This window comes from Balaenoptera ricei, chromosome 19 (assembly GCF_028023285.1).
Source record: "Balaenoptera ricei isolate mBalRic1 chromosome 19, mBalRic1.hap2, whole genome shotgun sequence".
Taxonomy (NCBI): Eukaryota; Metazoa; Chordata; class Mammalia; order Artiodactyla; family Balaenopteridae; genus Balaenoptera; species Balaenoptera ricei.
The window spans coordinates 9,574,915-9,782,561 of record NC_082657.1 but is presented as its reverse complement, the minus strand read 5'-3'; the positions used below and the strand labels follow the sequence as shown (position 1 = coordinate 9,782,561).

At 52.9% G+C, this 207,647-nt stretch overlaps 14 protein-coding genes and 4 long non-coding RNA genes across 34 annotated transcripts; 6 read left to right on the top strand and 12 right to left on the bottom strand.

The window, feature by feature from the left end:
* The first annotated feature begins 1,413 nt into the window (after nucleotides 1-1,413).
* On the top strand, nucleotides 1,414-9,876 carry GIPR (gastric inhibitory polypeptide receptor). Its single transcript, XM_059905464.1, has 15 exons — nucleotides 1,414-1,552; nucleotides 1,737-1,819; nucleotides 2,820-2,948; nucleotides 3,286-3,385; nucleotides 3,860-3,967; nucleotides 4,472-4,575; nucleotides 5,268-5,371; nucleotides 5,557-5,701; nucleotides 6,460-6,619; nucleotides 6,828-6,888; nucleotides 7,198-7,267; nucleotides 7,391-7,479; nucleotides 7,572-7,710; nucleotides 9,519-9,560; nucleotides 9,670-9,876. Exons 1-15 carry the CDS (start codon nucleotides 1,414-1,416, stop codon nucleotides 9,874-9,876), a joined length of 1,680 nt encoding a protein of 559 aa, XP_059761447.1.
* Nucleotides 9,877-9,885: 9 nt separating this feature from the next.
* LOC132353354 (uncharacterized) lies at nucleotides 9,886-11,181 on the bottom strand. Its single transcript, XR_009499015.1, has 2 exons — nucleotides 11,046-11,181; nucleotides 9,886-10,929 (listed from the first exon to the last, which is right to left on the bottom strand). It is a non-coding gene; the product is annotated as an uncharacterized LOC132353354 (long non-coding RNA).
* Nucleotides 11,182-13,346: 2,165 nt separating this feature from the next.
* On the bottom strand, nucleotides 13,347-18,778 carry SNRPD2 (small nuclear ribonucleoprotein D2 polypeptide). Its single transcript, XM_059905881.1, has 3 exons — nucleotides 18,686-18,778; nucleotides 16,848-17,027; nucleotides 13,347-13,611 (listed from the first exon to the last, which is right to left on the bottom strand). Coding segments are annotated over exons 1-3 (357 nt in total). The 5' UTR covers nucleotides 18,688-18,778; the 3' UTR covers nucleotides 13,347-13,436.
* A 922-nt stretch (nucleotides 18,779-19,700) lies between these two features.
* On the top strand, nucleotides 19,701-28,423 carry QPCTL (glutaminyl-peptide cyclotransferase like). Its single transcript, XM_059905880.1, has 7 exons — nucleotides 19,701-19,954; nucleotides 20,453-20,596; nucleotides 21,360-21,641; nucleotides 23,181-23,333; nucleotides 23,434-23,533; nucleotides 24,029-24,145; nucleotides 25,720-28,423. The coding sequence occupies exons 1-7, from the start codon at nucleotides 19,745-19,747 to the stop codon at nucleotides 25,863-25,865; spliced, it is 1,152 nt and encodes a 383-aa protein (XP_059761863.1). The 5' UTR covers nucleotides 19,701-19,744; the 3' UTR covers nucleotides 25,866-28,423.
* LOC132354181 (uncharacterized) lies at nucleotides 24,868-43,994 on the bottom strand. The gene is made up of 3 exons (XR_009499200.1): nucleotides 43,938-43,994; nucleotides 28,818-28,911; nucleotides 24,868-28,716 (listed from the first exon to the last, which is right to left on the bottom strand). It is a non-coding gene; the product is annotated as an uncharacterized LOC132354181 (long non-coding RNA).
* FBXO46 (F-box protein 46) lies at nucleotides 29,855-43,724 on the bottom strand. Its single transcript, XM_059905879.1, has 2 exons — nucleotides 43,088-43,724; nucleotides 29,855-32,803 (listed from the first exon to the last, which is right to left on the bottom strand). The coding sequence occupies exon 2, from the start codon at nucleotides 32,723-32,725 to the stop codon at nucleotides 30,908-30,910; it is 1,818 nt and encodes a 605-aa protein (XP_059761862.1). The 5' UTR covers nucleotides 32,726-32,803; nucleotides 43,088-43,724; the 3' UTR covers nucleotides 29,855-30,907.
* Nucleotides 43,995-47,341: 3,347 nt separating the features above from the next.
* MEIOSIN (meiosis initiator) lies at nucleotides 47,342-66,465 on the top strand. The gene is made up of 14 exons (XM_059904771.1): nucleotides 47,342-47,412; nucleotides 52,676-52,766; nucleotides 57,358-57,469; nucleotides 58,884-59,018; nucleotides 59,901-60,146; nucleotides 60,904-60,939; nucleotides 61,117-61,225; nucleotides 62,060-62,157; nucleotides 62,644-62,799; nucleotides 63,221-63,294; nucleotides 64,275-64,439; nucleotides 64,516-64,760; nucleotides 65,603-65,692; nucleotides 66,297-66,465. Exons 1-14 carry the CDS (start codon nucleotides 47,342-47,344, stop codon nucleotides 66,463-66,465), a joined length of 1,797 nt encoding a protein of 598 aa, XP_059760754.1.
* Nucleotides 66,466-67,183: 718 nt separating this feature from the next.
* Nucleotides 67,184-71,370, bottom strand: SIX5 (SIX homeobox 5). Its single transcript, XM_059904716.1, has 3 exons — nucleotides 70,532-71,370; nucleotides 68,737-69,539; nucleotides 67,184-68,461 (listed from the first exon to the last, which is right to left on the bottom strand). Exons 1-3 carry the CDS (start codon nucleotides 71,329-71,331, stop codon nucleotides 67,863-67,865), a joined length of 2,202 nt encoding a protein of 733 aa, XP_059760699.1. The 5' UTR covers nucleotides 71,332-71,370; the 3' UTR covers nucleotides 67,184-67,862.
* Nucleotides 69,932-76,217, top strand: LOC132353496 (uncharacterized). Of its 4 annotated transcripts, none has more exons than XR_009499039.1 (4): nucleotides 69,932-71,323; nucleotides 73,317-73,405; nucleotides 74,001-74,203; nucleotides 75,091-76,217. It is a non-coding gene; the product is annotated as an uncharacterized LOC132353496 (long non-coding RNA). The 4 variants fall into 4 exon arrangements; XR_009499038.1 differs by having other exon boundaries at nucleotides 69,940-71,323; nucleotides 71,594-73,405; nucleotides 74,057-74,203; XR_009499036.1 differs by having other exon boundaries at nucleotides 69,940-71,323; nucleotides 71,594-73,405.
* On the bottom strand, nucleotides 72,223-82,375 carry DMPK (DM1 protein kinase). Of its 7 annotated transcripts, XM_059904728.1 has the most exons (16): nucleotides 82,018-82,375; nucleotides 80,288-80,344; nucleotides 79,743-79,836; nucleotides 79,392-79,475; nucleotides 79,205-79,300; nucleotides 78,515-78,663; nucleotides 78,266-78,359; nucleotides 77,774-77,980; nucleotides 77,429-77,692; nucleotides 76,629-76,717; nucleotides 75,199-75,307; nucleotides 74,283-74,452; nucleotides 74,095-74,192; nucleotides 73,860-73,906; nucleotides 73,461-73,546; nucleotides 72,223-73,115 (listed from the first exon to the last, which is right to left on the bottom strand). In XM_059904728.1, the coding sequence occupies exons 1-16, from the start codon at nucleotides 82,194-82,196 to the stop codon at nucleotides 72,956-72,958; spliced, it is 1,983 nt and encodes a 660-aa protein (XP_059760711.1). In that variant the 5' UTR covers nucleotides 82,197-82,375; the 3' UTR covers nucleotides 72,223-72,955. The 7 variants fall into 7 exon arrangements, with proteins under 7 accessions (XP_059760711.1, XP_059760706.1, XP_059760705.1 ...); XM_059904723.1 differs by lacking the exon at nucleotides 80,288-80,344 and having other exon boundaries at nucleotides 73,461-73,550; nucleotides 77,366-77,692; nucleotides 79,743-79,834; XM_059904722.1 differs by lacking the exon at nucleotides 80,288-80,344 and having other exon boundaries at nucleotides 77,366-77,692; nucleotides 79,743-79,834.
* On the top strand, nucleotides 82,173-83,229 carry LOC132353497 (uncharacterized). The gene is made up of 2 exons (XR_009499040.1): nucleotides 82,173-82,539; nucleotides 83,042-83,229. It is a non-coding gene; the product is annotated as an uncharacterized LOC132353497 (long non-coding RNA).
* A 284-nt stretch (nucleotides 83,230-83,513) lies between these two features.
* DMWD (DM1 locus, WD repeat containing) lies at nucleotides 83,514-90,604 on the bottom strand. 4 transcript variants are annotated; one of them, XM_059904718.1, is made up of 6 exons: nucleotides 90,101-90,604; nucleotides 88,668-88,850; nucleotides 85,309-86,577; nucleotides 84,445-84,519; nucleotides 84,258-84,324; nucleotides 83,514-84,065 (listed from the first exon to the last, which is right to left on the bottom strand). In XM_059904718.1, the coding sequence occupies exons 1-5, from the start codon at nucleotides 90,542-90,544 to the stop codon at nucleotides 84,295-84,297; spliced, it is 2,001 nt and encodes a 666-aa protein (XP_059760701.1). In that variant the 5' UTR covers nucleotides 90,545-90,604; the 3' UTR covers nucleotides 83,514-84,065; nucleotides 84,258-84,294. The 4 variants fall into 4 exon arrangements, with proteins under 4 accessions (XP_059760701.1, XP_059760700.1, XP_059760703.1 ...); XM_059904717.1 differs by lacking the exon at nucleotides 84,258-84,324; XM_059904720.1 differs by lacking the exon at nucleotides 84,445-84,519.
* Nucleotides 90,605-92,372: 1,768 nt separating this feature from the next.
* On the bottom strand, nucleotides 92,373-107,574 carry RSPH6A (radial spoke head 6 homolog A). 3 transcript variants are annotated; one of them, XM_059903804.1, is made up of 6 exons: nucleotides 106,818-107,574; nucleotides 104,132-104,366; nucleotides 98,003-98,767; nucleotides 96,504-96,648; nucleotides 95,608-95,725; nucleotides 92,373-92,766 (listed from the first exon to the last, which is right to left on the bottom strand). In XM_059903804.1, the coding sequence occupies exons 1-6, from the start codon at nucleotides 107,489-107,491 to the stop codon at nucleotides 92,529-92,531; spliced, it is 2,175 nt and encodes a 724-aa protein (XP_059759787.1). In that variant the 5' UTR covers nucleotides 107,492-107,574; the 3' UTR covers nucleotides 92,373-92,528. The 3 variants fall into 3 exon arrangements, with proteins under 3 accessions (XP_059759787.1, XP_059759789.1, XP_059759788.1); XM_059903805.1 differs by lacking the exon at nucleotides 92,373-92,766 and adding an exon at nucleotides 93,783-94,799; XM_059903806.1 differs by lacking the exon at nucleotides 95,608-95,725 and having other exon boundaries at nucleotides 92,556-92,766.
* A 242-nt stretch (nucleotides 107,575-107,816) lies between these two features.
* On the bottom strand, nucleotides 107,817-144,336 carry SYMPK (symplekin scaffold protein). Its single transcript, XM_059903553.1, has 27 exons — nucleotides 144,251-144,336; nucleotides 140,164-140,287; nucleotides 139,956-140,021; nucleotides 138,599-138,652; nucleotides 138,431-138,504; nucleotides 136,615-136,741; nucleotides 135,729-135,978; nucleotides 133,831-134,001; nucleotides 132,372-132,611; nucleotides 127,871-128,025; nucleotides 125,573-125,723; nucleotides 123,901-124,105; nucleotides 122,898-123,048; nucleotides 121,708-121,943; nucleotides 120,571-120,652; nucleotides 120,259-120,372; nucleotides 119,084-119,231; nucleotides 117,918-118,078; nucleotides 116,280-116,388; nucleotides 115,846-115,946; nucleotides 115,116-115,206; nucleotides 113,888-113,989; nucleotides 110,013-110,200; nucleotides 109,089-109,265; nucleotides 108,801-108,896; nucleotides 108,208-108,543; nucleotides 107,817-108,038 (listed from the first exon to the last, which is right to left on the bottom strand). Exons 2-27 carry the CDS (start codon nucleotides 140,266-140,268, stop codon nucleotides 107,901-107,903), a joined length of 3,828 nt encoding a protein of 1,275 aa, XP_059759536.1. The 5' UTR covers nucleotides 140,269-140,287; nucleotides 144,251-144,336; the 3' UTR covers nucleotides 107,817-107,900.
* Nucleotides 144,337-144,773: 437 nt separating this feature from the next.
* FOXA3 (forkhead box A3) lies at nucleotides 144,774-152,406 on the top strand. Of its 2 annotated transcripts, none has more exons than XM_059904054.1 (2): nucleotides 144,774-145,038; nucleotides 150,751-152,406. In XM_059904054.1, the coding sequence occupies exon 2, from the start codon at nucleotides 150,781-150,783 to the stop codon at nucleotides 151,735-151,737; it is 957 nt and encodes a 318-aa protein (XP_059760037.1). In that variant the 5' UTR covers nucleotides 144,774-145,038; nucleotides 150,751-150,780; the 3' UTR covers nucleotides 151,738-152,406. The 2 variants fall into 2 exon arrangements, with proteins under 2 accessions (XP_059760037.1, XP_059760036.1); XM_059904053.1 differs by lacking the exon at nucleotides 144,774-145,038 and adding an exon at nucleotides 145,159-145,391.
* Nucleotides 152,407-160,109: 7,703 nt separating this feature from the next.
* IRF2BP1 (interferon regulatory factor 2 binding protein 1) lies at nucleotides 160,110-162,630 on the bottom strand. Its single transcript, XM_059905098.1, has one exon. The coding sequence runs from the start codon at nucleotides 162,289-162,291 to the stop codon at nucleotides 160,537-160,539; it is 1,755 nt and encodes a 584-aa protein (XP_059761081.1). The 5' UTR covers nucleotides 162,292-162,630; the 3' UTR covers nucleotides 160,110-160,536.
* Nucleotides 162,631-165,205: 2,575 nt separating this feature from the next.
* Nucleotides 165,206-173,055, bottom strand: MYPOP (Myb related transcription factor, partner of profilin). Of its 2 annotated transcripts, none has more exons than XM_059904031.1 (3): nucleotides 173,035-173,055; nucleotides 171,565-172,115; nucleotides 165,206-166,452 (listed from the first exon to the last, which is right to left on the bottom strand). In XM_059904031.1, the coding sequence occupies exons 2-3, from the start codon at nucleotides 172,061-172,063 to the stop codon at nucleotides 165,761-165,763; spliced, it is 1,191 nt and encodes a 396-aa protein (XP_059760014.1). In that variant the 5' UTR covers nucleotides 172,064-172,115; nucleotides 173,035-173,055; the 3' UTR covers nucleotides 165,206-165,760. The 2 variants fall into 2 exon arrangements, with proteins under 2 accessions (XP_059760014.1, XP_059760013.1); XM_059904030.1 differs by lacking the exon at nucleotides 173,035-173,055 and adding an exon at nucleotides 172,868-172,933.
* Nucleotides 173,056-180,045: 6,990 nt separating this feature from the next.
* On the bottom strand, nucleotides 180,046-180,465 carry NANOS2 (nanos C2HC-type zinc finger 2). Its single transcript, XM_059905836.1, has one exon. It carries the CDS (start codon nucleotides 180,460-180,462, stop codon nucleotides 180,046-180,048), a length of 417 nt encoding a protein of 138 aa, XP_059761819.1. The 5' UTR covers nucleotides 180,463-180,465.
* Nucleotides 180,466-207,647: the final 27,182 nt, after the last annotated feature.

Genomic DNA, 207,647 nt, shown 5'->3' with positions numbered 1-207,647 from the left:
TTGGTCCTTGGTTTCTTTTCCTGTCTCTCTCACCACCTCAGTTCCTCTCCCCTGCTTCCCCCTCCCGCCCCCAGCCTCTCTCCTCCCACTTTCCAGCCTCCCCCCACCTTCCCATCCCTAGCAAGTGACCCCCAGGCGCTCTTGAGGCCAAGAAGAGACTCCCTCCCAACCCCAGCCTCTTCCCGAGGTGCCGGGCAATCTCAGACCCCTCCCCTCTCCACTTCAAGAACCGAGCCTTTCCCAGGACCCAGAGGGCGCCAGGAATGTGGGGCAGGGAGCAGGGAGGCCAGCTGGAGGTCAGGAAGCCAGGACCCACCCCATGTCAACCCCCCTCCCCCAGACTGGTCTCCTTTTAGCCTCTGGTGCTGGATCTCACGCCACCCTTACTCCCTGCCCCTCCCGGGGCCTCTGGGCCTCAGTTTCTCCTCTGCAAAATGGGCAGACTCACCTCTGTCCCATTTATCTCACAGCTCCCCAGGGAGTGTATGCTCATGAATGTTACTAGTATGATTAACGTGCAGGAATTGGTGATTTGTATTAAAGGGGGAAAAGAGTGCTGAGAGCCGGGACGCAGTTTCTAAGCCAAATATTCTCCGCATTTCAGAGCAAAGGAAGAGACTGAAAGTGGAGATTGCAAGGAGGCATGTGATTCAGTGGTGACTGTGACCAGGAGATCGCGTGAGGCTATGGGTTCGTGTGTGATCATGGGATGATGATGTGTGATCCTGTGGAAAACTGTGTGACAGTGTGTGACTGTATGTGACTTGTGAGTGCAGGTGAGGCTGTGATGGAGAGTTGCATGTTTGTATGACCTTAGCACCGGGTGTGACTGAGGATGACAGTGTGACAGTGTGACACCGGGAGCTCATGAGAGTGTGCCTTAGTGACACTTGGGGAATGTGTGTTGTTGGAATATGACTGTGGACTCTGTAGGTGATTATGTGAAGTGCGTGACTCGATGTGTGAGCGTGTTAATGGGTAGAGTTGTGTAACATTGTGTGTTACCTTCAGATCGCGTCATTAAAGGATTGTATGACTGTGTGAGAAACCCTAGAACTGTGTGCCTTTGTTTCGTCGACCATCATTCTTTGAGCCTCTGCTCTATCCCCCAACCTGTGCTGAGTGATGCTGGGGACCCAGTGGTGACTGAGATGCCCTGGCCCTGTCCTCATGGGGCACACAGGCCAGTGGGGGAGACAGACAGTGTTTGTGATGTGACCTAGTGATGGTGTGAATGTGTGTGTGATGGACACTGTATCATTGGGACTGTGGGAAGCTGTGATTGTGTTTCCGTGTGAGCGGAGGAGTCCATGCCCCAGGTATGTGGCTGTGTCACTGCGAATGACTATCAGCCTGTGGGGGAGAGACTTTGGGTCTCTGGTGTGACGCTGGATTGTAGGACTGTGAATGAACATGGAGAACATGTTCTGTGAGGAACAGTGTGTGAGATTCTGTGTCATGCCTCCCTGCGGCTGGGTGTATGGGATTGTGCGTGACACTGTGTGTGACTGCGACTCCGTGTGCAGTGGCTGGGTGGGACGGATGGGACAATGTGAGAGGCTGTGCACCCTGGGAGGGGGGTGGTCCTCAGGATGATGACAGTGACTGCTCTCCCACGTGACCCTGAGTGGCTGTGACACTCACACGCAACTGGCCCCCTGTGCTGGGTCTCTGCCCCGAGCTCCCCCTTCCTGTTCCTTGGCCCGCCCTGGCCCCGCCCCCTCCCACCACCCCAGGCTGTCACCTCTTCCAGAGCCCAGGCGAGGCAGTGGAAGCAGCAGCGTCAGAAGCAAGTGATCGAGAGGAGGGCTGGGAACAGGTGAGGGCTCCCCCCATCCCAGTCCGTTCCCCCTGCCCCACGTCCCCCTCAAGTCTCTGGGCCCCTCTTTCTCCATTTCTTAACCTGTGCCTTTGTCCCTCCGCCTCTCTGTGCCCACAGTCTATATCCTCCTTCTGTCTGTCTCTCAGCATCTCTGTCTCCACATCTCACAAACTCTGTTTAGCCTCTAGATAGCTCTGTATCTCTGCCTCTTTCTCCCATTCTCTGTATCTCTCTCCGTGTCTCTATCTCCTCTTTGTCTCCTAGCCTACCTTTTTGTCTCTGTCTTCCTCTGCCTTTTGGTCTCTGGTCTCTTGCTGTGTGTCTCATCCTGTCTGTCTCTGTGTCTCTCAGTCTCTATATTTGTCTCATGCCTCTGTGACTCTGTGTCTTTCTGGGGCTCCAACCGAGATCCTCCTTGCTTTCCCCTTTCCCTACATGGTGCCGGGTGTGGGGTGATGGGGGTTAGACCGATTTCCAGACATCTGGACCCCTGCAGACCTAAGAGGGTCTGATGCCTCTCTGGCCCCTAAGGAGAGGATTGTCCCACTGACTCTGGGTTTTATCCACAGTAGGGAAAGTTTGATACGGTCGAGTTCCTATCCGCGTTTGAAAACCCTTTGGGAGAGTGGGAACTTCAAGAGTCATTTCAAGCTCCGTGCCCTCCTCTCCAAGGCGGTCCCCAGGTTCCCCGGAGTCTCTAGGTCTATACTCTGGGTGACACTGGCACTTTTGCCCAGCACGGCTCTAAGGCAACCGCACTCCCAGCAAACAGCCCCCTTCTACCGCCGCTGCCCCAGAAACAGCCGGGAGCGGGCCCGGGAATCAGGTGTTGGATCTCGGTCTCCCCCCACTCCTCACCACTCCCCCCCCCCCCGCCCAGAATCACCACTCTTGGGGGAGGGGGGCGCTGCCTCCGGGTACCTGAATCCCTCTGCGGGGTGGCGCTGGGGCTGGGGGAGGAGGGCGGCGGCTCCTGATTCTGCCCTCGGACCCCCAGAGCCGGCTGCCCTTGCGTGACCGGACCCTTCGCCCCCCATGCCCTGCCTCCCACACGATGCCGAACTGTCCGCCCTGGTGGCCGCTACTGCTGCTCTCGCTGTGGGAGCCGCTGCTCCGGAGGGCGGAGGTGAGAACCCGAGGAGCCAAGGAGTTCAAGGCTTGGAGGGATGTCTGGGGCCGGCTTTTAAGTCTTATCCCACGGGGAAGATTGTTTTAATACCTCCCCGCCTCCTTCCCGTAAATTTCCTGAAGGTTTTCAGTTCCCCACAGCAACTCCCCTGGTGGTCTCTAGGCACCCCTCAAGACTTAGAAGAGGTTTCTAAGCCACCCAAGACTCCTGAGCAAAGCAGGACAGCCCCTCCAAGTCCCTCTAGGGTGTTTCTGGCCCTCAGGAACCACGCTGCCTGGGAGCAGGGGTCAGCGCGGGGCGGGGTTGGGGGGTCCTCCCTTCTCTCTTTTCGTAGGCAGGCTCTGAGGGGCAGACGGCGGGAGAGCTGTACCAGCGTTGGGAACGGTACCGCAGGGAGTGCCAGGAGACACTGGAGGCCGCGGCGCCCCCAGCAGGTGTGACAGGGGTGGAGATCTGGGGGCAAGAGAAGGGCTGGGGCTGAGAGGGGTGGGCTTGAGGCCGGCCTAGGACTGACCCGCGGGGCCTGAGGGAGAATTCTGTGTTAAATGTGGGCTGCGTGGGAGAGGCCTGAGATGAACCTTGAAAGGGGAGGGGTCTTGGGCGGGGCCTACACTAGGTGGGTGGGACTTAAAGTGGACCTCGAAGAGGGAGTTTGGGGTGGAGCCTAGCAAGGGCCTTGCAGAGTGGGAAGCATTTGCGGCGGGAACTTGCTTGGTGGGAGGAGCCCAGAGTAGGGCTCGCAAGGTGGGCGGGGCCTTGGGGTCTGGTGGGAGGAGCTGTGACGGAGCAGGGGCCCGACCACTCCAGGTGGGCGGGGCTGGGGCAGGGCTTGTGTGTGGAAGGCGGAGAAGCATTGGGCGAGAGGTACAGAAGGTCCACCCGACATCTGGCCCCCACGCCCACCCCAGGCCTCGCCTGTAACGGGTCCTTTGATATGTACGTCTGCTGGGACCACACTGCACCCAATGCCACTGCCCGTGCGTCCTGCCCCTGGTACCTGCCCTGGAACCGCCACGGTGAGCTGCCTCGTGGACCCCGGGCCCTCCCCTGACACAAACAGCTCTCTTCTAACCCTGGCCCCAGACACCACTCCCCCACAGCTCTCCTGCTCCCCTTTGTCTGGCTGGGTGTCTCCTTCTGTCTGTCCACCCCTGGCTGGGTCACCACATAATGCCCCTTCTCTGTCTCTGTATCTCTCTGAGGACCACCAGGTTCTTATTTTCTCTCCTTTTCATGAGTTTGTTTCTGCACATCTTGGTCTTCCTTGCCTAACTAGCTGTGTGACCTAGGGTAGTTTATTTAATTTCTTTACGCCTCACTTTCCTCGCTTGTAAAATGATGTTTATGATAGTACCAAGTTCACAGGCTTGTTATGAATATTAAATTAATTGATACGTGTAAAATGCTACATAATGGTTTATCATCATCATCATCACTGGATCTCTCTCTGCCTTCGTCTCACAATTTGTCTTTCTGCCTCCATCTCTGTGCCTCTGATCCCCTCCCTCGTTTCCCCACAGTGGCTGCAGGCTTTGTCCTCCGCCATTGTGGCAGTGATGGTCAATGGGGACCTTGGAGAGACCATTCTCAGTGCGAGAACCCAGAGAAGAATGGGGTTTTTCAGGTAAGAAGAGGTGAGGGATTCAGGGTAGGATGTCCAAACAGAGGCAGAAAGCAGCCTCAGACAGAGCCTCAAACCCCTTGTACCGTTCAGGACTCTGGGTCCCAAGTGACAGAAATTCAGCTCCTTGTTTGAAGGAGAAACAAAAAGAAATATATTGGCTTCTGTGATTGAAAAGTATAAGCCTACAGCTTCAGGCACAGCTGGATCTGGGTGCTAAAATGATGTGGTTGGGAATCTCACCATATTGTTCCTCTGTTTTTCTGTATGATGGTGTCCTCTTTTTTGTGGGGTGGAAAAGGTGGCTCCCACTGGTACCAGGCTCACATTCCACCTACCAAGCAACAATGTAGGAAGACTGAGCTTTTTCTCAATAGCTCTAACTTTATGTCCCAGGACTGACTGTCATTGGCCTGATTTGGGTCATATAACTGCCCTCGATTAATCGTTGTGTGTGTGTGTGTGTGTGTGTGTGTGTGTGTAGTGTAGTGTTAGATAGAATGCTTTGATTGGCTGGTCACATGCCCAGCCTTGGAGTTGAGGGGCGGAGTGCCCCACTCAGACAATGGTAGGTGGATCCCCAAAAGAACACTGGGGTGTGAGGTAGGAACAAAGAGCAGATATCTCTCCAGCACTTTTATGGCCCTAGGGGAAGAACTGAGCTCTATTTCTGTGTCCTCTTGCCCCACCCCCAGGACCAAAGGCTGAGCTTGGAGCGGCTGCAGGTTGTGTACACCGTGGGCTACTCCCTGTCCCTTGCCACACTGCTGCTCGCCTTGCTCATCTTGAGTTTCTTCAGGTGGGACCCCCAGCCCTGAGCGGAGGCAGCAGAGACTGGGCTTCAGTGTTCCCAGTAAGATGGGGTAGTCAGTCTCCACCGGCAACAAGCATTCAATGGTGGTTCTGTGGGAAGGGCTGGGGGGTAGTTTAAGGGACTCTGTGTGGCCAAGGACAGGTCCCCACACTGCCTTCCAAATCCCCCAGGCGGCTGCGCTGCACTCGCAACTACATCCACATCAACCTGTTCACGTCTTTCATGCTGCGGGCAGCAGCCATCCTCACCCGAGACCGTCTGCTTCCTCCGCCTGGCCCCCACCCTGGGGATCAGGCTCCTATCCTGTGGGACCAGGTGAGCACCATCTCCCTCTTTCTCAAATTGGGATTCTGTCTCCTCTGGTGAGGCCAGAGGGTTCCCATTCCATTTACTACCTCCTACCCTATCGACAGTTAATCTCTCTTGACCCTTCCAACACAATTGGAGAGGGATCCTCCCAACTCGGCCTCCCCCATCCTTGAACTCTCCCACCCCATCACCTCCTCTATTGGAATTTTCCATTCCCGTTCTCTCAGTATCTCACCCATCCTTGGACTTTCGCACCGATGAGAGAATCCCCTGCTAGAGGTGAGACGGTGGCAGGATGGGAGAAACTAACTAGTGGGGGGATTTGGTGGATACCAATTTGTTCCTGGGGGACAAGGTGGGAGAGACTAAAGTCTAGGGACAGCGGGGAGAAAACCTATTAAGTTGGGCCATACCAATCGTTAAAAAGCCAAGGGGTGGGAGAGTCCCTGTGCTGGTGGGACATGAGAGAAACCTTTTGAGAGGTGGAGTAGTTGAGTGGAATTCTTAGAAGGAGATGGGGTGGGAGAGGCCGTATTTGGGGGGATCTGGGGGGAACTCTGATAGCAAGATGTAAGATACCAATTGTTAAAGAGGTTAGAGTGGGAGAGTTCATATAGGGAAAGAGAATAGGGCGAGAGAAACCAACTCTATATCATCCTTTGGTGATATAGAATGAGAGGAGAATATTTGATGTCAAGAGACGACAAGAGATGAGGGTGGAGGGGGCCCTGACTGCCCCCTCCTCTTGTCTGGCCACCCCCTAGGCCCTAGCTGCCTGTCGCACGGCCCAGATCTTGACCCAGTACTGCGTGGGTGCCAACTACACGTGGCTGCTGGTGGAGGGCATCTACCTGCACAGCCTCCTGGTGCTTGTGGGAGGCTCCGAGGAGGGCCACTTCCGCTGCTACATGCTCCTCGGCTGGGGTGAGCCCCGACCCTGTCCCCTGCCCAGCCCAGCGCGCCTCCCCTCCCCCCAGCTACCCTTCTGGTCTACCTCAGGGGGTCTCCTCTCCTCTCTAGGCTTCTGCCTCCCCTTCCCGGCGGGGGAATTCCTCGGGTCTTGGGCCTGGCGGGGCCCGTGCGCGCTCTGACAGCTGCGGCGGGGTGGGGGGCGGGGGTTGGGTCTGCACAGGGGCCCCCGCGCTTTTCGTCATTCCTTGGGTGATCGTCAGGTACCTGTACGAGAACACGCAGTGAGTCGCGGGTCTGGGGCGGGGCTTGGGAGGTGGGCGGAGCTTTGAGGGACGTGGGAGGGGTGCGATGGAAACGTGGGGAGGTTCTAATTGCACCTAGGGACCTGGGTGGGGTCTAAAGGAACAGGTCGCTTAGACAGTTGGGTTCCAGGACTACGGGATGAGGGCTGGGCCTAAATAGTAGCGGGCGGGACTTTAAGGAAATGTGGGTGTGGCGTTAAGGAAGGTGGGCGGGGCCTGGGGAGTTTAAGTGCTTAATTCGGCGAGCCTAAGGTTTTCTGTCCCTTAGCTCTACTCCCCCTCCTCCAGGTGCTGGGAGCGGAACGATATCAAGGGCATTTGGTGGATCATAAGGACCCCTATCCTGCTAACCATCTTGGTACGGCCGGCCCCACCTCTTCCAGGCTGGTCTCAGGGATTTCCTATCCTGGGAAGCCGGGGCGGTGCGGGGTAGGGCTGAGAGGGGAGAACTGGCTCAGTCTCTCTCTCTCTCCCTCAGCAGATTAATTTTCTCATCTTTATCCGCATCCTTGGCATCCTCGCGTCAAAGCTGAGGACGCAACAGATGCGCTGCCCGGACTACCGACTGAGGTGAAGGAGGGCGGTGGGGACGGAGGGGAAGGTGGCTGGGTGCAAGATGGGGGACGCGGGGCCGCGGGACCACTGCCACCCTCTACCCCCAGGCTGGCTCGCTCCACGCTGACGCTGGTGCCCCTGCTGGGCGTCCACGAGGTGGTGTTTGCTCCCGTGACTGAGGAACAGGCCCGGGGTGCCCTGCGCTTGGTCAAGCTCAGCTTTGAGATCTTCCTCAGTTCTTTCCAGGTGCCTAAGCAGGGTGCAGGAGCTACACCCTTTGACTTGGGGTCCTCCTACTCAGAGGGGCACGAGGGTTACAATCATTCTCTGGCGCAGCCACAGAATGGGGTGTGAAGATGGGATTTTGTTCATTCATTCTACACAAAATACTGAGCTAGCGCCATCCCCGGGCTGGGGAAGCAGCAGAGAGGAGACAGGAGACCAGGCAGCCCCAGCAGTACTGCCTCCTGGTTAAGATAGAGGGCTTTGAGGCCAGCCAGGGCTGGGGCCAAATTTGGGTTGTCACTCCCAGCTCTGTGGCCTTCACCTCAGGGCCAGGGCAAGGGTGAGGCATCTGAAGTACCTAAAGCGCAAATTTTAAGGAAGTGCTCCCTGAAGTTGAAGGCCCACCTTGCCCGTGCTTGCCCTACCCTAGCCTCCACCCTGCTTTTTACTTTGTTGGGCCTCAGTTTTCTCATCTCTAAAGTGGGGACAATACTTGTCTCACTTCATAAGGCTGTTCATTCATTACATTCAGCAAAACTTTATTGAACACTTACTATGTACCAAGCACTCTTCCAGGCTTACTATGGGGATACAGCCAAGAACCAAATGGTGCCTGCCCTCTAGTGGGAGAGACAGACGCTAAAGATGCTATATAAGTAAAATATACAGAATGTCAGATGGTGAGACGTGCCTAAAGGAGGGGGGAAAGAAAGCAAGAAAACAGAGATGAGGAGCCAACAAAGAAGGATGGGGTTATAGACAGGGGGTCAGGGAAGGCCTCGCTGAAAAGACACTGGAGCAGAGACCCAAAGATGAGGGAACAAGCCAGGAAGATATTTGGAGAAAATGTTCCAGAAAGAGAAATGCAAAGTGCAGGATCCCTGAGGTGGGAGAGAGTACCCGTCATGATGGAAGAAGGTCAGCATGCCTCAGCAGGGGGAGCCAGCGAGAGCAAGGGGAGGATAGGACAGAGGTGAGATACCTGGGCAGATCCTTGAGCCAAGCGAGGACTTTGGCTTTTCCTCTGAGTGAGGTGGGAGCCAGGAGAGCAGAGGGACGTGATCAGAGTCAGATATTAAAAGATATTAAAAGATCGTGGAAAGTGATAAGAAATACCTTAATAATTACACATAAAATAATTGTCTTGCATTAATATATCAATTACTTTCTTAATTATAAATATACTTTATATTTATTTAAATTTCTATGTAAAATATGTATAAGTTTATATAAATATAAAACTAATTCTTTATTAAAGTTTATAAATAGGGAATTCCGTGGCGGTCCAGTGGTTAGGACTCCGTGCCTTCACTGACGAGGGCCTGGGTTCAATCCCTGGTTGGGGAACTAAGATCCCGCAAGCCGCACAGTGTGGCCAAATAAATAAATAAATAAATAAAATCATGTAGTAAGTTATGATAAAATTCAGAAAAAGGTTTAACTATGTGCCATGCACTAGAGCTTCCTGCATATTAATAATACCTCAAATCTCACGACCACCACTGTATTACTCCATTTTCCAGATGAAGAAACTGAGTCACAGAGGGGTTAAGCAGCTTACCCAAGTGGAGAAGAAAGTGGGGAAGCGGTGATCACATCCAAGCAGGCTACCTCCGGGGTCATCTGTCCTTAACCTCCAGCCCTGATTGCTCAGCAAACTGGCGAGGGCAAGGGGGGATTTGGGAGCCAGGGAGAAGGTGACTGCAATAGTGTAGGACCAGGGTGGCGGCAGGCGAGGTGGTTTGGGGCCTGGAAGGGGTCAGAGCTCATTAAGAGGTGTTTATAACCCTGCCCCTGCCCCCAATTTAACCCCGCACCTCCTCCGGCAGGGCTTTCTGGTCAGCGTCCTCTACTGCTTCATCAACAAGGAGGTAGGGAGAGCCCCGGCCCGCCGCCCGCGCCCTCTGCCGCCCGCGCCCTCTGCCGGCCGCGCAGGGAATGGCGCGCCCCGCGCCGCCTCTGAGCGCTGTTCCGTTGCAGGTGCAGTCGGAGATCCGGCGGGGCTGGCACCGCTGCCGCCTGCGCCACAGACTCGGCGAAGAGCCGTGCCAACCCCCCGAGCGCGCCTTCCGGACCCTGCCCTCGGGTTCCGGCCCCGGCCAGGTCGCCGCCGGCCGCGCTCTGTGCTCGAGGACACTCCCAGGTCCTGGGGGTGAGGCCAGCCATGTCTTAGAAAGTTACTGCTAGGCAGCGGGATTCTTGGGTCCATTCAGTTAGCACGTATTTATTGAGCGCTTGCTGTGTACCAGGCCTGGTGTGGAGAGCGCTGGGGAAATGGGGCGGTGCGGGGGCGGGGGGCGGAGGGGAAGGAAACAAAAGACAAGGTCCCTGTTCTCCTAGAGATCACAACTGAGTGGGGGAAACAGACCGTGAGGATAAACCAAGTTACATATACGTTGTGGAACGGCTTATAAAGAAAAGTTAGAAGGGGGTGGGGCATCTCTGAGGAAGTGACATTTAAGCCATGCCTGAAAGAGGTGAAGGAGACACCTTTGGAAAGAATTGGCGGCGAGATTCTAGGCAGAAGGAAGAGCATCTGCGAAGGCCCTGGGGCGGGAAGGAGCTTGGCGGTGTCTGAGGAACAGAGAGGAGGCCTGCGTGTCTGGAGTGGGACGAGTCAGAGCCAACAGATGGAGAGAGAAGTGGGCGGGGGCAGAAGAGTGGGAATTTTATTTCAGGTGCACTGAAGATTCTTTGGAGCGGCTCCTAATGGAGTGGTCTAAGTTTTTTAAACAGATCTCTCTGTCTGCCCTCTGGGGCAACAGATTATCAGGGGCAAGGGTGGCAGCTGGGAGCCCAGGGAGGAGGCTGATGCAGGTGGGAGGTGATGTTGGCTGGACCAAGGTGGTGGCCACATAGGGTGTGAAAGTTAGATTCCAGAGCTATTTTAAAAGTAGAACTGAGAGGATTTGCCGAGGAAGGAGAGAAGCCAGGGAAGACTTCTCGTTTTGGGCTGGAGAGAGGAAAGAGGGAGATGGGGTTCAGGGTGGGGAGAACCAAGAGTGCTCTTTGGACATGTTAAGCTGGGAATAAGGGTCTGGAGCTCACAGGAGACGTCAGAGTTAGAGATAGAAATGTGAGTGGCACTGGGGTCGAGAGAGGAGGATTCTGTGTGTAGATATCAACATGGGCAATTCAGGGCAGGTGTCAGAGCTGAAACCTACATCCAGGGAGGCCAAGACCACTGCTAGCTGGAGAGTGTGGACACACATGCATACCCTTCTTGGTGGCTCCTGGGAACTAGAATTAGAAGGAAAGCCAGTAGTCTCACTGTGGCTGGACCACCTGTACACATGCAAGACCCTCACTCCTAAATCCCTCCCGCACATAGACACACACTTAGATTCAGTTAGTACCTGAGTGTTGTCGATTCTTTTCCTTGGGGTCCCCAGCTCCCTGGACAGATATGGCCCATAGTCGCTGAACTCAGAGTTCTTTCAAGCATGTCGTCCTGCTGGGCCCCTCTTGTGGGTTCTGGGAAGGTGGGGGCTCTAGGGCTGGGCCCTTGTAAATAAAGCATGAGAAAGTTGTTTTTTGTGGGGATGGGGGGGGGGGCGGGAAAATCTTCTTGGCCAGGCCATAAGGGAAATGACAGAGGCGGGCTGTGTGGCCGGATGCCGGTGGTGGACTTGCACCCTCTGGAGAGCAGTACTGCTCAACTTCAGCCACGTGTTGCCAAGAGATCATGGACACCATGCTGCCACCGTCCTCCACGCCTAAGAGAACGTTCCCAGCTGGGAACGTTCATGTGATCTCCTGTTATTTAAACTATTTATAATGTGTACGATTAAAAATTGTGTGTGTGCCAAACATTTTCTGAGAGCTGCTTCTCTAGAAAGGTAGTGTAGGAATAATAAAGCTGCAGGAACCAGCCTAGTTCAAACCTTAGTTTTTGGCTACTGATTAGCTGTGTGACTTGGGGAAAATTCCTAACCTCTCTGTGCCTCAGATTCACTTCTTGAAAATGGGAATAATGATGGTACCAACATCCTAGGGTTGCCTGAGATTCCAATGAGTTACTCTTAGGATACTGCCTGGTGCATGGAGCACACTTGGCCAGTTTGCCTTGTGCTTTTCCTGCAACCTCTGTTTTCACTCTCACTCACCGTAACGGAAGAGGGGATTAGAGACCATTTGGGCAGTGGGTTGGGTAAAGAGATGAGGAAATTCAGATTGATGCCAGGCAGGGGTGTCCTAGGCTAGAATCTTTGCTGCCAGCCTGCAAGGCAGGGAAAGGAACTCCTATTTCCCGGGGAGAACAGGAGGGATGTGGGGCAGGGATTCGAACTGTGACCCCAGGGCTTGTGCTGTCCCAGCTCCTGCACAAGAACCAAATCCTGGGGGTAAGTTTCCTGCGGCAGCATCGTTCCCCACACTGTTATGGCTCCATCCTGCTCCCCGACAGTCATGAGGGCCTGGCTCCCTGGGTTTGAACTTGGCTCCATTGTTTCCTGAGCAATCCTGGGCAAGTCGCTTACCTCCTCTGGGCCTCGGCTGTCTCATCTGTAAATTAGATGGGTGCCTCTAGCATCTACCCCCCAGATGGTTGTTCAAATTAGATGTGAACCACTCAGTAAACATGAGCCTTTATAACCTCACAGCCATTGCCCTGCATGTGTCAGGCCTTCTCCTGCTGCAGGGTCCGCAGCTCTGTCACTAATGGGATCATGGCTGCGCCTTCCACAGCTCAGTGTGTCAGACAACTCATTCGACCCTGACCTCAGACTTGCGAACTGCACCAGCCTGGCACTTGGCCCTATCTGGAGAACACAGATAGAGATGCAGAGGCAGAACACAGAGCTGGGGGGCGGGGGGCGGGGGGAGCAGCATGACGTGTGTGCGTCAGAGCAAGACAGGGATTTTCCTTAATCCATCCACAATAAGTAAGGTCCCCCTTTCCCACCTCTATCTCCCTACATTTGTCAGAGAATTTCTCTCAAGGGTAATTAAGCTGTGATTTGAGGGCAGCAGAGTTCAGGGGTTAAGCCACAGGCTCAGGAGCAGGGTGGGTTTGAATCACCGCATCACCACTTCCTGGCTGGATACCCCTGGGGAGGCGCCATCACCTCTTTGTGCCGCAGTCCCCGCCTCCGGAATTGGAAGTAATAAATCGCAGTGCCTGCTCAGAGTTGTTAGAAAGTCTGAACAGCGCGGAGCGTAGGGCCTGGTAACCTCACAGGTCGGGCGTCAGCTACAAGTGCTGTTGGTATCGAGTACTAACTGCTTTAACTGCAGCTCCTCCTCCTGTCAGTGAGGGCAGGTTGGGGGCTCTTCTGGGCACTGCTGTGTCCCCAGCATTGCAACACAGGGCTGGGCACAGAGGAGGCACTTGGGGGATTGTCTGACTGAACAAATGGAAAAAAAAATAAAGACTGAAAGAAATTTTGAGTGAGACTGACTTACTGAGAGGTGGGGAAAAGGAAGAGAAAGAGAAAGTGACAAGATGCTAGAACAAATTAAAACACAAAAGGCAGCAAAAGCTCCCTCTGCCCAACCAATTCACTTCACAGAAGGGGAGAGTCAGGCCTGGAAGGGGCAGAGACCAGGCCTCTTCACCTGCTCAGGGAGGTCCCAATCCCCGTGCTTGGCCCCACGCCCGGCTGCCCCCCTCCTGGGTCTGCCCCACTCTCTAGGCCCTGTGAACAGACAGAGGCCACTAGAAAAAACACACAACTTTATTGTTCCCAGCACAAAGGGCAGGTCTTCGCAAAATGAGGGGGCAAGTTCTGACGGCGGGGAGGAGGGCCCTACTTGCCAGCAATGAGCGGGTTCCGCAGGACCACAATGACCGAGTCCCCGCGCAGGAACATTTTTGAGATGTAGCGGTCCTTGTTGACTGGCTTGGACTTCTTCTTGCCCTTGCCGCTCTTGGGGACTTCGGTCCACATCTCCTTCACGTTCTCCAGCACCATGTTGCAGTGCCTGGTGGGCAGAGGGAGGCATCAGGAATGAGAGGGAGCCTCCTGACCCCCCCACTCTGTGCAGTACTGCCTCTTCCTCCATCAGCGTGGCGTGGGGGAAGGCGCAGGCCCGGGACCAGGATGGCCGGGGCTCCAAGGCCACCTCTGCAAGTCCTCAGCTTGAAGCTTGGGCAAAGGACTTCACCTCTCTGTGCCTCAGTTTCCTCCTCTCTATAATGGAGACATTCATGGTGCCTACCTCCTAGGGCTGTTGTGAAGATTAAACGAATCAATACAGTATTCTTGTTAAGTACTTAGAACAGGGCCTGGCACAGGATAAAGGCAAATGAAATGGTGCTGCTTGTGCTTTTTAACTCCGAGTACTTCTGGTGGCATAAGCAAGGTACAGCTTCTCTCTGGAGAACCCGAGGGCCCTGGGGCCTGAGGCCGGTACGTGACGCCGCCACTCCAGTCCTGCTTTTTGCCCCTGTCCTCAGGGTGCTGGGGGGGGCACGTGTGACGACAGTACGGATTAGCTCAGTCTACAAACGCTTGCAATGAATACAGCAATGAATAAAAGGTGTAATATCCCTGCCCTCAGGGGTCTGCAGTCTAGTGAGGGGAGAAGAACACTAAACAAGTAAACAAAGACACCTGTAATATACTGTCAGGTGGTAGCAAGTGCTATGAAGAAAAATTAAAGCAAGGTAAAGGGATAGGAGGATACAGGGAAATATTACCAAGCATAAGAAAGACGAGGGGGCTTCCCTGGTGGCGCAGTGGTTAAGAATCCGCCTGCCAATGCAGGGGACACGGGTTCGAGCCATGGTCCGGGAAGATCCCACATGCCGCGGAGCAACTAAGCCTGGGCTCCACAACTACTGAGCCAGCGAGTCACAACTACTGAAGCCCGAGTGCCTAGAGCCCATGCTCCGCAACAAGAGAAGGCACTGCAGTGAGAAGCCCATACAGCGCAACGTAAAGTAGCAACGAAGACCCAACGCAGCCAAAAATAATAAATAAATAAAATAAATAAATTTATAAAAAAAACAGAAAGACAAGGAAGCACGTGAGGAAGCTCTGTGCCTTGCTATGCAGTAGCCTCCAGGAGACACTGCTGAGTGAAAAAGGCAAGGGAGGGAACAGCATGCATGGAAAGCAGCCTTCCGTAGGAAAAACGTACATTCCAGCACCTGGTTGTGCAATACTAAATCCTTGAAATGCACCTGAAGACTGGTGGCAGTGGGGTGACCTAGGTAGACTGGAGACAAACCAGATGGAAACTTCTCATTGGACTGTTATTACTGTTTTGGAAATCATGTGAATATATTACCAATTCAGAGAAAATAAGTTAAAAAAAGGAAGTAGCATACCAATATGGGAACATTTCCAAGGTATATTGTTAAGTGAAAAAACTAAGGTCTAAAACGGCGTGACATGCCATTAGTAGTGACTTAAAAATAAATAAAAAGTACCCTCCTGTATCTACATGTATGATGTTCTGTGCAAGTAATCCTCCTGTAGGAGACCTGAGAAATTAGCCATGATGGGGTCCCTGGGGAGGGCAACTGGGGCACGGAGAGGAAAGACTTGCTCTTCATTGGGTGCCTTTTGTATTTTTCAAATTTTGCATCCATCGCCCACTCAAGAAAGTAACATAATTAAGCAAATAAAGTGGTTAAGAATGCCTCAGCTAACTTGCAGTGATGTCCTCAGACCACTGATTTGTGTGAAAAAACAAGATGCAACAGAGCACACGGAAGATTCTATCTTAAAAACAATTTTACGATATTATGACAAATCAATTATGCCTCAATAAAGCTGTTAACTACCACCACAAAGGAGTCTCTGGGTGAATCAAACATGGCAGGACACATACTAGGGTGGTAGGCTGGGTGGGGAGAGGGATGAGAGGATGATATGGGGGCAGAGTAGGAAGCTAGGGGAAAAGGAAAGAGTCAACTGAAAAAAATTATTTATATATATATATATATATATATATCCACCACCTATTGAGCACTTACCATATAGGCACTCACCAGGCCCCTTTAAGCACTTTCTAAGCATTAACCCATCAATCCTCCCTGCATCTCACCCCCAGGAGGTAAACACTGGTTTACTAGTTCTCTCCAGCTTCTAGAGCAGGAAACTGAGCACAGTGGGATGAAGTGACTCACCCAAGGTCACGGAGTCTGGAAGTGGCAGAGCCTGTGTTCGAATCCAGACCTATCTGCCTCCTGTACCTGGCACTTCCTGTTGTTCTCATTCTCATTTTACTCAAGGGGAAACTAAGGCTGAGTGAAAGACTTGTTCATGGTCACATAAAAGCTAGTGGCAAAAGCATTCCAGAAGTAAGTTTCATCACACCACTGTGAGGAAAGCACTTCCCAAATGCTAACTAAAGGCTGCAGGTCATATGTTTACTGAGCATTTATTACGTGTTAGGTACTGAGCCAAGTGCTCTTCATACATAATATCATTTAAGCCTCACAACTGTTCTGAGGGGTATTATTATGATGCATATTTCACAGATAAGGACACTGAGGCCCAGAGAGGAAAAATCATTTGCTGCTCCCTATGGCTGAAACACTCAGACCCTAGCTTGCACCTTCATTTTATTCATATCTGTCCACTGTTGCCTCTTCCTTTGAGGCCTCCCATATTATCTACCTAAGACAGCACCCCCTTCCCGGTACTTCAAACTCTTACCTGGCTTTACTTTTCTGCATAGGATTTATCATCACTTGTCTTTATGACATTATTTATGTGTTTGCTGTCGGCTTCCCTGCCTACAGCATAAGCTCCCTGAGTATAGGAACCATGTTTATTTCCATCATTGCTGTATCTCTGGAGCCTAAAACAGTACCTGACCCAGGTGGACGCTCTCATTATGCAATAACTGCAAACAAACTGATTAAGAGCTCTGTGTGCCAGATGCTCGACTTCTAATGACTTACTACGCTCCATGTATATTAAGTGATTGAATCTTTGCAACCACCATGATTACTGCCACTGTACGGACGAGATAAAGTCACTTGCCAAAGGTCACATGGCTGTTAAGAGGCAGAGCTGGGACATGAATCCAGGAAGACTGGCTCCCAAGTACATGACCATAACCACTGTGCTTCACAGCTGGAGGGACAATGATGGACCACCACATCTTGAGGTCCTGAGATGCTTCTGCCCTGGGCTTCGGACTGGAGCTGGGACTGCTTCTCCAGGCCTGGAAAGAACACCTCCCCAGACCCAGGCGTTTACCTGTCGAAGGCCTTCACACGGCCCAGGAGCTTCTTGTTGTTGCGGCAGTTGATGAGCACTTGGGTGTTGTTCTTGACCGACTGGGTGAGCACGGAGAGTGGCCCTGTGTTAAACTCCTCCTCCTCCCGCTTCTGCAGCTCCTCCGGGGTCATCTCACTCTTGGGCTTGTTGAGGAGGCTCCTAAGTGGGCAAGTATGGAACCCATAGGTGAGAGGGCCCAGAGCCCGAGCCTGGGTGGTCATGGCCTCTGGCTCGGTGTCTCCCTCACACACCCACCCTCCTGCTCGGTCTTCTCTCAGCATCACCACTTGGATGCCTAATAGACACTTCCACCCTTCACGTCCTAGGCCGAACTCCAGATCCCGCAATACCCCCAACTTATACTATACTATCCACAGCCTTCCTCATCTCCATCAATGGCAACTCCATCCTTCAAGTTCTTTGAGCAAAAACTCTTAATGTCAACTTGACTCTTCTTTCCTTCTCTCACATCCTACATTCAATCTGTCAGCAAATCCTGTCATCTGCCGCTAAAATATATCGGAATCTGTCCATTTCTTACCATGGCTTAAACCTCCATCATCTCTCTCCTACTGGTCTCCCTGCCTCCACCCACGCTCCCCAACAGTTTGCTCTCCACAGAGCAGTCTCGGGGATGGTGCCAAGACTCAAGCCATATATCATCTCACTCTTCAAAACCCTCTCATGGGCTTCCCTGGTGGCGCAGTGGTTAAGAATCGCCTGCCAATGCAGGGGACACGGGTTCGAGCCCTGGTCTGGGAAGATCCCACATGCTGCGGAACTAAGCCCGTGCGCCACAGCTACTGAGCCCGCGCGCCTGGAGCCCGTGCTCCGCAACAAGAGAAGCCACCGCAGTGAGAAGCCCGCGCACCACAACGAAGAGTAGCCCTCGCTCGCCATAACTAGAGAAAAGCCTCCGCGCAGCAACGAAGACCCAACGCAGCCAAAAATAAATAAATTTATATAAAAAAACAGATATTAGGCGAACTTTCTTCTTGGTCTGCATTTGCTTTTCCCTCTGCCTGGATACCTCCCCAGATATCTCTGTGGTTTGCTCTCTCACTTTCTTCAGGTTTTTGCTCAAGTGTTGCCTCCTTTATGTGCCCTGTCTCTCAAAAGTGGCGTTCCACATTGTTTCACCCTGCTCTACTGTTTCTTTATTTATAGTCCCGGTCACCTAACACACCACATACTTTACCTGTTTATTACCAGTACGTTTACTGCCTGCCTTTACCTGTTTGTTACCAGTACGTTTACTGCCTGCCTCTTCCCATCCCATAAGATGCAGAAGGGGATTTTCTTCCTTGGGGGAGTGGGGTAATTCACTGATAGAGCCTATGTGTCTAAAGCAGCCTGATATAGGAGCACTCAATAAATAATTGTTGAATGAATACGTAAGGAAAACCATTCCCGTAACTCGTTATCCGTAAAAATCGAGAATGAAATTGGAAAGCCAACCGTCTCCAGCTCAAATTATCCGTATAAGTCCCTTATCTAAGATCGTTTTTCCTACAAGTCCGTACTCCCCTCTTCCAGGTTCTTTACTCGGAAAAGCGCTTCCCCTTAATATTCATTTCAGTAAGATTCATTATTTGGGAAAGCCCAGCCCGTTATCAGATAAAGCTGTCCCTCCTCCCGAAGTCAGAATCCGTCAAAGGCCCCACGTCCGTTCTCAAACGCATCAGTAGAAAATTACGCCACTTTACCCCTAAAATGTTTGCCTCCGCCCCCCGCTCTGCCCATCCCCTTCCACCGGTAAGTGGCCAAATTTACACCCTCAACCCCACTCCCGCCACCTAAGCCTAGCCCGGCCTCACATGTTGGCGATGGTGGTGGCCGCACTCTCAAGTCACCACCGTTTCCTCCGCGTTGCTTCTGCCTTCCTCAGAGAGAGCGACACAGAGGCGGGACTTCCGCTTCCTGAGGCCCATTTCCGTGGGCGCCTGCGCAAACCCAACCAGCGGATGGGGGCGTGGCCGGTTGCCATAGCGATTTCTGCCAGCCCTTCGCGGCTGTGGGATAAAAGCTTCACGTGGTGATTCCAGGCCATTCAGGACAGTACGGGGCGGATGTTCACGACAATGGCGAGGAAAAGAAAGCGGGACTGATTCAAACCATTTTTTGTTTGTTTGTTTGTTTGTTTGTTTGTTTAAGTTTCCTTTTTTTTCCCACAACTCACACACACACACTGTATTTTATTTTTACAAGAGATAAATAAACTGACACCAAGCATTGTAAATGGATGACCACAACAAAAGCAACAATGATTGCAATTACCAAACACGAAACACACTCATACTATGTTATAATATTGACATTCAGTCCAGTTGATTCAAACCATTTTGTTGTAGAACCGCACAGGTTGAAGGAAGGAAAAGATAAGCTATTTCCACATGCCCGCCCGCCCTGCCTTTGGGGGAGCGGCCTCCGCGAAGCCAATCCGCTCCTCGCTTCCGGGATGGACACCGCCCCTTTTCCTTCGGGGACCGTTCATTTACGTGTCTATTGATCTTTTGACTAGGGGTAACCAATCCTTTGCCTACATCCGGGAGGGGCGTGGACCTGCGCCCGGCAGGTCGAATGTTTTCCATGATCAAACGCTTCTCATTGGCTTCCCCTTCTCCGCTGAGGCGGTGCCTACCTCTTTCGCGCTCCCTTTTGGGCTGTGCAACCCTCAGGGGAACCAACCCCCAAAGCTCCGGGGAGACAGGGAGGCGTGTCCTCAGAACGAAAGTCCCATTGGCTTTACTGCCCGCGGAAGGGTGGGATCGTGCAGCCGCTCTTGTTGCTCATTGGTCCGGTGATTCCACGGGGCGGGACTTGGCTGGGCCTAAACTCTATCCGCTGTCCCAGACCGGTTTCAGGGCAAAGCTGCCATGCGTTCCGGGGGCCGCGGGCGGCCCCGGCTACGGCTCGGGGAACGCGGCCTTTTGGAGCCACCCTCACCGCCCAAGCGCCGCCTGCTACCTCGGGCGCAGCTGTTGCCTCTGCTGCTGCTGGCGCTGGCGGTGGCCTCGGTGTTATACACCATTTGGAGCGGCTGGTACCAGCAGACTGAGGAGCTGCCGCTAGGCCGGGAGCTGCGGGTGAGGCCGGGAGGGGACGCGGGCACTGCGGGAGCCCTTATTCCCCGCCTCGCCTTCTCCAAGGTTTCAGGTTGACGTGGCTTTATCTTTATCGTATTGCCCTAGCCGCAGGTGCCGCCGTCTCCGTCTTTAGAGCGCATGCCTCTTTCCAACGGAATGAGGCTTCGGGCTTGTTCTGTAATAGCGGTTACCCCGTAAGAGGAAGGGTCTGGAGGAGTAAGACTGGGAGTTCTGGGTTCTATTCCTAAAGTCATTTATTTGGAAGAGTCCCTTACTCTCGCTGGGCCTCGATTTCCCCCATCAAGATTCGGTGGGCTGGGGCGGATGGGCTTGGGGGGACTTTCCCGAGTGTAGGATTTATCCTAGAAACCTCCGATGCTGGAAGCTGCGATTAAGAAGAGGAACTGGGGCTTCTTAGGGGACGACAGCCCCCAGGGTAGAGTTGGAATGAGGGTTGCTTTCACGCTCTGCTCTTCTCTTCCCCACCCCCTTCCCAAGGGCCCATCGATCGGAAGTCTCCCCGAAGCCGGGGTGCGGAGGGTGGTGGGGCAACTGGACCCTCACCGTCTCTGGAACAATTATCTGCGCCCCCTGCTGGTTGTGCGGACCCCCGGCAGCCCCGGCAATCTCCAAGTCAGAAAGGTAAGGGGCCCCACCTCCAACCCCTGACCCCGCAGCCCACCAAGGAAATGGGTATTCTGCCCAAGTGGCAGAGCTAGGGCTCTGGCTGGGCGTAATATGACTCTAGAGTCCTATCCTGCTAACCACCAGACCACTGCCCTCTTTACTGCCCCCACCAAAATCTTACTATATGCTAAGCATCAGCAACAGCCGGATAAGGTGGGCACCAATCTGATCTTCATTGTGTAGATGGAGAAACTGAGGCGCAGAACAGTTAGGCATTTTGCCCAAATCCCACAGCTAATGAATGATATACCTAGGGTTTCAACCCAAATGGGTTGGCTCCAGAGCCGGTGCGGTAACATCACTACATTGCCTCCCAGAAAGTATTGAGAGTCATTTGAACACTGCCTGAGTTCAAATCCACATCTGCCACTTGGAGTGTAACCTTGAACTAGTTTCTTAACTTCTCTGTGCCTCAGTTTCCTCATCTGCAAAATGGAACCAATGACAGTCCCCACTCCACAGGGTTCCTAGAACAAGGGCTTGGCACAGAGTGAGTGCTATGGAAGGGTGAGCTGTGATTAGTCTTGGCATCAAGAGACAGGGTCACTCCACGCCTGGCACTTAGTAGGTACTCAGCAGAAGTGTATCAAGGGAACGATTAAACCAAAGTGAGATTTATGAGTCAACCCGACTGCTCAGCCTGGTTCAGGTCACATGGCCCTTCTTCCGACCTTCTCCCCAGTCCCCACCCACTCTCCCACCTATCTCTTGCCACTAGTTCCTGGAGGCTACACTGCGGACCCTGACGGCAGGCTGGCATGTAGAACTGGACCCCTTCACAGCCTCGACACCCCTGGGGCCACTGCACTTCAGCAACGTGGTGGCCACGCTGGACCCAAGGGCTGCCCGTCACCTCACCCTTGCCTGCCATTACGACTCGAAGCTCTTCCCATCTGGGTCAGCCCCCTTTATTGGGGCCACGGATTCAGCTGTGCCTTGTGCCCTCCTACTGGAGCTGGCCCAGGCCCTGGACCTGGAGCTGGCCAGAGCCAAGGAGCAGGTGAGGAGCCGGGGTAGGGTGGGTGGGGACTGCCTCTACCTTGGTCCATACCAACACCATCCTGTGCTTGGTCTTGTCTTCCTCCACTCCACAACACAGCCACAGGGTCTTTCCATTTCCTGAATGTCAGATCCTGTCCCTTCTCTGCCTGAAATCCTCCCACAGCTCTCACCTTGTTCCACAAATAAGTCAGAGCCCTTCTCTTAGCCCATGAGGTGTGCCCTCTCACCTCTCTGGTCTCCCCTCCCACCTCTCACCCCTCGCTCACTCCACTCTAGCCTCCCACCTCCTCCGTGTACCTCAAGCCACACAATTCACTCCCACCCCAGGCATTTGCACTTGCTCTTTGCTCTGCCTAGAATGTGATTTTCTCAGATATATTCCTGGCTGGCTGCCACCCTTCATTCAGATGTCCACTTTGATGTCACCTCCTCAAAGAGACCTTCCCAGCCACCCTAAAGTAGCTCCCTGTCACTCTCCCATGCCTCATGGTGCTTTATGTTGATTTGTTTATGTCTCCCCAACTAGAATCAGCTCCAGATAGGCAGGCCCTTGGCTGCGCTTATTTCCTGCTGTATCCTCTGGGCTGAGAATATTGCCTGGCATAAAGTAGGATGTCAATAAAAATGTATGGAGGGACTTCCCTGGTGGTCCAGTGGTTAGGACTCTGTGCTTCCAATGCAGGGGCATGGGTTCGATCCCTGGTCGGGGAACTAAGAGCCCACATGCCAAAACAACAACAACAAAAAGATAAAAACATCAACCCTGTGGGAAAAAATTTTTTTTAAACTGTATGGAATGAATGAACGGAAACACAGATCTCCTCACGCTCCTCCCCTGCTCAGATCCCTTCCATGGCTCAAACCCCAGTGCCCCTGTAACAAAGCCCAAGCTCCCTGGCCCTTGCTGACCCCTTGGGCCTCTACTCGAACCTCTTTGGCCCCTTCTTTGGCCCCAGTCCTGATTCATGTTGCTTCCTCACCGGGGAACACTCTTCCCTCTGCTCCATTTTGCCAGGCCAGCTCCTACTCAGCCTCAGTGCAAACATCCCTTTCCAACAGACCTGACATGTTCCCTAGGCCAGATCAGGACGCTGTTGTTCTTGGAAGCATTTGCCCGACTGCATTTCATCGTTTGTATAATTATTTATTTGTGGGTCTGTCTCTTTTGCTACATGAACTTGAGGAATAACAATTACAATCAGAGCTAACCCTTATTTAGTTACTATGTGCCAGGCGCTGTCCTAGGACCTGGGTTCGAATCCTGCCCTATGATGAGAACTGGTATTAACCCCATTTCTACATAAGGAAGCCGGTGCTTTGAGAACTTAGTAACTTACCCACGACTGCTTGGCTACTGAGCAGCCCAGCCAGGATTTGAACGCAGGCAGTCTGGCTCCGAGTCTGTACTCTTGGCCACCGTGCTCTTCGAGTGCGGAGACTTAGTTTGCCCTAGTCAGCTGTGCAAGCAGGCAGGAAATGTGTGTGCATTGAGGCTGAGGGCTGGCACTGAGCCGGCCCTGACCACTGGCCCTCACAGGCAGCCCCAGTGACCTTGCAGCTGCTCTTCTTGGACGGTGAAGAGGCACTGAAGGAGTGGGGACCCAAGGACTCGCTTTACGGCTCCCGGCACCTGGCCCAGCTCATGGAGTCTGCACCCCACGGCCCCGGCTTCACCAGGATCCAGGCTATCGTAAGACCAGGCCCCACTGGGTTCCGGTGAGGTGGGAAGCGGGTGACACGAGGCTGGCAGCATCCCGCCTGGCCTCTCCAGTCCTGGCCTCTCTCCCTAGGATCTCTTTATGCTTCTTGATCTCCTGGGAGCCCCCAACCCGACCTTCTACAGTCACTTTCCTCGCACGGCCCGCTGGTTCCATCGGCTGAGGAGCGTCGGTAAGGAGGCAGGCACCCACCTGGGATGCTGGAGGGAGGCCAGGCACCTGTCCTCTAAGGGGTCATCCAGCCTTCCCTCTACCTCCCTAGTCTCTCTCTAAAGCACTAGGACAGAAACACAAAAAGACCCCACAGCAGTCAAATGAAGTGATTACAAACGGGGGCTCTGGGGTCAGATAGCCCTGGGTTCAAATTCTGGCTCTTTCTTACCAGCTGTGTGAGCTTGGGCAAGTGGCTTCCTCTCTCTGAGCCTCAATTTCCTATCTGTAAAATGGGCATGATGGTAATAATAGGGGTATCTACCTCCTTAGACTCAGAGGGATTAATTGAGACTGGGAACATAGTCGGCCTGCAGTAAGGGGTAACTAACATTCATCCTTGTTGGGATGACCAGTGCTTCACCCCCAGACCCCCTGCCCTCCTCTGATTTGTGATCAGGGGAACCTTTGACCGTTGAGGGGCTGACCCTTGCTCTCTAATCCCCACCGCCTCCAGAGAAGCGCCTGCACCGTCTGAACCTACTGCAGTCTCATCCTTGGGAAGTGATGTACTTCCAGCCCGGGGAGCCCCCTGGCTCTGTGGAAGACGACCACATCCCCTTCCTCCGCCGAGGTACTTGCTGTGGGGAGGCGTGGTGGGCAGGGGTCTCAGCGAGCCACAGATGAGACCTGGCCCTGGCCCCTTCCCAGATTAGGGGACTGGTGGCAAACTGCTTAACTTCTTTGTGCCTTGATTTCCTCATCTGTAAGGATGGGGATGATAACAGCCCCCATCTCAGAGTTGTTGAGGGGATTGAATGTAAAGACCTTGGACCAGTGCCTGGCACTAGCGAGTGTTCAAGAAATGTTAGCTATTACTGGTTGTGCCTCAGTGATTGCAGTTTCTTCTAGTTCTTGCCTCTCAAGCCCTTGGCCACCCAGCATAATCACCAGAGCTTCGAAAAATGCCCAGTCACATTTCAGGCCTACTGAACCACAATCTGGGGCCTCTGCATTATTTTTACAAAACTCCCAGGTGATTCTGATGCACAGCCAGGGTTGACGACATCTGGTAGAGGGGTTCAAAACATAGGTTTTAGAATTGGATAGGTCTGGGTTCTAGGATCTGCAACTTACCATTGGTTGACCTAAGGCAAATTACTGAGCCTCTCTGTGGCCCCGTTTCTTCTGGAAAAGGAAGAGATAGATACATACAAACACATACGTATGTATGTATTCTTTTTTTTTTTTTCATATGGCAGTTTTATTTTTAATTTTTTGAGGAACCTTCATACTGTTTTCCATAGTGGCTACACCAAATTTATGTTATGTATTCTTAATCTCAGAGTTGGGAGGATTAGATGAGATTAGATATATAAAATGCCTTCTTACACGGTGCTTGGCATATACAGTAAGTGCTAAAAACTGCTTTTTAAATTTTTATTCTATAATTTACTCATTCAACAAATATGCGTTTCTTACAATGCCTTTATTGATTCATTCACTGAATACTTCCCAAGGCAGGTACTGAGCTAGCTGTCAGGGATACAGTGACGGGCCATAATCCACCTGGCTCCTGTCTAGCAGGGGGACAGATACTTACCAAATCTGGACAAACAAAGAGTGAAACACTCTGAGGACAGGAACCCAGTGCAGTGCAAGGGTTAGGAGCACACACTCTGGAGACACGTGGCCTGGATTCAAATTCTGACTGTGCTCTTTACTAGAGGCGAGACCTTAGGCACATCACTCAGCCTGCCTCTGTGCCTCAGTGTCCACATCTGTAAAACGGGTATTATAGTACACCTTCCAGGATTATTGTAAGGATAAAATTGTGTGTGTTTATGGCCTTAGACTCGGGCCTGGAATAGAACATAAACGTTAACTATCAGTAAAGAAGAGAAAAAGAGCCTAATAATGTATACCCGGCAAGGAAGGTCAAAGACCTCGTTCCCTTCTCCTGTCTTTCCATAATCCGTTAACTTTTGAGTTTTTCTAATTTGCGTTATGAAAATAATATACTGGATGTATTTTTAAAACAAACATGCACCCTCACATGCTGAAAATCCTTGTTCAGAATTCTTCAAGTGCCACAACAGAGTATCTTCTGCTGGGGGCGGGACAAGGCAAGGCTTCCCAGACGGGGGCCTGGGCTCCTGGGTCAGTTGGGGGCCACGCACAAGCCTGAGGCTCCTCTCTGTCCTGCAGGGGTCCCTGTGCTCCACCTCATCTCCACACCCTTCCCCTCTGTCTGGCACACGTCCGATGACTCTGAGGCCAACCTGCACCCACCCACGGTACACAACCTGAGCCGCATCCTGGCCGTGTTCCTGGCTGAATACCTGGGGCTCTAGCCTGCCTGGCAGACTCTGAGGGAGAAGCACCCAGCAGCAGACGTGACGAGGGCACCTGGAGCCGAGGAGCTCAGGCCAGGCCTGCTTGCGGTGATGCTGGCTTGTCCTTTTTTAACACCTTTGGCTCTGCTTGTGCTCTGACTGGAAGACCCTCTTTCTTTATCTCAAGCTGCCACTCTTCAAAGGCATGGAAGAGACAGACCACTGTGGTGTGAGAGCCAAAGGGATAAGAGCTTGGCCGCTGCCCTGAGGGAAACACTTGGGCTGCAGGTCTGCAGGGGCCAAATGCCGTTCTCCATTTTAGTCAGCAAATGGCATCTGGACCAGCAATACGCCTGACCAAATGAATTCTCTGTGGCTTATGTTTTTTGTGGCAGTTCATTCTCCAGAATGGCAGCCTTGCTACCGCATCAGCCCAAACCCTACTCCCACATGGATGTGCCATGTGGGGCCCACAGATGTGCTCGTAAGCAGGGAACAGAGGAGATGGAAGGCAATACTTGGGAACTCCAGATTCTGCCAGATCCAATGGCCAATAAACCAGTGTTTCTGCAAAATATATCCTGTAGAACCAGCATACATAGGTGTTGCATGAAAAGGGGGACCAAAGTGGGGTGAGACAACATTAAATGAGTTTCTTCATTTGCGCAATGTGAATTTTCAAGAAACAGAATGCAATATTTCCCCGAAGTATTTCACCACGGAACCCCTTTATTGGGAAGCACCTCACAGAACTATGGTACCTGAGAAGATACTTTGGGAAACACTGGGTTTTGATAGTTTGAGTGTACTTATGGTAGAAATGGGTCAGACAGATCTAGACTCACTGTAAACTAGTTACACCAAACCATCCTTTCCCTTTTGGCTGTGGGCCATAACAGGAGTGGGAGATGGTGTGTGTAACTGCAAACTCTAGTGATGGCCCAAGAAATTATTTCCCAGCCCTAATTTTCAGACTCAACTGGGGTGCTTACTTAAAAATGCGGGGAATTCCCTGGCAGTCCAGTGGTTAGGCCTCGGCACTCTCACTGCCGGGGCCCGGGTTCAACCCCTGGTCAGGGAACTAAGATCCCACAAGCCGCGCAGTGAGGCAAAATAAATAAATAAAATGCAGACTCCCAGGTCCCACCTACTGAATCAGAACTTCAGGGAGGGGCTGGGACTCTGTAACAAGCACCTGAGGAAGTCTCATGATCAGCAAACTTTGGGACATGCTGTCCTTAAGGATACAAGTTTGGTTCATTCACAGCTCCTTGGCAAACCTAAAGGGCACCTAGACAGGAAGTCCCGTGTTGGGCTCTGTACCTGCTGATTTCGTGACTCCGATGGAGACCTGGTAGGCCACAGGGGTGCCAGGCCAGGATGCAGGGTTAAAGAGTGAAGGTGAACATCAGCCTTGCAAGCCAACTCAAGGCTGGCGAGGACTCGAGAGAACTCACGGGCTGAGGGACAATTTCGGTTCTCATTTTGCAAACGAGGTGGCCAGGGCTGAGAATTACGAACCAGTTATGAACAGAGCCCAGATTCTCACCCACAGCTGTGCTCCTATCCCCATGTCCTACCTCCCTTCCAAAAATCACCTGTGCTGGACCAACAGATTGTTGGTCAAAAGTAGCTCCCCCGGAGGCTTTTAATTGGCTGCAAGTCAGAGTGAGGTTTGGGGGGTGGGGACTAATGGCCTCTTAGAGGTGGAATTGGCAGAAGTTGAGTTCAGAAAGGAAACTGACAGATATCAACAGCCAGGGTGGCAGGAGGGTCTCAAATCACAAAGTTAGTTCCTGTTTGTTCATTTCTTGTGTGGCAGGCATGGTGCCAAGCACTTAAAAGTGCAGCAGGTCCCCTTAGCCTCACAGCCATCCCAGAAGTAGGTGAAACCATCACCTCCATGTTAGGGGAAGCAGTGTGTTCAGTGACGTCCTTGGCCCCTTGCCTCCCTGCAGGTCATCTTGCTGAGTGTGCTACATGCCAGGTTCTGGTCAAGGGACCTGGGCACATTTTCCACTTGAATCCAGGGTAAGGATCATGAGCCCCATTTTTCAGATGAGGCTGCTGATGCTTGGCAAGGTGATGTTTCCCCCAGCTCCCATCTGTCCCCCAAACTTAGGCTCCCCCAGCTTCACACTGTGAAGAGGCCACGAGGTGTCTTTGGTAAGCACAACTGTTGAACATTCTAGATGCAACAGCTCACATGTCAGTCTTCTGAGGAAATGTCAGTATTCTCATTTTTCAGATTAAGAAACTGAGCTTCAGAGAAATCAATTGCTGAAGATCACAGCTGGACACTTTCACTGCATGTGTCTAGGTATTCATTTCTTTTTATTTATCCTGCCTATGACTCACTGGGCATACCGGTCTTTTTACCAGTCTGGAATTTGCAATCATCGTGTCCTTAAATATTATCATTGCACCATTCTCTCTTCTGACTCTAGAACGCCAGTTAAATGTGTCAGACTTCCTCACTCTATCCTCCATAACCTTCCTTCCTATTTTCTTTCTTTTTTTGGTCTCTCTGCTACTTCAGACCTAGCTTTAGTTCAATAAATCTTTTTTAAAACTTGTTTATTTGATTTATTTTATTTTTGGCTGCGTTGGGTCTTCGTCGCTGCGTGCAGGCTTTCTCTGGTTGCAGCAAGCGAGGGCTACTCTTCGTTGCGGTGCGCGGGCTTCTCATTGCGGTGGCTTCTCTCGTCGCAGAGCACAGGCTCTAGGCGCGCAGGCTTCAGTAGTTGTGGCGTGCGGGCTCAGTAATTGTGGCTCGCAGGCTCTAGAGCACAGGCTCAGTAGCTGGCACAGGCTTAGTTGCTCCGCGGCATGTGGGATCTTCCCGGATCAGGGCTTGAACCCATGTCCCCTGCATTGGCAGGCAAAGAATTCTTAACCACTGCACCACCAGGAAAGTCCCTCCCTCAGCATTTAAAACATCTTCTCTGCAGTGTTCTGGGTCAGCCTTACCTGAGCTTGTAGTTTGGTGGGATCCCATCTCCTATTAGATTCTTCACCTTGGACAGGCTTTGACCTTGACTTCTGCCTGCTTGTCCCAATAAGGCTACAAATAGGAAATCCAAGTTTGTTCACATCAGCAAATACCCTCAGAGCAAAAGTGGCTTCAGGGCCCCATGGGCCTTTCCCTTAAATTTTTGGCTGAGTATATCCTTAACTGTATTTTATTGGATATTTGATGCTTTTCAGATTTTTTTTACTTCTGGTTTTCAGCAGGAGAGTCCAAATAATCTGGCCTTCCCGCTATAGGAAACCAAAAATCCCACAAAACCAAGCCACGATTCAAACCCAGGTTTCTTTGATTCTAAAATCTAAGTATTAAATAACTGCTATGAGATAGCCTAGTCTCTGGAAATTTTGATTCCTTGATAAGAATGTCAGAGACTGTTAGCCACCGCTCAATATCCATTTTTCCTTCTTCTTTTAGTAAGTAATTATCTGAATATTTTAAAGCTTTAATTACAGGGATCTTTAGTAAGAGTTTTTTGTTGGACATAATGCACCCAACTAAAAGACTGCATTTCCCAGTCTCCTCTGCAGCCCTTCCACGTGGCTAAAGTTCTGACCAGTAAGATGTGCACAGAAGTACACTGTGGTACTTCTGGGAGGCAAGGGACTTCCTTTCCTGCAAAATGGTGATGGGTGGAGTTCCAGCAGCCATATTGGACCATGAGGATGAGGGCCACAACCAAAGAATAATGGAATAGTGGGCTAGAGGGAGCCTGGGTTCCCGATGACTTCAGGTCCACCATACCTGCCAAACGCTGGGTTTCTAAAGAAATACAAACTACCTTGTTTGAGTGTCTGCTATTTTGAGATTTTCAAATCCGAAACGACACATGATGAAGAGTCAAAAATAATCTCAGGCTAAGGGACTCGGCTAAGGATTCTTCTCTCAACTTTTTCCATTTCACCATGCACTGGCCCATGACTCCCTTCTCTCCCAAACCCCTTCCCTGAACAACACACAAACCAGTCTGGGCCCAGCCTTATAAATACTGATTTTATAGAAAGGACCAATTCAAAATTGGTCAGATGCCACACATTAGAAGCTTTCCAGAACCACAAGGATGAAAAACCAAAACCAAAACCAAACAACAAAAACACATCTCAGAACAAACAAAAATACCCCAGATCAAACTGCCTGAAGGTCAAGGTCTTGGTTGACCAAAGGCTTCTAAAGAAACACATGTGGATGGGGGGGGGGGGGGTGGAGAGACCCCAACACCTGAACAAGTACCCAGAGTGGAAGGAAAAACAACCCAGAAATTCAAACCCACAGTCCCTGCCCACCGGCCCCCCCACGCTGTCCAGAGCGAGGCAAAGGGCTTCACAGCTTTTTTGCAGGGGGGAGGGGGGAGAGTCATGGCAATAGCTTAAATATTGGGAGGAGAAGAATTTTTACACTTCAACTTTTTTCTCCTCTTCCTCTTTAGGGGAAGTAGAGAGACTGGTAGCTTGAGGTTAAGGAGAAAACTGATTTTTATTGTTTTAATGGGGAAAACGTCTAGAAATGGCAGGCGGCCATGAAAACTGCCAAATGTGATCTGTGATCTGATGGCCCCAATTCCTAAAGAGGAGGTGAACCCTGGTGTAGTAGGTTAGGAAGGGTACCAACCCTGGGTGCTGCAGCCTCTTGGGAAAAAAAAAACAGCTCCAGAGAGAAAGAATTGGGGGGAGGGAACGGAAGGGGGCCAGAATGGGGGAACCCTTAAGTAGTACCAAAATTAGCTGCCATCTGCTCCCTGCTTGTAGGTCCCTGGGGTATGAAGAGTGGCAGGGAGGGCGCTGGGGCTGAATGGAGAAGAAATTGAGATGCTGATAAAAAAACACCCTACTTGAGGGTCTGAAGAGTAGAAAACCAGTGGGGGTCAATCAGAGTGCTTTCTTGGGTCATCCCCCTGAACACCATCGCAGTTCTGGAGGGGGATCAACGCTGCCTGGGCTGAGGGTATGGGCTGGTGACCCAGTTCTGACCCTCGGCTCCCAGGGGGAGGGGGTGTGGGTGGGCATGGTGGGCTCTTCCCCCCCCTCCCCCGGCTTCACCTCCCCTCCTCCCGGCCAGCCCGGCCGCCCCCACCGCCTGGCCCATTGCAGGGCAACACCCAGTTGTTATCGTGCAGACCCAGGCGGCAGCCGGGCGTCTCGCGATCGGCTCGGCGGCAGCACATCCAGTAGGAACGTCCATAAGGCAGGTCGTGGTGGTAGGGCTTGGGGTGCCAGCGGCAGAGCGACACATCGCCCTTCTCGTATCTCTTGCGGCACTGCTTGCAAGGGTCATCGCGGTAGAGCGGGTCGCGGCTCCAGCGTGAGTCTGTGGCCCGCACGCCGAACGCCTCAATGATGCCCTTGAAGTGGTGGCAGGTGCACTTGAGGGCCGCCAGGGCCCGCGTGGGCAGGAAGCTGAAGATCTTGACCAGCACGTGCTCGGGCAGCAGCAGCATGTACTGTCGCGGCTCCAGCAACCGCTGGATCTTGAAGCGGATTTCCAGGAAGTCGTGCGACACGTGCCGGTACAGGCGGCACAGGGAGGTGTCCACCGTCCCCTCAGCATCGTCCGGGCCGGGTGCAGTGGCGGGTGAGTCGGCTGGCGGTGGCTCGGGGGGCCCATCCGGTCCCCGGGTCTGGAGGAAGAAGAGCTGGCCAGGCGGGGGTGGCTCCTCGGGGCTGACGGTCAGGCACACCGTCTCCTCCTTCACGTTTTTGGTACCATCCTTGCCGAAGAAGATGCACTCATCCACCACCCCCGTCACCACCACATCCACATGGAAGCCTGACGCGCCACAGTCCCGGGCAGGGGGTGGAGGGGGGGCCGGGGGAGTGTCCTCGGGCCTGGCAGGGGCTGGGGTCTCACCCTCGCTGGCTTCATCCGCCCTAGCCAGCAGAAACTCCACATTGCTGGGGAGGGCATCCCGAGACGGGCTGATGAGCTGGTACAGGTCGCAAGTGATCTTGTCCTTGGCCCGGGCCCCAGGACCCGGGCTGCCAGGATAGGCACAACCCGGCCGGCCCCCACTCCCGTTGGGCAAGCTGCCATCCGGTGCACGGGGCTCTCGGCCGTTGGAGATCCGGAAGGCGATGCGCACCTCCCCGGGTCCTGGCCCGGGCCGCTCCTCCTTGCGGAGGCCTTTGGCTGGAGGGTTGTCCCGCTGAGCCTCGAAGTGGGCCACAGCCTCCGCCACACGGCTGCAGTCCCCGCCACCAGACCGCCGTTCGGACCCCAGCCCCTTGGCAGGCCCACCCTGCTCGGCCGACACGTAGACCACAGGCGCTGGGGTGCTCGGGCGAGGGTAGCTCTGCAGGGCCAGGGCGGCCCGCTGTTCCACCAGGGCCACCATCTCGGCCACAGAGAGCAGGTCCACATCCTCACTGGCTGAGGCTGGGGCCCCCTCGGCAGCAGGGGGCCCGTCTTGTCCCCCTGGGTCCGGAGGAGCCTTCGTAGGCTCAAGACAGCGCCTCCTCCGCTTGGCCTTGGAGCTGTCACTACCCCAGTGCCCCTTGACCTTCATGGAGCTGGCCCGGCTGCCTCCACCGCACTGGTGGGCCACAAAGAAGGCCACCTTCTCCTTTGTATTCCCGGGCTTGATAACATACCACGTGTCCAGCAGGACTCGACCCTCGTCGCCGGCAGCGGCTGCTGAAAGGAGCGGGGCAGGCTGGGAGGCAGGAGCCTCCGTGGCCAAGGCTGGGGGTGTGTTTTCTGAGTGGGCAGGGCCATGGTCTGGCTCCGCCCCCCCGCCTGGCTCAGGGCAGGCCGACGGCTTGAGGGCTGCGGAAGGCGGGCGCGGCTGGTTCTGGGAATAGGTGCCAAAGGGCCGGGGGCACCACAGCTGGAAGGGAAGGAGGCCCCCTCGGTCCATTCTGGGGAATGGTGGCAGACAGGCGGGGGTTCACCACATCTCAGGACCTGAATGGCGGTGGGGGGCTCCACAGGCCACCTGGAGACAGGGAAGAGGAGGTTGGGGAGCTGGGGAACGGCCTGCCCTCCCAGTACCCCACTGACCTCAACGTCTCCTGACCTGAGGGGACAGACCAAACTAGACCACTGAGATCCTGTTCCCGCCCCCCTGGCACAGGTGAGCAAATGGAAGGCTGCAGAGGGGATAGGACCTGCTCCTGTAAAACTCAGAGTGTGACCGGAGCTGGCAGTTTGCTCCAACCCTCCGCCGTCTTCACAGCCTGACTGGGTTCACTCACGATCCAGAAGCCTCCTGCTGCCGTAACTTTTTAAACAGAAATGAAAGTACCAACTGACAGCTCCTCCTTTTTCTATTTGCTCACCTAGTAAACAAGTTCCTGAAAAGACAAGAATTCCCAGCCCTACCCACGGCTACTGCGGCTTGAGCCCAGAGGATGCAGCAACAAGGTAGGCTGGGCAGGGGAAGAAAATCAGAGGTCGGAGACAGAGAGGTCCTTAAGAATTCAGCTCCTCACTTTGCTTGGGTCGTGAGGCTCTTGAAGGATCCCTTAAAGCTGTGTATCCTCACCCAGAAAGATGCACACACTTGCACCAAGACTGGGCAGGTAATTCCCTTAAGCACGAACGCAGACCCCTGGGATGAGAAGGCCTTTCTAGTCTAGTTTCCTCAAGTTGCTCACAACTTGCTGAGTTTGAGGCTCAGAGTGGGGAAGGCTTACATAGTGTAACACCAGGCCCTCAAACTTGTTTTCCAGACTTTTCAATTTAGGGCTTGTAACAGTGACCGTTTTATTTTGCAATGACTTTGTGTGCGTGACCTAATCTGGAAGCAATTTTGCTAATGACTCTGACACGACCACGTTCCACTGCAGGACCAACAGTCTCAATCCCTCAGTCTCAATCCTTCCCTGGCCCATTTCCCTCCAGACATCTTGAAACCAAAATACCCTTCAGGGCTTCCCTGGTGGCCCAGTGGTTAAGAATCTGCCTGCCAATGCAGGGGACACGGGTTCGACCCCTGGTCCGGGAAGATCCCACATGCCGCGGAGCAACTAAGCCCGTGCGCCACAACTACTGAGCCTGCGTGCCACAACTACTGAGCCCGCGCGCCTAGAGCCTGTGCTCCGCAACAAGAGAAGCCACAATGAGAAGCCCGCACACTGCAACGAAGAGTAGCCCCCGCTCGCCGCAACTAGAGAAAGCCTGCGTGCAGCAATGAAGACCCAACGCAGCCAAAAATAAAAATAAATTAAAAAAACAAACAAACAAACAAAAAACCCCCAACACAATACCCTTCAAACATCGAAACTTCCACATGCTTACAGACTGGTAAAAGTAGTTTGCTGGCTCCTGGTCAGACTATTTTGAGCCACGGGCCAAATCTGGCCCACTGCCTGCCTCTGCAAATAAAGTTTTATTGAAACATGTTCATTTGTTTATGACTGCTTTCATGCTATCATGGCAGAGTTCAGTAGTGGCAACAGAGAACATATGGCCTGCAAAGCCTAAAATACTCATTATCTGGCACTTTATGGAAAAAGTTTGCTGACCTCTGCAGTATATATGGTCCCTCTAAATTCAGGCAATACCACAGACACCACTAAATCACCATTTACTTCATAGCCCTGTAGACACCATTCAAGATCTAGACAGCCTCCAAACATCCACAGACCCCAGAAACAGAAAGTCCTAATCCTAAATATCCTTGCCCCCCGTAATCTTCAATCCCACCTACCCCAATACTTACAGCCCCTGCTGAAATGCCAGTTTCTTGCTTAAAAAAACAACAACAACAAAAATGCCACACAACCCCTAAAACCTATAGAAGGCTAAGTTTACCAACCACCAACACATCTAAAACGTCCAGGAATAGAAGCTACCACATCAAAGGCCATTCATTCTCTATAGATGCAAATGTATCCTGACGTAAAATATCCAGACACTCTCAAATCCTGCTCTAAACTTCTAAAAATATCCCCTCCAGCACAGAAAGCCTCAATCTCAACGAACCCCTCACAGATCCCATGCCTAACCAAGAACTCAAACACACACAGCAATTTCCCAACCTCACAGATGACCCAAAAGACCAGTTTCCTGAAATCCTATACTCACCTCAAACTCTTTCTAAACCTCCACATGTATTCCCTAATTCCACAGAAGCCCCCCAACCGCAAAACAACTCACTAAAGCATAAAAGCTCCGTAACACATAAAACTAATCCCAAACCAGATATTTCTCAAAAGCCAAAAGAACCTCCAAAATACTCCCAAAGAAACCTTACAAAATGTTAATAAGCAGACATGAGTTTATGGCATGCTCGCTGGCAGCTTACTGGGTACTGTTCTAACAACTCCTGCTAATCCTCCCCCGTCCCTAGGAAGCAGGTAGTGTTATCAGTCCGTTTCCAGATGAGGCACAGAAAGGTTAAATCCCATGTCCGGAGACAATCAGGTAGAAAGTCGGGAGAGCCGAAAGCCCATGCATTCTGGGTCCAGAATTGGTACTCTTGGGCTCTTTTCTTTGCTTCTCAGTCTCTCCGTGGCTCCCCAAATCCTATACCCACCAAACACCCCAATCCACAGGGAGATCCCCTACAACACAACCGAACCTTCCACACTACAACAGAACGGAAACCGAAATCCCAAGGTGCCCCCTAAACTCAAGGGAACCCCAAAGTATCCCCACACGCACGCAAGAATGTCCCCAAGCCCCCAAATTTGGCCTCCCCGGAATCCGCCAACCCCTGGGGCTACCCTCGAAACCGAAACACGCCCCCAAAGCGCCCCCACCGGCGAGCCCCGCCCCCCCGCGGCGGGAGAAAGTGGCTGCACACACACGCGTGCGCACGAGTGGGAAGAGGGCCCGCCCCCTCGCTCCTTCCCTCCGGCTGTCGCGCGGGCGGGCACCCGACTAATTTCCCTCCGCCCCTTTGTTGACAGACGCGCGCGTGAGGCCCCCAGCCAATGAGCGGCGGCCGTTCGGGGCCATGCCCATATAAGGAAGGCCTTGGCGAAGGGGCCCAACTTCGGAGGGAGGAGTAGGCGAGAGGTGACGAAGTGGGGTGTGGAAACAGCCGAGTGCAAGAGAGCGTGGAACAACTCCCAACTTCCTGCTAAACGGAGGGACAAGGCCAGGACCGAGGCCACAGCATTCAAGGAGAGGTTTATTACGACGTTTCCTCTAAACAGGAGCCTTGATTGACAGTTGAGATTTAAAGGGCCAAGCAATTTAGGGATTGAGACTCCAGGGCGGAAGGAAGGGGGCAGAAAGATCTAAAAGTGCCTAGCTTTGGTAGGGAGCCCTGGGGGGCGAGATTTCCTGCGGGGGAAACTGGGCAGCGGGATCACCTAACCCTGAAAAACAAATGCGCAGAACCCTGCGATGGCTCCCGCGGCACTCAGTCTAAGCCTCTGGGCCTGGCATTCAAGGCTCAGGCCGTGTGGCCAAAAGGACCTCTCCGGCCAGCCCTTCCAACCAGGCGCCGCAAATCTGACTCTTGAGTTGGTGCAATAAAAGACTATGAAATACCTCAATAATGTTTTTTTAATATTGATTACCTGTTAAAATGGTACTATTTAGGATATAATTGAGTTAAAATACTTAAAATTAACTTCATCTCCTTCTTTTGACTTTTAAAATGTGGCTACTAGAAGACTTTAAATTGCACGTAAGGCTCACTTTATATTTCTCTTGAACAGCACTGGCCTAGAACCTTTCAGTGCCAGGCAGACTCAAGAGACACTCAAAGGCGGCCCCACTGCAGGCATCTGTCCATCCCCACCACCCTGCCTGCTACCAACCATCCCACACATCAGAGCCAGAAGGGTCTTCTAAAAGTATAAACCTGACCTTGTCCCTACCCTTCTCAGAACCTACCATAACTCCCCAGTGCCCTTGGGAAAAAGCCCAGATACCCCACCGGTCCAGCCTCGTCCTTCCCCACTCTTCCACACCCTCAGTGGACCCAGGTAAGCACCTGATCTGGCATACAGAGTAGTTAGGATACTGGGGCCCTGTCTGATCCTCGATAGGAGCTGTTATCTCCATTGTATAGATGAAGAAATTGAGGCAGGACAGGTTGCCTAACTAGCCCAAGGTCACACATACCTGGTGTGACTTCAAGTAGGGATATGAACCCAGGGAATCTGATTCTAGATTGCTGCGCTCTATTGTTTAATTATATATTCTCTGGGGTCTCAGCTCAGCCATCCCCTGCTCCAGGAAGCTAACCTCCCAGGCTGGGTCAGGCTCCACCTCTGGGCTCCCACACTGGCCTCCCTGCTATCTATTTCTCAGAGTCACCAAGCTCTTTCCTTCCATAGTCTTCGCATCTGCTGTTTCCTCTGACTGGAATGCTTTTCCCCCAGATCTCCACATGGTTCAATCCCTTCTATCATTTGGGTCTTTGCTCAAATGTAACTTTAATGGGCCTGTATCTTTAACAGAGAGGCCTTCCCTGAGCTCCCTTCCTGGAAACCTCCCAACTGCCCAGAGGGGGACCTCCGGGTTCCCAAGTCCCTGCCCTGCCCACTCTTGAGTCATCACTGTCTAGAGATGGATCTGTCTCCTCCACTGGAGAGTGAACCCCCGGGAGGAGAGGAGGGAGGAAGGGTCAGAGGTATCATGCTCATCATGGTGACCCCAGCAACACTGCCCAGCATGGGACTGAATGGATCAAAGCTCCTTTTCCAGAGGCTCCATGTCGTAAACTCCATGAAGCCTGACAGTGTAAATTCTGTTTCACACCCAAGTATTCTATCTGTGTCCGAGGTCACTGGGGCAGAATTTTCTAACTTCCACACACTGAGCCCAGCACAAAGCCCTACGCTAAGACAGCTTTTAGAGAACGCTCCGTGAAGATCCATTTATTGTAAAACATCAGAAGCCAGAAAGACTGAAAATAAAAAGATGGGAAAAGACTGACCAGGCAAATATGAACCAAGAGTCAAGGAGAGGAGTGACATTGCTGTTTAAAAAAATAGTAACAACTGACAAAAGCAAAAGGTATTATTAGGGACAAAGATGGTGACAAAACAAACTGACCCATTATACACAAAAGTTCTCAACATACGTGCTCCTAATACTATGGCCTCAAAATACACAAAGCAAAAAACAACAGAATGACAAACAGTTTGGCAAATCCACAAATGTAATGGGACACCTTAATATATCTCTCCATAAGACATTGGTTGAAAAGATAAAATCAGTAAGGACCTGAACCGCACAACCAGCACCCTCGCTGGAATGCCCCCGACAATTAGAGCATCCAGTTTTATATCCCTCATCTGACATTCTGAGGTCCTCCTGTGTGCTGGCCCTGGGTTGGATGCTGGGGATACAGAGATGACACTGAGTTCACCAGAAGGAGCTCATGGGAAAGGGGGCAGACATCCAAATAAACAATCATGGCCAACATGAATATATTACAGAGCAAATGATGATCACAACAGCAGTTAACATTGGAGCACTCACCGTGAGCCAGGCTTTGCTGTGAGTACTTTACAAATATTAACTCATTTAATTCTCACATCATCTTACTATTTTGCATCTCGTTTCAGGGATTAGGAAGTGGAGGCATAGAAGGGCTAAGTAATTGCTGTCGGACGCAGCTCTGTGGCTGAGCTTTGACTCCAAGAGTCTGGCTGACTCCAGAGCGCAGGCAGCTCATTCACTGAGTATACGGAGCACTTTTCCTGGATCATCTTGTTCCTGGATCATCTTGTTCAATCCGCAAGGCCTTTGCCCTCTCTGTTCCCTATGCCTAGAATACTCTTCCCCAGGTATTCACAGGGCTCACCCCCTCCTCAGATCACCTTCATGGGACCTTCCTTTTTTTTTTTTTTTTTTAACTTATTTTATTGTAGTTGATTTACAATGTTGTGTTAATTTCTACTGTACAGCAAAGTGATCCAGTTATACATATATACATATTCTTTTTTCATATTCTTTTCCGTTATGGTTGAATAGAGTTCCCTGTGCTATACAGCAGGACCTTATTGTTCACAAGACCTTCCTTGATTGAAAACTGCAGCCCCTGCCACAGACAGACATACACACTCTCCTTCCCTGATTTACTTTTCTCCTTAGCACGTGTTACTATCTAATACACTATAAACTTTATAAAGTTTACTGTCCGCTCCCCTCACTAAAATGAAAGCTCCCCCAAGGCTGATATTTTTGCCTAGTTTTTTTTTTCACGGCTGTGTCACCAGCTTTTAGAACAGCGCCGGGCGGTTGGCTACTATTAGTGTGGTCCCCAGAGCGGCAGCCGCTGGGAGTGTGTTAGAAATGCAATCTTGGGCTCTGCCCTACACCCGCTGAATCAGAATGTGCACTTCAACAAGCTCTCTGGGGGACTGCAAGCGCAATTAAGTGTGAGAAGCAACGCCTGAGCACATCACAGGTGTGCAGTGCACATTTGTTTGAACAAACCCCTAACACTGCCATACTGTCTGCCTTCTGCACAGTTGCTACTGGGGACCTCTTGTGAAAAACTAGCTGGTCCAGCCGAGTCCACTGGTGGAAATCCTGCTCCCAGGACCAGGGTAGGATGCCACCTCCTCAAGGAGCTGTGCTGGTGCCCTCCTAAGCTACACAGGATCTCTTCCTCCTCAGGCCTCCTCTGGCAGCACCTGTCACCTGCCCTTGCTGAAAGACAATGACCTGGGTGAGGGCCTCTCTCCCCTTCATCCTCTGGGTTTCTGGAAGGCTGGGACCTCTCCTCAAAGGTACAGCGGCTCCAGCCTCCGCACGTGGCTCCCTGGCCTGGTTTAGCTCTTCCGGCTCCATCCTTTCCATGGTAGCCAGAGAGAGCTTTCCAAACACAAATCAGACCACAGCACTCCCCTGTTGAAAATTCTTCCATGAGAGGTGCAAGTTGGCAAAACAAAATGAACGAACAAACAAACAAAACATGCCCAGGAACCGTTTCTCAGAAAGCTACTGGAGGATTTGCTTCACCACAGGAAGGAATAAACCAAGAAAAAGGAAGCTATCAGATCAAACAAATAAGATCTAGCCCAGAAAAAGGCAAAAGGAAGGAATCCCCAGATGAAGGTAAAGGGAGCTCCAAGGAGGACAGCTGTGCAGCAGGTGGAGGGAGAACCTGCTTCTATCAATGCACAGAGAAAGGAGAAAGGCTGACAATTAACAAGCTGAGCCTGCCACTTGAGAAGCTGGAAACAGTAGAAACCACAGAATAAGCCAAAGAAGGAAGGAAAGGATAAAAAGCAGATGCCTGACTCCCCCACGCTGAGTCAGGGGATACCGCCCTCCCCCCACCTTGGGGTACCTCCATCCCATGGTCCGGGAGGTCAGGGTCGTGCCAGCACAGGGCTGGGCACAGAGTGGTGCCCAGGGAACGCACTTGCCCACTGCCAAACAGGCATCAGTGGCAGGACCCCGGGGCTCTGCTCCTGGTCCTCCTCCTTCTATCCTCCACTGTCTCTACCCCGTCACCCCCACTACTACTTTGTCCGCAATCCTGATCCATCCATGTCCCTTTATTGGCTTTTTGGACTCAGGGTCTGCTGGTCTCTCTCCCCCTCTCAAGTTTCCCTTTCTGACTAACAGCTGATGGTACGAATCATCCAAATCCTCAGGATCTAGAGATCCAGGGTGCAGACAGAATCCAGACAGGGCCTCCGAGCACCCCAGCTTTCCCACTTCTAGGGGTGTGACCGTAGGCAGGGTTTTTAATCCCTCTGTGCCTTGGTTTCCCCCACTGAAAAAAATACAGATAATCACAGTACCCACCCATGGGTTGGCTGCTGATTCACTGAGATCAACCCAGTAGAGCGCTCACTGCCAGCGAAGCACCAAGGAGGGGTTCAATACGAAGGCACCAGGATTATTAAGAAAAAGTGAGACAGAGAATTCCCTGGCAGTCCAGTGGTTAGGACTCCCCACCTCCACTGCACGGGGCACAGGTTCGATCCCTGGTCGGGGAACTAAGATCCCGCAAGCTGCGCAGTGCGGCCAAAAAAAAAAAAAAAAAAAAAGTGAGACTGCTGAAGAGTTATCACTGATGGAGCCAAAGACATCTCTCTTTATTTCACATTCTGAAATGAAACCGATCCTACTCCCCCACAATAATCAAAATATGGCCATGCCTTTGTTACTGTTGGGTATTGGGTCTCACCTAATAATTAAACAGAATTTACAGAGCAGCTACTGGGTGCCAGACACTGTTCCAGGCATCGGGGACATGCAGGGCACAGGAGACAGAAATCCTTGTCCTCATGGATTGGAGAGAGGGGACAAGAAATAGATAGTAATTTTCAAGGTGCTACAGGGAAACAAACATACCAAGTGAGAGGGATGAGGCGTGTAAAGCGGGGGTTATGATCTTAATTGAGGGGTCAGGAGCAGGTGACAAGCCAAGTCTTTGAGAAAACCTGTGCTTCTAGGAATAACGCAGCTTTACCAGAGCCGCTAGAAATATACCATTCACAGTGATTAAAAAAAATATCATTTTGTATGAGTAAGCTTCAGATAAGCACTGGCTGAAAACACACTTAAGATTTGAAGAAAAGGCAAAATAACTTGGAAAGGAGACACATTTTCTAAGAGAAACAAATAAAAGGGGAAAAAGGTGTCACATCACCCTGGGGCACCCAGATGTGACAAACTGGTACAGGGAAGAGTAAGAGGTTGGCAACTTTTCCCCAAACTAACAGGAGACCTGGAGATAAAAATGTACCTGGTACAGGCCCTGGCACATAGTAGGTGCTCTATCAACATGGTGGACTACTCAAGGGATGAACCCCCATTTTCCAGAAGAGGAAACTGAGGTCCAGAGGGGTTAAGTGACTTGTCCAAAGTCACATAGCTGGTGGGTGATAGAGCCAGGATTCAAATCTGGGTGTTCTGGTTCCGGAGCACATGTTCAATAAATTTTTCTTGAAAGAATAAAATTAATCAAAATACTTCATACTTATTAAGAGCTTAATATGCACTAGGCGTTTTTTTTTTTTTTTTTTTTTTTGCACTAGGCGTTTTATACATGTGACCTCATCAACTGCTTACAAGAGCCTCACGGTTGGAATGTGGCCCCATTTTACATATGAGAAAACTGAGGCCCAGAGGGGGAAAGCAACTTGGCCAAGGACACACAGCAGCAGAGATGGGGGACAGGAATGTGGTCCTATCTGACGCTGATGCTATTAACCATAAGCTTTCCTATCAGGGTCAGACAGTTTATGGGATAAACTCCGGAAGCCTCAAGACAAATGAACCAAACTGTTTCAAAATGATTGACAAAGTTGCCAAACTGCCCAGTGAGGTCCTAATGACCAAAAAGCTGGGAGAAAAAAACCACACAGTTGTTAGAAATATTTCATATTCACAAAAATATCTGGAGTTGGGCCAGGCTGGGCATTGGCAAGTGAAATATTTATATTTGGCTGGGGCTAGGAATGGGAATGGGGACAGATTGAGTTTCTGAGCACCCCCTCGGGGAGTCACCCTTGGGCTTGGGTGCCCAGGGGTAGAGGGTGGGGAACTACAAGAGTCAGGATGTGGGAGGAACCTGGGAGAGAAAGGAAAGGCAGCCTGGCTGATGTCTCCCTCGCTGGTCCTTCTCCACTGCCCTCTCAGGTCTGCGTTTCCCATTCCCATTCAAAAAAAACGACAACTCAGGTGTATAAAGCACTTACTCCGAGCACTTCACGTGCTTACCTGCCCGAACCCTCTAACCTTCCTAGGGGTTCTGATCCCATTTTATAATTGAGGAGAGGCCAAAAGACTTGCCCGAGGTCACACAGCAAGTAAATGGCAGAACTAAAATTCAAACTGAGGACTGCTTCAGTTCTCAAGTCTCTGCCCTACTCATGACATTGTACTTCAGTACAAGGAGAGGAGAGTAAATTACAGTGGAGAGAGCACAGATTCTAAGCCAGGATGTCTAGGTTGGAATCCTGAGTCTATCGTTTAATGCTGGATGACCTTGGGAAAGTTGCTGAACCTCTCTGTGCCTCTGCTTCCTTTCTGTAGAATGGAGAAAATAACAGCACCTACAACTTAGGGGTGTTGTCAGAATTAAAGGACTTAATACATACAAGTAGCTAAGAACAGGGCCAGGCACTTCCTAAACAATAAGTGTTAGCTGGAATCGACTGTGGGGAACCCGCCCCCTCCCGCCCCCGCATGTTTCTGAGCTGGGGTGTGCCCAGCTCAGTGCCAGGTTTTGAGAAAACGCCCCTGAGGCTGGACTAAAAAGGAGGGAATCCATTAGCACCTGTGACCCAGTCACATTCCTGGGGTGGGGAACTTCCCACCAACAGCTCTTACACTAAGGACTTACCCCGAGCCGGGATGACGATCTTATGAAGCCTCCTCTCTTCTCAGTGGCATGTTGTTCCCACAATAGATAAGGGCACTGAGTTTCAAAGAGGGGACACTTGCCCAGGTCACAAAGGAGTAGCAGAAGAAAAGATCTGAATGCTGGAATGTCCATACACATAATCCGCTACACTTTTCTCATCCCATTGGAGAAACGAGAGTGCAAAAGGTCGTCTTTATGGCCCCTGCTGGCCATATTATCCTACAGTTCTGTGACCGGCCAGTTTATCGGGAGTCTCTGGCTGGACTAAGCAAACTATCGCTACAGGCAGGCTCCTCATCTCATGCTCCGCACTCCACCCACAGTTCTGTATCCTAACCTACACACCACTCTACCACTGATTTTTCTCTTCCACCATCTCAGCTTGCCCTCCTGCCCCCAATCCGATCCAGAGGCTCCAACCCACCGCATCCACAGCTGGCCTTTCCCTCGGAGCCTCCAGACCCCCTCATTCATCTAGCACTGACTCCCATGCCTTTCCACATCCCCTACGCTAAACCCCTCGAAATTGCCCCCTTCAGGGCCTCTGCCAAGACGTCCAGCCCCTTCTCCAACTCGGGACTCCTTTCCCCAGCTCTGAGCTCCCTCACAATCAATCCCAAAGCTCGACTCTCTCCCCACCTTCAAGACCCATCCCCAGCCCCCATTCTTCCACTATTCCCTCCGGCTCCCATTTCTCCCAATCCCCTCCCCCAAGCGATCTCCCCTCACCCAGCCCCTTCTTTAGTCCCTGCCTCTTCTCTCTCGCCACAGGGTCCCGAACCCCCGCCCGGGTTCTCAAGCGCCCCCGGCCCCCTCTCGGGGTTCTCACCATCTCCCCGCGCTGCAGCTCCCTCGGCTACGCGGGTTTCCCCCACTCGCTCCTCTCCAGCCTCCCCTTCCGGGTTCCCGCCCCGAAGCCCGCTGGGAATTGGAGTCCGGGCGGCCACGGACTACAACTCCCAGAAGGCAGCACGGTCAAGCTTGGAGGTGGGGAAGGAAGCAAACTGGGCGGGCTGAGGAAAAGAACGACTAACTCCCAGGAGGTAGAGAGGGGGCCTGACAGCGCAGGCGCACAGAGCGCCCCCGCCAGGCGCACTGGGAGTTGGAGTGCAGCCTCCTCCATTTTGGCCCGGGGCCCTTGGAAAAGGGATTGAGAAAACTGCAAAGGGGCAGTTTTTGTGAGGGGTGGAGAGGTGGGAAGAGCAAGTTTACCGATTTACTTAAACTGATTAACATAATAATTAACAGTGCCTTGTACTTTCTCAAACACTTTCCCATCCATTTTCCCCCCTGGTTTTCTTACCACCACCTCCTAATTTACAAATAAGGAAATTAGCCTTAAGCTTTAGGAGGGAGGATAGCTCCATGCACTAGAAATTTGTACATATCATAGAAGATTCACGAAGACAGGCACCTTTTTGTATCTTGTTCAAGCACACAGAAGAGTGTAAATAAATGTTGTTTAAATATCTATTGTATGTTAATTATACGCCAGACACTCTGCACAGAACCCAAGAATTATCCCAAATGTATAAAAACTAAGGCAGAAAGAATTGAGATTCTTCTCCAGGGCAATACAGCAAGAAAGTGATTTGAACTGAAATGTGTTGGACCCCAGGGCCTCTGCTCTCCACTAGGCTGCTAGATCGTCTCCCCTTAAGCTATATTTTCCTGTCCATCCTCCTCACGGGCCATGAGAGTGAACTTTCTAAAATGGAAAGTTTTCTATAAGGAACATAACAACTTCATGAGGGGAACTGCTATTAAGGCTCGATTCCAATGGCCCTCCTCTGAATCTTTTCTCAATTTATCTCTCTTTAATGCAGCCTCTGCCTCACTAGATTCTCACGGTCTGTGAGCCTTCCCAACTGCACTGGGAAGACTTTGGCTAAATTCCCAACTTCTAGCATAGCGCTTGTCACACAGTAGGCCCTCATTAAACATGCGCTAAAGGGAAAAGTTGGCAACCGGACACCAGAGGTTGGGAAGGGAGACTGGTCACATCTCCCTTGCGTCCGGAGAATTGGCAGTTAGGGAGAGCCCGCCTCCCCATTAGGCTCCACTGGCTCGGGACCTCAGAAGTGGCCTGGGGGCGGGGCCTGAGGGGGCGGCACCTGCCGAAAAGGCGGGCAGCTGAGCGAGCGCTGATTGGTCGGCACTTTGGCGCGCACCGGCAAAGAGTGTGTCAGGAGGCGCGAGGCCAGGCTAGCGCTGTGCTGGAAAACAGGGCCTTCCCCAGGCGCGCGTGCGCACGACCACTCGAACCCTGCCGTTTCCCCTCTCCAGTCTCGCACCCAACACATTTTGGCGGGAAGTGGTGAGGGCGTGGCCTGGCCTCAAGAGTTCGCTCTTGCTCTCCTCAGGCCTCGCGCAGGAGCCTCGCGCCAAAGGGGATTCGCGTCCACCTCACGCCTGGGCTGGGAACGTGGTGGCTGAGGCCGGCCTGAGGTTCGCGCACGCGGCCAGCCTACCGGGACCAGCACGAGACGCTGTCTGACAGGGCTCCCAAGTGTGGGGCTGGCGCAAAACCAGAAGGGGGGTGCTCACGCCATTGTGCACGTCCTGAGGCGGGTGCTGGAGGCCAAGGGGAACGGGGCGGGTGACGAGCCGGCCAGAGGGGAGCCTGGGGTCCACTTCGTGGTCGTGGCCTCCCTCTTGGAGTTTCAGGCAGACGGGAGGGCGGGTGTGCCTTGGGTGCCCGGGCCCTGGGGGAGGCAGGACCCGAGCAGCAGAGCCGGAGTTTGGGTTTGAGGCTGGGCCTAGGTTTCGGGGATCCACGCTCAAGTTTCAGATACGAAGTCTCTGAATAGGGTTGGGGATTTGGGGGTCACAGATTAGGATCTGGGGTCTCGGGATTTGTGTCTGGAGAGAACTTGTTTTGGAAATCTGAAGGTCTTGGGTTTTGTGGCTGGAAGCTTTCCTGTTGGAATCAGAGATCCTAGTCTGGGGATCTGGAAGTCTAGAATAGCATTTTGGGGGTCCGGGGTCTAATTTGGGAGGATTGAAGCTTCAATGTAGATTTAGGGTCTAGAGTCTCAATGTAGAGTATGAGGTATGAGATTTAGGGTCTGGAGTCACAGTTTGGAACTTTGAGAATTGTCAGGGCCTGCAGTACCCCACATTGAGTATGAGGCTTCAATTCTAGAGTTTGGGTTTCAGAGTGGAACTCACAGGTGGGATCTCAGTTTAGGGTTGGGGGTCACAACTTGAGGGTCTGAAGTGACAGTTTGGGGATCTAGAAGTCTTTGTTTTAGGATCTGAGGTCAATTTGGGGGGCTGAGGTTTGCTTTGGGGAGATTGGATTTCTTACTTTAGGGTTTGGGTTCTCAATATTAAGGTTTGTGGCCTGTGTATTTTTCTTTTTTTAATTAATTAAATTATTTTTATTTTTGGCTGCGTTGGGTCTTTGTTGCTGCGCGCGGGCTTTTCTCTAGTTGCGGCGAGCGGGGGCTACCCTTCGTTGTGGTGTGCGGGCTTCTCATTGCGGTGGCTTCTCTTGTTGCGGAGCACGGGCTCTAGGCGCGCGGGCTTCAGTAGTTGTGGCACTCGGGCTCAGTAGTTGTGGCTCGCGGGCTCTAGAGCACAGGCTCAACTTAGTTGCTCCGCGGCATGTGCGATCTTCCCGGAGCAGGGCTCGAACCCGTGTTCCCTGCCTTGGCAGGTGGATTCTTAACCACTGAGCCACCAGGGAAGCCCTGGTCTGTGTTCTTAATACTAGGATTGGGTTCATATTTGGAGATCAGAAATTAACAGTTTGGGGGTCTAGAGCATCTCAGTATTAGAGTTTAGGGCGTTTAGGTTTGGGAAGGGCTCCTTTTTATGTTCTAGGTCCTCACTTTGGGAGTTTAAAGTCATAGTTTTAGTGTCTTAATATCACAGTTTAGAGATCTCAAGCCACAGTTTTCAGATCTGGTTCCCATTGCAGGGTCTGACATTTCACTGTTAAGACTGAAGTTCTGAAGTCAAAGTTTGGGAATCTGCTCCTTTTAGTTTTAGGTCTGGATCATGACTTACGGGCCCCAATCTGCAATTTGAGATTCATGGACTTCAGTTTAGAGTTTGGGCATTTTAATTTGGTCTCTTGACCTGTGTTTATGGGGACCGGAGACTTATTTTGGGATCTCTGAGTGCTCAAAGGAGTATGATGGGGGAAATGAGGCTGCCTGTCAAACTGTGCATTCCTCCTGGAATCCCAGAGGTCACTAATAATTCTTTCTTTTCCCCTCTTTGCAGATGTGGGATTCCAGCAAGCACTTGTGTTCCCCTAAACAGCCCAGCACCAACTCCCTGGGTCCCAGGGACAGGTAAGTGTTCCCCCGGCCCACCTCCCTTACAGCTCCAGCCACTCTGGTTAAATAATAGTAACAGTAGTGTTTACTGAGCATTTACTAATTTGCCAGACTTTTTGCTAAGCCTTTTGCTTGTATAAAATCCTTTAATCCTTACAACAACTCCACGAGGAAGTGGGTGCAAATCTTACCGCCATTTCAAGATGAGAGAACTCTGAAGTAGTTGGCAAAGATCATCTCTAAGCCCTCGCAGGTTTTGACATTCTGATTTTCTTAAATGCCCTTCCTTCCTTTCTTTTATTCACGTATTCATTTTGCCGTCAAGCACCTACCAAGTGTCAGGAATCTTATAGAGGGGATTTTCCTAGCAGAGTGAGAGTTGGATCAGATTTCTCCCTTCCTCCAAAGTCTGGATAAAGAAGAGAGCCAGAGTTCATCTTATTCCCCACTGTCTTCCCCAGTGACTTTCCGCCCACCTATGTCTTCATTTATTAACTCCAAAAATAAGTGTCTGCTTTGTTCAGGTTCTCTACTTAGGTACTGTGCTCAGAAAGAGCAAATGAAGAAAATGAAGAATGCCTCTCTCGCTTGCCTTTTCCTCCTGGAATTCCAGAGGTCACCAACAATGCATTCTCTTTGCCCCCTTTCTAGATGTGGGGTATTTGTATTAATAAAGACTCTTAGTTGCAATTAACAGAAACCTAGCTAAAACTGGCTTACACGTAAAAGGGGATTTATTGGATCCTTTAAACAAAAAATTCCGGGGCATCAGGCTTGGCTGGTTCTAGCTAAGGAGTTAAATGATATGGCCAGGAATCTGCCTCTCTTTGCTCTGCTCTTGTCTGTGTTGGCTCTCCATTTGTGAGGGCAAGATGGCTCCCAGCCACTCCAGGTCCATATCCTGCCAACTTGACAAGCCTAGCAGAGAGTCTCTTTCCAGGATCCGTTGACTCTGATTGGCCAAGCCTGGGTTACAACTGCAATCCTGAACCAATCACTTGACTTCTTGGCTAGACCTTGCTTCAGTGCTCCCTAGTGGAAGGGGAGGTTGGGGTCAGCTTCTCTGAACCATATGGACTGAGAGTCGGGGAGGGATCGTTCCCCAAAGGAAACTATTACCAGAAAAGGGAGGAATTGGATGTCGGTCAACCAAAAACAACCGTTTTATCAACAGTAGTCATCCAGTACAATACCCCCACCCCATTCTCCAACATCCCTTATCCCTAAATCGTCCCAACAAATGACTGTCTACCTTCTATCTTGAACTAACATTTCGTGAGCACTCCCTATGTGCTAAACACCTTCTGGACAAGATCACACTTTCCAGCCACCTCCATTTTGTAAATGAATTATAAACAGGCTCAGAGAGATGAAGCACTTGCCCAAAGTCACACAGCAAGTGGCAGAGCTGGGATTTCAACCAGATCTGTTTGCTTCAAAAGCTGAACCTTGTAACCAACTATTATGCTGCTTCTTGGGACTGCCCCCTGCTTTGTCCCACTTTGGGACAGCTCTTACTCTTAAGTTCCTGCACATGTTAAAGCAAATTAGGGTCTGGGCCTTGGTTTTCCCATAGCTAATGTGAGAAATTTGGACTGGCTCTTGATTAAGGCTCCTTCCAGCTCCTGCATTAAAAACACATTAAGGGACTTCCCTGGTGGTGCAGTGGTTAAGACTCCTTGCTCCCAATGCAGTGGGCCTGGGTTCGATCCCTGGTCAGGGAACTAGATCCCACAGGCCGCAACTAAGAGTTTGCATGCCACAACTAAGGAGCTGGCAAGCCGCAACTAAGGAGCCCACGTGCTGCAAAAGACCCAGAGCAACTAAATAAATAAAATATTTTTAAAAACACATTAAAAATTATAGTTTATGACAGCACTGGTATAAATATGAATATAATCCAAGTTTAATTATATTCATTTATTTCTCTTCTGGTTTTAAAAGAAATTAAAACATTCTCATAAGCCCCTAAAAATAGCACCAGCCCTAGGCACTGTGCTTACGCTGCCTGATGGATAAGTCAGTCCGGGATATAGCAATAAATAAAAGAGACAAAAATCCCTCTCCTTATGTTTATATTTATAAGAAAGAAAGAGAGAGAGAGAGAAGGAGAGGAAGGAAGGGAGGGAGGGAGGAAGGAAGGAAGGAAGGAAGGAAAGAAGGAAGGGAAGGAAGAAAGAAAGAGAAAGATTTCAGATGCTGATAAAGGATATGGGGATGTGACAAAGAATGTGCTTATTTAGATCAGGTAGTCAGGAAAGGCCTCTAGGGAGATTACATTTAAGCTAAGCACCGAATGGCAAGAAATCAGCCATGTAAAAATCGGGACAAAAGAACATTCCAGGTGGAGGCGATGATAAAGGCCCTAAGGCAGGAATAAACTTGGCAGTTGAGAGAAGCAGAAAAAGACCCATGTGGCTGGAGCTGACCTGTTCCGCACAGAATCAGAGGGCAGAGCTGGGATTAGTGGGTGAAAATTAAACAGACTCTGAGGAAAGAACTTGGCTGAAACCAAAACCATCCAGCCAGGAAAGGAGCAGCCTTGAGAGCGAGTGCCCAGTTCCCGGAGGCCCCTGTGAGCAGAGCCCCAGGTCACACCTCTTCAGGACCGCTGCCCAAGAGCGGCCAAGATTTTGCATTTCCTAGTCACCCTTTTTCTCCCTCCAATTTTTTTCTTTTCCCCTGGAACTCCTGTGTTTGTGCAGAAGGCTCTCTCAGTGCTTTGCAAAACCCAGAGGAAACACCCAGGGACTAGGTGATATGAAACCCTTTTTCTCAGACATGGTCAAATAGCACCTTGAACTTAAATAGACCTGGATACTTTTCTTCCTGGCTTTCTGTGCTGTTTCTCTTTGGAGCTTCTAGGGAGTCCTCTAGAACAGCAGGAAAGTCGCATGCAGAAAATAAATATCAGGGCCAGGCAAGACGTTAGAGGTCAACCTACCCAGTGTTTCTCCACGGATAGAAACCCAGCACCCACCCTTGCCCCTCGAAATTATGGTTTCTATCAGGAAAGAACTAGAGACCAATTGGTGGTTTTGTTTTTCTTTCATTCCTTCATTCAGCTGACTAATACGTATAGTCTCCTGTACTCGTGGTGGTTCTGGGAGGGTGCACTAGAAATGCCATGCCCTGCAGAAAACACGTTAATGCTTCTCGTTGGGCTTCAGATAAAGGCAAAACTTCATACTGTGAGCCTGTAAGACCCATAAGACCCTGCGTCATCTGGCCCCTACCTCATCCTCCAGCCTCATCTCACCCCACAGGACTCCTTGCTTTCTGTGCTCCAGACACTTCAGCTTTATTTCCTCTGACTTCTCCATGCTCCCTCTATCTGAAACCTTCCCTCTCCCCCTCCACTGATGTAGCTCCACTCATCCTTCAGAACAGCTTCTGGCCAGGTTTACTTCCTCTGGAAAAACCTCATAGGTTAGATCAAAACCACCTATCACAAGTTTCCATAACACCGAGCAGCACCTCTCCTTTGTCCCCAGGAGGGACACATGATTCATGCAGTCACAGAGCCCTGAGCTTAGAAGAGCCCAATGCTTGGTTTAATGCTCTGCTCTCACCATCTTGAAATTCTTAACTTTTTTTTTTTTGGCCAGGCTGTGCGGCTTGCGGGATTTTAGTTCCCGGACCAGGGATTGAAGCCGGGTTCTCAGCAGTGAAAGTGCGGCGTCCTAACCACTGGACCACCAGGGAATTCCCAGAATTCTTAATTTCTGAACAAGGGGACCCACAGTTTCATTTGCAATGCCCCCACCCCCAGCAAATTATACAGCTGGTTCTGGTCCTAGTTGCCATTTTATGTTTATTTGTGTGACAATTTGATGAATGACTTTATCCCAGACTGCATTGTAGGCTCTAGAAGGGGCTGTAGTTGTTTTATAGCCTTTTGTCCCTGTCACCGATCACACTTCCTGGCACATAGTAGGGGCTCAATAAGTAATTGCTGAATGAATGAGTGAGAACGATTCTTTCAGGACTTCAGAGTTTGGTTAGGGAGATAAGTGTCTCCCACACTGCTCCCCTATGTCCTCGAGGGCAGGACAGTGATTCCTCTCCCTTTCCACAGTGTCCAGCACAGGGCCTGGCAAAGAGGGGGTGTCCGTTCGTGGGTCTGAGTAGGAACCAAAGATACATCTGTAATAAAGGAAGTGTTTTTGGCTGGGCCGTGCTGCAGGTGACACAAAGTGTTGTGGACATTCAGAGTCGGGGAGAAAAACAAGGGAGGTGGGGGAGGCTTCCTCGGGTGGCAATTGAATCAGGCCCTGAAGGAAGGTGAGATAGGGATTGGTGGAGACGAGGTGTTTGGGCCTTCCCAAAGGAGTAGCGGGAGTAGTGGCAGTGGTGTGTAATTTGGGAGAGAGACTCCAACGTCTTCATGTCTCCATCTGTCAGGAGAGAGGGGTACAGGTGTGTGTACATGGATATAGTATGAATTATGAATTCAGGGATTAGATCCTGGAAGTTCTGCATCTGCTCAGGAGTCAACTTCTTTCATGCCCTTATTTATTCAATCATTTAGCCAATAAGCGATGACTTCCCGCAGTGTGCCAGACCCTGTTCTAGGTGCTAGAGTAGAGCGGTGCCCCCCACTCAGCTCTCACCCAACTGCAGGGACCAGAGAAATGCATGAGCACAGGGGCAGGGGGACCTGAGCAGAGATACCTCACCTGTCCTGTGGAGCTGAAGTCCATTGATGGGAGAGAATGAAAGGAAGTAAGAGATGAGACCAGAAGGGTCAGGCGGGCCAGGCCATGGGGGGCATTATAAGCCATGTTAAGTAAGGGTTTAAACTTGATCCTTAATAATGGAATGGCATTGAGAGGTTTGAAGCGCTTATTAAGTAACTAATGTATTCAGTCCTATTGGTAGCCCTCTGCCTCTGAAAGAATATCCTCATTCCTTTTGCACAGATGAGAAAACCATAGGCAGGTTTGTGTTTCAGAAAGATCACCGTGACTCTCATAGAGAGTATGGCTTGGAGGAAGCCAGATGGAAGGCTGGGAGAACTATGTCAGCACATGGAGTAGGGCAGGAGCGAGGGGACGGAGAGAAGGGATTGGAGGAGGAATGGGCAAGATTTGGTGACTGATTGGACCAGGGGATGGGGGAGAGTGAGGAGTTCAGACGATGCCCAGGATTCTGTCTTGGGTGCCTGGGGCAGGGAGCTTCTCTGAGATGGGGAACACTGAGACAAGCGGTCTGGGGGGTCAGATGCCAAATTCCATTTCGGATATCCTAACCCAAACCAGCTCTTGCCCCAAAACAGGAGGCAGAGGAAAAACCACACCAACAAACTGCAAGAGCTGGCATTGCTGCTACCCGTGGCCCTGAGGACCGGTGCCAAGAAGCTCACCAAGGTAAGGGGGCTGAAGGAGAGGAGGTGGATTTGGGAGGCGGATCTGAACATATCAGCAATCGGGTTGACCTCCCTTGTCCTAGGAAACCTAGACAGACCCACCCAGTGACAGCACTGACATGGCAATGGTCCTGACTGGGAATTTCTGGGAGTCTGTGATCCCATGACTAGAAGCCTGGGGGATTCTTTCCTGCAAAGGAGGCAGGGGGAATTGGGAGGGGAAAAATAGGCAAGGTGCTGGGTCGAGGTCATCCCTCTGGGAGTCACACAGCCTGCATCTGAGCCCCCCAGCCCCACACCTGCAGAACTCTGGGCAGCTCGCTCAGGTTATCAGCCTCTCAAGCCTCAGGTTTCCCAGCTATAAAACAAGAAAAAAATAACTCCTCCTACTCAGAGATATCGTGAGACCAAAGTGACATGATAGCTGTCACAGGGCCTGAATAAATGTCGGTTCCCTTTCCGGGTGCCTTCTTTTGTGACTTTGTGGAGATCATCTCCATGAGGTAGGGATAAAGCTTCTCGGTGCCTCCCCAGTGGCTACTCAATAAATGTTTATAGTGCTGAGCTAACACTTGCTCCCAGGACGAACAACTTAATATGAGATTCAGAGATCTGGAAGGTTTGGTGTGATGTTTTCTTGCTATAGTTTCTCTCATTCAGTCCCTCATTCATTCATTCATCAGCCATTTATGGAAAGATTGTCAGATGTCAGAAGCTGTTCTGCCGGCAACAAGAGGAAGCAAAGGAATTTGAAACCCAGCCCTCCTCCTCTGAGAACTTAGAATCTGGTCAAGAAGATAAAGATTTAGGGACTTCCCTGGTGGTCCAGTGGTTAGGTCTCGGTGCTTCCACTGCTGGGGCCCGGGTTCGATCCCTGGTTCAGAGAACTGGGACCCTGCAAGCTGTGTGGCACGGCCAGAAAGAAAAAAAAAGAAGAAGATTTGAATGCACAATAACTGATCCAATCTAGAATGTTTTACTTGCCTTCAGAGAGGTTCAGAGGAGCGGGTGTTTGGGAGAGATTTGCCTGACCCTAACCCTATTCTTCTCCCTGCCAACCACAGCCCATCAATCACCAGATCACGCTGGTTGTCTCTCCTAAATCCCTCTCAATTGTAGGTGGTTGTATCAGTTTCCTGTGGCTGCTGTAATAGATTACCACAAACTTAGTGGCTTAAAACAACACAACTTTGTTCTCTCAGAGCGCTGGAGGTCAGAAATCCAAAATCAGTCCCACTGGACTAAAGTCACGGGGTCAGCAGGAGGCTCCAGGGGAGCATCCATTTCCTCTCCCTTTGCCAACTTCTAGAGGCCGCCTATGGTCCTTGGCTCACAGCCCCTTCCAAGCCCGCAGCGTAGCATCTTCTAGTCTCTCCTCTACCTCTGCTTTTGTCGTCATTTCGCCTTCTCTGCCTTTGACCCTCCAACCTCCTGCTCGTAAGGACGCTTGTGATTACACTGAGCCCACTCAGATAATCCAGAATAATCTCCCCATCTCGAGATCCTTAACTTCATCACATCTGCAAAGACCCCTTTGTCATACATGGCAACATATTCCCAGGTCCCGGGGACTAGGACATGGACGCCTTTGGGGGAGGCATTGCGCAGAGCACCACAGTGCTCAAAACATATCAGAGGGATTTTGCCCTCTGTCCTCCCACATTTGAGTGTTTGGTGTGCATAGGCACTGTAAGTTCGTGTCGGGGAAGGCAGAGATGACTGGGACACAGCCCCTGCCCTGGAGGAATGACAGTTGAGTCAGGGCACAGGCAGCATTTCGTCACTGACTAGATGACCACATCTCTTCGTGGAATCCTCCCCAGGCCTCAGCCCACTTTCTTTACCATTGATTCTCTGCTGTCTTAATAATCCCATTTCTTCCCCATCTTCGTCCTCCCTTAAATTCAGTCCTGGGCCCCCTGCTCCACGTACAACCAGTGTCCCAGTCAGTCCCCAGCCTCCCACCAGACCAGTCTGCCTGACATGCCTCATCACAGCTCGTCCCAGGGCTGTGTGACGTGCTCAGTCCACTGCTGAATAAACTGTGGGAGCTATTATGCGTTGTTTCGCCCGTGTTTTAGATTTAGGCTGCAGCTTAGGTCCGTGGTATCCTTCCTCACCATCCTGGCTGACTAAGTGCCCCTGCCCCATGTGGTCCGTGGCTTCCCATCCCTCTGACCATCACAGCCCTCTGCACGTTACTGTGATTGTTTCCATTTCTCTGATTCCCTTTATCTTATTTTATTTTTTTAAATTTTATTTTTGGCTGTGTTGGGTCTTTGTTGCTGCGCGTGGGCTTTCTCTAGTTGCGGCGAGCGGGGACTACTCCTCGTTGCGGTGCACAGGCTTCTCATTGCAGTGGCTTCTCTTGTTGCGGAGCATGGGCTATAGGCACGTGAGCTTCAGTAGTTGGGGCGCGCGGGCGCTAGAGCACAGGCTCAGTAGTTGTGGCGCACGGGCTTAGCTGCTCCGCGGCATGTGGGATCTTCCCAGACCAGGGATTGAACCCGTGTCCCCTGCATTGGCAGGTGGATTCTCAACCACTGCGCCACCAGGGAAGCCCCCAAAGGTTTCTATTTAATCCCTTGAGAAGCCGATGAAGGTGTTCTCATCCAGATATCAACTAAGCATTTATTGGACAACTGATTTATCAGGCTCTGTGCTGGGCGATTTCACACACACTAATTTATTTCGTCCTAATGATAATCCTCTGAGGCTGAATGAATATTCTCATTCCCATTGCACAGATGAGAAAACCGAGGCCCAGAGAAGTAAAATGACCCGCTCCCAGTGCACAGCCAGTAAGTGGCAGGTTAGAGCCAGTCCCCAAACCAATAATCTCTTTGCTGTGTCACGTTATTCCTTAGTTAGATTATAGCTTCCTTCCCTGGATCAGGTTAAATAAGTTCAGTGACTGTATTATATTTTATGGAACGATTTCACATAAGTCACCTCATGAGACCATCCTTTTTTAAAATTAATTTTTATTGGAGTATAGTTGATTTACAATGTTGTGTTAGTTTCTGCTGTACAGCAAAGTGAATCAGTTATACATATACATATATCCACTCTTTTTTAGATTCTTTTCCCATAAAGGCCATTACAGAGTATTGAGTAGAGTCCCTTGTGCTATACAGCTGGTCCTTATTAGTTATCTACTTTATATATAGTAGTGTGTATGTGTCAGTCCCAGTCTCCCAGTGTATCCCCCACCCCACAGACCATGTTTCCTGATTTGGGGTCGGAAGATTCCTGCTAACGGTTTTGTTGTTATTCTGGGGATCCAGTTCAATCCAGAAAATACTTATGGGTGTTCTTCCTTCACCAGGCTAACTCCTTTCAGTCTTCAGTTTAAATGCTGCCACTTCAGAGAGGCCTTTCTGGACACCCAAGTCTAATTTCAGAGTCACCTGTTATGCTCTTCTATTCATAATGCTTATCACACACTTGATAATTTTGTATGAATTATGAGTTTATTAAGGTCCGCTACCCTCCCTGGATTGTAAGTTCCATGAAGGCAAACAAAAGTATGTCTAGGGCTTCCCTGGTGGCGCAGTGGTTGAGAGTCTGCCTGCCAATGCAGGGGACACGGGTCGAGCCCTGGTCTGGGAAGATCCCACATGCCGCGGAGCAACTAGGCCCGTGAGCCACAACTACTGAGCCTGCGCATCTGGAGCCTGTGCTCCGCAACAAGAGAGGCCACGACAGTAAGAGGCCTGCGCACCGCGATGAAGAGTGGCCCCCACTCGCCGCGACTAGAGAAAGCCCTCGCACAGAAACGAAGACCCAACACAGCCAAAAATAAATAAATAAATAAATAAATAAAAAGTATGTCTAGTTCACCCCTCCACATGGCTCTTAGTGGGTAGTATCTTTTTTAGCTTAGTGTCTCCAATATCGGCTCAGCCGGTATTTGGTGGCTGGTTGGGGGATGCCCGCTGATGCTGTAGGGCAGAGTCATTCCTTCAGTGATAACTGACTAAGTCACCTCTCGATTCTGTGTGCTTGGGATCCAGAAATCAATTAGCTACAGTCTCTACCCTCAGCTAGTTCAACGTCAATAGGAGAGAATGATACATAAACAGATAATTATAGAACACTGTGGCAAGTGCCTTGGTGGAAACAGGCCCAGGGTGTTACAAGAGTGCGGAGGAGGGACATCTGACCCAGCCTGGGTGAGGGGTCAGGAGGGCAGGAAAGCTTCCAGAAGGGGAGAACACTGTGCTGAGGCTCAAAGGAGGAGAAGCCAGGGAGGGAGTCTGTGGGGAGAAGAGGAGGGCTTTGCGTGTGCCAATGGCCAGGGGTGGGAAGCTGAGCAGTGTGTGCCCCCACAACTGGACCAGGAGGCAGCCAGGCCTGGGTTCAGATCCCAGCTCTGCCACTTCCTCTCTGTAGCCCAGCAAGTCCCTTTAGCACTCTGAGCCTCCGTTTCCTTAGCTGTAACCGCCGGCTCACTGGGCCGCAGTGAGGACTAAAGGGCAGAATAGGAACCTCTCTGCAAATGGGGGGATTGCTGGGGCAGGGTCCCCGGTCCCCAGCAGCCTCACGTCATCTCAGGCCCCCGCTCAACCCTGTCTTTCTTTTGGGGGCAGAAGGAGATTCTGCTGCACGTCCTGCACTACATTCACTACCTCCAGAGAAGCATCGATGCGGCCAGGGCCTTGCTCGAATTCCATACCACCGAAGGGAATGGTGGACTGGGGGGTAAGTAAGTTCAGCCGACGTTTCGCAGCGCCTGCTACGTGCCAAGCATTGTCCTGGCCGTCAGGGACGCTGAGTGACTTAGACGGGTCCAGTCCTTCCTGGATCTCACAGCCTGTCTCACGGGACAAGTCAGAGGGATGTCCAGAGTGCTGTGACCCCAGAGGAGGGTGTCTGGGAAGACTGTGGTGGGAGGGGCCTTGGAGCTGGGCCTTCGAGGACAGGGAAGGGGGAACCATGCCAGGCAGAAGAAACAAGGTGAACAAGAGTCTGAAGGCACGAGAAGACACATGTGGGACGTCTGGGGACAGGCAAGTAGTTGGGTATGACTGGAGGGGCCGTGTAGCACCCAGATGATGTGCGCAGACTCCTGAGCCAGGTCCCAACTCAGGCACACGTCCTGTGACCTACACCTCTCTGTGCCTCAGTTTTCTCATCTGCAAAATGGACCCATACCCCCTTTCTGTGTTTGTTGTGAGGATTGAATGAGTTAATACATGTAAAGAGTGCTGTCACATGGCTCCTGGAACAAGCCAGTCATCCCATGCTGTGTGTGCCGGCTGCTATGGTTACTGGTGTGAGGAATACACGGGCAAGAAGGGTAGGAGATGAGGCAGGGACGAGATTCTGAAGGGCCTCGAGTGCCTGGCAGAGGAGGGAGATGAAAAAGATGAGAATGACTGAAGGCCTTTAAGCCAGAGGAAAGCCATGATCAGAGTTTCTTTGAGGAAGAGGTGCCTGACATCTAGTGTGGGGACTTGCTATTAAGTAAGAAGCTGGAGTGGGGGAGATGAGTGAAGATACTTTTAGGGGTGATCTGGATGGGAGACGATAAGGCCAGTGTAGCACCATAGCTGAGGGTGTAGACAGAAGTAGGTAAATTTGGGAGTTTTTTTTTTGGCCATGCCGCACAGCATGCGGGATCTTAGTTCCCCGACCAGGGGTTGAACCCATACCTCCTGCCTTGGGAGCGCAGAGTCTTAACCACTGGACCGCCAGGGAAGTCCTTGGGAGACGTTAATGAGGAAGAGTTGAGAGGCCTGGGGGAGAGGCCCCGGGCCACCCAGGGTGGATGCTGGAGCCCCTACCATCTTGAGGAGGCTGCAGGAAGAACTGATTTGGGAGGTGGAAGACGGGGAAGCATCTGGGAAGTGTTGGGTCTGTCTTCCCTCTCAGCCGAGGCCCGGAATGGCCCTGAGGACACCTGAGTTCTCGCCTGTACTTCTGTCGCCTGGCTGCGCAACCTCAGCCAGGTCCCATCTCCTCCCGGGACCTCAGTTTCCCCATTTGTAAAGTCAGTCTGGGGACCGTGGCAGCCTCCCTGCTCCCTGTCCATCATGAAGTGCTGTCCAGAGGCAGCATTCGGGATGGATGAGGGTGAGGGCATCTGACCTGCCTCATTCTCCGTCCTGTGCAGGGCTGGGTTGGAAGCTGGCCGCGGGCCCAGCGAAGTGGAGACACTCCACCCCGTCCAGCACCCCACACGCTCATAAGTCCCATCTTTGGGGAGGCTGCCAGAAACCTCGGAAGAAGAAGCTGGCCCAAGCATCAGGTACAAGCCATCAGTGGAGATAGAAGAGGGTGCAGGGGTCAGATGAGAGCGGGGCTCCTTCTCCAGGACCGTCCCCACTCCCGGGAGGCCCAGTCGGCAATCCTGAGCCCTTGACGAGGCTCTGGATTCAGATGCGCCTGGGTTCAGCTGTGGTGCCTTCTCTTCCTAGCTCTGAGGCCTGGGGGTGGGTCACTCTTCTCCTGTGAGCCTCAGCTTCCTGGTCTGGAAATTGGAGGGCCTGCCACAGGATGGTCCTCAGATTCGGAGCCAGGCGCACCCCGCTGAAGCAGTGCTTAAGTGATGGGGCACGTGGCCAGTGCCCAGGAATGGAAGCTGCTGTCAGCATTTATCATCCCTCTGCCCAGTCATCCATCCCCGGGCCAGGGCAGCAGGGAGTGTGGGGTGACGGAAGCACCCCAGTGCGGGAGGCAAGTGTCCCAGGTCCCACCTCAGCCTTGCTACTAACACTACCTGTCCCTTCCCCTTTTCGAGCCTCCGCTTCCATGTCCTTAAAAAGGGAGTTGGACCTAATCAATGATTTCCAGCTCTGGCTGCACCTCTGAATCACTGGGGTGCTTTTAAAAATGCCTATTGCCTGTGCCTCACACCCAGAAAGTCGGGCTTCAGTGATCTGGGTGGAACCTGGGCACCAGTATTTTCAGAGCTCACAAGGTGATTCTAACGTGTGGGCAGGGGAAGGGGGTATCCGACTAGGTGATCTTTAACTGAGGATCTGGGCCTCTCCGGGAAGGACTGAGTGACCAGGCCAGGCAAAGCTTTGAAGCAGGTTACTGGGCCCAGAGCAAAGACCCCCACCTCAGCCACCTTCTGGTGACAGTCAGGCCCCCAGCCCTGTCTGACGCCATCTCTCTGCTCTCCTAGAACGCCAGACCCGGGCCCAGAACCCTCGTCGCTGTCTGGCCGTGGACAAGCCTGAGAAGCAGGTGACCCCATCCCCAGACAAGAGAGGAGGAAACATGGTGGGGACCATCACCCCTCCAAGATGCCTCGACTCCTGCAGTCACCCCAAGGCTGTGTCATCCCCGTCTCAAGGTGACAGAAAGGGAGGAAGATCCTGGCTGACATTGCCGCATGTGGCTGAGAACAGCGTCCACTGTGACATCTCAGGTTGGTGTCTTTCCTCTCCACTAACTTAGCCACTCGTTTATATACCACTTGTCAGGCACCCTCGACGTCCCAGGCACAGTCCTAGTCGCCAGGGATTCTACAATGGACAAGAGAGACGCTGTCTCGCAGCCTCTTGCCAAGTTTCCTTTTCCCTTCAGGCTCTGTTGGGGGTGTAAGCAGGGGACAGGGTCACAGGACTGGGGGCAAGAGCAGGGCCGCCTCGTGAGCCTTCCTTCACTTGAAGCAGCCAGACAAACGCTCTTGTGAGTCCCCATCCCTTTGCCAGCTTGCAAACGTGTGACACCCCCAGGAGATACGGGCGCGACCGGAAGGCGAGGCCTCAGGTCATCCTATTCCTCTGTCTGTTCCTTCAGCCTTTCCTCCCAGAGCATCTCCTCTGGGCCAGGCCACGTGCGCGGTGCCGGTGACAGTCCAGTGACGGAATCCCACGCTCTCACTTCCTGGGGTAGCCCAGGAGGCTGTGGGAGCCCCAAGGAGGCGCCTGACCCACCTGGGGAGGGAGGGTATCCCAGATCTTGTGCTAATCTTGTGACCTTGGGCCAGTTACTTGATATCTCAATGCCTCAGTTTACTTAACTGTAAATGGGTATTATAAAAACCATACCCTTTGGTAAAGGGCTACCGAGTAGTATGTAAAACGATTAAAACCGTGCTGCCTTGGTAAGCACTATATACTTGTTTGCTCTCGTCATCTTCATCATCATCATTCTGCTTAAGGATTTTATCTTCCTTAGAGCTTCTGATAGGGACGTGGGATTCCAGAAACCTGCGGGTGATTCAGGGAGCCCCCAAACCTCACGCAGAGGCCCCAGAGCCTGAGGTTTTGGCTGGGATGGGGGGAGGGAGAGGCTGTGGCATACCCCAGCACCTCTCCGTCCCTGCCTCTCTGAGTCCCGGGATTTGGGCCCGTCACAGGAGTGACCATCCTGACTTGCCCCACCCCCCGTAGGCTGCTGTTGCAAAAACAGTGCCCAGGATTCGGGGCCTTACCCTGCCTTGGAGGCCCAGCAAGGGATTGAGAGGATCCATTTTCTCAACAGGACCCAGCCCCGTCCCAGGTAAGGGAAGCCCGGGGATGTGAGTGGAGGAGGCTGAGGCGTTTGGTGGGATTGGCTAAGGCTTGGTGAGAAATGGGGTCAATCACCACCCTCGACTGCTGTCTGTGGAGTGAGCACTTCCGAGGGCCTAGCTTTGCGTCAGGCATCGTGAGCTCGAGGGAAAGCCTTGCTTCCTAGGTGCTGACCAGGGCCGCAGCCCCTCCCTGCCTCCCGTCCCGCCCTCTAGCCTGTCCCCACTAGTCACCTGCATGGCTTTTGTAACACACAAGACCTTGATCATGTCAGTTTTCAGCTTTAAGCTACTCCCTCCTGTTGGGTAGAGCCCAGATATCTTAATTGGCATTTGAGACCCTCTCTGGTCCCAGCTCACCTTGCCAGCCCCCTTTCCTGCTCCTCAACTGCGAACCTTACCCTTAACACCACCAAATATTCGCCACTCCCTGCGGGAGCCATGCCCGTGTCCCCTCTGGGCTTCTCACCCTCTGTTCCCTCTTCCTGGAAGCTTGAGCCCTTCGTCCACCTGGAAAACTACCCATCCTTCAAGCTTAGCTCAGCTCAGTCCTCCCTCCTGCCCTGCCCGCCGTCTGTGTCCTCCTCAAAGCCCCATCACAGCTCTGCCCCCGTTTAGTCAGCTCTGATTACAGCTGGCCTCTCCTTATAAGCCCTGAAGCTCCTCGAGGGCGGGCGCCCCCCAGCGGCCGGCACGGAGAGATCCCTGTCTGAGTCCACAGTGGGCGACACTGAGACACCCAAAGGGGAAAGGGCTCGCCCCAGGGCCCACGGTGTTTCCAGCCCGGGGCTCCAGGTCTGCCTCTTCAATTCCACCTCTTGCAGGCAGAAGCTGGTGTACGATTACAGCGAGGAGGTGGACAAGGAGTCCCCAGATGCTGACCCTTGGCTTCCTGCCTGGACCCCAAAGGGCAGCGACCATGGTGACTGAAGCTCTGTCTTTCCTCCTTGTAGCCTGGTGTGGGGTCTTCTTGGTACCTTCCTTCTGAGGATGTCTGTGGAAGGGGGGAGAGCGGGAAAGGGATGGATGTCCGCTAAGCACAGGGATGGCAACACACAGCCTGCCCACTGTCCCTGAGCCATCGGTTGCCATGGCAGACGTTGCTGATCAATCATTACTCTTTCTGTTGATCCCAGACACTGCCTCAGAATCTTTCTTAACACAGAGCTCCAGATAGCTAAAATCAGTCTATTGGATCTGGCACATCATGATATTGATTTTTTTCCTGGGCATCCCTAACAAGATGCCAGGCATCGTGCCTCTTAATTTCCTCTTCCAAGCACTCACAACAAGGAATTGACACAGTCACCTTTCCCCAGTGTCTGGCACCATCTGCTCAAAGCCAGCTGCTGTGCTGGGGGAGAGGGCAACCTCTGACATACCCTCAAGCCTGATATTTCCTTTTCAGGGAGCCCACTCGCCTTGGGGCCTCCCCAGATTGACAACTGGAAGGCGACAGGCCACCTGAGTGAGATCCTAGGGCTCAGTCCCTCCTTCTTCAGCTCCCCGGGGAAACTGCAGCCAGAACAGATCCTGGAGGATGGCACCGAGTACCTGACCCAAGGTGAGCACCCAGGGCTGGACCTGATGCTTGGTTCATTCAAAAAAAACACCTACAGTGACGCCCACCAAGTGTGCAGCCCTGTGCTGGCAGTGCTGGAGAACCAGGGATGAATCCCACCCAGGATGAATCCCATCCCAGCCCTCGAGGAGTCCACAGCCTGGTGGGGAGCAGCCCCAGGCCAGCGTGGTGCGTGGAAGGCTCCAGGAGCCTGTAATAGGGACCCACTTGCTCTGCCCAGGTTGGTGGTTCCCCACGGGAGCTGGCCTGTGAGCTGGATTTGGACTTGGGGCAGGAGATCCCAAAGCCAAAAGCCAGAGAAGGGCACTCCGGCTAGCAGGGATGGCGGGACAGAGGTACAGTGCCCTGAGAGAGGTGTTTCTGTCCCAGCCACCCCTCTGGTCTCCCTCCCCGCCCCCGACAGCTCTCTCTGAAGAAGTATTCTTAGATCCTGCGTCTTCACCTTCTGCCTGCACGCTTGAGGGACCACAGAAGAAGGTAGGCGTCTGCCCACGCATCTGTCCACACACACGTCCATCCTTCCTTCCACCTGCTTGATCCACTCATCCGTCCCCTCGACCTTTCAGCTCCTCCCCCACTCACCTGTCCATCCATCATGCTTCTCCTCATCCTTCCAGAGACTCATCCACCATCTGTGCCCTCACCTGCCTGCCCGTCCTTTGAACACTGCCTGCTGGCCACCAGGCGCCCTGCTCTGTGCTGGGCCCTTAGAATGAACCAGACACAAAGGATAAAAGCTAAAAGCTGCCAGGTGCCCAGAAAAGACCCCACATAATTTTACAACTGCTCTATGAGTCAGGCTCTCTTGTGACCCCATTTGACAGATGAGGAAATTGAAAACAGCAGGTGACCCCCAGGATCCTCAGTTGGAAAGAGCCTCCTTCCCAAGCCCCCGGGCTGATTTCCGTAGCACTGTCTGCTCCAGCAGTTCAACGTCTGACTGCCAGAGGGGCAGCCCCAGCTCCGATCCCCAAATGATTCTCCCTCCAGTGTGTGGGAAGGTGGCCCCCCTGCCTCAATGAATAGCTGAATCTGCTGTAGAAACAAAAATAGACACCTTTAGCGGAGCTCTTGGAAGCGCAGCCACTGCACCAAGTGCCTCTCGGCCTTGCAGAGGATGTGTAGTGACACCATCCGTGCGTAAAACTGAGGCTCAGAGGAGTTAAGACTTGTCCGGGGCGTCACGGCTACTTCACAAGGTGGTAAACCGATGGGATTGAGAGAGAGTGCCCCAGAATAGGAGGCAGAAGACCCCCAGCCCCCTCCTCTCTGACCCGCTGTGGGAACTGGGGAACCGTTGCTGGAATTTCTGAGGAGGTGTCTGGACGAGGCCGTTTTGAGCCTGAGCTGTTTGTGGTGATGCTCGTGTGACCTCCTAGAAAAGCAGTGAGTGGGGGCCGTGAAGGGACGGCACTGCCCCCCTCCGTCTCCCCCCACTTTTCTCCTTCACCCCCCAGGACACACCCCCTGAGGCCCCCGAAGACCTTCCTGACTCCCACAGCCAGTGCTGGTCCTTGGTCTCGCTGGACCACTGCTATCTGTCGCTGAGTGAGAACAACAAGGTGTCGTCCAGCCCCAGCTCGGAGGACACGGACACAGACTCGGCGCGGAGGCAGCAGGAGGTGAGGGAGACAGAAAGCCATCCGCCTGGTCAGTCCGCGTCTCCTGCCCGCCCTCACCTCTCTGTCTCCCACCCAGGACGCTCAGGCCAACCTCGAGGGCCTGCAGTCCTCCAGCGATGAGGATGAGGTCTACACGTGGACCCCCGCCCAGCGGGCCTCAGCCCTGCGCGCCGCCGGGAGGAAGGCCAGGAAGGGCAGGGCAGGCAGGGGCCTCGTGAAGCCCAAGGAGAGCAAGCAAGCCCCCTGCCCCACCCAGATGAAGAAGAAGTGTGTCAACGGCTTCATCATGTTCTGCAGGATGAACCGGAAGCAGTACATCAGGTGGGAGGGCGTCCTCTCGGGCCCTGACTGGGGCCCCACCTCACTGTCCATCCACCTGCAGAGCGTGCCACCCCCTGCTGCCGACGCGTTCCTCAGCCACGCTCTCCCGGCCTCCCCCTGGCCCCGTGGCACTGGTCAGGCCTGAGCACTGCAAGCAGTGAAACTCAGCTCAGACTTAGGAAAACAAGGAAACTAACTGGCTTGAATTAATTAATATAATGAACTAATTAATATAATTAATTAAATGTATATCACCTGAAAAAAGAGGAGCCACCTTCGGACGTGGTTGGTCCTTGGGCTCAAAGGACGCTGCCCGGGATCCTTGTCCCCCTCCACTCCGCGCTCTGGGTTGCCTTTGTGCTCCATCACGCTGGGCTGGGCTGGGGGCAGGCTCACCCGCAGGAGCTTCAGGCTCGTGTCCTGTCTCCCGCCCCAGCAACCCTGTGGGGGGAGAGCTCCTCATTTCTAAGATTTCACGCAAAAGTTCTTGGGGCCGACTTGATATGATCTATCAGGCGCCTAGCCCTGAACCGATCTTGCCAGCCTGCAGCCTCCGTGGAGAAGAGGTGGTGCTGGCATCGGAGTGGCGGATGCAGGTCCCAGGACACCGGGTGGCCCCTTTCCAACCACCATTTAGTCCAGCTCCCTTCTTTGCCACCTCTGCTCCGGGGGGCGCGAAAGGGGGCATCTTTCAGGGCAACACGGAAAGATCTGAGTTCTCAGATTTGGAAAGCTGCGGCTCTGAGAGGGCCAGGGACCCTTGTACGGTCACACCGTTGGCCTTTGCCCAAGCCAGGCGAGGCTGCAGACCTCTCCTCACCTCATCCTCCCTCCTGCCCCAGAGCCTGCCCTGGGACCGCATCCACGTCTGCCACCAAGGAGCTGGCCCAACTCTGGCGGGTGATGACCCTGAAGGAGCGGAGACCATATTGGTGAGCAGCCCCTGCCCAGAAGGTGTGGGTGGTGGAGGCGGGGGCCCCCCCCGCTCCTCAGCCTGCTCTGATTTTCAGAGCCTTGAGCTCTGTGATGTTGGAAACAGGTTGGGAGTTTCCTCGGGCAGGAGATTTGGGTGTCACGAGCTCTTATGAAAGAGTTGGGGTGACAGAAGCAGAGCGGCGCTCTACCCCTGCCTGTAACTTAGAAGGGCAAACAGCTGAATTCTGGATTTGGACCCCACTGCCCTAAACTTCCTTTGCCCTCTCTGCCACAGGGAGTTTCTCAGAGCAGAAAACTGGGTCTTAACTTCCCTGTCGCTTGGTCTTCTCCTTCTCTTCCCCTCTTGATGCCCGCTCCCTCCTGAAACCCTCTCCTCTCCACCTGCCCAGCTTGCAACTGGCCCCGGAAACACACGGGCACGTGTGCAGATGGTGACAGGTCTCACGGGAGCCAGTGGCTCCCCCGCTGGGGCCAAATAAAGCCCTGGCCGCCCCCTCAGCCCAGGCCCTGGTCACTGCTGGGGCCAGAGCACTAGGGGTGGGACAGAGGTGGCCGGGAGGCGACCGAGGAACCCCGCCCATCCTGCCACCTCTCCCCCAGCACCAAAGCGCGCAGGTTCAGCCGCCGGCACAACCGGATCGTGAAGAAGGGCAGCTCCAGCAGCGAAGACGAGGACTGGGAGCCCCCCAAGCCCTTCTACCAGCTGCTGGCTGAGAAGGCCCGCTGCTCCGCAGACACCGCCTCTCCGCCGCCCCCTCACCGCGCGTGAGGGCAGCCTCGCCCCCTCCGCCACCGCCTCGCGGCTCCTGCAGCCGTGGTCTGAAACCAGGCGCCGGTGGTGAAGAGGTTGTCTCGTCCTGGGCATCACCGCCGCTAGTGCAGATCCCCTCGGTCAGGCACCCCCAGGTTGGCAGGCGGCTATTTATTGACCCCGGTGCTTTGTGCGTTTGCCTTGTACAGGGCAGCCTGAACTTATCCTGCCCAGGTTCTGCAGGCGTCTCACAGCCCCTTTCGAGCCTGGCCTGGCCTATCAGAGGAGCCGCAGGTGGGGAGGAAGGACCCCCCACCCCCCCCAACCCCCCACCACCACCCTGCCCTCCGGCACACAATGAAATGCGAGGAGGTGAAGTTGCCCTCTGCCTGTCCTTTGCCCAGCCCAGAATCAAATGCTTTCACCCCTGTTCAGTCGTACCTCACTCTATGCCTCCGGCCCTGTTCTATTTATAGATTATTTATTGTTTTCAACTAAATAAAGTGGAAACTGCTACCAGCAAGAGACAGACCCGGGCGGGCCCCTGGTCCCCTGCTTTCTCAGCTCTGCTCACGGCAGGCACCTTCCCAAGCAGCACCACAAATCTGACCTCCACCCCTGTTCCCCCTCAGAGAACATCTGGTCAGAAAGCCAGAATCTCAGGGTGAGCTTTTTGTGGTTCAGCTTTTCCTTGGGCAAATCGTTGGAAGATAACCCACACCCCCGGAGGTTCTAGTTGTCTGTTAACTTTATTTTAATTGAAATGAAGGCATAACATGTCCTAGAAAAATAAAGATTTAGGATACAAACTAGACACAGGGGTCAGGGTTGGCCCGAGGGTCAAGGGATCTTTGGTCTGGGGCTGGACGTGCTCCCGAGGGCTCTAGTCCAGGAGGAGCTAACGGAGGACCCTGGCCCACAGACCGCACACCCGCATCCCTCGTGGGCAGGAAGGGCCCGGCGGGGAGGGTCCGTCAGTCTCCGGGCACAGGACTGCCCGTCCTCCACCCTCGGATTCCAAGCAGTTCTGGGAACACTGGATGTCAGTGGAGCTATTAATAGTGTTTCAGGGAGTGATAGGGAGAGGGCTCAAGGGGGTTGGAAATCCAGGCATTCGGCAGGGCTTTCAGCTCACAGCTAGTACCAGGTCGAGGGGGGCAGAGCCCCTGAGTCAGGAGCCCCAAATCTCCCCATGTAGATCAGGAGGCAGAGCAAGGAGAGGGCTGTAACAGAGGAGGCGTCCCGTCAGAGGACGGTGCCCCGGACAGGAGTGGGCCTCCAGGGCGTGGAGAGGTTGAGCGGCCGCGGGGAGGGTGTAGTGTGTGTGGATGGCAGCCGTCTTCGTGTTTGAGAGGCTCCCTCCTCCCCGCCGTCCTCGAGCACCATTGTCAGGGGAGGCCACGGGGCCCGGCGGGTCACAGTTCCAAGGGCTCTTCCACAGGCACCGACTGTAACTGGGTCAGGACCTTGGTCTCCGCTTCCAGCCCCTCGTCAACCTCGCCCCCCGCCGTGGCCCCCAGGAGCAGCCCCTCGGGGTCAGGGTCCGGCAGCCTCAGCACCGTGTGGGGGGCCTGTGTCCCCAGCCCCTTCTCCGCCTCTAGCAGCCCCTCGGTGCCGGCGCTCAGTTCCAGCCCGGCTGGCCAGATCGGCACGGCTGCGGGCGACAGCAGGAGCCCCTCGGGCGGAGGCGCCTGGAAGCCGGGCAGGAGGCCGGAGGAGTCTGGGGAGAAGGGCAGGCTGGCGGCGGCCGGGGCAGGGGGCGGCTGCGCAGACAGTGCGCCTAAGGCGTGGGCCTCCGGCAGAGCGGGGCTGGGGGCCACCGGGAGGGCTCCTTCGGGGACTGAGATGGCCGCATCTGGCTTCAGGGGCAGGGCCAGGCTGGGGGCCGGCGACAGGACCTGGGAGACCAGCATGCTGGTGGGGAAGGTGGCGGTGAGGATGATCTTGCCCTGCTGCACGGCCACACCTGTCACGATGGGGCTGCCAGACACGGGGTTGGCCAGCAGGAAGTTTCCTGTGGGGAGAGGAGAGGGGCCAGGCGCAGAGGTGAAGAGTACGCCGCCGGAGGGCAGGCAGGGAGATCAGCCGGAGGCAAAAGGAGCCCCTTCAGGGTCAGGGTGAGGCCAAGTCTGCGTGGCTCGAGCCTCAGGGTACTGCCTGGCACGGGAGGGTCTGGGACCCGCCGGGGATGAGCTCCCCACTCCCCACCGTTGCCCCAGGAAGCCCACTGACAGCGCCATCCCTCCCTGAGGTAACTGTACCCCCCGCCCAGCCACCAGAAAGGGGTACCTGGGGCAGTGGCCGAAGGCAGCTGAAGGGCAGTCACGCCCACCCCAGAGTTTATCAGGTGCACGTTGGCAGGGCCCGGGGCAGCTGCCACCTTCACGGGGCTGCCTGGCCCAGCTGCCAACAGCTGCAGTGGCCCCACAGCCTGAGGCAAGGTCACCACCTGGGAGGTGGGCACCACCTGGGGCAGGTTCAACAGTGGGGAGGTGGGGCCCAGGCCGGCAGGGTAGCCAGGGGGTGGGGAAAGTGGCACCACTTGTGGAGCAGCCACGGAAGTCACTGGTCCTGGGGGCAGAGGAAAGGTGGCAGCTGGCGGGGGGCCAGGCACCACTTGGGGCAGCGGCCCTGGGACCTCCTCTCCAGGCGGCCCTGAAGCAGCCACCTGGGCCCCCTTGGTCTCAGGGGCTTCAGGCTGAGCCTCCTCCAGGCGAACCTCCCCAGTCTGAGGGTCCAAGACCAGGGAGGTCTTGCCCTCGCTGGCCCCCTGGGGGCTGGGCTGCGGTGCAGGGGCGCCCCCGCCCCCGCCGAGCAGCAGGGGGCCCAGGCTGGAGGCCTCGCCCAGGGCCAGGCCGTTGATGATGACGGGGCTCCCATTGAGGAGCACCGCTGGAGAGCCGCCGGCGGCCAGGAAGCTCCCGTTCACCAGGATGGAGGAGGAGGCGGGGCACGGCGCGGGAGGGGCGGCCCCGGCCAGGAATATGGAGCCCTGGGCGGGGGCCTCGGCCGCCACTGGAGCCGCCCCCCTCTCCAGGTCCTCAGGGCTGCGGCTGGACTCGTCCTCCGTAGTGGGGTTCCCATCAGATTCACTGGCCGGAGAAAGGATTGTGAGTTGTGGTCCCGAATGCTGTGTTTCCCCGCTGGCCAGCCCGATTCCTGCACGGAGCCGGCTGCAAAGTGCTCGGAGGAAGCACAAGCCGCCCACTGCCTCTCCACCTTTCCCCAGCCCAAGTTCATGTGCACCATTTCAGGGGGTTATGAAACCTCATCTCTGAGACCACCCAAGGGTCCCAGGGAGGAGCCTCTGCAATACCACTGACTAAAGGCTCAAGCTGGCCGCTTTGGGGGGCGGGAAGGAGGCCCTCCTCTCCCAACTCCTCGGCCTCAGGGCCCCGGAGGCTGAGCAACCAGGCTGCCTGAAGTCTCCTGAGTCGGCCTGAAAGCAGCCGAATGGCTTTGGAGAGAGTAAGGAGGTAGTCGCCCGCTCAGTTCCCGGTGCCCTCCCCCGACCCCCCTCCTCCCCGGGCGTCGGAGGAGTAGGAGGCCGACGCGCAGGGTGGGAGGAGAAGGGCTTGGGTTACAGGGAAACCGGAGCTGGGGAAGGTTCACGTTTCACAACAAAGACAGAAGACGGACCACGCTGTTTGGGCCCTGAGGGGGGGCGGGAAGCGGGGAGGTGAGACCGAGCAACGGTCAGGGAGGGCCTGGCCGCGAAGGGGCCTGAACAAGCCCCTACGACCGGTGGGGAGGACAAAGGCCCCTCCTCCTTTCCCGCAGTCCCTCATTTTCTCACTGCCGCCCCGAGTCTAGCCGCGGACACGGATGGGATCTGGGACGGAGCCTTGAATGGAGCAGAGAGAGGCGGTCTCTCGGCCTCCGCGAGAGGAGCATTGGTGTCCGGGTGTCTGGGAGAGGGCCGGGGCGCGTGCCCGTTCCATGCACACGGATTCCCCGCGCTCGGCTGGCGCCTGAGGGTGTGAGCGAGGGGTGTCCGAGGACAACGGGCATTGGTGTGGGCGGGGGGGCTGGTGGATGGCACGTCCCCGGGAAAGCGGGACTGGCGCCGCCCGGGTTCCCTCACCTCTTGCAGGGCGCGCCGCCGCCGCCCCCGGTCCGGTCGCGCTGTCGTCGGTTCTTGAACCAGTTGCTAACCTGCGTGAGCGAGAGGCCGGTGAGCGTGGCCAGGCGGCGCTTCTCGTCCGGCGTGGGGTAGCGGTTGCCGCGATAGCAGGCCTTGAGCGCGGCGCGGGACCGCTCCTTGAAGCAGTAGACGGTCTCTTCGCCGTCCCAGATGGTCTTGGGCAGCGGGAACTTCTTGCGCAGACGGTACTTGTCCACCGCGCCCAGCGCGCGGCCGCGGGCCCGTTCGGCCTCGTGGTAGCGCGCGCGCAGGTAGAGGTCCTGCAGAAACGCGTGGTGGGCGGCGGGGAAGGGGCGGCTCTCGAGCAGCCGGTAGAGCTCGGCGTACTCGCCCCGCTGGAAGGCCACCAGGGCCCGAGCGCGCAGCACCGGATCGCTGCCACGTAGGCGCTCGGCCGGGGGCAGTGCGCCCAGGAAACGGCTCAAGCGGCCGGCGTGGCCCGCCTGTAGCAGCGCCTCGCACACGCACGCCACCTGCTCCGGCGAGAAGCGGAGGCCCGTGGGCGGCTCGGCAGCGGCCTCGGGGGGCGACCCGGGGACGCCCGGGGATCCCGGGCCCTCCACTTTCACCGCCGCTTCGCCCGCCCCGGCCCCGGCCGCCGCCGCTGCCTCACCCTCGGCCGCCTGCAAAGTCTGCAGAAGCTGGCGCGCTTCCTCCTCCTCCTCTTCGGTCGCCGCCGCCGCCACCGCCTCCCCCCCAGCCGCCGGCCCCGCGCTCGGCTCCGCAGGCAAGGTAGCCATGTTTTGCAACTTTGGGAAGTTCCTCCCTCCTTCTCCTCCTCCCTCGGGCTTTCCCCAGCCCCCTCCCCCGCCCGTCTCCTCTCCCCGCACCCCCCCAGCAACTTCGCGCTTCCCGATCTTCTCCCGCCGACCCCGCGTCTTCCCCCTCACCACCGATGCCAGGCCCAGTTCTCTATTAGGGTCTCTGTCCCAGTGTCTGTGTGTGTGCCCGTCCCCCTCCCCGTCTGTTCGTGATTCTCCCTTTGTTTTCCCTCCGCCTCAGGCCGCGCTTTTTGCCTCCCCCCCGCGTGTGCCTCTGGCTCAGGGCCTCAGTTTCCCCATCGGGACAACGGAGAAGGCAACAGGCCGTCCGGGAGGGCTAAGGGCGCGAAGCCGCCTCCGCCCCGAGACTGAGCTTCTGCACGCCTCCGTCTCCAGGGTCCTCCGAAGGCCCCCCTCACTCCCCATCTCGGCCCGCGCTCCGCCCCTCGGAATTCCCGGCTCCGCAGGGGGGCGGGTCTGGCTGGGAGAAGGGGCGGGGGAAACGGGTTAGAAAGTTTGCAGCAACTTTTCTTGAACGTAAGTCAGTCCCTGGAACGGATGCGCGTGGCCCGCGCAGGCGCAGTGGTAGGAGGATGGCTGCGCTAGCTGCCAGCCCAGCAACCCCCTTCACCGCGGTCTGATGGCACAGCTGGGCCACAGCTGGACAAGAGGCGGTGCCTCCTGGTGGCCCGCTCTTCTTCTCCTATTGGCCAGATGTCGAAGCCACGCCCCGCAGCCCACCCCCACCCCTGATACGTCCGCTTCGCCTCCCGCTAGCTTGCTGCCAGGCCATTGGCCACCTCCACTCGCCTTCCTATTGGCCCACTGAAAAGCCTCCTGCCCTCAAAGCAAACAGCGGACACGAAGGAATTTCAGAATTTTGGGCAGACGAGAGGGCCTTTTATTCGCGAGGATCGGGGGTGGGGTCCTAGGTGGGGAAAGACAATAAATACCGAGGAATGTCGGGGTCTCAGTGCATCCAAAACGTGGATTAGGGTGCTGGGGTCCTGGAGCCTGTCAGCGGGTCGGAGGAAAGGTCAATAAATACCCAAACTGCCGAGGCGGGCGGAGCCGGCTGTGGCTCCGAGAGCAGCGCACGTGAGGAGGGCGCGAGAGTCCCCGAAAAAAGCGGGGCTGTCAAAAGGCAAAGGCGGAGCTCGCGCTAGACGTTCACCGCGGAAAGAGAGTCTTCCCGGGAGGGCAGGGCCTCATGCACAAGGAGGATTTGTGGTTTGCAAGCCGATGTGGGTGGGGGTGCCTGGAGGGTGAAAAACAGATGCCGAGCCCTGGCCCTGCTGCCTTCTCTAGGTCGCAGCTTGCCCATCCACGTCGGGAGCCTCAGCTAGGCCGGAGAAAGGAAGAGGTCCGCGATCCCCCCAGCAGCAGCAGCAGCAGCATTCCCGGCTACAAGCCTCCCTTGAGCCGCGGCCCCGGCTCCTCCCTCCCCAGCCGCCAGGGGGCGGGCCCGGATCACAGGGCTGGAGCTGGGGCGGAAACCCACGCTCGGAGTGCTGTGAACTGGGGGACGGTGGGAGCGGCTTCTGGGCCGTGCCTGGGTCACCAAACCCTCCAGCGGAGCCCGAGTGTAGGACAGGCTCGGGTTCTAGGGTTCAGGCGGCGAAGGCGGCTCCTGGGCGGGATCAGACTGCGGCAAGATAGCCGGCGCAGGCCACCAACCCAATGCAGCCCAGGGCGGCGGCACCAGCCAGAGCAGAGGCGAACAGGAGCAAGGAACGCGCCTCCGATAGGCCAGGCCTAGGGACCTGCGGGGAGAGGGCGGGGGGGGGGGGTCAGCACTGGCGACGTGGGCCTCTGATTGGCTCCTGGGACCAGCCCCGCCTACGCCCATAAGAGGGTCCACACACTCCCTGCACCCGCCCCGCCCCCCTCACAGCGAGGGTAGCTGTGATTGGTCGGCTCGGAAGCCTAAGTCTTGTCCCAACTCCTCATTGGCTGCTTCCTAGGGGCCTGTGTTGATTGGCTGCCCGAGCATCCTCCCTCCCCGCCGCGGGCCCCACCCCGCAGAGGCGCAGCTAAGCAGAGGCGGCTTGGGGTACGTGGAGCTGGGCGGGGTCGCGCGGCGGGCGGGCGTGAGCAGCCGGACGTACCCTGGCAGGGAGCAGCAGGTGGCGGCGGTGCATGGGGCCTGGCCCCACCAGCGGGCACTGGCCCAGAGCCACGGCCGGGGGGCCATCTAGCTGGAGAGAGAAGGGACAGGTGACCCGATCCGAGCCCAGCTCGGCACGGCCGCCCTCGGCGGGGTGCAAGAGACAGAGAGGGGAGTCGAGGTCGGGGAGGTCATCTAGGGAGATCCTGGATGGGATTTGGTGAGAGGCCTGAACCGAGGGAGATCTGGGAGATTTGGGCATGAATGGAGGGTGTCTGCTGACTGGAACCTCAAAGAGGTAGGGGTGAGCCTCTAAGTCTGGACAGGGGTACGGGGAGATGGGGACAGAGTCTGCGAAGGGGGCAGCAGGCTTGACGCAGGGGAAAAAGAGGGGTCTTACATGGGAAGGTGGATCCGTGGCCCGGGGACTGGGGACCCCCGTGACAGCTGGAAGGAGAAGAGAGAGGCGTAGGGCGCGTGGAGGGACGGAGAAGGGCGGTGGCGCGGCGTGCCCCAGCCTGGGCCCCTCACCCTCCCCCAGGTGTATACACACGCCGCGGGCCCACCTCCCCGCCCCCCCCCCCTGCCCGCCCCCAGGCCGGCGCCTCAGGAAAGGTGGTGGATGAGGGACTCGCCTGCGGCTCCCCCGGCCTGAAGCAACTCCATCCGTTCCTGCAGCTGCCGGACGTGCGCCTCCAGGTCTCGGTTACGGGCCTGGGCCTCGCGGAGTTGGCTGCAGGGGAGGTAAGGACCGTGAGCCCTTCGGGATTTCGGCTAGAGAGGCTGCTAAAGGTAGTGACTGTCCCCGACTCCCGACCCCGACCTGGCGAAGTTCTGGTTGGCCGTTCGGATGGCCTCCAGCTCCTGGCTCAGGCTCTGTCGGGTAAGCACCTCCTCCTCCAGGGCCTCCTGGAGTTCCCGCAGCGTCACCTCGGCCTCTGCCACCGCCTCCGGAATGGCCTCCGGAATGGCCTCTGGAACTGCCGCTTCAGCCTGGGTATGGGAACCGGGCTTAGGGCTGCCTGTGGCTCCTGGAGCATTCGAGACTTAGGCATAGGTTCCAGGCCTGGGATCCTCCTTTGACCTCCATTCCTGCACCCCCGAGATCTTTCTGGAATCCCCACAGCTCCTTCCCCTCCTTCCCTAACCCAGACCAGCCCTCGTCTCCAGCCTTTAATCTGGTCTCCTCCCATCCACCTTCCACACCAAAGGGCTGTTCCTATAACACTACGCAGCTTGACCATGTCCCTCCCCTGGAGAATCTCTCCAGCCCCTCAGTGCCCTCAGGAGGAGGCCCACCACATGAAAACTAAAGGCCCCGTCTGGTGTGCGTCTGCTGGCCTCTTCAGCCTCCCCTCTCCTCACTCCTCACCCTCCTTCCTCCTGGAACAACGCAGCCTTACTACCCTCCTTTCATGTTTCAGAGCAAACCGGCTGGTTCTCACCTCAGAGCCCTTACTCTTCTCTTTGCTGACCAGTGGGTGGTCCTCCTCCTTCTCCAGGGCTTCCCCTCCCCAGAGAGTTCCCCTCCATGCACACTCACTGACCTGTTTTAATTTCTCTGTGGGGATCATTTCTGACTGAAGTAACCTTGTCTCTACTTTGTTTTCCATCTCTTTCTGTCGAGGAAGCGCCCAGAGGGCCTAGCACCCCAGGGCGCACACTACCCCCGAAGGCCTCCCTCTGCTCCCGGCCCGTCCCTCACGGACCCGCTCCTCTAAAGACTCCTAAAGACTCACCGTTTCCTCTGCTGGGGGCACCATGGGTTCCAGGCTGGGCTCTTGCAGCGGCTCAGGCAACGCCTCGGCCTCCAGTTCCATGGGCGTGGAGCCCGGGATCTCATCATCCCTGGGAAGGGGAAGAGGAAGAGGGCGAGGGGAGGAAGAGCCGGCCTCACCCCAGAGGCTGCCGATCCCCTGCGTTTACAGCCAGGACTCCCTAGCCTGTGCCCTGGGGCAGCCAGACCTGAAGGTTCCAGGCTTGAGGAGGGGGAGGGGCAGAGTGAAGGCAACAAATTGCCAGGCTGGTGGGACAGGTCCTCCTCTCGTTAGGAAAAGGCCTGCCCCTGGCATGGCCTCAGGCCCCTGGAAGCTGGCCTCTCTGCACCTTCCTCAGGAACCTGGGGTCAGGACACCCATGTTCCAGGATCTGCCCATCTCCGTCTCCATGTGCCCTTTACAGGCCCCTCTCCTAAGGGCCTCAGGAAGTGAGGGAGACACTCCCGGCTCTGGCCACCTCCGAAGAGGTGGTCTTCAGACTGGGTGTTGGACCCCAAGACTGACTCTAGACAGCAGCCACCCCCCCCACCCCCAGACCCAGGTGCTGGGAGGAAGACAGACCATCCCAAGGAATATGAAATTGCAATAAAAGTGATGTCCCCTCCAACCCAGCAGTCCCTCTTGTAGAAATATGTCTCAAGGACCCAATGATGCTCGACAAGCGCCAAGACCAACCTGCGGCTGTTCATCCAGCCTCGGTCATGACAGAGAGGCGGGTTAGCTGAGTCCTGACCCGCCCAGTAAGGAGAACACTCCCCAGCGGGTCAGGATTGTGTTATAGTTTGTTCAAGAAATGGCACTTGTGGTACATTGTCCACTAACAAAACAGATTAGAATACAGCATGTTCTCACAGCTGTTAGGTATGTGTGCTGTGAGCCAGGGACCGTTGCTGCTGGCGGCCTTCCTTTTTCTCATCCCTATTTTCTAATATACTTGTGATAAGCAATGTATTATTTTCAGAATCAATGTTTTAAGAAGGCTTTGTGGTTATGTAATTCAGTGAGTCCATGTTCTTTTAAGATTGACTTAACAATTCTAAACTTCTTATTCTCTAAGATTTTGAGGTCCCATGACTGTATACTAGAAATCTAAAAGTGGAAGGTCGGAAGATTCCGGAAGGCCGAGCCTGTGACTCTGAGGTTTTACATTTGAATCTAAATTTCAAAGTACTTATATAGTCTGAGAATTTAACGTCCTACAATTCTGGGCTCCTAAAAGTCCTTAGTCCCAAGACAATAAGGTTCCGAGACTGACCCTGCAATTCTCCTGGGCACCAACGGGCCAGGATGTGATAACCCCGAGCAGCCTCCTGGGGCCTCTGGAGGCAGGAACCCCCACCCCCACCCCACCCCCGTCCACTCCTCTCAAGCTGCACAGGGGCAGCACTTACCCAAGGGCCATGCAGGAATAGGAGGAGTAGCCCACGAAAGGCAGGTGGACCCCCAGTGGCATGCCTTCCTGCATATCCGACAGCGTCTCCTATAGGAGAGAAACACAGATGTGAGGTGACCAGCGGCTGTCAGGCATGGCCCCTCACTCACCCCTTCCCAGTCTTGGCTTTAAGTGCCCTCCCACCCCCCCACCCCAGCCTGGGGTCTATCTAAAGTGGACCCTGCGTCATTTTCTTTTATTACATCCTGCTGCTTCCCTCAGGGCACTTGCCACAGTATAATTATACATTTCTCCAGACTGTAAGTAGATGAGGGCAGGGACCAGGGCTGACTTGGTCCATGTGTGTCCCCCGCTGTGCCCAGCACAAAGGCAGTCAGGCTGAACAAGCACGGGATAGCTCATACAACAGCTGAGAGAGAGATGGCCTAAGCAAGGGAGATTCCTCTATGGTGCTTTCTCACCTCTCATCCTTCCAGGTCTCAGCTCAGATAGCCCCCTCCTCCAGGAAGCCCTCCAGGACCTTTCATGCTGGGTCAGGAGGCCCGCCTCCCCGCACCCCCTACCCCCATCTCAGCCCTGATCTCTCTGGGGCATCATTGTCTGGGGACAAGTCAGTGTCCTCCACTGGACTGTGAGTCTAGGTCACTGCTGGGTTCCCAGCCCTGGGGCCACACAGAGCAGGTGTTCTGGGGAAGGAATGATTTCAGGACCCCAGGAGGAGGGTACTCTCCTAACCTCAGTGTTACGGTGGTCGGATGCGGGGGTACCCTCTGCAGACCAGGGATCGCAGGTACCTACCCCGCCCCCGCTCACCATGGCAGTGAGCCCGTCTTCCACCACATCGAAGTTGCACGTGTCCGTGGCACCCTCGAAATCCGGCGTAAAGGGGGGCACGCTGTCTCGGAGGCTGTCCCAGTCAAGGCCAAAGAAGAAAGGATGCTTCTGGAAATCGCCTGCTCCATTCCGGCCCAGGCGCATCTCAGGGGGACACAGCAGCTGCTGGATGAGATCGCGAGCCTCATCAGGGACTCCTGCGTCTGCCAGCGGTAGAGACAGGTGCTCCTGCTCGGAAGGAGGGGAAAAGAGGAGATGTTACCTGGGAGCATGTGCGGAGAGGTCAGGGGCTCCCCGGGCTGTGCTCACCTTGTAGTGCACGATCTTGCCGTAGGTCTCAGCTGTGGAGTCGGCGTAGAAGGGCGTCTGCCCGTAGAACATTTCATAGGCGAACACGCCCAGCGCCCACCAGTCACACTCGGGCCCGTAGCTGCCAGTCCCGGGCCCACCGCCCACGGCCTGCAGGATCTCGGGAGACAAGTAGTCCGGGGTGCCCACAGCCACCAGTGACCGCACCTGAGCCAACAGGATCCGAGCTAGGCTTGACCCCGCCCCTCCTAGCTCTGGCTCCGCCCCCTTAACCACTACCCTAGAGCTTAGTCCCTCCTTTTGCCTGTTCTAAGCCTGAGCCACAGGCAGGCTAGGGCCTGGGTCGCCTCCTTCTTTCCCCTTCAAATCTAGTCCTGCCCTCACCCTGGCTCTGCCCGCACGCCCCAGCCCCGCCCCCACGCTGCACCTCCGGTTCCTGCTCCCGACCCGTCATTGGTAGTCCGAGTTGCCCAAGAGCGGCGCACCGCTCACCGTTCCATCCGCCCGCAACTTGAGGCAGGAGCCGAAGTCTGCCAAGCGGATGTGGCCGCAGCGGTCCAGCAGGATGTTGTCCGGTTTGATGTCCCTGCGCGGAGGGAAGAAGGGAAGGGAGAGGGATAAGTGAGCCTCTCTCCCGCCATCTCACCAGGCTCCACCCCACTAGGCAGCACCGCCTGGGCCCCACCCTCTTAAGGACCACGCTCTCCGATTCCCGCGGCCCTCAGCCCCTGCAGCGCCCACCTGTGCACGTAGCCCAGCCGGTGCACCGAGTCTATGGCCATGACAATCTCGGCCAGGTAGAAGCGCGCCATCTCGGCCGGGATCCGCTCCCCAAACTTGCTCAGCAGCGTTAGCAGGTCCCCGCCCACGTAGTACTCCATGACCAGGTACTGGGAGGGGGCGTGTCACGGGGGGTCGGTACCCCGCCTGGGCGCCCACGGCCGATAGCCCGGGACAAAGACTCCCAGAGACGCCCCATCCCTGGGCAGAGACTCCGCAGCCCCAGCCCCAAGAGATCTTCCAGGACAAATCAGAGACACGCCCACCCCCAATCCTCGTTCCCCTACGATGTCACTGGACAGAGATTCACTTCCCCCACCCCCGACCAAGAGAGTCAGGAAAAAGAGAACCCGGAGACCTCCCGATTGTCCAGGGTATGGAGCCCAGATACCCCCTGCCCAGTGGCTCCCACATAGACTCTAGAGACTCTCATTCCAGGTAGTGCCCCCGGAATCAACCTGGGGAAAAAGGCGGTAAGGGACATCTCCCATCCCGGGAAAGGAAGGCCAGCTCCTACCACAGGCAGGGACTGCCGCATGCATTTCGAGGCACCTCTCCAATCCTAGAACTTCCTCTGCCTGCCCGCACCTCGATAATTGACAGCCTCAGGGGTGGGGGTCCGTCCCTCTAGTCGCCCGGCCTGGGGCTCACCAGGTAGTTCTCGTCCTGGAAGGCGAAGTGCAGCTGCGTGATCCAGCGCTGGTCCCCGTTCACCAACACATCCCTCTCTTCGCGGAAGCACGACACCTGCGGGGCACCCGGAGGAGCTGAAGCGGACGGGGGTGGAGGACGGAAGGGGGGGATCCTCAGCACCCCGCACACCCAGCCCGGCCGTCACCTCGCCTCTCTTCAGCATGTCCCACTTATTCATGATCTTCATGGCGTACACCTGGCCCGTCTGCTTCATCTTCACCACCGCCACCTGAAAGCCCAAACAGGGTAATGAAGCGGAGGTGGCGGGGAAACACCAGGGCTCCCCCAGATTGGATTCCACCCTTAACCTGGGCCAGACTTGGCTCCGCCCCCACTTGGCAAGCCACGCCCATTGGCCTCAAGCCCCGCCTTAGGTTCTAAACTCAGTCATTCATCAATTTCTAAGGCCCCGCGTCCGGAACTCCAACATCCCGCCCACTGCAGGAAAAGTCAGGTCTCTAACCCCACTGAGCTGCCTCCGCTGCTCCAGGCTCACCTCGCTGAACGCCCCACGTCCGATCACCTTCAGAATCTCGAAGTCATCCCTCTGCAGTCGGGCCTCCTTAAGCCTCTCCGCGATGGGCTCCACTGGGGGGGGAGGGGGCGAAGGGGGGGGGGATGAGAACCGAGAATCACAGGGACTGACACTGGAGACGAGGAGAGAGAGTCCCACCCTCTGTCACTGAGTCTCCCCTGCCCCTGCCCCTCCCCTTAGCACTAGTCGGCCTCCTTAAAGACTTCACATAAACATTATGTGAGGCTTTGGGGACCCAAAACTGCTCTTGTACAGAGAAAAGTGGGATGCCTGGGAACCCCTTTCTGGGACAGGACACTGGGCCAGAGGGCTCGAGGGGGCGCAGGATGGACAGGGTGAGGTAACAAGTCTGCCGAAGGGAGGCCCTGAAGAACAGAGGAAGAAGAAATAGGGCCAGTTCTTAGAGCTCCCTGGGCTTCCGGGCCCCTACTCCCGGTGACCCCGCCCACCCCCAGGGCTCTCATTCAGCCTGTTTTGGGTCATGGCCCAGAGCCTGCAGTTTAATCCTAGGCTCAGATACTGGTGGCTCTTGGACCACACTCCGGGAAACCCTGAGTTCAGGGCTGGGGCCAGGAGAAGGAACGGGAGAAGGAACGGGAGAGGGAGACAAAGCCGGCGTGGCTCTGCATCCCGGCTCCAGTGCTGCAGGCACAGCCAAGTGTGTTATCTCTACGCTCTCAACTCCGGGAGGAGGTTTTACTATTACCCCTTATCTACAGATGAAGAACCAAGGCTCAGACAGGTGAAGTCCTCTGCCCAAGGTCCTACAGCTAGCAATGTTACAGACAGCAGTTTGGGAGGGGGAAGGCAGAGAGTGGAGGCAGGGGGAGAGGGAAGCCTTGACTCCCGGAGGTGGAAGAAGCTGGGAGCTTCTGAGGCAGCAGGGAGAGAGCAATGGGTGCAACTAGGAATGAGGGAAGAGACAGTGGGTTATGGAGAGGGTTCGGGGTTCAGGAAGAGTGGGCCAGCAGGGAAGCAGCAGCCAGGGCCCAGGATGGGGGAGGGAGGAGAGAGCCAAGACACTGAGCCCTTTTAAGGCAGCGGGAACCCAGGCCCCCTCCCCCGCCCCAGCGGCCTGGCAGGGGAGGGGCCGCAGGATGCTGCTCGGGCCACAAAAGGAGTGCTCCTTACAGGAGAGCTGCCCCCACCTCAGGTCTCAGTTCATCCTCTGCAAAAGAGGGGCTGAGAGAGTTACTAAGGGCTGGGGGGATGTGGGGAGAAGGTTCTCCCAGAGGCCAAGTGGTCTAGCCCTTGGCCTCCACCTTCACATCTGCAAAATGGGGAGAGAGAAGCAGGGCCTGGGTCAGAAAGAGATGGATACAAGAAAAGAGGGAGCGGGAGAAGGAAGAGAGACAGGAAACAGGGACGGGGACAGGGACACACAGAGCCTAAGGACCAAGAGCAAGCCACTGAAGGGCAGACAAGTGGAGGGACAGAATGGCAGATGTTAGAGAGACAGAAACCCAAGTGAGCCTGAGCCTGGGCCAGGAGGGAGTGGGGCAGACAAGGCAGGAGGCTGAGGCTGAAGATGAAGCATCTTCCCTCTGGACCTGTCTCCAGGGGAAGACTTGGCCCAAAGGGACTTTGGGTGGAGGAGGAACCTACAGAGAAAGTGGGCCCACGCAGAAGAATCCTAATTCTTCCTCCTCCAACCAGGGGGTGGAGGGGGTGCTCGGTGGGGCCTGTGTGCAGAGCTGGTTCTCCCCGGGCCTGCCTGAGTCACCACGCCCTCCCAGTGCCTGGGCACCTGTTGCAGCAGCTGGAGAGGCTGGCGCCGAACACCTGCCTGTCGGCCGCGCCCCTGGCAGCTGCCCTGTGTTGTCCCTTCCGCTTGCCCCTGCGCTCTGGGGAACCAAGGTGGAGGGCCACGGGGCCCATTTTGGTGGGGAGGGGTCCTAGGAGACAGGGCTCCCCGGCCTGTCCCTAGGCCTAGACTCGGGAAGGCGGTGCGGGGGGACCGTGAGGGGCTGTGCCCAACCCAGCTTACCATGGCTCCCAAGTCATGATTCTGAGTCATGGCTGCCCTGGCCTCTGCTCACCTCACTCTGCCCTGCCAGGGGGGCACAGGGGTAGGCAGATGTCGCCCCAAGACCCAGCCCCAAGTGCTGGGCCCCTGAATGGGAGGTTTTCCCCATGTCCGTCCTGCCGCCAACACCCAGCCCAGACCCACCTCCTCCCTCTGCCCTGCCCCCACCCCCAAATCTGGGGGGTGCCATGCAGGTAGGTAGGCACTCACCCCACTCCAAGAAGTCGGCCACATACTTGTCCTGGGCCAGGTCGGAGGCGCCCAGCTCCTGGTGGACGCCCAGGAGAAGGTCGAGCAGGGGCTCCAGCCCCAGGAAGCTGGGGTCCAGCACCAGCTGCTGAAGCCGCCTCAGCCGCACCTCGGCTGACATGACGGGCAGGCAGCACCATGGCCCCCTCCCCGGGCCAGGGGCTCGGGGTCCTCCCGTCACGGGGCCTGGAGGGCCCTGTCCATGCCCTGGGGCCCTGGTTGCATGTCTGCCTGTCCCTGGCTGTCCCCTGGGCCTCTCTGGCCACTTCTCTCTGCTGGCTGCTAAGGCCTCCTCCCCTTCTCCCCACCCCTCGGTCCGGCCCCCTCCAGCCTCCCAGCCTTAACCCCTCACAAGCCAGGCCCCCCAACTTGCTCCTTCCAGGGCCCCTCGGAACGCTTCAGTGTGAGATGAGGGGTGGTGGAGAATCTCTACCCTCAAACTACCCCCCCACTGAAGAGGCAAAGCACAGAGGAACGCTACAGGTATGACAGATGCCAAAGATGAGCCCTCCCATTCCCCAGAGGGGACCAATTGAGGCTCAGAGTGATTTGGTAACACCCCTCCCAAGCTCTCGAGTTGGGAGCAGGGGAAAAAGGGGTGAGGCCTGGGAAGGGGGGCGGGAGGCCAGGGCAGCTTTGCGGGTGACTCAGCCAAGGAGTCAGACTTTGGGATGGTTTAAATTTAGCCCTCAGGCCCTCTGCTTTACAGTGACTATTTTTTGGCAGGAGATGGGGAAGGGGTGGTGAGAGAATCGGGAAGGGAGGCCCTCAGGAGCCAGGATCAGGGGTGACCCACTGGCCAAAGCCTGGGGGAGGCAAAGGAGCCCCCAAAATAGCTCCTTGGACCCTGGCAGCGCAGCCACATTCCTGCCCAGGCTAGGATTAGAAACAGAAACATTTCGGGGGGTGGAGGGTGGAGCGGGAAGACACCACTCCCTGTGGCTCCAGAGAGCCAGCCAGGAGGGATTTTCGCTGTTCTTTCCAGGGTGGACAGTTCTCCCAGAGGAAACCATGGTCTCTAATTGGCCCTGGATGCCTGGGCCCGGCCAAGCCAGGCCTGAGGCAGCAGAAGGCCAGGGCCTATGCTGTGGAAGCTCACTCTGGGCATCTCGGGAGCTGCCTGGGGGGCCCCTGTAATATCTGGACACTTTGAAACAACTTTTAAAACTCCCACTGAAGACTCTGGCCTGGTGGCTCTCTTCCCTCCGAGCGTTTGGAGTGGGGCGAGGGATACTCTCCTCTGTCTGAAGGGCCCTGCCCGGGGCTGGCCAGCGGCAGATCCACCAGCTGTGTCCCTCGGGCACATCCCTCCTCTGGTTTTCAGTTCTTCCCGCCCTCAAAAGGGGGTCGGGGGGAGGCAGGGCCTAGCTCTTCCTCTGGATGAAGTGGATTCTAGGGCTGCGTGAAAGCACCCACACACTTCCTCCACACCTCCGCGGAAGGGAACAGAGACGCCGTGAAAACAGGGAACTTTAGTATAAATAAGAGGTCCTGGGGGACAGAGAGGACCCCAGGGGCTTCCATAATTTAACATTCTTCAAAAGCACAAGTAACAGCAAGGGCAGGGCGGGGGCCAGGGGAGGGGTGGGCCACCCCCTGCCCTGCACACAGGACCGAGAGGCGCACTGCAGAGCTGGGGCTCTTGTGGGCGGGGAGCTTCTCCCCCAGGAGTGACCAGTCACATGCTGGGGACAGGGATGAGGCTAACACTGATGTTTCAGAGGAAGGGGTCATTGTACTTGGCAGTGGTGGGGACAAGGCTGAGGCCACACGGGCCACTACATCCCCCCAGTGTCTGGGCCAGTCTGAGGGACCCTCTGCCCCAAATTTGTGCAGGGAGAGGGACCGGAGCAGTCCATCCGTCATGGTTAGTCCTGTTAATACGTTGATCCATGAGGTCAGCGGGGACGGTTATGCTAGGAGCTGGGGGCATGGGGTGGGGGACCCCGACATCCATGGCTTCAAACCACTGTGCCGCTTGGGGAGTTGCCTGGTTGGGAGGAGATGCCCTGGGGAAGATGAGAGCGGAGACAGGAGGGGGTTAGAGACCGCCTGGGGCTCTCAACAGTCCCACAGGGTGGGGGGCGGGGGGGGGGGGAGGCCAGCCTGGAGTCCCCCAGGCTGCTGCCACCCTGGCCTTGCCCTTCAATCCACCCCAGACCACCCAGACAGAGGCCGCTGCTCTAGGCTCAGGAACTTACATCTCGGCTAGCTTCCCTGTCCCAGCAGGTGGTACTTTTATACAATAATTAAAGTCCTCGGGTGATCCTGAGCAAAGAGGATGGGGTAGGGGTGGAGGTAGGGAGGAGAGGGGGAAACTGGGGTCCCCTTCTGACTGGGGAGGGGGTCCTAAGATTCTGGGAGGGAAGAACTTAGGGACAGTCCTACCTCTACCACTGACTTGCTGGGTGACCTGGGCCAACTTCCTTCCCCTGTCTGGGTCTCGGTCTCCTCGTCTGTGAACTAGGGAGATAGAGGGATCTCTTTCAGGACTTACCAGATTCCCCAAATCCCAATGCCCCTGCCTCTGAGACTGTACTTTAAGTTCTAGGGATTCAGGACCCTACAATTCCAAAACTGCTCGTCCAGGGAACCAGGCACAGCCCTCAGATCTGGCATCCTGGGCCCCCGAGCCCAAACCCTTAGGAGACATCTGAGAACACAGGTCCCAAGTTATAAGGCACCAGGCCCGCATTTCACCTTTCTAGGACCTTTCTGAACCCCATGGCCAACCCATCTTCAAGCTTCCCTGTCCTAAGAGGTGAGAAAGGTCATAAAGAGGCAGTGACTTGCTCGAGGTCACACAGGGAGCAGAAGTGCTGGACTGGACCCTGAGCCTGGGATTCCACAGCCCACGCCTCCAGCAGTGGGATCGGATCCCAAGAGTCTGACACTCAGGCTGGAAGCTGGGTGCACAGGCTCAATCTTGCCCATAGAGCTCGAGCTGCAGTATTAATAAAATTTCACCATTCCGTAAGACCTAGCCATGCTGGGCCCACCGGCTGCCCTTCTGATAACTGGCCATGTTCTCCACCACCCCCAGATGTCTCTTACGCCTGACCCTCTCTCTGCTTACCGCTGCTTGCCAAGCGTTCTAGAAGTCACTCTAAGATCTGAGAAGGCTTGTTCTGGGACACAGATTTCCATGGCTTCCCCTCACCCCACACGGCTAGAGGCTGTGATACTACCAAACCTCTCTGCCAATGCCCGCCTCCGCCTGGGTCCCAGGTGGGCTGGTGTGGGGTGACTCACCACCTTGCCCGGCCGGGCCCAGGTGCAGATGAGGCCCTCCTGGCAGGCGGTGATGATGCAGTCCTCCAGGAAGAGGAGGACCGTGAGCCGCTCCTGGGCGATCTTCTTGCACACGAGCGGCTCGAGCAGCGGCACCTCGTGGATGCGCGGGCACAGCGCGGTGCCCAGCACCTTGGCGGGGTCCAGCCGGCTTCGGGGGGCGGGGCCGCTGGGCTTGTCCCCGCCGCCCCCGCCCCCACTGCCACCCCGGCTGATGTTGCCCAGGCTGTGGTAGCGCTTGTGCTCCTTCTCGGCCCCCCGGTCCCGCCGCTCCTGCAGCGTGAGCGTGGCAAAGCGGCCGATGCTGAAGGGCGTCCCCGGCTCCGCCGCCGCACCCGGGCCGCCCGCCTTGCCGCTGCCCGCTGGGTGTGGGAGGCTGTTGGACCGCGACAGCGAGCGGGGCAGGGGCCCGGGGCCTGGCTCACCACCTCGCGAGCTGCCGGTGGCAGGCGGCGTGGTGCCAGGAGTGCCGGGGAGGGTGCGGGTGCGGGCCAGGGGAGGGTGAGGGTAGAGCACGTCTTCGGTGAGGTCCCACAGGCAGAACTGCGTGTCCTGGCCGGCCGAGCCGAAGCGGTAGGTGATGGAGCCGGCCTTGGGCAGCGGGGAGAGGGGGGCGCCCCCGCCCGAGCCTGTGCCCGCGGCCTCCGGCTCCTCCTCCTCCTCGCCACTCCGCTCCCCGTCGCCACCGGCAGCCGCCGCCTCCTCGGCCCTTGTGGTGTAGGGGTCGAAGGCCACGGCGTTGACCCAGGACTTGTGGCCGTGGCCTCGGGCCACCACGCGGCCCTCGGTGAAGGACCACACGGTGACCAGGTCATCTTCACCACCCGTCACGACGTAGCGCCCGTCGGGGCTCCAGCACACACAGAGCAGGCCCCCAAAGTAGCTCTTCATGAGCCCCCGCAGCAGCATGGAGTCGAAGTGGAAGACGCGCAGGCAGCCGTCCTGGCTGACGCAGGCCAGGTGCCGGCCGTCGGGCGAGAAGGCGAACTCGTTGAGGGGCCCCTCGCCCACCGCCCACTTGGCCAGCGGGTTGCGGGGCGCCTTGCTCTTGGCGGCGTAGACGGCGAAGCCCTCGCCCTGCTTCAGCAAACTGTACTGCGGCGGGGCCGAGGCGCACGGGTGGCTGACGTTGTACAGGTACAGGTGGCCGCTGGCGTGTGATGCCAGGAACAGGCTCTCTGACTCAGGCAGCCACTTCAGATATGTCACCTTGGTCTTGTCGATAAGCCGCTGCCAGGGGAGAGAGCGGGGGTCGGGAGAAGGCCATCCTCCCGGGGGCCCACCTCCTCCCCAGCCTGGTTCCCCGGAGAAGGTCATCATAAGTGGCCCGGGCCTACTCGGAGAGGAGGGACTGAGGGAAACGGACAGACACCAGGTTAGGGGAAAGCACGGGGAGAAGGGCTGCGTGAGCGGAGCTCCGTGGAGCCTCGATGTCCCTTCTTCGGCAGGAGGGCAGTGCTGCCTTCCAGAGAACTCTCCTCTGTCTAACCCCCTCCGCCATCTTTACGATGTCATGCTTAAGGCAAGATATTGAGTCACGGAGTATCAGCTCCCCCAAGGAAGGTATCTTTGTTTATTTGGTTCATTGTTCTAGCCCCAGAGCACAGAGCTGTGCCCGCAGGAGGCGCCTGGAAAGTAGTTCCTGGACACCTGAATGACAACCCCATCCTGTCAGCCGAGCATCTTTGCTCCTTTTTGTCCTCACAACTCACCTCCAAACCTGCAAGGAATCCTGTGGGCTTGATCTGCAAAATGTGCCCAGAACCTGATCTCTTCTCACCACCCCCAACTCCAACCACCCTGGTCTCAGCTGCCATCAGGCCTGCAACGGCCTAACTGACTGGCCTCCACCATCCGGGTCTCTTCTCTGCACAGTTGCCAAAGAGATGCTATTAAAACCTAAGTCAGCACCCGGCACTGTCTCTCCCACTCTGAACACCATGGCAGCCTTTCTCAAGCAGGACTCCGGGGAGAACCAAGCCCTAAAGCCCTTTGGCATCCACTGTCTGTAACAAATTAACTTCTTTCCCAGGTACCCAAGTTGCTTCCCATTCTCCATTCTCTGGAGAATTTAGAAATTAAATCAAATTGTTTCTGTGTTCTATGGCTCAGATGAACCCCAGTGGCAAGAGGCTCTAAAAGCCAAGGTCTTTTCCATGACCTGCCAGACCCTACATCTCCTAGCCCCTCCGAGTTGTTTCTCGGAGCTCATCTACTACCCTCCCCCTCAACACTGCTCTGGCCACACAGCCTTTTTGCTGTCCTGCTTCCGGCATTTGTCCTAGCTGTTCCCTCTACTCAGAATGTCCTTTTCTCCAATAATTTGTCTTGCATCCTTCAGGACTTTATTTCCATGTCACTTTCCAGTGAGACCTTTCCCAACCTCACCGAGCACTCCCCATTCGCCTTCCCTGCTGGATTTTTCTCCACGACACTCTGACACACAGCCTACTTAGTTATTTGATAACTATTTGTCTCCTCCAGCTAGATAAAAGCTCCACAAAGGCAGGGCCCTCTGTTTTGTTCACCGAGATGTAGTATTCCCAGTGCTTAGAACAATGCCTGGCAAAGAACAAATGCTCAGTGAATATTTTGTGAATGGATGACCTAGTCCACTTTAATCCATTCCCTGTTCCACTCACTCCCCTCTGCCATTCATGCACTCTATACACTTGAAACACCTTCTCAGAACAGAGAGAAAGAGATAGAGGACAAGAGTAGTTCTAGACACAGATAAGGTCTTTCACTGGCATTTCCCCTTCTGCCAGGTCCACCCAGGACTGAGCAACCTCCATGTATGATTTTACAACAGTCCTGTGAGGTAGGGATGGGAATCCCATTTTACAGAGGAGGAAAACTGAGGCTAAGGGAGGAATAGTCACCTTCCCAAAGCCATGCAGTGAGTAGATGGTGCAGCAAATATTTGAATCCAAAGCCCACAGGGCCCAGAATTTGAAAAGCAAGGGCTGTGGCTTCAAACAAATCCCAACCAGTAAGTAGCTTCAGTTCTCTAATCTGCAAAATGGGTATCACAATCCTAACCCATTGGTTGATGAAAACTCCAGGAGTAATGTGTTCAGCACAGGGCTAACACAGCATAGGGCCTGGGCACAGGGGGTGCAACCGTCATTATTAGCTATCATCACAGCAGCTGCTGTCACCCCATCCTCCATATCTGTCAGTCCATCCCCCATCTCTCCCTCATCCTGCCCCCCTCAGGCCTACACTGCTTCCCAGACAGCTGCAGTCTCATGGCAAACAGTGTATGGGTGGGTGGGTGGGAATGGGAGCAGTTCTGGGCCCTGGGGGCCCACAATCACCTCCTCATTGAATAGCTTGCTGGTGTCCTTCTTGATGAGATCCAGGTACTGCACTTGACCGGCTGAGAATCCCACCAGCAGGGAGATGGTCTCTGTGGCAGCAGTGAACTGGTTGAAGTCGTGGCAAGTGGGCTGGGTGCCCTTATAGATCCGCTTGTCAATTGGCTTGTTGAGGTCAATGGACTTGGATGGTGGGAGAAAACGAGTTAATGGCTTCTACCACTGAGAGGAAGGAAGAGGGTGTTGAGGTTGGGGGAAAACCACGAAGAGGAAGCAGGGTTAAATCCCTGAGGGGAGTGGGTAGGTGGATGGGTGAGCGGGGAGGGAAGGGGCAACCACAGACAGGAAGGAGGACCCAAATCACAAACAGAGGAAAAAACCAGGCAGGAAGCTTCGCCCCCTGCCACCACATGAGACCACAGTGCGTCCTCCCCAAAGTTGGACACCCCCAACTTCTGGGACACCCTTGGCCACGGTGTCAGTTTCAGGGTCCCTGTAGCCCCTGAGCTCCAATTCCTTTCTGTAATTTCAGCAACTCCCCTGGGTCTTAGCACCACTATATTCCAAGACCCTCAAAACTCAGGATCACCCAATCCCCAGAATTCTAAAGTCCAATGTCCCAGGATTCTCCTCACTTTGGAGTCCTTAAATCTCAGAATCCCCATCACAGTTCAGGGACCCATTAAACCTCATGGTCCCCCAAATTTTAGGTGCCTTCATCACCTCTGGGCTCTCAGGATCCCTATCACTTCTGGGGACCACCATAAACTCCAAGGGTCTCATGTCCTCTGGGACTGACATCACTTTAGAGACACCCATAACACCTGAGGATGTTCCCTCTGGGATGTCATTATCTCCAGATCTCCCATCAGCTCTGAGATTCTCATTTCCTCCAGCACCCTCATTACCTCCAGGACCCCAAGTTTCTCTAGGATCCCATTCACCTTCAGGATCCCTATTACCTCTAAGCCCCTATCACTTCCAGAATCCTCCTCACCTCTGGGCTCCCCAAGTCCCCCCAACACCCCCAGACAGCAATACCCCTGGGCTCTCCATCACTTCTGAGCCTGCATTTCCCATCACCTGCAAAATGCCTGCCAGCCAGCACCTTGGAGCACCCCATACCATCTCGGATTCCCCATCACCTCCAGAATAGTCACCATCCCAGGACCCTCACGCATAACCTCGGGATCTCACATGATCTCGAGGTTTCCCATCACCTCCAGGATGGCCAGCACCCAGGGAGCCTCCCATCACCTTTTAGAATCCTGTATTGCCTCCAAGAATCCTTTCCCCTTAAGATGTCCGTCACATGTAGGATGCCTATCTCAGGGTCCCCTATCATTCAGGGACTCTCCTGTCACTTGTGAATCACCTCAGGGATCCCCATCCTCTCAGCCAGCACCCAGGGCCCCACGATGCGGGCCGCTCACCCGTTGGCTCCCGCGGCGACAGCAGCCCGGGTAGAAATAGAGCTCGCGGCCCAAGTTGAAGCAGACGCGGTCTCCCCCAGCGCCCAGCCCTGCGGGCGTGGCGGGAGGCTCCCCGGCCCCGGCGCCGTCGGGCTCCCCCAGGCGCACGAGGCTGAGGCGCACCGCAGGCAGCGCGGGCCCGGGCCCTGGGCCTGCGGGCGGAGGGGACGGCGCGGGGCCCGCAGCACCGGGGCCGGAGGTGGAGGCAGGGCCGGGCAGGGGCTGCTGCGGCGGCTGGGGCGGCGCCGGGGTCTGGGAGGAAGCCGGACCCGACCTGCGAGCGGTGCCGTCGCCGGGGAGCAGCTTGTAGAAGCCTTCGCGGGTGCGGAACTGCGACTTGATCTCCGCACAATCCCCCATGGCAGCGCCGGGGCCCGAGCCACCCTCCGCGCCGCCCGCCGCCATCTTGGGCGACCCCCACCCCAGGGCCCCGCTGCTGCCGGACAGCCGCCTGCCGCCGGGCCCCCTGCCGGAAGCCGGGGATCCGCACCGGAAGAGGTGGTGTCGTCGCCCGGGCAACGCCTCTTCGATTGGCAACAGAGTAGAGAGGCGGGACGAGCTCCAGCCGTCGCTCCGGTAACGGTTCAGGACTGAAGGCGGGGCTACAAGGTGGGCGCGGCCTTCGTGCCTGCGGCCGACGTGGTTGGCTGTGGGGGCGGGGCCCGTAGGGAAAGGGGCGTGGTCATCAAAAGAGCACAGGTCCCTAGCAACGGCGCTCTGGGAACCGTTTGCCTAGCAACGGGAGCACCCTCAAGAGAAGGCCTCATCCAAACCTTGTCCTTCCCATGACGTCACCTGGTCACTCCAGGTGACCCTGGAGTCTCCCGAAGACTCCCAACATACACCCTCCGGTGTTTCCCACTTACATCTTAAAGTCCCCGACTGGCCACAGCATCTCCAACCATTCCTCCCCACCCCTGATGATCCCGCAAATCCCAGTGATCTCCATTGCTTCCATAAAACTCCAAGGACTTCATCTAACCCACTACTGATTAATACTAACACCAAACATCTCCACATTTCCCACCAACCTCCTATGTATCTCCATAACTCCACAATCTTCAACAATCTCACTCGGTCCTCCGACACCAACCAAAATTTTATTAATCCCTGCAATGCCCCCAGTGTCCCAATAATCCACTAGTAACCCAAAATCTCTTCCTGATCCCATCAGCCCCCTTATAGCCAGTGCCCCTCACTTCTTCTGACACCACCCTGCCCCCATCACAGATCTTCCTAGACCCACTTATTCAATCGCCTCCCAGATTTCTCACTGGAATGTCCCAGAAGCATCTCACACTCAACAAGTCCTGCAATGAAATTGACATCTTACTCCAAATCCTGCTCCTATCCTGTGTCCCCATTTTAGGGCTGGCACTGACATCCCCTCCAGTCACCAGGCTGCAGAACTCAGTGTCTCCCTAGACTTCTGCCATTTCCCTTCACTCCCTGATTCCAGTCCCCAAGTCTTTTGCATTCTGTCACCTGAATTCCCCTGTTCCAGTCCATTCCTCTGTGCAGCCCTGGTCTAAACTCCTCCTCTCCTGCTTGGGCCCTCCCTGTATCAGCCTTGTCTCTGCTCTCCCAGACTCCTGTCTCACCCCTCTATCTGCCCTCCACTTGGCATCTAGAGAGGTCTTTCTAAAGCATGAATATGATCAGGACCCTGCCCTGTTCAAAGCCCATCTGTGGCCTCCCTAGGCTCTCAGGACAAAGTTCAGCCCTGGGTAATCTGTTCCTGCCAACCTCTCTTTCCAGCCTCATTTCTCACCACTGACTCCTCACACCATGTCCCAAAAATGAGGTTTGAGAATCTACCCCAACACAACACACTCTCGCTTGCCCTTGGGTCTTTGAATGCCCTGTTCCCTCTGCTTGGAATGCCCTACCACTCTGTTTTTGCCCATTTATGAGCCAGCTCAGGAGCTCTGTCAGTCCTCTGGGCTCCCCTATCTGGGTTGTCATTGCCTAGGGAATGTGTCTGTCTCTCCTGTAGAGTGTGAGCCCCTGGAAAGCAGATCTGGGGCCACTGGGTCGACGCTGTGTTCCCAGCACAGGGCTGGGTTGACCCGGGGCACTTCAATAGTTGTTTGATGGCCAGATGAATGAATAAATGAACAAATGGGAGAGACTATGCCGGGCAATGTCTGTGTTCCTAGCAAAGTGCCACCGTCCTGACTTGGAGGCCATGTCAACAAATGTGGTGAACAAATGAATGAGTGACTCTGCTGGAATGCCCTGAGGACATTTTATTTAGAGCAGCTGCCTTCCTCTTCTACCCCTGCTCTCTAGGGGCAGAAAGCAAACCAACAGTGAAAAACAACAAGCTAAAACTATGTATAAGGGAAAGGCTGCTCTCTACCTGCTTGAGGAAGGGGACTACGGGGCCTCAGTCATCCTGGTCCTCATCCTCATCTTCCTCCTCATCCTCTTCCTCTTCCTCCGCAGCTGCCAGGGCCTGCTCCTGGGCAGCCTTGAGGGCCTGCTCCTCCTCCACCGTGGGGTCGCTCATCTCCATGATCTCCAGGCTACTGGGGTACTCTTGCTGAACAGGGGCTGGCAGGGACGGGTTGAAATTCTCAGGACTGTACTTGTGGCCCCAGCCGATGTAGATGTTCTCAAACTTCCTGGAGGGGCAGAGAGATGCTGGGAAATCCTCCCTCAAAGACCCCGGCCTGGACTTTTGTTAAAGGTGGGACCCAGCCTAGGCATGGCATGCCTGCAAAGTTATGTGTGGTAGAGTGGAATGTGCCCACCAGGTCTCTCTGTTCATTTGTTCTTTCAGTATTCACTTAGCACCTACTAAGTGCCAGGTCATGTCTAGAGTTGCACTGTCTAACAGCACATGTAGCTGTTGAGCACCTGAAATGTGGTGAGACTGAAGAACTGAATTTCTAATTTTATTTAATTTTCAAATTTCACTTGTGGATTCTTCTTTGACCCATTGATTATTTAGGACTCTGTGGTTTAATTTCTACATACCTGTGAATTTCCCACATTTCCTTCTTTTACTGATTTCTAATTTCATTCCAGTGTGGTAAGAGAAGAAATTTTATATGATCAATCCTCTTAAATTTATTGAGACTTGTTTTATGGCTTAGCATTTGGTCTATCCTGGGGAATGTTCCATATGCACTTGAAAAGAATGTGTGTTCTACTGTTGTTGGAGTGGATTTTATTTAATTTTAATTAAATTTAATTAAATTTAAACAATAAAACTGATACTTCATTTATTGGAAGACATCTAAGTATGTCTGGGACAACCTGGGTACACGAATCTACTTTTTCAACTGTTAAGTATTGTGAAATCTGAATACAGGTCAAGTATTTCTGATGAAAATTTAGTACCCGAATTGAGATGTACTGTGAGTGTAAACTTCACCCCAGATTCTGAAGACTTAGTTTGAAAAAAAGAGTGTAAACTAGCTCGTTAATAATGTTTACATTATTGATTTCATGTTGTAATGAGAATGTTTAGGATATTTGGGGTTAAATACATTATTAAAATGAATTTTGCCTGTTTATTTTTTTAATTTCTTGAATGTGGCTGCAAGAAAATTTAAAATGACATATGTGGCTCATATTTTGTTTATATTGACCAGCACTGGTCTAGATATGGGAACCTAGCAGTGAACAAATTAGACAAGAACTCCTGCTGTGGTGCCTACATTCTAGAGAGAGGAGACTGATAATAAACAAGGGCATAATTGGTTGCATCCCAGGCCCACCAATTCACCTCTCCCCAGAATTTTAATGGGAGAAGGAAAGAGGAGTAGATGGGGGGAAAGGGAGCGGACTAAGAGACAGGGAGAGAGGCAGAGAGTTTGCCACGGGGAGCAGTTTGGATTTGACCTTATTTTCATAGCCTTGTTTTTCCCTCGAGAATCATTTTCCTCCGGGTCTTCCTCGGAGCCTTCAAATACACTGCTTCCTTGGAAGCCCCTGACCTCTGCCAGCCCTGGTTCCTGGGGTCCAGGAACCAGCAGCCTCACCCAGGAGGTTGTGCTTGCTAGGAAGGCAGAGTCTTGTGCTCCAACCCAGACCCAGGCGACCAGAACCTGAGCTTTAACCAGAGCCCCTGGTGAGTCCTACCCACTCACAGTTTGGGAAGCTCTGGTCTAGAATGTCCTTCTGCCTGCTTTTCCCCTAGTTACTTCTTTTTTTCCCCCAAAGATTTCCGATCAAGGCTGCTTTTCCCAGGAATCCTTCCTTGATCCCCTCAAGACATGACAGGTATGAGCTGCCATTGGTCCCTCCACTCTCCCCAGTGGTACTTCTCTTAGTTTGTAACAGGATATTTCATGGGGGTAAGGGGGTGAGGGAGGGTGAGGCTTGATGTACATCTAACACCTATGCTTCCTCTGCCTGCTCCCAGAGTAGGATCCATATCTGCTTTTTCAACAAAGTACTTGGGGCCCAGCGTACAGCTGGTAAACGGTGACATTCAAGAATCTTTTATAAAGAAAAAAAGTGGCGAGATGGATGCATCGTTGGGTGGTGGATGGGAGGGTGGATGGGTGGTTGGGTAAGTGGGGGTTGGAGGATGGGTGGGTGAGTGGAGCTCCAAGTTTGGATCCTTTGCTTTCAGAGGGATGCTGGCAAGTTAGGGTGTGGCCAGAAGAAGGGCGCTGGCAAAAGCAAGCATACCTCTTCCATGCTTCTGGAGGCGAAAAAGAAATTGTCAAGAATGTGGTTAAATTATCAAGAAGATGTAAAATCCCACCTTGACTGTGAAGCATAGTATCGAATACAGCACAGGCTGTTCACTGATACGGAAAAGGAAAAGCTTTGAAAAACCGTCATGCCATCTGGTGGACAGAGCCCGTAAGTGCATGCCCCGTGGCTGCAGGCTGCGCTCTCTAGTGGCTGAGCAGAAAAGCTGGGATGTGCCTGGTGAGAGGCTGAGGGACTTGTCTCGAGTGTGTAGCCGAGGTGGGAGGATGTGGGAGTGACTTCCACCTGCCAATCTTTTGGGAACAGCTGGTGGGGGATCCTGGTGGGGAAGATTTGTGCCCTTAGAGAGAAGATCCTTCAGATTGGAAGAACTGTGGAGGAGGCCCAGGGAAGGAGTTAGCTTCCCCAGAGATGAGACTCTGCCCATCAAGGCCACCCCAAAGGGGACATCTGAGTCCTGTCTGGCTCCATGCCTCAGACAGCAGGAAAGCCTGGGCCAAGGGGCCAAGGTATCCAGGTTTGAATACTGCACAGGCAGTGCGATCCCTGAGTTAGTTCCTCCCCCTTCCTGACCTTCCATTGTTTCATCCCAGGGGCTCACACACTCGGTATGGGATTTCTCGTTTTAGCCCTAGTGGGACCCCTGGGAGCTGAGTGAGGGAGGTTAGCCCCTGGGGGCTTCCTGAAGGGAGCTGTCCCAATGTCTGCCCACCCTGGTGAGTTGCCCCACCCGGCCTGGCTCTGATGAAGTTGTAGCGGCGCCCTCTGCTGGGAGGCACTAGGAGAAGACCTACTTGCCACTGGCGTAGGCATAGGCCCCTGGCCAGAGATTGGAGCGCACGACAGCCACGGAGTACTGCGGGCTGAGGCTGCAGGACAGGCGGGCGGTCCAGGGTGACATGTGCATGATTTCTGTGGGGGAGCAGAGAGCAGCAGGGAGGTCAGAGGTTAGGCTGCAGCTCCCCCTGCCCTGCACAGCCCCCTGGAAGGAAGGTAGAGAGGAGGAAGAGAGGGAGCAAAGAGGGAGGACAAGGAAGGGCATGTGGGGCTGACAGCATTGGCTTCAGTGTTTGAGCCCTGGCTCTGACCACTCTCTCGCTGTGTGGCCCTAGGAAGCCACTTCGCCTGTCTGAGCCTCAGTGACTGCACCCGGGAAAGGAGACACTTATCTCACCTCCTTTGTAGGGTGGCAGTGAGCCCTGAGGCCCCGACAGGGGAGCTACTGTGATTCTCCTTCGAGGTTGGCCATCAGTTTGGACCAGGGATCAGAGGACAGGGCACAGGCTCCAGGCTCACGGAAATCGGGATCCACATCCAGACTCTGTTCGCTCGCCCACTCTCAGCCTCTCCTTTCTTCCTTCAGATGCCTGAGATCCCCACCTCAGGAAATTCTTGTCCAGTCTTCCAAAATCCAGCTCAAGTCCTGCTTCCTCTGGGGAGGCCTCCCTAGCTATCTCTCCCCCTCCCCAAACCCATATGGGACTCGAAAGACCATATCTCACCATCTGGACCATTGCCATGTGCCAGACAAGGTTCACAAGATGGACACATTCCTATAACCCCATGGGATGCCCATTTTATAGATGAGAACACAACCAAAGCTCACAGAGGTGCCCCCCGCCACCAGTCTCGCTGCCCCTCCCTTTCTCCCAGTCTCCCCCAGAGCTGTGTGTGAAGTGAGGGCTGTTACCTGCATCTTCTGAGAGTGGCGTCAGCAGCGGGGGCCCGACCTCCTGCTCCACCTCCTCTATTCCCTCATCTGCCTTCTCTTCCTCCTCCCCCAGCTCCTCCTCCTCCTCCGTCTTCTGCAAAGGGTTCACCCAAGTGCAGCGGCCCTGGAGGTGGGGAGGAGGTCAGGTGGTACCCCCAGGGCACAGAGCCCGGCCTGTACTCTGGGAGGAGGTGAAGGACCAGGCAGTGTACTGGGGACGGGTCCTGTTCTCAGGGACCCAGAAGTGGGTAGAAGGACAAGGTTAGTCGCACAGGTATGAGGTGAGGGGAGAATGGGCTGAGAGCTGTAGCAGTGAGATGTGGACTCCTGCCTCTCTCAGGCTCTGTGGCCTCCATCTGTTCATCCATTCATCCATTCATTTACTGTATATTTAAGGAGCACCTACCATATACAGGCACTGCTCTCGGTGCTGGATATGTGTCCTTGAGAAAAGAAACCCCCCCATGTCTGCCCTTGTGGAGTTGACATTTGGCAGCCCATATGATCCTCTGTTTGCTCATCTGCGAAATGGGGGTGTCATGGGTGCCTCTCTCATTGGATTGTTGCTGGGTTGCAGGAGGTACTGAAGAGCAATAAATGTTTGTTGAATGAATGAGTGAACCTAAGTGCAGAGCATGTAGCAGACTTCAGTTTCAGCAACTATAAAATGTGAATGACCATTGTACCAATCTCAGAAGCAGTTATTTGGATTCAATAAAACATTGTGGAGTCAATCAATGTTTATTGAATAAATGAATGAATAAAAAGTTCCTAGCACACAGCAGGTGCTGCCTTGAGTGAATGAATAAATGTATGTAAAGTTCAGACACACTAGGCATTCAATAAATGCAGGTCCACCATCCCTTATCCACAATTCCAAAATCTGAAAAGCTTTGAAAACCAAAAGATTTTTCATAAGTCATCTGGCAGAAACCCTGACCTGAGTGATCAGAAGCTCTTCAGTTTTGCTGCAGAAATAATGATGCCTTTGAATACAGGCTGCAGCCCCAGCCCCTGCTTGAGATGTTGCGTAATATATAGTATGTGCACTGTGTCACTTTTTTAGTGTGTGTGTCACCTTTATTTTTATTTATTTTTTTAAACTACTCTTATTTTTGTAAGTACTGTTTTTTTTGGCCGCACCAGGAGTCTTGTGGGATCTCAGTTCCCCGACCAGGGATCAAACCCAGGCCCCCCACCCCCACCCCCGGAAGTGAAAGCACTGAGTCCTAACCACTGGACCACCAGGGAATTCCTGTCACCTTTTTAAAATCTGAAAAATTCAGAATTCCAAGGTGCATCTGGCCCCAAAGGTTTCTGACAGGGGACTGTCAACCAGTATCTGTTGAATGAATGAAGGAATGGATGAATGAATATCACTGAGCACGATGCCTAGCTGCCGAGCAGGTGCTTGCTGTCTTATTTTGGAGTCACACCTGGTGCTACGACCCGCGGGGAGGCTGGAGTCCGGCCCTCACCTGTGGCAGGATGTGCTGCGTATGATGCACCCAGTTGGCCATGGAGTCCACCAGCTCGAGGACCGGGATGCCCTCGAAGTCGGGGTTCTCCTCGTAAGAGTCGCGCCCGGCACCGCCCTCCTCCTCCTCGTCGCCCTCCTCCTCGCCGAACTGGTAGAAGCCGAGGGGGCTGATGTGTGTGGCGGCCGAGATACGGGCGATCTGGGCCCGCAGGTAGTTGGCCTCGTTGCCCGGGAAGGGCGGGTAGCTGATGACCGGCGCATCCAGGAAGCCAGTGAAGAACTTCTTGATCTTGCGGGCCTGCACGATCTGGATCGGCGTGACGTGGGGCAGCCTCACCCACGGCCGGCCCGGCTCGTTGCACACGAAATACAGGTACTTGTTGGCGCCGTTTCGGCTCTCTTCCTTGGGGACGACGGGCGGCGGCTTCCACGTGGGCTTGGGGATGACGTCGGTGACCTTCTCCTCGTCCTCCTCGCCCTCCTCCTCGCCGTGCGCCTCCATGACCTCGCCGCCCTCCATCACCTCCTCCACCTCCTCCTCCTCCACCTCCTCCTCGCCCTCCCGGAATTCCACCTCAGCCACCAGGTAGCTGCGATGGAGCCCCAGGATCTTGCCCCAGAAGCGGCAGGTGTGGACGGGCCACTGCTCCACTAGCTGCTTCAGGGCCAGGAAGATGCGGAAACTTTCGTCTGAGCTCAGGCCCACGCCGGCCTGTTCGAAGTAGAAGGCCTTCTCCATGATGTTGGGCACGGCCGTCTCTGCCTGCAGAGGGTGGGGCGGAAGGCAGAGGAAACCAGGCTGAAGCGCTGCTCCCCAGCCTGACTTTTCTAGAGTCTACAGAGTGAAACGACTCTGTAACCCAGCTGCTCATGCCACCGTTTTTGGCCACTGAGATGCAGGGGTAAGTGTGCCAAGGAACGATGATGCCTAAATCGTGCAGTTGATGTAAAAGATTTGGGGACGAGCATACTGAGGCTTTTCCTAAAGGTATATACTGCATTCCCATTTTCTTACAAGCTCCATTTATGAACAACACAGTGTTAAAAGGAACAATTATTGCATCCTCTTCCCATGCCTGCCAGACTGCTCCGTTGTTCACAAATGCCTGAAGTCCCTGTCCACAGGAGGATTATACGTTCCCACCCCCACCCCACTGCATTCAGGAGTGGCCATGTCACTTGTTCTGACCACTTGAAATGGCAGTGAAAGGGACACGGGTCATACCCAGGCAGGAGCTGTAAGAAACAATGTGGGTTTTGCTCTGCTTTCTTTTTCCTGCTCTGCAACTGTGGAAGCCTGTGTTACAGTGGCACTTCCATCACCCTCCAGCTCAAGTGTCTGATAAGCCAAGCCCCCTTGCCAAGCCTGGATGGGCAGGTAGTGTGAGTGAGAAATAAACTGTGTGGTGTTAAGACACTGAGATTGTTTGGCTGTTTGTTTGTTTGTTTTTTAAATGTTTATTTATTTTATTTTATTTTTTGGCTGCATTGGGTCTTCGTTGCTGCATGCGGGATTTTCTCTGGTTGCAGCGAGCGGGGGCTACTTTTCCTTGTGGTGCGTGGGCTTCTCATTGCGGTGGCTTCTCTTGTTGAGGATCATGGGCTTCAGTAGCTGTGGCTTGCGGGCTCTAGAGCGCAGGCTCAGTAGCTGTGGCACACGGGCTTAGTTGCTTCGCGGGATGTGGGATCTTCCCAGACCAGGGTTCAAACCTGTGTCCCCTGCATTGGCAGGCAGATTCTTAACAACTGCACCACCAGGGAAGCCCAGGCTGTTTGTTATCTCAGCTTGAAACGGCACACCCTGACTCATACTCTATAGGAGGAGAATTGTTATTTTGAAAGTGATTCTGGCAGTTGCCCTCAATCTTTTTTTTTTTCTTTTTGCCATGCAGTCCAGCTTGTGGGATCTTAGGTCCCTGACCAGGGATTGAACTCACTTCCCCTGCAGTGGAAGTGTGAAGTCCTAACCACTGGTCCACCAGGGAACTCCCTGCCCTCAATCTTAAACACAGTGCAAAAGCTTGTCTGCCTAGGGGACTTTCCTGGTGGCACAGTGGATAAGTCTCCGCGCTCCCAATGCAGGGGGCCCGGGTTTGATCCCTGGTCAGGGAACTAGATCCCGCGTGCATGCCACGACCAAGGGTTCGCATGCCACAACTAAGGAGCCCACATGCCACAACTAAAGGAGTCGGCGAGCCGCAACTAAGGATTCCTGGAGCTGCAACTAAGGAGCCTGCCTGCCACAACTAAGACCCCACACAACCAAATAAATAAATAAAGCTTGTCTGCCTAATTGATACTGACACCAGCAACTCGGGGACAGGGTCAAAACTTAATCCCAAGACTCACTGTGCTGCCAGCAGGGAAGATAAGGGAATGAGCATAGAAAACTCTCTTTGGGGTGTGTGCCTGGCCCATGAGCCAATGGCCATCACCCTCTTTCTGGTAATGTCTTCCACCCACTTGGCAATGGAATGGCCTCACCAACCGTGATTAAATGATATCACCCTGCCTTCTGGCCACTGGTGATTGGAGCAAGTGAGGACAACTGCTCCAAAATGGCAGATCAGGCTCTCCTTCTCTACCTCTGCAATTGTAACTGGGTGGAGAGAAAGTACATCTGGCGTCTCCCTGCCTAGAAATTACTTCTTTGGGATGGTTGGGTTTAAACCCAGGTTGGTCTGGCTCCAGAGGTCATATTCTTAGTCCCTACTCCTTAATTCCTCTATTAACTGTGGTCAGAATCTTCCTTCCTCTTTCTTTCTCCCAGTTTCCAGGAAGATCCTATCTATGATCTGGGAGAAAAGATTTCCTAGTGGCAACTAGATGAATTAAAAAAAAAAAAAAAAATTCAGGAACTGTGGGGCAGCTGTGTGCTGCCGTGTGAGGAGGTAGGGGAGAGAGAGGAGCAGAGGTGAGATATGGGCACTGAGATCCCTGAATACCAGCTTGGCCTGGGGCCCAGCTACATTCCTGCCCTTGGGTTCGACGGCAGATGGCACCATCCTCAACCCCCTTCTCCACTGCTTGCCTTCACAGTCACCTCCCCAGCGCCCCTTGCAGTCAAGGGATGGTTATGTGACCCAATCTGGCCAATAAGACGCAAGCAGAGCTTTTCTGAGGGGCTCCTGGGAAATTTTGCTCCCGATTGATTGATTGATTGATGGATGGATGGATTTATTTATTTATTTGGGGGGCCACACTGCATGGCTTGAGGGATCTTAGTTCTCCAACCAGGGATTGAACCTGTACCTTCAGCAGTGAAAGGGCAGAGTCTTAACCACTGGACCGCCAGGGAATTCCCTTGCTCCCCTTGTTTAAAAAAATAAAGGGGGAGGGAATTCCCCGGTAGTCCAGTGGTTAGGACTCAGCACTTCCACTGCTGTGGCCTGGGCTCAATCCCTGATCGGGGAACTAATATCCCACAATCCCGCAAGCCACACGGCTCAGCCAAAAAAAAGAAAGAAAAGAAAGAAAGAAAGAAAGAGAGAGAGAGAGAGAGAGAAAGAGAGAAAGAAAGAAAGAAAGAAAGAAAGAAAGAAAGAAAGAAAGAAAGAAAAGGAAGGAAGGAAGGAAAGAAGGAAGGAAGAAAGAAAGGAAAGGGAAAAAAGGGGGAGACATACGGTGAAGAGCGTCCCCTCTCTTTTGGGGGCACTGGTGTGGAGATATGATGTCCGAGGCTGTAGCAGTCATTTTTCAAACATAAAATGACAAACTCAAGGACCAAACATCAACGTGATGAAGGCAGAACAGAGGGGAGGAAAGAGCTGGGAGTCTTCACGATCTCACAGAGACACTGCCCCAACTCTACTCACTCTTGGCAAAGTGAAGTAATGAAATGTTTTGCTGAACTGCTTGCGCCATTTTAATCAAGCATTTGTAGCCCAAAGTAAGCCTTACTGACTGCCTTGGCCAGAGATAGGATTTAATTTATTTATTTTTCTTTTATGTTCTGGTCATGCCGCGCGGCATGTGGGATCTTAGTTCCCTGACCAGGGATCTAACCTGAGCCCCCTGCAGTGGAAACGGAGTCTTAACCACTGGACTGCCAGGGAATTCCCCAGAAATAGGATTTATCCCCAGGCTTCTGTGATGCAGAAAACGGCTTTCTTGGTTTGGGTGGAGTGGAGGGGAGGGATGAGGGAAGAAAGCCCTCAGTGCCCCTTCACTGGGGAGCCACCTTACCAGCCCTAGACTGCTTGCACCTATTAGGTGTGAGAAAAACTATCTCTCTAAGCCACTTGTCTTCATTTCTGCGACAACTATTTCCTGTCTTAAAGTGATCTGTGTTGTCAAACAAGTGCAAGAATAATACTAAAGTTAGTTTAAAACTATAAATGTGAGGATAGTCAGGAACTTTTCAAAACAGAGGTGCAGTGATGGGGAGCCTTATGCTACCAAACAGCCAAACCTGCTATGCAGCGGTTGTACACAACAAGCAGGAGAGTCCCAGAGCAGAAAGCCATCTACAGAGCAAGGCACAAAATAGAGACTCCAGAAACAGACTGGAGTCCATACCGGTGTAAATAAATGGTAGAGGTGGCATTTTTAAAGCAGGAGAAAGGATGGATTTTTCCATAAATGCTGTTGGGGATCATGGAAGAAACAGAAATTCTTTGCATTTGGAAGAAATAGAAAATGAGAGAAATGAGAGCCCTTCCTCCCCTCAGACAGAAAAACAAATACAAAATGCTGACTCATGGATTTGAGTCTCTTCCTAGAAACATGTACAGGTCACAAACGCCCACAATTTTGCCCTTCTACAGACCTCCTCATATTAAAAACTCCAGCTCAAACAAACGAACCAAAAAAAAAAACGAAACCAAAACCAAAACCAAAACCAAAAAACCTCCAGCTCCAAGTTCTAAAGGGGTGAGACCTCTAGGGACCAAGCGTTCGAAGAGGGCGGAGCCTCCCTCAGGATTGAATTTTTAAGGGGGCGGAGCCTCACGGGCTGTGGAATTCTAAGCGGGTGGAGCCTCTAGAGGCACAGTGTTCTAAGGAGGCGGGGCCGACAGGGACTTGCATTAGATAAGTGTGCGACCTGGAGGTGTGGGGGAGGAAGGGTGCAGTTCTAAGGGGGTGCGGCCTCCCAAAGAGAGACTGCTGATCTGAAATTTAAAACCATATTCTCAGGTAAGACTGTTCCTCATGTCTAAGACATGGATTCCGACCTGCGCTCTGCTCACCCAAGGGCTCATTCCTTGGTCAGATTGTCGTTTCCAGTTCTCTCACCATCCCACCCCACTGTCTCCAGAATCCTAGGATTTCAGAAGCATAAAACGTGAGCATAGACCAACAGCATCAGCAGAGATGGCAGAGGTGATAGCCCGGGCTTTGGAGGACATGGTCCTGCCTTCCTAGTCCTGTCTTTTCTAGTTTCGAGCCCTCTTAGTCCTTCCTCCACAAATAGGAATAATAAATGGCACTTGCCTTACAAGGTTGTTTCAGCGAGGAAACGAGCCCACACTCCTAAAGCTCTTAGCTGGGGGCGGGGGGGGGCGGGCGCCTAGGAGGTGTCAGAATTATGATAAAGAGTTCTCAACAAATGTTTCTTAAACGAGTGAAAGAACATTTCAGCCAAATTTTAAGCCGTCGTCCAATGCTGGAAACAGAATCGTGGAATTAAATATTCTGAGGATAGTAGAATGTTAATCAATCATGGGTGGAAGAGTTCTCAGCGGGTCTCAACTTGCAAAAGGGGAAACTGAGTCCGGGGGATAGGAGGCAAATTCAGTGTTGAGAGACTCCAGGAGTCAGTGGGTTTCACAGAAAACGTCCACAGAGCAGTTATTTGCAGAAAGGAGTAAGGGATGGTAGGAGAAATCAGCCTCCACCTCCATGTGGCGCTGGAGTCAGCTTTCTACAATGCAGAGCTGGCCAACCTTTCCTCTGCTTCAAACCCTCCCATGGCGCCCCAGTGGTCTCAGGAGAAAGCCCAAGCCCCTTAGCCTGGCGTTCAAGGACCTCTGTGACCTGGTCCCCGACCCACACTCTGGACTGAAATGGCGTGTGTTTCTTGGTGGTGCTGTGCGCTCCCTCCCCTCCAGGCATTAGCAGGAGCTGTGCCTAAACCCGGGCCACCACCGCTCTTCCGCCGCGCGCCCCTCCCCACCGCTTCACTCACCACCTCCTCCTCCATCTCCTGTTCGCCCTCGCCGCCGCCGCTCTGGCTGAACAGCGCCTTGTGCCTCTCGGCCATCTCATAGGTGGTCTGCATCTCCGGGTCGTCTCGAAGCGTGTCCAACTTGGGGTGGAACCACTCCCACTGAGTGGTGCGGTTCAGCGACTCCAGGAGGAACAAGGGGTCCTCGGGCCGCTGGTTCAGGATCTTGGTCAGCAGGTTCACCAGGTGCTCATACCTGCCTCCAGGAGAGGGGAATGGGAGGTGGGGGACATCGCTCACTCAGCTTACTGAGCTTGCTGCTGTGTTTCTGGCCCTGTGCCTGGCTCTGGGGACACAGGGAAGAGAAAAGCTCCCTGCCCTGGTGGAGCTGATGGTCTGGTGATGGAGACATATTAACCAAATGTGCAAAATATATAGTGTGTTGGGGGTGGTAATTTATACGGAGACAAAGCAGGGAATGGGGACTGGGAATGCCAGGGATAGGAGATGGTTTACAATTTTAAATAGGGAGGCCAGGGAGGGGGCATACTATGCGAATACTGGAAGGAAGAGTATTTCAGTCAGAAGGAACAGCATATGCATAGGCCCTGAGACATTTTATGAGTCTAACATAATCTTGATACCAAAACTCAAGGAAACTAGGAGAAAGGGAAATTCCATGTCATTCTCATTTAGAAATATAGATGCTGAAATCCTAAGCAAAATATTAGCAAGTGGCATCCAGCATTCTCAAAAGGATGACACACCGTGATTAAATTTGGCTAATAACAGGAATGCAAGACTGAACTGATATTAGAAAAAGAGGAAAAAAAATATAATTCAGCACATTAACATGTTAAAGGAGATATGTAAGATCACCTCAATAGGTGCAGAGAAACTGATAACATTCAACACCCATTCATGATTTTTAAAAACCTAGCAAACTAGGAATAGAATGTAATGTTTTATAATCTTATAAAGGGGAGCCACAAGTAACCTGCAGCACACACCAAACGTAATGGTAAAAGACTGAATATTTCTCCCATGAGATTGGAAATGAAGATGCCTTCTTTCACCACTTCTATATAATACTGCACTGGAGGTCCCAGCCAATGCAATCCAACATGAAAAATAAAAGGTAAAAGAGTTAGAAAGGAAGAAGCAAAACTGTCATGGTTTGCAGATGATATGGTTGAGAATGGAGCGCAAAGGCCTTGAGCTGAGGGTGTGCCTGGCATGTTGGAGGAACACTGAGGAGGTCTGGAGTAGAGTGAGGAAGAGGGGTTGTGGCAGGAAAGGAGGCTGGAGTGATAACAGTATCATCATGGCTTCCATTCACCTGAGTCAGGCACTGTGCTGGGCACTTGAGAGCAACGTTGAATTCTCACCACAATCATACATCTGAGGAACAATTACGATCCCCACTCTCCAGATGAGGAAACTGAGGCTTAGAAAAGTTGAGGTCATGAGGTCACACAGTGGTAACACAGCCAGGATTTAAAACCAGGTTGGCCTGATTTCAAAACATGTATGTCTAGCCCTCTTCAGTGTGCAAACCCTTTGGCAGCAGTCCTGGGTGTGGTGGAGGGCCATCATTGAATTGGGAAGGGTAAAGAGGAGTGAGACTTTGGCCAGGGCTTTACAATAAGAGACCTTGAAGCTCCTGAGGGCTGGGTACTATTGGGGAAGAGCTGGAGGTTAATTTTGGCTAGATTCTAGGATCTGAGGTAGGAGCTGACTAAAGATGAAGTTTGGAGAGGGAGAAGGGGCTGAATCATACAGGGCCTTGAAGGCTGTTATGAGGAGCCTACCTTCTCCTGAGGGCACTGGTGAGCCACAGCAGGCTCTGAGCATAGGAGGAATGGGAGTCAGCTTTGTGCTTTAGAAAGACCTGTTACTTCAAACTCTTCTTCTCTCACTTCCTCTCTTCCTCCCTTGGTTCCAGTCACACCAGCCTCCTTGCTGTTCCTCAAACACGGCAAGCTTCAAAGCCTTGAAGCTCACTGTGTTCCGTATCTGGACAACTCTCCCTCCAATTACCTGCAAGATGCTCTCCCTTACCTCCTTCAGGCCCCTGATCAAGTGTCACTTCCTCAGAGAGGCCTTTCCTGACCTCACACTATTTAATATTCCCTCCCTATCCCCCTTACTCTGCCTTATTGCTCACCTTAGCTCGTATCATCACCTTATACCTTATTATATTTATTGTCTGCTCTCCCACTAGAGTGTCAGCTTCATGAGGATGTGATAGGGGGCTGAGAGGTGTGTTATGACTGCAGCTAAGTGGCCTTGGCAAGTGCCTTCCTCAGGCAGAAAATTTTAGTGGATAAAAGGGCCTCAGGAGCCAAATCACTTGTGTTGAAATCCTGGCTCTGCCACATCTTAGCTGTGTTATTTTGGATATGGGACCTAATTCCTCTGTGTCTGTTTCCTCTCCTGTAAAATAGGAACAGAAGATGTACTAATCTCAGCCATGAGAACCAGATGTTTCTGTGTGAAGTGCTGGCACAGTGTCTGGTAAGTAAATGCTAGCTATTGTTAGTATTTATTCCCCGACTCCTAAGCTGAGTTAGAGGCCCCCAGAGTGGTCGCTGGTTCTCAATGAGGAGCAATCTCGTCTGAGACCCCAGGCCTGAGGCAGGGCCTTGCCTGGGGCTTCTCCCTGCCTGGGCCCCTCCCTCTCCCCACTCCGGGGCCCCCTTCTCACAGGCTGAGGTCGCAATTGACGCTGGTCTGCAGCAGGTAGGCCTTGGCGTTCTGCACGGCCAGCTCTCGAGGGTCTGGCTCACGCACCTCCACATTGAAGGGCATGAAGCCCAGCTCAGAGGGCGAGAACTGGAGCGCAGGGTCATCCCGTAGGTAGGGCCCATGCTGGGTGCCCTGGCTGAACTGCAGGTCTTCTCTCTGGTACCCGGTGTACTGGCCCAAGAGGTCAGCCCGGGGCTCCTGGTAGGCAGACTCCAGTTGCTGGAATAGGTTGCCTTTGCCCTGCTGTAGCTGCTGCAGCATTAGGCTGGCGTTGTGGCTGGCCTGGAGCCTGCCTTCACTCGGGTAAGTTTGGGGCTGTACCTCTGAGGGAAAGCCCGTATTCAGGGAAGGGTATTCAATGCCCCCCCGCTGGGCTTCCTCGGCCTGAAAAATAAAGTTCTCATTTGGGGTCAGACTGGCCCCTTGTGACCAGCCCCGGTTGATCTGGTTCGACACCATCTCCCGACTGCTGCGCAGGATCTGAGCGTCAAGCGGTACCTGCTGCACCTCTTCAGGGACTGTGGGCTGGGGCCTAGAGTGTTCCCGACTGCGCCGCCGCTCGGAGACCTGGGAATTCCTACGGCTGGAGGTCGGCTGAGGAGGGGGCTCAGGGTCGGGTGGTAGGTCTCCCATAGTTCAAAGGGATCGCAGACTTCTAGGAGGAAGGCTTGCAGACAGGCAGGCCAGACCAGTCGCCTGGCTTGTGTGTATTCGGCAGCCGCTAGGCCAGCGGCGCCGGTTTCTAAGGAGGGAGGGGGCGGCCCGTTACCAGGAGAGGGCGCGCGGAGACGCTGGGGCCAAGGAGCTGGTTTCCGCGCAGGCGCAAGTGCACGCCAGAAGGGCTTCCCGTTTTCCGGGGAGCTCCTGGGCACGCCCACTAGCTTCTGCACAGTTCCACAGCTGACACGGAGGCAGAGAAGAGACTGCACCCTTGCCCCAGACCAGCGATCTTTTTAATTTTTAAAGGCAAAGCACCGCCGGCCAAGCCCCTCCCAGGCCTCCCTGAGCTCCCAGTCCCACTCCCCTTCCCCACCAAGCCCCGTCAGCTGTTCCCCTTGGTCTCGGGTTCCCCGGCTTCCTCAGCAGTGGGGCTGGGAGTCTTCACGGTGTCTTCACCGGCAGGGGTGAGGGTCTGGGGGCTCCGCTCTTCCTTTGAAATCAATCCGCCCGCTGCAGCTTCCTGGTGACAGGAGAATGGGGAGCGGTCAAAAACAGCGTGGTCCCACCTCCAATGTTTCTTCAGGCCGTACCCTTTCTGCCCCCTCCCGCCTTGGGAACTCGGCACACACACTTAACCCCAGGCCCCTGATCTTTCTCGTCCTCTGTCGCTCTGAGGTCGTCGTCCCTACCTTAGGCAGGGGTCCCTCAAGGCTAGAGTCCAGCAGTGCCGCCTCAGCCAGCCCCGAGTCATCGTCCATGCTGATGAAGATGGCCGGGGTCTCACACTCAGGCCCCTCCTCCCGGAAATCAATGGCTTCCTCCAGCTGGGGAGGGCCTGGCCGGGCCGAGGAAGAGGACAACGACGAGGAGGACGAGGAGGGGGCTCCCACTCCCCCAGGCTTCAGCTTCTGTTCCTCCTCCAGCTGCCGCTTCAAGGCCTTCTCCTGGGCCAGCCGCAGGCCGATGAGGTCTTGAGGGGGGCGGGGGGCAGGGGGCGGCGCCAGGGCCAGCGGCTCTAAGTCATCCTGGGGGTGGGGAGGGATACACAAAAGCTCAGGGACGGGTGGGACCTAGGACCTAGGCTGCTCTCAAGAGGTTGGTGGGAAAGAAGACAGAAACCATCCTGAGGCAGACAGCAGACCGGGTGGGCATAGGGAGTAAGGGGCAGCTGTCTCCCCACCCCAAGCTCCTTTCAGTAGAGCCTCAGCAGAGAGATGGCTAGAGTGGGTAGGAGGAGGGGACGGGGCCTTTCTGGCTTGGGGAGGGGGCTGCAGGCCCTCACCTCTTCCAGGGGCCCGGCAGGTGCTTCCTTAGTCTCTGGCTCTTGCTTGCCGCTGGCCTCCAGGATGGTCATGATGGAGTTGGGGATGTGTGCTTGCTAGGGGAAGAGCAGGATGGGGGCGTTGTGGACAGCTCTGACCCAGAGACACCCCACCTCACCCAGATCCTTGGTGTCCTTGACCCTCCAGAGGCCCAGACCTTCATGGCAGTACAGGGCTCCCCTCTGCCCATCCCACCCAGTCCCCCAGGGCTGGACCCATGGGGCCACCCACCCCACACCTTGGGGTACCTGGTGGGGGGTGAAGGAACGGACGTGGGCCAGCAGGGGCTCCCGGAGCTCCGGGCACTTGTCAAAGACGGCACCCAGCTGCTGGGGTGGGAGCTGCAGGATGACCTGGAAGCTCTGGGGCTTGGTGCGTTGACAGCACTTGATGAAGCCCTCCCACACCTTGGGATACTTCCACACCTGGGCCAGGCAGGGAGGGAGCAGTCATCAGGGGGCCTGCAGGCAGCCAGCCACCCCAGAAACTGGGAGAAAGACCTTGCCAAGATGGCACCGCCTCATTTCATTCTCACAGCAGCCTCTAGAGGGCGACATTAGCCCTGCAAAACCCACGAGGCCCGGGTGTGGGGACTTGTCCAGGGTCACACAGGTACGGTACCAAGGGGCAGAACCAACATCTGAACCCAGGTCTGTCTGAATCTGCACTTAACCTCTAAGCCAGATGTTGCAAAGTAGCAACCTGTGGCCTAAATCCAGTCTGAAGGCTTGTGCATGGGGTTTGTTTTTTGTTTCATCATGGTATTTCTAAAAACAATTTCTAGCTTCTCCTGAAAAACGGGACCATCTTTCAGGTCTAGTATGCATCCTGGCTGGGTGCACAATGGTGGGGGGCAAGGGGGGGCCATACCTCTCCTGGGACGTGCACCCCCTGAGGCCTTCTGCTTGCTCCTACCACCCAACAGCCCTCACTCATCACGTTGCCACCCTATACCTGTCTGACTCAGTGACCCCTAAAGGGTTGTATTGTCTCAGCAGAGGGCAGGGCAAATGAGCTGGCTGTCTTGGTAGAGCTTATTCTCTGCATCATGGCTCCCTTGGGGTAGGGGCCAAGCAGGCTGGAAAAGCCTGGGGTTTTGCCTCAAGTCTGTCTGTAGCGTGTCCTGCTGCAGTCCCCTGCTTGGGAGACTGGGGTAGTCAGGGGTGGGTTACCTGCTTCATGATGAGGCGGGAAAGGATGTTCATGACGAAGCCCCCCAGGCGGGGGTACATGGTCAGGGACTGGATGACGGTCCTCATGAGCAGCATGGGCAGGGGACTCTGCTCCATCAGCTGCTGCATCACCACGGCCAGCACCTCCGATGTGTACACGTTCCGCTCCGCAAAGCACAGGTTGGTGGCTGCGAGGAGGCGGAGAGTGGGCCTGTCCCCTTTGCCCAGCTGCCCCCTGGGAAGTGGGAGCCCCACCCCTTAGAGAACCTCAGCCCCATTATCTGCCCGTGTGAGGGGAGACCCAGCCCTGACTTCCTGAAGCTCCAGGCAAGACAGAAGACTTGCCCCACCCAGCAGAAGGTCTCCTTCTAAGGGGACACTGTGGCCTGGTCCTTGGAAAGCCTGGGAGCTGGGTCTAAGGGAAAAGACACTTCCATCTCCTAGAAGCCCCACTGGGCAGAGTGGGAAGACTTTGGCCCTCTCTCTTTGGGGACAACCCCCAGAAAGGGTGAGGTGAGAAAGATGTATTGCCAACCCCTGGGGACCTATTCTGGCTTGATTGGTGTAGCATGGCACCTCCACCCCTACTGGAGAAGGAAACAGCTTTAACTTCCATAAGTAGTCCCACAGGAGACAGAAGAGATGGTCTCCACCAGCAGCCTGGTCAAGAGATTGCCCACTCTCAACCCAGTGCATAAGGGCTTACGCTGGTGCTCAGTGTTACCAGGTTCAGGATTACGTGGAGGGCACGGTCCACAGAGTAATGAGAGACGGGTGAGAGGAGGAAGTCTGGGCATGCGATGAGCTCCCCAGCTCAGCACCCAGTGCCAGGAAGGGCCCAAGGAGGGCTGGTACAACACAAGCACCCACGAAGGCAGGCAGACCAGGGCAGGCCCTGGGGTCTGTTTCCTCAGGAGTGGGTTGTGGTACCCCAAAATCAGTGGTGGTCAGATCCATTGTGTTAATGGGGAGACTCCAGGAACTGCCTCTGAACCCCTTCTTCCCCAAACACCACTTGCCATGTGAGTCTGTCAACCAGGAAGTTTTTATTGAGCTAGAAGAGACCCCCAATCCTTGAGAGGCTAATGGAGAACAGGGGTGGATGCCTATAAAGAATGGGGGTGGGGGGCTCCTAGAAGGAAAAAGGGGAGGATGGAGGCATTACAGGTGGACAGGCAGGGAGGAGGTTGGAGGCGGGGGTAGTGAGGATATCTAGGCTGAAGGAGCAGAAGGGAGAGTAGAAGGTGAACAAAGTGCAAGAGGACCTGACCTGTCAGAAACCGAGGCTGTTCCTCCTCCTCCCTTCTAGGTAGTTGCTGGCTTCTGCCTGCTCTGCCTAAAAGCCTCCAAAATCAACCCTCTTCCCTCTCCTCCCCCTCAGCTCCACCCCAGCCTCCTCCTGGGCCTCCCACCCACCTTCTAATCCACCCTCCATACAGCAGCCTGAGGGGTCTTTCAAAAGCTAAACCTGACCCTGTACCTCCCACAGGCCCTCAAGTGAGCAAGTCCAAACTTAAATTGTGGCCTATGAGAGACCCTGTGTGGGCGGGGCCTACACGGTTATAGCCTGACCTCATCTCTTGACGAAGCCCCCTCCCCCAAACCGCCAGATCCAGCCAGGGTGCGCTCTGCAGTTCCAGAACCAGGCCACGCTAGCATCTCTCTTGGCCTCTGCGAACGTTCTTCCTTTCTCTGGGATCATCTTCTCTCCTGTTATCTCACCCCTATTCATCCTTCTGTGGCCTCAGCTCAGGTGTCCCCTCCTCCAGGAAGCACTCCCTAACGTCCCATACATGGGAGAGTCAGTAGCCCCTCTGGGCCCCCTGTCCCACTCCTGTTCATTCTAGACTGTTACTCTGGGGATGGCCTGTGAGCCCCGGCAGGGCAAGGCCAGGACTGTCCCCATCCCTGTTGTATCCTCAGCACTGCCCAGCAAAGGACTGAGCAGAAGTGCTCAGTGAGTTTTCTTAATCGCTGGACCAGTCCACTGGACAGGTCCAGTTGTAGAAAAACTCACCAGAGAAAATGGGTGGTTTAAGGGGAGAGTGAATGCCAGGAATGACTGCTTATACTGTTAGGCACTGGGGATTCCACTGGGGCCCAAAACAGGACCAGACCTTGTATCTGGACTTTGGATCTGGAGCTTACAGTCAAGTAGGGTTACTAGTGCAACTGAGAAAAGCACTGGTGCCTGAGCAGAGAAGCGTGCTCTGGGAACCGACTGGATTGCATGCTGGGGATGAACAGCCGGTAGGGTGACCAGTTGAAGGGTTGCCAAGAGCTCAGCAATATAGAGGCTCCGTGTGGGCCTGGGTTTGTAGGAAGAAACACGTGGGGTTCTAAAGGCCAGGCCTTGCTGACATCTCCAGGGCCTGGTCGCTGGCTTCGTGTGTGACCTGTGCTAAAGCCCTTTTTCTCCCTGGGCCTTGGTTCCCATGTATAAGATCAGGGACTAAATCTGGGTCCATGAATGGGCTTTAGTGAGGTGGCAGGGGTGGGCGGGGCCTACACGGTTACCACCTGACCGCATCTCTTGACCAGGCCCCCTCCCCCAAACCACCAGATCCAGCCAGGGTCAGCTCTGCAGTTCCAGAATCATGCCATACTAGCATAATCTGAACCCCTCAAATTGTACATAAAATCATGTGAGGGTACCGTCCTTGGGAATGGGCTCGTAACTTTCCAGAGATCATCTAAGGGACCAGGGCGTGTAAAAAGACTACTCCTGGAGTCTCAGCTTTGAGACACTTCACTTTACTGCTTCCACTAGAGGCCTTAGTTCCTTCTCAGTTGTAGCGTGTGTTTAAAATTTTCAAAAGCTCCTCTCTTGACCTAAAAGTTTCTGAGAGAATTTGCTGAGGAAGACTAGGAAATAAGTCACTGAAGAAGCTACTTCAGGCTAGACATGAAACTAAGTGGCAAGGAGGGAAAACCCCCTCCCCGCTTTTAAAGGAGAGAGGAGGAAGCGAAGGACAGTTGTCTTCCGAGAAGAGCAGGGGACGGTAAGGGCTTCCACCTCTGTGGGAAAGCATGGCTTCTGGACCAGAAACCTCTTTCAGGGAGGAAGTGGAGGGGAGCGCTGGGGAGAGCTGAGGGAGAGAGATTGTCCCACAGGAGGCAGCCCTGGGACCCAGGATGCCATCTGCAGGAGGAACCAGCAGGACCGGGTCTCCAACTCAGATCCACCCAACTTCAGATTCTGTTTTTTTGCACTATACCACTTAGCTTATATGTGGCCCTGAGCAAGTTACTTAACCTCTCTGGAACTTCCATTTCGTCTACAAAACGGAAGTCAGCATACTTACCAGGTAAAGAGTGGCGCGGATTGGCAGGCAGGCCTGTAAGGTGCTGAGGAAAGCCTGGCTCAGAGTAAGTGCCAGGTAAACAGTGACAGCAGCTATTATGAAACTGCTAATTGTGGTGAGCCCTCCAGGTTGCCACCAACTCCCCTGCCCTGGAGGCACACTCCCCGGTCTCAACTGGAGCCCAGACTAGACTCCTGGTCCAACGACTGCCCTCGTGCACTCTGTCTGCTCTGCCGGCTGTGCATCTGCCCAGCTTGGCCAAGGGCTCTGCTTACTTAGTTCCTCAGGCTGGTGCTGGGAGGGAGGGGCTCCCCACCCCTCCTGAGGACTACTCTGTGTCAGTGCACAGTGCGTGCATCAGTTCCTTAGGTGGGGGGGAGGGAGAAAGGAAGGACAGAAGGGGGGAGGGAGGGAAAGGAATGAGGGTGGGTGTCTGGAGCTCTGAGATGGGGCTGCAGGCGGCACAATCTCCGACTTGGCAGATTCCAGCAGGGGCACGTGGGCGACTGGGTTCCTCCCCAGGTCCGAAGTGGCCAGACCACTCAAGGGGGTTTGGGGGGAACGCCTCACCTTTGATGATGGACTTCATGTCACACTTCGAGGAGTCGATGTTGTGTAATGCGATGAGAAGCTCTCCAGGGTTCAGGGGGGACAAGGCTGAGTTCCCTTCACCTGCAGCAGGTGGGAGTAGCGGGGAGGTGGAGGAGACAGTATGGAGGCCTAAGAAACAGGTCCAAGTCCCCCAAATTGGTGGGAGCGGCGAATGAAGACAGGCGCCCTCCGGGATTAGGGGTACAAAGGGCTAGAGTAGCGGAAGAAAGAGACTGAGAACGCAAAAGGAGGGGCCTGAATGAGACAGCAGCTGGAAAGCCATCCTTCACAACCGGAGGGCATCATCAGAGGCCTTCACTGTGCTCTCCTCCTCCCCAGCACTGGGCTCCTACCCTAGTTAGGGCAACATCTAGTGTGATTCGGCTGCTCTCCCCAACACTTGCCCCAGGCTGGGCACCCATGAGGGCAGAGCTAGGACGAGCTCATGCCAGGTGCCCAGCACAGCACAGATACTGAGGGGAATTTGCTAGACAGGACAGGCTGGGGCAGGCAACAGACTTGCAAACAGTGCTTGAAGTGAATGCCACGGCGGAGGAGGCTGGGGGAGATGGCAGTCTTCTGGTGGGGTTTTGAGGGTCCCAGTCACTCTTGTGTGTATGTTTTAAATCACCGGATTACATGTGGAACAGACAGCCTCCACCCTCCTTAGCTCCAGCCACTGGGTGAGGGGTGAGGAATCTACCCTATGCCACTTGGTAGTCTTTCTAGGTTGGAAGTTTTCTTTCTTTTTGACCAGGTCAAACAAAGACCCCTCACCCACAGCTGGAGGGGTTCAGGCAAGAGCTAAGGAAGGGCAGGAGTGGAGCCCATGTTTGAGGAAGAGCAGTTGGGTCCTAGAAGGGAAGACGCTTATAGAGAGTCAGACCTCAATTCCACAATTTTGTCCCCATTGTGAATGAAACCATCATCCATGTATCACAGGAGGGTGACCTGGGAGCTTTGGGACAGACGTTGAGATGTCGCCAAGTCTGGATGGTAGCCCCAGAGAGCACGATGAGCCCCCACCCCTTCCTCTCTAAAGACGGCATCCCTCCCCCAGCATTCCGCATCTCACCTCCGGGACGCCTTCCTCCTGCCACCTGAGGTGGGGGCTCCTGGGGGAGCTGGGGCACAGGGAGCCACGGGTGACGGATATGAGGGCCAGGGCTGAGCTGGCCCCTGGTGGGGAGGAGAGCACATCACCTACCGTGCTGGGTGCCCAGCAGGCGGTTGAAGACCTCTTTCACCACTATGGGGTTGAGTTTGATGAGCTTTGGCAGGGCCTGGATCACTTCCTTCTACAAGGGCAAGGCAGGGGAGGCAGGTCAGATACGCCCGCCCACCCCCTCCAGACAAGCCTCCCCACTGCTCACCCTGGGGAGGTGGGGGGCAAGCTCTGGCCTCACCAAGCCCCTTCAGTGCTTTTCTCCTCTCACTTCCTCTGGTCCCTCAAGGCTGAGCTTTCCCAACTCACTGGGCCTGACTCAGCCCCAGCCTCATCAACCCCCATCTGAGGCCCCTGGGCCAGCTCAGTGATTCCTCCTGCAAGTGGAGGAGATGGAGGCTCACCCAAGGTCCCACAGCCTGTTAGGAACAAGACTGAGCATGGGCAGGGGACGCACATCCTCAAGGGGAGGTGCTTCCTACGCTAGGAAGAGTGCTGCTTCTGTGGCTACATTTAGGCCTCAGGACAATCTTGTGTGTATGGGGGGCGGGCGAGGAGGGTGGGGTGGTGGTGGATCACTGTGATACTCACTTGACAGAGGAAGAAACTGAGGCTCAGAGAGGGGAGCGGCTTGCAAAGTTGAGACTGACCCAAACAAGCCCCAGAATGTGTTTACAGGCATCTGACATGGGCACCTGGGTGCCGACCTCCTCCCCGGCCCTGCCCTGCCACGTCCTCGTCAGCGGGGGCATCGAGGCATCCAGCTCCATACCTTTTCCAGCCCATTGAGCACAGGGATGAGGAAGCGGACGTCCGGCAGTCGCTTGTGGTAGAGATCCCGGACCCGCTTCACCAGCTCTGGGGAGGGCGGGACTGCAGGCAGAAGCAGCAGGAGGCACAGGTGTCGGGGGCGGGGGGGTGAAGGTGAGCTCCGAGGAGGAGGAGAAACGGTGGTGGGTGTGTGGGAAGGGCAGGGAAGGGCAACTCCATTTCAGAGCAGAAATCCTTGGCCCCTTGGTTTCTCAAGTGCATTTAGCAATACACTCTTCCACATGGGGAAACTGAGGCCCAAGGATGGGGAGAGACTCACAAGAGGGCCAAGCATCTGGGGACCCAGCAGCTCTGATCCCCAGGTCCGGGGAAGGGGAAGTGGGGAAGACCTGGGCAATGGAAGAAAAGGATGAAAGGTGGGGTCCCAGGGGGCACCTTTGTCCGTGAGGCTGTGCAGACAACGTGTGACCAGTGTCTCTGCCCCCTTGGGACAGTTTTCCACCAGCAGGAGCAGCTCGGGCGAGTTCATGCCCATTCCTCGGATCTAGATGTAGAGAGAGGGATGACAGGGAAGGCCCGGGGAAGGGGCTAGGCGATGTGAGGACGATGAGGGGCCCGGGGTGAGAGCTCGGGGAGGCCCAGGTGTCGGGGGCAGGGTGGATGCTGGGACTCGGGAGTAAGAAGTGGTGACGGAGAGAGTAGATCTTAAAAGTTCTCATTAGAAAAAAATCGTTAATTCTGTGAGGTGATGGATGTTAATGAAACTTACTGTAATAATCATTTCACCATATATACATATATCAAATCACTATGTTGTATACCTTAAACTAAGATAATGTTATATGCCAATTATATCTCAGTACAACAGGGGGAAAAAGAATTGGTGACAGGGTTCACCGAAGTGGGGGGAGGTGGGGGGAGGGTTGGGCAGAAGCGTCTCCGTCTCTTCCACCCAGTCTCACACAGACACAGGCTTCCTGCAGCTCCTGAGCCTTCACCCATGCTGCCCTTCTAGGCAGACCGTGCCTTCTCCCTGCCATCTCTGACTTAACCTGAGCTTTAATGCCCAACCTGTCCTTCAGTTCCTTGGTGAAGACTTTTCTGGCTTCTGTAGGCGCCCCTGCCCACCCACCTCTGTGACTGCCAGAGCCCTGGCTTGGCTGCGTGCTCAGATCAGGGCTCGACCTGCTGCTGCTTCTGCAGGCTTCCCCTCAACCCACCACAAACGCCAAACACAGGCAGCGGAGGGCCAGGCTTCAAGGGTTCATGCCTTCCTCTGCCCCGTAAATCTTTACAATCGCAAGTGGAACTGCCAGTCTTTGCCCTCGAAGAGCTCAGAGTCTGGTGGGCTCACCCTGAGAATGGGGAGAAGAATCTGCTTCTTCCTTACACCGAGCCTATTACCCCCACATTACAGGTAAAGACACTATTCAATCTGGGAGGCGGGTATGTGGGAATTAATGTACCACACTTTCTCCTTTTGTTTATGTTGGAAATTCTCAGTAATAAAATGTCAGGGACAGAGATATGAAAAAGTAGTTTCAAAGCAGCTACAAATCGGAAGGGCAGACATTCTGAATTTTAGGGGCCAGTCTGTAACTGAGATGCTTCTCTTGTGGGTGACCCTGTGGTTCCAAAGAGGAGCAGGAGGGACTTAGGCAATGACAACTAAAGATTCCTGTCAGCAAGGCAGGGGAGGGACAGCTCATAAATGATAACAGTGACACAGATGTTTACATGCATGAGGTCACGGAATCCCTCCAACAAGCTTGGGGGACTGAATTATCTTCCCCACTTTTACCGAAGTGTGCAAGTTTACGCAGTGAGAAAGTGAGACACGGAATGTGAACCTAGGTCCATCCAACTCTAGGCTCTTAACTACGGTGCTACCCTGCTGTCTTCTCAGGAGCAGATGGAAGTGTGGACCACCCGCAAGTGACACAGCTGCTCAGCCTGGGGTGATAACCCTTAGTGCTTAGCACACACAAGGAGAATATACCAGGGGAAGGGCTGGAGTTGGGGACTGAGCCCCACCCACGGGTGGGCAGAGCCTGGTGGGCTCAGGGGCCTCACCGGCTGTTCGATGACCCTCAGCACTGTCCTCTTGATGTCAGCGATGGCCTCAGTATACACGGCTGCCAGCTCGTGGATCAGCTTGTGGTTCTGAGGCAGGAGGGCCAGGTAGAGGTACAAACACTGCTTTACTGTCTCCTCAGTCCAGGGCGCTGCCACCTCTAATAGGGCAGGGGGTGAAGATCAGGCCGGCCCCACTCCCCTCCCACCCCCAGCATCTGGCTCTTCTTGGGGGACAGGCACATAAGGGAGCTGGGCCTGGGAAGCAAATTGTTTGGGCAGGAAGCCAATCATCTGGGAAATGGGGTGGAACCAGGACTGCTCCCCTTTCAGAAGTCTCTGCACTAAATTCCCATCTGGTCTCCTCTGACCACCAATCCACAAGGCAGTGAGAGAGATCTTTCCAAGTTCTGACCCTGCCCCTCCCCTGCTCAGTGCTCCCACGACTGTCCTATGCCCTCAGGATAAACCCCCAGCTCCTCACCTTGCTCTACCTGCCAGGTCCTGTTCAGGGTGGCCTTGCCTCTGGGGTTGTGTGCTCTGGTTACACCCTACTTTTGACAGTCCCCCAGGGCCCCCACCTTGGAGCCTTTGCACGTGCTGCTCTGATGCCTAGAACACGGCTGCCCAACTCCTCTTTCTGTACCTCCTCCCCTGGGTCTCACATAGCCAGTACCTCTCCTGGGAAGCCTTCCTGGCACCCAGGCTGCACCAGGGCTCCTGTGCTCCTCGAAGGCCCTGCGCTTCCTGCCACAGCCTGAACCTTCCAATTTAATGGTCCCTTCCCCGGGGGCCCGGGTCTCCCTGACTGCAATTCCGGAGGACCCAGAGCTTGGCTGAGGAAATTGGCCTGCGATGATCCTGCCTGGCCTTTCCTGGAGCCCCATCACTGTCTAGCTCTCCTTCTCCTCGGCTTTCAGCCCAGCTGTCCCCTCCTTCAGGATGCTCTCCCTGACCCCTCAGGCTGGGTCAGGTGCCCCCTCTGGGCTTCCACAGACTCCTGGTTTCGCCACCTGAGGCCTGCTCGTTCTGGTTACTACTGTCTGGATGTCTTCTCTAGCAGGCTGGGCAGGGCTCAGCTTAGATCCAGCTCTGTCCCCAGGACCCAGCCCAGAGCCTGAGACGCAGCGGGTGCTCAATACACCTCTGAAGAACCTGCACCAAACCTGTGTCCTTGTCAGCTCCAAAGAGCACAGATGGAGGGTTGGGGTGGACCAAGAGCTGTAGGTAGTTGAGGGCAAACTTCTCCACATACTCTCGTAGCTGTTCCTTCTCGTACATGCGCTTGATGAATAGCAAGGCCTGGGAACGCACCTGAGGAGAGAGTGGGGGAAGATGGTGGAGGGGAAGACAGTTGTTCTGAGCTTGGCAGCACCAGTGTGAAAAGCCGAAGTCTGAGAGAGGCCCAGCTGGGCTGAGTTACCTGTGCCCAAGACTGGTCACCGGCTTGGGAGAGAGGTTTTCTGGCCCACCTGAGGGCCCTGCACCACCGCACCATCTACCTGCCCAGCCCCATCTCTTATCGTTCTTGCCTTGCCTGCTACACTCCAACCAGAAGGAGTTTTCCTCAGTTCCTCAAAAGTAACGGCGTTCTCCCTGGCTTTGAGACCTGGCACAAAAAGGTTCCCACTGTCTGGCATGCCTGTCACTGGCTGTATCCTGTTTCACTCAGACATCCCCTGCTGGGAGCCATGAGGACAGGGCCTGGTCTGGGGCACTGCTTTGTCCCCAAAAGCACCACAGGGCTGAGCCAGGGTGTGCAGTGAGGGTCTGCTGAATGAATGGACACAAGACATCACAAAGGAGCTGGCAGGAGGCTGGAGCAGGGATGGACCAAGGGCCCGCTCAATCACACGCTGTTCCCTCCGTCCAGGGCACAGCCGTCTACTCATATTTCAGGTCTTGGCTCACACGACCCCTCCTCCAGAAGCCTTCCTTAGACCACCTCCCTTCCTCAGCCTCCAGGGTTCCGCCACCGCACACACTGCTCCACTCCTGCCACTGAACACACTGTGTGGGTCACAAGGGCTCCCCTCCTGGTCAGCGCTCCCCCAGGTCACAGCACACCACCAGGCCTTAAGAGGGGCGCACCAACACGGGTGGAATAAGAGCGAAAATGGGACTGCCTTTCCTGGGAGGCGGTGAGTGTATATACGTGTGTATATTCTAAGCAGCCTCGTACCATCGTAAATGGAAAAACCACCACCACCACCACCAAAAAATTGTTGCAAGAAGGACATTAGGCCCAGACACTTTCAGGGGAATGTGGAAAAGACTGGGCTGGTTACTTGGGACAGAAGAAGGACTGAGTGTAACCCAGCAAAGGGCGACGGGGGCTCACCTTGTCCTTCTCATGGGAGCTGAGGTCTAGCAGAACATGCAGGTACTGGAACTGGCGGGATGGGCGCTTGAAGATCAGGTCTCGAAGAGTGGACATGCCCAGGTAGGTGCGACTCTGCGGCAGGAAGGAAGGGAACCAGAGCTCAAGGCACCCGCGGTGTGCCTCTGGGTGTCTCCCTTGCTTCAATCGGATCTGGTCCTAGACAAAAGCTACTGGTCCCTCACAAAACCCCCTGCCACAGGCTGCAACAAGCAGAGCTCCTGCCCGCACCACAGTGTTGGGGATGCAGGGAGATCTGCCGCCCGTCCTCACCTCATCCTCACAGTACTTGCGAATCACCTCCAGGGCACTCTCAGTGATCAGCGGCGCCTCCAGTACAACCTTGGTGAAGATCCTTCCAGAGAGGGAGGGACAGTGAACGGCGCAGACAAGGGGCCCCCTGGCTTTTCCGTCCTGCTGATCGCAGCTCACAGCTGGCAGGGCCCCCCCTCACAGAGAGCTCACTCAACCCCCTGGGTATAGAGCTTTGGAGGCAACAGAGCAGGGTTCAAATGCTGCCAGGTGGGTGACTTGGGCAGAGACTGCCTCTCTGAAACTCAGTTTCTCCCCTTTGTCAAATGGGGATTCCTAGCTTAATACAGCAATGGGAGGGAATGATGGGGGCTGGGAAAGGGTATTGCTATTTTAGACGTGGTGACCACGAAAGGCTGCTTTGAGATGATACTTTAGTCAATGCTGGCAGATGAGAAAGAGCCAGCCATGCAAGTAGGGGGACAGCATTCCAGGTAGAGAGAACAGTAAGTGCCAAGCCCTGAACTCATCATGTTTGAGGAACAGAAGACTGAAGGCCAGTGCGGCTAAAGTTTGGGGGCAGGGAAAAGCAGAGAGGTAAGAAAGGAGGCTAAAGAAGTTGGTGGGGATTGGATTACACAAGGTCTCATAAAACATAGTAAGAAAGTTGCGTTTTATCTCAAGGACAACCGAAGGTTTTTAGTGGGGAATAACAAGACAGTATTTACATTATAAAATGTCACCTGCGCTGCTGTGTGGAGAATGGATAAACTGGAGGTCAAAGACAAGGAGGAAGCCACAGAACTGATTCAGGCAAGAGATGGGGATGGCGAGAAGTCAACCTCCAGAACAAGCCTCTGAAGCAGGCACTGTTATTTATTATATATTATATGAGAAAACGGAGGCCCAGAAGTGAGTGACACAGGTCAGTCAGAGAGCAAGCAGCAGAGCTGGGAAACAAGCCCAGGGCGCGTGACCCAGAGCCTACAGTGAGGTGACATCGTCTGCGCGTGGGGAGAGAAGGGGGACTTGGGATGGGCACATGGAGGACTGACTCGGGTGGCGATGAAGACAGAGGTGGTCAGAAACTAGAAAGAAAAGGCAGGACACAGGTGGGGGGACTCTTGGGGACAGGAGGGTGCAGGCCATCCCCCTCACCCATCCTTCTGGTCTGGCTTCTCCTGAATGCCGGAGAGCAGGCGGATGAGGCAGTCCTCATACTTGTCCAGGGTGCCCGCGGCACCAGCTGCTAGGTAGGCGTTGTACTCCTGGTAGAGCCAGGCAAAGGCCAGGTCCAGGCGGGCCCGCACGTCTTCCAGGATGAAGGACAGGACCTCGGCCTTCAGGCCCGAGTCGAACTGAGTCACCAGGCTGGCCAGGATCTTTATGCGCACCTGACACGAGCAAGGGTCTGTGTTGGCGTGGGAGTGGGCAATCCTAGGCACCGCACGATGGTGCCCTGCAACTACTCCTGCCCAGTCTCAGGGTCCCCCAGCACAGACCCAGTGTTAAGTGAGGAAGGACAGCTGAAGAACCTTATTCTCGGTAGGTCTCATTTGTGTGGAAGAAAAAAAATGAAAGGGGAGAAAAAAATTAATCATCACGGAATAAAACTAGGAGTATTAGCTAAAATTTCTAAGAGTAATATCTAAATTATAAATATATGAAATTACAAATATCTAAAATATATCTAAATATCTAAAATGTATCTAAAATATAAATATCTAAATTTCTAGGGGTAATATCTACATACTTAGGTACACAGAAAAAGATCCTGACGGATTCCCTTCATTTGTACATCGGTCGCCTCTGTGGAGGGGATGGCATGCAGTGGGGGCCAAAGGAGACTTACAGGCCCTCTGTGGCCTGGAAATATTTTTTAACAGAGAGAATACGTTCATATACTATTTGGGTAATTAAAAATAAACTTCAAAAAAATAGGGAAAAAGTCGCTTGACTGAGGTTACAATCCTAGGAAGTGGCAGAATCAGGATTTAAAGCAGGTGTGTGAGTGTTTCTGAAGCTAAAGAACAAGAATACTGTTAACCACAAGGAAGAAAGAGCATCATGGCAGCCCGCACTCGCAGGGCTCTTCCTCGCAGCCGCCCTGTGCTGAGTGCGAGCGCGTGCGTGTCCACACATTTCTTCCTCCTTGTCACCTGTGTGGAGCTGCCATCTCTTCGTTTTATGGGACAACAGAGTAAGGTTTGGAGAAGTGGCCAGTGAACGGCAGAGGTGGAATCTGGAGCCAGGGGGGTTGACCCCGGGGCCTGTCTCTCTGCTGGGATGTGAGGCAGACTCTTGGGGAGCGGGACTGCAAGGACGGGCTGGGGGGTACAGAGGCACACCTGGGCTGCCCCGCTGCAGGCCACGGCCTTCTCAGCCCGCAGGATCCGCTTCACAGCGCCCAGCTTCATGGCCTCAACCTGGGCGTCGGTCAGGGGCTTCAGCACATCACTCAGACGGAAGATTTTCTTGCGCCCGCCAGCGCCTGCCAGCCTACATGGGAGAGTAGGGACAGGGACACGGTGACTCGGAACATCCTTTCTGGAGCCCAGGCCCACCCCAGGCCATACATACAGAGACACCCCCCACACTGTCTCTCCAACTCCCCTGTGACTCTGAGGCACGGCAGGGCGCAGGGTAATGGGAAGGAAGAGGACGCTATTTTGGTTTTGTAAACAGTATCTCAGGGAAGGCCTCTATAAGGAGCAAGCAACGTGTGACTGGAGATCTGAATGAAACGAGTGAATAAGATCCACAAATATCTGGAGGATGAGCTTTCCAGGCAGAGGGAACAGGAGGTACAAAGGCCTTCAAGTGGGAACCTGCTTGGCTGTTCAAGAAACACCAAGAGGCTGGTGTGACTGGAGGAGGCAGGAAAGGGGAATGGAGAGCTTGGAGGGGCAGCAGATCAGGCAGGGCCTTGCTTGGGGACAGGGCAGGGACTGGCAGCATTCTGTGGTCTCTAAGGCAGGTAATGATGAGGACGACGATGGCAACAACCAGTAGCACCTCCTATGCGCTAGGAATCACGCTCAGTGCTTTTACATCAAGATCACTGCCCACCCCAAGCGTTATCTGATTTAATCATCTAACCATCATTGTGAACTCATTTAATTCTCCCTCATCCTTAGAGAGAGATACTATCATTCCTTCCCAATTTTAGATATAAGTAAGGGGTGTTTTTTCTAAAAGAAAACAACAGCTAAGCCTTAGTGGTTAGGGCATTGACGCCGGAATCAGACAGACCCTCGTCCAGACCGATCTCTGTTTATCTGTCTTTGTCTGTCACACACACACCAAGAACCAGGCCTCTAGTCCTGCACCAGCACCTGCAAGGGGACTCACCGGGGCTGCGTGACAGGGATGATGGGCTCTGGCCTCCTCTTGGCCTGGGGCGCTTCCTCCTCCAGAGTGGACATGGAGCTCAAGGAGCCCACTACCGAGATGGCCTGACCCTGAGCTGACAGGCGCCGCTTGATCAGGACACTCTCCGGCTTCACCACCTTCTCCTCCTTGGGCTCCTCCTTGCACTGTTTGGTCTGCTCCACGCCTGAGGGGGAGGCAGCAAATGGGCTCTTGGCACGTCAGACCCACCCGCTCCCACCCAAGGACCTCCTGTGAGACAGGCTCTACTCTAAGCCTTGTACACACAAAACTCATTTAAATCTGCAAAATGCCTTTCTGGAGCAGGTACCTTTTTCATCCCCATTTTGCAATACAACAACGGAGACTCAAACTAGAAATGCCCACTCACTGCCAGTGGGAGTAGTAAATGGTATTGCCACTTTGGAAAGCTGATGGGCAGTTTCGAATAGCACTGAACATACCCAAACTCACGACTCAACAATTCCACTCCTTGGTATCAACTCAAGATAAATGAGGGCACATGTGCATCAAAACACCTGTACACAAATGTTCGCAGCAGCTTTATTCACAATGGACAAAAACTGTAAACAATCCACAGGTCCATCAACAGAGGAGTGTGGATAAACAAACGGTGGCCTATTCACATAATGGAAGACTACTGAGCAATAAAAAGTAAACTCTTGGTTCACACAGCAACATGGATGAACCTCAAAAACTTATGCTGATGGGACTTCGCTGGTGGCGCAGTGGTTAAGAATCTGCCTGCAAAAAAAAAAAAAAAAAAAAAAAAAAGAATCCGCTTGCCAATGCAGGGGACACGGGTTCGATCCCTCGTCTGGGAAGATCCTACATGCCGCGAGGCAACTAAGCCAGTGCGCCACAACTACTGAGCCTGCGCTCTAGAGCCCGCGAGCCACAACTACTGAAGCCTGCGTGCCACAACTACTGAAGCCCGTGAGCCTAGAGCCCGTGCTCTGTAACAAGAGAGGCCACCGCACAGCAACGAAGACCCAACACAGCCATAAATAAATAAATAAATACATTTATAAACAAAACAAAACCTTATGCTGAGCAAAATAAGCCAGACTCTATGATTCCATTTATAAGAAGTTCAAAACTAGAAAAAACTAATCTGTGGAGACAGAAGTCAGAACAGTGGTTGTCTCTGGACAGGGGATACTTTGAGTGTCGACTGGAAAGGAGCAAGAGAGAATTTTCCAGAGTGCTGGTAACAGTCCTTCTCCATCTGGGTGGCGGCTACACTGGTGTGTTCACTTTGTGAAAATTCACTAAGGTGTACACTTAAGAGCTGTGTGTTTCACTGTACATAATTTATACCTCAATAGTACTGTTAGAATGGGAAACCACCTGGCACTCAGAGAGGTTAAGTAACTTGACCAAAGACACACAGCTATTAAGTGGCTGAGGTAGTCTAGTTCAACTCAGACCTCAAACTCAGGTCTGCTAGATTTCAAAGCCCAGGGCCTGAAACTATAGAGTAGTCACTGTATCTATGGGACCTGTAACTATTTACACCTAAGATCGCATGATTTTCCATTTGCAGCATTACAAAGAGGTGCTCTTCCACTAAGGAGGACCCAGTGGCCATAGTGCCAACCCCTAGCCCTGGTCAGCTCCATGTGACACTCACCTGGCCCCAGTCCTGCGGCCGTCATCTGTGTGGCCATGAGCCGAGCCAGGTGCTTGATCTGGGCTTCAGTGCCTGCTGACTCCACTGGGGTGTAAATGGCTTGGAAGGAGGCGGGCATGGCCTCGGGCAGGTACACCATACTGATGAGGACCTGCGAGATGCCCAGGAAAAGGAGTCTTCCCTTACTTATTGACTCAACAAACATTCGTTCCACACCCAGGCCAATGCTAGCGAAATGGCAGTGACTAGGACAGACCTGGGCCTGCTCTCATGGAGCACAGATTCTTGCGCAAGTCAGAGAGAAAACGAGTACTGATGCAGTGTGGCGTATGAGAGAAGAAGTAAAGGGTGCCACGGGACACAGTAAAGGGTGCCAGGGATGGCTTTGGCTCCCCGGGGCAGTGGCACATAGGCTGAGAACTGAGAGAAGGGCCAGAATCCGATTGACACAGAATGAAGTCTTGCAAGCGAGGGGTTGGCGGGTAATATATTCCAAGTATAGGAAGGCTAAGAGGCAGCAAAGCTGGTACCCTGCCCAGTGAGTGGAAGAAGGTTCAGTGACACAGTATAATATGAACCAGAAATTGACTTTAAAAAAAAAAAAAAAATCAGTATCCTAATAGAGCACATCCATGTCTGTCAGGAATTGGTAACAAAAGATAATCTCAAACTCCCTACAGGCTTGGAAGTTTAAATGCATGCTCTTAAATAATAAAATAATAGAACAGAAAGGTAATGAAATAACTACAAATCAAAATGTGTAAGATGCAGCTACAACGGTACCTAGATGGAAAATCAGATCCTTAAATGCTTACACTGGAAAAGAAAACTGAAAACTAATAAGCTAAGCATTTAACCTTGGGGAAAAACATTCACAGAAAGTAACATGAAAGAAATAAAGACAGCAGAAATAAAACAGAAAAGGTTACAAAAGATTATCAACAAAACTTAACAGCCAGTCCTTTGAAATGACTGAAACCAACCAAATCTACAGCAAGAATAAACAAAAAAAGAGGAAGGACACAGTATTAGGGACAAAAAAGTGGCACATTACTACAGAGACAGCAGGTATTATAAAAATAAAAGAATCTATGAACAACTTCATGCTGATAATTTGAAAAAGACAATTTCCCGGAGTGTGGCAGGGATAGATAAGGTACAACAAGTTAATGGAAGCCAGATCAGACAGGGTCTAAGGCAAGCTGAATTTAAGTTTTATCTGGAAGGAAACAAAGACCCCTGGCAGGGATCTGAGCAGGGGAGCATCATGACTTGTACTTTACAAAGATGCCTCTGCCTGCCACAGGGAGAGTGGAAGGCAGAGCCAGGGAACAAGCAGGTAGTTCTCTGTGTGAAAAGGGCGGGGCCTGGACAGGGCATGGGCCATGGGGAATGGAGAAGAGGGCAAGGACTCAGGCTGAGGGGGAGGTAAAGAGTTTAACTCCCAAGTTTGTGGCGTGGGGACGAGAGGCATGTGTGCCAAGAACACAGGAGGAGCCACGGGCCTGTAGAAGAGTCGGGGGAGAAATTTCACAAGTTTAGTTTTGAAATGTTAAGTCTGAGGTGCCTGTGAAACACCCAAGGAGAGAAAGATGCAGGAGGTGGCCGCATATCCAGGCCCGGAGCTCACCAAAGAGATCTGAGCTGGAGAGAAAACTCCTCGCCACCCCAATCACCCAACAGCTAAGCCCCTTGGAGGCTCTAGGCAGAGAGAAGGGAAAGCTGATGGTGACTGCTGTTGAGCATGGGAAGAGGTATTTATTCTCCATGAGCACCCAACAGAAAGGTCTCGGTGCTGCTACAGCCGGAGGACTGATGTGAGACATCCCACCACTCCAGCTCCCCTCATCAACTCAAACCAGTGGTTCTTTCACTTTGAAGCAGGTCATCTTTGAAAATCCAAAGAAAACACTGGTCATCCCACCCCACCGATGCCAATCCTACACCACTTAGCAAACAAGTCATGGGGTTCACTCTACAGTTAAGAGACCCTCCCTGCAAAGGAGAGGACAGAGTGCGAATGCGTGGGTGTAGATGGAGACTCAGAAAACCCAAAGGGGGATTATGGGGGGGGGGCAGTGACAAGTAACCTCCTGAAGGAGTAAAGATCATGCAAGAAGAGGTCCATCCAAAGTGAGGAAGGCCCACTGGACCACACCCTCCCAACACTGAAAACAGAAAAGTGCTTCAGGTCTGATGTCATCTGGAAAAGGTGGGCAGTGTGGAGCGGAGGGGCAGAGAAAAGACTAGAGACCCTTCCTCCCTGCCTGGTGGGAAATGGCCCCCACCCATCCTCACCAGATTGGCCACATTGTCAGGTGTCAGCAGAGGCTGTAGGAACTCGGCTGTGATATCTGTGTCTGACTGGCCTGAGATCTGGGCTGAGGCCTTCGAGGTCGCTGAGGGGCCTGGCTCCAAGTCCTTGTCCTCGTCGTCTTCCCCCAGGTTGGGCTCTGGGATACAGAAGGAGACAAGATGATGGCTCTAGAGAGGGCAGCAGCCCTCCCCTCCTCCCAGGCACCCCCAGTGGTCCCAGCCCCCAGGCAGCCTCAGCAAATAGGAACAGTGCAGCAGATGAAGACCTTTGTGCCATATGACCCTGGGGAACTACCTGCCTCTCTCTAGACCTCAGTTCTCTTCATCTGGGAAATGGGAATAAGCCATACCAGCCTGGCTGATCACACTAAGCTCCAAAAGACAAAAAGGTTAAGTAATAAGTTCACAGAGCTTTATTGTTTAAAAACACCTACGTTTGAAACAGTGCTCAACCTCACCAGGAATCAGGAAAATGTAAAAACATCCTAATAAGACAGCGAATTTGCCTATACGATTGACAAAAAATAAAAAGGTTAGTAGTGGGCTTCCTTGGTGGCGCAGTGGTTGAGAATCTGCCTGCCAATGCAGGGGACACGGGTTCAAGCCCTGGTCTGGGAAGATCCCACATGCTGCAGAGCAACTAGGCCCGTGAGCCACAACTACTGAGCCTGCGCGTCTGGAGCCCGTGCTCCGCAACAAGAGAGGCCGCGATAATGAGAGGCCCGCACACTGCGATGAAGGGTGGTCCCCGCTTGCCACAACTAGAGAAAGCCCTCACACAGAAACAAAGACCCAACACAACCAAAAATAAATAAACTAATTAATTTAAAATAATAATAAAAAAAAAGGTTAGTAGTGACCGTTGTTAATAGGGGTGTGAACTGCGGAAATGTAAACTGGTATTGCCTTTTGGAAGGGCAGTTTGATAGCAGGTCAATATTTTAAATGTGCACACCTCTTCAACACAGGATTTCCACTTTTAAATATCTACCCTAAAAACTTACAGGGGCTTCCCTGGTGGCGCAGTGGTTGAGAATCTGCCTGCCAATGCAGGGGATACGGGTTCGAGCCCTGGTCTGGGAAGACCCCACATGCCGCGGAGCGACTGGGCCCGTGAGCCACAATTACTGAGCCTGCGTGTCTGGAGCCCGTGCTCCACAACAAGAGAGGCCGCGATAGTGAGTGGCCCCCGCTTGCTGCAACTAGAGAAAGCCCTCGCACAGAAACGAAGACCCAACACAGCCATAAATAAATAAATATACCTTAAAAAAAAAAAAAACTTACAGATATAGCTAAGGTAAGATGTACAGAGAATTCACTGCAACATTGACTGTACAGAGATATGGCACACAACTTCTATCAATAACAGGCTGGGTGACTACAAGCACAGCGGTTCTAGCTCAAGGGAAAAAACTAATTAACGTGAACCTTAGAGAAAAGGCTTTGTGTGCAAAGACGTTCCTCAAAGCTGTATTTATAAGAGTGGAAAAGCTAGAATGTTCAATAATGATTTAAGTAGATTAAGGCAAAAATATGATGAAATGTTATGCAGTCTCTTCAAGTTTGTAACACATGTAACAAAGAACTGATACCCTGCATTAACCAAGGGCACATACAATTCAGTTACAAAAGGCTGACCAACACAATAGAACGGGCACTTCACAGAAATTAAAGTAGCTAATAAATGTAAAACAACATGCAGCCTGACTCCAACACATGCAAAAAAGCAAGCTGAGACCTAGGATACCATTTATACCCAGAGAGTTTACAAATGTCCAGGGCTGGTAAGAATGGGGTAACTGGCACTCGCACACTGCTGGGGTTGTATACGCTGGTGCGATTTTTTGGAAAACTGCTATCAAGAATTTAGGGACTTCCCTGGCAGGCCAGTGGTTAGGACTCTGAGCTTCCACCGCAGGGGACATGGGTTCGATCCCTGGTCGGGCAATTGGGATCCCGCATGCCTCACAGTGCGGCCAAAAAAAAAGAATTTAAATGCACCCAGCAGTAATGGAGATATCCATGGCTCAGATCTTGGTTTCTGAAACTATTCCCTACTTAAAAGAAACCAGAAAAAAAAAAAAAAAAAAGAAGGAAAGAAACCAGGGCTCCTTAGAGAAATGGCTGGTTGAAGGCTGGGGTAAGGAAAGTACACGATGAGTCTATAACACCTTGTTATGCCAGAAAATAAGAAATGCTCAAAAAAACTTACAGGTCACATTAAAGGGACATAGGAGCCAACTCAAAGGTTCCTGCTACTAAATATAAGGCAATTTGAGTAACAAAATGAAAAACAACAATAATGGATTATAACCCAGAGAATAAATAAGAATCCAGAAGTCTACACTAATAATAAAGTAGGGAGAAGAAAAGAAAGCTCTTCCTTACAGCAAAATGCCAAGTAATAAATGCAGAAAGAAACCTTTTTATAACCATGACAGTAATAGTAGATGCAGGCAACAATCATTAATGGATGCCAAAACCACACAAAGTTTGAAGCAGAACTAGTATTTTACATAGTTTTAAGTATCTCTTCTCAGCTTATTATTTACAAAGGGAAAAAGGGTACTTTACACTAGAGAAACTCAGCGGTCATCACTTCGACCAAGAGATCAAATTCCCATCACCAATAATGAGACAAACTGACATCATGTGCCTCCTCACAACACACAGAGGAAGTCGGGGCATCACTTCTGCAGTGTTCGTGCAAAAAGTGTAGAACCTGAATCCAATCAGGAGGCAATAGCAGACAAACCCAAGAGGAGGGACATTCTACCAAACAGCTGCCCTGGACTCTTCACAACGTCAAGGTCATGAAATAGAAGAAGGCTGAGGAAATGATTTGGGAGACTCGAGGGATGTGACAACTAAATGGAATGTGTGATCCCCACCTTGTGAAGGGCACACAGGAGTGTTTGGTATTATTCTTGTAACTTATCTGCAAGTTCGAAATTATTTCAAAATGAAAAGTTGAAAGTAATAGAAAAATAAAATTGGTTGGCAAAAAATAAATGTATAAGCTCTTTGCCCCATCAATCCCACTACTGGGAACTTGTCTCATGACTTGACACGCATGCAAGACTGTACACTACAGCAATCTTCATTACTTTATAAAAATGGACACAAATGAAATGTCCACCAACAGGGGGACTGGTTAAAGTGGTCCATGTACCCTATAGACTATTATGCCACCATTACAAGGATGCAGCAGATTTCCATGTGCACATATAGAAAAACTCCAAGATAATTCCTAAACAAATAAGGTACGGAACGTTCTGCTTTGTGTGCTTAATTAGGGGGAGAAAAATAGATCCTTACCTCACTCCTTATATCAAAATAAGTTATTTTTCGGGCTTCCCTGGTGGCGCAGTGGTTGAGAATCTGCCTGCTAATGAAGGGGACACGGGTTCGAGCCCTGGTCTGGGACGATCCCACATGCCACGGAGCGGCTGGGTCCGTGAGCCACAACTACTGAGCCTGCGCGTCTGGAGCCTGTGCCCCGCAACGGGAGGGGCCGCGATAGTGAAAGGCCCGCGCACCGCGATGAAGAGCGGTCCCCGCACCGCGACGAAGAGTGGCCCCCACTTGCCGCAACTAGAGAAAGCCCTCGCACGAACCGAAGACCCAGCACAGCCAAAAATAAATAAATAAATAAAAATAAAAGTAGCTATAAAATTAAAAAAAAAAAAAAAGTTATTTTTCAAAGTGAAAAAAAAACAAAAACAAAACTTGATTCTTTTTTTTTTTTTTGGCTGCGCCATGGGATCCCAATTCCCTGACCAGGGATCGAACCTACGCCCCCTGCAGTGGAAGTGCGGAGTCTCAACCACTGGACCGCCAGGGAAATCCAAAACTCAATTCTTTCATAAATGTTCTAGAAACAAACGAGCACTTAAAAAAATTTTTTTTTTACAGTAAGGAAGGTTGCCATGGTCAACACTATTGATAAATAATACAACCATTAAAAAATTACTTCAGGGACTTCCCTGGTGGTCCAGTGGTTAAGACTCCACAATTCCACTGCAGGGGGTGTGGGTTCGATCCCTGGTTTCGGAACTAAGATCCTACATGCCACATGGCACAGCCAAAAAAAAAAAAAAAATTTACTTCAAAAAGAGACTCGATTTATAAATGAAGCACAGGGAAGGAGAACTCTACACACATAACACATACAAGGCATTTCTGAAAGAAAATCTAAGTGTTAATACTTGTGGAGTGGTTACTTTTGGGGTGAGGGATGAAAGAGAGACTATTTTCATTTTATTCCTTCCTGTATAGCTTAAGTAACTCATAATTACTTGTAAGTGTATTACATTCTTCAGTAATTTTACTTTGATACCACTTATTATATGTCACCATATTTATACAACATAATTTATAATGTAAATTTAGCTTACAGTTTCCCGTAAGTAATGAGACATTTCGAACGTGGTCAGTCCCCGCCACCACCTCCTGCCCGGCCTGACTCGGCTCCTCAGCTCACCGAGCTTCATCTTCTTGAGCGCGGAATCTGAGTCATCTCGGGGCCGCTTGCGGGCGTCCTTGCCGCTGGGCATGTTGCGGGCGATCTCAGCCTGAGGTGTGCCCAGGTCTACCAGCAGGGTGGTGATCTGAGCCTGGAACTCCAAGGAGGCTTGGTGCTTCAGCACACTCAACAGGTGCAACTTGAGGTTCTTACGCACGCTGCTCACCTGAGATTTGGCCAGCGTTGGGGGCAGGTTGGCTGTGAGGAAAGTAGCAAGAATTTCGCGCTGTGGACAGAGCTCATGGGGCCCTGCCACCCTCACTTCCCAAGCCCCAGCTTGGGCAGTGGTGGCGGACATCTCCTAGAAAAGTTCCTTCGCTCTCAGATCTAATGTATGGCCTTCCCCCTGTACAAGCTGATACTCAAAATCCTTGAGAGGTCTCCTTCAGTATTAGTCAACCTTAAAACAAAGAGAAAACTCACCCTCCCTTTCATTAAACATAGTCTCATCTCCCTCCATCTCTGGTCTGGAAATTCCAACATGCTTGCCCTGGGGAAGGCTATAATCACCTCCAGAATGTCCCAACCGAACTGCCACAACAGTTCATCGTTGGTCCCTGACACCAGAATGACTTTCTAATGTCTAACAATCACCTTGACAAGTAAGCCTCCCCTGTTCCAGAGAGAAAGAGGATGCCTGCAATCTTTCCTGCCCAGCATCCCTTCCCACTTCCTCAGCCAACAACACTCCCATTTTCCTTTGAGGGAACCACCTCGGCTCCATTCTCAGTCCAAGTGGGCAAGAGACTCAGGGCCAGTAGGAACACTGCAATCTCCTGGCCATTGTGACTGGTTCAAAGATAGGCTCACAATATCTTCTTGGCCAATCAGAAACAATGAGCCCTTGGACCTTTGCTGGAATGATTGGGAAGAGACATTCTCTTTCCCATGGGGTTGCCAAGGAGATGGAATGGAAGCCTGTAACAACTGGGGGCCATCTTTGCTACCCCAAGGAAGGAGACACATAAGAGCCAGGAGATGGAGAGGGATTCATGATCTGCACACACTCATGCCTCAACCCCAGACTTTTCAGTTTTCACACATGCACAAAAGTAGAGAAAACAGTATAATGAATCACCATGTACCCATCAACATTTTGCTGATCTTGGCACATCGATCCTCCCTGCTTTTTGGGGGAGAGAAGGGCAGAGCTGGAGTATTTTAAAGTACTTCACAGACACCAACCAGGTCATTTCACCCACACATACCTCAATATTAAAATCAGCTTTGAACCAAGTTTCTGTCACATGCAACCACCGAAATATACATGTCTAGCCTAGAGAATCCTTCCCTGTGTCCACAACCTACTAGATTGATGATGAATCCCTTATGGGCCCACTACCTAGCTCACATTTCCTCAGAATAGAGGAGCCTGGTCTGTGGACAGGGGAAGGGGAGAAGGAGGGGACCAACTTACCGTGCAGGGTTTCATAGGCCTGAATCACCTCAGACATGAACATGGGCCTCTGGCGGGCAATATTGGCGAGGGAGCCCAGGGCTGTGGTCAGGTTGATGGAGGAGATAGCGGGGTGCACCATGAACTTGAGCAACTGCTCTAAGGCTGCCTTGCCTTCTTCCCACAGCACATCTAATGAGGGAGAGAAGAGAAGCAGTTAGTAGGGCCCTTTCTCCCTGGCCTCCAGAGAGAGCAGCCTTTGGGACCAAAAGGAGAAAGATCCTCATACACGGATGGCTGTGAATGGCTGAAAAAACACAGAAAATTTAGTGGTTGATGAGTCTGACTATAAGACTATTAATGAGTATAAAAATTTAGAGCTGCTGCTCAAAGCATGAGCTTGCAATAGTGAAGAAGTAGAAATAATTTAAAATATCCAACTATAAGGAATCTGACTGTCTGAACTACACTGATGTAAAACTTTGAATATGTATATGTCTGTACACACAGACAAAGAACTCAAAGTTCTTTTTATCACCACGCTCCTTGATCCAGTCACCAAAAGTTAACTCTTAACAACTGTGAAAGATATTTTGACATATTTGACATATTTGACATTTCTTATGCAAAAACATACTGGATGCCACATTATCTGAAATAGTGAAAAAAAAATAGAATGTGATGTAACCATACTATGGAATACTTTGTAGCATCTGAACATGATATTGTTAGGAAAAGATGTAACAAGATAATTTTGTTGAGTTCAAAAGGTTGTCAAGGGACTTCCCTGGTGGCACAGTGGTTAAGAATCCGCCTGCCAATGCAGGGGACACAGGTTCGAGCCCTGGTCTGGGAAGATCCCACATGTCGTGGAGCAACTAAGCCCGTGTGCCACAACTACTGAGCCTGTGCTCTAGAGCCCGCAAGCCACAACTACTGAGCCCGCGTGCCACAACTACTGAAGCCTGTGCACCTAGAGCCCGTGCTCCGCAACAAGGGAAGCTGCCGCAACGAGAAGCCCGCACACTGCAACGAAGAGTAGCCCCAACTCGACGCAACTAGAGAAAGCCCGCATGCAGCAATGAAGACCCAACGCAGCCAAAAATAACAAATTAATTAATTAATTTAAAAAAAAAAAGGTTGTCAAACAACATATAAGAAGAGCTAATATTTGTGGAATGCTTACTATGCCAGCCACATTAACTCACCAAATGCTCATACCTACACCCTAAAGTAGATGCCATAATAATGACCCCCAATTTACCAACGAAGAAACAGGATCAGAGAGAAGAGGTCAGTTGCTCAATGGTAGAGCAGAGATTCAAATACAAGCCACTACACTCTAATGCCTCTCAGTTCAAAGTATAAAGCATGGCCCTGTTTTCTGTAAAAACAGGGCCAACAGACAGACACAGAAACTATGAATATATACATATAAATATCTTTGCATAGAAAAGGTCTGAAAGAAAACAATACTCTTAGCAGTATTCATCTCTGGTAAGCAGGACTTGGGGAGGGGGTATTTTCCTTTTATACCCCTCTATATTTATTGCTTGACATTTCAGTAATGTGCATGTACTACTTCTATAATTTGCAATTAGAAAAACTGTAAAACTAGCTAGTATTTACTACTAAGTGCTCACGACTTCATGGAACCTCCCAACAAACCTGTGAAAGGGGTACTACTATCACCTCCATTTTACAAAAAGAAGATAAAGTTCAGAGAGGAGTAACTTGCCCAAGCTCACATGAGTAAGTGGTAACACTGAGATTTGAACCTAGCATCAGGGCTCTTAAGCACTGTTTTAAACTGACTCCAGAAATGAAAAACCAAGAAAAAAGGGGGTGAGGGGGAGAAGGAGAGGAAGGGAGCCAGTGCAGTGACTGACAAATGGCACCAGCTGATAGGTGGCACTCACTGTACTGGATATAGGGATGGTCACGAGGGATGCGGTCCAGGCTGATGTCGTGCTCCTGGCGTCGGGGCACCTCCGAGTCAGCCATGCGGGGCGACAGGGTGACAATGAGGCTCTCCACAAACTTGATGGCATGGGTACGGATGCCGTCATTGTCAGAGTCCAACAGTAGGATGATGTCCCCAGCCATGGCAGACACCATATCCCAGCAGGCTTCCTGGAGCTCGCTGATCACCCGTGACTTCACCATCCACTGCGAGTGGGCCAGGGAGGGATGGACAGACGGACAGACAGATGGGGAAAAGACATCAATCACCAACTCCACCAACTCCCAGAGATCCATAAATGATGATGAATACATTCACTGGAGAAATGTTCACTGAGTTACAACTCTGTCTCTGGCCCCATGCTAGGTGATGCTGGGGACAGGACCCAGTGGTGACCAAGCCAGGTCTGGTCCTGCCCTCATGAGGTTCACAGATAGCGACAACCGAGAGTGATGAAGACTCAGATCTTAAGGAAGCCAAAGGAACAACAGTGCCAACCTCACAAGGTGGTGGCAGAGATTAAATGGATTCATTCCTTTCATTAATGTTAATGTACATCACACCACAGTGTGGACCTGGCTGGCCCATCTTGGTCACAAAGGAGGTACTCAGGGAATGTTTGTTGAATGCACAAATGAATGCACAGATGGATGGAAGGATGGGTTAATGGCAACTCCCTGACCATTAGACATTAGAACCCCTTTGTTGTCTTTTCCTAAAGATCAACAGCACGTCTTGCTCATAACGAATCTGATCTGACGCTGGTTTTGAACTATAACAGATGAGTCTGTAAATGAGACCTGTCAGGCGGGGACAGCCCCAGGTGGGGAGGGAGCTCTTACCTGCAGGGCCACCTTGTAGAGCTGAGTCATGGTGAGGATGGCCTTCTTCACCACATTCACATTCTCATCTCTCAAGAGCATGTTGAGATTTGCGATCAGTTTCAGCAGTAACTCAATGTCTCGCTTGCTAGGGGATGGAGGAAAAAGGGCACGGTCAAGGTGGTCTTTGGGCAGGTGATGGGAGCCTGGGGTCCACAAGGAAAGGTAAATCAGGGTCAGTGTGTCAGGAGATTGGAACGGAGGTGGGCACCTTTCTTGTTTGCCAGCACAGCTGGAAGCTGAGAACAATGCCTGGCACCTTCAGACAGAGCTGCCCGCGAACACTGTCTAGGTTGGTCCCGTAACCCCCACTGTTCTTTATTATTAGGGCCCTGCTGTTCACATAAGGGGCAGCAGAGCCAGACAACTGTAAATCTGGATAAGCAACTGTGTCTCATTTAGAATAGTTCCTACCTCAAGGCTTGCTGTGAAAACTGCAACAACACATGTAAAGTTCTTAGAACAGCATAGAAAGCATTCAATAGATACTAGCCATTATTACTTTAAAGCACTCTGCTTTATGTAATCACTGGTTTTGTTTACTAATTTGTTTACCTAAGTCTGAGGGCTCTGAAAGTGGGGGACCCTTTCTAGTCTGAGTACTAGCAGAGTCTCATTTTTTGTTGAAGGAAAAAATGAAAGGCCTTCAATAAATATTTATTCAGTGAATGAATAAATTCAATGCTACACCTAGAGCTCAGAATGTGTATTTTCATAACACGTTACAATCTGAATTTAATTATTAAGCTAATCAGTCAAAAATATGAAACTCAGCTGTCAGCTACATGAAGGCAGGAACGATACCTGTTTTTATTCACTGTTACAGTCCTACAGTCTGACACAAATGCCTGGCACATAGCAGTTATGTGATACGTATCTGTCGAACAAAAAGTTTTTTGGCAAACTCAGAAAACTTACCACAAATTGTCCCAGTAATAATCTATAAAAATTCTGAATCACTATGTTGTATACCTGAAATTAATATAATATTGTAAATCAACTATACCTTAAAAAAAAAAAAAAAAAAAAAGGACAAAACTAGTGGTTACCAACGGGGAGAGGGAAGGGAGGAGGGGCAAGATAGGGGTAGGGGGATTAAGAGGTACAAACTACTATGTATAAAATAAATAAACTACAAGGATATATTGTACACCACAGGGAATATAGCCAATATTTTACAATAACTTTAAGTAGAATATAATGTATAAAAAATTTGAATCACTATGTTGTATACCTGAAACTAATATAATATTATAAATCAGCTATACCTCAACTGAAAAAAAAAATTCTCCCAGTAAAAGGTGGAGACTGAGAATTTGGGCAATGGTGTTATGGACACGGGTTAAAATCCCAGCACGGCCACATACTGGCTGTGTGACCTTAGGAAACTCACTTCACCTCTCTGAGTCACAGTTCTGTCTTCAGTTAAATGTGCCAAACAAATAATCCAGTGTTATTTTGAGGATCGAATAACAAAGTAGGTAAAGTATTTAGTACAGCAAGGGAAGTAGCTCAAAAATTGTCAGATGCTGTTTACAATTTGAAGGTAGAGCCGATAGTCCTTACTGATGATGCAGATGTGAAGTGTGGGAGAAGTAGAGGAATTGTGGATGAGTCCAAGATTTCGACCTTATTAAATATTTGCTGGGGAATCACTGTGCATGGGAGGGAGAATGGGTCTGAGAAGCAGAGGGCAAGACTCTCAGGGCAGGGCCAGGCGCCAAGGAGGCTGACTCCAGCAGGGGTGCTCCCAGGGCCTCCCTGCACCGCCCCATACCATGCCTCCTCGATGAAGCCGATGACAAACTTGCGCACTTCAATGGACTTGTCTGCTTGGAAAGCGATGATCTCCTGCCAAGGTCAGGAAGAAGGTAGGTCAGAGTTGCACCAGGATCCATTCCCTTATCCCTACACCCACACCCTTTCTCTCCTGTCAGTCACTCACATCCAGGAAGTTGTCCAGTAGTGTGGGATCTTTGTTGATGATCAGTTCCTGGACCTGGAAGGAGATTGGGGATGGGAAGGAGGAACACACATATAAAACCAGGGTCCAATCAGTGCAGACAGGAACATGCAGGAGAAAACAGCACAGGGGTAGGCAGCAGATAAGCTCAGTTCAAATCCTGGCTCTGCCACTCCTACCATGGCCTGGGCAAGTGGCTTCCCCTGAGTCTCAGTTTGCTCTTCTGTAAAATGGGAATCGTAAACAACAACTTATAGGGCTGTTGTGAGGCTTCAATAATAAGATGCTACAGGGCACAGGTCCTGGTGGATAGTGAGTACGTGTTACAGATGGAGGCTAAAGAAAAGAGGGAAGTGCTGTAGGACTCCTACCTTCCTGAGGCTCACCCAGCAATTCTCTCCACTCTCCTTCTGTTTCTACTCCCCACTCAACTGTCACAATTCATCAGGCATTTTATGACAATGAGAACACATTTTCTGAGGCCCTTGTACCTGCCAGGCTCTTTGGAATAAGCCCTTCCCAAAAACATTCTCACAGAAGCTCACTGCCTATGACCCAAGGCACTGTTGAACAGCCCTGACAACCACTCCACGAGGGACGCCCCATCAGGACCCCACTCTACTGCTGAGGTGGAATCGACTACCCAAGGCCACATGCTGAACAAGTAGAACTGGGGTCCTCACCCAGGCAACCTGATCTCCCAACCTCTGAACTCCACCTGCCTCCCCAATTCCGCATGCCCTCTTTTGCCTCTGTACAAGCTATTATGCCCTCCGGTCAAGACACTCTCCCTCTCTCACTTGGCCTGGTTCTCTCCTTATCATCCAGGTCTCAGCTCAGACGCCCCTCTTCTAAAAAGCTCTCCCTGACTCCCCACCGCTAGGCTGGGTCAGAAGCTCCCTCTGGGTTCCACACCCCTCTGGGCTCCTCCATCCCATCCCTGCCCACTCCGGGTCCTCACTGTCTGGTGACCTGCACGTCTTCCCCACTGGATAGGACCCTGGCAGAGAGCAAATACGAGGATCAAGAGCATAGAATTTGGAGTCGGAATCCAGCATTCAAGTCCTAGTTCAGCCAGCTGCTAGCAGAGTGACCTTGGGCTAATTTAAGCTCTGAAACTCTGCTTCTTTCTCTATAAAACAGGGAAGAAATTACCCTGCCTCATAGTTTTTGTGAGAATTAAATGACAGCGTGGCCGAATAGCACTGAGCACCATGGCAGGCATATCCCAAGTGCTTAACTGTGGACACTAGTGTTATTACCAGTGTCTTCTTTTCCAGAGGTTCCCATCCTGGCTCCCCTTGTCCTGCTTAGCCCAGCATCACCCCCTTCCCCTCACCTGTTTGAGCACTGTGATCTTTGAATCATTGGTGATCAGTGCTGCCTGGTTGAGGAGATCCACCACCTGGAAGGAAGGTGAAAGGCATGTGACAGTACTCACCTTGCCAGCCCAGCCCTGACGGCGCTCCCTGGGTTCTGCCGCCTAGAGGTGCATGGCCCAAAGACAGGGCCTGTGCCTCCCACTCCAAACCCCTCTCCATACTCACTCTCTCTGATGTGGTCATGCCATCAATGCCCGGCCCCTCCTCTTGTGTGAAAAACTGTGATGCCACGCTCCGGCGAGTGACGCTGTCCCCGCTGCTGCCTGCCATGGTTGCTGCCTGGTACTCCCTGGAGAAGAGGATAGACCAAGCTCTGCACCTTACCTCACTAGCTGCAAAGGGCTCAACCCTCCTTTCTAGCCTGTTGGGTCTCTGTTGGGTCTTTTGAAGCCCCTCCCCCTTCCAGAGTCTGGATCAGACTGTACGTGTCCATGAGGATGCAACTTGGGGGAGACTGATGTCTCCCAGCTCAGAGGCAGTACCTCATGGAGTACCGAGCCTCACCTCCAGTACTTTACATATAACGGGCTGACCGCAAACACCTGCTGAATGACTGAACAAAGGAACACAGAGCAGCCACCTCACTGGTCTCAGTGCCTCCTGTCTCTCCATCAGGGCTGTACTCTGGACTGGACACCAGAGCAAGCTTCCTAAAACATAGCTCTGAGGAGCGCCAGTCAGAGTCCTGTACGTAGTTAAGTACTCAATGCATCAGAGAAGGCCTAATTAAATTATATTTCTGCCATTTTCTGGATTACTATGGAGTTGTGCTTTAAAAGGCCGGGGGCGGGGGACTATTGGGCATCTGTCCCAAAGTCACACTGGCAAAATTAACAAATAAGAAAGGTATGAATTACAGCACTATTCCTAATAGCAAAAGACTATTGTCGGGCTTCCCTGATGGTGCAGTGGTTAAGAATCCGTCTGCCAATGCAGGGGACACGGGTTCGAGCCCTGGTCCGGGAAGATCCCACATGCCATGGAGCAACTAAGCCCGAGCGCCACAACTACTGAGCCTGCGCTCTAGAGCCCGCGAGCCACAACTACTGAAGCCCGTGTACCTAGAGCCTGTGCTCTGCAACAAAAGAAGCCACCGCAATGAGAAGCCCATGCACCGCAACAAAGAGTACCCCCGGCTCGCCACAACTAGAGAAAGCCCGCGTGCAGCAACGAAGACCCAACGCAGCCAAAAATGAATAAATAAATTTATTAAAAAGAAAAAAAAGACTATTATCAACACAAATGTTCTCAAGTAGGGAGACTGGCCGAAAAACTATGATACATCCACATAATAAAACACTATGTAACTATAAAAAGGAATGAGGGAAGGAAAAAAAAAAGGAATGAGGAAAATCTCTCTATACACTGATAAACAGTGGGCTCTAGCACATTTTAAGTAAAAGCAAGTAAAGTGAAGACAATGTTTACTGTATGCTCCCTTTTTACAAAAGAAAGGAAAACATGTGTATATGTTAAAAAAAGAAAAAAAAAAAACTGAAAGGAGAAACCAGAAAGTAGAAAAGGGAGAATATAGTTAAAAAAAAAAAAAAGGTTGGATCTCAATGTATTATCATCATGAAAAGATGACAGTGACAGCCTGTTGCATCACAGAAGAATGTATACAATTCAACTGACTTTTGTCAAGTTTGTGTATGTATACACAGGATGACCCGAGGCAAGAAACAGCTGGGTCTCAGCTGCCTCTTCTGTCAAACAGGGATGGTAACAGTGTTTCCCTCTCAGGATGATTTTGAGGAGTAGATTAGTTTCAGAAGGCTACTGCATAAACTGTTAACAATAATTTGAGGAGGGTGAAAAAGGTGCATCTTTTAAAAGAGATTTACTGCACACAGTAGTTTATTCAACAGGTACCTGCTGAATGAATGACTATCCAACAACCTCCTTCCTAGTCTCCCTGCTGCCTGTCATCCCCACATCCTGCTCAGAGTCGGAGCCAACTCCTCACCAAGACCTAGAAGATCTTATGTGATCTGGTCCCTTCTACTTCTGCCCTCATTTCCCTCTCGGCTCTCCCTGCTCCAGCAACACCGGCTTCCTTGTCATCATGCCAATCATACCCCTTCCTCCAAGCCTTCTCCTCCAAGGGCTTCTCTTCTTTCTGCCTGGGATACCCCTCCCCTCAGAGACTGGCACAACTCCCTCCCTCCTTATTTCCTTCAGGTCTCAACTCAAATATCCCAGCATGAGGTCTTCTCTGAGCATCCCATTTCAAATTTCCATTTCCTCTCCGTCCCCATCTGTGTTGCTTTATTTTTCTCCGTGGCATTTATTATCATCAACACACTACATATTTATAAGCTCCATGAGGGCAGAGATATGTGTGTGAGCGTGTGCGTGTGTGTGTGTGTGTGTGTGTGTGTGTGTGTTCACTTTCTCTATCCCCAGCACGGAACAGAGCTGGCACCTCGTAAGTATTCAATAAAAATCTCCTGCGTGAATGCCGAAGGGCTTCTACAATCACTGGGCTTAGTATCCCTACCCTTTGGCTCTAGAATGCTTGAAAAATAACAGCTAATATTTATTGAACATTTAATATGTGCTGGGCACAATTCTAACACACACAGTAACTTATTTAAACCTCACAACACCAACTCTTTGAAGTACTGTTTTTTTTTTTAATGGGGGTATAGTTGTTTTACAGTGTTGCATCAGTTTCTACTGTACAGCGAAGTGAAGTGGAGTTCCCTGTGCTCTACAGCAGGTTCTCATTAGTTATCTATTTTATACATATTACTGTGTATATGTCAATCCCAAGCTCCCAATTCATCCCACCCCCTCGTCCCCCCCACTTGGTGTCCATACGTTTGTTCTCTGCATCTGTGTCTCTATTTCTGCCTTGCAAACAGGTTCATCTGTACCATTTTTCTAGATTCCAAGCTAAGGACTATTTTTAATTTCCATTTTACAGATGAGGAAATTTGAAGTCCAAGGAGGTAAAAGTCACTTGATCAAAGGCTCACAACCTGTAAGATGTAGACCTAGCAGTATGGCTGCAGAATCCAGCCTTCTCACTGCTGTGCTGGACTGCCTCTCTAAAGGAACTGCTTCCCCCTGCTAGGTCCGTTCCCAACAATCCAGTATACTGCTGTTTCCCATCAGAACACAGTGAACTTTTTCACGATGAACCTTTCACAGTGATCCACCCAAACTTTTTACCATGTTCTTCCTCTTCCACTTTTTGGTTTCTTTCTTTATTTTTTAAACGTTATATACATATTTCCTTTTCTTCTGTAAAAAGGGAGCGTATGATAAACACTGTATTTCATTTCGCTTTTCACTTAATATATGCTGGAACCCACTCTCTATATTTCATTCCTTTTTTGCCCCCCTTCCCTCATTCCTTTTTACAGCTGCATGATATTTTATTATGTGGCTGTTATCTGTGTTTCTCCTCTGCCAGTCTCCCTACTAAAGAACATTTGGGGTGTTTGTAGTCTTTTGCTATTACCAACAATCATTGGTTCCCCTTCCCTCCCGGTCCCACCGCCCCACTCCCACCTGGGAATATGACGACTCCCCGCATATACACAGAGTGGCCCCACGAAAATCTTTCATCATTCAACGAACATTAACTGGGAGTTTTCGGCGTGACCGCGCTGTGCTGGGAAACACGTCGGTGACCAACACACACCTCCCTGCCTCCATGGAGCTCATGGTCACAGACATAACTAAAGAGCCACACAAATAAAGGTCCAATAACAAATGAGACCGCCCCCCCCCCCCCCCCCCCGCCAAGTGACATGAAGGAAAGGCACAGGAACCTATAAGAGCGTTTAAGAGGCGGACTTCGGGACGGAGAGCGGGAAAGGAGGGCTTCGCAGAGGAAGTGACGTTGGTGCCGAGACCCGAAAAATGAATGGGAGTCAGCCAGGCGGAATGAGTGAAAGGATGTTGCAGACATAGGGGACGGCATGTGCAAAAAGCCTGAGGCGGGAAGGCGTATGGCGAGTCTCAGGAACCTAAAGGCCAGTGCAGCCGTGCGACGTGAGGAACGAGCAAAGAGGCAGAGCTGAGGCCAGCGGGGCGGACGCGCCTTGGGGGCCACGTTGGAACTTTGCCCTGAGGGCACTGGGGAGCCACGGGAGGGTCCAGAACTGGGGAAGAAACTGGGGTCCCGAGCGTCACTGCTCCCTTCCCCTCTAAGCGTCCCCACTCCCCCCGGCAGCGCCCCTGCCCTTTCAGGGTCCTTCCTCCCTTCGTCCCCGGGCCCCCACGCCGCCCCCCCTCTCACCACGGCTCAGGCCTCCGTCCCCCTCGCGCCCCCTCAGCAGCGCCTCTTCACAGACGCCACCGCCATCTTCCGCTCGTCGCCGTGACACTGCGCACGCGCCGTGCACGGAGGGTCGCTGGGAAATGGAGTCCACTCTGCGGCAGTACCCCGCCCCTACCTTCTGCCGCGCGACCGGCCTTCCGCTCTCCGCCCCCTACGACGCCGGGACAGCCCTTCATTTCCGGCTTTCGGGAGCCATGCCTCCTGGGAAATGTAGTCCTTTGACGGGGTCCGGAAGGAAAGGGGGATAGAGGCTTCTGGGAAATGGAGTTCACAGTAGTTCTGGGTCCCTGGACGGCAGGTGTTAGAGAGAGTGGAGAGTCCGGGAGGCGAAGCTCGTAGGTCTGGAAGGTGGTCTGTTTCCTCAGCGGGGTCTGAGCAGAGGCCTCGATCCCCTCAACCCTTGATCCTGACCATTTACACAGTATGGAGCATTTCCAGCTATCAGAAGCTTCAGTCTTCCAGTCCGTCCAATGGGAAATGTGGTTTCGAGGAGCTCCTACAGGTTCTTATAGTAACACATCGGGACCCCTGGAGACCACTCGGCTCTGAGCCTCCTTTCCTCCGCGGCAGTCTTGCAGGGCTCTGTTCGCCTGCTCCTGTCGAGATGATGAAACCCCCTGGATAGAAGGGCCCTAGAGTTCTGCCCTCGAGGCTTTTAGTATCAGCAATGTCTCCCACCTGTAGCTCCTCACTCGTCAGCCATCTCCAGCTCTCGCGTCCCCGGGCTGCGGCTCCCGGCGCCTGAGGTCTGTCTCCTCGCAATCCCGCAGGGGGCGCCCCAGTCCGGGCGCACCGCCCTCGGGGAGGCGGGAGGGGAGCCCAGGGCGGGCGAGGGCGAGGGCGGGGGGGTGGGGGGGGTGTCCCGGCTATAAAGCGTGGCCGCCTCCCGCGGCGCCCGGGAAGGCTGGGACCCTGGGCGGTCGGACAGACGGGCGCCGGTCGGAACTCAGGCCGTGCCGGCTGAGAGATCCGAAGCGCTTGGTTCCCCCCCGGGCCGGAGCGGGGGCGGGTGGGGGCGCAGGCCCGGGGGATGCTGGGCTCGGTGAAGATGGAGGCCCATGACCTGGCCGAGTGGAGCTACTACCCGGAGGCGGGCGAGGTGTGTCCTCGGGGATGGCGGAGCGGGAAGTGGGGGGGGGGGGGGCAGGAATCAGGGTGCGGGCCTAAATGGGGGCAAGGACCGGGGTGTGGACTCAAGTGGGGGCTCCAAATAGAATTGGGGAGCGGAGGAACTAGAGACACGGTGACCAGGTGTAGGAGTCAGGGACGGGGGACAATGCATGGGAGCGCGGTTTAGGCAGGCTAGTCAGAGTGAGGGCTTAAACGGGAGTCAGGAAGATTTAGGCAAGGGTCAAGTCATAGCTTAAATGTGAGGGCTGAGTGTCAGGGACCCAAAGTACAAGGAATTAAAATTAACAGACCAAAGATAAGACTCAGAACTCCGGGATACGGACAGAGCTGGGGGATTAGGAAATGGGGTTCAAAACTGGGGAAAATATAAGGGACTAAGAGATGGGAGAGGGAGGTCACCATTGAGAGAAATCTGAGCTGGGAGCTCATGACTAGAAATTAGTGTTAAAGATGGGGGTCTGGGGTAGAAATAAGAATTGGGGTTCCGGGATAAGGATTGGGGCTGCGACTACGTCAAAGTCAGAAATGGGGGCTGGTGCTCGGGTGTAAGAGATGAAGGTGATCAGAGATGAAGCTTGGTCTGGGGAGTGTGAAATAACAGGTGATTTAAGAGTTGGGGCTCGGATAGATAGGGGTCAGAGTCGGGATCCTGAGATCAGGGCATGTCGGCAACAGCATTGGCAGTGGAGGGGTCGGTCTCCACCCCAGCGCCCCATCCCTACTAATGACCCTCACCCCTCCCAGCTGAACTTCAGTGGTTTAATTGTTATCAGAGACCCTCAGCAGGGATTCTCCTTGTTGGAGTCTGGAGGGTTTCAGATTTCGCACCCCCCCATCCCCGCCCCCACTCCACCTTCCAGCAATCTCCACTAATTGCTAATGTCCTCACCAGTCCCATCTCGGACAAGATTTCCCTGGAGTAGGGGGCAGGGCTGTATCTTAATTCGCTCACCCTAGCCGCCGGGAAGTCCCTCCCCAGGTCTAACTCCCATTCCTCTTGCTGCAAGGACTCCTTCTCCTGAGCGTGCTCTCTCCCTTGTCAACATTGTGAAGTGGAGGGGTCCTAGTCAGAGGGTTATGGAGGTCTGGATACCTGGGTTTCTGATGGAAGGGGACTGTGGGCTTGAGGTGGGGTATGGGACTGCAATGGTTGAGTTCTCCAAAGAGACCAAGGTCTGGGGTTTACAGGGGCCCCAGAGTGCCTGAGTCCTGGGTCTGGGGTTTGAAGCTGTAGGGTGAGACTCCTGGATACCCAGGCCTACGGGGCTTGGCAAGGTGCCCAGGAGGGGCCAGTCCTGGGGCTGTGGAGGTGTGAGGTGCACGTGGGGTGGTGCAGGGAAGGGATTGGGAGTGTTGAGAGGTGGAGCCTGGGCAGCTGGAGATGTCAGTTATATGGTGGGGAAGGCAGAGACCAGGTTGGAGGTGGAGACTCCCAGGTATTGGGGGATCCCGGCTGAACCCCCCCCACATAGTTCAGAGTCTGGGGACCTGATTTAAGGGTACCAACTACAAATCAGTGTTTTGGAGGCATATCTTAAGAAGTAAATTGAGGGGGTCTAGGCTGAAGGAGTCATTATTCGGGGCAAAACCTGACATTTAGTAGGGGACAATTTGTGTGGAAATTGTCTCTGAAATTGAGGGACAGTCTAGAGATAGCATTTGGGGGCATATTTTGGAAGAGTTGACATATAGGGGGCTGGAAGTGGACATACTGTCTGAGGGTCTCCTCAGCTTTCCCATCAACTGAACGACCTCCTCCCCCTGGGTCAAAACAATGTGGGGAGAAACATCTGCACTCACTCAGCAACTGAGAACTGAAGGGGCCCCCAAACTACTTCTTGCCCACCACCCACTCCTGCTGGGGTGATGTTGACCTCCCCAAGCTGGCTCCCTGTCTGGAAGGAAACTGGAAAGTTATTGCCCTAAGGCATCGCCACTGGCCTCTGGTTCTCACAGATCAGCTGGTCCAACTGCCCCCCAATTTTAGAGGTGGAAAACCTAAAGCCTCTTGGCGTGTGGAGGGAGCCGCTTGAGGTCCTAGGCTGGGACCAGAGTTAGAAAGTAGCTTGTAGCTTCACACTGCCTCCTTCTTCTCCCTGTCACACCCTCCTCCAGAGACAATAAGGAAATGAAAGGGGAGAAATTCCAGCCTCCTGGGGTGGGCATGCAGGTCCCCTGAGGGCTTCCCCCCAATCTCAGCCCCGCCCTCGCTGGGGAGATCCGGTTCAGACCCGGACACTGGGGGTTCATCCCAGCTCCAGGCATGTGAAAGCCTAGGGTGGATTAGGGCAGCTGGAGTGCTTGAGGTCAGACCTCAAGGAGGACTTCCGGGTGGATGGGGAGCCAGAAGAGGAGGGCTCTGGGGTCCCAGTCTGTCTTCCTCTGTGATACAGGAGAGTCTGACTGAGTTGGAGAAATGTAGGGAGTTGTAGAGGGATTTAGGACCTCTCTGTGGATCCCCCTGAGTCCATCGCCTTCTCCCCTCTCTCTGAAGGACCCTCTTCCCTTACTCTTAGGGAGGGGCGAGAACCAGCCAAACCGGGGCGGGGTGGGGGGGTGGGGGGAGACCAGTGCGTGGGGGAGGGGAGTAGCTGTGGCTCCAATTTCAATGTGAGACTTCTGGGGAGATGGTGGTGCTGAAGCAAGGGGCAGAGAGATGCAAAGACGTGCTGAAGGGGAAAGAAAGAACAGGGTGGGAGAGGAGTGGGGTAGAGAGAGACAGAGAGAGAGAGTGCCAAGGCAGGGAGAAAGAGATGCGAGAGATGAGGAGGGGGGGACAGAGGGAGAGAGAGATGGGGTATGGGAGAGTCGCAAGGAAAGAAAGGCAGAGGCGGGGGAGATGAGGGAGAGAAAGACGAGGACAGAGAGAGACAGGGAGAGATAAAGGGAGAGAGCGTGGGGAGGGGAGAGAGACAGACGTGGGGAGGGGGTGAGGGAAGGAGTATAGAGGTACTGAGACAGGGAAGGAGATGGACAGATACACACAGAGCCACAGGGAGATTCAGCGTCATAGGAGAAAAGAACTACCTGGACAGTCATGTGAAAGAGAGAGGGGAGAGTTTCTCTACTAGAACGCAGACCTGGGTTGGTTACCACCTGCCCCTGACTCCCTGAGTGACCCTGGCATTTCCCTTTTCTCTCTGGACCTTTGGACGTGCAGACACTTAAGTGACAAGGGAATGAGATGGGACACACTGATTCATAGCAGAGGTGGCTCCCACCAGAGCTATAGCACCGCCCCCAGTGCCATGAGACCACCCTCCCTCATGGGGAGGGAGCGGGGCAGACAGGCAGATGGAAGATTGACAGAGAAAGGATGGAAGACAGGGGATGAAAGGGGTAAATGCACACAGAAAGAGAAATAACCATCCACCATGCTTCCTATTTTCCTTGCTTATCTTGTTCACTTCCTGCTAGACTGACAGCTCCCTGAGGGCAGGCATTTCAGTCTGTCTTGGTCACTGCTTTTATAGCTTGGTCCAGAGCACCGATCTGGAGCCAGACTGCCTGGATTCAGAATCCCCGTTCTTTTCCTTCCTTGTTGTGTGACCCCTGGACAACCTCTCTGATCCTCAGCTTGCTCAGCTGTAAAATGGGTGTCATGATAGTGCCTCCCCCATAGTGTGGTTGTAAAGATGAAAGCGGACCTTTGCTGTGAAGTGCCTGGAGCAGTGCCGGCACAGAGTAGGCCAAGAAATATTGAATAACTGAGAGATTATATAGTTACTTACAAGGATATAGCAATGTCTACTGTATTTCACTGAGCTAAGAGGCACATTTTCCCCCCATTTGAACATATCTGAAAATGGAATGGGTTTTACAGTCAATGGTGTCTAGGGATTATAATTGACAGTGTTTTTTTCCATTCTTATTGATACTTAAAATAATACTGCAGCTTACGAAGTGATGTCTTAGATTTGATGATATATAATAGATGACATATATTAGGTAGAAATATGTGAGTTCTGATTTACAAATGCTTTTGACCTATAAAAACTGTAATTGTATAACCTAAAAGATGATGGCTAGATGGACAAGAGTACACATATAGGGACTTCCCTGGCAGTCCAGTGGTTAAGACTTCGCCTTCCAATGCAGGGAGTGCAGGTTCAATCCCTGGTGGGGGAGCTGAGATCCCACATGCCTCGCAACCAAAAAACCAAAACATAAAACAGAAACAATATTGTAAGAAATTCAATAAAGACTTTAAAAATGGTCCACATCAAAAAAAAAAGTACACACATAGGTTCCATTATTAGATAAATCAGCAGTTCTTGATTTTTTTTTTTTGTCTCAGGACCTCTTTACACTCTTAAAGTTATTATTTTGCCTGCGTTGGGTCTTCCTTGCTGCGCGCGGGCTTTCTCTAGTTGCGGCGAGCGGGGGCTACTCTTCGTTGCGGCGCGTGGGCTTCTCATTGCGGTGGCTTCTTTTGTTGCAGAGCACGGGCTTCAGTAGTTGCGCACGGGCTTCAGTAGTTGCGGCGCATGGGCTCAGTAGTTGTGGCTCGCGGCCTCTAGAGCGCAGGCTCAGTAGTTGTGGCACATGAGCTTAGCTGCTCTGTGGAACGTGGGATCTTCCCAGACCAGGGCTCGAACCCGTGTCCCCTGCATTGGCAGGCAGATTCTTAACCACTGCACCACCAGGGAAGTCCACACTCTTAAAATTATTGAGGACCCCAAACAGTTTTTATTGATTGGGGTTATAGTGATTGTTAACAGCATTCAAAATTAAAACTGAGGCGTTTTAAAAATAGGCATTACTTCATTTTAAAATAGCAACAATGTGTTAGTATAAGCAATATATTTTTATTAAAATAACCATTTCAAAACATTTAGTGAGAGGAGTGGCACAGTTACATTTTTGCAGATCTCTTTAGTGTCTGGTTCAGTAGAAGACAGCTGCATTTTCCTAGCTGCTTCTACATTTGGTCTATTGCAATATCACCTGTCATGTGGCCTCTAGAAAACTCTACGCTCATGAGGGAAAGAGAGTGAAAAAGGCTAGTCATATCTTATAACTTTCATTATATGAAAATAGTTTTGACCTCATGGATACCCTAAAAAAGTCTTGGAGACTCCCCAGGGTGTCCTGGATCACACTTTGAGAACCACTTAAAGCGTGAGCTTCAGTATATGGGAGCGTGGGGGGATGGGGTCAGGGAGGGAGGTGCATGAGGAGGGGGGAAAGGGAGAGACTTCAACTGACAGCTGTTTACAGAGGAGGCAAGACAGACAGACAGATGGACACACAATGGGTCCAGTGACCCTTTGCTTACCAACAGAGTAGAGACTCACCACTCGCCGTTTCTCTTTCTTTCCCGATAGGTCTACTCTCCGGTGACCCCAGTACCCACCATGGCCCCCCTCAACTCCTACATGACCCTGAACCCTCTGAGCTCTCCCTACCCACCGGGGGGGCTCCCTGCCTCCCCACTGCCCACTGGACCCCTGGCGCCCCCAGCGCCCACAGCACCCCTGGGGCCCACCTTCCCAGGCCTGGGTGCCAGCGGTGGTGGCGGCAGCAGCTCAGGGTATGGGGGCCCGGGACCAGGGCTGGTGCATGGGAAGGAGATGCCGAAAGGGTACCGGCGGCCCTTGGCACATGCCAAGCCGCCATATTCCTACATCTCGCTCATCACCATGGCCATCCAGCAGGCGCCGGGCAAGATGCTGACCCTGAGCGAGATCTACCAGTGGATCATGGACCTCTTCCCCTACTACCGGGAGAACCAGCAGCGCTGGCAGAACTCCATCCGCCACTCGCTGTCTTTCAACGACTGCTTCGTCAAGGTGGCGCGCTCTCCAGACAAGCCGGGCAAGGGTTCCTACTGGGCCCTGCACCCCAGCTCAGGTAACATGTTTGAGAATGGCTGCTACCTGCGCCGCCAGAAGCGCTTCAAGCTGGAGGAGAAGGTGAAGAAAGGGGGCGGCGGGACCTCCGCCTCCAGGAACAGTGCGGGGTCAGCCTCGTCGACCACCACCCCTGCTGCCACAGTCGCCTCTCCGCCGCAGGCCCAGCCTCCAGCCCCCGAACCTGAGGCCCAGGGTGGGGAAGATGTGGGGACTCTGGACTGTGGCTCACCCCCTTCCTCCACACCCTACTTCACTGGCCTGGAGCTCCCGGGGGAGCTGAAGCTGGATGCACCCTACAACTTCAACCACCCTTTCTCCATCAACAACCTGATGTCGGAACAGACACCACCAGCACCTCCCAAACTGGACGTGGGATTTGGGGGCTATGGGGCGGAGGGTGGGGAGCCTGGGATCTACTACCAGGGCCTCTATTCCCGCTCTCTGCTTAACGCGTCCTAGCAGGGGGGTGGGGGCGTGGTGGGTGGGGTATGGCGGTAGCTCACACCGTCAGGCTCTCGGGGCCTGATTCTCCTGGGGACACCTTGCTTGTCCTGTCAGTTCACATCCTGGCCGGTCTGTTACTCACTGCGGTGACTGCCCTCTCTGTGGGCATTGTGTTGATCCACTGGCTACTGTGATAACTGCCATTGACATCTTGGTGGGCCCGTTGAGTACTGTGAAGACTGCCATGTTGATTGATGTTATTGGTTGATCTATTGGGTGTCCTGATGGCCACCATCTGGGATGACATCTTGGTTGGCCCTTTGGGCGCCGTGATGCACATCCCCTTGGCTGAGCCTTTGGACGTGATGGTGACGCTGGCCCACTGGGTGCTGTGATCGCCACCATCTTGACTGGCTGACATAACCAGTGTACCACTGTGCATCATGGTGGCCACCAACAGCCCCTGTGCTGGCCATGTCACCACTGTCTCTGGTGTGAGTTGAGTGAGGGATGGCGATGAGGATACTCCTCGGTTTTTTCCTGGAGCCCATCCCCCGCTCCGGTCCAGGAGAAACCAGAAAGGACTGGTTAGGGTGTGGGGAATTTCTACTGAAGTCTGGTTCTTGCCTGGGAAGCGGGATACTGGCTGTGTATGACCATTAAAGGCACCATTTCTGCCTCTCATTGCATGTCTCTTTTCCTTGGCGAGTGGGCCCTGTGAGGCTTGAACACCTGAATTGCTGTCCCCTGTCCCCCTCTCCTTCCTGCCCCCAAGAGCTGGCTGCCTCTGGGGGAAGGGCTGGGGGAGGCATCGACCTGACCTTTGGCTCTTTGCTGTCCCTGACCCCAAGGACAGTTTGCTCACAGATAGCAGCCCCTGCAGCAGTGGGGCCAGGGCAGCAGGCGGAGGTGGCTCTGCAGTGACCAAGGCCATCTCCCTACCCCCACTCTCCAGACACATGCCTCTAGCGCCAGGGTTCAGGGAGCCCAGGGGCTGCTCGATTTTTGGTTAAGCTAGGGAGGAGGAGAAGGGACGAACAGGGTGCTAATTGAAGGAGACAGGGTGTGTGTTAGTTTATCTGTTTGCATGTGTGCGCGTGCGTGCGCCTGTGCCTCTGTGGGTCCTAGGATATCACTTCGGCCATTGAGGTCCCTGTGGTCTGCTGCAGGGTGTTCTCTATTGTTTGTATCCCTCAACTGTGTGAGTTTGTATGTCTGTTCCTCCCCTGGGTATGTGCTTACTGTCGGTGTCTCGGGATATCAGACTCGTGTGCGTGTTTCCTTTATTGTTTTGTGTGTGTGGTTCTCTTATACACCTATCCCTGGGACCCTCTGGGTCTCACTCTGTTGGATGTGTGTCTCTGTATGTCCATTTGTCTACATACCTGCTGCCTTAAGGAGTCTACGTGTGACTACATCGGCGTTGTGGGTCATTTTGTGTTTCATGTGTATGTCTGGGAATCAGCATGTGTCTGTATTTTTTTTTAAGAAGTATGTCTGTGTTTGTGTATTATGCCTGTCTTTGCTGTGTGCCTGTGACTGCTGTGGCTGTGTGTGTGCGTGTGTTGACTGGCCCTGGTGTGTCTGTCTCTTTCAAGTGCAGGTGTGTGGGAAAGGAGCTGGGTCCTCCTTCGGGTGCTGGGGGCTTCTGGGAGCCTCTGGGTTTGGGGTCTGGGTGTTTCTATTCCTCCAGGTCTCTGCCTGGGCTCTGAGTCTGATATCTGTGGCACAACTGTGTTCCTCACGCCCGTCATTTCACAGAGTGGAAACAGACCCACAATGGGAAGGGACTGGGCCAAGGTCATTCCGCCAGGCTGAAGCAGGTGTGTTTTCCTTAGTTTGCGTTTGTCTTACTTGGTTGTTGGCTCTCTAGCCACTCATTCATTTAGTCAGTCAGTCATTCAAAGACCAAAGGCTGTCTCTTTATGCGCACGCGCATGTGTGTGTGTGTGAGAGAGACAGACAGACAGACAGACAGAGACAGAGAGAGGGAGCGGGGGAGGGGGAGAGATGTTTCTCCCCGTCCCTGTGTGTCCATCTTTCTCTGTTTCTTAGTGTCATCTATGCCCCTACCTCTCTCTCTGTGCCTTTATCTCTGTCCCTTGGTTTATGGGAAAATGGTCGCTCATTCTCTGTGCCTCTGTCTCTCATATTCTCTGCCTTGCTCTCTCTCTTCATCCTCTCCGTTGCTTCGACTCCGTTCTCCCTCTCTCCGGGCCTCTGGATCGCTCCCTCCTTCCCTTGGGGGCTCTGGGTCTTCCTCTCTTGGGGTCCGCCTCCCCCCACTCCTTTGGCTCTCTGGCCTCTCTCCTCCTCCTCTGGTCTCTCTCTCCCAGCTCCCTGAGTTTCCGCCTCTACCTGCCACCTCGCAGGCCAGGCCCTCTATTTCTGTCACCGTGCCCGCCCTGCCGGCTGCGTGTCACCCCCTCCCCCGCCCCCTGCCGTGCTGGCTCCCAGTCAGCCGTCCCACCAGCCTCGCTGTCCTGGGCAGGCTGGGGAATTCCTCCTGGTTCCTGGAAAAAACAACTGGTGTCGAGAGAAAGGCCCTCAGTCTCCCTGGGTGCCCACCCCCCTCCCTCGGGCCTGGGGGTCTCTCCCAGAGTCAGGCCGGCCCGAGGCAGGAAGCCCTGCGGTTTCTGGCTTCTCCCAGGCGGCCTCCGGATCTGGCCCCCGCCCCCCGGCCAACAGCCCAAATATTATTCCGCAGGAGGAGTCGGTGGCAGCGGGAGGAGGCCCAGGCTGAAAGAGGCTTTCAGGGCAGCTAGGCCTGGGGCTTCCTGTCCCCAGGCTCAGGCCTCAGGCCGCCCCAGTGGGGACCTCAGGTGGCCGGAGGGGCGGGTGTTGTTGTAGGGTCCTGGGGGGGAGGGTGGGGCCATCCGTCAGGGTGTCTGGTGGCCACCGGCTCGGCTGGCGTGGGCAGGTGTGACCCCTACCCCAGGGACAGCCGGCTGGTGGCCAGCAATGGAAAAGTACCGCAGTCAGACATGGGACGCATGGACAGACATGAGGACGCTAGGGATCAGGGATGGAGGGATAGCCATGGGGACACAGAGAAGCCTGGGCTGGGACAGATGGACCTGGGCACGGCTTGTGGGCTTTAGGTGACATTGTCCAAGGGAGGGGCCGTGAGTGGGGAAACAGAGGCCAAGGCAGGGTCCCCCCTGTGGGCATAAGACATGAGATGATGATGATGAAAATAATAATAATAATTAATAATTAATAATAATAATAATAACAACAGCTACGAGGGCTTACCATGTGTCTGGCATTATGTAAGCACCTTACAGAATCGATAGACCCAATCCTTCCCACCACCCATTTTATTACTGGGGAAAGTGAGGCATGAAGAAATGAAGTGACTTGCCCAAGGTCACACAGGTAGTGAGTGGGGAGCTAGGACTTGAACCCAGGCCCAGAGCCAGTGCCCTTAACCAGGACGCTATTCTAGAGCATAGGAGGGGCAACAGCTGCACAGAAGGGCCCTGGGGTCCCAAGCCCTCCCTCACGGTCACTGCCACTCACACCCTGCTCCTGGAGGCCGAGGGGGCACCCCAGAAGCCAGCAGCCAGGGAGGTTTATGAGTCTGTGTCAATGTCAAGGTGTTTGCAGGCTTCTGTGTTACTCCATGATTTGTCTGATCAGTGTGTGAGTGTGTGTTGTGTGTGCCTGTACGTCTCTGTGTCAGTTCTTCTCACTGGGTTTCTGTAGGTGTTGCAGTGCTGTGTCACTGGGTATGCATATATGTCACTGTTCTATCATTGTCTTCTCTGTGTCTGTCACTGTGTCCTCTGTCCTTGTGTTTTGTTGCTGTGTCTCTAAGCCTAACACTATGTTTGCCCATCATTGTGTCCTGGTCTCTGTCACTGTGTCTATTACAGTGTGTCTCTGTCACTGGCTTCTGTGGGTCTGTTTATGTCTCAGACACTCTGGGTCTGCCTATATCTGTCCCTGTGTGTCACCGTGTCTGTCCCCCTATGTGTCACCATCTACCCAGGTGTCACCGTGTGTGTTACTCACCACCCAGGCCACAGGTGGGCGTGTCGGGCCCACTGGTGCCCAGAGCTGGGGCCCAGCCCATCCCACCCTCACTCTGCCATGGGCCAGGCTGAGCGCCTGTTTGCAATGACTGCCCCAGGTAAACACCAAGATCCGGAACCCAAGGGCCACCTCCCTCACCTCCACTCCCTGCTCCTTAGCCTGCCCGGGACTGGGCTGGACCAGAGCTGCACAGGCGGTGCCCCTAAACTGGAGACGTGCCCTGACCCACCCCCTCCACGGTCACCAGCCTTCCCAAGCCCCCAGCCTTGGCCCTGCCTGCCTGCCGGCTTCTCTCTCTCTCTCTCCCTCTCTCTCTGTCCCTCTCTGGACGTCTGCTGGCCTCTCTGCTTCTTTCTGTCCCTGCTTCCTCTCAACTGGGTTTCTCCGTGTCTCTGCCTTTCTCGGGAATGATCCGTGTCTTTCTTCTGTCACTGCCCCTCTACCTCTGACTTTTTCTGTCTTTTCTCAGTGAAGTTTGATTTCTCTGCTTTCCTGATCTGTCTCCATTTGAGCCAGTCTTGGTTTCTAACACTGTGTCGCAGTCGGCCAGTCTCTTTCTGTTTGTCTCTCGCACTTTGTAAGTTTCTCTCTTGCCCTTCTATCCCTGTGCCCCTCTCAGCTCGAGCCTCTCAGTCTTGGTCACTATCTCTGTGGGTCTCTGAGCCCCCAAGCCCCACAGGAGCAGACCTCTCCCATATCAGGGTCCTTAGGGAAGTGTGTGGCCCCCAGCCTCCCACCCCAGCCCACTGGTGTGTGTGTGTGTGTGTGTGTGTGTGTGTGTGTGTGTGTGTGTGTGTATATATTTAAAGGTATATGTACATATTATTTATATCTGTACCCGGGGGCAGGAGGGGCAGACACTGGGGCCTTTGTGTAGCTGCTGCCCGCTGCCTGCCTGCCCGCCACTCCTCTCCCTTCGTCCCTGCCACCCGCCCGCCCGCCTCTACTCCCCCCTCACAGAAAGGTTCCTGTGAGGCCTGCCAGCTTCCTCTGCCTGAGGTGTGAGTGGGCACGCCACAGGGCAAGGCGGGCAGGGGGGCCTGGGGAATTTTTCCAGCTCCAGGGAAGGTTTCCGGGTGGGGAGGGTTCTGGAAGGAATAGGACTTCTCAGCTGGGCTGCTGTCTGTCTGTCTGTGTCTGCTGTCCCTGGGCGTCCCCCGGGTCCTTACCTGGCTTCTCCCTGGGAGTCTGTCCATCCATCTAATGTCGTTCTGACTCTTTCTCTGTCAATTTGGGTCTTATTCACTCGTGCACACACTGTCATTGGGCATCTGTACTAAGGCCCTCTGTTGAGCCCTGGACACAGAGATGAACGGGATGCTGTCTATCCTAGCTGATTCCTTGCTTTTTCTGTCTCATTTGCTTCATCCCTTCCCTCAGTGCTTGAAACCCTCTACTTGTTCCCATTAAAACTAAATCCAAAGTCCTTACCATGGCTGACAGGGGCCCCAACACTCCCTACCCTACTATCCCTCTGACCTCAATCTTATGATTCTCTCTCATGCCATAGCTGCACTGGTCACCTTGCTTCTGGAATGAACCAAGCTGGCTCCCACCTCAGGGCCTTTGCATGTGCTGCTATCCCCCTAGATTGCCCGTGGCTCGCTCACTCACCTCCCTTAGTTTTTAGTTTCATCTCAGTTTTACCTCCCTCTTTTTTTTTTTTTTTTTTTTTTTTGGTCCGGGCCACGTGGCTCATGGGATCTTAGTTCCCTGACCAGGGATTGAACCCACGCCCCCGGCAGTGAGAGCATGGAGTGCTGACCTCTGGACCGCCAGGGAATTCCCCCTACCTCCCTCTTTAAAATACCAATTTCCACCATTCTCTATCTCCTTTCCCTGGTTTATTTTTTCTTAGGATTTACCGCCATGGCTGTCACATTTTATGGGTCTGTATCTCCCACCTGAATGTCAGCTCCGTGAGAACAGGGGCTGCATTCTGTTCCCTGCTGTATCCACAGCACCTACTGCAGGGCTTGTCACACAGTGGATGATGAATAAACATTTGTTGAAAGAAAGGAGTCCATTAATTTATCCATCCTTTAAACTTGCCAGTGCGGGGCAATGCTGGGGACACAGTGGTGACTGCGACAGCTTTGGCCCTGCCCTTATGGGGCTCACGGTCCAGTCCCCAGACAATCATGATTTCGAATGCTCAGGGCTGGGATAGGGGAGTGGGAGCCCAGAAATGGCACCTGACACAGACTGAGGGTCAAGGAGGGCTTCCTGGAGGAGAGGTCAGCTGAGCTGAGAACTGGAGGGTGAGCAGTGAGCCAGGTCTGGTCATGGGGACCAAGTGACTAAGACAGACCCAGCCCTGCCCTTCTTCACAGAGCTCTGTTCTCCCCCTTGGTCTCATAGAACTTTTGAGTCTGAAGATGTCTTAACTCTCTAGTTCAAACCTGTACCTTTTCCTGATTTCACAGCCTCCCTCCTTCCCTCCCTCTCTCCGCATCTCAGTCGCTCTTCTCTCTCCTTCTGTCTCTATTGTTGGCATTTCCTCAGTGTATCTCAGCCTCTCTTAACCCATCTGGATATTTCTCTAATTTTCTTTTCTGAATGTTTGTCTCTCTCTGTTTCTACCTCATCTCCCTCATCTCTGAGCGAGCTCCTTTTCTCTCTCTGGGTCTCTGTCTTCTCTCTCTCAGTGAGCTGGTCTCTTTGCATCTCCCTCCCCACCTCTGTCGTCTCCATCTTTCCCTGGGTCTCTCTCTGTGTCTCTGTCTCTCCTTTCATGAAGCCTCTTCACCTACTCACTGATCCCCCAGATCAATCCAGAACCCCTCCACTCTGGCCCCAGCCTGGCACTGAATGAAGAGGGGCTGATCCAGGCCCCTACACCCACACAGTTCAGGCCGCCTGCTCTGTTAATAGTTAACCCAACCTCTATCTAGAATACACACCAGCCAGGCTGGGGGTGACTCCCCTGGCCCCTACCCACCCACCAGCTGTTCTTAAAGGACCAGGTGTCCTCCACAGCTCTTTAGCCCCCACTGGGGCACAGTGCCCCCGTGTCTGGAGGCCTCTAGCTCTGAGGATGGGGGAGGGGGAGCTACCCAGTACTTGGGTCTGCAGAGCTGGGTCAGGAGAGGCCACAAGATTGCCCAGGAGGGGTGCCCAGGCATGGAGCTCCATCCAGCGTCTCCCTTGCTCCTGGCTTATCGCCTGGTATATTTAATCAGGGGTGGTTTTCCCAGCCCTGCCCAGAGCCCAGGCTGGCAGTGCCAGGGGTGACAGAACACCTGAGACCCGGTGGCTGGGGGAAGGGACTTCTCAGTCCAAGAACTGAGGGTCCTCCAGATGTGGAGGACCAAGCCCCAGAGTCCCTAATATATGGGAGTTGGGGCATGGGGGTCTGCGAGATGTGTGGGAGGGACACCTGGATAACCAAGCTGGGTCAGGACATTAAGGTCTTCCAGATTTAGGTGATATAACATCTGGGTTCCTGAGACCTGGGGCAACCTAGGGTCTCACAGCCATGTGACAGGGCTGTGCGGTGGCAGGACACACTGTCATTCCCCATCTCTCTGTCCATCCGCTGGCCTTTGCGCCCGGCTTTGCCCCCTCCACGAAATCTCCACCTCAGGGTCGCGGGGGAGGCCGCTGGGGTGGGGGCTGGCTCTTGGGGCCTCCCCCTCCCCTTAACCCCTGCTTTGCCGCAGCCCGCTCAGGCCCCGCCCCCTGACGCCAGCGAGCAGGAAGTCCTGGTTAATAATCAGCCCGCCGGGACAGGTGCGGGACAAGGCCGCGCACATCAGAGGCGACCGCGGGGGGAGCGCCTTTTACCCGGCCAGTCACGGTGTCTTAGGGCGGCCGCCGTTGAGGCTGGTCTCCAGAGATGGGCGCGCAGTTCAGGGCACCACCAGAGGCGAGAAGCAGTCACCTTGTTTCCAGGGAACCTGTTAGTGTACCTCATGAGGTAAATTTCCTCTTTCCTCAGGCAGTCCCTCTAGCAATCTGGCCTAATTCTCTCCCTGCCTAGCAAGAACTCGCGGCCCGTCCCTTCTGGGAAGCCTCCGGAGGCCGCTTGACCCTCCCCCTCGGTGGCACTGAGTCCTCCACCTTCGGGGGAGATACAGGGGATGGGCCAGAAGGGAAGGCTAATTCCCGAGCTTGCCTGTGGCTCCCTCGCAAGAGCCATCCCCTCTCCGAGCCTTAGTTCTGTCATCTGGAAAACGGGCTGGTGGCTAGAACGCTTGACTAGTTGGCCAGCATTTATAAAAACAGCCGTGGGGCCCACCTGAGTGAAGGGCGCCACCTGGAGGCTACAAGGCAACGTCCTCTCCCCTGCAGGATCAGTTCGGTCCCAAAGGGGGCGCAGCATCTCACGCAACTAAGGGACCAAGAAGGAAAATACCCATCTTTCGGTTTATTGAAGGAGGGAGAGGGAGTAGGGGAGGGGGGCAATAAAATGCTTTTGCTTCGTTTATAAAGAGCGAGATTTCAGGAGGCCCCTTCTCAAGGAGGGGCGGGGACACCTCTCCTCCAACTACAAGCAGCAGCAAAGCCAAGCCAAGGAGGGGAGAGGAAAACCGGAGGGGTCAAGGGACCCCAAACACCCCCTCGGACAGAAGCCACAAGTTTTCTCCCCCCACCCTCAATGCATCTACCCCAGGGGACCCATCTGGGATAAGGAGGGGACCCATCTGGGATAAGGAAGGGGGTATGTACACAGGGGGGGCAGGCACTGGGCCGGGTGGGAATAATTTATCCGCAGCAGCGGTGGGTGGCAAGGGGGGGGGGGCGGATGGGCAGTAGACTGGTGGCAGTGGTGGCCTAGGGGTCCCGTTCTTTCTTAACCTTGATGTCTCCAGCAAGGATGGTGGCGATCTCGCCTTGCATGAAGGCCCAGGGGACAGAGGAGCCCACTAGCGGGCACTTGTCTCCACTGGGGCAGTACACCTCCCCAGCAGGACCCTGCGCCTTGATGAACTCCCGTGAGCAGGGAAAGCAAAACTTGTGTCCGGGCACTGAGGGGCACTGGACGAAGTGGGTGTCTTCCAGCCGCTCCCGGCATAGGGTACAGCACAGGGGGGCCCCAGGGGTCGCCCCGGTGCCGCTACCACCCCCGCTAACAGCTTCCGCCCCTGCTGTGGGGCTAACTTCTGCCTCACCGTTTCGGGCCACTAGACGATGCTGGGCTGGAGGCTGGGCCGCGGAGGAGGCTGCGGGGCTGGCGCCCCCTGCACGCACAGGGCCCCCACCCCCAGCAGGGTCCTTGGGGGAGTGGCCGAGGGCCTCGGCCACGTTCTTCAGGGCGGCGATGGGTGAGGGCACGCCAGGGGTGTCAGCGGAGAACGGGCCCCCGGGTGCCACCCAGTGCCGCTGCTGCTGCTCCTCAGTCGTCATCTTCCCGGATGCCTCGCCCTCGGGCTCAGGGGACGCCTTGCGACGGCGTGGCGTGGGCGCCAGATTCCGGGACGGGGCTCGTGGGGGTGGGCCGCAAAGAGCTGCAGGGGCTGGCTCTGGATACTGCTGGGGCAGGGCCTCGGCGGGAGCCGGCTCGCGGAAGGTGCGGACACCGTCGGTTAGCAGCTCCCCCAGCTGACGCCATTCCCCTGAGCCGTGTCGGCGTTCATATTCGAGGTACTTGAAGCCTGATGAGGCCAGTGCCTTGCCCGGCTCCCGCAGAGCATCATGAAACATCTGGCGAGCCACGGCCAGGACTCCAGCATACACGTTGCCAGAACCACAGGGGTATTCGGTGAAGAGCTTCAGCTCGAACTCGTAGCCTGGCGGGCGGGCAGCAGCATCGAAGGCGAACACCCGTCCCACCAGCCCGTGATCCTTTTTGAAGCGGACATTGAAAGGGGCGCAGGCAGACAGCGCCAGCAGCTGTTCCCGCACGGCTTTGGGGCGCCCATGCCATTCCTCTGCCCGGCCCCTCATGGCCTCGTTCAGTTCTGCCAGACAGTCCGCATTCCTCTGCTGCTTCTCCTTCTCGAAATCGGAGCCGAAGGCTGGACGGGCAGGACTCAAGCCGGGTGCCAGCGTCAGACCTCGGCTTCCCAGGCCAGACACCGCAGCTGCCAGCAGCCCGGGGGGCACCAAGCCGGGCATGGAGCCAAGCAGAGCCCTTCGCGCCCCCTCCGCCACAGCCTCCTCGCGGCCCAGCCCATTGGCCAGGCGAGACCCCAGGGTGTACTCCAGGGCGGGCGAGGGCAAGGGGAGGCGGCCCGACGATGTGGCCCTGTCATAGCGGTCCTGGCCTGAGACAGCGCCGCCTGTCCCCGACGGCTGGGGCTGGGCCTGTGGAGGCGGCAACTGAGGGCCCTGTGCAGCGGCGGCTGCCAGGTCCTTAGTGGCCGGGTGCTTGAGGGCCGGGGGCCCCGGCGAGCGGCCCTCGGGGAGCACGTGGCTTCGCTTGAGCTGCCGGGCGGCATCGATGAGCAGCTCGATGCGATCCGCGCCCTCGAAGTTCACGCAGCCGCGGCACACGGCCTCACTGAAGTCCCACACCATGGCCCACGGCATCTTGGGCAGGTCGCACAGGTAGCACCACTGGCGGCGGGAAGCCTGCACGGACGCCATAGCCCCCGCACGCGCGCCTCCGGCCCCCCGCGTTCCACCCGCCGCCGACGTTCGATCCGCGCCGCCGACGTTCGATTCGTGTCCCCGGGACCGCGCGAGCCACGGTCGGGCCTCTGGCTCGGCCTCCCCGCGGATCCAGGCCCGGCCCCCCTTCCCCGCCCCCTGGGCCCTAAGCCTTTTTCCTCACTCCCGCCTCCTCAAAGGCAGGCACAGGCACGTCGGCGCTCCTGCCGGGTCCGAACTCCGGGCCGCGGCACACAGCTCGGGCCCCGCGATAGGCCGCGGGCGCCGCCGCCTCGGGCTCCCGCCGCTCCCGCCACCGCCGTTGCAACTGCCGCCGCAGCCGCCGCCGCCGCCGCCACCGCCTCCACCTCCTTCTGCCCCAGAGGCCGCTACGCAGGGAAAGTTACATAACGCGCCGGCAAAGCCTTCTGGGAAATGTAGTCCCGCCGGGGCCGTTTCTTAAAGGGGACCGCCGGCTGCCGGGGAGGGTAGGGGTTCACCGCCTCTCCGCTGCGCAACCTTTACCCCTCCTCGCCCGGGGGCAGGGAGTTTGAGTGGCTCCAAGCAGCTTGAGCACAAGGGTTGGGGGAGGGGATGTGATACGAATGGTGAGAGCCACCACGGATTCAGAAAGTGTAGGGGGTAGACAGGCTTCCGGGCGGCCAGTTTCTGCTCTGGCTTGCTTTGCAGCTTTAGACAAGTCTTGCCTTCTCTGAGGCTCAGTTCCCCGCCCTTCAAAGGTGGGCCAATGACCGGTTACGAAGGCAGCAGCTCCTGGGGCGGGGCGGAGGGGCCTTAATTGGACGTTTTCGGTGGGGGGGGGGCACGGGAAGCTGGCAATTTAGTATTGGGCAGGACTGTCCACTTGGCACTTCGTCTTGCCCAGAATCTTGGATATAAGCCTCTGACTGGGGCCAACAAAAGCCGGAGAAAGGAGAGGACTGACCGGTCTCAGCCTCAGTTGCTTTATCTGCTAAAGGGAGTGGTCGAGCGCCCCTCTGTTCCAGCTCTGCGGGCGCGCTCTGGTCTCCAAGGGGTTACACTGTCAGTTTCTCCGCCCCCCCCCCACCCCAACTCACTACAATTCCCAAAATGCTCTGCGGGGCGAACAAACTGACGCACTTCCGCTGTCTAGGAGGTTGGGGGCGGCCTTTCCGATTCCCGCTGGCTGTCCATACCCACCCCCCCGCCTCAATTTCTGGGGGATCTTTCCGAGCACCGGGTGAGAGGGTCCTCACCCTCTAGGGCTGACCAGTTTGGGGGGCGGAAAGGAGGCCAGAGATGGCAACAGTTGGGGGAGCATAGTTTCTGGGGAGAGCGAGAGCCAGACCACCTTTCTCCAACCTTGGGTGCTTACTACCTGATAGGCCCAAGCAGGCTTTGGGGACCCCCATGTTTTTTTCTTCCTGGCGATGGAACACTGCAGGGCAGGCTTGGAGAGGGGTCATGTGGAGGAGAGACAGGTCTCTAGATTCTAACCCACATCAGCCTCTTCCTGTCTCTAGGCCTGGGTCTGTGTTAAGCGCTCAAAAATATTTGAATGACTTGCCAGGGTTGCATTCATTAGTAGTTTTCAAACTAATCAGGGAATGCCTGCTCCCACTGTCCCTCATCCCACTGCAACCATAGCAGGTCTGATTTTGTGACCCAAATTTCAGTCTCAGCTTCACCATTTTGTTTACCACCTGTATTACTAACATTTTTCTTGAAGTTGACTCCTGTGAATAAAATGCTATTTACTTTCGCCTCATCCTAAGCAGTATTATGTGCATGATCATGGGTTTTATGTACTAGGTACATTTTTACAAAATAAAACTACATACACATATAACTATAGAACCGTTAAAAAGGCCATCCATATATCACCTAAAACTGTCTTTGGGCCATTCTTTAGTAAACACTAGTTGGAGTCAGGAGTTCTGGCCAGAGGCTGGCTTCAGGTGGACTGGATTGGCCCCTGACAAATTTAGGGCAAGTCCCTAAACTGCTCAGGAAAAAATGGAGACCCCCTAAAATCTGCTTTTCATTGGGTACCTTCAGGTTAAAATGAAAACATGCAAATAAGTGCTTAGCATGGCGCCTGGCCCAGAAAAGGCGCACCATAAATCAAAGTTGTTTTTAAGCTCCCATTACTTCGAAGATTCAACCTTTCTCCTGTGTTGGGCAATGCTGAGGACACAGCAGTGACTAAGATAGGCTCAGGCCTTGCCCTGACAAGGCTCATCCTGGTGATGGAGGCACATTCGATTTAAACTTACTCAAATGATTACTTAACTGCCTTTCTTTCATAACTGCTGGGGGAAAGGGGGTGTCAGGAAAGGCTTTCCTGAGGAGGTGATATTTGAGCTGTGACCTGAAGGATGAAGAGAATGTAGTTGTAGGCAACAAAGACACCTAAATCTTTATGCCCATATTACAGATGAGGACAGTGGAGGCCCATAGTTACACAGCTGGCCAGGGCAGCACCAGGGGTTGAGCCAGGTCTGAGTCCAGGGTGATGGCTATTAGCTACTTTGCTACCAGGCTCTGCAGCCAGTTTGGGAGTAAAAAAGAGAACCAGCTCCTCCCTTCATGAAATTATACGGGAAGTAGGCTTTAAATAGATAAAGGCATGTGTTCATTTAGTGACCACAGGATGCTGAGAGAGAATCTAAGAAGCAGACCCACCCTAGCCCGGGGGAAGGAATACAGGATGTCCTCCCAGAGATGACATTTAGGGTGGTATCTGAAGGATGAAAAAGTAGGAATAAGATCTGAACACAGGACTTGATGGCTTTAAGAAAAAAAAAAAAAAAAAGTCTGGAAAACCACCAGCCTCTAAAACTGCAAGGGGGTGTCACCTGCCCATGGAGGGATGAGGCAGGTGTAGGTGTTGGAACTCCAGGCCTGTCTCAGACAGAGCCCCAAGTAATTATATTAAAAATAAGTTTATTGATATCTTATCACCACTGGGGAGCACGGAGGGGGTTGAGCTCTGGAGGTCAGAGACTGCAACGGGAGGCAGAAGGCTCAACCTACACCAGTGAGAACTCCACCCGCCCCTAGGGTACAGACCACGGTAGCCTCTTCATCCATATTCTGACTTGTCTTGAAACTCCCACCCCCTCCAAAGTCTGGGTAGGGGAAGTGGGTCAGTGGTCTTCAAGTCAAGGCCAGGAGTTTTGTTAGGGGAGGGGGGATGTGCAGGTTCCCTCCGCAACCCACGAAGGGCAATAATAAATAACATAAAATCCATGGCTTAGAAGTCAGGGTTAAGGAAAGCAGCCAGGCAGACAGCGCTGTACTGGAAAGGGCTGGGGGGCCTGGGGCAAGGAGGCCCCCCAGAATCAGGCACTAACTAGTACAGGGAGTGGGGTGCTCGTGCCCCGCAGCAGGGAGCCGGGGTGCAGCTGGGATGGGGAAAGTGCGTTGCCCTCCTCCACTGGGCTAAGCTGGGGGGAGACAAGCTTGAACCCCACAGCAGATGTCACGGAGATTTCCACCGCCCCCGCCTCTTCCGTGTAGGGAAACTTTTCCTCCTTTTGTGTGGCGGGGAGTCATGCGGAGGGAGTGGGGCGGGGGGCGGCCGGGGGGCCCCCTCCTCGCTCCTAGGGGCAATGATCACCCCCCTGGCTGCCACCACAGCCCCATCCACGACAGCAGCCACCACGGACACAGGCTCTGGGGTGACCTCCACCTTGGGGGAGGGGGGGGACAAGACAGGCCTGGGCGGTGGAGGTGGGGGAGGGGGCGGGGGCAGTGGGTCAGCGGGGCTTCCGGGCAGAAGGGGCAGCAGGGCGCTGAGGGCCTCGCTCAGTTGGGCCAGTCCCTGGCGGAGGGTGCCCGCCAGCTCCCGGATGGCGTTGGCAGTCTCCTGCTGGGCCCGCAGGAAGTCCAGGGAGGGGTCTGGGGCCGAGGGTGGAGGCAGTGGAGGGGAGGGAGAGCTGGAGGGCGAGGGTGCCACTTGGACCTGCTGCGGTGGCTCCGGGGGTGGTGGCAGCGGAGGGGCTGGGGGGGGTGGAGACAAGGCCAGGCGGGGCAGCTGGATGGTCTGCAGGGCCGGAGGGGGCGGGGACTCACGCTCCTTGGGTGCCTGGCAGCCCCCTTCCTGAAGATTGCAGGAGGCTCTGGCCCAAGGCTCCGGGCTGCTAGAGCCCCCCTTGCTGTGGGCTGGTGTATCTGTGGAGAGAGAGATGTAGGTAAGATGTGGGGGACCCCTAACACTGTCACGATTTCCCTTTCCCACCTCCCACGCAACCTGGACCCAGAGGCATCCTTTTCAAACCTAAGTCAGGTCATGCCTTGGAGCAGAAGCCCCATGACCCAGGGGAGAGAGACAATATATTTAACAATAATCTGGTGGCCGATACCAGCCTTAATGGAACAGGGTCCTGGAGGTCCCCTGCCGAGCCAAGCAGCTCTTATCTCATTCAGTGTAAAAGCCAACATGCTAGAAGGCTCTGAACCATCCAGACCCGCCCCCCGCCCCCCCTCAGGCAGCACTGCTGGATCCTGGGGAGGCCCCAGGGGAGGAGGGCCTGGAAAAGAGGTGGGGTGGCTGGAGTAGGAGAGGGGGGAACTTCTGGAGGCGGGGAGCAGGGGGCTCTCTCCAATCAGGATGGCAGGATTTCAGTCTCAACTCTGGTCTGTGCCAGTTTAACCCCAAGCCTGCGGGGCTTCCTCTGCCTCCTCTCACCTGGGATCTCATTCGTGCTCACGGACTTGAAGAGTCTGCGTGCAGAGGCGCCCAGATTTCCGGGCCCAGCCTGAACCTCTCCCTCCGGCTGTGTACTCGGCATATCCCCTCCAATATTCCCGTCCTATAATGCCTCCAACCCCCGTGCCCGGAGCTGAGCTCCTGATCCTCCCTCAGTCACCCCATCTCAGATGATGGCAGCTCCATCCTTCTAGCTGCTCAGGACAGAAACGCACTCTTCTTCTCTCCCAAGACACCACTCGTGTACAGATACCGTTGGCTCTGCCTTCAAACTAACCCAACATCTGTCCTCCTCCACGGCCCCCACCCTGGTCCAACCACCACCATCTCCCAACCTGGACTATTCACTGGGCTCCCAGCCCACACCCCCGCCCCTTAGAGTCTGTTCTCCACCAGCAGCCTCAGGGGTCCAACTAAAATACACAACAGTTATGCTACAGGAAAGTAGCTACTCACAAAGGACCACATGTCATATGATCCATTTACATGAAATGTCCAAAATAGGCAAATCTTACAGAGACAGAAAGTAGATTAGTGGTTGCCTAGGGCTGGGCAGAGATGGGGGAACGAGGCGGGGGGTTGATGGCTAAGAGGTACAGGGTTTCTTTTCGGAGTGATGAAAATGTTCTAAAATTGATTGTAGTGATGGTTGCGCAGCTCTATGCATATACTAAAAGCCACTGAATTGTACGCTTTAAATGGGTGGGTTGTATGGTATGAGAATTCTACCTTAATAAAGGTGTTAAATAAATACAAGTGAGATGTCTTTCTCTGCTCAAAAGCCTCCTGTGGCTATTATCTCACCCACAGTAAAAGCAAAGTTTTCAAGGTCCCCACGATGTGCCTCCATTGCCTCCCTAACCTCGTCTCCCACTCCTTCTCTCACTCTCTCTTTCGTTCACTTGACTCCAGCCAAACTGGCCTCCCTGCAGGTCCTCATACACTTTTTTTTTTTTTTTTTTTTAAATTTTGGCCACGCCGGGTGGGATGTGGGATCTTAGTTCCCCGATCAGGGATCAAACCCGAGCCCCCTGCGTTGGAAGCACACAGTCTTAACCACTGGACCACCAGGGAAGTCCTGGGTCCTCGTACACTTTAGGCCCGCTCTTGCCTCAGGGCCTTTGCACTTTCTGTTCCTTCAGCCTGGAAAGATCTTTCCCCAGACACCTGCTTGGCTCCCTCCCTCACCTCCTTGGGCTTCTGCTCAAACACGGCCTCCTTGGAGAGACCTTCCTTGACCCTCCGTCTGAAGCAGCTCTGTCCTTTTCTCTCTCCTAGCCCTACCTGATTTCTTTTATAGCACTTATCTCCACCTGGCATGGGATCGCTCTGTGTTTGTGGTCTGTCTCCTCCTCCTTATGTCAGCTCCATCAGGCAGGGCTTTGTTTTGTTCACTGCTGTTTACCCAGCGCCTAGAACAATGTCCAGCACAAAATTTTGTCTTTAATGAGAAAAGAACTGTGGCTTCCTGGGAGTCAGTACTGATCGGGCACCAGGCCCCAGGTCCTGGCAACAACCGTCCCGCAGCTCCCCAGCACCCACGGGGGACAGTCCAGGCCTCTCTCTAGGGCTACAAGGCCTCAGCTTTTGCCCCTTTCTATTCTTCTTCCTTGCCTCAGTGCACCTTGTTCCCTCTACCAGGATCACTACCCCCCCACACCCCCAGGCTCGAAGGCTGGGGCTCCAGACTCTTTGGGCCAGCCGGCCTGGGCAAGTAGGAGAGGCTGGCAGAGAGACAATAACCAGAGCTAACGGTGGTTGGACACTTTCCTGGCTGACCCTGGGAGCAGTGGCTAAGTGCTCCTATGTTATTTCACCCAGTCCTCCGAGCCAGTCTTTGGGGTAGGTGCTATCAGTATTAGCCCATTTTACAGATGAGGTGACTTGAGGCCCAAAGAGGTGTCACAGAGCTGGTGAATGGGAGAAGAGGACTTTGAACCCAGGCAGGTTCTGCAGCCTATGCTTTTAACCATTCCTTGGGCTGGGGCTGTGGGCTTGACGGTGGCGAGTCTTCTTCATAAAGGGCATGAGAATTCCCGCCACTTGGAAATATATATGATTTTCTAGTCTACCGAGTAAAAAGAACAGAAAAGGGGCCCAGCCTTTATGCCCACAGGGCTCACAGGCGTCATGTAAGGACCACTGTGAGAGTTAAAATCATAGTTATTCGCAACCTTTGGGCCTCAGTTTCCCTACCTGTAAATGGATGTGTGTGAACATAGGACCAAGTAACCCTGTAATGGAATATCTCCCTGAGGGCCGTTACAGGCATTAATTGAATTACCATGGGCACAGGGCATAGGCCAGTACCTGGCACATAATAAAGTCTCAATGTGGTTGTTATTGTTCTTTCATTCAAATATTAGGTCACAAGGTAAATGGTTCTTATCTCTCCTTCCAGTGTCAACAAAGATGCCTCAGGCTGCCCCAGGCCCTGTTCCTGTCCTTCAATCAGAGCAGTTCCTCTTTTAAGAGTTTTACACAGTGGGTAATCTCTGTGTGAGATTCTAATCAAGGACACTTTAAGTACATACCTGCCTCAGGGCCTTTGCACCTGCTGTTTCCTCCAGATGCAGTACTCTTCCCCAGATAGCTACTTGGCTCAGTCTCTCTATTCAGGTCCTCTGCTCAAATTTCCCCTCTCTACAGAGGCCCCCCTTTCCATCACTCACTATCCTCTTAACATGCTTTGTTTTACTTCTTTTAGTTCTTATTACCTCTTTGTATAATCTGCTTTGGGGGATTACTTGTTTGTGGTCTGTCTCCCGTAACTAGAATGTCAGCTCCATAAGGGAAGGAAAATTGTCTTTCTTCAGAGTATTCCCAGCACCTACCATGGTGTCTGCCTCAGCATACGCGCTCAATAAATATCTGTTGAATGAATGAATAAGGGGTTGTACAGCTTTTGAAGTAATAAGTTTGCCATCTCTGTGCTGGTTCAATGGGGCCACTTCACAGGTAGAAACACTGAGGTTTGATTCATATTGAGTACAAGGGTCCCGAGTGATTGTGTCTTTCTCTGGCTTAAGACACTTTCATGCCTCCCAAATGCCCTCAAGATAAAATCCGAAGTCCTGACCTTTATTTTAAACCACGTGTGATCCAATTCTGGCACACCCATTAACTCGTAGTCAATATTAATTGTTTATATATGTGTAAACTACTTACATATTTACATATATATGTATGTATATATATGGTATATATCAGGCCATCTAGCCAGTGGTTAAGTGCATGGATGGTGAGTTGGACACAACCTATATTCAAGTTCCAACCCTTCTACTTACTTACTTGCTGTGTGACCTTGGGTGGGTGAATGAACCTCTCGGAAATTACATGATCCTGAGCTGCCTTGTTGGATCATGTGCCCCCTCTTTTTCTAAACCCTTGTATGGCTCCCCATAGTACTTAGGATAAAATTGAACTCCTTACCTCAGCCTAAAGGCCCTGCAAGGTTTGGCCTTTGTTGACCTCTCTGATCTCATCTCAAAACATGTCCTTTCTTTAATCTTTCCACTCTCCCTTCCTCCCCTCCTCTAACTGGGCAGCATCTCTCAGTTTCCTAAACTGGCCAAGCTTTCTTGTCTCCAAGCCACTGTACATGCTGTGCTCCAGGAACACTTTCACATCTCTTCTTCATCCTCACTCTTTGCATCTCGGCTCTGATGGCTCCTCCTCCAGGAAGCCCTCCTTGACTTCCCAGTCTGTATCAGATGTCCCCTAGGGACTCTCACAGCCCAGCCCTGCCTGCTTTGAGTCATCACTGTCTATGCATGGGTCTGTCTCCCCCAGTGGTCTGTGAGCCCCAGAAGGGCAGGTCTGAGGATGTCTCAGTCACATCTCTGTCCCCAACACTGTCCAGCTCAGGGCAGTTGCCTGGGGAATAGCTGTAGAAGAAATAATCATCCAGAGTCAAGGCTGAGTGGGAAGTTTTGTACTCCACTCTCCCCAGCTCCTCTACTCAGGGCATGACCTTGGGAAAATTTCCAAACCTCCCTGAGTCTTTGATTTATAAAATGGTGAAACAGTTCGTGCTTCACAGCACTGGTAATTATATCAATAGCTAGCAAGGAGGTAATGTACCAAGCAAATTATACATATTAACTCATTTAATCTTCCCAGCAACCCTTTGAGGTGGGGACTATTTTTTATCCCCATTTTACAGATGCAGAAACTGATGTGCAATAACTTATCCCAAATGACACAGTTGAGTGGCAAAGTTGTAACTGGAGCCCAGACTATCTGCCTTCAGAGCCACTCCCCCTACACTACAGGTTTTTTTTTTTGTTTTTTTTTTTTACACTACAGTTTAATGAAATCATGGGTGAGCTGATGATCCCATGTGTGGACTCTGGAGCCAAGCCTCCTAGGTCTGGGTTCCATTCCCGACTCTGACCATTACTACACTTTTCTGAGCCTCAGTCTCCACAGGTGTAAAATGGGGATTATAACAGTACCCCCCTTCCCACAGCTATAGTGAGGATCTGATGAACCATATAAAGGGCTTGGAACGGCGCCAGGCACAAAGTAAAATTTCTTTTTGCTTTTGCTAAGGTGGTGCTGAAGGAACTCACCTGCCCGTCGGTCCTCCCTGCGGTCCTCAGACAACACACAGCGTTGGGCGCAGGCGCTTGGAGCCGGTGGCTGTGAAGAGGCGGCCGCGGAGGGCTGCTCTGCCCCTGCACCAGCTCCTGGCCCCGCCACACCCGGCCCCAGGATGGCAAAAATGGTCTCCTCCTCGGCGGAGAAGGCGTCCTCGGCGGCAGGCCCGGTGCCCTGTGTGGAGTGCGGCACGCGCGCCAGCTTCTCCTTGGTGCGGCGCTTGAAGTCGTTCCAGCGCTTCTGCACCTCCTGGCCAGTGCGCTTCCAGCTGGTGATGCCGTTGATCTTGGCGGCGATGCCGTCCCACACACGCCGCCGCTCGGCCACGCTCACCCGACGGCTCTGAGCGCCGTAGAGCTGCGGGTAGTGGGCGCGCACCTCACGGATCAGGATCTGGTTCTCTTCGAACGAGAAGCGCGGCTTGCGCAGCCGGGTGGTCTCTTCCGCTTCGCCCGCCGCCGCCGAGGCCATGGCGCCCCCCGACGCCGCCGTCCGGCCGCCTGGCGCATGGGGGGCGCCGGCGCTGCGGGCACAGGGCGCACGGCGCTGGCAGGGGTTCAGCGGCCCCGCGCCGCCCGCCCCACCCCGGCCGCCCCGATACCGTCTCCTATGTCCCCGGGGATAGGGGTGGGGGCGGAGGGCGGACGGAGGCGACGGGCAGCGGGGGTCCGTCAGAGTGCCTAATAATAGATGACACCGGCTGAGCGCTCATCTTGTGCCCGGCGCGGCGCAAAGTGCCAGGCCATGGAGTTGATGTTAATTGGGTAAGGGTATGGAGGAGTGGAGGGAAATGAGGGAAAGCGGAAGAGGGGGTGTCTGCGGGCGTTAGAGGAGAATTGGGGGCATAGGAGGATGAGAAATGGAAGGAGAATGGGGGTATCTCAGGGGTCAAAGAAGCACGAGGGTGATGGGGATAAGGAGATGTTGAAGAGAAGATGCAGCAGGAAGGGGGGGATCTGGAGCAGAGGAGCGCTCTGGGGGTTCCGGGGCAATGGGACGTCTGTAAGACCAATAAGAGAAGTGGTCCTTAGAGGAGCAGTCCAGAAATAATGGTGAATTGGGGGCTCCTAGGACAGTGGAGAAACTGGGAGAATAAAATACTAGGCATTAGGGTCTGCGGGGATTGTGGGGGCTTTGGGGATTGCCACGAATCAAGGGGAGCCCTGAGGGTTATGAGGGTCCGGGATTAGGAGGGGCCAACGGGGGCTACGGGAGACTCCGGGAAGAGTGAGGGTCGTGGAGGGTGGGGACCGAGTTGGGCCGCGGGTCACTCACCGGCGCCGCCGCAGCCCCCGCCTGCCCGTCGGTCAAGACTCGGGCTTCTGCGGCCTCTTCCCTCCCCCTGCCGGCTTTCTCCCTCCCCTTCTGGGCCCCGCCCCCGGCCACCCCAGGAGCCAAGGCGCAGGCGCACCTAGCGCCAGATGGTCCCCCAACGCCCGAACCTCTTGGGTTTCGCTCCTCCCGCCAGAGCACAAGGGCAGAATTGCCCTCCACCGGCCTCCGTAAGCGGGCCGCAGTTGCGCAGGCGCAAGGTTAGCGTAGCGCTCTTTTCCCTAGCTCCCTGATGCCACAAGAGCGCACGCTCAAAACCCTCGCACGCATGCGCGCCTTTCTCTCCCCGCTAGCTTTGGTACTCGGACTCCGTCTCTGCGCAGGCGTAGCAATCCTTGGAGGATGAGGGAGAGCCCTTGGAGAGTGATGGGACCGAATGGCTTCCTAGCCTTTCGGACCGTCTTCCAGCCCACCCAGCTCTCTAACTATGCCTGTGTCTCTCTTAGAGGAAGGGGAGGGAGACGGTGCTGGAGGGAAGCGGTTCGTTTCCGTGACAACTGCGTGGGTGGGGTGGGAAGCGTAACAAAACTGGGTTTGCAGCCGCTTATACCCGCCCCTGCGCGGGGCTGCTCGGGGTCTGCTAACCACTACCCGTAGGGGCGGGGCACCCTGGGGATATTCTGCCCCAGGCGGGTGCAGAAACCATAGCAACTCATCTACCTTCCAACCCTACCTGGCGGGACCCGTGTCCACACACGTCACGGCTGGCACGCGGGGAGGGAGATCAGAGGGAGAGCTTCTTGGCTGGTAAGGGGTGATCCTAGCACAGGCATGACTTTAAGCAAATGCATGGAGGCAGGAATGAACCTTAGAACACGGGTTCTAGCTGGAAGGCAGGATGATGGAGTTAAGTCTACACTGAGAAATTTGTAGCTTAGCATCCTGCTGGAGTTCTCAAGGTCATTCCACAAACAGTGCTTCATTCATCATTCAAACAAATATTTATTGAGCGCCTACGCAATTCTAGGTGCAGTGAATATAGAAGACAAAAATCTGTACCCTCATGGAGCTCACTTTGTAGTTGGGAGAGTGAGACATTTAGCAAAATTAATAAGATATATAAGTGAAAAGGTGATAAGTACCGTGAAATAAATGGAAGTAGGCAAAAGGGTTGGGGAGTATGGGGTGTGAGTGTGTGTGTAATTTTATTTTTTTATTATTTTTTAAAGTATATTTATTCATTTTTGTCTGCGTTGGGTCTTCGTTGCTGCATGCGGGCTTTCTCTAGTTGTGGTGAGCGGGGGCTACTCTTTGTTGAGGTGCAGTGGCTTCTCTTGTTGCGGAGCACGGGCTCTAGGTGCGCGGGCTCTAGGTACGCGGGCTCAAGGTACGCGGGCTCAGTAGTTGTGGCACACGGGCTTAGTTGCTCCGCAGCATGTGGGATCTTCCCGGTACCAGGGCTCAAACCCATGTCCCCTGCGTTGGCAGGCGGATTCTTAACTGCTGCGCCACCAGGGAAGTCCCTGACTCCGGTGTTAACGGTAGCAGAAACTGACTTTAGGGAGCGAGAGTGGAATCGGGGGCCCAGTGAGGAGGTGACTACAGTGGCTCAGGTGAGAGGTCATGGTGGTGGCTTCAGCTAGGGTGGTAGCTGCTGAGGTGAGGTGAAGTGGAATTGGGTAGAGGAAGTGAGAGAAAGAGGAGTTGAAGATGACTCCAGTGACTTTGGCCTGAGTAACAGAAGAATGGAGCTGCCAGAAGCCAAGACGGGCAAAGGGCTGTAAGAGGATCAGGAGTTCAAGTTTGCCCAAGTACAAAGATCAGGTAGGCAGCTGGATATTTGAGTTTGGGCTTCAGGGGAGAGGTTTCAGTCTTAAGATATGAATTTAGTAATTGTCAGTGAATAATGACACTTAAGACTGGGAGAGGTTGGCAGGGGAGCAAGTGTAGATAGAAAAGAAGTGGATTTCCCTGGTGGCGCAGTGGTTAAGAATCCACCTGCCAATACAGAGGACACGGGTTCGAGCCCTGGTCCGGGAAGATCCCACATGCCACGGAGCAACTAAGCCCGTGCACCACAACTACTGAGCCTGCGTGCCGCAACTACTGAAGCCCGTGCACCTAGAGCCCGTGCTCCGCAACAAAGAGAAGCCACCACAATGAGAAGCGCGCACACCGCAACGAGGAGTAGCCCCCGCTCGCCACGACTAGAGAAAGCCTGCGTGCATCAACGAAGACCCAAAGCAGCCAAAAAAACAAACAAAAAAAAAGAAACAACAACAAAAAAACAGAAGCAATATTGTAACAAATTCAATAAAGACTTTAAACATTGTCCACATTAAAAAAAAAAAGAAGTCCATGGCCTTGAGGCTAGACACTCCGATGTAGAGACGGAGGAGGAGCAGTCAGAGAGTGAAAGGAGAACCAGCGCTGTCTGCTGTGCTGGAGGCCCAGTGAGAAGTGCAAATCAAGGAGGAAGGAAGGGTTAATGATGCCAAACGCTGCCTAGAAGTCAAGTCCGATGAGGACTGAGAACTGACCACTGGGGCTAGTGATAATTCATCAGTAATCCTGGAAGGGGCAATTTTGGTGGTGTGGTGGGGGCAGTAGCTTGATTGGGTGGGTTCAGGAGAGGGTTTAGAGATTGCCAGTGTAGATGATCCTTTCTAGCACAGAAATGGGGTGGTATCTCCCCACGGGATCTCCAGAGGTTTATTTAAGGTGGGAGATGTCACAGTATGTTTGTGTGTCCAAAGGGATGATCCAGAAGGGGGGAGATTGATGCTGCAGAAGAGAGAGGGGAGAATTGCTGGAGCCATGTCTTTGAGTGGGCACGGTGGGTGGGACTCAAGGCACAAGTGGTCTAAGGGGCATGGGCTGTTCAGCCACAGTAAACGGGGAGGGCATGGAGGCAGGCAGGTGGTGATGTAGTCTCAGGAGCATGTGAATGTTGTCTCCTGGTTCCTTCTGTTGTCTCAGTAGAGTAGGAAGCAAGGTCAGGGTGAGAAGGAGGTGCTGAGGATAGGGGAGAGAGAGGAGAAAGCATGAAACAGTGAATGAATGGCCAGGGAATTGTAGACAAATAGAACTTGAGGTAATTGGATATAAAAGAGTGATGAGTCCCCCTGATTGTGTGTTTTTCTCTGTTCATATTTTTCTGAGTGGGAGCAGGTGCAGAGTGGGTGGCAAGCTGACTTCCACCAGGGCTGGGTTTAGATGATCTCCCACCATGTGCTCCATGAAGGGTCAGGGTCCAGGAAGCAGAGGCAGCCCGTGCTGGGCCTTATGGGCAACGTTAAGGAGCTTGAATGAGTGAGGATGGGCAGGGTGTGATGTGTGCTTTAGAAAGAACCCCCGCTGTTGTGTGAAGGGTGGATGGGAGGGGGCAAGACTATGAGCCAGAGTCAAGGGAGAAGTCAGGGGCCGAGCAAGGACAGGGTGGGAGAGACTGGACCAGGGCAGGGACGGTGGGAAGGGTGAAAATGAATTGGAAGACGTTTGAGAGGCAGAATTTACAGAGTGCAGTGACTGTCAGGTTGGGGAGGGAAAGGGAGGTGACACCCAGTTCTCCAGCTCAGGTCCCAGTTGGGGAGATGGGGTCAGTTAGGACGGACATGGTGAGTGTAAGGTTCTCAGTGGGTGTTATGGGTTGAACTGTGTCCCCAACTCCCCCAAAATAAATAATATTGAAGTCCTAACCCCTACTACTTCAGAATGTGACCTTATTTGGAAATAGGGTCATTGCAGATGTAATTACTTAAGATGAGGTCATACTGGAGTAGGGTAGGTCCTTCAGCTGACATGACTGGTGTCCTTATAAGAAGAGGAGAGAGACACACAGAGGGAAAAGGACAGCTCTGTGAAGACAGAGGCAGAGATGGGAGTGATGCTGCCACAAGCCAAGGACCACCCGGGGCCACCAGAAGCTGGAAGAGGCAAGGATCCTCCCCTAGAGCCTTTGGAGAGAGTGTGGCACTGCCAACAGCTTGATTTCAGATTTCTAGCCTCCAGAATAGTGAGAGAATGCATTTCTGGTGTTTAAGCCACCCAGTTTGTGGTCCTTTGTCATGGTGGCCCTTGGAAATGAATACACTGGGCATCCAGGGCTCCGTGAGAGTCTGGGCTGAGGGGGAAGTTGGGTCTAAATCTGGCCTGGAGCTCTGCAGGAGGCTGCAAGTAGGGAGCCATCGGCAGAGGTGTGTGGAGCTCTGCAGGTGCAGGAGGAGATCAAGGTCAGGATACATTATTACTGCAGCTCCTTAAGTGTCCTCAGCTCTTGTCAGAGCTACGCTGCCACTTAATTATCTGCTAAGTAAATGAAAATTCACTAAAAAGTTAATTCATTAAAAAACAAAAAACTTGATCACTAATTCTCTGTCTTCTCCTCGGAGCCCCAGATCAGGTGTCCGGCAGCCTCCTGGACGCTTTCACCTTGGACGTCCCCAGGCACTTCATATCCTCTATCCCAGACTGACCTCAGCATCTTCCCCCTCACTTCTCCAGTGTAAAATGCACCCCGTCACCCGTCGTAATTCTCCCTCCCACCCCAGGCCTGAGTATACCACCCCTTGTTGCTTTCCATAACTGCTGCACACGCTTTACCAGAGTCCGTCCCTTTATTAAACTATTAAGCTCTTCTCCGTCATCACATGTGAGAGGCCGTCAGCTTCCTGCCCGATGAAGCCCCCACTTTCTCCAGGGTTCAACCTGCCGCATGTGCACACCACAGCTCCGGGCTTAGGGCGTCCCTTTTGGCTATTGTTTGGGGGCCTTGGGGATCTCTGTTAAGGGCAGAGCTGCGTTTTTGGAAAAGGACCTGTGAGCAGAGGTCCCTAATGGGAGTCTCTGTTTTTTTCTCTGTGACTATGTGAGAGTGGAGCCCACTCACCCTTACAGATTGCAGAGTCTGAAAATGCACAATGAAGGTCAAATTCTCACCAAGGTCTGCAAGATTCTGAACTCTCTGCCTACGCCTTTCGCCTCTCTGAACAAGCCGGCCTCCTGCTTGTTCTGCAAACACACCAGATTCGATCCCACCTTAGGGCCTTTGAACTCACTGTCATCTCTGCCTGGAATGCCCTTCTCCTGGTTTCCTCAATTTATTTGGACTCTGCTCAAGTGTCACCTCCACAGAAAGACCTCCCCTGACCACACCCCCACGTAAAACAGCCTCTCCTTCACTCTCCATCCCTTTACTCTGACTCCTTTTCCTTCACAGCGCTTATCACCCACCTGACACATTATATATTTATCGCTTGATTGTCACTGCACCCCCATCCCCACTAGAATGTCAGCTCCACGAGGGCAGGAGTCTTGTCTGTTTTGCTCATCGCTGTACCTGCCAATACCCAGAACAGTGCCTGGCACAAAGTAGGAGCTCAGTAAATACGTGTGGAACAATGGAATAAAAGAAGCCCTGATTTTTTTTAAATTAATTAATTAATTAATTTATTTATTTTTGGCTGTGTTGGGTCTTTGTTTCTGTGCGAGGGCTTTCTCTAGTTGTGGCGAGCGGGGGCCACTCCTCATCACGGTGCGTGGGCCTCTCACTATCGCGGCCTCTCTTGTTGCGGAGCACAGGCTCCAGACGCGCAGGCTCAGTAGCTGTGGCTCACGGGCCTAGTTGCTCCGCGGCATGTGGGATCTTCCCAGACCAGGGCTCGAACCCGTGTTCCCTGCATTGGCAGGCGGATTCTCAACCACTGCGCCACCAGGGAAGCCCCGAAGCCCTGATTTTATATGCAACATTTTGTGCATATGTGCGTTTCCCCGAGGTGGGGACCACACTTTTTGTCACCTCTCCAATGGAGTCTGGGAGTCTAAAGTTTAAGGACAACCATGAAGTCTGTCCTGGAAGACCTGGGCTCTAGCAGGCTGGGAGGGGACCCTGGACAGAGCCCTGGGAAGGACAGGGAAAGGGAATCTGGAGTCAAGGAGGAGGCTGGGACTTGGGGACCAGTCCATAGGTGACCTGTGTCAGAGGATGTAAGGGGGTCACATTCGTGGGAGGGACCCAGGTCTCCTTCCTGCTCTGCCTCCTGCTTCCCACGTTTTGGGCCAAATTCGGATTCTCCCACCCTCCCTCCCCCAGCCTCGCAGGAAACAGACATAGCGATTTCAAAGACAACCAGAAACGCTTTTTATTTACTAGAGCTCAACACCCGGGCCCAGCCCTAAGCCAAAAACCGAACAACTTAAAATCTGACTGGGGCTTCTCTTTGCCCCTAAAATAAAATCTAGGCAGTTGCCATTCCCATCCGGGCATCCACACCCCTTTCCTGTGGGAGCTTCGTTGACTTAACTGTTGGAGAATGAAAAAATGGGAGGAAAAAAAAAAGGAACTTTACAAACTATGGTGATTTGGGGGCAGTTGGGGGAGATGGCGGAGAGACGCCCTCTCGCTGGGGAAAGGACCCATCGGTGATTTGCCGTGGCGGGCACCAGTGCCGTGAAACAGAATGAAAATGGGAAGAACGACCAGGGGGAGTTCAAGGGTATCGGCTTACCCGAAAGCTCTCCAGCCCCAGATAAGCCTGCGAAGACATGGTGCCCCTCAGGCGTGCCCCGTCCTTCCCCCAGCTCCTGATGGATGGGCTGCTGAGAGCAGGGGAGGACCCATCCGGTGCCGTCCATGATGAAACGGTGGGTCTGCCGGCGGCTGAAGGAGACGGAGAAGGCTGGTTTAAGTCAGAATCCCATCTTGAAGTTCTTGGGCTGGAAGGTCCAAGCCAGCCTGATTACAGCTCTCCAAATTCTGAGGGTTGGCCTGAGAGAGCACAGTGGGCGCCTGTAGGTCCAAGAGTCCAAGAATTCCACAAGGAACGGAACCCTGAGGGCTGAGAAGTCAAAGGGGCAGGGCTAGTGTCCCAGAAGAGTTAAAGATCCATGAAGCGTGACCCAGAAGGAGCCACAGGGCTGTATGGTCCAAGGGGCAGGGGTCCTGCTGCACCAAGAATCCACAGACACCCCCAGGACAGAACCCCAAGGGCTGAGAGTTCCAAAGGGCAGGGCTGGCCTGGTTCCCCATAGCCTCCGTTGTTTCAGGATTCAGCAGGGATGGAGTTCTGGGGGTCAGACATTCCAGAGGGCTGGGTGAGTCCGGGGAAGTGGGGGAGTCCAGGGACTTGGGAGGATTGAACCAGGAGGGCTGGGGGGTGCAGGGGGTGGGCACCTGATGGTCCTCAGCGCTTGACCTTGCGGCCGGCCGAATTGCGTCCACTGCGGCGGTAGAGAGACTGCTGGCCTCCGTTTAGCGGGCAGTACTTGAGTGTGTGGGCCTGGTCCCCCGTGGCCCCGCACAGGGGACACACGTAGTGCCGCAGGATGGGACACACCACCACGCCCTCTGGTGTCTTCAGCTGGTGCGAGGAGTACACGTGGCGAGACTCCCCGTTGTGTTTGCAAAAGTTACACAGGGTGACCAGCCCCCCGCTGGCCCCCTGCCCTCCCTGCCCCTGATCCTGCTCCAGCTGGGGCCCAGGTCTCGGCTCCCCGGTCCCTTGGGCCTCTGGCCCTTGCCCCCGACTCTGGATCAGTGCCAACACCACGTGGCTCAGGTTGAAGTAGTCCTTCCACATGTCGAAGGGTGGCAGCTGCATGGCCTCCAGGTGGAGGTGGAGGTGGTGGGCAGCTGGAGAGAGGTGGGCTGGGGGCCCGGGGACAGGAGTAGCAGGTGTTTTTCTGGAGCAGAGAGGAACTACACCCCCTTTTATACTCCCCAAAGACCCTTCTAAGCAAAGGTGGAGCTTAGCATTTAAAGGGCCCACTCCTTACCCTTCCTTGATCCCTTCTGACTTTAATTCCCCATGGAGATCTAGAAGGGGGTCATTTCCCTTGTTGCTGGTCCTTGCTGGGCCTCCAAGGTGCTCTGTGACCTCTGGAAAGACCCTTCTCCCTGGGCCTCAGTTTCCCTATCCATTCAATAAAGCTGCATGTCTGAAAATTCCCCCAACCCCCATCCTCCTTTACTCCAAGGCTGGGAGTCTGCTGCCTCCATGTACTCCAGAGCCATTCCTAATCATAACAACAGCCCCTTACTATGAGCCAGACGTTGTGCTGCACAGTTACCTTCATGATCTGATCGAATTTTCACAACAACTCCATGTGGGTAACACAGTTCTGATCTCATTTTATAGACAAGTCACTAAAGCTTAGAGAGGAAAACTCAATGGCCCAGAGTCATATAACACGCAAGTGGCAGAGCTGAGGCTCTAACCCAGGGCCATACGGCTCCAAAGCAAATGCTTTCCTACCTCTTTTGGATTAAAACCTCATTTTTCATCACATCTGGAACTAGGAGCCACTTATTCACCAAATATCTACTGAGTGCACACTATGGTGTTCAATGTTTTATAAAAATGATCTCTTTGAACCCCATAATCACTCAAGGAGGTGGGCACCATCATTTTCATCTTATAAAGAAGGATATTATGCTCAGAGAGGTTAAGGAAAGTACTCAAGGTCACACAGCAGGGAAATGGCAGAATTGGGATTTGCACCCGGGTCTGGCCCCAGAGACACTGGGGATTGATCTTAGAAGCAGCAGAGGGCCTGGGCATGGCAAAGAATCCCTTGGAATGCCCACCCTTCCCCCTTGGCCTGGTACATTGTCCCAGATCCTTCCTGACCCTCCGGACCCAGTAAAAGCCCTGCCTCCTGCCCATGCCACCTCCAGGATTTCTTCCTCCACCTGTGGTCCCCAGTTGGTCCCATGACCACTCAACATAATCATTGAGGCCCCTTGCATTGGGCTCTGGAAACTCAGCAGTGACCACAGCTATCTTGTACCTGTTTCATGAACAACCAGCCAGCAAATGAGAAAACAATAGATCATAAAGACCCGATTACGTAGGCTGGTCTGGGAGAGGTGGCCTGGAAGCTGAGACCACACAGGACAATCTTCCAGGAAAAGGAACACAAGTTATGGAAGCCTGAAGTCTGGGAACAGCTAGGGGGCAGGGGTAGCCAGAACGGAGTGAGGGTCCCAAGATGAGGCCAGCCCAGTGTGCAGGGGGTGTATGCCATCAGACTGTGACCTCCCTCAGGATATGTTTTGGAAATGAGGGGGGTGTTTTGGGTTTGCCACAGTGATTGGAGGTGTGATGACGTGTGATGAGATGTAACAGACAGGGACCAGGGATGCCAGATGTCTCAACCATCCATATGACCAAGATCTGTCCCGGACACACTTAACTTTCCAATGTCCCACTGGACACCATGTGGGTAGAAAAACCCACTTATGATGGTCTGAGTCTAGAGCTCAGCTATGTTTTACGTATAAACACTAAGTGCTTTTGCAATATTTTAAGATACACTGACCTTTCCTGAAATGCAAAGACTGTGTCCATCACAGCCTGCCTATTCTTGATTTTGTTGGGAACTTGATCCGGAGTTGCTCACTCTTTCTAGAAGCCACATCACCCCAGGCAATGCTGATTGTGGTGATTGTCTAAACAACACAGTTTATTCCTATCTCATTCATGGTGAGTCTACACGGAGATGCTAGTATCTGCCTGATGAGATGCTTTTTAGAGCAGCCATGCCTGAGCATTTCTACACCAGAATAGATGATTAGTTGATTATAAGTTGTTGCCTTTTTATTTTTCCTTTGTAGTTCAGTTAGGACATGATATTAATTTCAGAAAATAAAATTTGTGTGTTGGTGGGCTCTATTACCTCTGAGTTTAACTTCAGAATACTAAAGGGGCATCTTAAAGTGTTAGATAAAGTGGGTGTCAGGTCGCACCCGGTTAAGAACCCGTGATACAGGCCAAGATCAGCCCATTGGTCTTTGCCTTCAGAGCAATAGGAAGCCACTGAAGGGTATAAGCAGGGGAGGGACAGATGAGAAATGTGTTTTAGGATGCTCTTCTGGTTGCTGTTGATTGAATAGAGGCAGTGAGGCTGTGCCCATCAGCTCACATTGTTTCCATCTAGTCAGGGAGCAAAGTCTGAACAAAGTCTGTTGAGGGCTCCCTTTTGCCGGACACTGTGTCTTGCCTTCAGAAAGAGCTTAATAGATGCTTGTAGAGTGAATGTATTCTCTCTGTGGATGGGCTCAAGGTTGGGAGATGACAAAGGGAGGAATTTGTGAATGTCAGAGGAAAGGTCTTCTTGCGGTGTGACCTGCTAGCTTTCTGTAATTTCCTTTTGAAGTAATGATTTGGATAATGACTTGTTTGATGTCTGTCCTCACTGGTAATCTGTGAGCCCAAGGAGGTCAGGGCCAGGGCTGTCTCGGTCACTGATGTGTCCCCAGCACCACCCAGCACAGGGCCAGGCGAGCAGAACAGGAGATGTTAGCAGGAAGAGCGTCCACAGACTATTAATACATCATTCACATGGGTGATTCCTGTGTCGTGAGTGCTTACAATGTTCTTCACTGCTCAGCTCTAACGTCTCCTCCTCCAGGAAGCCCTCCCGACCCTCAGGCTGGGTCAGCCTTCTCTCAGCGACCCCATCCCAGCCCTGCCCACTCTGGGTCATCACTGACTGGGGATGGGTCTGTTTCTCCCTCTGGACTGTAAGGGCAGGGCTAAGGCTGTTCCCACGTTTATGTGCCTCCTGTCATTTAACCCTCATTGCTTTTATTTATTTATTTATTTATGGCCGCGCTGCACGGCTTGCGGGAATCTTAGTTCCCCAAAAAAGGATCGAACCCTGGTCCCTGCAGTAAAAGTGCAGAGTCCTAACCATTGGACCACCAGGGAATTCCCCTCATTGCTTTCTCGAGTTAAGTACCAGTATTATTCCTGATTTGCAAAGGCAGCAACTGATGTTCAGAGAGGTTAGGTGACTTGTCTATGGTCACACAGCTGGCAGGCAGCAGAACTGGGATTCCAAACTGGGTCTACCTGAGTTCAGTCTTTGCCTTCAACCATTGCCCTACACTGTTCAATAAACACTCATCAAGAGAATGAACTAATAAATGAATGCATACACAGCATCTTCCGGATCACCTGGTCCAGCTCACCTCACTTTATTTTACAGATGTGGAAATGAGGCCTCAAGATGGGAAGGATCCAAGTTTCAGTCTCTTAAAGTCATGGTTCCTTGCCAAGGTCCCCGGATTCACAGGCACACTGAGTACCTTCTGGAAACCTATTAATGAAAACACACCAGTGGTCATAGGGTAGGCTGTGAGGTTTTCAGCTTGTTCATCTCCCTGAAGAGGCAAATCAGACCTTTGTGTTATTATGTTGGGATCATCGGGTCGGGCAGTGGGGTGACTTGAGCACAACCCCCCCCCCCACAGTTTAGGGGGTGGGCAGCATCGTGGGTAAACGTTCAGTGATAAGCTCCGAGTTCAAGCCAGGCTCTACCACCTGCTCACCGAGTGGCTGTGGGCTTATTATTTAACCTCTCCTAACCCCAGTTTTTTCATCTATCAAGAGGGGATGACACCGGTGCGTGCCCCAGGGCACGGACTGCAATTGTGTTTGCAAATAGCACATTTTGGCTGTGGGGTATGATTATTCAATGTTAGTCATGAAAATTGAGACACAATTAAGGCAATAATCTTAAGGGCACTTATTTACTGAGCATCTCCTTTGGGCAGGCACCATGCTCAGGGACTGTCCTTGCTTCCTCCCCAGACCCTGTGAAGTAGGGTTTAGCAATAGCCCCATTTTACAGATGAGCAACAGGAGGCTCAGAAAGGCCAAGGGTCTTGTCCGAGGTTGTACAGACAGTGAGTGGTAGGCTGGAGCTTGAACCCAGGGCTCGGAAAGCAAGGGAGCCAGAGACTTCCTAGGCGTAGGGACAGAATGAGGTGGGAAGCCAGGAAGGATGGGGGGGATTGGAGTGACAGTTTTCACAGGGAGGACCTGTCGGTCACTGATGGACATACTCCAAGGCAGAAGAGACCGGGCTCTCTCCCGTGTGGAAGAACGAGGCTCCCGGAGGGAGGAACCAGGATGGGTGTGGGAGGCCTCTGCACTAAGTGCTTTCCATGCATGTGTCCCCTGTGTACAGCAGGGCGGGACCCGGGGACCCAGTCAGTGCTGGTTGCTGCAGCTGTGGCATCTGCTGGAAGTGTGGGAATCCCCTTAACAATCGCACCTATTGTTTGGAGACTCTCAGATTCTCTCGCTTGTGAGTTTTTTTTTTTTTTTTTTTGGCTGCACCTCGGGGCATGCAGGATCTTAGCTCCCCAACCAGGGATCGAACCCGTGCCCCCTGCAGTGGAAGCACGGAGTCCTAACCACTGGACTGCCAGGGAATTCCCAGTATTTTTTCTTTATTATTTATTTTTTCCCCAATTGTTTTCTTCTAGGACTCTGTTACTGGGGCCATGACTACCCTCCACCCACCCCCACGCTCACCCCCCACCCTGTGGTGTTTTATTGGATCAGTAACTGAAGGGCATTCCTTCTCAGACAAGCCTTCTTCCGCAGGGTTGCTGCTGTGTACTGAGGGAAAAATCAAAGATGATATTGATGAGAAATTCATCAGCCTGGTGTTTACTTGATCATAACCTCCACCCACACGGCAAGGCCACGCGGCTCCCTGCTGCCCAGACCCCACAGCTGCCCTGTTTACTTGTGAATTTCCTCTCAGCCTGCGTCTTCCAGAAACAACTCATGGGGGTTCCAGAGAGGGGTGGGGAGGAGCTAGGGGGAGTCAGGAGGAGAGAAACCGTGAGAAAGAGGGGGAGAGACACATAGAGAGACGGCAGAGACTCCCAAAGGGACCGAGGGACACACTGGTGCAGAGCCCAAGACAGGGGAGATGAAGACCAGGGGAAAGTGAGACACCCAGAGACCAAGGAGGTCATGGTCATCGTCCTCATGGTCTCTATTTATTGGGTGCTGGCCTGTGAGATCTCATGAAACCCTTGCAACAACCCTGTCAAGTAGTGTTATAATATCCCCATTTTACAGAGCAGGAAACTGAGGCCCAGGGAGGTGACATCTCTCATCGATGTTATCCCGTTAGCCTAGGCTCAAATCCAGGTCTGCAGAGAGAGAAGAGGGGCACACTCACACTCCCAGGGATGGAAAGGGACAGGTTCCAGCAGAGAGAGATGGAAGCAAGGGGCAGAAAACGAAAATAACGTGGTTGGGTTTGTGGCTGCTGTGGCCAGAGGGCCTGGGTCAAATCTTGGCACTGCCACTTACAGAGGTGTGGCTTTTAGCAAGTGATGTCACCTCTCTGGGCTTCTGTTTCCTCCATTTCACAAAAAGGGAGATAATTGAAGACCCCCTGCTCTGGGGCTGTTTTGAAGATGGCCACTGAGAACACAGGTGAAGGCATTAGAACAGGTACACAGTGAGCTTTAGCCATTATTTTTAGTTTTATTCCCTCGCTAAAGATTCATTGACGAGTACTAGGCAGGGGGTAGGAGACTATGCAGGCCCCAGGAAAGGAATATTTGCTCATTCATTCAGCAAATATTTACACAATACCTAACATGTGTCTGGCCCTGTTCTAGGTGCCAAAGATACAGCAATGAACAAAAAATACAAAAATCCCTGCCTTTACAGAGCTGAAATTTTATGTAGATAACAAGTAAGAGAGAAAAGTGAAATATCATATCTCAGGTTAGGCTGTGTGCTATAGAGAAAAAATAAAGGGGGTAGGGAGATAAAAGTGATCAGGGGGGACTTCCCTGGCAGTCCAGTGGTTAAGACTCGGCGCTTCCACTGCAGGGGGTGCAGATTGCATCCTTGGCTGGGGAACTAAGATATTGCATGCTGCGTGGTGCAGCCAAAAATTAAAAAAAAAAAAAAAAGTGGTCAGGGAAACCCTCTTGGAGAAGGTGACATTTGAGAAGAGTCTTAAAGGTGGTAAGAGAGGGAGCCCTTGTAGATATACGGGGGAAGAGTGTCCCAGACTGAAGGAACAGCCAGTGCAAAGACCCTGAGGTCAGAGCGTGACTGCTGTGTTCAATGAACATCGTGGCTTGGGTAGATTGAGAGGGAGAGTGGGAGTAGGTGAGAGATAATGGAGGTGAGAGGTAATACAGGACCCCGTGGGCTACTGCAAGGACTTGGGCTTGTGCTCTGAGTGAGGTGGGAGCCATGGGAGGGTTCTGAGCACAGGAGTGACATGATTTGATTCAAGATCTAACAGTGGCTTCTGAGGAAGCTTGGGCTCTAGGATTATGTGTGCGTTTGAATAAAACTCTGTGCAGTGGTTCTACTATTAAGCCCATTTTGCAGCGGAAAAAACTGAGGCTCAGAGATGGAAGATCAATGTGTCCAGGATGGCAGAGTCCAAGGAGAGCCCAAGTCTGTCTGTCTGACTCTATCATCGCTGCTCTGGAACAGTCCCACATATCCCCTCCTGGAGGATGCACACATACACACACACACCACACACACACACCACACACACACACACACACACACCTGTGATTCTGATGTACCAAGGGCTGGGCTTTCTCAGTAGTCAGCGATGTGTCCCCAAGTATAAGGCCTGGTAACTCCCACTCAACCATCCGAGAGCACAGAGTAGGCAAATGTTTGTTGAATGAATGCATGAATACTAACATGAGGACTTTGGACTTTGTGCTAATAAGGCCACTGGGAGCCAAGGAAGGTTCATACGCCATGGTTATATCTGAGCTCTTTTTGTTTTGGCCGCACTGCAGGATCTTAGTTCCCCGAGGAGGGATTGAAGGCGCGCCCTCTGCAGTGGAAGCAAGGAGTCAACCACTGGACCGCCAGGGAAGTCCCGTGAGCTTTAGAAAACACTCTAGGCTTCCTCTCCATTCTGGGCCATTGCATATACTACTCTCTCTGCTTGAAACATTTCTTCCGGATAACACCTACTGCTCCTTCACATCTCAGCTCCAACATTCCCTCTCCCAAGAAGCCCTCCCAGACCCCCTGCTGGGTCAGATGACCCCTCTGGGCTCCTGCAGCCCCCAGTACTTCCCCCATCCCAGCTCTGCCCACTCTGAGTCGTGTCTGTCTGGGGACAGGTCTGCCTTCTCCACGGGACTGGAAGCCCCATGAGGGCAGGGCCAGGAGTGTCTTGATCACAGCTGTGTCCCCAGCACTGTCCTATACAGGGGCTGGGCACAAAGGGAGATTTTGGGGGATAAATGAATGAGACCAAAACTAGAGCAGAATTGGGGAGGGCCGGGCGTGGGGGCCTGCCCCAGCCAAGGGCTCTGTCTCTTATACAACAGTGTCTTACTCTGAGGAGTAGATGCCCAGTTTTTCTCCAGCCTTGTCTTGAACCACTTTCTCATTCACTGCAACCACCCAGAACTTCCAGACAGAGCAAAATTAAATAGACCAGGATGGAAATGGGGGAAACTGGAGGAGAGGAGGTATATGGGAACTCTAGTGGTGATTGCAACACAGCTTTTCAGCATTCTAGATTTTTGGTAAAGCTTTATATTAAAATATATATATATTTTTGTTAAGTCAGACTATTATTTCAGTTCTTTTTTTAAAAGACTTACTTCCAAGAATAGAGTGTGGAAAGAGGAAAAATAGTAACTTTATTTTTTATTATTTTTAAAATATTTATTTTATTTATTTATTTGGTTGCACTGGGTCTTAGTTGCGGCAGGCAGGCTCCTTAGCTGTGGCATGCGAACTCTTAGTTGTGGCATGCGAACTCTTATTTGCAGCATGCATGTGGGATCTAGTTCCCTGACCAGGGATCGAACCTGGGCCCCCTGTATTGGGAGCGTGGAGTCTTAACCACTGTGCCACTAGGGAAGTCCCCCAAAATAGTGACTTTAGAGTGGAGTGACTTGGCAGACATCACCTTAATCAGGTGATCAAGGTTAACATGTCCCATGATGTTATATTGATATTGCATACCCATGATATGGTAGATGAGAATGGCACCTTGCCTCTGTGATATTTCCCCCATCCCAAACCATAACTTCAGTCTAATCATGAGAAAACATCAGACAAACCTACATTGGGGGGCATTCTACAAAATACCTGACCAGTAATGTTCAAAAGTTCAAGGTCATGAAAAATAAGGAAAGACCAAGAAACTGTCACAGGTAGAGGAGTCAAAGGAGAGATGAAGACAAAATAGGATGTTGTGTCCTGGATTGAACTGTGCGACAGAAAAAGGACATTAGTGGCAAAACTGGTGAAATCTGAATAAAGTTTATAATTTCATTAGTAGTATTGTGCCAGTGTTAATCTCTGAGTTTTGATACACCTAACACAGTTATATAACATGTTAAAATTAGGGGAAGCTGGGTGAGCATACATAGGAATTCTCTGCACTATCTTTTCAACTTTTCTGCATACCTACAATTATTTCAAAATCCAGAGTTTTTAGAAAAAGAAAATCTCAATCCTTTATTTATTGAGATGCATCCAGTGAGCCTTCTCGTAAAATTTCCAGCCTGACAGTCTTTGTCTTTTACTTAAAGTATTTATCCACTTATGTTTAATGTGATTACTAATATTATTGGTGTTAAATCTACCGTTAATTTAATTTATTTATTTCTATACCTTGTATTTGTCCTATGCAGGGCACATTCAGGGGCATGTGTAATCTGGCTTACCCTCACTCAGAGGGGGAAGCTTAGTGTGGGGAAGGTCTTCCTTTCCACTTTCTACCTTGCCCAGGTCCTGGGCCTTGACCCTGGAGGCCATAACATGAAACCCAACTGTGTATTCCCAGCAAACACTCTTAGGGTAAAAACACCTTCTGCATATTCTTATTGCCTCTCTATTTTATTTTATTGAAGTATAGTTGATTTACAATGTTGTGTTAGTTTCTGGTATACAGCAAAGTGATTCAGTTATATGTGTGTGTGTGTGTGTGTGTGTGTATATATGTGTACATATATTTTTTTTCATATTCTTTTCCATTATGGTTTATTATAGATATTGAATATAGTTCCCTGTGCTATACAGTAGGACCTTGTTGTTAGCCATGCAATAGTTTGCATCTGCTAACCCCAAACTCCCAAACCTTCCCTCCCCTGCCCTCCCCTCCCCCTTGGCAACCACAAGTCTGTTTTCTATGTCTGTGAGTCTGTTTCTGTTTCGTAGATAAGTTCATTTGTGTCATTTTTTAGATTCCACATATAAGTGGTATTATTTGATATTTGTCTTTCTCTGTCTGACTTACTTCACTTAGTATGATAATCTGTAGGTCCATCCATGTTGCTGCAAATGGCATTATTTCATTCTTTTTTATGGCTGAGTACTAGTCCATCGTATATATGTTCCACATCTTCTTTATCCATTCATCTGTTGATGGACATTTAGGTTGTTTCCATGTCTTGGCTATTGTGAATAGTGCTGCTATGAACATTGGGGTGCATGTGTCTTTTTGAATTTTGGTTTTCTCCGGATATATGCCCAGGAGTGGGATTGCTGGGTCATGTGCTTGCCTCTCCGTTTATATTGGAAACTCTGCAGGCTTTTATCCCCTCTGTGTTTTCATCTCGTCAATGTTTTTTTGAAAATTAAATTTTTCATTTTGAGACCACTGTAGAGTCACATCCAGTCATAAGAAAGAATAGAGATCCTGTATACTCTTTGTTTTAAAAAAATAAATTTATTTGTTTATTTTTGGCTGCATTGGGTCTTTGTTGTTGCGCGTGGGCTTTCTCTAGCTTCCGCGAGCAGGGGCTACTCTTCGTTGGGGTGCCCGCGGGCTTCTCATTGCGGTGGCTTCTCTTGTTGTGGAACACGGGCTCTAGGTGCGTGGGTTCAGTAGTTGTGGCACGCAGGCTTAGTTGCTCTGCAGCATGTGGGATCTTCCTGGACCAGAGCTTGAACCTGTGTCCCCTGCATTGGCAGGCGGATTCTTAACCACTGCGCCACCGAGGAAGCCCCGATCCTGTGTACTCTTAACGCAGTTTCCCTAAATGATAATATCGTACAAAATAATAATACAGTACCACAACCAGGATGTAGACGTTTATACAATCCACTGATCTTGTTTAGCTTTTGCTCTGTGAACTCGTGTGTGTATGTGTTTACTTTTATGCAATTTTGTAACATGTAGGTTTGTTTACGTACCACCACAGTCAAGACACAGAACATTTCCATCACCCCAAGCATCACTTGTGTTACCCTTTTATAGACACACTCACTTCCTTCCTGGCTCCTACGCTCTCCTTATACCCTGGCAACATATTCTATTCTCCATTTCTATGATTTTTGTCATTTCAAGAATGTTACAGAAATAGAATAATACCGCACTTAACCTTTTGGGATTGGCTTTTTTTCATGCAGCAGAATTCTCTGGAAATTCACCCAAGTTGTTGTACATGCCAACACTTCATTCTTTTTATTGCTGAGTTGTGGTGCATGGTTTGGGTGTACCATAGTCAATTTAACCATTCACTTATTGAAAAACATCTGGATTGTTTTCAGTTTTTGGCTCTTTGAATAAAGCTCTTGTGAATATTCATGTACCAATTTTATGTGTGAACATTTATTTTCATTTCTTTGGGTAATTCCCATAGTGCAATTGCCAGGTCATATGGTAATGGCCTGTTTAGTGTTATAAGAAACTGTCAAACTGTTTCTCCATAGTGTTTTTGAGATTAAAAAAAAAATTTCCAGCATTTCCATTGTGTTCAGTGGGAAGGTTGCTGTGAATACTTCAGCCTGCCATTACCCAATGCAGAAAAAGCTACGTTAAACTTTCCAATTATCCGAACATATTCCCTTTAAGAAGATGGCTAGCCCAGGGGGTGAGTGGTGGCAAAACAGGTGAAGGAGATTAAGAGGTACAAACTTCCAGTTGTAATAATAAATAAGTCACGGGGATGTAATATACAGCATAAGGAACGTGGTCAATAATATTGTAATAACTTTATATGGGGACCAATGGTTACTAGACTTACATGGTGATCATTTCATAATGTATGCAAATGTCAAATCATGATGTAGTACACCTGAAACTAACATAATACTGTATGTCAACTATATTTCAATTTAAAAAAAGATGGGGCTTCCCTGGTGGCGCAGTGGTTGGGAATCCGCCTGCCAGTGCAGGGGACATGGGTTCGAGCCCTTGTCTGGGAGGATCCCACATGCCGCGGAGCAACTAAGCCCGTGCGCCAAGGCTACCGAGCCTGCGCTCCAGAGCCCGCCGGCCACGGCTACTGAGCCCATGTGCCACAACTACTGAGCCCACGTGCCTGGAGCCCGGGCTCGGCAGCGGGAGAGGCCACTGCAGTGAGAGGCCCGCGCACCGCAGTGGGGAGTAGCCCCCGCTCGCTGCAGCTGGAGAGAGCCCGTGCGCAGCAACGAAGACCCAATGCAGCCAAAAAATAAATAAATAAAATAAATAAATTAAAAAAAAAAAAAAAAGATGGCCAGGCCATAACTTCTCCAGGTTAAAAGCTTTCCTAGAGATTCTACTGGTGTTCTGAGCTATCTTTTTTTCTGTTGATGAGTCATTTGTACTCTCTGGTCCTTTGCTATTTCCAGGCATCCCTGAGGGAAGCATTTTAGAAGGTGGAGTAGGGATGGTGGGGAGGAACACCTGAGGAGGGGCTGGGAGGAGATGGGGGGTCAGCTGGGAGGAGATGGGGGGTCAGCTGGGAAGAGGTTCCGAGGAGCCAACAGCCTAGGTATCACTGTTCTCCCTTTTAATCACGTATGGAAATTTGACATACTGATAAGTTTCTGTCCCTCAGTTCCCTGCTGTAGGAAGCTCCCGTTTGTCCCTCCAGATCCACTTTTGCCCGTCTCTTCCCAGCTGTTTCTGGCCGGGATGCTGACCTGTACAGATTACATCCACAGGATTCAGCCAGTGCTCGACCCCCACCCCATCCCAAGAGATGGGAGGAACTGAGAGGAGAGAGAGGTCAAGGCATCACTACATCACAGAGTTCATGCCCTTCCCAAAACCTTCTCTATGTCCAGATCTGGGTCCCCTTCCCTCTCCTCACAGCCGTCAGCCTGGGGTGCCCACTTTTACCTGGCCCAGGGCACTGCACCATGCTTTGGGATGTCCCTATACCTTGCCCACACCTTTGTAAATAGCTCCTTTCTCAAACTCCTTAAATGACCCAATTTGAATGTGCCCTGTTTCTGCCGGAATACCAGTCTCTGGCCTCCCATGTGGCAGATGGGGGCATTCTGAGCTTTCTTGTGGGGATGACAGCCGCCTGCACACATGCCAGGCACTTTATAAATCCTAATGACCCTGCCCAACCCCTCTCCCATTGTCTCATCTCAGAGGGCCCTTCACTTTCTGGAGTCCAGCACCCTTCTTCTTTGAACAAAACCTACACAAACACGAGGCCATGGCTCAAGGACCCCCAGCCTTCTGAGAGGTCCTATGGACACTCCACCTTAAGGACCCCTAATATATTTTGTGTCAATTATTTGTTTAATTTAATTTTAATTTTTATCAAATCACTTTGAACTCTTGTAGGTGTTTCTCTGGGTATTTTACCCTCAGGATTCTAGGTAACATGTTTAAATTGCTACTTCTATGGAGAACAGTATGGAGGTTCCTTAAAAAACTAAAAATAGAACTACCGTATGATTCAGCAATCCCACTCCTGGGCCTATATCTGGAGAAAACCATAATTCGGAAAGATACATGCACCCTGAAGCCCATTGCAGCACTATTTACAATAGTCAAGACATGGAAGCAGCCTAAATGTCCATCGACAGATGAATGGATAAAGAAGATGTGGTACATATATACAATGGAATATTACTCAGCCATAAAAAAATGAAATAATGCCATTTGCAGCAACATGGATGAACCTACAGATTATCATACTAAGTGAAATAAGACAGAGAAAGACAAATGTCATATGCTATCACTTATATGTGGAATCTAAAGAAATGAACTTATTTACAAAACAGAAACTGACTCACAGACTAAGAAAACAAATTTATGGTTACCAAAGGGAAAAGGTCGGGGGGAGGGATAAATTAGGAGGTTGGGATTAACATATACACACTACTGTATATAAAATAGATAATTAACAAGGACCTACTCTATAGCACAAGGAACTATACTCAATATTCTGTAATAACCTATATGGGAAAAGAATCTGAAAAGGAATAGACCTATGAATATGTATAACTAAATCACTTTGCTTTACACCTGAAACAAACACAACACTGTAAATCATCTATATTCCAATATGAAATAAAAATAAATAAATTGCTACTTCTTATTTTTCTATTTCACATTATCAATTGACTTCCACTATGGAAGGTAAAGACTGAGGTTTCTTCATACACACCACTTCACAAACACACTTCCTCTCCCCTTCCTCACTGCAGAATCACCTCCCAATTGATCATGACATCAATATTCATGTCTATATTATGATGACTAAGTAAGATCCTGTCCTCAGCTGAACCTTAGCATATGCTATGATTATATTTCTTTTCTGACATAACATTTTTTCATGAGATTGAATAATTGTCATTTATGTTGTTGTTTTAGTTTTCCACCATGGATTCAACCCCAAACTCTTCACTATAAGAGTAAAAAGACCTCTCCTATGTTCAGACACACCAGGTATCATATTAGTTTTATCAAGTGAGAGTAGAAATTATTCTAAAAAAAATTTCAGGTGTGATAATTGTATTATAGCAATGTTTTTAAAAGTCCTTATTTTTATTTTTAAATTTAAAAAAATTTATTTTATTGAAGTATAGCTGATTTACAATGTTGTGTTAACTTCTACTGTACAGCAAAGTGATTCAGTTATACATATATACACATTCTTTCTCATCTTCTTTTCCATTAGGTTTATCACAGGACATTGAATATAGTTCCCTGTACTCTACAGGAGGACCTTGTTGTTTTTAAAAAACATTATTTTATGGGACTTCCCTGGCAGTCCAGTGGTTAAGACTCCGCGTTTCTAATGCAGGGGACTTGGGTTCGATCCCTGGTGGCTCCCTGGTTGATCCCTGGTTGGGGAACTAAGACCTCACAGCCCACATGGTGCAGCCAAAAAAACCCAAAAAAACAAAAAACTCTTATTTTTAAAAGACACATCCCAGAATATTTGTGGATGAAATGTTAGGAGGCCTGAGATGTGTTTGGTTTAACAGAGTGGAGGTTTCCATGAAGCAAGGCTGAGACCCCCTCCCCCAGAGTCTGCCAACCTCCTGCTCTCAGCGGGACCGGGTTGCATCCTAATTCCTGGACCTCAATCCTTGGCACTGTTTCTCCAAGACTGGCAGTGGAGTACGGTGATGGTGGTCCACGGACCATAAGAAGGAGCTTGGGACCTTGTTAAAAATACAGCCTTCTGTGTCCCACACCAGAGAAGCAGATGTTTCTGAGGATGAGTCTTAAAATATTCCCATTTTTAATGTAACTGCAAATGGTGGTAGTCTACAAATAGAATTCTTAGTGAACTTGTATGTTCCACATTCTATATTTCGGTTTGATTGAAATGTGTACAGTGAACTCATAGCACTTTTCTAATAATAGAAAAATAAAAGGCCATCAGATGAATTATAAAAAAAAAATCTGCATTTTTAACCAGCACTCTGGGTGATTCTGATGCACATAGAGAGCTCTCCTTAAGAACTTTTTCTTATGGAAAATTTCAAACACACACTGTTATAGACTGAATTGTGTCCACCCCAGCTCCACCCCTCCCACCCCTACGCCCGCCAATGGGGTGGTATTTGGAGATGGGGCCTTTGGAGAGATGATTAGGGTTAAATGAGCTCATTAGAGTGGGGCCTCATGTGATGGATTCGATGTCCACATAAGAGGAAGAGACACTAAACCAACCTCTCTCTCCACCAGCACAGAGGAAAGGCCGTGTGAAAGAAACTGAATCAGCTGGAAACTTGATCTTGGACTTCTAGCCTCCAGAACTGTGAGAAAATATATTTCTGTTTTTTAAGCCACCCAGTCTATGGTATTTTGTTATGGCCACCCTCACCTACCCATCACACAGCTTCCACTCTTGTTGACACATGGCCATTCTTTTATTCATTTTTTATTTTGTTAATTTTTGGCTGCAAATAGTGAAATTATTCAGTGAAATTTTTTTCATGAATGTACCACTACGTAGGTTTATTTACAAACTTTATATATATATATAATATATATTTCTTCCTGTACTGATGTTTTAATGTACATTATAAATTTACACCACCTGAAAAATCCAATTAAAATGAAAAAGAACCAGATAAAAATGAACAGTAGAAACAGGTTCTAATATTTCCTTCTGGCCTCCTGCTGGGCCATCTTGCACGCCCGCACTTGGGACAGTAGTTGTACTGACCAGGAGTTGGTATATCATTTGGAAGTGCAGAATTTTCTTGCAATCTGTGGATCTGCTTCCCTGAAGTATTCATGGACACCCAAGATATTTGTGGACACCCTCAGGGGATCCTTTCGACCACCATTGTCAAAAGTCTGTGCTCCCCAGTGAGATACCCTCTATATATGGAGAGTCTCCTGTCTGCTTTCTGTGGTACCTTCCTGGGTCTTAGGCTTCACCGAGAATCTGCTGAAAGCTATGGCCACCCCACTCTCCCAGGAAAATCCACCCCCCACCTACAACTTTGCATACAGATGCCCTGAGCACAACCATAGCTTTACCTTTATGGAGTAAGCGTCCTTGATTCATTCTCCTTCCCTCAACTTTTTCATTTGAAATTTTTCAAACTCACAGAAGAGTTGCAACCTAGTATAATGAAACCCCATATGGTATAAACTGAGGCATCAATTTTTTTTTTAACTTTTTTTTTTTTTTTTTTTGGCCACACCGCGCGGCTTGTGGGATCTTAATTCCGGGACCAGGGACTGAACCCAGGCCCTCGGCAGTGAGAGCGCGGAGTCCTAACCACTGGACCGCCAGGGAATTCCTCGAGGCATCAGTTTTTAACACTTGCCGCATTTGCTTCCTCTCTCTCACAAGTGTGTGTGTGTAAATTTTACATGTAATAAGTTTTACATATAATATTATATATAATATAATGTAATTATATATTTTTTTTTTTGGTTGATTTTTTTTTTTTTTTTGAGAGTGAGTTCCAGACATCATGACACTCCTTTACACGCTTCAGCATGTGCACACCCCCTAACGAGAGGTGCATTCTCTTAAACAACCACAGCACAATGATCCAGTTCAGGGAACTTCACACAGACGGACTACTATCATCAAATATACATGTTCAAAATTTCCTAATCATTCCAACCTTCCAATAATATCTTATAGCAGTGTTTTTTTCCCCCTTCAAATCCAGGATCTAGTGTGGGATCCGTGCTGCATTTAGCTATATCTCTTCAGTCTTTTTTTTAAATTTTTAATTAATTAATTATTTAATTAATTATTTGGCTGCGTTGGGGTCTTCGTTGCTTCTTGTGGGCTTTCTCTGGCTGCGGCGAGCGGGGGCTTCTCATTGCGGTGGCTTTTTTTGCTGGGGAGCCGGGGCTCTAGGCGCGGAGGCTTCAGTAGTTGTGGCGCACGGGCTTAGTTGCTCCGCGGCCATGTGGGATCCTCCCGGACCAGGGCTCGAACCCGTGTCGCCTGCATTGGCAGGCGGATTCTTAACCACTAGCGCCACCAGGGAAGCCCCTCTTCAGTCTCTTTTAATCGACAACAATCCCCTACCTTTTTTTCTTTCGTGATACTGATTTTTTTTTTTTTTTCCAAGAAAGCCAGGTGTTTGGTAGAATGCCCTTCAATTTGGGTTTGTCTGATATTTCCTCATGATTAGATGCAGGCATTTGGGGCAATAATAGTGCCTAGGTGCTGTCCCGTCCTTCTGTGCTAGGATGGATGTCACATGGGGGGCACAGGACATCAGAATGCCTGTCATGGGCGATACTGAGTTCTCTCCCTTGGTTTAGGTGGTGTGTACCAGACCTCGCCGCTGTGTACGCTCCCTCACCCCTTTGTAATTACCAAGTGATTGCTGTGATAACACTTTGAGACTATGTGGAGATCCTGCTTAGGATACATTTTAACATTTTAAAAAGTGCCTACCATTAGAGAGGAGACAGAAATACTCCTTCTTCTCACCAAACAACTTTTTAGCTGGGGGTGAGGCGGAGGGAGGAAAACAGACCAGCAAATAAACCAATCGTTTGGAGGTTCCGAATGTGAACTGGATGAAGGCAGGGAATTTGTCTTGTTTACTGCTGCATCTGTGCTTAGAACAGCACCTGGCACATACGCTCAATAAAAACATGTTGAAGTGAATGAATGAATGAATAACATTAAGTGCTATAAAGACTAAAACAGAGTATTTGTTAAAGAGACTCTGGGGTGGGGTGAGGTGCGGTGTGTGGCTATTTTAGGTAAGATGTTAAGAGTGTCAACATGCCTGTGCTTTGGGGTCAGAAAAAAGGGGAAAAGCAAATATAATAGGTCCCTGAGACTAGACAAAATATGGTGTATTTGATGAGCAGAGAGAGGGCTGGGGGTGGGACGGGGGGGTCAAGGAGAGCAAGTGAGGCTGAGGCGGGGTCCCCTCTAGATCAGGCTGGTGGGCTGGCCGGTGGGGTGGGACTTTGCAGACCACGTGGGTAGCAAGGACTTCACATGGGAAGCCACTGGGGTGGGGATGTGGGTTGTAAGCAGAGAGTGATGTGATCCGAGGTCCTTTCACCCTTGCTTAGAAAGGGGCGTGTGTTTGTCTCCGTCTTTCTCTGTGCTTCTCTCACCATTGGGGAATCTGAGAAAAGCTGTATGGAAACACGTGCGATTTTGTGTGCGATTTCAGGGGGTTCACGGAATACTCAGGTGCAGACTGTGTGGTTTGGTCTACGCCGTCCGCCTCACACAGGTAAACGGAGACTCACAGCTAGTTATAATAACTAGCATCTACAGAGCATTTAGTGTGTGCCACGCTTTGTTCTGAGTGCTTTATAAGCAGGTAACTCAGGGTTCACAACAACCCAGGGAGGAAGGTCTTGGGAAGGTGCTTGGTGATCCTCATTATCCAGATGGGAAAATGAGAACCAGAGAGGATAACCGCCTTTCCCATGATCACATAGGTAGTCAGTGACAAAGGAAGGGTGACAAACCTGGAGTCTCTGGTTTTAGCCATTGGGCCAGGATTCCCTCCAAGTTAACTCAATCTCAGGGGTCAAGGATGGCCTAAAATCCAACCAGGGTCTTCCCAGGGGTCTCAAGCCCAGTCAAAAACTCTGGTCAGTTATTTGACTCCAGCTCTGCCAGGAAAGCTGGGCAAAGCAGAGGCTGTCACTGTTGGGTTAGGTGAGGACCCCAGGCTTGGGGCGGGGGTGGCTTGGTTGGGGTCTCACAGTTGGCAACGTGGACGCGGAGGGAGGATCATGCAGTCAGGACGTGCATCGTGTGCATCTGTTGCTCGTTACCTTGACTCTGCTCCTGGGGTCCGTGGGAGTATTTGAGTCTTAGTCAATCAAAGCATTGGCTTGGGAAGGAGGTTGCATGGCTTCAACTCCAACCTCATGTGTCACTAGCTGGGCGACTTTGGGCAAGTTACTTGGCGTCTCTGTGCCTCCTTTTCTGTAAAATGGAGATAATCCCAATTTCTGCTTCACATGGCCTTGTGATTATTCAAGGAGATGGTGCTTGTCAGGTGTCAGGCATAGGGCCCAGCCTGTGGTTCATCAAGGGCAGCCTATTTGATTCAGTGTGTCATTCTGCAGTGTGTGCTGGGTGATACTCCCTAAGCTTCATTTCCTGTCCATTGGATGTTACTATGTTTGCCATCCTGTGTATTCCTGAGCGGTTGGAAGTGCCACATCGATACTTTCTGGATCTTCCACTCCAGGACTAGTTACAAGATTAATTCTCCGCATCCGCTCTCCGACCCTAGTACGAACCGAGCACTGGTCCGGAATCACGCCCCCTCCCCAACCCTCCAATCTCAGGGCTAAAGAAGTCAGCTACCTCCCTTGTCCCGAAGTCCCGCGTTCCCTAACCACGCCCACAGCCCTTGGACCACGCCCCCAATCGCTCCTCCAATCCCAGACATAAAGTCCTTAAGCCATGCTTCCCTGTCAATTCCAGGTCTGGGTCAGCCCAAGTCCGCCCACAGAACACCACGCCTCCTCCCCGCCCGGTCTATCACCGTCCCCTGCCCACTAGGTTCTAGGTGTCCGAAGCCCCCCGCAGCCCTCTCAATGCCCTAGGCCTTGAGTAATCACTATTTTGGATGAGTGTGGGTCCTGGAGACTTTATTTGCCCCTGGAAAGGCGCTGCCCTGGGGAGTGGGCGAGGTACATCCTTTCCTAGAGCCACATGAATCTCGGGGCCTTGGAGGGGTGTAGGCAGAGGCCTTGAAGGTCATGCGACTCACAGGCATCTGCCCACCTCCACCCCCTTGTCCGTAAGTGATCTTTCAAAAACATCTCGGGGATCGACCTTCCAGTGGGGAGAAAAGAGCTGCAGGCGTCTGGGGATCTGCGGATACCCATCACCAAAGGGCACTTGTCTGCTACATTCATCCTCAAAGTTCTACCCAATCTCTGAGATCCATAGCAAGAGAGGAAAGGGTTAAGGTTTTTTTGTTTGTTTGTTTTTAAAGAGGAGTGGTCAGGATTGGAGAGGCTCCCTTTCCTTGCCTCTAAGATACAAAACTTAAAAAGAAATAAAGGAAAAGCAAGAGAAAATGACAATTCATCTATTAAAATCAACAAATGAACTACATATAGCTATTACTCAGAACCACCCAGTGTGTGTGTTTGTGTGTTGCGGGGGTGGGTCACACCTCAGTAAGTAAAAAGGGAGGAGAAGCTGGCTTAGGTGAGGGTGAGGAGGGGACTTCTGGGCTCCACCTCTCGTCACTCCTCCCTGAATTTCTCTGTTTTTGGTTCTTTCTCTCTGGGTCTCTATCCTCTACCCTTCTGGGTATCTATTTTCTCCCCCATCTCTCCCTCCCTCTGATTCTCTGCCCCCCCCCTCCCCATCATTGTTCTCTTCTTTCTCTGGATCTCAGTCTCCTCCTGTCTCTGGTTCTCTACTCACTCCCTCTCAAGGTCTCTGTCCCCTTCTCTCTGGTTCTCTGTCCACTCCTCTCTAGTCTCTAGGCTTCCGTCTTGGTCTCTGTCTCCCATCTCTCTAGGTCTCCATTTCCCCTTCTTTGTTTCTGCCCTCCCTCTCCCTGGATCTTTGAACCCTACTCTCTCTAGGTCTCTGTCCCCTAGTCTCTCTGAGTTCTCCCCCCAATTCTCTCTGCTCTCTGATCACTTCTCACAGTCTCTGAGTTTCTCTTTAACCCCAGTTCAGTCCTAGGTCCAAACCCAGCCCTAATCTTAGCCATAATCCTAGCTTTGACTGTGATTCTTGCTATAACCAGTGTCTTAACTCTATACTTCATCTTTACCCTTATCCTACATACTTAATCCTAACCCCAACCATGGTCATAACCCATACACCAGGGCTGGTTGTCATCTTTGCCAGAATCTTAACCCTGTTTTCAACCTCAAACCAAACTCCACCGATAACGATTGCTACTGATCCTTAATCTTAGCCTTAGCCTGATTCTTAATTTCTAATCCTAATTGGAACCAAACTCCAGTCCTAAGAGCTTTATGTGACTTAGAGTCATCCCTGACTTCTTTTTCTCTCACTTCTCACATCCAGGCTACCAGCAAATGTTGTCAGTGCTGCTTTCAAATTCTATCAGTATCCAACTATTCCTCTCCATCTCCAGAGCCACCATCTGGTCCAGCCACCATCATCTTCTACTTGGACTACTGCAGTCACCTTCTCACTGGGCTCCTCCTGTTTATTTCACTCTCCTAGCCCCCATCCCCTACAGACTGTTTCCCACATGATGGCCAGAGGGATGCTGTTAAAACCTGAGTCAGCTCACATCCCTCTGGTCAGAACATTCCTGTGGCTTCCTTCTCACTAGGAGTCAAAGTCTCACAGTGGCCCCCAAGACCTTAAATAATATGGCCCCCTTTGTCTCCCCTCTGACCTCATTTCCTCCCACCCTCCCCTTGCTCACTCTGTCCCAGCCACTCTTGCCTCCCTGCTATCCCACACATATTCCAGGTATTGATACATCCCACCCCAGGGCCTTTGCACTTGCCGTTCCCTCTGCCTGGGATGCTCTTTCCCCAGATATCTACATGCCCACTCCCACCTCTCCTTCAGGTCTTTACTCACATGTCACGTTTTCCATAAAGCCTTTACATTCACCGTATTGAAAATTGCAGTGTCCCTCCCTTCCAGCACTGTCTATTTCCTGTCTCTCTCTCATTTTTCTTCATGACATGTATTATCATCTAGTGTACTGTATAATTTATTTATCCTGCTTATTGTCAATTTCCCCCAGTAGGGTGTAAGCCCCTCAGGATAGAGAAATTTGTTGTGTCTTTTGTTGCCCAATGTCTAGAACAATGCCTGGAACCTAGTAGGTGCTTAATAAATGTTTTTGAAGTGACTGTGTACCTCCTGAGAAGGATGCAGCTCCATTTCCCCGCAGTTCTAAGATCACTGGGTAAGAAGAAGAACAGTGAAGAGGGGAGAGGGTGAAGGTCGCCACAGTTCCCGGGAGAGCAGGTTGAGTTGTCAGTTACATCTGGCCGAATGACGGCTGGGCTCTGTTCCCAAAACCCTGTGGCCACTCTAGCTCTGGCTGGGAACTCACCAAACTTTTTCAGTTCACATTGCCACCTGTTGGGGCTGGATGTTCCCACCTGCAGGGAAAGCAGTTGAGAAATTCCATAGCTTGGGTCGTCTTCCTGTCTTGTCCGTTGAACAGCTGAACCGAGGGGCACCCATATCTTCCCTCCCTATAGCTCTGAGCCTCCATTTCAGCTTACAGTGGGATGTGGGTCAAGAGAGAGACTCCCTTAAATACTGGAGCTGGAACTGGGGAAAGAGGTGAGGGTGAGGCAGGGAAACCAGCGATGAAAAAAAGAGACAGAGAAAAGGCTGAAATAAAACCAGACGGTGAAAAAGAGGCAAAAACAACAACAACAAACAGAGACAGAGACAAACAGAAAGACTGAATGTGAGAAACACATGCACATAGGAACAGAGATGGACAGACAGAGTGTGTGCAATAATGGGGAGTCAATGGGCCCCCTCAACATCTTTTCCACTTAGTGTCTCTCTATTCCACTCTCCTACAGCACTTTCCTGGGACTGAAGAGGCTGGCAAGCTAAAAACTACATTTCCCAGAATGCCATGTGGTGGGGTTCTGGACTGAGGTTTAGGTTCCACCAATCAGATGCCTCCGCGGGAAGCTTGAATTTCCAACCAAAGTAAATGGGGAGAGAGGCAGCCGCGAGGCCGAGGCCCCGCCAGTGCAGATCTCAGCGAGCTGGTAGGGTTGTGGGGCCAGTGGCCGGCTTCCTGATCGCGGAGGGGAGCAGTAGGTTCTGCGTGGCCCTTTCTGGATTTGGAAGTGCCCTGGAAGCTGTTTCTTCTACCAGGCTCAGGGTCCCTTAAAAAGTCCCTTTCTGCTTACACTGGCCCGAGCGGATTCTTTTCGTTGTTGTTGTTTTGGTTGGCCGCGTTGTGCAGCTCGCGGGATCTCAGCTCCCCGACCAGGAATAGAACCCGTGCCTCCTGCAGTGGAAGCGCAGAGTCCTAACCACTGGACGGCCAGGGAAGTCCCCAGAGTGGATTCTTTTTGCTACTGCTGAGCAATAATAATGGGTACAGAGACAGGGGGAAAGAGATTCAGACGCGGGCAGAAACAGGGAAAGTCAGAGAGGCACACAGAGACCTCACCCTCTAGCAGAAACTAGGAGAGAGACAGGCCTTGCAGGGATAAGATGGGATGAGATTAAAAAACAAAAAACAAAACAAAATAAAAAAACGATGGAAAGGAGGAAGATATGCTGAGTGAGACAGACACCCAGAGAAATACTGAAGGTAAACTGAGGCAGAGAGGAGCGTAAGCAGAGGCAAGGACAGGGGGCCAGAAAGTGACACAGAGACGTCCCCAGAATGCTGGAGTGGGGGTGGTGGTAGAGAGGACCCTTTAGCGACTAAACTTCTCCGGAAGGCACGGCAGTTGGAGGCAGGAGGATGGAAGGGATGCTGGAGAGGGAGATCCCTGACTTGCCAGAATCCCCAAGGCCCCGCCCACTGCTGGAGCATTCTTCTGGCAGAATCTCTCTTTTCCCAAAGCCTAGACGCAGCCCCAACTTCAACAGCCCTGCCCGAGGAAGGAGTAGTGGCCCCGAATGCAGCCCCCACCTCTCTTGTCACTTGTCCCTCAGGCCTTACCGCCAAAGACCAGCCCCCTTGATGACTTGGGAAGTGGTGACGACGGTGACTTAACCACTTTTGATATCTGAGGCAGATTCCTGAGGGTAGTGGAAGGCTGAGGAACTAAGAGGAGGGGAGGGATCAGAGAGAGGGTTTGAAGAGAGGGAGGCTTTGTGAAACAGAGAGGGGGCTTAGAGGCAGAGAGCTGGGGAGAGTGAGGCAGAGAGAGGGGGAGACCCAGGGGCAGAGAGAGGCAGTGACCCAGGGGCAGAGAGAGGCAGTGAGCTAGGCATGCCGGATTTAGGATTCCAGATATTGGACCTAGATGACCTGGCTCCTCTGACTAGCTCTGGCTTCATTGTGGCCACTCAGATCTCTCTTTGTTCTTCGCCCTCTAGGGTTGCCAGATAAAATACAGGATGCCCAGTGACACTTGAACTTTAGATAAGCAACGACTAATATTTTAGGAGAAGGATGGCCCCAATATGGCATGAGGTATACTTAGGCTTAAGAAAACTAATCTTTTTTAAAATTTGAAATTTAAATCTCACTGGACATACACGTATTTTTATTTGCTGAATCTGACAACCCTATCTCCATCTCTGTCCTGTTTCTGCCTCATTTCCGTTTCCGGTTTGTGCTTGTTTTCCCCCTCCGCCAGTCTACCTCTGCCTTCTCTGTTCACTCTTAATGACCTCGCCATGGCCTCTCAGAGCCACCCCTGAGACCCCCCCATATCCCCACTCAGGTTCCCTCCTCCCTCCATCCTCCCACCCCAGCCCTGTCTCTAGGGCCATCTCTCTCCTCCAGGCAACTCCCCCGTCTTCTTTCTTCATCTCTCTTCTCATCGAGGCCCCCCACCCCTTCCTTCCTTTCTCCCCTTCCCTTACCAGACGAGAAGATCTGAAGCCTTGGGGGAGTTAGGAGTGCCCCATTACTCACCTGCACCCTGACTTCATCTCCTTTCCTTTCCATCTCCTGGACCAGAGAGGTCATGAGAGTTTCTCCAAGTCACACAGCAGAATTGAGACCTAACTCCACCTCCTCGACTCCGATCCCCCAAACCCTTCAAAATTCCCAGGTTCCTGGTGGAAAATTCGTTTACTTTTCCTGAAAATGGGCCTGGCTTGGTGATATTTCTAAATATCAGGTAATCCCGGAAGGTCACAGGCCAGGACCAGAGGTACCTGTGGCATAAGGGATGGGAGACTTTTGAGCATCTACTATGTGCTAAGAGTTGGGGATATGGTGCTCAGGCTGTACGCCTGAGAGCGGTGACTTGTCACGGTCGTTGCCATGTCCCCAGGCCTGAGAACATAGTAGGTGCTCAACAGATGTTTGTTGAATGAATGAATGAATGAGTGAATGAATGAAAAAACACACCCCAAGCAGTTAGGACTCCTCTCCATGTCTTCCCTTCTCTTCATCCCCATCGCTGTCTCTTACTTTGTCCTAGCCTCAACCTCCTTTTTCCTCCCATCCCCTCTCTTGGTTTCTGTCCTTCTTTAGAATCATTTTTATTGTTATTTTTCGGCTGGAGGGGACGCTCCAGTGGCCACCATGTGCTGAGCGTCTCCCCCGTGTCAGGTACTGATGGAGCGATTTGCTTTCGGAATCCTTCTGGAATATTCCAGAAGGTAAGTATAGCTTGGTCGGGCGTTTTCCAGATGTGGAGACTGAGACCCAGAGAGAGGAAGCGAGGTGCCCTGGTCACACCGGAACCACAGCCTCTGGCCACCCCCCACAAAGCCGTCTCTTTTTGTCTCTCCACCTCAAACTTCATCCTTCCTCCTGCGTGGCACATCATCGCCTGCCCAGCTGCGTCTCTGACACCTCCAAGATATAAGGATGTTAGCATTAAACATTTACCACAGGGGCTGCAAACACAAATGCATCCAGGGGCCAGGCACGGGACACAAATGAGCAGTGCAGGTCAGGGAGGGACTGAGGCTGCCTTCCCTGGATGATGGAGTGACTGCTCTGCTCCAGCCCATTAAGGCCAGGTGACAATCGCCACTCAGAGAGGCCACATCTGATTTCTCCAAAGGGGCACATGTGTAGGCGAAGTCTCCCAAGGTTTAAATGCTGGCACCAAATTCACAGGAAATGCTCTTCAGGCCAAACGAGGCGATGTGTGCAGCAGATCTGTCTGCTGGCCAATGGCTTGCAACCTCTGAATTGTTTTTAGTCCCATGTGCCAGGTTCTGTGCTAAAGAAGAATCTCCAGATTCCAGTAGAATCTCTGCTCCATGAAGGCACAGACATTTGAGTCTGTTTTGCTAATTGCCTTCTCTCCAGCACCTAGAACAGTGCCTTACTCGTAGTAAGTGCTCAATAATTTTTTTTAAAGCTAATGATATGTTGAATCCTAGCATAAACTACAGAAATAACATTAAACAAAAATGTTAAATGGAGGCTCAGAGGCTCAAAGTCCCACGGTTACCTAGCAGCAGACTCCAAAACCTTAACCCTGGGCTCTCCTGACTCTACTTGTGGTTGTGCATTTGCAATGCTGTGTGGGGATGTGCGTCCCGGGATTGTGGTGTCGCGTGTGTGTGGCGGTGGTGGTGTCTGTCAATCCTCCTGATTGGACACTGAGGCCCTGGGAGCTCAACCTGGATCCCTGGCTCCCCTCAGACACACTTGCTCTGGATGCTCACCCAGTCCAGAGACAACAATCCGCCCCTCCCCCTCCCCCCTCCGGGGCCCATCCTCAGGGGTCCCCCCACCCTCCTCCCCTAGATGCCCAGAGCCCTGGGGGAAAGGGGGAAAGAATTCAGGATGAGGGTGGAGGTGGGGGGAGGAGGGAGAGGGAAGGGGATGGGTTAAGAAGGAGTGTGTGATGTCAAGCAAAAAAGACAACATTAGACACAGATGCTGAGATGGCGTTTATCGCGGCAAAAAAAGGTGAAGTCGCCGAGGGAGAAGGGGTGGGGGAAGGGGTGTGGTGGGGGCCGGGGGGGGCCATGGAAGCTAATACATGGTGCACTAGGTCACACGACGGACACTGGGGGTGGGGTGGGGAGGTGGAGGGTGGGCATGGCCCAGGCATGGCAATGGGGGGAGGGGAGAGGAGAGGGCAGTGGGTCCCAGCCAGGAGCTTCTGGAGGTGGTGGTGGGGGGGAGGTGGGCGGCGTCTCTGGTCGCAGAGGATGGAAGGAATCAGTTAGAGGGGGTTGAATGGAGGCACTGGAGGCATGACCACATGGCAGATGGTCTGGGGCCAAGAAGTGGAATGTGGGAGAGGGGCAGCAGGCAGGGGGCCAGCCCTGGGCTTCAGGCTTTGAATCTAAGGACTGGGGGTACCAAAGGAGCCTTAGAGGTCCTCCAGTTCCCTCCATTTTCCGAGAGAACAAGCCTGGGAGAAGCTAGCTTGAGGTCCTAATAAGGATTTAGCAATCAGCTCTCCAAAGACAGTCCTACCCCCCACCCCCATTCTTCTCCTACCCTATCTGTCCCAAACAGAGAAAGCGGAAAGAGATTCTAACTCCTCTGACTCCACCATTATCTCACTGAGGCTCCTGAGGGAACTTGGAGGACGAACCCATTTCACAGATGGGAAAAACTGAGTCATCCTTTCAGGCTACACCTTTTCACACCTCTCCCACCTCCCTGCCAGGGGATCTGTGCACCCCATCCCTTTAGGAGTAATACTGATATCTTGAAATCCTCAGCATTGGGGGCAGGTGAGGGGACACATCTTGGAATTCTCC

What these genes read in the sequence shown, in the direction of transcription:
- GIPR (XM_059905464.1), top strand. Translation starts at nt 1,414, where the DNA reads ATGGAGAACATGTTCTGTGAGGAACAGTGTGTGAGATTCTGTGTCATG. An exon ending in CCTGCCCTGGAACCGCCACG is followed by an intron (nt 3,968 to 4,471) that starts GTGAGCTGCCTC and finishes GTTTCCCCACAG; the next exon opens with TGGCTGCAGGCTTTGTCCTC. An exon ending in CTATCCTGCTAACCATCTTG is followed by an intron (nt 7,268 to 7,390) that starts GTACGGCCGGCC and finishes CTCCCTCAGCAG; the next exon opens with ATTAATTTTCTCATCTTTAT.
- SNRPD2 (XM_059905881.1), bottom strand. An exon ending in CGTGTGAAGGCCTTCGACAG is followed by an intron (nt 13,612 to 16,847) that starts GTAAACGCCTGG and finishes TCTGCCCACCAG; the next exon opens with GCACTGCAACATGGTGCTGG.
- QPCTL (XM_059905880.1), top strand. Translation starts at nt 19,745, where the DNA reads ATGCGTTCCGGGGGCCGCGGGCGGCCCCGGCTACGGCTCGGGGAACGC. An exon ending in GCAATCTCCAAGTCAGAAAG is followed by an intron (nt 20,597 to 21,359) that starts GTAAGGGGCCCC and finishes TCTTGCCACTAG; the next exon opens with TTCCTGGAGGCTACACTGCG. An exon ending in CATCCCCTTCCTCCGCCGAG is followed by an intron (nt 24,146 to 25,719) that starts GTACTTGCTGTG and finishes TCTGTCCTGCAG; the next exon opens with GGGTCCCTGTGCTCCACCTC.
- FBXO46 (XM_059905879.1), bottom strand. Translation starts at nt 32,725, where the DNA reads ATGGACCGAGGGGGCCTCCTTCCCTTCCAGCTGTGGTGCCCCCGGCCC.
- MEIOSIN (XM_059904771.1), top strand. Translation starts at nt 47,342, where the DNA reads ATGTGGGATTCCAGCAAGCACTTGTGTTCCCCTAAACAGCCCAGCACC. An exon ending in TCCCTGGGTCCCAGGGACAG is followed by an intron (nt 47,413 to 52,675) that starts GTAAGTGTTCCC and finishes GCCCCAAAACAG; the next exon opens with GAGGCAGAGGAAAAACCACA. An exon ending in CCCAAAGGGCAGCGACCATG is followed by an intron (nt 62,158 to 62,643) that starts GTGACTGAAGCT and finishes TTTCCTTTTCAG; the next exon opens with GGAGCCCACTCGCCTTGGGG.
- SIX5 (XM_059904716.1), bottom strand. Translation starts at nt 71,331, where the DNA reads ATGGCTACCTTGCCTGCGGAGCCGAGCGCGGGGCCGGCGGCTGGGGGG. An exon ending in GGCGGCGCGCCCTGCAAGAG is followed by an intron (nt 69,540 to 70,531) that starts GTGAGGGAACCC and finishes TTCTCCGGCCAG; the next exon opens with TGAATCTGATGGGAACCCCA. An exon ending in GCCTTCGGCCACTGCCCCAG is followed by an intron (nt 68,462 to 68,736) that starts GTACCCCTTTCT and finishes CTCTCCCCACAG; the next exon opens with GAAACTTCCTGCTGGCCAAC.
- DMPK (XM_059904728.1), bottom strand. Translation starts at nt 82,196, where the DNA reads ATGGTGCTGCCTGCCCGTCATGTCAGCCGAGGTGCGGCTGAGGCGGCT. An exon ending in ACATGCTGAAGAGAGGCGAG is followed by an intron (nt 79,301 to 79,391) that starts GTGACGGCCGGG and finishes GGTGCCCCGCAG; the next exon opens with GTGTCGTGCTTCCGCGAAGA. An exon ending in GCAAGATCGTGCACTACAAG is followed by an intron (nt 77,693 to 77,773) that starts GTGAGCACAGCC and finishes CCTTCCGAGCAG; the next exon opens with GAGCACCTGTCTCTACCGCT.
- DMWD (XM_059904717.1), bottom strand. Translation starts at nt 90,544, where the DNA reads ATGGCGGCGGGCGGCGCGGAGGGTGGCTCGGGCCCCGGCGCTGCCATG. An exon ending in GTCGCCGCGGGAGCCAACGG is followed by an intron (nt 88,851 to 90,100) that starts GTGAGCGGCCCG and finishes CCACCATCCAAG; the next exon opens with TCCATTGACCTCAACAAGCC. An exon ending in GCAAGCTATTCAATGAGGAG is followed by an intron (nt 86,578 to 88,667) that starts GTGATTGTGGGC and finishes CTCCCCTGGCAG; the next exon opens with CGGCTTATCGACAAGACCAA.
- RSPH6A (XM_059903804.1), bottom strand. Translation starts at nt 107,491, where the DNA reads ATGGGAGACCTACCACCCGACCCTGAGCCCCCTCCTCAGCCGACCTCC. An exon ending in AGGAGATGGAGGAGGAGGTG is followed by an intron (nt 98,768 to 104,131) that starts GTGAGTGAAGCG and finishes CACCCTCTGCAG; the next exon opens with GCAGAGACGGCCGTGCCCAA. An exon ending in GCCACTCTCAGAAGATGCAG is followed by an intron (nt 95,726 to 96,503) that starts GTAACAGCCCTC and finishes GCTCCCCCACAG; the next exon opens with AAATCATGCACATGTCACCC.
- SYMPK (XM_059903553.1), bottom strand. Translation starts at nt 140,268, where the DNA reads ATGGCAGGCAGCAGCGGGGACAGCGTCACTCGCCGGAGCGTGGCATCA. An exon ending in GGCTTCATCGAGGAGGCATG is followed by an intron (nt 136,742 to 138,430) that starts GTATGGGGCGGT and finishes TCCATCCCCTAG; the next exon opens with CAAGCGAGACATTGAGTTAC. An exon ending in CTGCCGGGCCCCTGGAAGAG is followed by an intron (nt 108,544 to 108,800) that starts GTGAGGGCCTGC and finishes CCCCACCCCCAG; the next exon opens with GATGACTTAGAGCCGCTGGC.
- FOXA3 (XM_059904053.1), top strand. Translation starts at nt 145,323, where the DNA reads ATGCTGGGCTCGGTGAAGATGGAGGCCCATGACCTGGCCGAGTGGAGC. An exon ending in ACTACCCGGAGGCGGGCGAG is followed by an intron (nt 145,392 to 150,750) that starts GTGTGTCCTCGG and finishes CTTTCCCGATAG; the next exon opens with GTCTACTCTCCGGTGACCCC.
- IRF2BP1 (XM_059905098.1), bottom strand. Translation starts at nt 162,291, where the DNA reads ATGGCGTCCGTGCAGGCTTCCCGCCGCCAGTGGTGCTACCTGTGCGAC.
- MYPOP (XM_059904031.1), bottom strand. Translation starts at nt 172,063, where the DNA reads ATGGCCTCGGCGGCGGCGGGCGAAGCGGAAGAGACCACCCGGCTGCGC. An exon ending in CAGGGAGGACCGACGGGCAG is followed by an intron (nt 166,453 to 171,564) that starts GTGAGTTCCTTC and finishes CTCTCTCCACAG; the next exon opens with ATACACCAGCCCACAGCAAG.
- NANOS2 (XM_059905836.1), bottom strand. Translation starts at nt 180,462, where the DNA reads ATGCAGCTGCCACCCTTCGACATGTGGAAGGACTACTTCAACCTGAGC.